The 283,881-nt window shown below is 48.4% G+C and overlaps 6 protein-coding genes across 16 annotated transcripts; 3 read left to right on the forward strand and 3 right to left on the reverse strand.

The window, feature by feature from the left end:
- Positions 1-3,468: 3,468 nt before the first annotated feature.
- On the reverse strand, positions 3,469-72,022 carry RGS3 (regulator of G protein signaling 3). 5 transcript variants are annotated; one of them, XM_035136222.3, is made up of 24 exons: positions 71,886-72,022; positions 68,355-68,516; positions 62,070-62,120; positions 58,401-58,459; positions 57,552-57,646; positions 56,560-56,628; positions 53,846-53,906; positions 52,471-52,561; positions 50,009-50,088; positions 43,775-43,856; positions 43,235-43,340; positions 42,291-42,642; positions 41,315-41,354; positions 37,619-37,806; positions 35,786-35,869; positions 33,644-33,755; positions 32,698-32,741; positions 29,543-29,671; positions 17,773-18,471; positions 12,698-12,801; positions 7,655-7,729; positions 6,940-7,001; positions 5,766-5,932; positions 3,469-4,860 (listed from the first exon to the last, which is right to left on the reverse strand). In XM_035136222.3, exons 2-24 carry the CDS (start codon positions 68,512-68,514, stop codon positions 4,675-4,677), a joined length of 3,096 nt encoding a protein of 1,031 aa, XP_034992113.3. In that variant the 5' UTR covers positions 68,515-68,516; positions 71,886-72,022; the 3' UTR covers positions 3,469-4,674. The 5 variants fall into 5 exon arrangements, with proteins under 5 accessions (XP_034992113.3, XP_088530929.1, XP_088530933.1 ...); XM_088674803.1 differs by lacking the exons at positions 68,355-68,516; positions 71,886-72,022 and adding an exon at positions 66,888-67,133; XM_088674807.1 differs by lacking the exons at positions 68,355-68,516; positions 71,886-72,022 and adding an exon at positions 66,888-67,132 and having other exon boundaries at positions 12,698-12,798.
- C1H9orf43 (chromosome 1 C9orf43 homolog) lies at positions 69,309-85,214 on the reverse strand. The gene is made up of 12 exons (XM_088674838.1): positions 84,748-85,214; positions 82,907-83,088; positions 82,117-82,297; positions 81,676-81,751; positions 80,214-80,350; positions 79,597-79,657; positions 78,988-79,079; positions 78,501-78,744; positions 77,013-77,073; positions 76,753-76,901; positions 75,929-76,064; positions 69,309-74,764 (listed from the first exon to the last, which is right to left on the reverse strand). The coding sequence occupies exons 2-12, from the start codon at positions 83,067-83,069 to the stop codon at positions 74,625-74,627; spliced, it is 1,440 nt and encodes a 479-aa protein (XP_088530964.1). The 5' UTR covers positions 83,070-83,088; positions 84,748-85,214; the 3' UTR covers positions 69,309-74,624.
- POLE3 (DNA polymerase epsilon 3, accessory subunit) lies at positions 85,215-92,093 on the forward strand. Of its 2 annotated transcripts, none has more exons than XM_088674844.1 (5): positions 85,215-85,364; positions 85,655-85,734; positions 89,921-90,006; positions 90,799-90,917; positions 91,031-92,093. In XM_088674844.1, the coding sequence occupies exons 2-5, from the start codon at positions 85,669-85,671 to the stop codon at positions 91,207-91,209; spliced, it is 450 nt and encodes a 149-aa protein (XP_088530970.1). In that variant the 5' UTR covers positions 85,215-85,364; positions 85,655-85,668; the 3' UTR covers positions 91,210-92,093. The 2 variants fall into 2 exon arrangements, with proteins under 2 accessions (XP_088530970.1, XP_034993273.1); XM_035137382.3 differs by having other exon boundaries at positions 85,215-85,296.
- Positions 92,094-93,183: 1,090 nt separating this feature from the next.
- TOGARAM1 (TOG array regulator of axonemal microtubules 1) lies at positions 93,184-126,134 on the reverse strand. Of its 2 annotated transcripts, none has more exons than XM_088674797.1 (22): positions 124,821-126,134; positions 121,016-121,067; positions 116,093-116,227; positions 114,471-114,755; positions 112,904-113,166; positions 112,358-112,590; positions 111,568-111,668; positions 110,424-110,591; positions 109,840-109,938; positions 108,900-109,078; positions 107,794-107,950; positions 102,986-103,063; positions 102,621-102,774; positions 102,389-102,494; positions 100,730-100,965; positions 99,649-99,807; positions 98,746-98,872; positions 97,626-97,747; positions 97,266-97,455; positions 95,938-96,157; positions 95,465-95,551; positions 93,184-94,428 (listed from the first exon to the last, which is right to left on the reverse strand). In XM_088674797.1, exons 1-22 carry the CDS (start codon positions 125,982-125,984, stop codon positions 94,175-94,177), a joined length of 4,569 nt encoding a protein of 1,522 aa, XP_088530923.1. In that variant the 5' UTR covers positions 125,985-126,134; the 3' UTR covers positions 93,184-94,174. The 2 variants fall into 2 exon arrangements, with proteins under 2 accessions (XP_088530923.1, XP_060124387.2); XM_060268404.2 differs by having other exon boundaries at positions 97,266-97,458.
- Positions 126,135-126,556: 422 nt separating this feature from the next.
- KLHL28 (kelch like family member 28) lies at positions 126,557-141,853 on the forward strand. 4 transcript variants are annotated; one of them, XM_088674819.1, is made up of 6 exons: positions 126,564-126,672; positions 127,918-128,010; positions 129,567-130,465; positions 132,673-133,116; positions 135,510-135,718; positions 137,774-141,853. In XM_088674819.1, the coding sequence occupies exons 2-6, from the start codon at positions 127,975-127,977 to the stop codon at positions 137,935-137,937; spliced, it is 1,752 nt and encodes a 583-aa protein (XP_088530945.1). In that variant the 5' UTR covers positions 126,564-126,672; positions 127,918-127,974; the 3' UTR covers positions 137,938-141,853. The 4 variants fall into 4 exon arrangements, with proteins under 4 accessions (XP_034992907.3, XP_088530945.1, XP_034992841.3 ...); XM_035136950.3 differs by having other exon boundaries at positions 126,595-126,672; positions 127,918-128,024; XM_035137016.3 differs by lacking the exon at positions 127,918-128,010 and having other exon boundaries at positions 126,557-126,672.
- A 3,784-nt stretch (positions 141,854-145,637) lies between these two features.
- LOC118096133 (thioredoxin-related transmembrane protein 1) lies at positions 145,638-154,740 on the forward strand. Of its 2 annotated transcripts, XR_015951225.1 has the most exons (9): positions 145,638-145,838; positions 147,356-147,471; positions 149,107-149,152; positions 149,590-149,718; positions 150,389-150,434; positions 150,871-150,972; positions 151,075-151,144; positions 151,836-153,985; positions 154,125-154,740. XR_015951225.1 is itself a non-coding variant. In XM_035137520.3 (8 exons), the coding sequence occupies exons 1-8, from the start codon at positions 145,663-145,665 to the stop codon at positions 151,991-151,993; spliced, it is 843 nt and encodes a 280-aa protein (XP_034993411.3). In that variant the 5' UTR covers positions 145,638-145,662; the 3' UTR covers positions 151,994-154,740. The 2 variants fall into 2 exon arrangements, 1 of the variants encoding a protein (XP_034993411.3); XM_035137520.3 differs by having other exon boundaries at positions 151,836-154,740.
- Positions 154,741-283,881: the final 129,141 nt, after the last annotated feature.

A 283,881-nucleotide genomic window follows, 5' to 3' on the forward strand; every position in this document is an offset into this window, starting at 1 on the left:
CAAGAAGGCTGATCGCTGAAGAATTGATGCTTTTGAATTATGGTGCTGGAGGAGACTCTTGAGAGTCCCATGGTCTGCGAGAAGATCAAACCTATCCATTCTGAAGGAAATCAGCCCTGAGTGCTCATTGGAAGGACAGATTGTGAAGCTGAGGCTCCAATACTTTGGCCACCTCATGAGAAGAGAAGAATCCTTGGAAAAGACCCTGATGTTGGGAAAGATTGAGGGCACTAGGAGAAGGGGACATCAGAGGACAAGATGGTTGGACAGTGTTCTCGAAGCTACCAACATGAGTTTGACCAAACTGCGGGAGGCAGTACAAGACAGGAGTGCCTGGCGTGCTCTGGTCCATGGGGTCACGAAGAGTCGGACACGACTAAACGACTAATCAACAACACACTTGGGGGAAAAAATAAAAATGAAAGGCACAAATATAGGATGGGTGATACCTGGCTTGAGAGCAGTGCATGTGAAAAGGATCTAGGAGTCTTGGTAGATCACAAACTTGACATGAGTCAACAGTGTGATGCAGCAGCTAAAAAAGCCAATGCAATTCTGGGCTGCATCAATAGGAGAAAAGCATCTAGATCAAGGGAAGTAATAGTACCACTTTATTCAAAGTGTTGGTGCTGACCTTTAAAGCCCTATATACCTGAAGGAGCGTCTCCACCCCCATTGTTCAGCCTGGACACTGAGGTCCAGTGCTGAGGGCCTTCTGGCAGTTTCCTCACTGCGAGAAGCAAAGCTACAGGGAACCAGGCAGAGGGCCTTCTCGGTAGTGGTGCCCGCCCTGTGGAACGCCCTCCCATCGGAGGTCAAGGAGATAAACAACTACCTGACATTTAGAAAACACCTAAAGGCAGCCCTGTTTAGGGAAGTTTTTAATCTGTGATATTCTAATGTATTTTGGTATTTGTTGGAAGGCGCCCAGAGTAGTGGGGGAAACCCAGCCAGATGGGCGGGGTATAAATATAATAATAATAATAATAATAATAATAATAATAATAATAATAATAATAATCTGCTGTGGTCAGACCTCACCTGAATACTGTGTCCAGTTCTGGGCACCACATTCAAGAAGGATACTGACAAGCTGGAACGTGTCCAGAGGAGGGCAACCAAAATGGTCAAAGGCCTGGAAATGATGCCTTATGAGGAACGGCTTAGGGAGCTGGGTATGTTTAGCCTGGAGAAGAGAAGGTTAAGGGGTGATATGATAGCCATGTTCAAATATATGAAAGGATGCCATATAGAGGAGGGAGAATGGTTGTTTTCTGCTGCTCCAGAGAAGCGGACACGGAGCAATGGATTCAAACTACAAGAAAGAAGATTCCACCTAAACATTAGGAAGAACTTCCTGACAGTAAGAGCTGTTCGGCAGTGGAATTTGCTACCAAGGAGTGTGGTGGAGTCTCCTTCTTTGGAGGTCTTTAAGCAGAGGCTTGACAGCCATATATCAGGAATGCTTTGATGGTGTTTCCTGCTTGGCAGGGGGTTGGGCTCGATGGCCCTTGTGGTCTCTTCCAACTCTGATTCTATGAAAAAGCCCCACTCCCCCAGACAACATTCAGTTTAATGATAATAACCACCTGACAGGGTTGCCCTAGCTACTCTGGGTGGCTTCCAACAAAAAATAGTAAAAACTCATTACAACATCATATTGGTTTTACATCTCTTCCTGGGTCATCCCTGTTGGAAAAGCCTTTATCTTGATGGGAAGAAGTTCAGACTCAGTTGGATGATGAAGACCTGGTTGCTCCACCACACATGAGTCGTTTTACAGCCAGAGGTATTGCCCCCCCCCCCCTGGCCACTTTCAGCCACTATTTTGCTCCTGTCTGAGGCTGGGTGTGGGGGGGGGGAGAAGGATGAGGCAGTGAAAAATCAGTTCCTTTGGCTTCCCAGGTAGCTTACCATACAGCTTCAGGTCCTTTCCTCCTGTGGTGATGGAGAGCGTCAACTATCCTAGAGACCAAAGAGACACTGAGAATCACCTCAGGCGGAGACTCACTAACTGGCCTCAGTTACTCATCTGCGAAATGGGAACTTACATTAAATGCAACTAGATATGCAACAGAAGACAGCTATCTGGCTTCCATCAGAATCCCAGGTTTCCAACCCCCACCCCCCTCCTGCCCACACAAATTATGCACGCCACTTTGCTAGCACTATAATTCTGGAGTTTTCACCTGACCTGCTTACACTCCCCGCAATGCCCCCCCCCCACCGGTGTTACCCAAAGGAGGCATCATCCTTGGCCACTTTTTTGTTTTCTACCCAGACGCAAGCCCTGAGGGAGAACTAAGTGCTCTGGGCGTCAGGAGCTGGAAAAGCTGAGATGGTGCTGGCAATTAGCGTGGCTTTAACTTTGCTGTAATTGAGGCCAGGGAGATTCTTCAGGGGCCTCATAAAATGTTCCTCTTAGGACGGAGCCCCATCTCGGGTCTCCTCCTGCCAAAACCCACTGTGCACATTTTGCAGAAGGAAAGAGAAGTGAAGCTCTTATTTGCTGTTGCTCACAGCAATCCCTAAAAATAACTCTGCCTTTTTTTAAAAAAAAAATGCGGTTGGAGGAAATGGAAAATGAAACGAAATTTTCCCTGCACTTTGTCCAAACGAAGCGAGCGACTGACAACAGCTCTGAGATGCTCTTGCTGTTCTTTTGGAGAGCCAGAGAGGGGCCAATTGCTCAGTGGTGCAGAAAATGTCCCAGGCAGATATGAGTTGAAGTTCAGCTTCCCTCTTCGGCTTGAAGACCCTCGGAGTTTAAGTCTGAGAGTGAAGCCCAGCCCAGCCTTCTTCTCCCAAATGGAGGTGATGTGGGACTCCTCAAGTCTCCGGAAAGCAGCCCTAACATCTCATGACACCGAGCAGGGACTCAAAGACATCTGAACAAAGAAGACCCCAGAGAGCCATCTTTAGGAGTGGGAAAACCCTGGCCCATGGACCACTCTCGGCATGCTATGGGTCCAGTTTGGCCTGTGAGACCATTTCCCCCAAACCATGCCCCATCCATCACCAACCTCACCAGAAGATGTCAGCAGATGGGGAGGGCCCGATCCTGCTAGGTGCTGCTGTACAAGGAACGTGCTTGTGAAGTAGAACCCTCCCCGCACCCCATGGGTCAACTCTGACTGACCAGGGAGAATGGAACAAAGCCTCATCACGAGGGCTTAGCGGGCCTCCAGAGAGCTCTGCTCAGGACATCCTTTGCTGTAGATTTCCCCTACGATCTTGACTGACAGCCACCAAGAGCCCTTCTGCACAGCTGAGATGAAGGCAGGCAGACAATGGTGCCGTTTCTCCAAAACCAGCAGCCCAGCCACATCCCTCCTTTCAGGGAAAGTACAGACACCAATTTCTAAATTAAGAAGCCCATCCCAGATTGGTCTCTGACAAAGTCTTGCTTGGATGGAAAGCATCCTCCTAGGGAAAGCAGAGAAGCAGGAAGGAAAAAAAGAAGCTAAGGACTTTTATTCTCTCTTTATTTATCCTAAATAGCCATGACATTTTTTAAAAAAAGAAGTTGATGGGTTTTAAAACAACAGCACAACATTAACAGCTACCTGCAGAGATGGGCTTGAGTTGTAAACCAAGCCCTTGGGCCAAGCGTCCATCCACCAGATTCCTCCAGAGAGGAGGCAGCCGGGACTTCCTGGACCAAAGCATGAGCAAGCAGGGGCCTTGCGCACACGCAGACACACATAGAGGCACACTCTCCCCTCTGGAGGCCCAACCAGCACAGTCATCTTTCCATTCACACAGCACTTTCATCACTGTGTGTTGACCGCAGAGGCCACAGTCTGCCCTTAGCCCTCTTCTTACAGATCTCTCAGCTGCCTGTCGTCAGTCATCAGCATCGTCAGAGATTCTGGACACACTCAGAATTTAGGCACATTCACTCCACTGCAAAGTTCCATGAGATTTTTTTGGGGGGGGGGGCGAGAGAAGAGGCACATAAACAAAAACAGTAATAATATCAATAATAATAATAATATTGCACTTGAAGTAAAAAAATAACAAAAAAACTCAACAGGAAGTTGAGCAGTGGTCATGCACACAACCTGTTGAGCATCCAGCTAGATGATTTCAATAAATAGGGGAACAGATGACAATTGGAAGCAGTAGGGGGCTGATTGAGCATTTCTTGGAAGAAGGACGAGACAGAGAAAGAAGAGAAAGAAAGAGTTCTTTGTCGAGAGCAGAGATGCCCAAGTGCCAATGATGATAATTCCCCCAAGTGCTGCCCAAAATCCCGTTGTTAGCAACTCTTTGGCAGGAGGAGCCATCTTTGCCTGCCACCCCACAAACGCCCCCTGGGTGCCAAATCCAGGTCCAGGCTCAGAAAGCGGCCCCTCGGCAACAGCACCCAGGCGCAGCAGCGGGAGGGAAGACAGCTCTGAACTTCACAGTGGTCTGGTGGGACCCCCAGCCTTCAGCTCCTGGTCACCATGACGTCGTCGTACCGGAGAGACAAAGCTGGCTCCTGGGGTGGAAGAGGATGAGGTGGCAGAGCTGCCTGGCCCCCCAGGGGTGGGGAGAGGCGGCGGCTCTTCCAGAAGGAAGCGGTGGCTTCTTTGTCCAGGCAGGCCTCCGACCAGAAAGGCAGATGATCACATGTAAACATACACCTCCCAGAAACAAGTCTCCCCTAAGGAGCCAGCCAGGCCGCCTCTACAGCGGAGGGCTGGGCTTCTTCTGGTTGACGAGGTCCAAATACAACTCTGAGCGCAGAAAGCGAGGGTAGGGGTCCTTCTCCATCAGGGCGTAGATCCGCCTCTGGGCAAGATCAAAGCTGCCTGGGGAGATGCTCTGCATATTGTCCTTGGTGTGCTCCCGGGTGTAAGAGTCCAGGTTGACCTACAAGAGCAGGAGGGAGGAAAGTCCCTGTTCAGTCACTGCAGCTCAAATACGATAGCAGGAGGACAGATTCAGGAGAGAGGAAAGGAGCTGTTTCTAGAGGAAGAACTATGAGGGGAGAGAGACTTTGTGCTGATCACGGGGGGGGGGGGGGTGTCAAGGCAATTGGGAACAGCTGTTGCCTGGTGATCAGCACACAAAGTCTCTCTCCCCTCATAGTTCTTCCTGGCCAGGATGACTATACTCTGCCTCCATGGTCAGAAGCAGCAATTATTCTGAATACCAGTTACTGGAAACCACAGGAGGGGAGAGGGCTCTTGTCTTCGAATCTTGCTCAAGGGTTTCCCATGGAAATTTTGATGCTGGACTGGATGGGTGCCCTTTGGCCTCATCCAGCGGGCTTCTATTATGTTAAGGGTGGTTGGATGGATGGAAGAATAGTCAAGAGAGGGGGCAGCACAGCCCCCTGGGAAGCAGTGGCGGATATACCTAGAGATCCTTTCCAGCTGCAAAAAGAGCTGGAATTTTCTTTTTAGAACAAGGCAGAGCAGCTGAGGCCAGAGTGCCCATGGCAGACAGTCTCTTCCCAATACTGCCTGTTCCTGAAAGCTACAAATCCCCGTTCTGAACCTGCAGTGGGCAAAAGGCACGTCCAAGGCACCCCACCAATGCCCCTGCCAGCTACTAGATTGTCTCCCCCTCTGTCAGGCAGCCGACCAGCCAGCAGACCTTCTCCTAGGAGTCATTATCTGCTCCAGGGACTTAAATGGAAGCCGTTCCCTTCTCCAAGGGAAAACTCTGGGCAGGTGGGGAGAACATGCCCAGCCAACACCAACAGGCCTTGGATTGCCACCCCCACCCCACCCCCTGGGCAATGGAAGCCAGCTAGCCACTCGGCTACTCACTTCTTTGCAGGACTGGGTTGCAATGTATTCTGCATAGATCTTCTTGGCTTTGGACACCATCTTGGACTGGGACTTGATCTTCTTGTAGTCCTCACATGCCTGCCAGAACTCCAGGTTCTCCTCACTGAACTCGGTGCGCAGAAAGGCACGGAAGGCGGCCAGACCATCTGGAGAGGGAGAAAGCAGCCTTGAGGGCTGGGGCAGGGGGGAGCAGGAGGCAGCAGCCTTCCCCTTCTGGCCCCTTCCTCTTAAGCAGGCATCCCCAAACTCTCCCCTCCAGATGTTTTGGGACTACAATTCCCATCATCCCTGACCACTGGTCCTGTTAGCTAGGGATGATGGGAGTTGTAGTCCCAAAACACCTGGAGGGCCACGTTTGGGGGTGTCTGCTCTTAAGGAAAGAGGGAAGGGCAACTCTTGGGATGCACAGCCAGAAGTGATTTGCATCTAAAGACCAGACACGCAGGGGATCAAGCCAAGGGCCAAAGGCACCTAGCTGGCACATGAATTACTGAACTCAATGGACCTTGGGTCTAAACCAGCAAGCCTCTTCTGAGGTGGCACAGCAGGCTAAACCAGGCCTGTCTCCCCCAGCAATGCATTTCAGGCACTAGAAAGGTAAAACGTGAGAGTCCGGTAAAGGTAAAGGTAAAGGCTCCTATAGGTGCAACCATTTCCTAACACCAAACAGCAGATCCACAATTCAAGGATGGCACAGAGAAAGGTTCCCACAAACGGCAACAAAGAATCTCAGGGGGCAGAGACTGCCCAAAGCCTCTCTCTGGCCAAGACTGTGGGGCATCGCTGCCACCCAAGAGAAGGAGATCATGCGTCAGGCGAGCCAGTGGGCTCTGCCGATGTGCCAGGCAACACCAGTGGGATTCCAGAGCCGGGCAGCTGTGGGGAGAGCAATCTGGGGGTGAAAGCAGCCAATGGGGAGGGGGGGAGCATCACCCTCACAGTTACACACACACTGCCAAGCCTTGGATGCTTTTATCTTCACAGTGCTTTTAAAAAGTCAGAGAGAAAGGGAGGGATGAATTGCAGATACCACTTAAAAACAAGGTTTTGCACATATCTGAGATTCACAGATGTTTCGGGAGTTTGGGTTCCGTGTCTCTGAAGCTTAAGTGATTCTCAAAAGCTAGAAATGGCAAAATTCCTCCCGCCTTACATTTATGCTGAAGCAGTTTTTCCAGGGCTTCTCCCCACTTGAGAGCTTCTTCAGGAGTTGGCCTAAGGAGGAGGAGAAAAATGAGGGGAGGAGTCACTTGGCAGGAAAGAGAAGCTGCAAGGCAGGAAAAAGGGAAACCCCCCTCCCCCAGAGGATTAAGCCCCCCCCCCCTGAACAGGAGTAAATTAAAACTTTAAGGCAAATGCTGTTTGATTAACATACATGAAAGTAGCTTGCATTTTGATTATGCCCTACTAAACACCCCCCCTTCCCAAAACACAGATGTTGCTGGACTTCCTCTTACTATACTGTAATAGCCAACATTCATTTTCCAGGATGCAACCTTCCAAGCTTCACACCAATTAATAGATTTCAAAAAGCAAGGCTAAAACCCGCTGCAATTGTCTGAAAATCCTACGCACACTTAAAAAAAATTTCTCGCTAGGAAAAAGTGGGAAATACAGATTTTTGCATTTGTTCTCAATGTGTTTAAGCACCAATCCTGTGTGTGCAGGGATGCCTGTCACTTCCCTCTCAGAGCCTTGCCAGTCTAAAGATGTTGGAAATCCACCCAGGATAGGAGGATTGCTACAAATGGAGAGGGGCCTGCAGGAAGGAGGAGGTTTGGGTCAAAAGAGGAGAAAAGGCTCTGTATGTGTGGCTCCAGGAAAGTTCTCCGGCTTGGGCCTCAAGTGCAGCTCCCGCTATTCCTTACTTGAGGGTCTTGAGGGCTTTTTCCGCCTCGTTCCGCCTTCGGAAGATCCCCAGCCGGGTCTTCATGTCTTTGGCCCTGGAGATGCAAAGCAGAAGGGGCAGGCAGGGGGTTAGCGAGGCTGGGTGGAAGCAAAGGAACAAGCCCAGCGACCGAGGGTCGCTTCCCAAGCCAGCCCCAGGGAGCGCAAGAGGCGTTTGGGGCGCCCGGCTCCTTCCTCTCCTTTGTCCTCAAGGGCAGGGAGGAAGGGGCCAAGAACAACACCGCAAAGCCCGACGCTAAGGAATCCAACCCTCCCCAGTCTTCCGAGTGAGCACACTGCACTCCGCTCTGAGGCTTTCCAGCCAGCGCCAAGACAGAGTGTCCCTGAGCACGCACAAAGGGCGCGCATTCCTTCAGCAGCCGCCGGGGGTGTCCCACGTACTCCTTCAAGGTGTGTCTCCGCTGCAGGCTGAGCGCGACGCCGACGCCGCCTCTTCCACGGGAGCATCGCAGGATCTCCGCGTGGAGCTCCACCGCCTGGGCCGCCTCGAGGGAAAAGGGCATGGCCGGGCGCTCCGGGGGACGCCAGCAGCCAGGGCGCAGCCAGGGCGCAGCCAGAGCACAGCCGTGTCTACAGCCGGCCGCCCGGCCGGCCCCGCCAGCCCCCTCGGAAGGGGAGCGGCTGCACGTGCGAGGGCCGCCCAAGGGCTCCTATTTCGGGCCGGGCGGGGCGGGGCGAGGCTATTTATAGAGCTCCTGGCGCGCCGAGGGTTAAACAGGAGGCGGGGGGGGGAGGCAGGCAAATGTCAATCAAGGGGAGGTCGCGGCTTCCTTGGCGACCTTTGCGCTAAGTCCACGGGAGGAGCGGAGAGGCTGGGACCCCCCACAGCCCAGAGCCTTCTCAAAGCCTGCTCTCCTTTTTCTTTTAGGGGCCAGATCCACGTTACACGCTCGAAGCATCCCCGGTGCGCATCCCAGAGCGATCCTGGTGGGGAACTACAGTTTAGCCCTCCAACACCCATAACAAAGGGCAGCCACAAGGAGGACAGCCCTGTGAGTTAAAGGCGCCTTGGATAAGCTTAGAAAGGGCAGTGCGGACGGGCCCTTTTTCCGCAGACTCCGGGACGGAACCGCGCCTTCCAGGGCTGGCCCTAAGGCAAGGCTGGGTGGTGCAATACGCCAGGGTGCCGGGCTGCCAGGGGGTGCTGCGCCCGCCAGACAGCCCGGCCTCCCTCCCTCCCGCTGCGGGTTCGAGTTCCGGCCTTAGCCTGGCAGGTCGGGTTGGGGGCATGAGGAGGAGAAGAGGCTGGGCGCTGCGCGGCAACGCCCCCCCCCCAGCAGAGGCCTCCGCGCCTGAGTCCGGCCCACCCTCAGCGCTCGGCCTGCCCATGCCAGGTCCCTCCTCTGCATCCGCGATGAGTTGGGGGGGGGCGGCGGCAGAGGGACCTTCGCACCACAGCGCTCGATGTGGTTAAGATGGGCCTGGCACCTTCCCCACTCTGAATGGATTTCGTGGGCAGCCGCCTGCAATGGTCGCCCTTCGCCCTGATTGGTTCGCGGGGAGATTAATGACCGTAGGGTCAAGGCAAGGGTTAGCCCACCCTCCCCGGGGCAGCTTTCTCACAAGAAGCACCCTCTATTTTTGGCCTCCCATCCAACCTGAATGCCCACCCTCACAAACCAGGGTCAAATGGGGTCCAAATTTCAAATAGAATTGTTGGAAGGCAGAGTGAAATTGCTATCAAAAACGTGGAATTTTTTACAGGTAGGTAGCTGTGTTGGTCTGACGCAGTCAAAACAAAATAAAAAAAATCTTTCCAGTAGCACCTTAGAGACCAACTAAGTTTGTCATAGGTATGAGCTTTCGTGTGCATGCACACGAAAGCTCATACCTATGACAAACTTAGTTGGTCTCTAAGGTGCTACTGGAAAGATTTTTTTTATTTTGTATAATTTTTTGTTAGAGTGGTTTACAAAAGATGAAATGACAAAAGAGGTGATGATAAGATGGGCAAGAAACTTTGGGTACAATATGGAGTATGATGTGTGGTTGAAATTATGGAATGAATCACTGAAATTTACTGCATGTACCGCTTTGAAAGAAAATATATTGAAAATGATATATAGATGGTACCTAACACCAGTAAAATTAGCTAAAATGTATAGAATGTGTAGTAAATTATGCTGGAAATGTAAAGATAAAGATGGTGAATTTTATCATATGTGGTGGACATGCAAAAAAGTAAAAAGATTTTGGGAAATGATATATAATGAATTGAAAAAGATGTTTAGGTATACCTTTCCCAAAAAACCTGAAGCTTTTCTATTGGGATTAATAGGAGAGGAAATAGCAAAGGGAGATCAGAGACTATTTATGTATGCTACAACCGCGGTGAGGACCTTATTAGCCCAAAAATGGAAATCACAAGAGATACCGACGATTGAGGAGTGGCAGACGAAAATGATTGACTATGCAGAGTTAGCAAAGTTGACCTGCGGGATCCGAAACCAGGGAGAGACAAAGTTCCAAAGGGAATGGAGTAAATTCACTGACTATATGGATAAGTATTGTAGAAGTTTAAAGACACTTCCAGGACTGAAATAAATCCTACGAAGTTCTTTCAATCATGGGGGTGAAAAGAAACTGCGAGATAAGAGTGAGAAACAAAGCCGAATGACTGGAGGGAGGGAAGTCACAGCTCTGCAGAGCGAAATGAATTGAGATGGGTGAATACAAGAGGAAATGTATTTTTAAAAATTTGTTTTTTGTTTTTTTCTGTTTATTTGGAAAATTTAATAAAAATTGTTTATAAAAACAAAAAAACAAACCAGGGTCAAATGGGTCGCCCTTGAGACGCAGCGGATGTACAGATTAAGCATCATACCCGCACCTCCCCAACCCCCTTACTCTTAATTGAAAGGAACCCCCCCCCCATTTATTTATTCATAGCTGATCTCCCAACGTCCTTTCCAGACCCAGGTCTTTTGGAGAGGTGGGGCCAGGGCCAGGGGGCTCGTCTCACCCCCAAAACGGATTTTTCAAGAGTCCAGCTCTGAGGATTTGCGCCCAGGCCACTCGTAGCCCACAACTCCGTTTTCAATGACTGACTGGAATGCCAGTGAGTCAACAACGTGGGGAATCGGTAAGAGCGCTCCTGAGCAAATGCAGAGTGCAGATTTAGAAGGGCCCACATGCATCTCTGAGCGTCCTACGCCCTTGTTTCAAAATAGTATTTCCCGGTACTTTTTCTTTAAAATAAACCCGAACGCCCTCCTCTTACTCGCGAGGAAGCCGCGTCTCCTGCGCTCAGGCGGGGCTGCTGCTGGCTCCCTCACCTCTCCAGGTACCATTCGGCGACCCCCCGCGCGGAGGGATGCATTTGCGTCCGCGGAGACCTCAAAGGCAGCTGAACTTCTTTCCCTCCCCGGACCCTCGTGCTCAGAAACGGGCGCCCGATCCTCCCCTCCACCGCAGCCGCCTAAATAGCGCGCCAACAGCGACACCCTGTGGCAGCGTCTCGCAACGACGCTTCCCAAGCGAGCCAAAGCCGGCCCCACGCTCAAGCATCTGCAGCGGGACTCCTGAAGCCCTCCCTGTGCCCACCGTTTTGCCCGCATCTGCAGAGGAGGAGGAGTGGCTGATTTAGATGCCCCGCCCCACTTCTTAAGGGCCAGTGTGTCAGGCAAGCTTCAAGCGGTCCTGGGTTCAGATCCCTTCTTTGGGCTAGAAGATGAAGGGAACGCTGTGGATGTAGCCTATCTTGATTTCAGCAAGGCTTTTGACAAGGTGCCCCATGATATTCTTGTGAAGAAGCTGGTAAAATGCAGGCTAGACAATGCTACCATTCAGTGGATTTGTAACTGGCTGACTGACCGAACCCAAAGGGTGCTCATCAATGGCTCTTCCTCATCCTGGAGAGAAGTGACTAGTGGGGTGCCACAGGGTTCTGTCTTGGGCCCAGTCTTATTCAACATCTTTATCAATGACTTGGATGATGGGCTTGAGGGCATCCTGAGCAAGTTTGCAGACGACACCAAATTGGGAGGGGTGGCTAATACCCCAGAGAACAGGATCACACTTCAAAATGACCTTAACAGATTAGACAACTGGGTCAAAGCAAACAAGATGAATTTTAACAAGGAGAAATGTAAAGTACTACACTTGGGCAAAAAAAATGAAAGGCACGAATACAGGATGGGTGACACCTGGCTTGAGAGCAGTACATGTGAAAATGACCTAGGAGTCTTGGTAGACCAGGCCTTTTAGCAATTGCTGAGGACACCCCGTTCCCTAAGAAAGTAGAAAAGTGGTAGACATACCAACACCCCCCCTTTCTAGGTTTACATTTTCCTGGTCCAGCAATGGGCAAGAGGGGTGGAGTTCAGGGGAGGCCAGCTGACCCTGTTTCTGACTTTGCACACAGGCTGCCCAGCACCCAGGGTCTCATTCTGCACCAGGCTACATAAAGCAGGCATGGGGACTGGTGTGGATGGGCTGCAAACTGCCTCCTCCTCTGGCTGCTGCGGCTGGTAGAAGAAGCCCCCACGCAAGGGGCTTCTGAGCATGGGCAGAGTGTTTTTCCTTCAGGAGCAAGCAAGCAAGCCCCACCCATGAACATACAATTAGCCCTGGAACACGCGAGGAATAGTCGGAGGATATCTTGAGCATGCAGAAACTGACCCCATCCCACCCCAGCTCCATGGAAAGGAACAGTAAAGGAAATAACCATTAGCACTCACTCCACTAGTGAGTCCACTCAAAGGAACCCACCACACTTGGGATCTGGGTTTCCAGGGTCACATCCATATCATGTATTTAAAACATGCCCCCCACACCACGCACAAAGAATCCTGGGAATTGTAGTGTGCTAGGGTTCTAACAACTCTTGGCACCCTTATCAAACTACAGTTCCCAGGAATCTTCACACAGGGGCGTGTGTCTGTTTCAAGTGGCATCTGAGGGCTATACCTGCCTGGTGTGGGGCATCCCCAACCCCAGGCAGGTACTCTGGGTCTGGCCTCAGCCCCCTCCCAAGATTGCTTCCCTCCCCTCCCTCGACTTACAGGTTCTTGTTTGTCTTCTTGCGGGCCCCTCGAGAAAAAACTCCTCGGTCAAGGGCCCAGTCGGGGTCCAGCAGGTGCCCATGTTGTGGTTGTTGATGCTGCTGCTGCAGGGGAGAGAAGCACGAGGATGAGATGGGAGGGGATGGGGATAAGCAGAAGCCCCTGGGGAGTGAGATGCCCCTTGAAGGCAGGCTGCAGCTGAGGGGGAGCCACCCTCTCCTGGAATCCTTCTGCCACCTCCAAAGACCAAGGGCCCAGCCCAGAACCCCTAGCCATGGGGTATCTCTGCTCCCTGTTCCTCCTCTTCCTGCTTCTTTAACTGTAACCAGAATGCAAGAACCGAATCACCGCAAGCTTTTCTTTGGAACGGTCTCCTCCCTTAATTTCTCTCCAGTTTATAAAGCATAGCAAGTCTCTGACTCCTTTTACTAAAAGGGAATGAAATTCCTGCTAATTGTTCACTTAGAAAGAGCACCATTTTTAAATAGGGTGTTTTGCTGCATTTATGCTCCTGCTGTTCTGCAATCTTTTCCTGCAACACCCCTCCTCCATATTTTATGGCTGTGCCAGAAGTTGTGACAACCTACAAAATGCAACAGAAGCTTTTCTGGATGAATTATAAGACATTTTCCCCCAAATCAACACTTTTCAGCTCCAATAGGTAAAGTAAAGGTAAAGGGACCCCTGACCGTGGGGTCCAGTCGTGAACGACTCTGGGGTTGCGGCGCTCATCTCGCTTTACTGGCGAGTGTACAGCTTCCGGTTCATGTGGCCAGCATGACAAAGCCACTTCTGGTGAACCAGAGCAGCACATGGAAACGCTGTTTACCTTCCTGCTGTAGCAGTACCTATTTATCTACTTGCACTTTGACATGCTTTCGAACCGCTGACCTTCTGATCGGCAAGCCCTAGCCTCAGTGGTTTAACCAGTAATCAAAAGTACTATTCATTGAATATACTGAAATAGGGGGCAGCCCAATTCTGTATTATTATTATTTTCATTTATTATTTATACCCGCACATCTGGCTGGTTATGTGTTCAGCTCAGAAGCAAGCCCCATTGTATCCAACACTGGGTTGCAACCTGGGAAGAATATAAATCCACACTTTTTGCACGCTCAGCTCAGGAGGATAATTTGCTGAGAAATTGATCTCTCTTGGTCAATTGCCTCCCTTCCCCCACCCGTGGGAATGGGCTCCCGAGCCAAGGAGCCTGAGGGTCCCGCAGCTTCCTTCGCCTGCTAGGTGAGGCTTTCCGGAGATTACTGGCCTGACTGTCTCCCTCCCTGGCAGAGACACTCCAAGAGGCAGCCTGCACCAAACACATTTCCTCCCATTGTTGGAAGGGGAGAGTGGGAGAGACTCTGCTGCTTCCATGCAGAGGCAGAAAGGCAGGCAGGAGCAGCTGAGCACTTGGGGCCCCCTCTTCCTCTCGCTGCTGCCAGTGGTGACAGAAAGGGGGCAAGCCCTCACCAGCACAGGGGTAGTTTCCAACCAGGCTGTGTGCTGTGCACACTCCCATTTGCTCTGCTTTGGGAAGCTGCATGCAAACGACCTAACAGTGGCTGTAGACACATTAGTGACTTGAAATGCAGCCGGGTCCTTCTTTTTATCTAGTCAGTTTCAGAATTGACACACACACACACACACACACACAGGACTCCAGTTCAATCATGTATTGTAAACCAACTGGGGGGGAAAGTGACAAAGAAAGTCTATGAGGAAATAGCTCATAAAGGTACGGTATATCTGCTACAACAATCAATGATGCTTTAATAATAATTATACCAAAACCTAACAAAGACCCTACTAAATGTCCAAATTATAGACCAATATCATTAATGAATGTTGATGCAAAGATTTCGAATGCAATATTGGCTGCAAAATTACCAAATAGTTATTAAAGACTTGATACCTAATAATCAGACGGGTTTTATAAAAACAAGACAAGCTACAGTTAATATCAGATTAACAATAGATTTGATAAATTTAAACAAAGATGAAGGGGAGTTTATTATATTGTCATTAGATGCAGAAAAGGCTTTGGACAGAATATATAAAGAATTCATAGGGTTTGTGTTAAGTAAATTTGGTTTCCCTGGCAAAGCAGTCCCTTTTAATGTTTGAAACATAGTTTTTTTAATCTACCAGATTTGCACAAATGAGCAGGTGAAAAAATGAAATATATGCCTGTGTATGTGTGCATTGCCCACAGCCCCATTGGCAGCCTGCTGAGGAGCAACTTACAAAGAGGGCAAAGAACAGCCAGGCTAGACCAGACAGACAGACAGACAATGGGAGGCCTTGCTCTGTGTCAGGATCTTGCAGACTGAGTAATTGAACTGCTCTTGCCCGTTCACACACAGAAAGCAATTGTTTTTTTGGGGGGGGGAAGTGCTTTGAAATTAAAACAACAGCAACCCACAAACATGACAGAAACAAAATAGGAGGCTGGGGATATGTGGCAACATTCAATTTTATATTGGTTTTAATTCCCTTACTGGATTATCCCTCAGCTGGGAAAACCAAATCTTGATGGGAAACCGTTCAGACTGACAGCTGGATGACGAGGACCTGGTGTGGAGAACCCCACCCCCACCCCACCCCTCAGAAAATTGAGGCAGAAGCAGCTTCTAATCCACAATGAACTTCCTCCCTGTGTAGACGTGCCCTTCCGGTCTCTCCCTGCAAGGAAGGGCTGATCTGGAATGTCCCAAGCCATCCTGGAAATGACCGCCAGGAGGCAGCCAAGACACACCATGAGCCCAGCCTGGGAGTGTGGGAAACTCTTGGGTTGAGAATTAAGGAGGAAGGAGGGTTTTGGTAACCAGCTAGGCAGGAGCTGCTGCTGAGGACCAGAGGCGTAGCAAGGTCAGGTGGTACCCGGTGCATTTTTTTTTGGTCCTCCCTCCCCCCCTCCAAGCCTCAAGCCTACAACGAGCTGGCGGAAGGGGGGGAGCTTCACCGCTTTGTCGTTGGGGGGGGGGCACTGCTCGCTGTAGGCTTGGGAGTTATGGGCGGGGGGCGTGCTAAATGTCATCCCCCCCTCTTCTCCAGATTCCCTGCTTCACCCACTAGCCAATCAGATGTGAGGGCCGTTGTCCTCTCTCCTGAGTGCCCACCAGCAACTGGTCTAGATGGGTCTAATTTAGAAACTTTGCTTTACATCCTAGCTAGTTCTTATCATGGATTTGCTGGCTTTGGGTAAGCTACACTCTCAGCCTCAGTCTCTCTATCTGTGAAAGGGAGAACGCGGTGACTTGTCTGTGAGGATGATCGAGAAAGATCGCAGAAAGCATTCTGAGGTTTTGAAAGCGGGGACAAAAAAAGGCAAACAGCATCCTTATGAAACAGACTGGAAAACGGCTGTTCCTTTTTTACCCACCATGATGCCTTGGAATGTAAACAAACATTCTCTAAGGCGTAAGCAAAACGAGGGTGGTGGTTGTTGTTGTTGTTGTTGTTGTTGCCAAGCCATTCCAGCAACACACCCCACTGCCACATTCCCAACCAACAATTTGTGCAAAAGGCTGAAAGAAAGTGGCCTCCTGGCCAGTTCACCTCTCCCTCCCATGTCCCAGGTGGAGTTGCTGCTGCAGAGCACAGTGTGGGGAAAATGTTGCCCACCAAAATGAAAAATTAATAGAACAGCAGAGAAAATCCTGTTTGGCGAAGAGGCCGTTTTTTGGGGTGGGGGGGGGAGGGAGGAAGAGGGAGAGAAGAAAATGATCTCCAAAGAAATACCTTTCTAACGACTGTAGGCTTGGCTCTTGTTTGCATTTATCTGCTTGTATGTGCTGTCAAGTCTCCTGTCTCCAATGGAGAGCAGAAGTCAGCTTCTCGCTGCCTTTAGGAGGGTCACCCAGGGGTGAAGCATGTGCTCACACGCATGCATCTTGGGCAAGCAAATGATAAGAGCCCCCACCAGGAATTCAGGACTGGGCAGCCTCAGCCCTGCAGCTGCTGCCATCAAGCAGGCTTCCTGCAGCTAATCAGGTTAGATACAGACCAGTTCCTGGCCGAGGGCTCCAAGGAGGCTGAGCTGCAGCAGGTGTACCAACCATGAAACAGCAGCAGCAATAATGGACAAAGCGCAGAAGCTAGCAGCAGCAGCAGCAGCACATAGCTGCCCTGCCCACCGGCATCCTGGGCAGAAGTACAGCATTGCTCAGATTGACCTCTCCAGGGTTATGGGTGCAACAAAAGGCCAAAGGACATCTGGTGCCCCACCACTACTGAGAAGGCCCTCTGCCTGGTTCCCTGTAACTTCGCTTCTCGCAGTAAATGAACCAGCAGAAGGCCCTTGGTGCTGGACCTCAGTGTCCGGGCAGAATGATGGGGGTGGAGACGCTCCTTCAGGTATACTGGGCCGAGGCCATTTAGGGCTTTAAAGGTCAGCACCAACACTTTGAATTGTGCTCGGAAACGTACTGGGAGCCAATGTAGGTCTTTCAAGACTGGTGTTATGTGGTCCTGATGACAGGTCCCAGTCAACAGTCTACCTGCCACATTCTGTTATTAGCCGTAGTTTCTGAGTCACCTTCAAAGGTAGCACCACATAGAGCACATTGCAGTAGTCCAAGTGGGAGATAACCAGAGCATGCACCACTCTGGCCAGGCAGTGCGCAGGCAGGTAGGGTCTCAGCCAGCATAGCAGATGGAACTGGTAGACAGCCGCCCTGGGCACAGAATTAACCTGTGCCTCCATGGACAGCTGTGAGTCCAAAGTGACTCCCAGGCTGCGCACCTGGTTTATGGGTGCTGCTGGCACTTGGAGATGGCTGCAGAGAAGGCTGCCTTGGCTGGAAGCTGCATGTTACCTTAGCACTCTTTAGGTCTGAGCCGCACAAGGACTGAATCCAAATGTGCCAGTTATTGGCTTTCCCTGGGAAAGGAATTGCATCTGGAGCACAGAAACAAGCCTTTCTTCTCTGTCTAAAGGACTAGAAACATTTAAATAAGACTACCCCAGAACCCACTGCCTGCCTTTCTTGAGGAAAACACCTTCTGCCCCTATGCCAAGCGCCCCCACTGCCCCCCAAATTCCCTGCAGGCGATCCCTCTGCGCGCCCTACCTTCCGGTTCCCAACGAAGAGCAGGGTGAGCTGGTGGATGGAGCCCCCGTTCCTGGCCAGCTCCTTCTTGAGTGTTTGGGGGGACGGCAGTGTCCAGCTGGTGCCTGGGCCCTGGGCCTCGGCATAGTTGAGGCTGGTGTCAGAGGTGAAGCAGTGCCCGCCCCGCGGATCCTGCAGGAGGCTCCCCTCGCTGTGGGTGCGACGCCGTAGTGAGTTCTGGGCGCTCAGCCTGCAGGCTGGTGGCTCGCCGGCCGAGGCTTCAAACATGCTGCAGCGCTTCACCTCCCCTCTGCTCAGGTAGGCTTCGTGGCTGTCTTCGTCTTCCTCATCATCATCTTCTTCTTCCTCCTCCTCTTCTTCCTCCTCCTCCTCTTCTTCCTCCTCCTCCTCCTCCCCAAAGTCCGCTGGGCCATCAAGATCAAATGTGGCGATGGCCGCTGTGTCCTCCAGCCGCAGCTTGGGGATGGCGAAGGCTGTGGGGCTGAGGTGGGTCTCTTTGGCCCCTTCCTCCTCCTCCTCCTCCTTGTGCTTTCCAGGGCTGGGGGCCCCCTTCTCCCCGGATGCTATTGTTGGGGGGTCCTGGGCCACTGCCATTGTCTCTTCCATCGAGTCCTCCCTCATGGTGTGGGCCGTGGGACTTGTTCTGTCCTCCTTTGTGGAGGGCAAGGCCCCTGGTGCGGCAGCCTCTGGCTCGAGCATCTGGGGGAGGGGAAGAAGGAGAGAGAGGAAAAGGGTCAGCCACATGCAGGGGGTAGAAGTAGGGGTAGGGGAGGCACCAGGAGGAGGACCAGAGGGGCTCAGGTCTAAAACTGCAGCAGCAGGAAGATGGATGGCTTGAGTTGAGATTCCTGCCTTGCAGGGGGTCTACAATTCTATGAAGAAGAGGGGCTCCAGAAGATGCCTGGAGACCTACCCTTGTGACCCCCGAGAGGTGTCCATTTCCTTCAGAGAGTCCAGGGAAAGATACAGTTTGGGAAGGGAGCAAACGTCTTCTGTCCTAGAGACCACCTACAGAACTATGATCACCCAGCCCACCCCAAGTCCCAGCACATTTGGGAACTGGGGCAGAGAAAAACCTGTCCTCGCTTGCCATGAGTTCTGTTGGATCGGGACCCAAGATCCTTTACAAAGCGGGAAAGGATACCAAGGTATAAGGATCTCTAAGAAAGCCACCTCAGGCCAAGTCAGACTGCTTGTCTCTTTCCCACTTCTCTGCTCTGCTCCAGCCACAGGCAGAGGCCCCTTCCTCATCACTTTCTTCCCCAGAGGCTCCTGCGGGTGGGGCGGGGCCCTCTGGCTGGACTGATGGGAGCTGTGGTCAGGCCAAGACATGTGCAAACATTTGCTTGGGTTTCCCACAGTCCTTAGGAGAGGCCGCACAAGAGCATTTAACAAACCCTCTTTGGAGGGATGGCTGCCCCACCGGAAAAAGGCCCAACAGGAATGAAGAAGTGCCTTTGGAATGGGAAATATTACAGGGATTACATTAAATTCCTTGCAAATTCAGACACAGGGTCTGAAGAGCTAAAGATGTGCCTGAGATCTTCCTGAGAAGATCAAAAGCCGCAGCCTCTGCCTTGGAGGCGTCTCCTTGGATGCAAGTTCCAGAAACAAAAGAAAGAGCCGCCCTTGACTGACGGGCAGGTACGGGTAGGTCCACCTAACTCCACTCTGCCTTCACTGACTGGCCGCTGCCCTTTCTTTCCCAGCCCTGCCCGGCTGGGATCTGGGTCCTCCTGCATGCAAAAGGGGTGCTCCCAAAATGTGTTACAGCCCTTTCAATTGCAGATGGGAAACTGGGACAGGTCTATCCCTGCCCCCTTAGCCTGGCGTGTGCAGAGTCTCCAGGCGCTCAGCCTGCAGGCCTGGAAGCAGCTCCCCTGAAGAGAAGAGAAGAGCTTGGTGTCCAATAGAAGTATCCCACAGCCACTAGCCAGGCACCTCCAGGAATCTCACAAGCAGGGCACTAGGCAACCATCACCCCTCTCCCAGTTATCTGTCCCCAGGGCCTGGGACTCGGAGGTAGACTGCCTCTGGAGATGGAAGATCCATTCTATACTGGCTAGCAACTAGTGACGCCTGCATGATGCAAGAATGATCGAATCCTCTTTTTAACCTGGCAGCCATGTGTGGCGTCAGCTGTTGTGACCTGGCTAGAAGAAGCGGCCAGCGGCTTCTCTGCTTTCCCCACTCCTCAGCCAAGGGCCGATCCTTCTGTAATTCAATCAGGTTGGCCTGCTTCTTGCTTGCCCAGCCCTCCTGTCAGCGCAACCAGCTGAAACAAACAGAGGCTGCCTGCTATCACAGCACCACTGTCGGCAGCAATGGCAGCTGAAATTCTTCCAGGGTGCACGTCATGCACCAGGAGCTGCTCAGTCAGCCAGAGCCACTTAGGAGACCCAGCAACTACCGTAGCAAGCAGCAAGAGTGGCCCTTGCAGAAGTCAGGAGGGCTTACTGGGCCAGAGAGCAAGGGCACCTCTGCAGCTGGACAGGGGGGGGGCAACACTGGACCTGGAAGCCTCGTGCCTGCACAGAAGGAGCCTCCACCTACCTGCTCTTCAGGGTCAAAAGAGGGTGCTAGTCTAGGGAAACACACTGCCAATGGGCAAACACCAGGCACCCTATTGGTCAGGCAAATCTTGACTTGGCTAGTAATTTTTGACCAACAACAATTCTCCTCCTCCCCAAATATCTTCTGGCAGATGCAAAGGGTGTACAGAAGCTAAGAAAAAGCAGGAGCAGTTCCTGAAGTTTCTGCACTTTCCCAAAACTTAGTGCAAAGGACCATTCAAAACACTTTGCCCCCCCCCCCCCGGCTCCTTCCTTGGGAGAGATTTGGGAGGAAGATGGAGAAGATGGAGCAAAAAAGGGAAGGGCCTGAGGAGGGAATCTCTCCTTGCTGCTTTCCCTCTTTCCTTGGCTTCTCCGGGTTGCTCCAAACAGCCATGCAAAGGAGCATTCTGAAAAGGGGTGGAGGTGGGGGGGGGTGTCAGGGTCTTGCTAGGAGGCAAAGAGGCACTTATCCTGTCTGAGCAAGGAGGTTGACTTGCAGATGCACACATCTGGTGATAGTGCACCTTTCACAGGCAGAAAGCCAAGCGGTGCAGTGGTGGAATACAACAACTGGTGCCCGGCGTGCACTTAGTGAAATAAAAACAGGACTCTCGTGTGTAACCTAAGCTGTAAGATCAGCTGCCAAGCCCTGAAACTAGCCCGGATGGTGGGGGCTTTGGCCCAGCAGAAAAAGCTAAGCAGGGTCCAGTATGGTTTCAAATTGGATGGGAGACTGTGCGTGGAAATCCCTGGATTGCAGGGGGTTGGACTTGATGACCCTCAGGGTTCCTTCCAACTCTACAATTCTATGATTCCAAGGGAGGATCAGCTGTCCCTGCCTAACATTCCCTCTCCACAGCAGCTTAAGGGATGGAGCCCAGAAATCATTTGTTGCATCCAGGCAACTCCACCAACAGAGAGGCAATGGTGGTGGTGGATCTCCTGGGCTGTGCTTACTGAGGGACGGGCATCACGGCGCTTTGCATGCAGGGGATCCCTGTGTTCAAACCCTGGTAGCAACTCTGGTTAAAAAGGAGCAGGCAGCAAGTATTGATGGAAGACGAAGACACGAAGAAACACACACACACCCGCCTCAGACCCTGGAAAGTCTCCCATCAGCAGAATAGGCAACATTGGGCTAATCTGCCCCGCTTCCTGGATGTTAAATAGACAAACACACAAAACAAATAAAATCCCCTAAGCCAGGTAGCCCAATATGTTCGTTAAATAACACCAACAATTTACATTTTTATATCCTACTTTTAAAACTGCTTCTCAAAGTGGTGCATCTCTCAGCTGAATTGCTGGAGGCTCTGAGGGCATCAGCTCCCCTGCCTTGGATAGGGAAGTTTTTAATGTTTGGTGTACCGTATTTTAATTTGTTGGAAGCTGCCCAGAGTGGCTGGGGGTAACCCAGTCAGATGGATGGCATATAAATTGTTGTTGTTTTTGTTATTCAGCAGCACTTCAGAAGGACACAAGAAAGGACTGACCAAAACTCGGGGCTGAAACCAGTGTGAGTGCTACTCAGAGTAGACCCACTAGCCATCTCCATCCATTTGAATGGGTCTACTCTGAATATAACTCACACTGGATACAACCTTTAGTTTATTATTATTATTTTTAAAAAAATAAAGCTCAACATCCAGAGAAAGAAGCTGGAATATTTCAGAAGCTCCCCACTTTCCTAGCAGTGCCCACCTGCCCAGTGGCGTTTCCAGTCCAACTTCCCCCTGCCCCAACACTCGGCAACCCGGTGGCTCTGTGTGAGGAAGTGGGTGCCGGTCCATTGCAGACCCCCAGCTACAAAGTGTGCCGTCTTCGCAGCAATGCCCCAAGGAGAGTGACTGCTCTGCTTCCAGCTAATGTTTACTTGCCAGGCAGCAATGGGCAAGGGCCGCCCTGCCCCCTGCCTAAATCAGCCCTCAGCTCCTGGGTTCCTTGACATTATATATCAGAAGCACTTACCCACTTTGTGGCCCAGGCAGGGACCTTCTTCTCCAGCCTGCTGCTCTTACAGGTCACCCCCCCCCCTCCCCGCAAGGAACCACAATCACAGCAGCAGCACCTTTGGCAGCACCCAGCAGTATCACCCCAGGCCAGGCTCTGGCACGGAGACCTCCGTGCAGCCGGCCAAGCCTTCCACGGTTATTAATGGAGAAGCTGAATCTGCGGCTCCCCAGATAGTGATCCTCAGAGCCTGTCGATCTATTTCTGGCTCTTCTGGGGCTCCCGGGAGCTTCTTGTACCTGACAATAAGGAGAGGGACGGAAAGTGACCTTCACTATCAACAGGGAAAAGACTCCCTGCCTCTCCCAATCAGGGCAGATGGAAACACACGTGTGTGTGTGTGTGTGTGTGTGTGTGTGTGTGTGTGTCTAGGACCCACTCCTGGATCCAGTAGCCATGAAGCCCTAATAGTCTGATTATCATTTCTATGACAGCACTGCAGCATATACAGTCAGGAAGATAAACAGCAGCGGATTCCCATGGAAAATCTGCCCCCCATTTGAGCAGCAGCTGGTTCCATTCACGCTGCCTTTTTCAACGCTGCCTTAATGGTTCCCTCCAATTAAAGGGTCCCCTACTTAAGAGATGACGGGTGCCACAGTTTTTGCACATGCACTTGCACTGCACCATGGATTTTGTGGTTTTAAGGCTGCATAGACAGTATGCCACACATGAGCATGCAGCAGTTTCAGCACTTCCAAACCTAGTCTGAAAAATTCTGGCAAAAGTGGGCTAGCTGGACTAATCCAGATTAAAGACCACCTTGCTCCTGTTTTCACTGTGACTATTAGCATACAGGTATACTTGAAAACAATTCTCAGATAAGTATCTGGAGAATCAAATTTTTTACAGCTACTGTTTTGAAAAGCAAGTGAAAGTAATTCCTTTCTGACTTTAGTGTCTTATTATACATACACAATAGAAGCCTATTTGCTCTCAGAGAGATGGGAGATTGGGAGCTTCTTTTCCCCAAGCCATATAACTAAATGCACTATCCTTTTCACTTGAATTGTAGAGAAAATGGGGAAAACACTTTTGAAAGTCAAGAAGATAGTAAGGAAATGAAGGAGGAGGAACTCTGATGGGAGCTGGGAGCTCCCCACAGTGGCTTCGAGGCACCCTCTGCCCTGGCACCTGATGTTTTAACCCCCACTGAAATTCTCTGCCATTCCCTTCACTTCCTGCAAAGTCCTGAGAGCCCAGCATTAACCTGCTGCTACTGCTGCAAAGGTATGGGCTGCCACGGTGCCTTTAAGAAATGATGTGCACAAGAGTGGAATATAAGGCAAATTGGGGTTTTTGGTAGTTCTGCAAGAGTTTGACTGATGCCCAGTAGCCCAACAACCTAACATAAGCAGCAGGTTTGGAGGAGGAAGGATTGGCTCCCAAGAGTGCAGGTGGCAGAGTCTGTCAATGGGGCTGAGCTGGATCTGCTCTTTTCTGTATATTATTGAGAGCGTTAAGCTTGGTTTTTTATGTTTGTATTAAAGTTTGTTTCTGTAATTTGCTTTGAGTTCATCTTTTTTTAAAAAAGGAATTAAATAATAATGTTCTTCATTTTGCCAATATTATGTTCAGTTTTCCACATTTCTGCAGCAATTCACAAATATTGTAAAAATCCCCTGGCATTTTAATGCAAATTTCTCATTAATAATCCCAAATTTTTAATATACACATTTTTGCAAGCTACTCCCCCAACACAATGCAATTCTGTATATATTGTCTGGCTGTAGAAATGTATCTTACTACAGTATTTGTGTGAACTGCAACTCTTCCCCCCTCCCAGGAAGACTTACAGGTGGATCAGGCAGCTCCCCCTGAAACACAACCGGATCTCTCCACCATCGCTCCTGAGCTCAACAGTGGTCAATTCTGGGCTATGGGCTGGTCTGTGGCTGCTTTGTGTCATCCATAAACCGGGGGGGGGCACTCTCCTCCCCACGGACAGGATGGGGGGGGGAGGCAGGAATGAGTGGGCTAGTTGAAAGCATGAATCTTCCTGAAGATCAGGTCCAATTAATGGGCTCTGCTTTTCAAATGGAATTTAAGCCACTGTCTGTTTAATCATGCCAATTAATCCATCCCGGCTCATTGCATTTGACAGAGAAGGTGATGAAATACTGAGGAGAAGGAGGGGGGGATTCAGTGAGGGGCAGGGGAGAGACGTCTGGACATGTCCAAGGATGTTTTGCAAAGGGCTGCACAATTGTCTTCCTTTTCACACCTCACAAGAACTCAAGCAGCCTTAGGAACACAACAATTCTTCCACGGATTTGCCCAATTCTTTCCCCAACCGCCAAAGCCATTTGAACTAGCAGCAACCTCCATGTTTAGAAATTATAAACACATGAAGGCTGAAAATTGTGTTCTGTGTCGGTCAGCAAGTACATTCCCCCACCCACCCACTGATGAACCTGGCACCTGAATTGTGTAAGGGGGTGTGCCCGTGTGCCTGTGTGAGTTTGTCCCCCCATCCCTACCAACTATCCTGTGGCTCTGTGGGCCGTTTTGGTCCAGATCATAAAACGGCAGAGTTGGAAGGGTCCAGGGGGGCTCTGGGGTTGGTAACCTCCTTCCAATGCTATCAGCATCCATGACAGGTGTCCATCCAACCTCAAGTTAACAATCTCCAAGGAAGGAGGTTTCCCACCTTCCTAGGGAGTGATGGTAAAGACAGGATACTTATTTAACATCTGGAGCAGCTCCCCAGCTGCTCTCAGGGCTGGGCAGCCCCTCTTTCACAGCTGGAGAGCTGGCGGGGAGCCTTCTTCCCCTCAAGATGTTTACCCAGCAGCAGGAGCATCCCTCGGCTCAGACGGCAGCCCTTCCTGTCCACCCAGCTCCTGGCTCCACTGTGCCAGCTGAAGTGCTTAATTGCACCATGGACTCACCACCTATCATTACGAAAGGCTCAAAAGCAAATAAACAAGGCTCCGGCTGCGGAAGCAAACAGCGCTGGTCAGGTTCCAACATGCCTCAATGGCTCACCGGGAGCCAGTGGCCTTTGGGTCTTTGGGGAAGGAGGACTCTGGCATGTAAACACCTTCCTCCTCCTCCTGCTCCTGGTGCTGCCGCAGTGGGTGCCCATGGATGGCTTCCCCCTCGAACATGCCCATGACAACACAAGATCTTTTCAGTGAGCGCAATCAAGGCCGATGATGATGATGGTGGTGACGCAACTCTGATTCCACATGGGAAACGGCAGAGGCCCTAGGAGGGAGATTTCCATACCCTTCACGTTGTCCATATTTCACAAGGACAGCCCCCTCTTTTCTAGTTCCAGGCATGGTGCCGCCTCTTGCACTGCCTTGTTAAAACTGGGAGCCAGTGTGGTATAGTGGTTCAAGTGTTGGGCCAGGATCTGGGAGAGACCAGGGTTAAATCCCCTCACTTGGCCATGAAGCCCATTGGGTGAACCTGGGGGCCAGCCACCACCTCTCCGGCTACTCTACCTTGCAGTGTTGTTGGGGGGGCATTAAATGAGGAGGGGGAAGAACCACGGATGCCACCACAAGCTTCTTGGAGAAAAAGGGACGGGTGTAAATGCAATAAATAAATAAGTTGCTGTGAAGTGTCCTGCGTAGAAGCTGCCCCTTTTCCAGGCTTCGGCCTCTAGAACGATCCACCCCCCCTCAACAGAGGGTGGGCCTGTCCTTCTTTGGTGTATGGATGTCCAAATGCAAGTGCACAACCAACAACACCCTCCACAGGGGCTGGGCGGCTGGAGTCTAGGCTGGGCAACTGGCAACAGGCTGTGGGACGCTCTGTTTTTCTGCAACCTCATCTGTCCCTTCTGCATCACGGCTGTTGTTTTTGTAACAAAAATTATGCAAGGCGCGTTAAGGGACTGGAATGGGAGCAGAAGTGACTTTTGTGGTGAGCAACGGATGGGATGCTCGTAACCTCTAATGTTTTTCCATTGCATAACACGCAACAGACAAAACCAAGGATGCTCACAGCCACCTATTCCACATACCGTGAATTTCACTGGTGAAAATCAAAGCATCATTTGCTCACCTCTTCACACACCTCACACACAACGCAGGTGGCGCTGTGGGTTAAACCACAGAGCCTAGGGCTTGCCGATCAGAAGGTCAGCGGTTCGAATTCCTGCGACGGGGTGAGCTCCCGTTGCTCGGTCCCTGCTCCTGCCAACCTAGCAGTTTGAAAGCACGTCAAAGTGCAAGTAGATAAATAGGTACCGCTACAGCGGGAAGGTAAACGGCGTTTCCGTGTGCTGCTCTGGTTCACCAGAAGTGGCTTAGTCATGCTGGCCACATGACCTGGAAGCTGTATGCCAGCTCCCTTGGCCAATAACGCGAGATGAGCGCTGCAACCCCATAGTCGGTCACGACTGGACCTAATGGTCAGGGGTCCCTTTACCTTTACCTCACACAATTTAAGGAATCTTCAAAGGATACAGGCCTTCACAATCGAAGCACCTGTACATACTCTGCAAAACAGCCACAATTGAAGAGAGGCAGTCTTTGAGGTATTGAGATCCTGACCCAGTTAAGGCTTTATATGTCAAAACCAGCACTTCGAATTGGCCTGGAAACTAATTGGCCGGCAATGCAGTCAGGCCAGGATTGACGTTATATGCTCAAACCGCCTTGCCCCAGTTGCCTAACACAGCACAATTAAAAAAAATTCTCAGCAGGGAGATAACAGTGGCAAATGTTTAATTTCTACCTGTTGGGCTGCTGTAAAGCACAAGAGTAGAACCAGTGTAGAAAAATGGGCAACCTTACAGTTTTTCTTCCAAGTCCTGCTGCTGCTACTGTTGTTTTTTTGAAAAAGTAACACCACAGAAATAATTTGCAGACTCTTGTAATTTAACAGGAGGGACTAGGCTAAGCTCTCCCCTTTCCACTCCCAGTCCTTGAGATCACACCCTCAGCTCAGCATGAACCCATCCAAAACAACCACACCTGCATGTGCACACACCTAAACACTGTGGATTCTGTACTCACCCCCACTAACACAGACCAGGTTTGCCCTCTTGGTCATTCATTGCAAAATTACGTCCGTCCTTCCTAACCACCCTAGAAGGAAGCTTCACTTGGCATAGGAAGGGGTTATTCGCAACATTTCAAAATCTCTCGTCCTAAATGAAAAATCTCAAGGCAGCATGCAAACAACTGTCAATGGAACTGCAATTGAAGACATTCCTATTCAAGCACTGGAGAGGAGCAACTGAAACCTGCAGGAAGGTTAGAAGCAGCCAGAGAGAAAGGAAGGCTCGTTCTTCCATGGCCTGGAGCAACATGTGGCTCTTCAAACCTGCCCTGCAGCTGTGCCAGCCTGCTCAGGCACAGTCCATCCTCATTGCTAAAAGCCAGAATACCCACCAGAGATCACCCAGGCCCTTCTTGGAGTGGGCAGAAAGCAGGGCAGAAGCACCGCCGTCGCCTCCGAGGCTGCCCCGTGGCCTCTCCTCACTCCCTCTGAGGTGGGCAGAGAGCTGCTGACCAGATGCCAGGTGCCTACCTCGCAGGTGGGCTAGAGCCACGAAGGGAGGCAGAGGCCCTCCCACTGGCTCCTCTGCCTCTCCTTTCTGCGGGGAGCATCTCTCCTTGGCTGGGAGTGAGCTAGGGACACTCACACAAGATTTCATTGTCCTCCCTAAATCACTTCGTCATTGGATTAAGCATTCGTCAGGACCTTTGCCAGAAAGCAGCCAATTCAAATTATGCTCATAGCTCCAGATGCCCAATTGATCTTGGCTGCCCAGAGGCAGGCACTGCTTGCTCCCTCCCTGGAAACAAAAGCAAGGCTTTCAGGGCAGGCCGGGCTTGAAGAAGCAAAGCCCCAAGGTTGCCCAGCCAGGGGTTGCAGTGGACACCAGCCCCTCCCTGCCCAGGGGGCAACCTTCCCTTAGCAGCCCTGCTGAGCACCTGCTGCCCCAAAGGCTGCAACCAGGAAACAGGCCACAGAGGAAGGAACTTGGATGCCACCCCTTCTCCCCTGGCAGGATTCCCATGCCTTCAACAGTGGCACCGTAGGAGGGAAACCAACAGGTGAGACCTTGCTGGTTTCCATGCAGAATGTGCTTTGTCTGTTGGATTTCTGCCGGAGCAGAAAACCATGGGAGGTCTGCCAAGAAAAAAAATAAGAAGCCTCCTCTGAAAAAGGGAGGTGTGGTTTTCCCCAAGGACGGTAAAGTGGTCCAGGAAACAAGGAGATAGCAGTGCAGAAGCTGCCTGGTTCCCAAGATGCACTGCAGGGTGTAGTGTCTGGAGAGAGGGGAGGGAGAGGCTTTCAGAAGCAGGTGGGTGGGTGGGGGTTGGTTTTCATTATCAACCCCCAACTACTCTCTGAGCCCCTTCGGGGACTGCAGTCTATTCCTCTGTACCCAGACAAAACTTGCAATCCCTGTGGGAAGAAAACCCCTCCTGCCCTGCCCTTCTTGCAGCAGCAGCAGCAAGACTGAGCTGGGGCACGAAAGGGCTTTTCTCTTGTGGAGGGGAGGGCAACCCATGGCTCTTGGTCCTGTCAGATATAAGGAACTTCCAGGTCCAAATACAGTCAAGCTTTGAATGCCAGCAATTGGCAGGAGGGCGGCTGCCCCATGCACAGCTGGTGGGCTTCCCCCCAAAGTGCACTGACTTGTGCACCCACTGCAAAACTGTGGCCTCCACCCACCCTTGGTCTTGGGTTGCGCCTCCGTTAGGAGAAGCTACCAACCACCAGGGGCCTTTGGGAAAAACAATCCTCTAATGATTAGCAGGCACTGAGAAGGCAACAGTTAGTCATTGCAGGCCATTAGCAAGCAAGCCAGCATACGAGGAAGACACAGTCCCTGAGCAGCCATCACAACATTTCCTTTTGCTATCCAAGATGCCCTCAACTAACCTGCTGCGCATCAGTTAAGATTTGCCCTCACTTACTCCAGGCACCTCCAGAGAGGCTCCTACCTGAAACCCTGGAGAGCTGCTGCCAGTCTGTGTGGACAATACTGAGCAAGGTGGTCTGACTCACCATAAAGGCAGCTTCCTTTGTACTGTTATAGAAAACACAGCCAACCCCAATTTTCCCCCTACAACAGTACTGCAATTGATCTATGCCTTCAGATGACTGATCTGCTGGTTGACTGAACTTCAGGTTTCTTTTGAGGGGGTGGGGGTTTCAAAATTTGGAAGGGTAGGTGGTGGTAGTGATGCAGGCCGCTCTCAGCACACCCCACCCCCTCCCTGGCTGCTTACCTTGCTCTCGGCTGGAGGAGCTGTGGGGGTCGTGGGCTGCTGCTTGGAGATGCTGTCGGCCAGGCCCCAGCAGACTCTCTTCTTCTGCTCCTGGGAGTGAGCCTCCAGGCTGAGCACGCACTCCAGCTTCTAGGAACACAGAAGGACACCTGTCCTTAGCCAGACCCATAAGCCGGCCTCCTTCTCTGACGGCAACATCCGCATTGTGGTCCCTCCGAGCAAAGGAGCCCTCACTGGGACTTAAGCCCAGCACACCTGAGAGACACAGAGGCTGCTCATGCCTCCATCCGAGGAGGTTCCTGGGCTGGGCTCGGGCAACAGAGGCAGCAAGAGGAGAGGCATGCCCAAAGGCTGCCCCCCCAGCAGGGCAGCTCCCCTCCCACTGGAGACTTGCTAAAATCCAAGACTGAAGACGGTGCTGAGGCTCTCGCCTTGCTCACGTCTGGGCTGCCCCTGGCAGGAAAAGGAGATGGAAGTCTGGTGAACCAGGCCAACTTCTCACTCTGCTCACTGGTTACCTTGCTGAGCAATCACAATGGGGCAGGCTGTCAAGCGACCCTCCACAGGGACGGACCCTTCTGCAGAGCTTTCCCCCTGCTTTATAGCCCCCTTTTCCCTCGACAGCAAGGCAGACGTCACTGCTGCCACCCGTCTTTCAGCTAAAAGGCTCCTTGGCTAGGAAACTGACTGGCAGGGATTTATCATCCACTTACAAGGTTGCCCTCAGCGCCACAGGGGCTGCTGCTGAGACAAAGCGCCACGGCAGCCTGTCGCCAGGCGGGCACAGTTTAATCGAATCATAGTGGGGGTTTTTTGGGGGGAGGTTGTGCCTGTGTGTTTACCGACACTTCGTCTTGCTACCCTTTTAGCAGGATGTGCAAGCTCTCAGGATGTGCATGTTCACTCATTTATTTAGGGACCCCACATCCTGACAAGTCCCAAACGTCTTCTGCAGCACCCAGGTGTCTCCTTTGCCTTGAATACCTTTGCCCCTCTGACTTGCAGCAGCTGCACAGGAAGTTTAAACGGAGACCTATGGGACCCCAGAACACTTGCCGCGGGGGTGGCAGCAGGAGGAATCATGGGTCGTTTAGCAGGAAGACCATGGCCTGGCTTTGCCCCCCCCCATCCTTGCTTTTTCAAAACTGGGATTGCTTCTGACTTTTTGCAGCCATAACACGCCCAGCGTGGAGGGCCGTCTGAATTGGCCCAAGCCTCACTATGGAGGGCAGACTGCCCAGAACACACCTCCCTGCCCTCCCGCAGGAGCAGAATGCCCAGGTTCTCTCTGTCGCATGAGACACAGATGTTGTTGTTGTTGTTGCTGCTACTGCTGTCGCCAACTCAACAAAGTTACAGCTCTGTGTGCAGCAACACAGATCTCTTGGTAGCCTGACACACAGCATTAGTCTTTAAAGCCAGACCAAAACTTACCTGACAGACAGAACAGCACCTAGTCCTGAGAGGATAAGCCCCTGTGTTCTAGAGCCATGCAGGCGGAGCATGAGGCAGAAACGGCGCCATGAAGGGCTGCAAGAGAGGAGCCTCCTCTATGTGGAAGGGACATGTGCATGCTCAGCCGGCTCTGCCCTCTCCACGCTTGTGTCTCTCGGAGCAGGAGGAGAGGGTGAATTACGGGAAATCAGTTCAGGCTAACTAGGCATAATGCCGGCAGGGCAGGGGGCAGGATTGGCTGTGCTGCTGTTGCAGCGAATGAATACACTATTTGCGCAGCTCACCACCAGAATGTCCCCCAGGAGGCATCTGAAAAGACGTTTCCAAGTGCTCTCCATCAAGAGCAATTCAGGAGCCCATCTCCTAATCCCACAGCTAATGGAATTAAGGGCTTGCAACTCAATTCGATCAGGGCTGGGCGATGGGAACGCTGTGCAAACACTGCTAGCCACGTGGGGGGGGGGTGAGATGGTTCAGCGGGGTGCTTTTCCCCTACATTGGGTCTACACAACCCTCCCCCGACACACAAACCCCGGAGGGCAGGAGGTGACCAAAACACCAGCAGGCAGGCAGCACCTGGCACTGGGGCGGAAATTCTCTCTCTCTCTCTCTCTCTCTCTCTCTCTCTCTCTCTCTCTCTCTCTCTCTCTCTCTCTCTCCCTCCCTCCCTCCCTCCCTCTCTCTCTCTCTCTCACACACACACACACGTTTAGATTTTGCCTTTGCCAAATTTACTCCAGGTGAGGCTCACATTTCTCCCTCTGAATTAAAATGGAGGGAGGTGCCCAGGAAAGGCTTGCTTCTAAAGGGTATGAGGGCAACAGTGACATCTGTCCTTTCCTATGAACATGCCCTTAAGCATTTCGGCCCAATATTAGGATCATTCCCTGCATTCCCACATCAGTTTCTGACATTAAAAAGGGGGGTGGGGAGCCCTGCTGAAAATTAACCCCCATTTTTGTGTGAATTTTTCCACATTCACATATTTCTGCATGCAAGTTTGCCTAACAGACACACTTTTGCAAACAATTCCCCTTATTTTTGTATTTGACGTTTGCTTTTATACACATGTATGTTTGTATACATTCCTCGAATGGAGAGTGGCATTGCAAAAGTGGGAGAAGAGGGAGTAGGGAAGGGTAGCTGAGTTTCCATTCATGCATTGCTCTGGAAAGTGTGGATTAGGTTATGTTCCCCTTTAAATGTGAGCTGATTAGACTTTCTCCCCTCTCATTTCCAGGGACTCCTGACTGAAGAAAGAAATCCGAAAACAGAGGCTCATCCAGAGACACAACAGACTACCTCTTCCGAGGGAGAGAGAATGCTGATCCACACTTCCGAATGCTTTCCTGCTTGTCCCATGTTTTTAAGGCATGGGTCCAAGCGGTTTTGCCTTTGCTCTGTCATTTCCCCCTGGAAAACCCACTCTTTAGAACTAAATTGGTGCAAACATAGATCCAGAGAAAACCCAATTGATGTTTGCTTCAATTCAGTGGTAAAATGAGGTTTTCCCAAAAGATGTTTCCCCAGCAGAATTTTGCCAGTTCACCTTCTGCTCCCCCCCCCCCCCGGCCACTTGGTTTTCTAGAGGACCAGCTTCTGCCCCAAACAGGTGGAAGTGCTTCAGGCGCTTCAAGTAAAGGAAGCATTTGGCAAGCGATTACAGAACACAGTGGGGTTGTGCTCTGTCCAATGCTCACCTCAGCCAGGTAGAGGATGCAGAACTTCAGATCCTCTGAGGAAGCTGCAAGTGAAGCAGATCAGAAGAATTTAGCTTTCCCTTAACTCTGAAGTGGCTCCTACAAGCCAAATGCTTTTTTCTTCCTGGCAACTGAACAACTGAGTTTCGCTTCCTATCTGCTTTTGTTTGCTTTCAGCAAAAAGGAAAGAGATGGAGAGTTTCTCAGCCCTCAGAAGCAAAGCTCTCCGCCTCAGGCAGCATCACAAGCTCTCTCCTCGCAGGAGCTCAGCTCTAGCACCTCACAGGTGGGCACCATTGTCGTTCTAAGAGAATAAGGGAGAAGTTCATGGTGAGCTCCAGCACCTCTTTTTCTAAAAAATAGCACCGGGTATGACAGACAGAGAATTTGCACAGCCTCCTAATACTTGGTTTAGCAGGTCAGTGCTAAGTCCAGGAGTGCCAAAAGGAATTCCTTCTACGCTCAACTCAGTCCTGCAATGGGTGGCCACAGCCCTCGATCACAGGGTGGGGCGGGGCTTTAAGGGAAAGGGCTGGGCGAATACAGGGTGGCAGAGGAGAGGTCTGTCCATGGTTGTGGGCCATGACAGCAGCTTGCAGAAGGCGAGGGAGACAGATCTGGATGAAACCTCACTGGATGACACAGTCCTTACCTTATCTCTCACCCTAAACTTGTTGAAATAATATTTGGGGTGGGAGGGGGAGAGAAATCATATACGCCGCCTTGAGTTCCATGAAGGAAGGTAAGATTTAAAGCAAAACATAAATACATAAAAATAAATGTACAACCCTCCTTGTACTTAGGCAGTATACTTTGAACACCAGTTGCTGCAAAGCAATCAGGAGAGGGTTGCATGTCTTTGCTCTCAGCCCACTGCCCGGAGGAGCAGAGGTGCCCTGGCACCTGCAGGTGTTGGGTCCCTTCTGAACCCCCTGCCACAACTCACCTTCTTGCACTCTGACATCCTTCAGGTAGAGGGGGTTTCGGAGGACATTGCACCGCCCTGGCTCATCCTCCTTGGTGAAGAGCAGCAAGTCTGAGTAGATGAAGAGAGTCACCTGGGCAAGGAGGGAAGAGGGCAGAGGGGTCACTTGAGGCACGCAGGGCCACCCAGCTTTGGTGGGAGAATGAGCAAGGCCTGACACTGGGCTGAGCTGAGCCCAACTCCCAGACGGGAGTCCAAATCAACATCAGATGGATCAGCTGAGGGCAGGGATGGGACAATGACACCTTCTGCACAAGTCAGCCAGGAGGGGGTGCTGTGTGCCTTTGTGAGTGGCATCACCCACTGCTGGCATGCAACTCTCAGGAGATTGGCCAAAAAAGAGAGCTTGGTTGCCCCCTGTTTTATATAAAACGAATTCTTGCTAAGTTCTTGCTTCAACACTACAGTGGATGGGCAAGCCAAAGGGCAATGACTTTTAATAGAACTAGGAGGAATATTTGCCTATAAACTTCCTGTGTGAGTTGTTAAGCTGATCGACTGATTGATTCGTCTGACGGCCAGCATAGCAAGGAGGATGCCAGGCTAGGTTTGAGGGATCTTCTGAGGCTTAGCCTCCATCTATCTGTCCCTGAATGTGCAGCCTCCGCTTAGCATCCCAGAGGCTCCTTCCTACGGCCCCGATGGCATTGTCAGGAGGTTGCCAACACCAGAGCCCCCCTGGGCTCTCCTTCTCTCCTCAGATGGTAGGGTGCCAGGCCAAGGAGCCAAGAGTACAAGGGCCTCGTGCAGCACATAGCAGCAGAAACCTAGGACTAAGATCTCAGCAGATTGTGACTACAGGAACCACCGCCAAGTCTAGACAGGATGTGGCTCAAGCCAGAATCAGGATTCGGGGAAAGGACTGGCTTTTGCATGGCTCCCTCCACAGCCACCCACCACCTTCTCCCTGCTCTTAGAGAAAAGAATCCTTTGGTGGCATCTTCAGCTCATTTACTTTTACCCCCCCCCCCCACTTCTGAGAAAAGCCCTGGAAGCACTTGAAGGCCATCATGCCAGAAGCACCACCCCAGTTTGCCCTCTAGGGACATGCAACAGTACACCACAGGCAAATTCAGCAACAATACCAAAACCACCATCATTTCCCTCTGGGAGAGAAGACACCAGCCAAAGCCCCCAGCCTGCACCAGAGGCGAAAGCGGGCAGAAGGCAAGTGAGCCAAAGGGAGAACTACACCCCACAGAAGGTGTGGAAGGCCCGTGAAAGGCCCGTTTCCTGCCCCTGCTCTCCACTTGCAGCAGGGCTGCCTCCTCCTCCTCTGGAAGAGAGGGATGGGTGCCGTCCTCTCCCACTCTGCCTGCCTGCCTGCAGTGTGGCTCCTCCTGGGCCTCATGGCTCTTGCATGCAGGGGGTTGGGGTGGATTCCCCACTTCCTACTGGAAAGCCCTCTCTGCACGCAGGAAGCAAGCAAGCGCCTCAGGACAAAGGAGTCCAGGAGGACATAAAAGCATCCCCCTGACACACTGCCTGTCTACATACAGGGAGTTTCTTTCTTTTTTAATGTGGGGTGGGGGAAGCACTCAAATGTGAGTACATTTAACATTAGCAGAGCTGGAAAGATAAGCTGGCAGTTAGAAGAGGTTGCAACCTCCCCCCCCCCCCCCAAAAAAAAAGTTTGACAGGCAAAGGCTTTGCTGGCATAGGGACGGAGGCAGGAAAAGTGATGTCCCTCTGCTCCTTCTGCTGTTGCAAAATGTCCAGGAGCAGAGCAGTGTTTGTCAAAAAAAGTACAGCCCAACTATCTTCAAGGAGCCCCCCAGCGGCAGGACCAGGGAGGAGGGTGAGGCAGGAGCAGGAAGCTTCTCCCAGCTCTAGCCTTGGGGAACCAGCACTTCTTGTGGGGCTACCTGAGGAGATCCGGCCACCTCAGCCCAAAGACACGTCAGACCTCTTAAGCCCCGTTTCAGTGCTTCTGCTGCCAAAGGAGTGGGGGCACGTTTGCCCCATCTTCATGTTTCTGGAGATGGGCTCCAGCATCCCGCTGACAGCAGAGGAGGCAAGAGGGGGCCTTGGCTTCCTTTGCCACCAGCAAGCAGACAATGCCTCACACAATTCGCCAACACCAACAAGCGCCCAGAGCCTCACCTTGGTGGGTCTGTTCCGTGTCTCGTGAAGGAGCAGCTCTTCTGACAGCAGCAGTGTCCGGGCTGGATTGCAAAGGTCCAGAGGCTGAAAGGAAGAGGAGGAGCATGAGGAAGAAGAAGAAGAGAAGGAGGGAGGCACACCTGGGTGTGAAGAACAAGGCCAGCCCCCTGAGAGCCCCACCAACCTCCTCTTTGTGGAGAGCCTGGGAAGCCCCTGATAACAAACCGGATCTTGCAGGTGGAAAGTCCAGCAGAGGGAAAACAAGATGCCTTTGAGGGCTTGGTGTGGGCGGGCCGGGTTGTGTATGCGTGTGTGATGGCTCCTTGCAACCCCAACACCTACATCACACAGGAACTATAAAAAGATCTCTCACACTCTGCTCCTGTGTGTGGTTATTACTATTCAGCTGCAGCAGCCACAACAGTGACTGAAAGTGATCAGGGGGAGCATGGAAGAGGCATGTGGGAGGCAGGAGATGCTTCCTGTGAGAGGGGTGGGAGTGTGGGGGGCACAGGAGAGGAGAGGAGAGGAGAGGAGAGAGGCCCACGGCTGCCAGCCACCAATGGCCACCAATGCTCCTCTTCTCTCCCAGCCCCTCTCCTCAAAGCCCCTGAACATCTCAGGGCAAGGCAGGGCCCAGGGAAGATCCTCCCTTGCAGCCACGCTGGCCGTTTCTGCCCATAGCTATGGCCACATCAAGGCTTGGGAGGGGGGGGTTGGGGAGGCACCAGTTCGGATAGCTTTACAAGAGGCTAAGACAAGTGCATGGAGGGTTTGGCTCCCAATGGCCGCTTGCCACACTGGCTATGCTTTGCCTCCACGGTCAGAGGCAAGGGCACTTCCAAATGCTGCTTGCTGGGAGTGATGCTGTTGCTGCTGCTCTCAGGCCCTGCTTGTGAGCTTCTGGTTGGCCACCTAGACGGGCACCCTTGGACCCTTCTTAAGGAAATGCTGCAGGACTCTGGTGGAGGAAGGGGTCCTCACAAAAGGATGCTCCACACCACAGCCATGATGGCTCACTCTGAATCATTCAGTCAGGGCTAATTCCCCTGCTTTTTATGTCCTCATAGTAGGTCCACATCGGCCACATCTAACTCAACTTTTAAGTTACTGGTCCCCAGGTGTTTTTTAAAAATAAATAAATAAATAAAAACCTCCCACCTCCCTATTCCCCCCCTAGTTGCTTAAAGCTGGTTCTCCCGCATTATCAAAGACCCTTACCCAAGGGTCACCCACATGGTGCCTTCCAGATGCTGCGGACCACAACTCCCACCATCCCTGCCCAGTGGCCATATGGGCTGGGGCTAACCCCAACCCTATCGATGGCTCTGAGTCAGGGTGACTAGATGGAGCCTCCGCCTGAAGAAGAAGTGATGCCACCGTGGCTTGGGGAGGAGCAGCATTTCCTTACTTGCTAAATTTAGAGTTGCCCCCTAGAACCATGCTCCCAGGGCTGTCTCAAATGAGAAGAGAAAACCAATGGACAACAAAGCCATGTTGCTTTTGAGCCCTGGCTGGGAGCTTCCTCTTTCAGAAGAGGGATGCTAGTTTGGGCATCCCTTGGCTTTGGCCCAGCAGCTGCAGCAGGGCTCTGAGCCTCCTCCTCCTTGGGTCTTCCTTACACCTCTCTCCCCACAAATATGCAAGTCCCTCTTCTCTTTCCGCACCCCACACCCTGGCTTGAGTACTTTGGCCGAGAGCACTTTGTGGCAGGCAGCACACAAAGCCTTGTTTTACTGAGGTGTTCATACCGAAGCAAGCACAGCAGGGACAGGAGGAAGCGCCTATCCAGCAGAAAGGGTTTCCCATCCCCCCTCCCTCCCTGAGACTTACCTGCACAAAGATGGGGAAGACCAGCACTTTGGGGGCCAGTGTCACGTAGGTGCCGTAGCTGGAGTGTGGGATGCCAGGCCTCACGAGGGTGCAGTTCTGGGGGCTGCTGCCACTGTGGCTTCTCATGGTCTGCACCGTCTTCATGAGCCGGGACTTCTTGCCCTGGGACCCACTTCTGCATGGATTGCCTGGAGGAAAGGGGGAGAGAGGGGCAGCTTGTTGTTCCCTCTGCTGCAGGACTGCTGTGGTCACAGTCCTGCCAGAGAGCTGTACTAAGACCACACTAATCAATTCATGTAACAACATTATATACTGCCAACCTAGCAGTTCAAAAGTACATAACAGAAAGCACACCAGGGAAAGTAGATAAATAGGTACTGCTGCAGCCAGAAGGTAAACGGTGTTTCATGGTGTTCCATTGAGCCAGAAGTGGTTCAGTCCTGCTGGCCACATGACCCGGAAAGCTGTCTGTGGACAAATGCTGGCTCCCTTGGCCTGAAAGCGAGATGATTCCCGCAACCCCATAGGTGCCTTTGACTGGACTTAACCGTCCAGGGGTCCTTTACCATTTTACCTTTACCGCTTGACTGAAGTAAAAACCTTGTAAGAACACAAGAAGAGCCCTGAAGCTGGATCAGGCCAAAGGGGCCCCCCTCTAGTCCAGAACCCTGTTCTCACAGTGCCCCAAAGGCAAGAAGCCCACAAGGAAGCTGGACCTGAATGAAACAGCAGCTGCCTCCCCTCATAAGTTTCCAGCAACTGATAAGGGCAGCCTTATTTCGCACGGATTTGTCTAATCCTCTATTAAAGGCATCCAAATAAACCACAAAACAGTTTTTTTCCTAAAAAAAAACTATTAAATTATCAGTGAAGAATTAAAAACATTCAAAAGATAACTAAAACCAACAGTGCACTAAAAAGAGATCAAGACATAGATAAACTTTCTGGATCTTTGGATAGTTTTGTCTAAGCAAAACTGTTTTATGGAAGCACCGGAAAGCATACAGCAAAGGCCCTGCATGATGCCAATAAGCAGGGAGTTCCGAAGTGTAGGCTGATTCCTTACAACTGTGGAGCGAGTATTATGAGGCACCAAGTGGGCCATTCCCACTTCCTCTTGTCCTGTTTCTCTCCCACCCCACCCCACCTGGTTGGGAAACCTGCTCTTTGGCACTCAGTCAGAGCAAACGGCGGCAATTCGGGTTTTCTCCTGTTTGCTCTGATTCAGTGCTAAAGAGCGGAATTTCCCCGGGAAAAGAGCAGGCAAAGGGGAAACTGCTCAGTCTCGTGTGCCTAGAAAGCCCGGGTCAAGTGGGAAACTGCCCAGCCCTGTAACTTTCTAGGCACCGGACAAGTGGAAGTGTGGATGAGCCTCCTGTCCAAATACCAGCATCTGTCAGGAGCCTGGCTAAACCCTCAGGATTCACCAGGAAAGACTGTCCCCTTAAGACCACGCCAGCCTCTTCCCTTCCCCTGGTCTGGGGAAAGGCATTCAGAAGAGAGAGCCCTGCCAGGAGATGGGAGAGAGCCAAGGAGCAGAGCCTCTGCCATGGTCCGGATCCCCCTTCTACACCTCACTCCCCTGCCAGCTTGGTTTTGTAAAAGGGAAAGAGGCCAGGGGATCCCTTCACAGAACATGCTCAGTCCAACCCTAAAACATTGCGGAAAGTAGTGAGCAGGAGCTCAAGTCCACCAGCACATGGAAAATCCTCTCCCCAGTCTGCAGTTTGTAATCACCTTAAACAGAGGAGAGGAAGGAGTACAGCCCTTTGAATGCAGGTTGAGTGAATGCAGGTTCACTCAAAGTAAACCTCGCGATGCTCAAGGGAGTTTACTCTGCAGCATATAACAAATTAAGTGTGTTTTGGGCTGCAGCCACCATCAGGTCTGGCCAGAAAAGGACGGCCCCACCCAGTGCCCTTGGGGCACAGAAACCCCTGCAAGGAACACAAGGCAGCTTCCCCTCTGATGGGCAAGCAGAAGCAGGAGGCAGAGGGGAGGGAGGGGCGGATGCCACTGACCCTTTCCAAGTGCAAAGTGCCCAGACTAAACCTTGTGCACACCCCGCTCCACACTTTGAACTGGCTTGGCCTCCCCGGAAACATCAAGGAATTGCTTCTTATATGTTTATTTCTCTCCATCCGTCCCCTGTGCCTGCTCTGGGCGTGACACTTTCCAAGAGTCAGTAGGAAACGGAGCCTTGCGGAAACGGTGAGTAAATCCGGCTCATTGTTGGCCAGTCGCTTTGGCAAATTTCCTACATGGCTGCTCCTGCCACAAAGGACTTTGAAAACAACACCGCAGCTCAGCTGGTACCGTTTCCACCAGGGCCTCTCTGTTCCCAGGCTGGCCTTATCATGAACATAGTGGCTCCCAAAGCCCTTTCTTCACCTGCTTTCATCGCTCCCACTTTTACAAGTGTTGACTGTGATGATTTGGGCTAAGGATATTGCCAATGCTGGGTGGCCAATGTGGAGCCTGTTCAGGCTTGGGGAATATGCCAGTGTTGCTGGCAAGGCATCTTGCCCTCAGCTGCCTTTCCACACACAGCAGGCCCCTCGTAGCTGCTCTGGGAAAGGCAAACATTCAAGAGCCTGCCTTGGCGTCAGCGCAGCAGCCCCCCTGACCTCCCTTGTCCCCCTGAACCCAAACACTCCTGGATGCAGACGGGGAAGCAGATAGGGCCGCTCCAAAGTAAACAAACTGGACCATTCCATGAGCCGTTTGGAAAGGGCTTGTTTGCTCTCAGATAAACAACGGTCTGTACCAAGCCATGTTCACTGGCAATGGCTAGGAAGCCGCCACTCTTTGCTGCAGAGATGGGGAAAGGCCTGTCAGTCTCTAGGAGCGGGCAGTAATGCTCAACTGGAATCTCTTGAACAGTGGCAGGCAAAAAAGCACGGCTGTTTTTACAACAGTCCTGCAAGGCAGGCCAGCATTATCACCCTCTCTGTGATGACGATGTGGGTAAGTGGCCATAGGGAGAGTGATTCAGTGGGTGACACGAGACCTGAAGCATGGACTTAGAATCATAGAGCTGGAAGAGACCACAAGGGCCATCCAGTCCAACCCCCTGCCAACCCTTCTTGGCTCAGAAACCCTAGCACATTTATAGAGCCCTCACTTTGGCCTGGCCCAGCCCAGGGTCCTTTCCTCTCATGCAGCCATTTGCAATTCCACCTCCCCCCACCCTGCATTTCCAGGAGTGAGTTGCTTTAACAGACTGCATGGATGGAGGCTCTGGATCCCTGCTCTGCCACAAAGCTCCCTGGGTGACCTCCCTGGAGCCAGGCCCTCTGATCTCAGGGCTGCCACAAGAACAAAATTGGGGCACCTCCCCGCCCCTGCAACTTCTTTTGAGGAAGGCTGGGATGTACATGACTCCCAACAAGTAATGCAATGCAGTTTGCGACAAGGCAAACCTCTGGGGACTCTGGGAGCCCAAGCAGCTAACAGGCCACCAGCTGCGGCTCCCGGCTTCTCTAGAACTCCTCTCCATTGCTCTGTGGCTTTGAACACAAGAAAACAAATACAAAAAGTAGTAAAAAGAGGCTCCCTAAGATTTTCATTCACTGCTCCTGGCCTCACTTAATACTTTGCCACCTCAAGAAAAGCTAGACCTCCAACCCAGAAATGAGCAAAACCTGAGACACAGGCAAGAATGGAGCTAGACCCCCTTCTCACTCGCTCACTCACCTCCAGGGGTCTTGCCTTCCGGGTAGATGGGCCTCAGCACCTGGAAGACACAAGGCAGGAGAGCCAGGGTTACCTCCTCCTCCCTGCTCTCAGAAGACACTGTTGGACTTGGGAAGACCCTGCAATTCTAATGCTGGATGCAGAATGTAGCATTTAGAGATCTCAGCCCATTCTCTTTTTGAAATATAGGTCAGCACTGTTTGGGACAAGATGTCACTCCCCTGGAAGAACTATTCTAGGCAGTCCATGCACAGTCGACATGCTCAGGTGGGCAACTCAGACCCAACCAACTAAGGCTATTGGAGGGGAGCAGCGGCAGAGGACTATGATGGGATGGAGGGCCAAGGGCCCAGCAGCATCCTCTGGAAAGACAGCGCCTGAACTACTGCATTTCAGCCTGCAGGGCAGACTCAACACATGGAACTTCTCTTTGATATAAAAGGAATTCCTTTTACACAGAGAGCAAATGTGCCAGGGAAAGAACTACACTGCAGTCTGACCTCCAGGCTGACCTCCAATTCTCTGCATGCAGGCGTTCTTGTTCTGGAGCATCCACAGCCTGTTGTCCCCCGCAGGACCAGTTTTAATCATCTCATGAGCTGCTTCTGCGGATGAAGGCCTTGTATTTTCACTTCTGGCAGTGAAAGGGGTTCCCTTCCAGGCAACCTGTTTAATGAGCTTTCATCCTGATCTCTATGTGGGGAGACAATGCTGTTGGGCAAATGCTACATCCCACCCTTCCAAGAACGCATTCCTACCATTTTCCTTATCGCAAGGGGAGGAAGCCTGTTTGTTTCACAAGAACTCCAAATTTGTCAGGATGTGACTCAATTCCACATGAAAACAATGACAATCTGGGAGACTCTGACCTGCCAACTGCACTTCTTCTGAGAGGAGAGTGTGCAAGTGGAGCATTTCAGGCCAGAGAAGAGGTGAGATGAGCCACCTGACCCGTAGCCAACCCCTGCTTCCATACCTGGCCTCCTGGATTGAGCGGCGCCAGGATGATGTAGTTCTTGTCGCCCCCGCTTGTTGAGGGTGGTCGGGAAGGGGAGGGCATGGTGTGCTGCTGGGAGACCTTCCCAAGCTCTGTGTAGCGCTCCCAGCCGTTGAGCGCCAGGCCCTCGTTCCCACCATAGACGATGTGGCAGCTCTGGCGATGATCAAGGCGTTGGGAGCGCAATGCACTGTTCTTCTCTCGCTTGTTGGGTGGTGACTGCAAGTCGTATGCCGATTTGCAGGACGAGCGGCGGATGACGCTTTCTGCGCCAGGTCTGACCCGAGGGACTATGCGCCAGACCAGCACGATGATCTCGCAGGAGCAGTTCCTGCAAGAAATAGGGTTGGCATTGACGCAGGTTCATTCTTGGGGTCACTTCAGGTCACATTCAGGTGTTTCTGCCCTGTCCCTCCCACCCTTGCTTGGAAATCATCAGGCCAGAGCCTTCTCCAAAACAAGGAAGGCTTTGCCTGCTGATAGATGAAGAGTTCTGAGGAGGCTCCCCAGGAAGGGAGTTTCTGGAGCCTCCTGGCAACCCTTCCAAAAAGCACCTCAGTTACTGGCAAGGTGTAGAGAAGGAAGCGGCGTGCAGAGGCTCTTCCAAAGGTCTCAGTAATGGAAAATGTGGGAGGAAAGGTCAAGATGGAAAGGGCCACAGACAGATCCATTCTCAAGATGTTGGGAGGGAGGCCTTCTCTGTGCTGGTCCCGTGACGACCATAAAGTGTTTGCAACATCTGCACATCTCCTACGCGTAAGGCCTTTGCAAATGTCTGGGTGTTTCCCAGTAGCAGCCCTTCAATACTCAGACACAGGCACAGAGACCCCCTTACTCTCCACCTATGTGCGCACAACCCTGTGGGATCCAGGGATCCTGGTTCCGCCCCTGCAATCCCCTCTCCACTTGTGTGTCATAGTCACCGGATCTCGTGGGCCAGCTCCACGCACTTCCAGCGCTCGACAGGTTGCTCATTGAGTTGGAGGATGGTGTCCAGTTGCTGCAAGCCAGCCTTCTCTGCTGGGCCACCTGCAAAGGGTGGGGTGGGAGAAACAGGGCATGTCTGCACTGCAGGCAAACTGGTTTATAGCCTTTCCCACCACTTGGGTGGATGAGTACCTAGCAGTTTGGAAGCCAAACAGAACTACTCAAACATAGGAGTTAGGAGAATCCCTAGCATTCCTAGACAGAAAGGAAAACAGGGGAAGCGGTGAACGTTTCTGTGTTAGTCCAAAAGCAGACCCTGCCAGCTTCCAGAGCCTAAATAATGCTGAAATCAGAAGTCTGTGGGCTGGACCCATGAGTGGCGGGAGAAAGTGGACCTGTGTTGTATAGTGCACGGCCAGCATGCCACTCCCTAGACCAGGAGGAGAGTGCCAAGAGGCAGAAGAAGCTGGAGCCCAGAGCCCAGCCCCTTTGCAAAGCGAACTAATTCACCATCCGGGCACCTCCGCCCTCCTTACCCGAGTCCACTGCCTGCACACGGACAGGCGAGTCACAGCAGATGGTGAACCCAAACCCATTCTTGCCACGGGGGATTGTAATCTGGAAGGAAACAATGAGGTTATGCTTTTTAACAAACAGCAACAGCTGCCCCTCATGCATTCTGCATTCACTGGTCGTATCCGTGCAGCAGGCGGGGAAAGACAAAAGGGATGTACGCACACTCACACTCTGCACATGTTCACTGAACCCCAGGAGAGGGAAGTGGGACCTTTTCCACTAGCCCTATCCCCAAGCACACACACACCCTGCAACTGTGCCCACAGCCATTCTGTTCAGCCTTCACGACAAGAAAAGGCCCCCTGGGAGGCACCAAGCCAAGTGAGTCCCCTGGTGTGGGCTCAACAGGCAGCCACGGGTGGGGAGCACTTTGCTCTCTCCTTGAGCAATGAGCACCAGGAACTTTCCACTGGCCACACGTGGACAGAAAGCTGAAAGGTTGCACTGATCTTATCAATCCCTACCTTAGCCGCCTCCACCACCACAGAGAGGAGGAGGTTATTTTAGCCTCACCCACATCCGTTGCCACAGGGAGGATAGAAGCACCACAGCAGCTCTCCTCAAAATAGCATTGTGCCTTCAGGCTGAAGGGGCTTTCCAAAAGCCAGAGCCTGCCAGGCCACTAGGCAGTGTGGGCTTCAAAGGGACTTGGTCTGCAGCAGAAAGAGCTTCCAGTCCCCTCAGAGACTACAGGTGCCTGTGGGTCACTGAGTCAAACCAAAGGGGTCCTTAGCCAGGATCCTGTCATCACTCACGCTGTACCACAACAGGAGCATGGATTCCCCTCTCCCCAGCTGCACACCCCCGCCAGGTGGCCCCACAGGAGACGTGCCAAGGTCTGACATGGAACCCTATGCATCCTGGTCATGCCCCTGGTGCTATTTCCCCATGATTTTAGTTTTATTCCCTTAATGACAGTGAATGCTGCAGAAGACAGAATCTGGATTCAAGATGCTTTTAACAGATTGGAAAACTGAGCCCAAACTAACAAAATTAATTTCAATAGGGGCAAATGTAAGGTTCTGCACATAGGCAGGAAGAACCAGGTAAAGAAATATAGGACTGGGGACACCTGGCTTACCAGTGGCACATGTGAAAAGGGTCTAGGGGTCTTAGCATAGAATCATAGAATGGCAGAGTCGGAAGGGACCCAAGGGTTATCTAGCCCACCCCCCCTGCAATGCAGGAATCTCAGCTAAAACATCCCTGGCAGAGGGCCATCCAACGTCTGCTTTAAAAACCTCCAAGGAAGGAGAGACCACAACTTCCACTGTTGGGCAGCTCTTAATGTCAGAAATTTCTTCCTGATAATTTGTCAGAATCTCCTTTCTTGTAACTTGAAGCCACTGGTTCAAGTCTACTCTGGTTCAAAAGGCTCCTCTCCAAAGCAGAAAAACCAATCTTGCTCTCTCTTCCCTGTGGCAGCCCTTGAGATATTTGAAAGTCGCTATAGCATCTCCTCTCAATCTCCTCTTTTCCAGACTAAGCATCCCCAGCTCCTTCAACCTTTCCTCATAAGGCTTGGTTTCCAGACCCTTGATCATCTTGGTTGTCCTCCTTTGCACAAGTTCTAGCTTGTCAACATCCTTCTTAAATGGTGGCACCCGGAATTGGATGCAGGATTCCAGGTGTGGTCTGTCCAAGGCAGAACAGAGTGGAACTATTTCCTTCCTTGATCTAGATCAGGCATCCCCAAACTGCGTCCCTCCAGATGTTTTGGCCTACAACTCCCATGATCCCTAGCTAACAGGACAAGTGGTTGGGGAAGATGGGAATTGAAGTCTAAAACATCTGGAGGGCTGAAGTTTGGGGATGCCTGATCTAGACACTATACTTCTGTTGATGCAGCCTAAAATAGCATCAGTTGGTTGTTGTTTTTTGCTGCTGCATCCATACTGTGGACTCATGTTAAGCACCCAATGATGGTGGTAGAGGAGACTCTTGAGAGTCCCATGGACTGCAAGAAGATCAAACCTATCCATTCTGAAGGAAATCAGCCCTGAGTGCTCACTGGAAGGACAGATCCTGAAGCTGAGGCTCCAATACTTTGGCCACCTCATGAGAAGAGAAGACTCCCTGGAAAAGACCCTGGTGTTGGGAAAGATGGAGGGTACAAGGAGAAGGGGACGACAGAGGACGAGATGGTTGGACAGTGTTCTCGAAGCTCCAAACATGAGTCTGACCAAACTGTGGGAGGCAGTGGAAGACAGGAGTGCCTGGTGTGCTCTGGTCCATGGGGTCACGAAGAGTCGGACACGACTAAATGACTAAACAACAACAAGCACCCAATGAGAGCAGACAGAGGCATCTTGACTGGGCTGCCGATTTGGAAGAGAGGAAACCTGTCTGACCACAGACACTGTTCAGACTTGGACTTGCATCCCATGTGGAGCTGAGTGGTTCCAGAGATGTCTGTCTCTCGCGTATCCTGTTTGACCAGCAAAGGGGAAAGATCTGCCCTTCCGGTTCCCGAGGAAGACCCCCACTAAGAGCTCCTCCAACAGGACTTGCTCAGAGGAGGAGGGAGTCTGTTCAAAGGGGCTGTGGGACACACTCTTCCTGCTTGGGAGCAAAAGGGCAACTCCCTGGTGATTCCGCAGAGGTCCAAGGGCAGCGCATGGGCCGTGCCACAGGGTGGTTTGAAAGACAGGGGGAAGGAGCCATAGTCAGAAAAAGGCAGACAGAACGACTATAGGAAGTTGGAGCCCAAGTCCCCTGGTTGAAGCATTTGTGGGCTGCTTAGCTGAGACAACTGAAAGGGTTTAAGGATTACCGATACATAAAGCAAGCCAGGGAGATGGGGAGAATGCTTCCCTCTTTCTCTCAGGGCCACCCAGTGGAAATGGACTACAAGAAAAGGACTACTTCTTCACACGTGTAATTAGCTTGTGGAATGCATTGCTCCAATCTGTGATTGTGGCCACAAGCTTAACATAGTTTTAAAGGGGGAAACTAGTGCAATTCATGGTTCTATCACAGGTATAGAGAGCCTCCATGTTCAGAGGCAGTCTATCTCTGAATACTAGTTGAAGGAGAACAAGCCATGTGGGTGAAAGCTGCTGGCTTCATGCACTGTTTGTGGCCTTCCTGGAGGGGCAGTGGCGGCCACTTGGCCGGTCACTGTGGAGAGAAAGCAGAACACTTGGCTAGGAGGACCTAGCGGACCCTCCTCAGCCCAATCCAGTCAAGCTCTGAGGTCCTTAACTCAAGGTTTTAGGGGACCCACTTCAGCATGAACAAAAGCATGCCAGCCTTCAAGCCCCACTTCATCCAGAAGAATGAAGAAGAGTTTCACATTGTACGTTTTATCCGCTAGTTATCAATACAAACTATCTCACGACAGCAACCTGAAGAGAAGCCAAGCCAAATTTTCCCCTGGGCACAACAGAGGAATCACAGAGTTATAATAATAATAATAATAATATTTTTATTCTTTACACCCCGCCCATCTGGCTGGGTTTCCCTCTTGAACTGACCTGGAAAGGAGTTCTGTGTAACTGGAAAGGCTGCACTCCTCTAAGCTGACAAACGCCACAATCCTACACACACTTCCCTGAAGTCAAAGGGGCTTACTTTTGAGTAGCCTGCAAAGGATTGCATGTTGATACACTGCCTCCCTCCTCCTCCTCCTCCTCCTCCTTTGCTTCATTTAGGGTGTTTTAGGGTAGGCGATTGTTTGCATCATGGCAAACACACAGGGCAGCTTTTGCCCTATTTAGCTGCTGCTTCATCTTTTGGAGAGCCAGGGACCTGCTGGAACCTCCTTGATGCCCAACTGGACCCCAAGGCCAAGGTGCCAGAAAGAGGTGGGGGACCTAGAGGGGTAGCTCGTCCTCCCTCCAGGTCACAATCTCATCACTCCAAAGCCACAGGGTCAAAAGGTTGAGAGTGAAAGACCCCTCTGCAAGAGGCATCCCACACACCGCAAGAGGCACCCTCAGAGCACAGTGTGGCAGAAGCAGGGCTGCCCCTTAGGAACTCACTGTGGGGGAAGCTCCCAAGAAAGGCCGCTTGGACGCATTAGGGGAGATCAGGCGGTCCAATTAGTGGCTGGCTGGTAATAAGGGCACTAGCAATGGGGCATCTGTAGTCAAAGGCAGCATCCTTTTGACTAGCAGCCACTGGTGGAGACAAACAGAATAAAGCTGGACTCCTACCATCCTCCGCCACCTGCTTGCCCTGCTTCTGTGAGATTCCCAGGAGCCTCTTGCTAGACATGGGATGAAGGCAGCATGTAAGGCTGGGAGGGAGTTCCTTCTGAACCCTCAAAAGACAATTCTCTCTCTCCCTCTCTCACACACGCAAACAACGAGACCAAATCAATATGCAACAAGAGACGGCGCTGTGCGGTTGAGCTTGCTTCCCTGGATCGAATCTCACTTCAGCTACAAAGTCACCAGAGCTGCCACCCAGTCAGTGCATGGGGACTAGGGCACCAATTCAAGGGAAAACAGTGAGGCTGACTTCCCTGAGTCAGCCCACCTAGGCAAGCCAGCCTCTCCCAACAAGGGAGTGATGAGACTAGAAGAGCCTGTCTGCAGCCGGATAAGGTCGACTGGGCCCCGTCTAGCCCAGCCTCCTTTCCTCACAGGGGCCAAGCACAGGATCTGAGTGCCATGGCAGGGCTCGACCGCCTTGGGATCCCCACCAAGCAGCATTCAGGGGCATTCCCTGCCCTGACAGGGGAGGGAGAACACTCAGCCCGGGGTCCAAGCCTTCAGATGATGCAGGGACAATCAAGGAGGTCACCCCCGACTCCTCTTAGAAAGCCCAGTCAGCCCCCCAGAGGAGTGGGGCAGGTCCACAGAATTATCCAGCCCTGGCTGGGAGAAGTGTGGGCGCTTCCGAGCACCAAAGCCAGTTCTGTGGGGTGCTGCTCCCGTCTCTTCTCAACTGGAGAAGGCCACACTCCTTGAACCTCGCGCACACCTGCTCCTGGGTTCGCATGCAACCGACCTGCCGGTAGCGCTGCTCCGAGCACACTCTGCACAGTCCGCTGAATCGGCTCATGTCCGCGGCCTGGAGCCTTGCAGCCGGACCAGGCAAAGCTAAACCATTCCCAGCTCTCCTTGGCGAGCGCAGAACAGAGGCCCCCTGCCCGCCTGCCTTCTGGCAGCTGAGAATAAGCCTCTGTGATCCTGGCATGGCCGCCCATGAGAACCCAGGAGCTGCTCAGCAAAAGAATGGCAGGAAGCCACCCCTCACCTCCCGGGCAGCTCTCACTGCCATGTGCTGCTTTATGATAAGCAGAGAGGCTTCCTGAGAACTCGAGGGGAAGAGGGAGAGAGAGAGGGAGAGAGAGAGTCAAGCTCCTGTCAGCTCTTTCACCCAGGCGGCCTTTGTTCACCGAGGCAAATCTCCCCGGCACACGGACACGGCCCAGGTTCTCACAAACAGTCAGAGGATGTCGGAGGGGGCCTTCCACTAGTGCTGTAAAAAAGGGTGGGGGGCTTACATTCACATTCATATGGGGAGAGTGGAGGAGAAAGGGTAAGGACTGCAAGTAACCAAGGAAGGAAAGAAGATGCCCAGAAAAATCCTTCTCTTTAACTCTCTCTCACACAAGTAAACTCTTTACTGATGGGGATCTGCAAATCAGACCAGTTCATGGCTAGCTGCGTAAGAGGAAAAAAGCAACCCAACCGCTGAGCCTTCCTAAGCATGCGAGGGAGGGGCAGCCTTCTGACTCCTGCCTGCCTGTGCCCATGAGAAAGGAAAAGAACAGATAGTGGTGACTGTAGTGAAATGGCTGGCATCCATCTGTCTCAGGAGACAATGCAGGAGTGTGCCTTTGGGGGTGTGGTCAAGCTGGGAGAAAGTTACATGCCTGCTGTGGCTGCTGTAGAGACTGATACAGGAATGCTGCCAGGGATGTCAAAGCAAGGAGAGTCTCGTGCTTCCTCTCCTTCCCAGCAGGCAGGAGCATGCGAAACAAACACTTGCAAAACAGCAGGCGGGAAGTGCAATTTGCAGCAGGATTTTCACTGCAACAGTCCTCCTCCCTGTGGGCAGGTGAGGGAGGATGGTGAGGCACCCCAATCTCCTCAACATCATTGCAAAAAGCACCTTCTGACTGGCTGCCCCCTTCATGGGTGTTTAGCAGGAGCAGCTGAATATGATCAAGGCACCCACTTGCTCCCTGCCTTGGGAAAGGTGGTTGTTGAGCCCTGCCTCCCACACCTGCATGCTCCTACCTTGAGCTGCTCCATGTTCTCGTCCTGCTGCTGCTTCCCCAGTAACGCCACCACCGCAGCTGGCCTGGCCAACATCAGCTCTGCAAAACAATAGGAAGGAATCTGTCCATCACATCTGCAGCAAAAAGAGGGAAGGCCTGACCTCCCTGTACTGAAATATCCTGCTTTACATGCCTAATGTCCACTGAAGTTGCCAGAACAGCTTCTCATTATCTGCGCAACTTGGGGCAGACTTGATCCTGGGGGGGGGGGGCAACGGAATTAGACACATTACACACTGACTCAGCTGCGGGGAGCTATGTAATATAGGAGTCTCCTCCTCTCTGCCCTCTTCCACCCCTATCACAAGGGTGAGAGTTTCTGCTATTTGTTACTAGTGTCCAATGGTTCTGCAAAATGTACCCACATGGCTTCCAATGACAGGAATATCTAACCCTGCAATAATAAACCTAAGTGTGAAACAAAAACAATGCAAAAATACAAAACACTGCAACGCAGCAGCACTAAAACAGCTATATTAGTAAAGTAGAACAATTCTTTAAAGCAGCTGGTTTTTCTTTGGTTATCTTAGAGATTTGCATTCATTCATCAGTTGACCCCAGAGTGATTTACAACAGGAGCTTTCTGGCTTAAAAACAACCACAACAGCTTGTCCCAAAACAGGAAGATCCCCCAAGGGGAGGCATTCCACGGTTTTGGACCAGCACTGAAAAGGCTTCGTTTCCTGTATTTGCCCACAAAGATGGGATGAAGATCAGGACCACAGAATATGATTTTAAAGCATCGGCAAGATGTTTACAGTATAAGAATATTTACAAACAGCCAATTCAAGATGGTATACAGGAAAATCATTATAGAACCCTAAAACTTTAAAATCTTAAAATTATAGAACCATAAATTACTGAACAAATGACCAGCTATTAATCAAATTAATTTACTGAAGTGCTTGGTAGAATATAGGAGAAAGGAGAATAGGGAAGAACAGGCAAATCAATGGGCAAATGGATATTCTGATACAACTCAACAGTGCCACCTAGAGCACCAGTGATTCTCACCCCTGCAGGGGACCCGAATGGACAGCATATTGTCTCTGAAGAAGCGTCTCCAGCGGTTGAGACCTCCTAAGCAATGCCTCAACTGGCCTGAACCACCATGCCTCTTGAAATGTCAGAGAGGAGGAATTTTCGGGTTGGCCAAAACACAACATTGCAACGGGGTGGTGCTGTAGCTGAGTGGGCAGACCACCTGCTTTGCATGGGGTTTGATCCCCAATGGCACTTCCCGGACGGATTGGGAGAGAGACCCTGCCTGAAGCCCTGGAGAGCCATTGCTGCCAGTCAATATGGGCAATATTGAGCGACATGGACCCAAAGGGTCTGACTCAGCTTAAACCAGCACCCCATGTTTCTCTGTAGAGCAACCAGTGATGTCAGAGGTGAGGCCTGTTTTGCCACACAGCCAACAGGCAGCCTGTCTTGGAAGAGAGACCCGCCAGGCTCAAATGCCCATAAATACATAAGATGTTACTACCTTCAACCTTTGCCTTCCTCCAAACATCAGAATTCCAAAGATGCTCCGCAGGGAACTCTGAACATGTTCCCAAGCCCATGACTGCTTAAGCAGGTAAAAGGCAACCAGCCAAGTTAGACTGACTTGTAATTGTTTACAGTGGTACCTCAGTTTACGAACTTAATCCATTCTGGAAGTCCGTTCTTAAAACGAGGCATGCTTTCCCTAATGAGGCCTCCTGCCACCGGTGCCCTTCCACCGTCGGATTCCATTCTTAGACCAAGGTAAAGTTCGCAAACCAGGACACTATTTCCAGTTTTGCGGAGTTCATAAACCAAATCGTTCATAAACAGGACTGTTCTTAAACCGAGGTACCACTGTACTTACAAGCCTGTGTTGTGTGTGAGAAATGCCTTTCCTTTTCCCACATTGTTAGTACAGTGGTACCTCTACTTACGAATGTTTCTACTTACGAATGTTTCTACTTACGAACGGAGCTCCGTCCGCCATCTTGGATGCAGTTTAGATAGGATTTTTTCTACTTACGAATTTTTAGATAGGGTTGCTTCGACTTACAAATTTTTTCTCACAATGAATTCCTATGGGATTCGACTTACATTTTTTTTTGACTTACGAATGTGCGTTCGGAACGCATTAAATTCGTAAGTAGAGGTACCACTGTATGATGAAAAATGTGCAAAGGGGGTACCTGGGGACTAGCCATTTTCTGAGCGATTCTTTGTTCCTCCAACTAGGCCAGGCGGGACGTGTACCTTCTGGTCGCCCAAGCAGCAGCCATGGAGGCCAGTCCAGAGCAGTCAGGGCAGGCTTGCCTGGGGGTCTTTCCCCTGCACAGTGTCCACAAGCTCTGCAACGGGACCCCAGGGGGAAACACATCCCCACCACCTTCCTCCCTTGAGGGAGGCCCACAAGCATCTCCCAGAGGGACCCACCTCTGCTGTGTTTCTGCCGCCGTGAAGCTGCCTTCAGGTGCTTTGTCCTGCCCAGGTCTTCCCCTAGAAGGTAGTACCATCCGCAGATCTCCTGCAGTTAGAAAGAGAGTCAATAGAAGGAAGCTGCAGGAGATCCCATACTTTTCTGGATTTAGAAATCGCTTCCCAGCTGTGTTGCTATTTGCTAGCAAAATGCACATCACTGTGCGTGTACGTGTGTGCGCAGACCCGCTCTCATCATTAAAGAAAACCAAGGTAGGGCCCCCCCACTTGCAAAGCCCAACGAAAGCCACCTGGGAAACCTTATCTGTGTTCTGTTCTGCAGCCCAGCTGACGGGATGGCGGAATGATGGGAGGGAATAAGAACCTGCTCTTGGGCTCATGTTCCGATTGCAGGTTTCCTGCAATGGAAATCTGGTGGGCCACAGTGAGAACAAGATGCTGGACAGGATGGGCCACTGACCTCACCCAGCAGGTTCTTCTTATGTTCAAACTGGACGTCTCCAAGGCTTCAATCTCCATCTTTGAAATGGGGATGTCGCTGAACCCCAGTTGCTGATCTGCCTTGAGGATGAACATCCCAATTGGCTTCAAATACTTTTCTAATTAAAGTTGCTATAGACTGCTGCATGTGGTTTATACGTTTTTATTTTAAAGTTGGCAGCAGAGGGCAGCACCCAATAATCTGCCCGCAGCTCTGACATGCATCTGGCTCCGGGTGGACAACACATTCTCTGCTCCCCAATTTATTTTATTTTATTTTAGTTTTTTTATTAAAAAAAACCCACCTAGTTACGGTTGCTGTTGGTTTAATGGGGTGTTGTTGTTTTTTGGAGGGGAGCCAATTTCAGGAGGCACTGGGGTGGAGGTGAGGTCCTGGCCAAAAGCCCTGCTGTGCTGGCAGGAGACCTTGTGCAGGGCTTCCTCTAAGGGGTCTCATGAGTAGAATCCCACCCGGGGTTCCATTTAGGCATCACGACGGCATGGAATTTCCACGTTCAGAAATAGCAAACTAGTTTTTGATATGGGGGGGGGGGGTTCAGTGACAGCACACACCAAATCCCACCTCTATAGAGAGGAAACTGCATGCCCTGCAACAGGCCCAGACCCAGGATTCTCTCGCCTGCTTAATACCGTACATCTCCCCAGCCCCAAACCCCTGTCCAGCTTGGGAAGACGTCAGCAACCCTCCCCACCCCCGTAAGGCAAAGACTGGTGCGCTGCTGCTGCTGCTGCTGCTGTCATGCCTCATCTCTTATTGCCATCACCACAGAGATATTAAAGCATGAGGGGCTTCCTCCTCCTTGGGTCAATTAGCTGTGCCACAGCTGTGTCCCCACCGCACAAGCCAGGAGGGTGGGAGGCTCCTCCGTACCTTGTCTGGGCTCAGCAGGGTCTTCACGCCAAAACTCATGCAGCCGAGGAGTTCACTCTGCCTGTGGGGAGAAGGAATCCCGAAACAGAGTCATGGAGATCAGGGCTGCCGCTGCTCCCACGCTCCTGCTGGGGGCTCTGGCCGTTTTGTCTCCCCTGCAAGGAGATCTGGGCATTGAACCAGAGCGAGGAGACACTTTGGTCTGTACCTTCCAAGCTCCTCACACACTTGTCTGGCCCCAAGTGACGTCTTTTGGACATCACCAGGCTCCCGTCGGCCATGCAGGTTGGCAAAGTTCCACAGCACACAGGAAGCTGTCCATGTGCCACGTGGCCTCACTCAGTGGACCCTGTGTGGACCCTGAAGAGGAAGAGGAGGTACCCCCCCATATGTGTCTGGGTGGAGAAGGCAGCTGCAGAGGACTTGCCTAGCTAAGGCAACTTTGGTTGGTTGTTTGTAAGTCGCTTTGGGTTGCCCTGGGCAAGATAACACAACTAACAAATTTAATAAGGAATAGGAATAGGAATAGCTGAGTCAGCTGCCCCAAAGAGGGAGACTCTGAGGGAAATGGAGCCTACCACTGGATAGCTCAGTTGGTTAGAACTCAGTGCTGATAACACCAAGGTCGCAGGTTTGATCCCCATATTTGAGGGGGTAGATGTTCCTCAGGGTCCCTTCCAGCTCTGTGACTTGAACATCAGAACCAGCAGCTTTAAGGTCCTCCCGTCCCTCACCCTGCCACACCCAGTATCTGTCAAAGAGCTCCGAATGGCCAGGGGGCCCGCCAAAGCCCCAGAGCTCTGTGGAAGAAGGGCCTGGGCTAGACCTGCTCTGGGGTAATGTAAGAGCTGGGACACATTACATAACAATGCCTAGGAAGAGCCCGACTGCTAGAGCACACCAATGTTGGTTGACCCAGCGCAGGGTTTTATGTGAGAAGAGCCATGCTGTGTCAGACCCAGAGCCCAGTATCCACTGGGAAGCTCATTAAGCAGGGCTTGAAGATGACTGTCTGCTCCTGTTGCAGCTCCCCAACAACCAGGACTCAAAGGCAGGCTGCCTGCAAGAAGAGAGGTTCCTTGTAGCCATTGTGACTAACAGCTGTTCTGCTTCTATATATGCTGATAGTAAGAGCTGTTCAGCAAGGGAACGGATTCTCTTGGGAGGGGGTGGGCTCTCCTTCCTTGGAGGTTTCCAAGCAGAGGTTGGATGGCCACCTGTCAGGGATGCTTTAGCTGAGATCCCTGCATTGCATGGGATAGAACTGGATGACCCTCAGGGTCCCTTCCAACTCTACAATCTTATGATCATTTTAGAAAGGTTTCAGGCTGCAGGGGCTGCTGGAAATGCCTAAGGCCCACGGCCAGCCAGAATGAGTAAGCCCTGCTGGACTAGCCAGGGCTCCATTCAGGGTTCTGGGAGGGGTGAGGCCGAGTCCAGGGGCCACCATTTTCAGGTGAGATTCAATCGGATACCAGAAAATTCAGATTGCAGAGTTACAGTTGGTTGGGGGCTCTTGCACAACAAACTCACATCCGCAAAAGATAGGTCTTTCTGCGACAAGGAAAGTGATGGGAAAACATACTGGAAAGTGTAGGATGTCAAATCAGGACGATGCATGCTTCATAAACAGGTTGTCCGGAAGCACCCTGAGGTCCTAGCAAAACCCCAATGCGCTGATCCAACTCTCTGGTGCTGACATGGCTGGAAACGCAATTCTGGTTCCATAATGGAAAGGCACAACAGGCAGGGCAGGCTCACTAGGTGGGGGCCCCTACCTGCCACTCACTTTAACACCTAAACTAGCAGATCCCCTCTCGTTCAGCCACACTTGCTTTAAACATTCTCTCATCCTTTAAATACTGAGCATATACTATCTTTTCTTTAGTTAGTGAGTTACAACAGCCAGATACAACCCAAAGCCTGACACTTGGTGATGATGCCTACAATTTTAATGTGGTAAAGTAGGTATTATTATTATTTTTAAAAACTGGCTCTTTGAAATATTTGGACAAGGCTGGATGTTCAGTTAGTCATGTCATTTGGTGGGGAAAAACACAGGAGATATTTATTCAGTGTCAGAAAGAGGCGACATATGAAATTCCAAGACGAATCTCGTCAGCGACACTGTAAATTCATCCTGCAGTTTCTATAAATACCAAATGGATTTATGTTTTCGCTCTCTTTCCCCTCTCGCACGCTGTTCACTATCAGATTACACATACAGATGACATCACCACCCTAATCAAAAGGTCACACCACTATGGTGGCTTACAAAATAAATTATCTTAAGAAGCACCATCTTCATCCGTCTCTCAAAGGACAGCAGGAGGAACATGCTGAGCAAACTTTTATCCACAGAGAGGGAGTTCATGCTCAGCATTGGGGGCTGTGGTGGAAAAGCCCCTGTTCCTTGCAGATGCTAATCGACCCCTTTTGTTAGATGGAGCGACACACACACACACAATCTGCTCAAAAGACCTCAAATGCTGGGGCCAAGGCAGGGTGCCATAGGAGAAGCCGGTCCTGAGCTAGGCAGGCGGACCCTGCTCTTCCCTCAGAGGCCTTGAGCCGAACCCTGAGTCCTGTGACTCTGGAGCCAATCCCACAAAGGCTACTCACACGCAAGGGAGCAGCTTCTGCTGCAACACCACTCACATGACAACAACCAAAGGCTCAACGGTGTTGTAGTCTCGCAGCTGCATCTTCCTTACCTGGAATTCCTTGGCTGGTTCCACACAGTGACCAGCAGGCGCTTCCGCTCATCTTCCTCTGGCAAAGGGCTGGAACACAAAGCAGAAAGGATGCGACCATGAGCCCCTGGGGGTAGCAAGGACCCCGTCCCGACTGAGACTTCTCCCTCAGACCCTCTCACACTGACTTGGCTACCTGTGGCAGAAATCCAGAGCTGGCCGCAGCTTATGGATGCTTCTGATCTGGGTACGTATTTCCAGCTCACATTATTTATTCCAATCCAACCCCCTCACCTAGCTCTGTCCTCAAAGAGGCTGGCCCAAGGGGAAGGTGTGCTTGAGCTGAGAAGGACAGCCAGCGTCCCAGAGGCAGAGCAGTTCAGATGGGAATTAACAAGCGCCATGAGAAGAGGATGCATGTCCACCAGAGGCACCAACACTGCTGCTCAAGACTGAGAATCCAACCCAGGAAGTTCAGGGCACTTGCCCCCGCCCCCATCATGCAACAGCACCCTTAGAGAAACCCTTTTTACCTGGTCCAAGTCCCCCCCACGACACCAAGGGCAGCTCAGAGCCCGGGAGAAGCTGTCTAGTTCAGAAACTCCAACAGTGGGGAGGGCAGGAGCCTAGCGCTTGTGTGTGTGTGTGTGTGTGTGTGTGTGTGTGTGCACGCACGCACACACACACACACAGACTGACAGTCACAGACAAGTCAGCTTTGTGCACGGGGCTGAGGCATTTGAGCGGCAAGGAAACAGCAGAATAGTGTCTGTCGCTCTTCATCTCATGGCAGCAGCTCCCCATGCGTGAGGCAAGTTGTGCTGAGGCATAATAGCTGACAAGAGATGGGGGGGGGGAGGTGAGGAGAGGGAGGGAGAGAAAGATTGAGAGTCAGAGAAGCAAGGCAAGTCCTAGCACACTTTCTCTGGCTCAGGGTGGGCTCTGGGACACGAGAGGGGTGTGAGAGAGAGAGAGGGGGGGGAAGCAGCTGACACCCCCATCCCCATACTCACAAGAGGAAATGCTCATGGAAGACAGGGCATTTGCTGTCCAGCACAGTCCTGGTCCTCTGCCTGCACTTCCGATCTGTCTCCGGCACAAGCGACACCTTCATTTGGAGAAGAAGAGAAAGAGCATTGCTGTTATTGTGTGTTAACCCTCTTCTGGCTAGAGCAAGCTTCCAGCCAACACACCTAGATGAGTGGGAAACCGGCGGCTTTGAAATGGGGAAAAAAACCTCACCTGGATGTCAAAGCATGAATGGAACCCACAACGAAATGTCACTGCTGGCTTTTAAAATCCCATGCTGGATTTTTGGGTGGGGGGGGGGGGGAGAAGGGGACAGACAGCCTTCATTTTGTGAAGTTATCCAGATAAGCCCCCTAGCTTTGGCTCAGTTCCACAGAAGTGGTGGAATCCTAAGGCTGGGTAACACAAGCAGCAAGGCTGAGAGGGCCAACGAGGCACAGATGGAGCCAGGGGCCACTCACAGTGCCCCTCACCAGAGGATGCTCCTTTTAGGATTGCACCTGCCACAATTAACCTTTGCAATCCTCACTCCAGAAAAGCAGAGGCAGCAGCAGCAGCTGCAAGATCCGCAGCACCAAAGAGCCGGCTGAGATGCAGCAGAGCTTCCTGCATCCCACACTTGCTCAGACTTCTGCTGGCAAAGAGAAGGAAGGGTTTGGTTTCTTTAGAGATGCATGTAGCAAAAATCAATGGCTACAGACAACTTAAGTCAGCAGCTTGGCAAGAAGGAGGGCCTGCCCTCCTCCTCCTCCCCTGCTCCTTCAGGGGAATCCACCCACCACGAAAGATTACTGTCTCGACATCAGCACCCCTCCTGAGGGTGGCAAGCCTACCTTGACAAAGGAGTCACAAATCCGGTACTCCTTCCCCATCAGGCCCTTGGCTTCCATGACTGGGGGACAGGGAAGAGAAAAACAGAAGAAGAAATTGCATTGAAACGGGAACAGAAGCAGCGTATTTTGCTGAGAGCAGGGGGGAAAAGGGTAAAATTGGGATTGCTAACCCAGCGCCCCAAAAGGCATTCAGTGGAGTCCCCAGAAGGGGTCTCAGACTCTGAGCTTTCATTAAAAAGTCTCCAGCTCTCCTAGAACAGGAGTGAAGAAGCAAAAACTGCAGGTCCCCATCATTAACTGTACCTTTTTATTTGTGACCGCAGCCATTTTGTGACTGGTGCTATCAGAATCTTCTCAAAATTCCATATATGCCCCCGGACATGGAAAGGTTGGTGACTGCTGGATGCACTGAGAGACTGTGCACTCTCTCACTCTGTCTCTCTCACACATACACCCTGCAGCTTCCAGCCTATTTGGTCTGCCTAACTCACTCAGCCCTTGACTCCACAGCTCCCTGCTGACTCAGCATAATGCCCCAGCCCCTCTCCTCTCCTCATGGAGATAGCCCTGCCTCCCCCTTAATTTGAGCTTGGGAATCAAACCACCCAGCGATTGATGCATTCCACCATCCTCCATAAAAGAAGGAATTTGGTACCAGAATGGCACAGAATTCAGCATCCTGAGAATCTCAGCTGTTCTTTTTTGTTTTGGGTATTTTTGTGTCTATGGATGCAAATATAGACTTGAAAGTGTGCGGGGAAAACATGGTGAACAAAGCACATCCACATTACAAACTGGATCTGGTCTAAACACCTCCAGGGTTCCTCCTAAAGACACCTGAGGAGTGTAGTTTTGGGAGGGCACTGTTGACCCATCAGCCTAAGCAGATGGTGAGCTAAACTGGTTTGGCACTAAAGAGAAGAGGGATTCAGGGAAGCTCCCATTGTGGTCAGGAATTGCGCTTCGTATCGCCCACTGCCTTTCATGCAGCAGAAGCAGGATAATCTATGACAAAATCTTCTCTTATAACAACAGTGTGTAAAGGCATGCAGATTTAGCTTGGTCTGCAAAATAACAGGTCCAGGGTTTATCTTTTTGTCGCCAGAGTTTTGTTTTCTTCCCAGCACCCCATCCTGCTTTCCTTCCTGGAACTTGCTCTGAGCACCAGGGCTCAACCCTGGAAATGTGCATCATGTGTTTTTTGAAAAGAAAGAGGGCCTCTGACCACGTGCAGCATACCTTCCCATGGCAGCTATAGAGCACATGACAACCTACAGGCTCAGCTCAGGCCAAGGGGTCTTCCACCTGGCCTTGAGCCCCTTTCCTTAGAAGCTGACCCACTGGCTGCAAAGGGGAGAGAACAGGATCCGGTCCCAGCCCCTTCACCAAGCCCCTCTTCATGCACCCCTGGGTGGCGGTGACAGCAGCAAAGGGTCCTGCCATTCAGGGAGGGAGGCAGGGGGAAGCAGGACCCCACCCCATGGATTTCAGCTCACACGGTTTATTCTGCAGGAGCCCAAGTGGCCCAGGCTGTCAGGTCAGGACTGGGGAGATGAGAGTTCAGCCACAGGGGACTTTGAGCCAGTTTTAAGGCTCACCTACCCTACAGGGTTGTTGTTGTTGAGAATAAAATTGGGGAAAGAGAATCATGTGCACAGCCCTGGGAGTTATGGTGGAGGAGGGCAGGCTGCAAAGGCAATAAATTAATGCTCCTGGCCTGCTAACAGCCAATGCTTAGAGGAGTGACTTACAGCTACAATTAAGATGACAAAAAACGAGTAGGTCTGCATGCCAAATGAACAACTCATTTTGCTTAAGAAAAAAAAGGGGAGAGAGAGAGAATTGATGTCTGTGGATAACACTGCAATATTTGCCATGTAATAAAAGGAGTAACCACAAGACATGTTCTCAAAGCACGCTGGTTTTCTGGGCAACCTATTTTTCAATCGATCCGAAGTCTGCCACTTTAAACCTAGCAGAGAACAACCCCCACCCACCCCCCTCACAATTTGCTGAAATGAGTTTAAACCCCTCTGCCTGCAGCTGCCTGCCACCCCACGACTAAGGATCACTGGCAGGAAAGAAAGCAGAAGAGGGGAAGAAGGATTTATAGATGCCGGTGTGTGTGTGTGTGTGTGTGTGTGTGTGTGTGTGTGTGTGTGTGTGTGTGTGACAAGCATGTAATGTTTTCTATTAGTAAAAGCCTACTAAAAATACCCAGGCCTGAGCATTTGGTTGGAGGCAGGCGCAGCTCCACTTCCAGATGCCAAACTGCATTTCATGCGCCTGACTTCCTCCTGCTCGCCATGACAGGATCTGTGCTGGAGGCACAAAAGCACCATCAAGCTAAATATCAAGAGGCTGCATTTTGATTTTAGCTCAGTCTCATCCTTCCGCAGCTGTGCCACGACCACAGCGGAGGAGAGGCTGGAGTTTCTCTGGGCAGGGCTGCAGAATCCAGACTCCATCCCCACCCTGCACTTGCTCCCCCCCATGGAAGAAAGAGCCAGGATGCTCTTCTGCACACGGCTGGGTCTGCCCTGGCTGAGTGAACTTTCTTTCTCTCTTACTTTGCCCATTCCAAGCACAGAAGTGGAACAGGAAGAGAAGCAGACACAGGGATTGCAAGTGGCAGGGATGTAAACCTCCCCACCCCACACCCCGGATGTACTTTTTTCCTTACTAAATCCTCAGAAGTGTCCACCAGCCAGAGCCAGGTGGAACATACTGCCTTGGGGCAGAGCCAGACACATAACAGGGATTCAGTGCTCCCCACACCCAACAATCCCATAGTCATGCACACAGCTGAGTGATGACCTATCCTGGTATTGTAACGCAAAACTCTGAAACTGGTCAGCTGCAGAGCAACAACAACAACAACAACAACAACAATTTATTATTTATGCCCCGCCCATCTGGCTGGGTTTCCCCAGCCACTCTGGGCGGCTTCCAGCAGAAATATTAAAATACAATAATTTATTAAACATTAAAAGCTTCCCTAAAAGACCTGCCCAAAGGCAACAAATCAAAACACAGAGAGGTTGAGCGAGATGAGCCAGGCAGGGCAGGGAATGTGAAACTTGAATGTTTCAAGGAACATCCAGTTATGTCAACATTCTTAAGCATAAAGCCCCATTTTAAAGCTGGGGGTCAGACACCCTCAGGAGATACTCATAGACCACCAGTAGAAAGCAAAGCCACCAATGCAGCTGGGGTGGTGGTGGAATGGCCACCCCCCCGAAAAGTGAACAGTTCAGCTACCCAACAGATGCTTCTCTCCACCAGTGTGGTGTAGTGCTTAAGAGCGGTAGATTAGTAATCTGGGGAACCGGGTTTGCATCTCCGCTCTTCCACATGCAGCTGCTGGATGACCTTGGGCTAGTCACACTTCTCTGAAGTCTCTCAGCCCCGCTCACCTCACAGAGTGTTTGTTGTGGGGGAGGAAGGGAAAATGAGATTGTTAGCCGCTTTTGACAGCCATCTGTCAGGAATGCTTTGATGGTGTTTCCTGCTTGGCAGGGGGTTGAACTGGATTGGCCCTTGTGGTCTCTTCCAACTCTATGATTCTATGAGACTCCTTCAGGTGGTTATAAAGTGGGATATCAAATCCAAACACACACACTTCTTCCACCTCCTCAGTTCCTTTGGCTTCCCAGGTTGCTTACTCACCATAGAGCTTCAGGTCTTTTCCTTCTGCGGTGATGGAGAGCTTCAGCTGCCCTAGAGGATACAAGAAAGGCTATGACTGAGAGTGTATAAAGAAGCTGGACTTCGAATCTGGGAGACACTGAGAACTACCTCAGGCAGAGACTCACTAACTGGCCTCAGTTACTCATCTGTGAAATGGGAACAATGGGGACTTGTATTAAATGCAACTAGATATGCAACTGGGGACAGCTATCTGGCTTCCATCAGAATCAATAAGTTTGTTCTCTCTCTCTCCTGCCCACACAAATTATGCACCACAGTCAGTTCTCCTCAGGAGAGGCATAAAAACTTAAGAAAAGTCCTACCGGGTCAGGTCAAAGGCCCATCCAGTCCTGTTCTCACATCGGCCAACCAGCTGCCCCAGTGGGAAGCCCAAAAGCAGGACATGAGCATAACAGCAACTTCTATTCAGAAGCATACTACTATCTCCAACCATTGTGGCTAGAAGCCACTAATAGTCTTATCTTTCATTAATTTGCCTCATCCTCTTTTAAAGTTGGTGGCCATCGCTGCCTCCTGTGTCAGAATTTAAATACATGCTGTGTGAAGAATTGAAGAATAATAGAATCTGAGAGTTGGAAGGGACCCAAGGGTCATCTAGTCCAACCCCCTGCAATGCACGAATCTCAGCTAAAGCATCCGTGACAGATGGCCATACAACCTCTGCATAAAAACCTCCAAGGAAGGAGAGTCCACCACTTTCTGAGGGAGCCCATTCCACAGCCAAACAACTCTTCCCATCAGAAAGTTATTCTGGATGTTTGTCGGAATCCCTCTTCTTGTAACTTGAATCCATTGGCTTGAATGCATTGGATATTTGAAGTTGGCTCGCATATCCCCCCTCTTTAGCTTTTATTGATAAATACAATACTCACAATACAATACTCACAAACGCAAAACAAAACACAAAACAAACTTATTATACATACATACATACATACATACATACATACATACATACATCTCCTTAATTTCTACAAAGGAAAACAATTAAACATACATTAGCAAAACAACAACAACAACAACATAAATTACAAAAGAGACTAAACATAAAAACTAAATCTTGACTTCCCTCCACCTATGTGTGGCTTCCTTTATTTCTTTTCTTCTTTTCGCTGTGTTATTGATGCAGCCTAGAATAGCGTTAGCTTTTTTGCTGCTGCATCACACGGTTGACTCATGTTAAGCTTTTGGTCCACCAAGACCACAAGCTTAAGAAGTACTTTCTTTTGTCTGTCTGTGGATGCCCATGAGGCCTAGAGTTAGGAGACAGGGAGAAAAACTTTTCTCCATCTGCTTTCTCCAATCCATGCATAACTTTATACACCTCTGTCATGTGGCCCCTTGCTAGCAGTTTCTAAAGCAAAAGGCCCCAGATGTTGTAATCTGAGTCACTCCAACCCCTTCCTTTTCCAAATCTACAATACCCTTTCTGTGGGGGCACAACCAGAAATGTACAAGTATGGCTGCACCATAGATTTGTATAAGGGAATTATGATATTGTCAGTTTCATTTCTAGTCTCTTTTCCTTATGTGCCTGGAGAGAACCAGTGGGGCACTCTGAATGCAAACACTATAGGAAGGACAGTGGTTGTTGTGGGTGATGATACTGGGCCCCAGGAGCAACTGAATGCTGAGGACGTTCTTACATCCCCCTGACCCAAATGCTCAAGGTGGTTATGAGATGGAGAACGAAGCCAAGGAGGCCTCCAACATAGGAAATGCAGTAGCAACAGGTGACTTACATTACTGACGCATAGACTGGGTGCATACTTTTCCCAATCATGACAAAGAGATAAAATTTATAGATACTCAAAATATCCAATGTGGGTAACTACAGTGGTGCCTTGCTTAACGAATGCCCTGCTTAACGAAATTTCTGCTTAACGAAAGGTTTTTTCGAGCGGAGGTTTTATGAAAAATTCATCTAGCGAATCACGGTTTCCCATAGGAATGCATTGAAATTCAATTAATGCGTTCCTATGGGCAAAAAATAATTCAAAAAAAATTCAATGCATTCCTATGGGATTTGCTAGACGAATTTTTCGTTATAAGAAAAGACCCGTGGAACGAATTAAATTCGTCTAGCGAGGCACCACTGTATTAGAATGCAATAAGATGATAATAACAGTAATGAATCACAGTAAGATCCCCCCAAAGATAATAAGCAAAACATGAAGAGCTAAAACATGGGTAGGCAAACTAAGGCCGATGGTTCGGGAATCAGTGTGTTTTTACATGAGTTGAATGGGCCCTTTTATTTAAAATGCACCTCTGGGTTATGTGTGGGGCATGGGAATTCGTTCATTATTTTTTTCAAAATATAGCCCCACCCCCAAGCTCTGAAGGACAGTGGACCGTCCCCCTGCTGGAAAAGTTTGCTGACCCCTGAGCTAAAACCATAATAGGGAATCAACCAAACCAAGCCAGCAGGAGTTGGAAAAACGAACTAAAGAAACACCCCAGAACCCCACAAAAATATCAAAAGAACCCCTGTGCACACTTTTGTGGTTTGCACATGGTGTGTATGTGTGTGTGTTTATGTGTGCACACTGTTTGCAAAACAAAGCAAGTCAGCAGTTTGCTTTTTAACACTAGGCTAAGGATGGCTCTGATCTATGGTTTGCTTTAATAAGTGTCAGGGCAGCCAGGAAGCTGTGACAGGCAGCCAGTCACCCCAGGAATCCTCATTGCATAATTAGTCTTCCCTCCTCCTCCTCAGGGCACACAGCAAAGATCCATGGGAGAGCAGTGCATGGAGGGTGCCCCCTGGTGGGCAAGAGGAGGCATGGCCATTGGTGCTGCACCCAGGACCTCGAATATTCAGGGATGTAACAGAAGGGGGAAGTGGGGAGCGGGTGGGGGAGATATATAGAGCTGGATCAGAAAAAGAGCCCATTAAGCCCAGCATCCTTTCGCCAGCGGAGGCCAGCCAGAGGCTCCAATGGCAGAATTCACAGGCAGTGACAACCGTCCCTCATTGTAACCATGCAGCATCTGATCGCCTACATCTGAACTTGCGGGTTCCATTTCGCAGTCATGGCTAACAGCTAACAGCTAGGGAAAGATCCTTATCTCTCTCCCTCTCCTTCATAAGATTGTCTTAAGCCTTTCCAAAAGCCACCTAAACTAGTTCTTCATATTCAGCTCTCCACAGCATCCATGCATGGTTTGTTGCCATTTTTATTTTCCAGCAGAAACCCTCCTTCATAAAACAGCAACAGGCAATGCTGAAATTCAACCAGGAAAGCCAAGGGCCAGTCTGCGGTCCCTCTGGAAAGCCTGCCACATCTTGGATTCTTTTCATTCACCAGTGGGGTATACTCTGAGTTCATAAGTTGTGGGAACAAGCCGGTCAACCGAACAAAGGGCCTGCTGTGAAAGCGGAATGGCGCTGACCCAGCCAAGCGTGTCTGGCAGATCCTGCCAGCCAACAGCCAGGCCCAGCAGGGAAGAATTTGCCAGGAGCAGAATCCCCTCCCAGTAAACAAAGCCAGTGGGGCAGGGGAAAGTAGCATGAGAAATTCCAACTTAGAGGCACCATTAGAAGGCCATATTCATAAGCACAGAGGCCAGAGACTCATGTGTGGCTTTCAAGCAAGTGCTCCGGCTCATGGGATGCTGAATCCCATGTGTTTAATACTGAACTTCAGGCAATCGGATGTGGAATCATAAACATCGACAGACAAGGCAGGAGTACCTACATCTGCACCAGTGCTAAGGGACATCCTGTTCCACATTTCACGTGGCTTTTACTCCTCCCTGTAAGCATTGCCTCTGCCAGGGGTTAGGGTTAGGGTTAGGGTTAGGGTTAGGGTTAGGGTCCTGTCCAGGCTCAAATCCGTTTCCATCTGCAAGGCTGAGTTCTGAGCCAAGAGTTGGTTACGTGAGTGTAAGAAGATTCTTGCTGCTGGAACAGACTGGTATTCAGAGGTAGACGGCCTCTGGACACGGAGGCTCCATTTAGCCAATCATGGTTAAACTGATTCTAAAAGGTCAGCTCTGAAGATGTACTAAACAAAAGAGGGTCCTCAGCCTGCAGAGAGCTCCTCCCTTTAAAAGTAACATAAAGGAGATGACCCCCCCCCCCAAGATCAGAGGACACAAGCTTCAGCCCAGCACCTCTCTTGCTAGAAACTGGCTGGTAGTCTAGAAGCCTAGAAGCTGGTGGGTCATGGCCTGATCCAAGCTGGGTCATAACAGGAGCCCTGCCACCATATAGATAGAAGCACAGTAAAAGGTTAAGAAATTGGTCCCCAAATGCATGTTTTGGTCAAAAACAGGCCCTGGGTCTGAAAAGGGCGAAGATACCTGACCTAGAGATGGCACAAATTATCCCACGTCAATCACTTTCTACATGGAAGTAAATCCCATTGGTTGACATGGTGCAGATCCACAGGGGGCCATAGCAAAGTCCTGGCACAAATGTGAGGAAATGGCACGAGCCCTTCCATGCATGCCACACAGGAAAGTTCTGTGTGCACAGATGCTGCTGTGTGTACACGTGTGAAGGGGAGCTATGAGCGGCTGCAGCTCCCTGCTTAGAGACACACTCACACCCCCTGCGCACACAGGGAGGGCAGCTGAGCAGGAGAGTTCCTGCCCTTGCCCCTGAAGGAATTGCCACGGCCTGCCTCTGCTGCAAGGGCTGCACACAGGCTCCTTCCCCTGACACCTGATATAGAGACGCCAACAGCAGCACCTCCCACCCCACTCCCCTCCTGCCTGCCAGAACAAGGGACTCCTGCTGGCAACAAGCTCTATGCTTCCCCAACTCACCAAAGGTTTTCACATAGCAGGGAGGGGGCTCCAGCTGGTCGCCTGACCTGACACAGAGGGAGGCTCGGGGGGCACCTCCGTGCTCCATCCCCCACCCACCCATCCAGCCGAGCACCCCGGCTCCTCCACTCTCTCCTACTGGAGGCACCTGCTTTTCCAGCAGCCCAAGTCGCTGGGCTGAGCCGGGCAGCTTCAAAGAGGCTTCAAAGTCATTGCCTCCGAGGAGGAGGAGGAGGAAGCAGCCGCTGGGGCCTGGGCTTCCCCTAACCGCCACTATTTGAACAGGACAAAAGGCACCACTGATGCCCATTGGTGGATTTGAAAGCCAATCTGCACCTGCCCACACCAGAGAGAGAGAGAGAAAGAGAGAGAGAGAGAGAGAGAGAGAGAGAGAGAGAGAGAGAGAGAGAGAGAGAGAGAGAGAGAGAGAGAGCCACCCCGCCTTGAAGGCAAAGTACAAAATTGCACCGCCAGCCTGTGTCTGTGGGTGTGCACCACACTTAATTGGTGTGGGTGCGTGCATGCACGTACATTAACATTTTTTAAATAGAATTATAGCAATTATTTACTCATCTGTGAGCATATGAATATTCTCCAGTGCCTGTTTTCTAACTCCCCGATGCCGGAAAGAACACAAACAGTCACAGCTTGATTTCACGCACTGCTAACGCTGGCTTTGCGGAAACTTCTATGGGGCAGGGTACTTGGGGGGGGGGAGGCAGCCAACATGTCCATCATCAAACCTAGTGTTTGTCTCCAGGGTCTCCTGCAGCCCCTGCTCACTTGGTCCTTTTCCATGGACCCTTTTATGCCTTCCGTCTACTCCAGCACATTGTCTGCTCTCTGCCTGGCAGTGGCTCTTCAGCCTTGAGGGAGGGAGGGAGGGAGGGAGGGAGGGAAGAAAGAAAGAAAGAAATAAGGAAGGAAGGAAGGAAGGAAGGAAGGAAGGAAGGAAGGAAGGAAGGAAGGAAGGAAGGAAGGAAGGAAGGAAAGAAAGAAAGAAAGAAAGAAAGAAAGAAAGAAAGAAAGAAAGAAAGAAAGAAAGAAAGAAAGGTCTTTCCCATCACCTAATCTGCCCAAGATCTTTTAAACTGGATGTAGCACAGGAAGGGGGCCACTCAACCTGCGACCTTCTGCAGGCAAAGTCGTTATTGTGCCACTCAGCTAGTCTCTTCTCTCTCCCCAGAGTGTACCCCCACTTAGACTGCTATATAAATAGGCAAGTAGGTTTTTTGTTGGGACTTTGGGGTATTTGTAAGAATCTTTTTAAGCAGCAAGCTTTCTGCCTTACAAGATGCTGAGTGTACACCCTTAGAAACGCAACACTTGAAATGGAGCAGGGTATTTTACTTTGGCTCTGCAAAGTCCTGCCAGGGCTCCGCTCACATGGACTCCACTTGCCCCAGCTCCCTTTTGCAATGTGCTTCCAGGCCAGCCCCCAGCCCACTTCCACCTACCAGGACCTACCCTTGCCTCTAATACAGGAGTGGCTGATCTTCCTCCTCCGGTTCTTCTGGAGCTTCTCTAGCGCCTTCCCTGGTGAAGTGTGAGCTCTGGAAATGCTGCTACTGCTTTCTAGATGATGTGCAGGTACCTGGCCTTCCTCCGCACAGGTGTCGGGCTCCATACCTGCAAGGAAAGCAGAGCTCTGGGGAGAAGCTTGCTAGGTAGATGCTGAGAGCTGCTGGTGCCTTTGGTCAGTACCTGAATATGCAGGAGGAGGAACAATTACTGCAGCCTTTCCAGCCAGTGTTATCCACCTTCCTGTGTCAGACTGGGGTGGGGACCTGAGGGCGAAACTCTTGCAGGTGGCCACATTCTATGGGTCTCCTCCCTGGACACCCTCACCTTGTGGGTCCTTCCAAGCGCTCGCAGGGACTCAAGATCCTTTTTCAGCTGTTGCTTTTATTTACCAATGGCTATTTTCATCCTTCTGGTTTAATATGGTTTGGTGAATTTTATTGCTTTTGTGGATTGCTGAAAGCCGCAGAAAGGCACCATACAAAAAAAGGTGGGTGGGTGGGAAGGAGAGAGATCAGGTGGGCTACGAAGCAGGGCTCTAGGCCCATCCACACTGGCATGTGTCCCATGATTACTAGTATTTTGTATCAATCTATTATGATGAGTCTGATTGTTTTTGTTTTTTTTGTTTTGTTTTTGTCCTTTTTCCTAGGAAAACTTGAAGCTGACTGCTGAAACAGAGCAAAATTCTGCATGCTTTCCCGGGAGCTGTGTTGTGGGTGATCCACTCCCATCTCCTTTCCTTCTTTCTCTGCCTTACCCTGCAGGGTCTTTCCCCCAGTTTTTTCCCCTCCAGCTCTGAGCAGCACACTTAGGGTTTACTTGGCATGCTTAAATCTTTTACTTTACTTTCCCCTGTTTAGTGTTCATATAAAAATCAAACAACATACAAGTAAAACATTGCGTTCCTGCTCATTTCTTTTTATTGTAATAAGTATTAAATGATACACATTGGAAGGGTCACGGTTCCTTTTGTATAATATAATAATAATAATAAATTTTTACGTATACCCCGCCCTCCCCAGTGAGAGCCGGGCTCAGGGCGGCTGACATCAATAAATTTACAATAAAACGTAAAAAAAGAAAAAGAATTGATTAAAATGCAGATTAAAATACAATTTATATTTAAAAATTGTTTTAAAAAGCAGCCTCATTTTAAAATGGCCCAAATCAAAACCCAAAGGCCAGCCGGAACAGCTCCGTCTTGCAGGCCCTGCGGAAAGATGTCAAATCCCACAGGGCCCTGGTCTCCTGTGAGAGAGTGTTCCACCAACTCAGGGCCAATCCTGAAAAGGCCCTGGCCCTAGTTGAGGCCAATCTAGCCACCTTATAGCTCAGGATCTCCAAAATATTGTTATTTGTGGACCTTAAGGGCCTCCGCGGGGCACACCAGGAGAGGCGGTCCTGTAGGTACAAGGGTCCCAAGCCGCATAGGGCTTTAAAGGTCAAAACCAGCACCTTAAACCTGACCCTGTACTCCACCAGGAGCCAGTGCAGCTGGTAAAGCACTGGATGAATGTGATCCCGCAGCTGGGACCCCGTAAGGAGCCTCGCTGTGGCATTCTGCACCCACTGGAGTTTCTGGGTCAGTTTCAAGGGCAGCCCCGCGTAAAGCGAGTTACAATAATCAAAGGATTGCCTAATCTGGTTTTCTAACTCTCTGCCACAGGTGGGCAGAGCTGAAGGTGGAGACATTTGATTAGAGGAAGAATAAATAGGGAAACATGGGGCTTCAGGGCTCTGAGGCAAAAACTACGAGTGGGAACACCTACCACAGGACCAAATTGAAGACAGGACAAAGAGGTACAGACTTAAGGGAAGAACCTCCGGAAATCCCGTTAGACCACCCTGGGATCAATGGACACATGGCATGACCTACTGAGTGGTAGCTCCTTATCATCTCTTAACTCATAGTCTTCATGTGGGGTGTGGGTGTGTATATATATTTATTTTCAATGGAACTTTTCAGCATAGAATACAATAAAAACAGATTAATCTAAATACTTTTCAGCAGAGAATACAATAAATACAGATTAATCTAAATAAAAATGAAAAAAATTTCAACAAAAAGAGAGAAGAAATAAAAAGCTCTCTTGTCTCACCTGGGAGCTTCCCTTTCCTCTCTCAGCCTCCAGACTAATTTTTCTACACACACACACACACACCCTTCAGCCAGACAAGGGCACTTGGAGTGGTTTCTAGACATCCCCTTGGATAACCCGCTCTGCATCCCTTAAATTCTCCCACCTGCTCTGATCCACCAACCCACCCGCCCCCCGGCGGCATCTCTTGCTTCCTAGGCAGGGCTTTTCCTTTTGGCCTGGCTGACATGCCACTGTGTGTCTCCTAGAAACTCCCTCCATCTTTTAGGCACAGCTTCCTGACGCTGCCTTTTTACTGCATTCTTTGGAGTTGCCAACTGCACAGAAAAACAAGAGCTTCGCTTGCTCCTGCAACCACGATTGGCATCAGATTGATGTGCAGCAATGAGCATCAAGCATAAGAACATAAGCAGAGCCTGCTGGAGGAGGACCAAACCCCATCTAGTTCAGCAACTTGTTCTCACAGGGGCCGACCGGATGACTGCTGGAAGCCCACAAACAGGATTCAAGCACAAGAGAACTCTCCTTTCCTGTGGCTTCCAGCAACTGGTAGTCAGAACCATGGCTGCTCCAACGGTGGAGGCACAGCATAGCCATCCTGGCTAGTAGCCGTCAATAGCCCTCTCCTCCTCCATGGATTTGGCTAATCCTCTTTTAAAGCCTTCCAAGTTGGTGGCAATTACTGCCTCCTGCGGCAGCAAGTTCCACACTATGCATTATTTTACAAACTTGGTTAGAGCATGGTACTGATAATGCCAAGGTCACAGGTTGCATATTCCCCCAGAGTCCCTTTCAACTCTGAAATTCTACGGTTCCCAAACATTTCTCTCCTCCCCCCCCCCAGACCACTTGAGAAGCACTTGATGGTCTTGGCGGACCACGTGTGATTTTTCTACCTGTTGTAGCAATTGTAACGTACCAGCCAGTGCTAAAAGCAAAAACTGCATTTTTACAGACCCCCTGGATGAAGCTTACACACCACTGGCGGGGTCCATGGACCAAAATGCTGGACAGCGCACAAAGCCTTACTAGGCCATAGTCCCACTGTTCACTCCATTTCACAGATGGGAAACGGAGGCCAACAGCAACTCACCTCATGAGTGCCTGGAAGAGAAGGGTTTTCATACTGGTGTCAAGGGAAACTCCGGGTCATCAAACCAGCACCCCACTTCCCCCAGCCCCCTGTGCTGCTGCCTTGCTGCACAGGTCAGACCTTGGATCTGCACAGCTACCTCCTTGCAGAAAGCAGGGTTGTATTTAAAAGCAAACTAGCAGCCAAGCCCGAGGACCCCAAGTTCAAGCAGATCACACCAGCCTCCTCAAACAACTGCCGCCAAGCAAAGGGGCACTTACGGAGGGGCCACCTGGAACCTACCTTCAGATGAGGCAAGTGAGCGTCCTGTAGAAGAACCCGCCTGCTCTCCAAGGAACGAAGGGATGAAGCTGCAGGGAAGCCTTTTTGCACTGGGACTGCCTGACTAGCATGGATGGAAGCCAGTGGGAGGGAGGGAGGGAGAAGACAAGGAGAATTAACAACTTTGAGGGGGAGGAGTCCTGGGAAAGGGCTCTTTTCCTCAGAAGGGTAGCGTTGCCAAGAGAACCCCCAGCAAGCAGCGAGGACTTTGCCCCTCAGAGCCTGGGAAGCAACAGAAAAGGGCCAGTTAGCAGGCAGTTTTCGATAACCTGCCTTCTACCTGGATAACCTGCCTCCTCCTTCTCCAGTCCAAGAATAGCATAAATCATTTGCCAGGACCTCTGGTCAGGGACGTTAACTCCATCATAGCACAACTAGGTACCTTTTTTTACCCAGGCCCATCAAAAATGGCAACTGTCAAAAATGATTATGCATGGGAATCTTCCTAGGGTTGCCAGAACTGGAGGCATATGGGGTATTTTGGTGTTTGTTTTTTTGGCTGGACTGTCAAGCGTTATTTGTCCAAAGCTACTTGGATCACTGAATTGAACAAGGAGTTAGAGAGGCCACAAATCAAGAATGAGGAACCAACTTAAGTCTCATTTGCAACAGACAGTCCTGTCTGATGCCAAGAGACCAAAGCACAGGAGGAGGAAGGTGGGGATTAGAAGAAGCAACTTGGAAGGAGGGAGGCAGGAGGGGCCTCTGCCCACAGCGGCTTCGCAGGGCTGCCAGAAGAATCCCCAGCATGGAGCGAAGGTTTGGCCTCTTCTGAAAACCTTTCTGCCAAGGCCAAAGTAGGTGCTTGGATAGGAGCCAGGGGGCAGGATGTGAAGCTATTTCCTCCTGCAAGGGTCTTTCAACTTGTTCCCAAATGATCTGGAGTTTGGGGGGGGGCAGGGTGAGGGGGTTGAGTTGGCAGATTGTTCAGGGTGGTTAAAAAAGCTGAAAGGGGTCGCAAAGAGCTCCAAAAGGGTCTCTCCAAACTGGGTGAGCAGGAAATGAAAAGGGGCAAATACCATTTGATTCCATTCCACATAAAGGTAAAGGTAAAGGGACCCCTGACCATTAAGTCCAGTCATGCACAACTCTGGGGTTGCGGCGCTCATCTTGCTCTATAGGCCGAGGGAGCCGGCGTTTGTCTGCAGACAGCTTCCGGGTCGTAGTGATGCCCATTTGGGGAAACTTCATATATATAAGGATCTGACCTGGAGATCACACATACACACACACACACACCAGGAGGAGAACTTGAGCTCCAGTGCCAGCGATGAAAAGGGCAAATTCCACACAAGGGATGCCTGAGAAAGCACTGAAAATAGAACCGCCAGCAACACAATATTCTTGCACAATTCTGTCATGGGACTATGCTTGGAATACAGCATGGAGTGCAAATGTCAACAGAAACAGCCAGGGCAAATGTCAACAGAAACAGCCAGGGCAGGGCTGGAGCCAAGAAAGGCCTCCCTGTCCATTTGTACACAATAATCGTTTTTTAAATGCACTGGTTCACCTTGTGACATGGTAAGTCAAACTATGCAACCGTCCTGCCTGCCCCTTCCAGGAGCTCCCACCCGCTTTGTGGCTCCTCAGTAAACCATGGCTTAGCTCAGGTGGTCATCCAAGCTCAGGTTGGTGGTTCTGCTCTCTCCTCCTCAGCCACAAGCTGCAGCCAAGAACAAACCAGGGAAGTGCAAAGTGTCTGCCATCTCCTCCCAGGGAGCCTGCACCTCCATCCGAAGCCATGAGAGAAGGGGGTCATTATTTCTAAAACCTCAAGATGCCCCTAGTCTCCTCCCTGAATTTCCTACTTCTCAGAGCAGCAGGGAGAAACAAAAACTGGCTTCACCTGCTTTGTGTTAATTCATTGCCTTATGCAAGAATTTTATCCTACAATCAATGGAAACCGAGTGCTTGCTTTTTCTATGCAGCCCACCCACAATATAGATCAATCACATATTTTTTGCCCTGCCCCTGAAAAGCACTTCTTAAGAAACTGGTTCCATTCCAAAAATAAAAGCTCACTGCAGATTGATTTTGTGTTACTCTGCAGTGTGTCCACTTACAAACCGATGTAGGCAGTCCTACTGCTCAGTGAAATTGTGGGTGGCCATATAGCAGGATTGCCACCCCGCCCCCTTTCCTGGGAAAGGCGTGGATAACCTAATCAAGGGGAGCATTTCCAAACGTGTATCAAGCAGCCACACTCACCCTTGCAGACGGCAGGATCATGCTAGGATCAATCTTGATCGAAAGTGGTATGTTGATGATGAGAGTGAATGACTCTGGATTGAGGAAAAACTACATTTCTGCACTACAATTAGGTTAGAATGTAGGTTGCATCTACGCTAAACCAGGCTTTTCAACAGCCACTGTGTCCTCTGGTCGTCTGTGGAGAAAAAGGGATCTTCCAGGCAAAGACATTTCTGAATAAAGCCAGTAAGAGTTGTTCATTTCCCTTTTTCTTCCTTTCAGGCCACCCATGTGCCACAAGTGATTCAAACAGGTAGGATGGGGCAGACTGGGCTACTAACATTTTCCATGGGCTAGCGGCTTTTGCGAACTCGTTTGCAAGACTCATCAAGCAACTATGAGAAGACAACGGTGGGAGAGCAGTGCACACTCTGCAGAACTGGAGCAGAATAACACAGGCAACTGCATTTCTGAGGGTTTAATAATAATTACTGCCGGAGTGTCACTTCAAGCCAGGTCTAGAGGTTCCTCGCTGCTGTCAGACATGAGTGGGGAGGGAGGAGGAGGAGGAGGATTTATGGACTGGAACTGCAAGTGGGTCTTCTCTGTTTTCTGAGCCACTCTCTTCAGCCAGAACTCTCTCTCAGCTGTGGAAGAAGAGGAAAACAGAAACAGAGTGAGGCACAAGGACAGGGATGCGCATAACGCTGACTTCCTGGCCATGTGATCAAAACTTGGCCCCCTGAGGATTTCCAACATGAGGAGGACAGGAAAGGTGTATGGGAGGAGGACAGTCTCCCTGTGACCATGGGGCTGGTCAGTCCACTTGAGGAACAAACCAAGGATCTACTGGGCTTCACTGCAAATTCCTTATTTTAGAACATCTCGGACTCCCTGGACATCCAATGGTCCAACTGCTTGTTGAGATGGGTGTCCTGCTACTGATGCATTCAAAGAAATTTGTTGTTATTGTTGGACATATCCAGCTAAATCCCACTCAAAGCAGACCCATTTAAATTAGCAGACCTCGGTGGATCATGCCCATTAATTTTAATCGGTCTACTCTGAGCAGCAATAGCACTGGACACAAACCTATGTCTTTTGCATCCTCTGCCACAGCACTTCCTCTTTGCTCCCCCCCCTTCCAAGGTCCTTAAGGAAAACAGCACAACCAAACGTCAGCACCACAAGGCAGAGACTAAGAGGAGGCACAGCAGATCCCTGGGCTGAGTGAGGGAAGTGCTCCTGTGCCTCACAAGACCTGACCTTCCTCTAGGGCCACTTGCATTTCCTTTTGCAAAGTCCCCTGGGAAAGAGCTTGTTGTGTGCAACATGCTGGAAAAGAGGCTTATGTTATGTGGATCAACAAACAGCTCTCCTGCACCTGAGCGGATCTCCTCTTTTCTTTTCCCCTCCACGCCACCCTCAGGCAAATTATTGGTCCATCTGTCATTGCTGTTGTTATTTGACTGCTGGCTTTTTGATAATCAATTCAATACAACAACAACCCCAACTCAATAAGCAAAGTGGCCTGCAGAGGTCCATGGCCTCAGGCCAAGGGGCTGCTGGCCTTCTGCCCATCTTTTTTCTCCAGCCCAACCCCAACAACAGCCCTTTGGGCCTGGTCTTCGTTTAGCCTGTTGTTAAGACACTGCAGAACTTTGTGAGGGCCTGGCCTGCACATTTACATTTTGGGGTGGGGACTGCCCCTCCCTAGATGGTGTGCCTGCACATACCTGCCCACCTTTCCATTCCACAGCACAGTGCATGGCAAGAGCTGCCACAAGGCAGAAGGTGCTGGCAGCACTCACCCTCCATGTACGAAGCACCCGTGCTGCTCTTGTGCGACTCAAACTTGACCGAGGGCTTTTGCCCATCAGCAGCAGTGGCAGCCGTGGCTGGTGGCGGCGGCGGCGGCACCACCTGTGTTCTGCTGTTTTCTGCAGGCTGAGAAGGAGAATAAGTGGCAATGGTGGATCTCTCTACCCCACCCTTTAGGACTGCTTGCCCAAGATAGATAAGAGATTTGACTGGGGAACCAAAACACACACTAAACCTAAAGTGTCTGAAATGTCTGCATTTCTAGCCCTCATGGCGAAGGACAATAACATCTTTAAAATACCACCATGGTGTCCTCTGAGAACTTTCCCAAAGGCAGAATCTATCGTCTATGGATGTTCAAAGATGGGATGGTTGTTATCAGCTGGGGTGGATAAATGAGGTACCCTTTTTAAAAAAGTCTGTTATGGCCCAGTGGGGGACAGAGTGATGGAAACCTTAATTATGCAGAAGAGAACAGTCCCCCCCCCCAAAAATCTAATCCAGTTGTTTCACACCTTTTGCCCAATTTGGGCCATGGAAGACTCAAATTCACCCTGAAAAGACATGCAATGGGTTGGTGAGGGGGAGTCACTCCTTTTTATTCATTATTACACATTACAAAATATTTTCTTTTCTTGTCCTGCATTTCTATATCTTACATTTTAATAAGTAACAAAGCAAGCCCACCTCTCTACTCTCTAGCAAGTTGTTCTACCATGTTGCTTTTTCGAAAAACCTATCATCTTGATTACCACTGTTCAAATTCCACATACTCAGTTGGTGCATGGGTAGGAAATGGAGTTTCTTAACCTACCTGAGAAATCTGTCCTGCTCTGACAGCACTTATGCCTTCCTGGTAGAGCTGGGCCGTGTCTGGGAGGCCTCCTCCTCCACTGCAACTGGGATCCACACCTTCCTGCTGCTCTGCTAGCATTGGCATCGGACGCCTGAAAGCCACAGAGTCTAGAGCAAAACCGGAACACACAGATCAGATTTTCCTAGATAATCTCTTGGATGCCTGCCCCCACAGCTAGATTTAGGCAGTACCTACAGCTAGAAATACGCTATCCAAACCTCTTAAGGCAAACTTTAGTCGGCTTGGGGTCCGTCTCAAGAGATTTTCTTTCATGGGAATCTAAAGAATGGAGGGGAAGGAAGAAGAGAAGAGAAAGCAGTTTGGAACCAATTATTCCTCTGAATGGGTTTCTTGTGAGCCAAATGCAACAAAAACCACCCGAGTCAAGAGCAAACATGTGAGATTGAACCTGGTTCTAAGCCGCCGCCGCCACATCAAGTTTCAAAACCACATGTCAGTAACAGGATGGAGAAGAAACTGGACTAACATCCTTACCTGGTACGACTTCAAAACAAAACTCCAATTTGGAATAGATAGATAGATAGATAGATAGATATTTGTGCCTTCTCCACCTTACTAGGGTGGAGATGAACGAAAATGCAACGGAAACGAACTGGAGATGTAGAAGTATCATCCAGTTTCCACTTCTGCAACCCTCCTGCCCCCAGTCCACAATTGCAATATAGCTGTGTCTTTATTGGGTCAGTCCAAGGGTGGATTCCATTGAACCTTCTCATTCCACACAAGGATCTCTTCTCTGGTGGATTTGGTTTTGTCTGGTGCAGCTTTTAGGAGACCACAGCTGCACTCACTCACTCCTGGCCCCAGCGGACTCTGTTCCCTCCCACTTCTGACCAAACACATGTAGGATTGCTTGATGGGCCAATAAATGCATACTATTTCTTAATGACCCATCACAGACACACCAAGGTGTGCTGTTGTTGCTTCTATTATGATTATCACATTTACTCATCACATTCTACTAAGGTGTCTCAAAGGGGCTTACAACCACAAAAGCACATATAATAATAAAAAATTAACACACACATAAAAAAGCACATTGCCTGACTCAAAGTGCTCCTCATGCAAACAACCCACAAAAGCCAGGCTGGGTACTAGAGGCAGGGTGAACTGAGGAGGCATCAAGGGTTATAATCTTATCTCTCAAAGACTTGTGGATTGTGCGCGTGGATTCTCCTATTCTACAGGACTCTGTAACAGCAACAAAATGTTTCAAAAGTTGCTGCATGTGGCAACTAAAGGCATTTTCTCCCTTTCCACAAAAACACTGCGGAGTCACTGAGGCACATGGTAAAACCTGCACCCCTGCTGAGCACCCCCTGCCCCAGAAGCAAGGCCTGGATCATGGCATCAGCTGAAGGAGCAACAGGTGGCTGCTCTAGCGAACACAGGGAAGGAAGCCTACACACCTTTGCCGCAGCCTCTTATGAGGCACTGCAGCGGGGAGGCAGGGGCTCCTCTCCCTGGCAGAAGATCTGGAGCCCCACAGGTCTTCAGGCCAAGTCAGAAGTGCTTGCCTCCCCTACCCCACTTTATCCTTGTGTCAAGGATGCCGTCATCTGAAAAGCAACAGCGCTTGAACACAATAGGAGTTTTGAACATGAGACCATCAGGCCAAAGGCACACCTTAGTATAATGATAACATATGGACCCACGCAACCAACTCCCTCCCAGTTACTGCTTACCTTTGCACTGGGTGCCTTCTGCACAGTGAAGGGGGACTGCAGCTCCTCCTTCCTGGCTGCCACTTCCCCCCTCCTGTTCTCTAGATGCAGGAGGCTCTTGGAGCGAGGCAGGAGGGGTGCAACAGGAGCTGGCTGCGAGTGACAGGATGAGAAGCTCTTCTCCCTCAGGAGGCCTCCCTTGGGTTCCCTTTCTTTACTCACAAGGAGGCTTCCCTTGGGGACCCTTTCTTTACCTGAAAGGATACTTTAGGGCAAAAACAACAGCACATGATGACTACAGAATGGGGAACATGCTCTGCCCACCCAGCTGTTGCAGTTTCTGCAGAATTGGGAGTAACTTGGCCAAGCCCCGGAGGATGATGCTGGTGATGCATCCAGGCTCATGGGCTTCTTGAGGGTTTTCTTTGCTCTTGGGGGGTCAGGATACCAAAGCCTGTGGACCAAGATAAAGGCCTGGCTCTTTAAGAGGTGTGGTTTAGGAGCTGACCTCGGCAAATTGGCAGGTTCCTTTGGCTTCTTCCTTAGATGAAGGAGGTAGGGCTGACCACCTGTAGGAACTTTATTCGATTTTTTTCTTTTCTGTGAAATGAGATAATTCCAGTGGGCAGGAGGGGAGGAAAGCCACAAACACTCTCCCACTGCTCCTACCACCTCTGTTCTGCCCTTCCCACCCGCTCGAAAAAGGCAGGCCCACCCACTGGCACATGGCACTCACGGCTCACACAAAACACCCTGCAACAGGCAGGCTCTTTGCTCCCAACTCAACATCACTGAGCACCTGCTGCCACAGAATTCAGCCCGACGGAATCTCCCCCCGGCTGTAGACTTGGAACAGCTTGGAAGTGGGACACCTAGACGTTCACCTGCCTTTATCAGCAGCCAACAAAAATGTAGCAGGCAGAGTGCTCCCTCAGCCCTTTCTCCCAATGCCAGCAAAAGCTTCACATGTTACATTTCAGCATTTCAGGCTGCCATTAAAGGCACAGGAGCCAGGCCAGCACACCAAGAAAAGGAAAGAGGCAGCACGCTTTGGGCAGGCGGCTTCTGACCTAGAAAGCAGGAGCAAGATCTAGGCAGTGCAATAAGCTCAACTTACCATCTCCTTCTTCTCCACAACCATGAGGGTGCTTTCTGAAGCAAGGTCTCTCACCCGCACTCTAATAAAAGAGAAGCCCCACAGTTAATTTCTTGCAAACTCTCATTTCTAATAAGGCAACTTCCTACACCCAGCCCTTCAGCTACCATTGCTGCGGCTATCAGAAGGAGAGGAAGGCAGGCAGGGAAGGGAAGGGAAGGGGAACTCTCCAGAAGAGAACTCCCCTCTCAACCAGCCACTGAAACCCCCTGACATAATGTTTTCTTCTTCTTCTTCTTGTTATACCCAGCTGAGACTCCCCACTCACCATACAGTACGCGTTATTCAGTTTTAATTTTGGATTTTAATTAGTGTGAGCTGCTTTTGGGGGGCATGACTAGACTGGCTGAAAAGGAGAATAAAGATATAAGAAAAAAATAAGTGAGCAGGATCATTTCCTACAGGTGTTAGCAGGGTAAGGTCCTCAGACTCTGTATTTAGGAACTGCCCAGGGGAGTCAGCTTCACTGTGCCTGGTCTATAGGCCATCAGAGAAGTTCATGCCAGTAAAGCCTCCAGCACAAGGGGGAACCCTTAAGATGCACATGGGACAATGTGGATCCACATCCTGCTACCTACCCTCTTGTGGCCGGCTTCTCAGGTCGCAGAAGCCTGTGGCGCCTGTCTGGGACCCATGTCACCACCAAGCTTCCACAGGGGGGCAGGTGTGTGCACAGCCCGTGCACAGCAATCTCATTGAAGTCTGTCACCTGTATCTGTACGTGTGGGAAAATGAGATGCTCTGTTTAGCCAACTGCCCCCAAAGAACTTATAAAAGGTCACTAGAAAAACACAACTAAGATTTCCCAAGAAGTGGTTTTTGAAGCAGCTTTTGTCAGTGTTTATGATATTTCATGGGTAGAGTGCCATGGCTGGCCATTAAATAATCTTTGTGATGTAGCTGGCAAGAAGGAACACACAGTTCTTGCCTGCTTAGGAACACAGGAAGCTGCTTTGCCCCAAGTCATGCCTTTGGGGCCCAGCCAGCTCAGCGTCAGGAGCTCTCCAAGGTTTCAGGCAATGCTGTGTAAGTAAACAGCATGTGTGAGATAAAAAGAAATCTGTATAATATAAAGATTGTTTTAGGAGTTTAGGGAAGGCTATGAGCTCTCCCATTATGCATATCCAAACATTATTTGGGCAGGAGGTGTATAACAAGAATGTGGAGTTGTGCTGCTTATTATTATCAATCGTAATGCCAAAAGTTTGGCAACTGCAAGTTAAAGGAAATTAATTTAACTAGCAATTGTAGTGAGTTTCCAGCATCAGCAGGGGGTTGGGCTAGATGGAATTAATTTTTTAAAAAAATTGTATTAGAAAATTACATATTTACATACATCATCTTACATACAATCTTTCATACTTAAAAAAGAAATAAAGAGAAATTTATATATATATATATATATATATATATATATATATATATATATATATATATTAAAGAAATTAAGGAAACATTAAACAAATTATACATTTCACACACAACATCATACCCCATCACCACCCACCTAGTGCACTAGACTTCCAATCACATAATCCATATTATCTTTTTTTCTCCATTAATTTCATTTGCATATTATTTCCTTCTTACAAATTCTCTATCACCCTTACAAAGAAATCCCATCAAGCAACTGCAGTAATCAATGTCGTTAATTGAGCAATCACAGTAATAAAAATATATAGGGAGTTAAAAAGCAGGAGGTAGGAGCACTCAGGCTGCCAAGGGAAAGCAATCGATTAAAGTGCCAACTGTATCCAAAGCTAGGGGGAAATTACCAATTAAAGGGCCAGTGGAGGGGCTGGGGATGGAGCAAAATAATAAACTACCAAAGGGCTGGTAGGCAATGCTTCAGCTATTATGCTTGTGGAAGCAGCCAGGTAGACAGAGAGAGCAGCGCAAAGCAGCCTCTTCCTGGAAGTGCTTACTAAGTACTACTGAGCCAGCAGGACCCTGGCCATGTGTAAGTTGCCCCTCCTGACCTACTGTCTCTCTCCAACCCCCCAACCCACAGCCGGCTTCCCAGCAATCCACAGAACTCACTTTCTCTATCGGTGTGAAGTGGGAAGTGCGAGTTTCCATCCTGGAGTTCAGTCCTGGGAAGGGATACCTTTCGGAACTGGGAAAAACCACATGGCCAAAAGCATGAATTGACACAGGGCACAACCCACCAGTCAGCTCAACTGTTGCAAGCGCCTCGTTTAAACATATGGGGTTTCCATAATGATACTGCAATGTATCTGCTCAGCTCCAGTTTGTTTCAATGGGGGTTGTGCAGGCAAGTGTCATGGGAGGTTATCTTTCCTGCTATAGATTCCTCCTCTGTCTGGGGGGGGGGGGCGGCTGTCATGAGGATTTTTCCCCAAGGGCACCAGAATGGATCTAATTCATGGAAGCAGCAAAAGAATGCATTAGTCACATCAGACACCCAAAGCCTGTGATTCCAGAAGCACATATTTTTATGGGAAACCTCAAAGTGCTCACCTGATTCGCGAAATTGGGGGCACCAAAGCATTGTTCAGGGTGGTATCTGAAAAGTAACTTCTATAATCTTTGATGCTTGAGATAGTTTTCGAGATGGAAAGTAAATTTTCAGCAGATCTGATCTGATCTCTTTGAGAATAGTTGAGGGGAAGGTCCACAATCTTTAGCGTTGGCAGTTCATCTGAAACATGGAAAAACCAAAGTGAAGAGCCCTCCAGCTACAGAAGGAAAGGCAGAAAGGAATGGGTGGTGACACTTCCAGTTGGAGAACAGCCTTGACCAAAGGTGTCCTGGGCTTTGAAGACACTCGATCTCAGGACACAAGGGAGAAACGTGCTAAGAGGAAGGCATGCCTGGCAAACCCTCACTGTGATCAACTCCCACTCGGAAACCAATGTCCCCACTGTGGAAGGCCGTGTGGATCCAGAATTGGCCTCCACAGTCACTAACGGACTCATTGTTAAAGCCGTGTTTATGGAAGACAATCTTACTCGGCTACGAGGGATCGCCAAAGAAGAAGACTGCTTGCAACAGCTATAGGGTCAAACTTGGCTAGTATAGTTTGGCATTCAATTTCTATCAGAAGCATATACATTTAATAACTAAGAATAACCATCTTGGGCCTTTTAAACGGTGAGGGGGTTGTTGTTTAAATTGTTGTTATTTGTTATTATGTTACATCTTTTTGTGTTTTTATACCGTAAACCTGTGCTCCCCGGATGAAGGGTGATATATAAATTTAATCAATAAATTTAGCGTATTGTGCAGGGTGAGAGTTTTTCTGGCTTACCTTCAGGTTCGGGGGAATCTCCCTCCGGAGAGTCAAGGCTTCTCAACATGATCCGGGGCTGCCCTTTCACGATCCTCTGGATTGTCTCCCAGCAGGGAGGGTGTTGGCAGGCAATCCTATCACAAATGGTTTCATCCCACTGACTGGCATCGATGGTCGCCATCCTGGCTTTCTAGAGCAGCCTGAAAAGAAGGGGAAACAGTGAGCAAATTTTTCAGAAGGGACAGGGAGTCTTTAAGCAGAGGCTTGACAGGCATATGTCAGGAATGCTTTGATGGTGTTTCCTGCTTGGCAGGGGGTTGGACTGGATAGCCCTTGTGGTCTCTTCCAACTCTATGATTCTATGACAGATTGCTGGCCAGTAACTGTCCTGCTGCTGGTTAGAACCCCACTGGGGTGGAATTTGCACACATATATAAAAAACATTGTGGAAATGCTTTAAAAAAAATTTTGTTGTTGGAAAAGTACAATGATTTTTGCATAGTTCACTGTTACCATCTAGTCAGTGCCACATTTGTATATTGCACTTTACAACACTTTTAAAACATTTTCTTTACAGCTGTATAGCTAAGTCCTGGGTCTTTAGAAAACCTCCCCTTCATTAAGATGGAGAGAGCCTTCCTGGTCCAGATCATGTGAGCAGAGATCAAGGCAACCAGGGCATGTCAAGAGGTGTCCAAGCCATTCGTTTCCCATCCAATAGCCTGCTTATTTCCTGAAGAAAAAAAGGCAAAACCTTCCTCTGGTTTGCAAAGGGGAAAGATGGCAAAGTAACTTCATTTTTAATCAAATTTATATACCGGCCTTTATCCGAGGATCACATGGTGCTTTACAGAATAAATACACAGCTGCATGCATAAAAACTCCCTCCCCCTCCTTTGTTGTTGTTTAGTCGTGTCCGACTCTTCGTGACCCCCCCCTCCTTTAAGACACCTTAAACTGGGCTCTTATGCAAAAAATATATTGTATTTAAAAGTATGGAAAAACATTCATTGGGGCACAATCCAGAGATGCCCCTGGTGAAAACCTGACCTGGCAAACACAACTTTTTGTGTTTTTGCTGCTGGAAGGAATTTTTTTATTTTGTTTCGACTACCTCAGACCAACACGGCTACCTACCTGTAACTACAACTTTTTAAGTGAGATGATGTGGGTGCAAGAGTAGTTGTCGTGCTTTTTAAACCAAGAGATGCCCAGGGCCGGAAGACCTTGCACACCGATTACAACAGCCTCGGATGGGATGGGAAGCTGCCTGGTTCCCCATGGCCTGGGGCTGGTGGCTCTCCCTCCATCTTTCTCTGCTGGCCTGACTTAGCTTGCAGAGTTGTTGTCCGGATAAAACAGGTGGCGTGTGTAAGGGAAGAGCCAATCCCATATGTGTCTACTCGGAAGTAAGTCCGCTATCAGGACAATCATTATTTCAAGGCTGTCTTGATTCTTTTAGCTGTCATCTTAACTAGTTTGTTTTTGTTACTACTGTACAGTATGTATTTTGTTGCTGATGTTTTTAAATGTGCTGTGATTTCCCCCCCCCCCAATTTTGTTCCTTATGCTGCAAAGCGTCTCCAGATAGGAGGAGGTAAAGAGGATACGAATTTAAAGGAAATGTTGCACCCCAGAGTTTGAGAAGGACAGGAACAAAGAGTCAACCACCGAGGTGTGTGTGTGGGGGGGAAGCGCTCTGTGCATGCTCAGGGGCTCCTTCGCCACATCGCCGTGCTAATCCGGCCCCCCCGTCACTGACGACCGCGCGGGGGGGGAGGGGCTGTTCTGTGAGGAAAGGATTCCGGCACTCCCCTCCCCCCGCCCTCGACCCATTTTCCCGCCCTTTTCTCCCCCACCTGGGCTAAGCCGGGCCGCTCTCTGGTTGCTAAGCAACGTCAAGCGCCCTCTCCTTCTCCCGCGCCCTCTTCCCAGGGTGCACTGCGCGGGACAGAGAGGCGCGGACGCGGAGCGCTCTTCGCAAAGCGTTGTCGGGGTGGCGCTACTTCGCGGCCCCAAACTTCCGGCTCCTGTTCGTCCCGCCGCCATATGCGGGACAAGGGCTCCGAAGCGTGTCGAGGGTCGCCGCCCCCTTTTCCGCGGCTCCTTCGCATAGCTGCCAAGTTCTCCCTTTTTTAAGGGAAATTCCTTTTTGCTGAATAGGCTTCCTCGCGAGAAAAGGGAAAACTTGGCAGCCATGGGCAGGAGCCGACCGGCGTGAGGGCAAACAACCGCTCCGTTACAGCAGAGGCAGAGCAGCCGGAAGCGTCGTTGCGACGACCCCTGTGGCGACGAGGCGCTCTTTCCGCCGCGCGTGCGCAGGCGCGCTGCATGCCGGGAGCGCGCTGAGGCGGCCCCTCTTGGCGCGCCTTCCGAGCGACCGTTGCTGGCGGCGACGGAGGGGAGCGGTGAGTGGGCGCCGCGCTCTGTGCATGCTCAGGGGCACCCTCGCACGGGAGGCTGCGGAGGGCGAAAGGTCGGCCCTAGACCCCGAGGCGGTGAGGGGGGAGGCCGTGGGCGGGCATTCCTTGGGGGGGAGCGGTGGCCCGTTGATTTATTCAGGCGGTTCTTCCCCTGCGCGGGGAGTTCCAAAGGCGCCTGCGAGAACCAAAGGCCTGTCCGTGAGGGAGGCGGGGACCAGGGGGTCTCGTGAGGGACGCGGAGCGAGGGAAAGAGCCGCCCAAAGGCCGTCGCTGCGCAGGTCGGGGGGGGGAGAGGCGCACAAATAACCCCCTTGGTCGCCGTGTCCCCCCCCCCTTTCCCCAGGCTCCGGGGGCGCCATGGCAGAACGTCCCGAAGACCTGAACCTGCCCAACGCTGTCATCACTCGCATCATGAAGGAAGCCGTGAGTAATAGGCAACCTCTCGGGGCTCAGGCCCACTTCCACCTTTTGCCCCAGGGCTTCAGGCAAGAGCAGCAATTATATCATGGTGGTTGTTATCATACAAAATTAGAATAATAACTTTATTATATTCTACCTACCGGTATAGAGCGGTATATAAACTCAATTAATAATAACAACGACAATATACCCCACCTATCTGGCTGGGTTTCCCCAGCCCTCCAGAAATACCCAAACATTAAAAATCTCCCGATACAGGGCCGCCCTCAGTAGTTTCTTTTCTTGTTTTTCCAGCCGCATTCCCCAGGGAAACCCACTGTTTGCTGTTGAATCGGAACAAACATCGATGGGGTTTTCTGTGGATTGGCCTTTGTTCAGCAGTACAAACAGCAGGTTTTTCCGGGGAAAGTGGCACAACAAAAGAAAAAACCTCGTGTGGATGAGCCCTGTTCTTAGTACTCCTTGTGCCTCTGATGGCTTCAGTTAAAGGTTTGTGTTTCTGTACAACTTACAAGTCCTGTGGGCTTCGCCTCTTGTTCTCTCATTCGCTCTCTATTTACCTGCCTTTATCTTATTGCCGCTACCCAGACAACCTGCTTTAACATTCTCTCCGCTGAATGTAACATTCCGTGCCAGCCTTGGTTTGGTTTTTACGTATTTGTCTTATAAAATCATGTTTCATTATATGGTTGAAATTCCTGTAAAAATACTTTCGGTGCCGTGGGAGCCATGAGTAAGTGGACAAGATGCTGGGAATCTGGAGCGTTGGAGAAGACAGGTGCTAGTGGTTGGTGTGCAAGACAGAGAGGGAGAGGGAGAACACCCTCAACAGAGGCAGAAGTGCTGTGTCGGATGTGTCTTGATTGGGAGTGGGACAGAACGCTGCTGGCAGCTTGTTGTTGTTGTTTAGTCGTTTAGTCGTGTCCGACTCTTCGTGACCCCATGGACCATAGCACGCCAGGCACTCCTGTCTTGCACTGCCTCCCGCAGTTTGGTCAAACTCATGTTCGTAGCTTCGAGAACACTGTCCAACCATCTTGTCCTCTGTCGTCCCCTTCTCCTTGTGCCCTCCATCTTTCCCAGCATCAAGGTCTTTTCCAAGGATTCTTCTCTTCTCATGAGGTGGCCAAAGTATTGGAGCCTCAGCTTCACGATCTGTCCTTCCAGGGAGCACTCAGGGCTGATTTCCTTAAGAATGGATAGGTTTGATCTTCTAGCAGTCCATGGGACTCTCAAGAGTCTCCTCCAGCACCATAATTCAAAAGCATCAATTCTTCGGCGATCAGCCTTCTTTATGGTCCAGCTCTCACTTCCATATATCACTACTGGGAAAACCATAGCTTTAACTATACGGACCTTTGTCGGCAAGGTGATGTCTCTGCTTTTTAAGATGCTGTCTAGGTTTGTCATTGCTTTTCTCCCAAGAAGCAGGCGTCTTTTAATTTCGTGACTGCTGTCACCATCTGCAGTGATCAAGGAGCCCAAGAAAGTAAAATCTCTCACTGCCTCCATTTCTTCCCCTTCTATTTGCCAGGAGGTGATGGGACCAGTGGCCATGATCTTGGTTTTTTTGATGTTGAGCTTCAGACCATATTTTGCGCTCTCCTCTTTCACCCTCATTAAAAGGTTCTTTAATTCCTCCTCGCTTTCTGCCATCAAGGTTGTGTCATCTGCATATCTGAGGTTGTTGATATTTCTTCCGGCAATCTTAATTCCTGCTTGGGATTCATCTAGTCCAGCCTTTCGCATGATGAATTCTGCATATAAGTTAAATAAGCAGGGAGACAATATACAACCTTGTTGTACTCCTTTCCCAATTTTGAACCAATCAGTTTTTCCATATCCAGTTCTAACTGTAGCTTCTTGTCCCACATAGAGATTTCTCAGGAGACAGATGAGGTGATCAGGCACTCCCATTTCTTTAAGAACTTGCCATAGTTTGCTGTGGTCGACACAGTCAAAGGCTTTTGCATAGTCAATGAAGCAGAAGTAGACGTTTTTCTGGAACTCTCTAGCTTTCTCCATAATCCAGCGCATGTTTGCTATTTGGTCTCTGGTTCCTCTGCCCTTTCGAAATCCAGCTTGCACTTCTGGGAGTTCTCGATCCACATACTGCCTAAGCCTGCCTTGTAGAATTTTAAGCATAACCTTGCTAGCGTGTGAAATGAGCGCAATTGTGCGGTAGTTGGAGCATTCTTTGGCACTGCCCTTCTTTGGAATTGGGATGTAGACTGATCTTCTCCAATCCTCTGGCCATTGCTGAGTTTTCCAAACTTGCTGGCATATTGGGTGTAGCACCTTAACAGCATCATCTTTTAAGATTTTAAATAGTTCAGCTGGAATATCATCACTTCCACTGGCCTTGTTATTAGCAGTGCTTTCTAAGGCCCATTTGACTTCACTCTCCAAGATGTCTGGCTCAAGGTCAGCAACCACACTACCTGGGGTGTACGAGACCTCCATATCTTTCTGGTATAATTCCTCTGTGTATTCTTGCCACCTCTTCTTGATGTCTTCTGCTTCTGTTAGGTCCTTTCCACTTTTGTCCTTTGTTATGGTAATCTTTGTATGAAATGTTCCTTTCATATCTCCAATTTTCTTGAACAGATCTCTGGTTTTCCCCATTCTATTGTTTTCCTCTATTTCTTTGCATTGCTCATTTAAGAAGACCCTCTTGTCTCTCCTTGCTGTTTTTTGGAAATCTGCATTCAGTTTCCTGTATCTTTCCCTATCTCCCTTGCATTTTGCTTGCCTCCTCTCCTCCGCTATTTGTAAGGCCTCGTTGGATAGCCATTTTGCTTTCTTGCATTTCCTTTTCCTTGGGATGGTTTTCGTTGCTGCCTCCTGTATAATGTTACGAGCCTCCATCCATAGTTCTTCAGGCACTCTGTCCACCAAATCTAAATCCTTAAACCTGTTCCTCACTTCCACTGTGTATTCATAAGGGATTTGATCCAGATTGTATCTTACTGGCCCAGTGTTTTTTCCTACTTTCTTCAGTTTAAGCTGGAATTTTGCTATAAGAAGCTGATGATCTGAGTTACAGTCAGCTCCAGGTCTTGTTTTTGCTGACTGTATAGAGCTTCTCCATCTTTGGCTGCAGAGAATATAATCAATCTGATTTCGATGCTGCCCATTTGGTGATATCCATGTGTAGAGTCTTCTCTTGTGTTGTTGGAAGAGAGTGTTTGTGATGACCAGCTTGTTCTCTTGACAGAACTCTATTAGCCTTTGCCCTGCTTCATTTTGAACTCCAAGGCCAAACTTGCCAGTTGTTCCTTTTATCTCTTGATTCCCTACTTTAGCATTCCAATCCCCTGTAATGAGAAGAACATCCTTCTTTGGTGTCATTTCTAGAAGGTGTTGTAGGTCTTCATAGAATTGGTCAATTTCACTTTCTTCAGCACCGGTAGTTGGTGCATAAACTTGGATTACTGTGATGTTAAAAGGTCTGCCTTGGATTCGTATCGAGATCATTCTGTCATTTTTGAGATTGCATCCCATTACAGCTTTTGCCACTCTTTTGTTGACTATGAGGGCCACTCCATTTCTACTACGGGATTCTTGCCCACAGTAGTAGATATGATAGTCATCCGAACTGAATTCGCCCATTCCCTTCCATTTTAGTTCACTGATGCCCAGGATGTCGATATTTATTCTTGTCATCTCATTTTTGACCACATCCAGCTTACCTCCACTCATGGTTCTTACATTCCAGGTTCCTATGCAATATTTTTCTTTACAGCATCGGACTTTCCTTTCGCTTCCAGGCATATCCGCAACTGAGCGTCCTTTCGGCTTTGGCCCAGCCGCTTCATCAGCTCTGAATCTACTTGTACTTGTCCTCCGCTCTTCCTCAGTAGCATGTTGGACGCCTTCCGACCTGAGGGGCTCATCTTCCAGCGTCATAACTTTTATATGCCTGTTGTCTTTGTCCATGGAGTTTTCTTGGCAGGGATACTGGAGTGGCTTGCCAGTTCCTTCTCCAGGTGGATCACGTTTAGTCAAAACTCTCCACTATGACCTGTCCATCTTGGGTGGCCCTGCATGGCATAGCTCATAGCTTCTCTGAGTTATTCAAGCCCCTTCGCCACGACAAGGCATTGATCCATGAAGGGATCAGCTGGTGCCTGCTAAATGCAGACACGACATGGATCTCCCAGGCTTACACACGCCTCTTTTCCCTCAGCTTCCTGACGGAGTAAATATTTCCAAAGAAGCCCGAAGTGCGATCTCCCGAGCTGCCAGCGTGTTTGTGTTGTACGCCACATCATGGTGAGTGAGTGTTGCTGCTGGTGAGGCCCATGAGCCGGACTGGATAAGCTCAAGCCTCTCAACATTTTTACTTACTGACAGTGCTCTGTGGCTAGTGGAACTGGTTGTGGTCATGTCGATAGGTTTTAATATTTTTTTGTTTACTCGGTCTACAAAAAGTAAAGAGAGCTTGGGCTGTCCCTTCACAATTGTGCAACACGCACCTTTCCTGTGTGACATTTCACAACACTGACTTGCAATTTATATGTTGTTTATAAGAATAATGACCATACCAGTTTTAATAACACAAACACAAACATAATGCAATAAGTTTGGTGGCGCTCCAGCCTTCCAGTAGCCTCAACCTCCATAAGGTGGACAGTACGGAATAACGCAAACATTGTTGTATATCAACAAAGGTTTCAGTACAAGTCCTATTGGTCCAATTGATGGGAGAAATTAGGTTATGCTGCCATCTTGCACCATGGCAAGCCATGCCTCCTCATAAAAAGTTATTTAAACAATGGTGGTCTTGAAAATTAAGATGTTTGTTTCAGTACCCTCAAAATAGCTGTGCATTGATATATGTGCATGTATGTTTTTCATATGGATAGTCACCTGGGGGGGAAATTAAAGCTTTGAAACCACATTGTTGCACTGTGTAGCCATTCATTTTGCTGCTGTTTAATTTTATGGGGGCAGGAGGAAGAGAATTAATTATTCGAAGTTTAATTTTTCCAAGGGAAAAAGACTTGTGGAAGATTCTCACTAGTGACGGGTGAGTAATTTTTCCTTTGCGTTCTCCTTAATTAGTGCCAATAATTTTGCAATGAAGGGGAAAAGAAAGACGCTGAATGCTGCAGACGTCCTCTCAGCCATGGAGGAAATGGAGTTCCAGAGATTTGTCGTCCCCTTAAAGGAATCCTTAGAAGGTAAATGCTCAAGTTTCCTCTGTTCAGCTTCTGGTTCGCATTCACCTGTGCCCAGGTGTGTGATGATAATAGCCACTGCCTGGGCTTGTTTTGATGGTTGCTTCTCCTTCTAGCTTACAGGCGTGAGCAGAAAGGCAAAAAGGGAGCCTCAGAGTTAAAGAAAAAAGACAAAGACAAGAAGGGAGATCCAGAAGACCCTGAGAAGAACCGAGGCGATGAGAACGAAGAGGAGGATGAAAGGATGGAGGAGGAGGAGCAAAATGAGGAGGAGGGGGAGGAAGGAGACAGCTAAGTCGCTTAGGATTTCAGCTCTGGGCAGCCCTATTGCACCATCAGAACCAGCTGCGAAGCAGAAGAGGCAATATGGTTCCTGGTCTGAGACTGAGTGGGGATTTGAACTTTGGTTGAACCCCCAACACCACCTGAATCTCTGTGCTTTTCCTTCATTCCCGTGCCGGGGATGAGCTTGCACATGGAAATGGGCTTACTGGATCAAGTGGTCCCAAGAGAGCACTGCAGACTTTGGAGGAGATCCTGGATCAGTTACTCCACTTGGAGTGTCTGCAGGTGGATTCAGTGTTTCTGCCCACATAGGTTCATCAGGATCATTACACCCATCATTTAATTTGTAACAATTCATTTGTTGGTTTTTTTGTTCATAGTTGGAATTTCCAGGCTTTGTCAGGTGACAGCTGTTCAGGGTAACATTCATGGGCAGCAAATTGTGCCCATGAGGCTCTCTGCTCTGGTGGGTAGCAGTGGAGACTAGGCAGGTTTGAAGTGTGGCAGAACGGGAAGCCAGCAAGTCATTTTGAAAAGAGCATTGAATGGGATGTGAGTGGATGGAGGGTTAGTCAAAGAGGAACAATTCCTGACCATGCAGCACTGAGAAAAGCACATTAAAAAAAAGTATATGCAGTTACTCTCAAAATTGGATCATAACTTATGGACATTATTTTATGTATAAAATAGATGCAGCAAAACAAGTTGATAGCCCAGTTCAAATGGACACTTTAATTGCCAAAAAATGAGGTAAGATGGGATTTGCCATATGATTAAGGAAAATACAATAAAAACCACCTTGAGTAAACAGGCTATATAAAAAATATCCTGGTTAAGATGTTCAAGAAACAATTGCACATCTATTAAACAGTTTAAATTTGTGGTTTTTACCCATATAGTGATTTATCTTCTTTGAATACCTGCAGGCACCAAACTTCTCATCTAAGCATCCAGTAGGACCCCCACAGCAAGATTACCTATTATTTCCCCTGAGCTCAAGTGTGCTTTTGTGTTTACACATCAGAAGTTCAAGCTCCTCAACATTGTGGCCTCGCAGGAGCCTCTTAAGTAAGAGAGCAGTCCACGTCCCGTGTGGTGGGGATGACATTTTTATTGGGGCCTTGGAAGCCATCCCCTGCCTGTTCCTCTACGCCTCATGCTGCTCTCCAGTTGGTGTTTTCTGGATCTAGTTTAGCTGAGCTGGTATTTCCCAGCTCTTGCTAAAGAGTCCCTGAGGCTGGGCCATCCTAATACTGGTAGATCCCCCGCCTTCGTGGAGGAGAAAAGGTGCCGAAAGCCTGATTCGCAACAGGAAGTGATCTGACCGGGGCTGATGTCCATGCCCCCCACTTTCAGACCACCCTCTTCCTGCCCAGTCAAGAAAACAAGGTCCAGAGTGTGTCTTTCCCCACGTGTTGGGCCAGCTGTCAACTCAGGGCAGGGAGACTGCTGGGCAGAAGCAGCACAATCCCTAACCTATCCCGCTTGCCTAATGCTAGGAACACACACTCCAGATCCCCCCCAACTGGACAAAGCCCACTGCTCCCCCTTAATTGAGGCTGTGCCATGATCTGAGTACCCCTGACACCCTTGGTTACACTTTGCAAGGATGGGGCCAATCCTTTGGAAAAGAGGATTAGTGTGTCTGCTTCCCCCACTCCTCACCTCTTCCCTCCATCAAAAGGTTTGTTCCATAAAGCCATCTCTGAAAGTGGCGTTGCTGACATGAACTTTCTTAGAAGGTTCATATGGCTGCAGCATAGGATATCCCCAACTCGCAAACTTTCCACATAGAAGACTAATTATGCACAGTACAGTAGTGAGCTAAATGGACCAAATTGTCCGATCCTGACCTCCCAACAATTTCTTTCCAGAATGGTGCATCTTGCCTGCCACTTCCCCCCTCCTTCCATGGGGATTTTCATTGCATACATTTTATGCTGAAGCTCCCAAAGTAAATTTCAAGTCCAGCAACATGAGGGAATCATTTTTACAGAAATAAATCCATTTATTTTTTATAACATTTTGTTTTGTGTGTTTCAAATGAATACAGTACTTGTAGATGGTAAAATTTTGAGAGCAGAAGGAATAACTGGCACTAGATCGCTGAGGATTGCACAGCAGGGCAGAAAACTTGAACACCTTTATAAATTCTGGACAGATAAATTCAGTATTATTTTTCACACTAAAATATGGAAGCTATATTCAACACGTGACATTTCTTTTAAGACGTGTTGTTCAAAATATGTAAAAATTATTTGTTTTCTATAAATTTTGGTCAACATGCTTCATTATAACCTGTTAAAAGTTTTACAAGAGTGTGCAGATAATGATGCCCAATTGTCAAGCAGATGTAATACATCAACAGCAGCAGCAAAAGCAAGCGAACACTGCACAATCATGACTGGGACTGATTTTAAAAATACATTTTTTTTCCACAAACATCACACAGAACCCTGTTCTTTATAAATGTGCCTCTCAAAAGTTTTTCCCCCCCTCCCTCTTAAGGCTACATGAGAAGACATGTCATAACATGATTTCATGATTAGAACTATTCCTATTTTTAAAATCTCATCTTCGTTAGCACACACACAGGGCATTGTCCCACCGAGTCTAAAGAAGAGTGCAAACAAGCAGAGCTGACTTTTGCTTTCGCAAGACATCCATTCCTCAACTCCACAGAATTCTTGGAACAGCACCAGAGGGGGGAGAGTTCCCAAGCATCATACTGATTTTGGTTTCGGCCTAGGACGTGCACCAGGGGGAAGGAAAACCCAGTAATTAAAAGCAGTCGATCCAAATCCACTTCCACGTGAAAAGCACAGGCACTGTGAAGGAATGCAGCGAGGGAGGGGGGTGCTCCACTCGACCCCATGGAAAAGAGTTTGCTGTCAGCTATTCAGTAACCTGTAGGAACCGTACTGTCCATGTAGGTGCATTTACTCATGCACACACCTGCACCTGCTCAGTCTGCTTCAGGTAGCTTGGTCAAGGAATTCTTCCAGAGTTCTTTTGATGTGGGGGGACTGGGATGAAGCTTGGACCAGCAGGTTCTGACCCATTTGTGCAAAAAGCGCTTTTGACAATTTAGCAGTGGCTGTCCGAATATTCCCGCCAGCTCCGGGCAAGGAGCCGCTGTTCGTCATGTTGCCCAGCAGGTGCCACAGGACCACCAAGACCTTCTGCTCCACAGCGTGAGGCTTGCGAGGATACAGCTCCACCACCAGCTCTGGATTCAGAACAACAAAAAGGGGGGGAGACGGAGAGAGGGGGAGTAACTGGTCACACCAAATGCACAGCAGGAGGCTTGGCCTGCTCAACTTGAGCAAGAATGCAACTCTAAAAGCATGCAAAGTCGGAGCATCTTCTGGAAAGGCCATCCATTAAGCCCATGGTGCTCCAAAGAAGCTTTGTGGGGAAGGGCCCAGCTCAGCAGCAGAGCAGTGGAAGGCCTTGGCTTCAATCCCCAGGTAGGGTTAGGGGAGACCCCTGCTGCCAATGCGTGTAGACCAGGCATCCCCAAACTTGGCCCTCCGGATGTTTTGGGACTACAATTCCCATCATCCCTGACCACTGGTCCTGTTAGCTAGGGATGATGGGAGGTGTAGTCCCAAAACATCTGGAGAGTTGAGTTTGGGGATGCCTGGTGTAGACAGTACTGTCCTAGATGCACCAATGGCCTGACTGTGTGTGAGGCGGCTTCCTCTGTCCTTAAGCTTAAACAACTGCTATGCTTTCAGCTGCTATAATGGAGGGAGGGAGAAAGGTTGTTTTCTGCTGCTCCAGAGAAGCGGACACGGAGCAATGGATTCAAACTACAAGAAAGAAGATTCCACCTCAACATTAGGAAGAACTTCCTGACAGTAAGAGCTGTTCGGCAGTGGAATTTGCTACCAATGAGTGTGGTGGAGTCTCCTTCTTTGGAGGTCTTTAAGCAGAGGCTTGACAGGCATATGTCAAGAATGCTTTGATGGTGTTTCCTGCTTGGCAGGGGGTTGGACTGGATGGCCCTTGTGGTCTCTTCCAACTCTACGATTCTATGATTCTAATGGGATGGGACATCAACGGGCTATTTCACATTGGTTTTACATCCTTTAGGTTGCCAACAACCTTCCAAGCTGTCTGGCACCATCACGGACCCTGCAGAGCAAACTACGCCATTGCAGAGCAGTAAAGAATCTCGGGCAAGCAGGTCCTGCGTAGGCTCATACTGGAAGGGTGAACTCCGGGTACGAAGGCACGGAAGCAAAGCAAAAGAGCCTTACCTGCAAGCTTCTCCGTGATGTCTTGCTTGGCTTTCCCATTCAGAAACTGGGCCTTTGTGCAGAATGGCTGAAGCAGCAGGTAGTTGTCTAGATGCAGAGGAGGGAGGGACACAGAAAACCAACTCAATGGGAGTCCCAGGAGGGTTACATTTATCCTGTGTTTGATACAGAATAGCCAGGAAGGGGCTATTTTGGAATTCCCTGGCAGGGAAGTATACAGGATGAGGCCTTTGGAATCCTAAACACCCACCCACCCCATCAGAATTGGCTGAAGGCCTGCTCCAGTTTGGAAACATTCCTCAAGCACACACAAAGCAGCAGTGTGCCAACATCTGCACAGTGAACAGATGCGTAAACTGAGCAGTGGGAAAAGAAACAAGAGTTCCTGGTTGCTCAGCCCCAAACCTGCTGCGAATTCTTTTTCACAACCTTGTTTTCTGAACCGTGGCTGGTAGCTGAAAGGGTCCCATTACCTAAGTGTTGACAAAGAGCTTGGATAACGTTTGTGGCAGCAGCGTAGATGCCTGGATTCTTGGAATTCAGGTTGTTGTCCACCAAGGCAGGTATCAGCATATTGATGATGGGGGACAGCTTCTCTTTCAGCAGAGGAATCAGGCGGTGCATTGTCTCTAGGGCCACCTGGTTGACTTTGCTGTTGGAGTCGTGCAGGCGGGACTTGAAGGCATCAAAGATCTAGACAAGGGCACAGGACCACAGCAGCTGGAAGCTCATTTCCTCACGCAGAGGCAGTGAGCTGACCAGGCTCTGCATGCCCCATGACAACAGCACACACCAAGCGGCCTACTGCCAACACTTGTGGGGAGGGCAAAACAAAGGAAGAGGCTGCAGACCACTTTGGTCAGCGTGCATCCCATCATCTCTGAAAACTACAGTCAGTGAAGGAGTTAGAATTCTGGGCTGCTTTTGTTTAAGAAATAGCCGATATATGAAAAAATAAAAATAAAAATCCTTCCAGCAGCACCTTAAAGACCAACTAAGTTTTTATTTTCGTATGAGCTTTCGTGTGCATGCACACTTCTTCAGATACCTTTCGTGCATGCACACGAAAGCTCATACCAAAATAAAAACTTAGTTGGTCTTTAAGGTGCTGCTTGAAGGAATTTTTTTCTTTTGTTTCGACTACGTCAGACCAACACGGCTGCCTACCTGTAACTAGAAAAACAAGTTAATCTCAGATAATCAAAAAGGAAGCAGGGAAACCAGGCTCCTTTCCGACCTGTTCTCCTGCTCATTCTGCAGTGTGGTAAATTCTTACTCACCATTTTATAGGCAGCCGAGACCGAAAAGGCTAACTTGTCAAAGGCTCTGCAACACATCCTTGTGCCAGGGAGAACCCTAGCAACAGTCCCTAGTGTCTAAACCTGGTGCCCAGTCCCAGGCCATGAGGGGTCTTGGTCCAAATCCCATGGTGCAAAGGGGTGAGCAGAGCATGTGTCCAGGAGGAGGGCAGGGCATGCAAAGTCCCATAAAGAGATCAAACACTTTTGCATTTCCATGTACATTTCAGTGGTGGGGCCACAAGACGCCCTTTGAGAACTGCTGCCAGTTGCAGTAAACAACACAGGGCTAGCTGGAACAGTGGTCACATGCATCATTTCTCCCCCTATATAGCTGTGCTTCTACCTATAGCATCAAAACAGGCTCCTCCTTTGTTTAGAGCGCTCCTCAATTTCCCCTCAGAGCCATGATATTTTCCAATTTAAATCTCATGGTTTCTGCTCTATGGTATCTCCTGCTAGCTCCAACAAGGATGTTGAGGGTTTTTTCTTTAAACAGTTACCTTCACAATGTTTGCAACAACAAGGTCCTGGTTATTTTCTGTGTCTGCCAACAGCTGCTTGATTCCATTAATTCGATCCCGGAAATCTTTTGCATTCAGTAGGGTCGTTATGACCTTCACATATTCCGCACTTTCCAAGGCGTTACGGGGAGCTAGTTTCCGGGGCATTTCGCGTACTTCTCTAATCTCTCTGCTGAAAAGAAGAACGTCAAGAGGTTTGCAGTGGAACTTTCCTACTTCCGCAGCCTTTGTAGTAACTTCGGAGAAGGCCCGTATAGTTAGCTACGCAGGAGAGATTCCCAACTCCTTAGCCCATGTGCCCCGCCCCCAAAAGGTTTTGAAGCAGGAAGGCACAACTACCTGTCGCCAGCATTGAGCACTTCTCGCGACACAGAGGCTGATCTCGAATTGTCCATGTTGCTGGTGTGACCCCTTCTTCCGCCCTTGGCTGAGGGTGTGACTATCGGCATCTCCCCCAGACCCTGAAATTGCATTACAAAGACAGGGAGGGTCTTTTGGGTTATAGCCAACTAAGTTCTATTCAGAGAAGGCCCACTGAAATGAATCAGCCTAAGATGTCTACAAACTTCAAGGAGTCTTCTCTGAGTAGGATTACCATTGGATAAAACTCCAAGAGGGCATCTGGGTTAAAAAATTAAGGGTAGAATTCAACCTTGTGCTACTGCAAATGTTTCATCTGCACAAGCACATCAACTTGCCAGACAGAACAATCGCCCGCCAAGTGCTGTTTCATGAGTTCTCTCCACCTGAAGAGCAAATTTTGGGGGTGCACAAGGAAAAATATTTATGAGAAAGGGTGGAAAGGGCATTAGTTACAGGGTTTTAAAAGCAGTTAAGTCAGTTTCTGAAACAACCCAAGGGTCAGGAGGCTAATGATCAGCCTCCAAGGATAGTTTCTCAGACAAGATAATAAAAGCAGCAGCAAACAATAATTGCGTCTGTTTGTAACGTGGACCAACTAATTATCTTACAAGCCAGGGACTGAAAGCAGGACTTGTGAAAAGCTATTGAGGGAAGACCAGTGAGCTTCTTCACTGTCTGTGATAATTAGAACTAAGGATTGTTTCTCAGGAAGGGTATCATATACTGTATGGTCTAAAGCAGGCACCCCCAAACTTCGGCCCTCCAGATGTTTTGGACTACAATTCCCATCATCCCTGACCACTGGTCCTGTTAGCTAGGGATCATGGGAGTTGTAGGCCAAAACATCTGGAGGGCCGCAGTTTGGGGGTGCCTGGTCTAAAGTATTTCTGGGTATTTTAGGTGTCATCTAAGTGACAACCAGAGAACACGGCAAAGACAGGCCTCTGCTATCTGTCCCGACTCTTCAAAAGAGAAGCTGGAATTGTCAAGTTGGCAAAACCTTGGCAGTAGCGGTAAGTTCACCACTGCTTCCAAAATCTGACAAATCCTCCCTCCTCTTGTTTTTATACGTGGCATTACATTCTTCCCAGCCTACCTTCTGTCGCAGGCTGTTGACAGTCTCTTTCACGTAAGGCAAGTCCTTTGGCAGCACATACTTTTCAAGCATCTTGTCAAAGTCTGCATGTGTCATCAAAGTGAAGAGCATCTTTCGCCCATAGTACCTGCATCCGCCACAAATCAACCAAGTAGATTTACAGCCATGAACATAACCCAATGCTTGACTGAGGATACCCGAGCTCAGTCACAGACTCACTGTCTATTTATTAAATTTGTATACTGTCCTTCACCTGTAGATCTCAGGGCTGTTCACATCCTGTCCCACCTCCCTGGGATGTACATTATGAAGCACCATAAATATATGCTCTAAGTCAGGCATGTCCAACAGGTAGATTGTGATCTACCAGTAGATCACTGGACGTCTGTGGTAGATCACTGGTAGATCATTGCCCCCCCCAAGAAGCTGAACAACTGTGGCTCCCCTTAAAAAAAAGCTCAACATTTTACCTCCTCCCTGAAAAAACTCAACAACTTTGACCCGAACCCCTCAAAAATAGGCCTTCCTCCTTCCTTAAAAAAAGCTCAACAACTTTGATCTGAACCCCAAAAAAGGGGGTAGATCAGTTTTTAACTCCGAGTAAAGATGTCCTTCTGTAAAATGGGAACAACAGTGGCCAGTCAGAAAGACTTTTGTCTTCTGGGTGTTTTCCTTGTTATTCTGTCTCTCATATTTTTCAAGCGTGAAAAATCAGCTGGGGGAAAAAAATGTAACGAGCTTCTTTCATTTCCTTCCTTGTCTCTGATCCGTCAGCTATTTCCGCCATTAAATCTTCACATTTCTTCATGTGCGAAGCTAGAATCTAGGTTTCCAGACAAGCTGGAGATCACAGCACCCTAACAAGTGGCCGTATTCCTTCTAGCTCTGCCTCTGCTCACCCACCTTGTTTCTTGTGATCCGTCTTGGACAAATTTGGCTACTGCAGACAGAAGCTTGTCGGTCACATCCTTAATGCCCGACAACACTCGGCCCGGCCCCATGTGCTCCACCACATCTGACAAGTGCTGGGCCGCACATCTTCTCACTGCTGTGTTCAAGTGGCTAATGGGAACGAGAAGAAAGGGAAACATCCACAAGAGAGAAGTGTGTGGTTATCTGGCCTCGAAACAATGATTTTGAAAGCAGACCCTAAAAACTTCCACAGCTGCACACACCAGAACCTTTCCTTTAAGCCCCTGATCACAGCAATGTGGAGATCTTCTGGAGTTAAAGCAGTGGATCTGGCTGGCTGACCAATCACCAGCCCCGCTCCATTCTCCCAACGTAATCTGGACCAGAGAGCAGGTGCCTTGTAGGAATGCGCTGACACAAAACCTTTCACCAACGGACAGTTTCGTTTCATGCAGAAGAAGCAGCAACCAAGGAAGAACTCATATGAATCACTGTTGCTCAGGAGGGGAAACAATAAAGCAGCTCTCTCAAAGTTCTGCTGCAGGAAAGAAAGACTTTTCTGAAGTGTGATGAGTGACTGGTTTATGTGACAGGGTTTCTGCACTCACACAGAATTTGCCGGTCCCAACTTTCTACCAAGCACACCTTTCAAAACAGCTTGTACAAATTTCTAACCGGACTTCATCTCAACAGTGCTCCTGTGCAAGTCCCATTTCTTCCAGAGGAGCTCACACAGCAAGGCTTAACTACTGCTATTTCATTTCATTTCATTTCATTTATACCCTACCTTTCCTCCAAGGCCTCAAGGTGACACACTTAAGTCTTCCTCCTCCTCCTCCCCATGAGGAAGGTAAGGCTGAGAGGCAGTAACTGACCGAAGGTCGTATCCAGTGAGTTCCATGGTCAAGAGCGGGATTGAACCCCAAAACTCTGGCCAACACTCTGGCCGCCATACCACACTGGCTCTTACTATGAACTACATTTGTTTGACAACAAAGAGGCCTACAAAGGAGCAAATAAGAAGCAGGAGAAGCTTTGCAGAGCCCCAGTGCAAAATTTTCAAGAGGCTCACCTTTGGCCTCCGTTGATCAGAGACGAGAGCGCCCGTGCTGGTGTCACATTGTTCACCATGGCCTTCAAGGCTTTGTCAACATCCTCCCTAATGAAGGTGTTCAATTCCCCAGCCTTGTGCAGGAGGACTTTCACCGTGTTATCCAGTTCTTGATCCATGCTCTTTTTCAGGAAGTTGAACAAGTCCCCTAAGCAAACCACGGCAGCTCGGGAAACAACGGAACGCAAATTCTTCACCTGTGCGAAAGAAAAGACCTTGAGTCAGATGATGATGGCAAAATGCAAATGCAACAGTTGCCTTAAATCCAGATGAGACAGCAGACACACTGAGAATCTTTCCTTAGTCTTGAGGAAATGGTTGCCCTGGACAGGTTTGCTCTCCCCTGAAGGAGCAGGTTTGCAGTCTGAGGGCGCTTCTGGGTCTAGCTTTGCCACTGGCATGGCAGCTACGACTGTTCCTGGAGTGGGAGAGCCTGACCACAGTAGTTCAGGCAACAGGGACTTCTAGGGCTGGATAACTGCAATGCACTCTATGTGGGGCTTCCCTTGGGCTTGACCTGGAAGCTACAGTCAGTGCAGAACACTGCAGCCAAGCTGCTGATGGGAGACCTTGTCAGCATGTAACGCATGTGCTCTGAGATCTGCATTGGTTGCAGATTTGCCACTGGCCAAGGCACAAGGTGTTGCTACGGGTATATAAAACCCTTAACAGCTTGGGAAGAGTTTACCTGCAGGGTTGCCTTACCCCAAAGGGCCCATTCTGCGGAACTGGCATTGTTACATGTCTCACAGAATACTTGTTCCACATTTCTTCTTTTAAAAACCTAAAAAATATTTTAGTGTGGCAGCACCCACACTTTGCAACTCCGTGCCTATTAAAATTAGGCAGGTGTATTGTTTATAGTCATTTCAGCACCTGCATAAAACGTTTTTGTTTAGGCAAGCCTACATAGACATGTAAAAGAAAAGCCAATGTGTTTTAATCTCTTTTTAGTTTACTGCTGGTTTTAACTGCCTTTCAAATGTTTTAACTACTTATTGTTACTGGTAATTTTAATTTCTTGCAAACTGCTCAAAGGTTTTGTTACACTCAAGTGGTATATGCATTCTGTTAAATCAACTGTTTTGTTTGCCACTACAAAGTAACATGGCTGCTGTTCTATAATTCAGAACCACCTGCAGCCCCAACTCAGTCCAGTAGAAAATGCCAATGAAATTAGAGGGACTGAATTCGAGGACCATCTTTGCTTAGGCTTGGTAGGCCAAAAAAGCCACCAAAAATAGTATTTTACCTGCATCCCATTAATTGACAGACGTGAAAAAGAAGCCAAGCAAAATCCCAACTTCAGTATCTAACATAAAATTATCGGCTGCCCTATGTGCTTGCGAATTTAGGCTGTGACCCTAACCCCTCTTAGCTGGGACTGAATCGTGGTTAGGATTTTGCCATACGTTGTGGAAGTAACAAGCTGAATGAACAATCAAACTTTTAGATAAAGGCTTCAGGGGAGGTAAAAATGAGGCAGGTGTAGGAGGAGCCAAGGGGCCAAACACAAATAAAGGCAAGTGGCTGCAATGCTACACCCACTTCAATGCTCCCCTCAAAACCATCAGCCAAAAAATTGCAGGAAAAGATCTAGATAGGAGAGGTGAGGTTAACCTCCTGAACAACAGACAGGCTGGTTTCGTGCAGCTTTGCCGTCAACACATCAGGGTGGTAGGCAGAGAGGCACCTAATCCAGTTCAGGCCTTCAATCTTCTTCTCCCTGTGTTTGAAAATGGAAACAACACAAAGCTATGCAAGCAGCAAAGGGCAGACTTCAATTCTAATTGCTGATTGCATGACAAAGTCAATAAAAATAAAGAAGAGAAAGATAACCTGGGTCACCTACCAGTCATCTTCAGCAAGATAATGCAGGGCTTCCGAAAGAGCAAGTTCAGGTTTAGGGAAGGGTCTCAGTTCGGATGGTTCCATTATCTCTGGACTGTGCGTGACAGACAGCACCCGATCTTTCAACTGCATTCGTGGACCCAGAGAGACTTCACCTGCAAGCATTGCCCAGTTGGTGATTCAAAAAGTGCAATGGGACTAGAAACACATGACAAGCATGTGGCTGCATAGGCAGAGCAACCAGATGCAGCCCCAGCCCCAGGGATGGCCAGATGTTCCCAACGGTAGAAGCAACCTATCTGAGACACCCCACAATATCAGACACTGCAACAATCTCTTTTTTACATCTGAGCTGCGACGTCTCACCTGATTCTAGCAAGACCGAAGGCTGTGCCCTTTTTACACTTGACATTCTCTTCAACAGAGGACTGAAAGCAGCATTTCCTAAGCGCAAAGAACCAGATTTCATTAAACAGCACATCTCCATAAGTTACTTAAATCACAAGCCTCTTTTAATCTTTGTACAGCCCCCAGCCGATTTAAGAGAAACAAGTGCTACGCACACCCCGAACCACACCAGAAAGAAATCGCATTTGGAATAAGAAACAGAGCTCAATGGATTTTAAAGCACTGTTGCTTTCAGTGTTTCATCCTTACTCTGCGATCTGCACACAGAGACCAAGCAGCCTGCCAGAGGAAGAAAGGCTTCTCCCTCCATGCACAGCACAGAAATAAGTGATGGAGCTGGACTTGCAGGTCAGTGACTTTCACAGGCTTATTTACAAGGGGGCATTGCAAGAGCAGTTAAAAACAACAACTTGGCAAGATCCGATCGGTTGAGGATAAAAGAAGATTTTTGGAAAGTTACGCAGAGGATTTTATATTATCAACTGGAGGAGATCAAGGTTTGGGAGCCGGTGCTGGACCAGGGGCATTTGATTTGGAATTGCTGGCAGGAGCAGGAGCTGGGACTGGAGCTGGGCCAGGGAAAGACGCTTAAATTATAAAGTAAGACAAGATGGCGTTAAGAGTACTTTCGTGGAATGTGAACGGACTTAATTCAAGCGTGAAAAGAAGGAAGATTTACCATGTAGTTAAAAAGCAGAATTTGGATATTATTTGTTTGCAAGAGACCCATGTAATTAGGACTCATAGAAAAATTCTACAAAACAAGTTATTGGGCCAAGAGTTTATATCTGCTGATAAAGTCAAGAAAAGAGGGGTAGTCATTTATGTAAAGGAAAAATATAATCCTAAATTGCTGTTTAAGGATGAAATAGGGAGATATATTGCAGTGGAAATATCTCTGCAAGGCGAAAAATGTTTGATACTTGGAATTTATGCACCAAATGAAGCTAAATCAGACTTTTTTAAGAATATACACACTACGTTGTTGGATTATTTGGATTATAAGATCATAATGATGGGAGATTTTAATGGGGCCGTATCGACGATGATGGACAGAACTCAAAGACAAAAAATATCTAATGATGGTAAGCTTCCAAAAACATTTTTTGATTTGGTAGAGAACCTAGACTTAGTAGATGTTTGGAGGCTAAGAAATCCATTGGAAAAAGAGTTCACCTTTTTCTCGGACTCGCAAAAGTCAGGAAGTAGATTGGACTACATTTGGATTACCAAGGACTTATGTCCAAAAGTGACAAAAAGCGAGATATGCCCCAGAACCTACTCAGACCACAACGCAGTTTTGATGGAGCTGAAACAGTACCTGCAGGGTTCTTTTAGATGGAGAATGAATGACTCTTTATTGAGAAATGAACAGATAATCAACAAGGCCCAGAAGATGCTGAAAGATTATTTCGAATTAAATTTGAACAAAGGACAGAATATTACAATGGTTTGGGATGCCAGCAAAGCAGTAATGAGAGGATTTTTGATCCAACAGAATACAATTTGGAAGAAGAAGAGAAATGAAAAGAAGGAAAACATTTTGGAAAAATTGAAGGGAAAAGAAAAAAAATTGAGAGATAATCCGAAAAGTCAGGAAGTCCAAAAAGAAATAAAAGCTTTGCAGGTGCAGTATTCCCAAATAATAAACGAAGAAATAGAATGGAAAATTAGAAGAATGAAGCAAAGATCCTTCGAATCGGCTAATAAGTGTGGGAAATTGTTGGCATGGCAATTGAAAAGAAGACAAAAAGAGAATACCATCATAAAGATTATGGAAGAAGGAAAATCTATTGAGAACCCTGCAGAGATAAGGAAATGTTTTACAAAATATTATAAACAGCTATATAAAAGGGAAAAAGAAGATTTAGATGGGATAGAGAAATTTATAAAAGAAAATGGGCTGCAGAAAATTCCAGTACAACAAAAGAACCTACTGAATGGACCGATTACAAGACAAGAGATCGAAATGGCGATTCAAGAACTGAAAAGTGACAAAGCCCCAGGGCCGGATGGACTTACCTCAAAGTACTACAAAACATTAAAAAACTGGTTGATACAACCATTAATGGAGGTAGCAAATGAGATTTTAGGGGGGGGGCAAAGCACCAGAGACTTGGAAAGAAGCTTTTATTTCTCTGATACCAAAACCGGATGTGGATAAGACTCAGGTTAAGAATTATAGACCAATCTCCTTATTAAATGTGGACTACAAGATATTTGCTAGTATCTTGGCGTTAAGATTGAAAAGGGTGTTGAAAGACTTAATTCATAAAGACCAGGCAGGATTCCTGCCTGGAAGACATATGAAGGACAATGTAAGATTTATAATAGACATTTTGGAGAGACTGGAAGTGAAAATAAACACCAAAGCAATGTTAATTTTTGTGGACGCCGAAAAAGCCTTTGATAATATTTCTTGGAATTTTATGAAAAGAAATTTTGAAAAAATGGAGGTTGGCCAAAATTTTGTTAATGGGCTTAATGGTATCTATTCTGAGCAAAGAGCGAAGATTATTGTAAATAATGTGGTATCAGATGAGATAAGAATTGAGAAAGGAACAAGACAAGGGTGCCCACTCTCCCCCCTGTTATTCATTTCTGTACTAGAGGTTTTGTTGAATATGATAAGGAGCGATGAAGGTGTCAAAGGGATTACAGTGGGTTCGAAACAATATAAGTTAAAGGCCTTTGCAGATGATTTAGTATTGACTTTGCAGAATCCCGAACAGAGTGCAGTGAGAGCACTGCAGATAATTCAAGAGTTTGGCAGTGTGGCGGGTTTTAAGCTGAATAAAGGGAAAACTAAAGTATTGGATAAAAATCTGACACTACAAGAGAGACAGAATATAGAGGAATGCACAGGACTGAAGTGTGTAAAAAAGGTGAAATATCTAGGAGTTAATATGACGTCAAAAAATTTGAATTTGTATAAAGACAATTATGAGAAATTATGGAAAGAAATCCAGAGAGATTTGGAAGTATGGACGAGGTTAAAATTGTCTTTAATGGGTAGAATAGCAACTGTTAAAATGAATGTTTTGCCGAGAATGTTGTTTTTATTTCAGGCCCTACCGATAGTTGATAAAATGAAATGCTTTCAAGAATGGCAGAAGATATTGTCTAAATTTGTCTGGCAGGGGAAGAAACCAAGAATTAAATATAAACTTTTGACTGATGTTAAAGAAAGAGGAGGATTTTCCCTGCCGGACTTAAAGATTTACTTTGAAGCTGCTGCCTTTTGTTGGTTGAAAGATTGGTTTTTGTTAGATAATGATGATTTGTTGGATTTAGAGGGTCATGATAACGCATTTGGTTGGCATGCATATTTATGGTATGATAAAGTGAAATTGCATAAAGGTTTTAAAAACCATATAATCAGGAAATCATTGTTTAATGTCTGGATGAGATATAAGGATTTGTTGGAAAGGAGAACTCCTAGGTGGATCTCACCTCTTGAGGCAAAGAAACCTAAAAGGACAAATATGGATGAGAATAGGTTGAAGTACAAAGATATCTTGATGGAAGTGGGAAACCACTTTAAGTTAAGACCATACGAACAATTGAAAGATAGGTTGAGTGACTGGTTTCAGTATGTGCAGATAAATGAGGTATTTAAGTTAGACAAAAAATTAGGATTCCAATCAGAAAAATCGAAATTAGAGACGGAGTTATTAGAGACAGATCACAAGAATTTGTCCAGAATGTATAATTTGTTGTTAGAATGGCATTTGAAAGATGAGCAAACAAAATCAGTTATGATTGAATGGGCCAAGGATCTGGGTCATAATGTGATTTCTTCCCCAATTATTCCAAGCAAAAAGGCTTCCGATGTCGGAGTGGGAAAAATTGTGGAAGAAAGGTATGAAATTTACGGCTTGTACGGTGTTGAAGGAAAATTTGATGAAAATGATGTATAGATGGTATCTGACGCCGGTCAAGCTAGCTAAAATGTACCACAAAAGCGACAATAAATGTTGGAAATGTAAACAGGATGTTGGCTCATTCTACCATATGTGGTGGACATGCCCTAAGATAAAAGGCTTCTGGGAAATGATTTACAATGAATTGAAAAAGATGTTTAAGAACACATTTTCGAAAAAACCGGAAGCCTTTTTGCTTGGAATAATTGGGGAAGAAATCCCCAAGGATGATGTTAATCTGTTTATGTATGCCACCACAGCCGCTAGGATTTTATTAGCAAAATATTGGAAAAAAGAAGAATTGCCTTCGAAGCAGGAATGGCAAATGAAAATGATGGACTATATGGAATTGGCAGAATTGACAGGAAGACTCCGGGACCAGACAAATGACAAAGTTTCAAAGGACTGGAAGAAATTTAAAATGTATATAGGGAATGTATTCGATAATTAGAGTTTGAAAATCCAGGAAAGTAAAGAGGTTAAGGCATTAGGGAAACAATAGAAGATTTAAAGTTTGAAATTAGGGTAAATGATATGAAGATGAATTAACTTAGAAGTTTTAAAGGGATTGCATGATGGGAAAGAAGATGATTTAGAAACTGCTATAGAAGTTTAAAAAAATGGAAAACAGATAGTAGGGAATTGGGGAAGCCTGAAGACAATGAGTATTATAATGGATGAGAAATGATATATTTTTCTGTTATATTTTTGTATTTTGTATTTTGATGTTTTTGATATGTTTTTGTATTTTGTATGTTTGTTGTATGTTTGTTGAAAAAATGTTCAATAAAAAATATTATATAGATTATATCATAAAAAAACAACAACAACAACTTGGCTTACTGGTTTCGGTTGTCTTCTTCTCCGATTCATTGTGCTTAAGCAGTTCCCAAGTGTGCGGTTCCTTTCTTTCAAGATCTCTAACTTCCTGATATTCTTTTTCTTCTCTCTTCTTCTGTCTCATCTTTTCCCGGGCAGATTTGGATAAGGCAACTTTCATCTGCATAGAACCAGAAAGTGTACTTTTTTATAGTAAGTATTTTTATACCCACTGTTATAAAAATATATATCAAGGTGGCGTACAATGTAAAAACAAAAAATGTTTTAAAAATGCAAACGCATGTGCCAGGCTCATCAAAAATAAAATAGCTACGAAGGACCGTTGGCATGAAAAGTCTTCAAGAGACACCTGAATGTCAAAATTTCTGAATATTATTGGTGGATTCTCCAGTCATATGACTTCATTCCTGGAGGCCAACAATATCTTAATGGATGAAGCGACATAACACTTCAGTGAAGAAACAGGACAAGTCCCCTTTCCCTCACAATCATTTCCTCACTTTTTCAAACAAACAAACACACACACACACACACACCATTTTGGTACTCAAAGAACATTTATACAGCAGAAAAACAAGATGATTCAAGAAACAGTCATGCAAAGAACACCGTGTTTGCAATGTTAACTCTGATGCACTTTGCAAGACACTGCAGATCCATGAGTGATCAGCTATTGAGAGGTCAGCAATTGCTAAGAGGCTGCAGATGGCTGTACCAGATACTTTAGTGCAAAGGAGAAATGAGCCAAAGTGAAAAGTAAGTCTCTCTCTATTCTGCTAACCAGAGTAAGAAAAAAAAATAGGGCCTCGCTAAGCATTTTGTAGCCTAGTGGAAAAAAGGTTGTGCTTTATTGTTTAAACTTGCTGGAGCCATTTAGGATAGTAGAATGGGATCATGTCAGCATTTGTCACTGTGCTGCAATTTGTATCAGGAACTATTTGCAATTCGTTCCTGAGCCCATTATCTGTAGGCGCATTATTTGGTCACATGCAACATCTTAACACATTAAACAACATCAACAAGAACAAAATGTGATCGCAGCAACCGTGGCACACAGGTGCATTATGCATTTTCAGAAAGCTCGTCTGCAACATCTTTTCCATTCTTACATCTCTTTCGTTTTCCACATCAAAATAAAGTGCAGGGTTCTGCTGTTGGACGGCTCTCCCATAGATTCCGGAAAGCGGCTCCATGCTTTGCTTGAACGAAGGTGCATCTCCATTCTCCATGGAGAATATCAGGGACTGACCATAACTTAGTGGAGCTGAAGGCGGGCTTCCAAACACTCCTAAAAATAGATATATGGCTCATTGGGTTATCATGTAAGATCCAGCACTCATGATGAATGTTTTTTTTTCCTGGCACACATTATTTCTTTAAACACAACCATTTTATGCACAGGTTTAAACAAGGCGACGACAGCACCAATGTCATTCAATGTGCACAGGAACTGTTTTCTTTTCTACCTTTCTTTGCCTCTTTTATTGCCAGCAGAAAAAGGCAAGCACAGCGACCAATGTGCCATTTTTTGCACACACCGGGTATATTATTTGCTCAGCAAGAAATGTTTGCTCAGGTCCATGTGACCTCCCACTCCAACAAAAACACATACAAGGGAGTTGGGTGGGGGGAAAGGATCATAAAGCAAAATATATTTTCAGCCTTCGTGATCATTTTATTTATTATTTATATATCAATGAAATTTATATCCCACGCTTTTCCCCAAACGAGTCCTGGCAAAAGCAATGAAACATCTTAAGAACAATTTCATTCCAGATGGAGACTGGGAATTTAAAAGGGCTATTGAAAATGGAAGATCTTCAGATGGTGCTGAAAAGGCAACAGACACGGCGCCTGTCCAATATTCAAGGGGGGAGGCGACACTAAAGGTCCGATTCCTCCATTGGGTTGAGTGGACCTCCTGATAGGATGGTTTCTGAAGGAGGCCCTCACCTGCAGAGCAGTGACTGACTGGCTGTATAAGGGGTGAGACAATCTTTCAGGCCAGCAGAAGAAGCATTGTAATAAACATGTGCTTGTTCGAAATACCTTTTCCAACAATGACTACGGAGTCTTCTGACAAGGCACTCGGTGAAATGAAGTCTAAGCTAGTTAGCTGCTGTAAACTCGAAGTGGGCCCTGTAAACCCTAGAAAAGCAAAGAAAAACCAGGTGTTAAAACTACCTATAATTCCTCATTAAGTTATTTTTGCTTTGCACCCACAACATTGAGAAAGTTCCCTTCTGGTTTTGCATTTCATATCAATAGCCCAAACCAGTGGATCCAGCACACAAGGTGGGCCTCCACTTGCCCTCAGGAGCCTTATCCAAAGACAGAGAAGCAAATGCTCTCACGGAGGCCCTGCATGCCTACTGTAGCATCACACAGCTCTGGATCAGGTCCAACATGTGTGCCGTCACTCCCATCCCCCCCCCAGAAACATTCCTCCAGTTTAACCTTAAAATGAAAAGCTAGAAACTACCACATCTGAAGGCAGCACTTTGCTCTCTCTCTATTACACACAGAGCATCAGAAAGGAAGACTAAGAGAGGATCCAGGCCCAAATTGAGAGGAGTAGAGTAAAAGGCCCTCCCTTCCAGCTGCCCACTCAGTGGCACCCTCCCCCTGATTACCTTTGGTGGATTTACAGTGCCTTTGGTGCTCTTTACTCTGCCCTTTAAGGATGGCAGGCGATGCCACTTTCTGCCTGTCCTCTTCATAATCTCCTGATCCGTTCCCGTAGCTCAGGCGCTGGCCGCTGATGCTCACGCTGGAAGCTACTTTTTCATGGAACATTATCCCTGGAAGGCAGAATCCATAGCAAATTGTTCCGAAGAGCAACACGGGAAGCCACCTAATTTTGCAAATGCCCGTCCCAAGGTGGCCAGAGTGTGAATTCTGTGTGTAGAAACTGCTTGCAGGAGGCAGATCTGCCTGGCGAATTTTTGTCACAGCCCGATGAAAAGAGTTAACATATGGGCTTTGGGAGATAGTTCAAGGAAAACTAGAATTTAGGTCTCAGTACATGTTTGGGGAAGTAGCAGAACACCCAGTAGGTAATGTGGCTGGGGTAGAAACCTTTCCACTACTGTACTATGTTTTTCTGACAGGAAACCTTGCTTCATAAAGTTGATCCAATACCAGCCAAATGCCAAGTCAAAGTTGTTACTAACTTCTTTAAGGCAAATCTCATAAAAAGCATGTCATTCTAGGACATCAAAATTAATATGCTGACAGTTTGCAGTGCCTTTATTTTCTTAATGTGTAGATTGTATCGACCCCTCCCAGCAATAGAATTGAGTCGCATCCTATGTGCATTGTATTTACGCAAATTCAACTTTACATGTTCAGCTACGTCTCCTTTTTCTTCTGCCTGCATCACTCTCTGCCAGCCTTCCTCCTCCCATCTCTCCCCCTCTCTCTGCCTGCCTGCCTCCATCCTTTCTGGGAGTCACTACATGGGGAGGAGGGGAGCCAGCAGAGACATGGAAGAGGCTTGCCTTCCTTTCCCAGCCCAATGAAAACGTAATTTTTGCTATATGCATTTCCCCATATTATGTCCAACCTTTAGAGCCCAACCCCCACATAGGATGCGACCTGATTGCAAATCCGCATTAAAAAGCTGACTGGGTCTAAGGCTGCTGCCTGCCCACCCTCTTTCGATGACCTGGAAGGTCAACAAAGGGAGACCCACTGGAGCATCCACAGACACTGCAAACAGAGCAACTTGGCCCCCATTAAATCCACCCCCCTCTCTTTATGTGCCCTACAGACTACCTGTGCTGGGACTCTGCTCCACGGTTACAGGACCTCGATTCCGTGTTGGTGAGAGCTTCATTGGCTGGGAGTTACCTCCAAGGAGAGGGAATATGTCCGACCTGTGGCAGCAAGAAAGGCGCTTTTGTTAACTCGCTCCTACCCTGCACAAAGTGCTCCAGCTTTCACCATTACTCATCCGAGAGAATTTGCGGGAAGGAACCAGCTCTCTGAGGACCGAGAACACACGGGAAATGGAGAACTTCTTCCCATGGCCCAGAGAAACCATCCCTCCAAGTGGGTGTTTCACTGCACACAGAACTGGAGCCACTAAGGGCAGCTCCCAGCACCCGGAACAAGGATAGCAAGTTCAAGTTTCTCTTTCAACACGCCTTCTAAAGCCTTGGTCCCAGTTGGTGTCTGCCTTGGATATGCACTGCTTCTATGCGTGTGCTGTTGTTTTAACTGTTGTTTATAGGAGTTCAAATGAGGGGCAAGGAGCACAAACCACCGAGCCTTGCCTGGAGAATGACACCCAGGAGGCTTCAGCAAGCGCATATTCTGGAGCACTGGCATAACATGTCCCCAGCCGCCCCCACCAGGGCTCAGCAACCCTTGAAGTCTCCAAAAGAAAACAAGGACTGCCCCTCTACAGCTCAGTGACTGAACACTTTGAATGCAGGAAATCCCAGATGGTTCAGTCCCCCCCATCAGCACCTCCAGGAAAAGGCCCACATGGGATAACGAAACCTCCCCTTACTCCTAGCCATGGGCTGTGGATTCCCCCCCTCGTGCTATGAATGACACTCACATTGTTCTCATTCCCTGAGGGGCTGTCGAAAGCGGGGACGTCACGGACTCCTGGCTATACACCCCACTTTCGCTGTAGGAGCTGGTGCTTGGGGACGACAAGCAAGAAGGAGACTCTGAGGTCAGGTCGAGTTTCAGGACAGAGTCTGGGCTTTCGAGATCGGAAGTGCTGCCATTTAGCTTTGCCCTCTTTTTGGCAGCACTGTTACGTAAGGAGCGGAGAGAACTCTGCATCTGGAAAGAAGGGAAGAGACGTGATCCCAGCTGGATACTGCGAGGAAGCGCAAGTGTGAGGTTACAGAATTACTTGCTGCCCCCCTATGATTGGATGCTGGAGTGAGGAGCACAAATTTTGTTTAAAAGAATCATCATCTCACCCGCCCCCACCCCCACCCCAAGCAGTGCCTATGATAAGAAAGCAACATGGAATACAGAAACTACAAGCAAACCTGTGTTTGCTGTGTGTATACATTCTATGGGAAGTCCAGGAAAATAATTTGGCTATTCACCCTTTCGTAACAGTAAAAACACCACACTGAGCCCCCACCTCTTCCTCATCCAGCTCCTTTTCATTGACATTCAACTCTGAAAGATCGATGGCCAGCTTCCTGTCCCTCTCATTCAGCCAGATGTCTTCCGGCTCCCCGTTCTTGTGTCCCACTACGTTGGTTTCCACTCTGTCAGGTAAGGGACTAAGGCCCCTGGGGATGGGAGGCACTGGTTTTGTTCCACTCAGGCCTCTCCGCGAAGCCGGCGATCTCACAAAGGCAGGTTTCAGCTGAATGGGAGGCGTATCCTGTGGCTTTGCCTCTGCATCAGAAAACACACAGGCAGAACACGTTCAGAACATTTTAAAAGTAGAGTTCTTTTCATATACAGAAGGGAACAACATTCTGCACTACTGATGCACAGCCCACATTGGCTTTTAATATTGTTTCCTAGATATAATAATAATAATAATAATAATAATAATAATAATAATAATAATACCCCGCCCATCTGGCTGAGTCTCCCCAGCCACTCTGGGCGGCTCCCAATTGAATATTAAAACAATACAGCATTAAATATTAAAAGCTTCCCTAAACAGGGCTGCCTTCAGATGTCTTTTAAAATTAGGATAGCTGCTTATTTCCTTGACATCTGATGGAAAGGCATTCCACAGAGCGGGTGCTGCTACTGAGAAGGCCCTCTGTCTGGTTCCCTGTAACCTCACTTCTCGCAATGAGGGAACCGCCAGAAGGCCCTCGGCGCTGGATCTCAGTGTCCGGGCTGAACGGTGGGGGTGGAGACGCTCCTTCAGGTATACAGGATCAAGGCCGTTTAGGGCTTTAAAGGTCAACACCAACACTTTGAATTGTGCTCGGACACCTACTGGGAGCCAGTGTAGATCTCTCAGCACCGGTGTTATGTGGTCCCGGTGGCCGCTCCCGGTCACCAGTCTAGCTGCCGCATTCTGGATTAGCTGCAGTTTCCTGGTCACCTTCAAAGGTAGCCCCACATAGAGCACATTGCAGTAATCCAAGCGGGAGATAACCAGAGCATGCACCACTCTGGCGAGGCAGTCTGCCGGCAGGTAGGGTTTAAGCCTGCGTACCAGATGGAGCTGATAGACAACTGCCCTGGACACCGAATTAACCTCTTCTGGTTTTGACCTATAAATCCCTCAATGACTTGAGTCCTGCAGACCCCGAGACAGCTCCCCCCCCCCCGGTCCTGCCACAATGCCAGTTACTCACCAGCTGTGAAACTCCCTTTCTCTGGAATTTGCCAACTCCTGAAGCTATAACCCCTTTCTAGAGGCAAAGAAAGATTCCCCCTATTTGGGCAGATGCTTAGTTACTGATCAGTAACATGTAAAGGAAGTGTGTGGGGGAAGCCGTGTGCAAAGGAGAAACGCAGAGATTTCCATGGTTGCCTGCTTCTTGCCAGTGCTGACCCCAGCCTCCCTCCTCCCTCCTGGGGCCCAGGAAGACCCCCTTGCTGGAGACTGGGTTGCAGCAGGGTGAGGTGGCACTTTCCTTCTCCTTCTCTTTCCGCCTTTGGCAACCCTTCCATACCAGGCTCAGCATGCATTACTGGAGACTGCATCAAGCTATTTCCGCCAGGGCTCGTACCTGCGTCCTCTCCTGCCATCGGGCTGGAAAACTTCTTCTGATGACTAGGTTTTGGAAGCCCTTCGAAACTCTTCAGAGGCCAGGAATTAGAGAAGTCTTGTGGCTTCTTGAGCGAGTCCGCAGGAGGGGAGGTGTGCTTTGGACTGTGCCTGGGTGATGAGAATGGATAGGACGGAAGGATGAAAGCTCCTTGGCTGGGGTGGGAGCCCAGGAGAGGCGGTGCATGCTCAGGTGGGCTGCAGAAGGTCCGCTGAGGCTTGCTGGGGAAACTGAGGCTGGCACACACTGGGTGGAAGGGGAAAAGGAACGCAGAATCCAGGTTAAAGAAGCATGAAAGGAAACACAACCATTTAAAAACTATTTCTTGTCGAACCTGTCTGATAACCGATCTCCAAGCACCAGTCACACCGAGAGATTTCCCTTGAAGTCAAAAGCATATCAAAAGGACATGTTACATTGCTTAACTGATGGTCTGTGGCCTACAAACGGGTCCTGCCACCTTGGCTTCACTGGAGAGACTAAAATCCAAAAGACAAGGTGCTCACCAGGCTACTTCCTCCCACACCAGATTACTAAAGTAAATACTGGATTTAAATGGTCTGCCTGTGCTGCTCCTTGTCTGAGAGAAGTTCTTTGCACACTCTTACTCCCACTGGACAACAGCAGCCCTTTCTAATGATCGCAGGGGATCAAGAAGCACTGGTGGTGGGTGAGCTGTGCCTGTGTGTGCATGGATTGAAGGAGGAAAGGAGGTGACCAGAGCAGATGGTGCCTTGGCAGGGAAATCACCTCTAAATAAACAAGCACACAACTTTTATTTTATTTTATTTTTTTCAGGCTACCAGCATATCTGTTACTTGGAGATCCAAGCAGAACTTCAGCAATTTAAAGACATTTCCCCAACACTGTATCCAGATAACTTTTTCAAATTTCATACATCATTCATTATATGCAAATTAGCTGAGTCCATCCAATCAACATGGCACTCGGGTGGAATCTGTTTTGTTATTATTCTGCAAAATTTATTCCTTCTCTGCCCCCTACTGCAGATGTAATTCTGCACTACAGGTTTGGTGAATAAGCAGTTGGGCTGGAGCAAGAACCAAGGGCCCTGTGCCCAAGGCCGGCTGAATGAGCTGGGCTCCATACTTTCCTCGTGCTCTTTGCCAGTGTTCCTGCTTCCTAACAAGCAAAAGAAGAAAAAAGGCCGCTGTATCTGCATCACTGGGCACTCACTGCTTGCAAGGGCTCACCATTCATTTCAGAGGAGGAAACTGACCCATACATGCATTCCCTGTGTGAGGAAGTAATCAATAGCACAGAGCTTTGACCTTAAAGGGCTTCAGAACATAATGACTCCTATTATTATTGCTACAGTTCTGCGGTCATGCTCTGTGCATGTCAGGTTAAAGATGTTAGACAGCAGAAAGCCAGGAAAGACTTCTGCTCGTGGCCCGGAAAACCGTTGCAAGTGCTTTGCCAGTTGAACCAATCATCTGGATCAATGCAAGCCATCCTCTTACATGCAATGCACAACTGACCTGCCCAACAGAGTGCTACAGGGCACACTGGAATGGGTCTGGCATGCACAAATGCTTAAAAGCTGGTTATTCTACAAATACCTTTATCTTGCCAGGGATTGCTCAGTCCTAGAAACTGCAGATCAGAATCCACACTGCCGCTCTTCCCGCGAGTGTGGGAGAAACCAAGCAGCCCGCATTTTCCTGGAATATGAGGCTGATGAGAGGCCATCACACCTTTCAAGCAAAAAAGAAAGGGCAGTCAAGTAAGCTTCCATAAGCACTAACACTTCAAAAGCAACTTTAGCAAGCAAAGAGACCACACACAGGCACGCAAGCACACAGGCCCTCTTCTGGGAGTTCATACACTTCTTTGGGGACTCTGGAACGTCCTGTGAGTATTCCCAGTACCAAGTGTGAAGAAGCTCCCAAGGCAACCTTACAACAAGCTTTCTTCATGTGTACAAGGCAGAATAATTTAACTGGAAAGACACAGAAAAGACAGAGTTCCTTCATCGAAAGTGGCACGGTAGTTTCTCCTAAGTATTTTTTGCCCTAATTGATCCAGGACAGGGAAAGATAAAAATCAAAAGCAGCCCTTAAAAAGCCACAAAATACATACAACTGAAAGTACAATGCAGTAATTTCATGTCTCCCGCTCGCCCCTCGAACACACACACTTGCATTCTAATTGAGCTCACCCTAAATGAACTCTCAAGTCCCTCTAAACTGGCACAGTCCAATCAGAGGCAGGTGCACAATGCACTGCCCGTAAAAAGGGAGCAAAGCAAGGCTGGTCTTGTCCAGCATGGCCTTTTCAATACTATAGTGGAACGTGACAAAGCTCGGCTCCTTCTTACTACGAGAGTGCAAAAAAACTTTCTCAGGAGTCACTATTACAAATATGCTAACCATTCCAGACTCACTCCCATTAAGTTCTCCTGCTTAAGGACTGACACAGGCCTGGCAATAACTTCCTACAAACCAGTTAAATACACCAGATTTAGCACCTTCCCAGGGATAGCCTGGTGTCTGGTTACAGCTTTCAGATCCATTAGCTCAGTAATGGCCAAACTCGGCCCTCCAGCTGTTTTGGGACTACAATTCCCATCATCCCTGACTACTGGTCCTGTTAGCTAGGGATGATGGGAGTTGTAGTCCCAAAACAGCTGGAGGACTGAGTTTGGCCATCACTGCACTAGCTTAAAGAACACCAGGAAATTATTTCTATTCACCGGGGAACTGAGTCGGGCTCCTGACCTATTAGGCTTGAAGTCACGGACTGCCAGGCGATGGGGTGGCGACTTCAAACTGCATGCTCAAGTTCGCTATGGGGAACTGAGTTGTGCATCCAATCAAACCCACAACTCTACCTGCCACACACCTGGCATCACGTATGTTGGGTAGGTGGCCATGGTCTGGGGAAAACAGCCTCACAGGCCAAACCAGATGGAATTCACCCCATGGACTGGAGGTTCCCCACCCCTAACTGAGAAAGACAGTGGGGTTAAGTGATCTGCCCCACACCAAGACCACGTTTTCTACACAAATGCAAAGGAATAGGAAATAGCTAGCACTTCTGCTAGCTATGAGGGTGAAGAGAAGAGGGCTAGAAGTACAGTAGTTCAATCTCTCCTAAAGATGAGGGACTCACCAAATAAGAAAACTGCTTTACTCACACATTCATTTCAAAAGTAAATGACTGCAGTTTTAAAAGGAAGGAAGGAATGTGGCCATAGGTAGGACAATAACATGTTGGCAGGCTCCAAGCCAACTTCCAGGCATTCTCCTCACTCACATCACCACTACTTGTTACTCTGAACTTTCCCACAGTTGTTAAAAAGGGGGAGATTAGTCATTTCCCATGAAACAGCTTAGAAAAATTTAATAATAATAAATATCACCAATAAATAAATAAATAAATATATATATATATATATATAGAGAGAGAGAGAGAGAGAAATGGAATTTATGTGACAGTAAACACCACTTAAAAGGCTTGCTGGAAGACAAAAGTTTTTCACAGGCAAATAAAAGACTATAAAGACAGTACCTTTCTGATGGGACAGAAAAACTCAAAAAGGCAAGAACTCAACTGTGCAATGGAGGAATAATTATAACAATGTTTTCTTAAAAGAAGTTCAGGGGCTTGGCTTAGATTCTGCTATTTCCATAGACCTTTTCATTCAGTGTCTAGGGCTTTCCCCAAAGAACCAAGATTCTTGGAAAGGTTTCCAGGACAACAGAAGCAGCTTCTTCAGGGTCATTTCCTTAAAGCAGCCAAATTAGTGCTCAGGTTGCTCTAATCTTAATATTTACAACCCAATGAAGGTTTCATTTTTGGAATAATAAATTTTCAGAGTAGTTTTTACAGTTATATCAAAAATTACTGATTTGGTTATACTATTAGAAATACATAGAACGAAATTTTTGAAATTTTTGTGAGGTTTAGTAATTAACTGTTTATATTTGGACAACTTTTCTGCTGTACTTTATTGGAAGGAGAAAAATAATCATTTCCTTAATAACAACTTAATTAACTAAACAATAACATTATAGCATATGTATCCATGTTTGTTAACTGATGTTGTTAAACGGGTTTCTTTTACAAAAACTTAGACTGAGCGTTAGCACACACGAATAACTTAAAACAAACCCTTATTTCCTGATGAATAGACTTTGGATTATAATGTAACTTAAATAGAAAACTATCTTTAGAAAGATTTTTCCTCCCAAAGCATTTTGTTTTAAAAATCCAATTTAATTTTTTTTAAAAAAAATCTGATTAAAAAATAATAATCCGATTTTTTACTTTTTTAAAAAAAAATCATTTATTTTTATCCACCATGCTTTCATTTCTGCAGTGTGAGCACTCCCTCCCCACCCATGGGAAATCCCTACTGACAACAGCTGTGCTCATTCATAACAGGAAGCCATGGTTTGTTCAACAAATCCCAGGTTGCCTTTGTTGTTGTTTAGTCGTTTAGTCGTGTCCGACTCTTCGTGACCCCATGGACCATAGCACGCCAGGCACTCCTGTCTTGCACTGCCTCCCGCAGTTTGGTCAAACTCATGTTCGTAGCTTCGAGAACACTGTCCAACCATCTCGTCCTCTGTCGTCCCCTTCTCCTAGTGCCCTCAATCTTTCCCAACATCAGGGTCTTTTCCAAGGATTCTTCTCTTCTCATGAGGTGGCCAAAGTATTGGAGCCTCAGCTTCACGATCTGTCCTTCCAGGGAGCACTCAGGGCTGATTTCCTTAAGAATGGATAGGTTTGATCTTCTTGCAGTCCACGGGACTCTCAAGAGTCTCCTCCAGCACCATAATTCAAAAGCATCAATTCTTCGGCGATCAGCCTTCTTTATGGTCCAGCTCTCACTTCCATAAATCACTACTGGGAAAACCATAGCTTTAACTATACGGACCTTTGTCGGCAAGGTGATGTCTCTGCTTTTTAAGATGCTGTCTAGGTTTGTCATTGCTTTTCTCCCAAGAAGCAGGCGTCTTTTAATTTCGTGACTGCTGTCACCATCTGCAGTGATCAAGGAGCCCAAGAAGGTGAAATCTCTCACTGCCTCCATTTCTTCCCCTTCTATTTGCCAGGAGGTGATGGGACCAGTGGCCGTGATCTTGGTTTTTTTGATGTTGAGCTTCAGATCATATTTTGCGCTCTCCTCTTTCACCCTCATTAAAAGGTTCTTTAATTCCTCCTCGCTTTCTGCCATCAAGGTTGTGTCATCTGCATATCTGAGGTTGTTGATATTTCTTCCAGCAATCTTAATTCCGGCTTTGGATTCATCTAGTCCAGCCTTTCGCATGATGAATTCTGCATATAAGTTAAATAAGCAGGGAGACAATATACAACCTTGTCGTACTCCTTTCCCAATTTTGAACCACTCAGTTGTTCCATATCCAGTTCTGACTGTAGCTTCTTGTCCCACATAGAGATTTCTCAGGAGACAGATGAGGTGATCAGGCACTCCCATTTCTTTAAGAACTTGCCATAGTTTGCTGTGGTCGACACAGTCAAAGGCTTTTGCATAGTCAATGAAGCAGAAGTAGACGTTTTTCTGGAACTCTCTAGCTTTCTCCATAATCCAGCGCATGTTTGCTATTTGGTCTCTGGTTCCTCTGCCTTTTCGAAATCCAGCTTGCACTTCTGGGAGTTCTCGGTCCACATACTGCTTAAGCCTGCCTTGTAGAATTTTAAGCATAACCTTGCTAGCGTGTGAAATGAGCGCAATTGTGCGGTAGTTGGAGCATTCTTTGGCACTGCCCTTCTTTGGAATTGGGATGTAGACTGATCTTCTCCAATCCTCTGGCCATTGCTGAGTTTTCCAAACTTGCTGGCATATTGGGTGTAGCACCTTAACAGCATCATCTTTTAAAATTTTAAATAGTTCAGCTGGAATATCATCACTTCCACTGGCCTTGTTATTAGCAGTGCTTTCTAAGGCCCATTTGACTTCACTCTCCAAGATGTCTGGCTCAAGGTCAGCAACCACACTATCTGGGGTGTACGAGACCTCCATATCTTTCTGGTATAATTCCTCTGTGTATTCTTGCCACCTCTTCTTCTTGCCTTACAGACCAGCAAAGGCTCTTGTCATGTGCCTTTGTAGCTTGGTTCGCTTCTGGTATGGAATGGCCAAACAAACTGAGATTAAGCAAGGATGTTGGGTTCAGATGCAATGCCAAACCATTGCTGAAACAAACCAGTTAGTTTACTGGCCAGAGTTTACATGTTCAAACAAACCATGGCTGAGCCAAATCAGTCCAGTACGCAGCTGGATCAAAGAGTTCTAAAAAAGGATTGTGATAAAATCTACTGGGTTGTAGCCAATTGTGGCTTTGTTTTAGCAGAAAGCACTTCTCCCAGATTCAGCACAGAGTTGGGGGTGGGGAATGCCACCCCCTGTGTCATATTAAGAGCAAATGGAAGATTTGGAGGACAGGGCCCCCTCTTCCTTTGCACCATCGCATGACAGTGAGTCACTTGGGTCGGCACACATATGTAGCACTTACCTTGCGAAGGCCTCAATTTTGGAGACTGCAGGAAATCGTTTGATGGCGAGAGCTGCAAGAGAAACAGGACAGAGGAGGGATTAAAATGCAATTCAGCCTTCTTCCTTGTAAAACTAGAAAGCTATGTGGTCACATGCAATGGACAACTGTGCTGAATCTGGACCTTGGGAGACCACGGGGAGCCTGCAGGATATATGTTTTAATTGGGTAGGTGTCTTACAAATGTTCCAGCATTTTCAAGTACCATACCATTGCCTATTTTCTAGCACACTCTTAACAGAACAATCTGCAAGCTGATCAGACATAGAGGATTTTTTCATTATATTACCCTTCCTCACAGTATTTCTGCGGCTGCTAGTCTTCCACTGCCTTTCACTACCGTTACTGGATCACTATGAACATTCCTCATTATAAATTCTTTTAGCTATTACTGAACAACTTGTGTTAATTTGTAGCAAAATATGCGCACACTGGAATGCGCCTGGAGGTAATAATTAATTTCCTCCACGATCCTGGGAAACCTTTTTGCTGCTACTTTCAAGAATCAATGCCCGACCATGAGAATTATACTGCCTAAATCCATCTTTCAACTGACAAACATTTAAAATACAGAAGAAAATCCTAATAAACTTACATTTTTCAGTAAGTAACAAACTACTACAAGCCCAGTAGTAGTAGTAGTAGTAATCTTAAAGCAAAATTAGAGTGGAGAAACCACAATAGTTCCTCCCTGAAATTCTACAGGTACCTGCAAAATTCAAGCTTCAATCTGAGTCTGATTTTATGCTGAATCTGGTTAGTCATGTGACCTGTGCGAGAGTACAGTGCCCCAAAGTCAGCAAATCTCAAGAGACTGAGATCTACTCTGAATCTAAAAAACTGGCATTGATCTACAAAAGTTGTTCAGCGTTTTTTTTGAAAGTCAAAGCTTTTTTGTGGCGGGTCCAATGATCTACCACGATCTACCACTTGGACAGCCCTAGTCTAATGGATAGCTGTTGTTGTTGTTTAGTCGTTTAGTCGTGTCCGACTCTTCGTGACCCCATGGACCAGAGCACGCCAGGCACTCCTGTCTTCCACTGCCTCCCGCAGTTTGGTCAAACTCATGTTCGTAGCTTCGAGAACACTGTCCAACCATCTCGTCCTCTGTCTTCCCCTTCTCCTAGTGCCCTCAATCTTTCCCAACATCAGGGTATTTTCCAAGGATTCTTCTCTTCTCATGAGGTGGCCAAAGTATTGGAGCCTCAGCTTCACAATCTGTCCTTCCAGTGAGCACTCAGGGCTGATTTCCTTAAGAATGGATAGGTTTGATCATCTTGCAGTCCATGGGACTCTCAAGAGTCTCCTCTAGCACCATAATTGGGTGCTTAATTCAAACTCCTTCATGGATCAATGCCTTGTCGTGGCGAAGGGGCTTGAATAACTCAGAGAAGCTATGAGCTATGCCATGCAGGGCCACCCAAGATGGACAGGTCATAATGGAGAGTTTTGACTAAACGAGATCCACCTGGTGAAGGAACTGGCAAGCCACTCCAGTATCCCTGCCAAGAAAACTCCATGGACAAAGACAACAGGCATAATGGATAGCACAAGCTTGCAAATAGCTACTTGCCTGGTGGTCTATGGGGATGAAAAACTGCCTCCAGATGAGGCAAATAAGCTTTTGGACCAACAACTCCCACCCTCCTTTTTGGTCTCAGCTGATGTAACCCTAAACATATCTGGGTAGATGGACCAGGGAAGCCATTCACCATTAGCTCCTATGAATACATTTCCAAGGGTGTGACAAGAAGTGTGTGATGGGTAGCTGAAAGGTATTACGTTACCTTAAAAAACAACAACGCTGTTCAAGCTTCTAATGTGCTGAACTATTAGCCTTTAACCACAGGCATATTAGAGTCATAATGCCCCTTTCGTCACCCCACCTGGCACTTTAAGGATTGTTCCCTCTTCTATAGCTGCCCCATGCAATGAACCTGCTTCACCAAACTGTCTGCTGAGCTTTCCCTCCCCACAGCTCTTTGCTGCACCTGCAAAACCCTCGGCTCCTGCGGAGTGCAGAGACCACACCATTGAAGCTGCAGCATCCACACTACTCGGCAGGTGCCAGTTTGGAGAAAATGTGAATAGCCATTTCCTCGTCTTGAATCATAGAATTGGAAGAGACCACAAGGGCCATCCAGTCCAACCCCCTGCCAAGCAGGAAACACCATCAAAGCATTCTTGACAGATGACTGTCAAGACTCCGCTTAGAGACCTCCAAAGAAGGAGACTCCACCACACTCCTTGGCAGCAAATTCCACTGCCGAACAGCTCTTACTGTCAGGAAGTTCTTCCTAATGTTTAGGTGGAATCTTCTTTCTTGTAATTTAAATCCATTGCTCCGTGTCCGCTTCTCTGGAGCAGCAGAAAACAACCTTTCACCCTCTTCTATATGACATCCTTTTATATATTTGAACATGGCTATCATATCACCCCTTAACCTTCTCTTCTCCAGGCTAAACATACCCAGCTCCCTAAGCCGTTCCTCATAAGGCATCGTTTCCAGGCCTTTGACCATTTTCGTTGCCCTCTTCTGGACACGTTCCAGCTTGTCAGTATCCTTCCTTGACCTACCCTATGGAAGCCAGTGGTGGCATAGTGGTTACAAGTGTCTGACTGGGACCTGGGAGAGACCAAGGTTCAAATCCCGCATTCGGCCATGAAGCTCCCTGAGTGTGACCTTGGGGGCAATTCACTGCCTTCTCCCAGCCTAACCTACCTCCCAGGGTTGTTGTGGGGATAAAACGAGGAGTGGGACACATGCCACCTTGAGTTCCTTGGTGGAAAGGCTAGAAATGTATCTTTTGTCGCCCTACCTTGAACTAAGAACACTCCATCTTCTATAGCTGCCCCATCCAACACATCTGCTTCTCTAAACTACCTGCCAAGCTTACCCTCCCCACGGCTCTCCTTGTTGCACCATACCAAAACAACAACAACACCTCAGTGTCCCCCACCCTCAGCTACTGCAGGGTGCGTGAAGTTTCAGCACCAGCACCGCCTTGCAGGTGCCAACCTTGGAGAGGATGCGACCAGCGGTGCTGGGCTAGGATTCAAATCCCACACTACGTGTTGCCTTGTAGGCCAGTGACTGCCTTCTTCCAGCCTAACCTACCTTGCAGGGTTATTGTGGGTATTAGACCAGGAGGGCGAGAGCAATGTTAGAAACTAGAGATATAAAAGCTATTCGCCATATAACCCCTTAAACCTAATGACAAATATATTGTCCAGCTAAAATCTGACTCACACCATACCATGGCAACAAATAAATGCTGCCATGTGCCAGCCAGATGGTGGAGATGTCAGGTGCCAACAGCCAGGTGCAAAATGCGCAAGAGGGCAAGAGCGCCCTGGTTCCACCTCCCCTCCTTGATAAAACAAGGACAGTGAGCCTTAGAGAAACACCACTAGTATTCCATTTATGAAATCTTGTGAGGTCTTCAACTGGATTGCTAATAGTTACAATTTTAGTTGTTTTAACCTGTTGGTCAGCGACTTTTGTCCTTCCGTTTTTATAGTTACCTTACCTCTGTTCTACAGTTTTGTCTTTCAGCTATTTTTTAACTGCTGGTCTATGACAGCTTTCCAAACTATGTGTGATGAAGCACCGGCGACTGGAAAGGGGTTAGAAGTCCGAGATGCTAGTAAAACTGAATTACTGTGTCCCGAAAAGGTGCACGTCTAAAAGGTATGTCCCTAGAATTGGAAAGCTGTGCTGCCAACTGCCCGGAAGGCACCCGATGAAGCGGAGGCAGGGACTCACCGTGGCAGCGTCGCTGGCCTTGGCGAAGCAGCATCCGCGTCCAGCGGGGGGCCTGTCGCTCTCCCAGGGCAGTTTCCCCTTCCCGGCGCTGAGGACCCTCCTGGGGCAGCCGCCGCCCTGCTCGGCGAAGGGCGCCAGGGCGCTGTCTCCGGCCGATCCGCTGTGCGCGCTCTGGATGCGGTTGCCCTCGAGCAGCCAGTCCGTGTCGGCGCCGCGGGGCCATGGGGCGGCCCGCCCGCCGGCGTGGGGCGAGTCGGGCAGCGGCACGGCGTACTCGACGAACCAGTTCTCGGTGAGCCGGGGCAGCGTCTTCCTGGCGAGCCGCGCCTGCACGGCGCCCAGCACGCCCTCGCCGTCGCCGCGCAGCTCCACGGCGTCCACGGCCTCCAGGAGGGTCCCCGCGCGCGACGGGCCCAGCGCCGAGGCGAGCACGGCGAAGGCCTCCAGGGCGGCGTGGCGCACGCGGCGCTTGGCGTCGGCCAGCGCGGGGGCCAGCGCGGCGGCCAGGGCCGGCAGCTCGAAGTCCTCGGAGGGGAAGGTGAGCAGCGCCGCCACCGAGATGGCCAGCACCACCTCGCGGACGCGCGCGTTGCGGTGGCGCAGGTGCTCGGGGCGCAGCAGCAGGTCCAGCACGGGCTGCGGCCCCGCCGCGCGCATCAGCGCCAGGAAGAGCTGCCGGTACTCCTGGCGCACGGCCAGCTTGGCGTCGCCCAGCACCTTGGCCGCCGCCGACACCAGCGGCTCCAGGCGGGCGCGGGAGCCGGCGGCGGGGCCCAGGCGGGCGGCCAGCAGGCGCAGCGCCTCCAGGGCGCCCAGGGCCACCTTGAAGTTGGAGTCGTCCAGCAGCGCCCGCAGGAGGCTCAGCAGGCCCAGCAGGCTCGGCGCCGGCAGGCAGGCCAGGGACGCGGCCGGCGCCTCGCCCAGCACCCGCTTCAGCTGCCCCATCGCCCCCACGCGGCCCCGGTAGTCCCGCTGGTCCAGCAGCCGCGCGTGGAGCTCCGCGGGGACCAGGCCGAAGCGGAGGCCCTCGGCGGGAGGCGGCGGCGAAGGGGAAGAGCGGCAGGAGGAAGAGCAGTCGCCGCCGCCGCCGCCGCCCGGCGCCTCACGGCCAGGCCTCTCCGCCTCAGCGCCGCCGCCGCCGCCCTCGGGCTCCTCTCTGGCCATGACCCCCGACGGGGCCTCGCCCGGCTCAGACGCCAGACCGACCCCAGGCCGCCGCCGCCGCCGCCCCCGGGCCCCGCGCAGGGGAGCATCGCCGTCTCCAGGGAAACGCGTCCCCAGCGCCGCCGCCGCCGCCTCAGCCTCGCCTCAGCCGCCGCCTCCTCCTCCTCCTCCTCCTGCGCTCCGCCGAGACGCCGCCTCAGGCAGCCCGCCGAGGCCGCGCCCACTGCGCCTGCGCTGACGGACACGCAAGGCGCAGCAGCAACAACAGCAGCGCAGTCGGGAGGAGGAGGAGGAGAGCGGCGGTCACGTGGTACGGGCGGACTCCGCCGCGCGGGGCGCGCTGGGAGTCGTAGTCCTCGCCTCAAGAAATGGGATGGTGGGGGCGGGGACACGTCATACGTATATATACACAGATACATGCATGCATACAGATGCCAGGAAATAAAAGCCGTTATGGGAATTTGTGTGGGGGGCGGGTGTTACCCCGCGAGTCAGGGCCGGAATCCACCCCGCTTTCCTCAGGGGCGGAGTTTGCGGGCGCCGGAAGTGACGCATTCTCCCTCACTCCTCCCCTTCCTCCTCCTCCTCCTCCTCCTCCTCCTCCGCCTGTGTTGTTGTGGCTGCGAGGAGCCTGCGGAGGTCGCCGCCCCCGCCCCTCTCCCGACCGGACGGCAGCCACGTGACTCAGGTGAGCCGCCCCCTCAGCCCCGCCTCCCAGGGGGGAGTGCCGTGGGGGGGGGTCCTTCGCTCTCCGCCCCTCGCAGGGGGGAGGCGGGCTGCGAGGAAGAGGGACCCCGCAACAGCCACAACCCCAACAGCCCTGCGAGGTAGGCCAGGCTGAGAGGAGGCGGGGGCTGCTCCCTCCAAGGCCGCCTCCCAGGGAGAGAAAAGGAGGATAACAAAGGCTGCATTTCATTGCATTTGTTTACTGCATTTATCGGCCCCCTTTGACCTCCTCGCGGCTCTCCCGCCCCCCCCCATTTAACCCCCCTCCCAGCCTAGCCCACCTCGCAGGGTGAAGTTCATGGCCGGGGTGTGGGATTTGAACCCTGGCCTTTCCCCGGCTCTCAGCAAGCCCTCTGTCCCCACTACGCAGCATAAGCAAGGCATCCAAGGACACCCCAAGGGAGTTTTAAGTGGTCGCATCTTTTCATTGCCTGGCCCCATGTACTCAATACCCCAAAGAAGACAGTGTGCAGGTGCAGGGAACCTCCTCAAGAGGCTGAATGGCTGGGTAGCGCTTTCTGGGCTCCGTGAGCCACTATATATATTCCCCCCATTGCAGCTCTAAAAGGAGTTCAAGGTCCGTCCGTCCCCGGCTTTCCTCACAACAAACCTGTTAGGCGGAGAGACTGGCCCAGGGTCACCCAATGAGCTCCATGGCTGAGTTGGGGGGTATCTGAGCCCTGGCCTCTCCCAAGTCATCGTCTGTTTGATGATGGGCCATGTCCTTTTGAGGATGGGCCATGCTGGTATTCTCCCCAGCAGCATTTTACTCCTGATGCCACAATGTCACCATGTTCTCCCTCCACGTTTAGAGGCAGTTTGTCTCCCGATGCCCCTGGTTGTGAATTGCTGCTGTGCTCTGGTCCTGCTTACGGGGTGGTTGGCTGCAGTTTAGACCAGAGGCTGCCAGTTGCCAATTCCCAGGGTTTGAGAAAGCAGTTGTGGGGGGTGGGGGATATGGGAATAACATGAGTTGCATCTTGCCTGGTCTGTTTGGCACCAGTCTAGCCTCTCTCTGATAGAAGCTCTCATTACCTCTCTTGCTTACTGAAGTTCCACAGCTCAGCGGTAGAACACGTGTTTTGCAAATAAAATGTGTTTAGCTTCAATCCACCTGCATCTCTCCAGGATGAATGGAGACCCCAGAGAGTCACTGCCAGGCAATGTGGACAATATTTCCTTATTTATTATATTTCTTACCCATAAGGTCCCAGGCTGGGTTGCAGCACTAGCATATAAATGAAATGGATAAACCGTTACAACCATGAAATGGAAGGAAGAAGAGACACAGCTATACGTAGTAGGTAAAAAAAGGTAAAGGATACTGTTAGAACAGTATAGTGTGCTGTGCTAGATGGAGTAATGGTCTTTTCTTCGTATAAGGCAAGGCAACAACAACAACAATAATTTATACCCCGCACATCTGGCTGGGTTTTCCCAGCCACTCTGGGCAGCTCACAGCATATATCAGAGCATAGTAAAACATCAAAGAATAAAAACTTCCCAATACTGTACAGGGCTGCCTTCAGATGTCTTCTAAAAGTCACGGGTAGGTAACCGTGTTGGTCTGACGTAGTCGAAACGAAATAAAAAAATTCCTTCCACCAGCACCTTAGAGACCAACTAAGTTTGTCATTGGTATGAGCTTTCGTGTGCATGCACGAAAGTTTCTGAAGAAGTGTGCATGCACACGAAAGCTTATACCAATGACAAACTTAGTTGGTCTCTAAGGTGCTGCTGGAAGGAATTTTTTTATTCCAAAAGTCAGATAGTTGTTTACTGTATTTACTTGACATCTGAAGGGAGGGTGTTCCACAGGGAGGGTGCCACCACAGAGAAGACCCTCTGCATAGCCCTATGAATGTGGCAAGCCAAATCATATTGAAAAGTCTTTTTGAAATGATTCATCCTGGGTGGTATCAAAGAACTGTGCACTTCAAGCAGCTTCCACGCAAGATAGGCAATCCAAGCCAGATACGGAGGGAAACAAGAAATAAATGCAGCAAGGATAATGAAGCCCAACCAGAGAGAGAGAGAGAGAGCTCTCATGGAAGACTAACAAATTAAGAAAAAATATGTGTGGCCACACAGGACTTGCATCCAATTTCTAGGTGGACTCAACACAGGTCCCACTAGTATAAAGGTAAAGGGACCCCTGACCATTAGGTCCAGTTGCGGATGACTCGGGGGTTTGCGGCGCTCATCTCGCATACAGCATGACTAAGCCGCTTCTGGCGAACCAGAGCAGCGCATGGAAACGCCATTTACCTTCCCGCCACAGCGGTACCTATTTATCTACTTGCACTGTGTGCTTTCAAACTGCTAGGTGGGCAGGAGCAGGGACTGAGCAACGGGAGCTCGCCACGTTGCGGGGATTCGAACCGCCAACCTTCCGATCGGCAAGCCCTAGGCTCTGTGGTTTAACCCACAGCACCACCCACTAGTATAGGCATGGCCAAACTTGGACCTCCAGATATTTTGGGACTACAATTCCCATCACCCCTAGCTAACAGGACCAGTGGTCAGGGATGATGAGAATTGTAGTCCCAAAACATCTGGAGGGCCAAGTTAGGCCATGCCTGCACTAGTACAACAGGGGTTTCCCCCTCCCTTCCTCCACCCCCAGTCGGCTCTAGCAGAGGGGGGCAGGGAAGACCCTGAGAATTGCACATGAGGTGAGGAATGGGGAGGCAAGCAGAAGTGTTTGTGCTGATAGAGCAATCTCCAGCACTAACACAGATCCCAGCCTGTGTGTTTAGGGATGTTCCATGTGCAGCCATGAGCCAGGGTTGCCCATGGACCATGCTTTGAAGTTTCAGCTCTGCTTAACGCTTTCCCAACTTCCATTTCTTGCAGATGGACCAGTCGTCCCCAACCTACATGATTGCCAACTTGACCCCTTTGCACTCGGAACAACTCCTGCAGGGCTTGAACCTCCTCCGGCAGCACCATGAGCTGTGCGATATCATCCTTCGCGTTGGAGACGTCAAGATCCACGCCCACAAAGTGGTGCTCGCCAGCATCAGCCCCTACTTCAAAGCCATGTTTGGCGGCAACCTCTCAGAGAAAGAGAACTCTGAGGTGGAATTCCAGTGCATCGCCGAGGCTGCCCTGCAGGCCATAGTGGAATATGCCTACACAGGGACCGTGTTCATCTCTCAGGACACGGTGGAGTCCCTGCTGCCTGCTGCCAACCTCCTGCAGATCAAGCTGGTGCTGAAGGAATGCTGCACGTTCTTGGAAAGCCAGCTGGACCCTGGAAACTGCATTGGGATCTCCCGCTTTGCGGAGACGTACGGCTGCCACGACCTTTACTTGGCCGCCAACAAATACATTTGCCAGAACTTTGAAGACGTTTGCCAGACGGAAGAGTTTTTTGAACTGACTCATTCCGAGCTGGACGAAATAGTTTCCAATGACTGCCTGAATGTGGCCACCGAGGAGATGGTCTTCTACGCGCTGGAATCCTGGATCAAGTATGACGTCCAGGAACGTCAGCAGTACCTGGCCCAGCTCCTCCACTGCGTGCGGCTGCCTCTGCTGAGCGTTAAGTTCCTCACCAGGCTGTACGAAGCCAACCATCTCATTCGCGATGACCACACCTGCAAGCACCTGCTAAACGAAGCCCTGAAGTACCACTTCATGCCTGAGCACAGGCTGTCTTACCAGACGGTGCTCACCACACGCCCCCGCTGCTCTCCTAAAGTCATCTGCGCTGTGGGAGGGAAGGCTGGACTCTTTGCTTGCTTGGAGAGGTGAGGAATAGCGGGAGCCAGGAAAGGGTTCGGAGTCAGCGGTCTTGCTTTGCCTAGCGCTTCTGTTCTGAAGCCACGGCAGTGAGCGATGGTTTCTACACCCCGTAGTTGAGTATACCAGCTTGGTGGGCAGCCTTCCGTGGCCTTTCATTTCCCGAGTCTCGTACAGCATGCAGAAGGGTCAAGCAAGGAAAGGCTTGGGATGAAACAGCTTCGTGAAGGCAATCAGTTCATTGCTTAGAATATGTAATGCTCTTTATTCACTGTTATTCTGTTCATCCTGTACACTGGTAACCACTCTGTAAAGGCAACTAGTATCCCCGGGGGGTTAGACCAGGGATCGACAACGTGCAGCCCATGGGCTGGATGCGGCCTACGAAGACCGTTTTACCGGCCCACGAGCCACCCCTCAACCGAGCTACCTGCTCGGCGAGTCCCCATGCACTGCGCTAAACCAGCGCGACACGGGGACTTGCTGAGCGGTGCCAGAAATTGCGTCTGCGCACGTGCAGATACCAGAAATTGCGTCTGTGCATGCCCAGACGCCAAAAATCGTTTCTGCACAGGCACAATTTTTGGCGTCTGGGCATGCGCAGAAGCAGTTTCTGCCGTTGTGCTGCACCGGTCCGGCCCACGGATGATCTCCGTGGGCGTGATCCAGTCCATGGCCGGTAAGCCTTGCTGACCCCTGGTTAGACCAAACTCCTTCCTAGTCCAGCACCCTCTTTTCTGCAATGGCAGATGGTAGGTGCCTCTGGGAAGTCCAGAGACAGGACACGAGAGCAATAGGGCTTTCATGCTTGCTTTCCCTCAGCAGCTACTGTTCAGAATCATGGTACTTCTGATCCTGGAGGTAGCATGGAGCCACTGAGAGGTTTAACATCCATGAACTTTCATCTCTTACGGCCATCCAAGTTGCTGGCCTTCACTGTGGGAGCCAATTCCACGATTTAATTTATGTGCATTGGGAAAAAGGGATTTCTTTTGTCTGTCCTGAAACTCCCAGTGATCACCTTCATTGGATGACTCCCAAGTTTTATGAAAGAGGGAGATAAGGGGGACAGTTTTTCTTCTTCGCCCCTATCCTAGCAAGGAATTTGCCTTTATCAAATCTCTTGCACACTGAGCTACGCACTGCTGCTCCCAAGGATCCTTTTCTGACCAGTCACCCCCAGTTTGGATCACTTCAGGGTCTATGTGAAGGTGCCCCAGTACACATAGCTTTACTGACTATTCACCTAATTTGGAGATATCCTTTCACAGTTCTTCATAGCTTTTCTTACTGTACAGTACTGTAATTTCATGTCGTCAGCATGTCATTTAACCACTCCACTTCTCACCCCCAAATACTGGTTATGAACAAGTTTAAAAGGCCCCAGTACAGATAACTGCAGGACCCAACAGCTCACTGGCCTCCATCCTGGAGAACTCTCAGTTTATTCCTATTGTTGCCTTCTTGTTCTTAGACATTCCTATGTAGACAAGCCTACCCAGATGTTTAAAAAGTTTGTATGAGTTTTCATTTGTTTTAGTCTATTTTACTGTGGTTTTAACTTTCTGCGGTGTTTTACATTTTTAGAGGCAATTTATTGTTTTAGCCTTTTTGTAAACCACTTTGAGGTTTTCCCCCTAACCATCAAGCTGTTTATAAATTTTATGAAAGAAGAATAAATAAGCCCAATTATACAGGTCCATGCGAGGACCTGTCCTCTTATCCCATGATTGCTAAGTCAGCTCAGTACTTTGGCGAAGGAAAACCTTTTGAATGTCCATAGATACAATGTCTGCTGGATTGCCTGTACCCATGCTTATTGGCGCTGGGCAATGCGTGAAGTGGTGTCGCTCTGTACATCCAGGAGGGCATTGAGTCCAGCAAACTAGAAGTAGGACCCGAAGGTAGCCACTGAATTGGATGGCTTTGAATAAGGATTGGACCATTTTATGAAGGGTCAAACTATTAGTGGCTCCTCGCCCTGATGGCCATGCGCTGGTCAGAGGCAGCAGTGTTTCAGCACGTCCGTTGCTGGAAACCACCAGAGCGGAGAGCTGCTCTCGTGCTCGAATCTCAACTGAGAGTTTCCCCTAGGCACCTGTGAGAATGGGATGCTGGACCAGGTGGGCCATTGGCTCAATACAGCAGCCTCTTCTTACCTTCTTGCGTTTTGCCTCATGACCTCTCCCCCCTCCTCCTCCTCCTCCTTCCGCAGCGTTGAGATGTACTTCCCTCAGAACGACTCCTGGATAGGCCTGGCCCCTTTGAGCGTCCCTCGCTATGAGTTCGGAATCTGCGTCCTTGACCAGAAAATCTACGTCATAGGAGGGATCGCAACCCACATGTGCCAAGGAATCAACTACCGGAAGCACGAGAGCTCCGTGGAGTGCTGGGACCCCGACACAAACACCTGGACGTCCCTCGAGAGCATGAACGAGAGCCGCAGCACCCTGGGGGTGGCGGTTCTGTCGCGAGAAATCTACGCCTTGGGGGGCTACGATGGGCAGTCCTACCTGCAGTCTGTGGAGAAGTACATTCCCAAGGTGAAGGAGTGGCAGCCTGTGGCGCCGATGAGCAAAACCAGGAGCTGCTTTGCCGCAGCCATTCTGGATGGAATGATCTATGCCATTGGAGGTTACGGCCCCGCTCATATGAACAGGTAAGTAGAGCTGGGCCATTGGGCATTGGATGAAGCACCCCCTAGCGCGCGCCCACACACACACACACACACACCCTGCCCCCACAGACCTAAGCCCTGTTGAGTCGGCACGTGCAAGAGCTGCTTCCAAGCAACCCGTAGTTGCTCCCAGTGTGCCTCATTAGCTTGCTCTGGAGGATTTGCCCAAGGGATTCTCTGTGATCGTCAGCTAAAACCTGCAGTAGAGCTCAATGTTCTTTCCTTCATTGCAAACTTAGAAAGAGAAATTGAACGTTTCAAAGAAGCTTTTAGTTGGCTTGAGGCTAATATTAAGTCCGGAAATGTCTCTGTGCACCCTTTACAGGGCAAGATGTTGACACCCCTGTGGGTACCCTTTGTCTTCTCCAGGCTGAGTTTTACTCCTGCCGAATACTCTCAGCTCACTTGGTGGAAGGTGCAAAAGCAGAGTGGAAAGTTGCCTCATGGAAACATCTTCGTTAAGCTCGTGTTTGGGTTTGAATTGGAGCAGGAACTCCTCTGTGCCCCCCCCTCCCCCGTAGAGTCGGAGTCTCTTGTCCAGCCTTGGCAACCATAGTCTTTATATAACTGAATTGCTAGCTCAACCAATGCCCAAGACTCAGCGATGAGCTCACATAAAAACACCAGCCCCACTTAAAACGAGTAAATAAGCTGTCTATTCACTTCCACATTCTTATAGCAGAATTCCCATTGCCCCAGACCTTCCCTATTTCAGTCCTAAACTAGGAAGCCTTGCAGTGTGGCTGGCAAATGCTCAGGTTCACACACTGGTTTCTTACCCTTTCTCCCCCTGCACCCAGTATCTTCTCTTCTTCCTGCTGTGGGCACACTTAGGTGGGTCTCTTTGGGGAGAAAAAGGCACATAGCATGAAAGCTACAGCTTAAGACTTGTGTCCAGTGCTCCTTGTGGATGATTCATAGAATCATAGAGTTGGAAGAGACCACCAGGGCCATCCAGTCCAACCCCCTGCCAAGCAGGAAACACCATCAAAGCATTCTTGACATATGCCTGTCAAGCCTCTGCTGAAAGACCTCCAAAGCCTCTGCTTAAAGACCTCCCTTGACACAGTTGGATATTTATTTCCTCTCCTCCCCCTGCATGCCTTCAAAATCTCTGGAGGGTCCCCCAACCCTCCAGAACTCATTTTGAGTGGGGAGGGCAGGAGAAGATGAAAAATAAGCTCTGTTATGCACACGGAAGTCCATTGCACTAGCAGAGCTTCAGCACTAGTCTCTGTTCCCAGGCTTGTTATATGGGTGGTATAAAGAGGAGGGACTTGGGTTGCCTTGATGTTCTTGTAGCTGGAGGCAGGAGTCACTGCCCTGATACGTCAACTCTTTGGGGCAAGGAGCGCCTTCCTTTCACCAGCGCAAAGCCTTGGCATTTTTTATTCCTCCTGCTAGAACTGGGCAGGATGTTAGCGTGCCGCAGAATGCAGTGCCTCGCTGCCTCCCCACGGGCGTGCCCCAATGGGGGGGGGAGGTGTGTCCAGCCCTTTTCCTCGGATCCCTCCACTTCTTCGAGAAAGTGTGCTGAGAGAAGGGATCTTTGTGCAGGGTGTGCAGAATGAAGGAGCTTATGACAGGCAATGCGGTACTACTCTACCTTCCTAGTGGAGTTTGAAGTAGAGCTGGGACAGGTGGCTTCCATTGACTTGAGCCAAGATACAGTGTGGGCGCAGGATTACTGTGGGCCGCATCATTCTTCATTGCATGGGTGGCATTCCTTGCACTTCTGGTATGTAGAAGTGTCCACCAAGGCAAGGCCCCTTAGCCATCAAAACGTTTAGGAAGCACGGCCTGAGCCCATGAGGGGCTGACCATGTTGGTGCGGCAGGTGTACCTGAGCAGTGCCCCTCTTTTTTTTCCCTCCTCAGTTGTCTTGGTCTTTTAGGCGCACAGGAAGCTGCCTTAAATGGAGTCGGACCATTGGTCCATCAAGCTCTGCCTTGTCTACACTCACTGCCTGTGGTTGTTCAGGGTTTCGAGCAGGGAGTCTTTCTCCGCCCTTCCTGGGGGTGCCATTGGGGACTGAACCTGGGAACTTCCTCTTGCAAAGAAGATATTCTGCTGCTGAACTACGGCCCTTCTCTTTACATGCAGCTAGTTCACAGCCTTGCTTTCATTGTGGGCCAAGGATATTGCACTGGGTGACCCTTCTTCAGCAATTGCTCCTTTGGTGGACCTTTTCCTTTTAATACCCAGAGCTATTCTGTTACAGCAAAATATATTGAGGCTGGTAACCCCTGCTCTATCTCACTGGGGATTCTCAACGTGCTGGGAATCCCTCGTGAACACAGCTACGGTGGCTTCTTGAGGGATTAAATCGGTACAAAGTGTTGCCACTGATCCCTTTTGCTGGTCTCCTTCTGCAGCGTGGAACGTTACGATCCCAGCAAGGGCTCCTGGGAGCCAGTCGCTCCGATGGCGGACAAAAGAATAAACTTTGGCCTTGGGGTTATGCTGGGCTTCATTTTCGTGGTCGGGGGGCACAACGGTGTCTCCCACCTGTCCAGCATTGAGCGATACGACCCTCATCAGAACCAGTGGACTGTTTGCCAGCCGATGAAGGAACCCCGAACAGGTAGGAAGAATCCCAGGAGCTGCTTCTGGTTGGCTTAGAAGTTGCTGTCACTTCATTGTGACTTACCGGGGGCTGGGGTGGAACCAAGTGAAACAGCACAGGGTCCTCCTTTGAGGCCACGTGCAAGAATATTCTTTGCCTCAGTGCTCTTCACATACCTTTTATTTCATAGAATCATAGAGTTGGAAGAGACCACAAGGGCCATCCAGTCCAACCCCCTGCCAAGCAGGAAACACCATCAAAGCATTCTTGACATATGCCTCTCAAGCCTCTGCTTAAAGACCTCCAAAGAAGGAGACTCCACCACACTCCTTGGTAGCAAATTCCACTGCCAAACAGCTCTTACCGTCAGGAAGTTCTTCCTAATGTTTAGGTGGAATCTTCTTTCTTGTAGTTTGACTCAATTGCTCCGTGTCCGCTTCTCTGGAGCAGCAGAAAACAACCTTTCTCCCTCCTCTGTATGACATTTGTAGGAATGCATTCTTCATTTGTTATGTCCGAGCAGGATAGTGCTTAGTGAAGTTGTCAGGACACCCCTAAGGGCTCTTTGGCTTTGCTTTTCAGAAAGGAAATAGTAGTCCTTGCCGCAGTAGACTAAGTAACTCTGCAAGGGACCTACTTGAGCAGCATTCAAATAACTGATGGTTCAGGGATATAAATAGAAGCCCTCCTTCCTCACTTTCAGCCCTCTCTGGGTGAGAGCAGCCCAGCAGCTGAAAATGCACTGAAAGAGGATGTTAGATTGATCTATCGATGCAAACATAGCTTAAGATGCTTTCCATACCTTAGGCCTACCTTTACCAATCTGGTGTCCTCCATACGCTTTACACTACAACTACCCTCCAGTGCAACCCATGTGATTCTGTGGCTGATGGGACTTGTAGTCCAAAAAATCAGGAGCGCACCAACTTGGGAGAAGGCTGGCCTTAGCCTGAATGTTACTGATATGCTTCAGTGTCTCCTGATCATGTATCTTTCTCCATCTGACTCCTTTAATACCAGTTTCCTCTTTTCCAACCGTGTACTTTTTTCTGTTGCTGAGGAATTGGGTGAGGCTTGATCCTTGGAACAATTTCCTTTGTCGGTAGCCCTGACTTGCAGAATAACCCCAATAAGCTCCATAGAGTTGCTTGTTGTAGCTAAAATGGAGTCCCCAAATCTGAGCCCCAAGAGCAATGGTTAGCCAACGAGCGGTTGCGCCTCCCTTGTGAGCTTGAGGGCGGTGTCCTGCTTGCTCAAGGGCAGGATCAGCCCATGGACTCCCATCACCCTGGCCTAGAGACCAGTGGAAGCTTCTGTTCCATCTGGGAATGCATTTGTGACACTGTAGGTTGGACAAGGAACAATTTTCTGCCACTGGCTTCTGCTGGGTGTTCTTCTCAGCCCTGCATTCCCCCGCCTAGATGCTCAAGGGGTCTGGCACTTCCCCTCCCTCCCAGATATGCCTTCTCTGCTTATCATGTTGTTGGCTAATTCAAGCCATGGATCTACTACACTGTGGCCTTGTGAGAACTAGGCATCATCATTATGTGAGAATGAGGAAAGGGAGTTGGGCTAGGTGTTGGGAGAGCTTAGCCGTGGTCTTTTCAGAGTTTCTGGAAGGCAGGTCCAAAGTGCATTCTGTGATTGGTACTGTACTGTACTGGCCCTTCTATTAGACACCTTTTCACAATAAACCAGACCCAAGGCATCACCCAGAGATTCCACAGCAGTCTCTATTAATTCAACTTTTAATTTCTTCCTGCTGCTAGTTTCATGGACCATGTTAACTTGCATTGTCCTGTATTTATTTGGTATTGTGAACTGCCCTGAAAATATTTATGTGGCTAGGTGGATAAACTTCCCAGGTGAACTAGGCCCCAAAATAAACTCGGATCTGTAAGTTCTGTTGAACTCAGCAGAGCTTCAATCTGAGCCTGCCTATCATCAGTCTTCCAAGCTCCGCAGTTGGCCTATATTCTGTTCCTACAATGTTCTTACTCCTTTTGTAGAGAAGGGGAGGTGATCTCCTGGCATTCAACATTTCTTTTTCTCCTTTCTACTCACCCCCATTAGGAGTTGGCGCGGCTGTAATTGACACCTACCTTTATGTAGTTGGCGGACACTCAGGGTCGTCCTACCTGAACACTGTACAGAAATACGACCCCATATCGGATAGCTGGCTGGACACGGCTGGCATGATGTACTGCCGGTGCAATTTTGGCTTGACGGCGCTATGAAGTGGGAGCACTTGAGGACGCAACTGGCACAGACTGTGGAGTCTGGAAGCTGCACTTCCTGGAGCCGGGAGGAAGGGGGGAAAGCTCAAATGAAATGCAGACAGGTTAACGAGAATTGTTCCTGGTTATTGCTGATCACAAAGAAGCGAAGGGCGGAAAAAAAATGGAGCCATGTTCCTGGCAGGGACTCAGGCTGCATACTGTCATTAACATGAAAATAATTCATCTCGATGCAAGAATCACTGTGTTGCCTGAAGTAGGCGTAGAGACTCCCTGACTCATGGAGCTTTGTCCTCTTTCTCCTCCTCCTCCTCTGACTGACGTAGTTAACCTTGGTGAAGACTGCCTGGTTGATGTTTGGCTCCATCTTTGCAGCGAGAGACCATCATTGCTTCACAATTTTTTAATGAACAGTTAACTAAAGGGCTGCCTCTCCCCCCATCCCCCTTTACTCCGGGTTTGTAAATAACTGATGCGGTCGTCATCTGTTTGCCTGCACTTAGTATCTACTCCCTGTTGTTTTTCTTAACTTGCTTGTGTGGATTTGGCGAGTGGACGAGCCGGTGGCTCTCTTAAGTTGATAAGCTGAATGCCTTTTTAGCCCTCCACTTTTTGGAGTTGCCTACCTGTCTAAAACCTGTAACCCTTCTCCTTATCTGAATGAAAGGATCAACAGCTTTCAAGCCTGTCACAGATAGCAGTTCAGACAGCAAACCCTTCCCACACCTCTTGGGTTGTTTGTGTGTGTGTGTGTGTGTGTGTTTTTATCATGTTTAATCAGTTTTGCAGCATGTGTGTAAAAATACTTCAAAAAGATAGAAGTGTCCTCCCCTCCCTTCACACTTCAATCCATATGAATTAGACCATGTATGGCTGTAAAGAATGTACAACCAAGTTTTCAAAGTCTTCTGATTCTAACATGGTGCTAAGAAAAGATTTATTTTTTAGCAAGGCTGTTGGCAGTCTAAGGCTCTCACCCGCAGCACAATTGCAAGGGAGCAAAGTCCCATTAAAACCAGAGGGACCAGCTTCTGAGTAAATAGGAGAGGACTGCACTGTCTTCTTGATGGTTTGGTGAAAAGAGCAGGATCTGCCGAGTCTGAGGTGGTCTGAAGCCGATGTGGTGAATGCTGCCAGTTTACATGCTGGTGGTTTCTTGTTTTGACGTTTTCCTTCCGTTTCTTTCATCCGTGCCTGTGCAACATGTCGAACATTTAACATCATAACATTTCATTAGATTACCTCATTTGGAGAACTCTAACTCAGATTCTTAATGGACGGAAAGTATATTCTTCCGTATAGAATTCTTGCCTTTTCCCTTTAAGACAAATAATTAGGCAGCATTGATCCCGCTACTTTCCGTCTTTCCAAGCAATTCTTCAAATGCTGCTGTTCAGCCAGCCTTCATTTCAGGAGGACTTGCCCAGTGCTGGTGAACTGCTCTCCAGCAGGGCAGTTCCTGTAAGAAATATTCATCTAAACTTAGTTTTAAGTTCTGAAGGGGTTAAGCAAGACCCTGTGTGGTCATCATTTCATACAGATGACTGTGAAACTAGTTCTTCAGATTTCTGTTTTGTGTGTTTGCCCCCATATATCTCTGCTTTGTTCAGGTAGCTGTACTTTTGCTGTTGTGTTCTCCCACTTTCCTTCCTCTCGAAATTATTTCTCCCCTCTTTTTTCTCTATTTAACACAAGTTACTTTCTCCCCAGTTATTCATAATTCACAAGCATACAGCAATGGAGTATGCAGTTTGTGTTAAGCCTTCTACTTCTGAACTTGTTCTAATAGGGTAAATGACGCTGTTTTCCTTCCTTCCTTCCTTCCTTCCTTCCTTCCTTCCTTCCTTCCTTCCTTCCTTCCTTCCTTCCTTCCTTCCTTCCTCCTCCTCCCATGAGCTCACATTTAGACTGACACTAGGAGAGCACAAAGTTGCATCACATTTCTATCTATGCTTGCATGTACTGTGTTTTCCCGAAACTCCCCTTAAGATATTAAGGGAGTCCAGCAGTTTTCAAGCAACTAAATGACCAGACAAGTACTTTCTGCCTAGTGGCTGCAGGGTGGCTTGTTGATTCTTGTTCCTCAGCAATAATAGCATCATGCAAACAGTTGCAGTGACCTTTCCTGTACGGAATGGTGCACTTAGAGGAATTCCTGTTCATTTCTGTGAGGCTTCCATTGGAGATGCTTACAGTGGACAGCGCAAAGAAAACCTTAAAGCAATTTATAGGAGGCCGTCAAAGCTGTTTCAGTTCTTCTGTGTTCATGAACTACTCAATTTCAGTTCAAGAAAAAAGCTTGGTTAAACGGTTCACGTGTGCTAGCGCTCTCTCGCTCTCTTTGAGGTGCCTTTGAACTTAGAAGCAGATCGATTATTGCAACTCCTAGCCACAAGGCATGACCGGAGGGTGAGGGTATGAAATGGTTGCGGGATGCAAAGGCCTTGATGAGCGCCTTTGGCCTCTTTATCTGCCATGCCCCTTGAGCCTCCTGCAAAGCATGGCCTGCTGCTAGGCTGTCGTCATAAGCAGAGCTGACAGTTTCTCATCATGCTTAAGGACCCCTGAGCCAAGGATGTGTTTGGAAACACAGTAATTGAATCCTGGCCGTTGCCCCTTCCTAAGCTGCCCTGTTGGAAGGTGGCGGCATATAGTACCCAGTAGAGGGTCCAACTTGGATGTAGCAGCTTTTTATCAAGGGCCTCTGGGCACTTTCATGGGGCAGCCTACAAAATTGTTAGCTTATTGGAATCTAGCCCTGTAGATGTTCATGAGTTCTTTAAAAATATATTCATGTAGAGCACTTTCATTAAAAAACCAGTGTGCTAAGGAGCAAATAACTGTTTTAGTCAAGACTGGATTGATTCCTTGCAGGGTAATTTGTGAGTGTGGTAGATGCAAGTCTAGGGATTGGCATATTTCAGCAAGTTTGCCAGACTCCCTTCTGTCTGGGGGCTTCGTTTTCCCATTCACCTAAGTGCTCAGGCATAAGGCAAACCGAACAGCCCAGCTGTCGCACTTCTAGGCTGCAATAAGTTTGCTGCAGTTCAGCAACTGTCTTGTCTCGCAGAGAAGGCCTTTCCATGTAAGACATTGCACAAGGTCTTGCTTACGTCTTCATCCCCGTGTGGCAAAGCAACTGTAGATCAGGGGGAGTGTGTGCCTGCTGTCAGTCAGATTTGCATTAATGGGTGACTCAAGGAGAAAGAAGCAGACATACTGCCCACGCCTGAAAGCGCACTCACCTTCCATCAGGAAACATAGAGCAGAGTAGATTGAAGGGGCGGCAGGTGTGAGGTATGCTGGGCTGCACATGGTGCTCCTTGGTGCCACAAGACTGTTGTCATTCAGCTCCTAAAAGGACCTGATGCAGAACACTAGGAAGTGTTGTGGTTTCACCGTGACGCTGCCCTGGGCACCTGTTTGTCGCTTTGCTTGCATTCGCCCCTCTTGCCCACCCACCAGAGATAACGAAGCTCATTCTTGTTGCTTTGTGACCCCTTCCGTTGTGTGTGAGAACATGAGCACTCCACGCTTGCCTTAAACCCCTCTGAACTCATTGGAAGAGCTGGGTGACGGCTCCTCTCTTTGCCTTACACGGGGGTGTGCTGTCACCTCTCTGGCCCAAGGCAAAGCCAGCTTTTAAAGCAGGATTCCGACCCCTCATGTACTGTAGCTTTCGATGCGACTCTGACCCGTTTTCTCCATGGGTTTGCTGGGCAACTAGCGTAGCTTCCTACCAGCGGGCTTCGTGTTCTCCCGCCCCGTTTACAAAGGTGGCATTTGAGTTGAGTGGGAACCTGCTCAGCAACCTCCTTGTTCTTTTGTGTTTGCTAACTGTGATAATGTTCTTTTCTCATTGTAACGGTATTTCATTTGGTTGTGCGATGTTGACTAAATAAATCAGTGAAAGCAAGCCGTTTGGGAGAGTGTTGTATTCCCCCGGCTCCTGGAGTTTGTTCACCAGTCCCAAAAGTGACTGTCCCCTTTTTCTCCTATCTGTCTATGATTCTTTCGAACCTTACTATTAATCCTTTTTGTTGAATACCAGCACCCTGAAATTCTATTCCCACCTCCCTGCACAACAGCTCTGCAAATCAGACCAGGTTGCAAAGAGAGATACATGCCCAGAGCAAGTTTCAAAGCCAAGTAAAGATTGAAAGGGACGTGGATAGCGCTGTGGTCTAAACCACTGAGCCTCTTGGGCTTGCTGATCAGAAGGTCAGCAGTTTGAATCCCCGTGATGGGGTGAGCTCTCATTGCTCTGTCCCAGCTCCTGCCAACCTAGCAGTTTAAAAGCATGCCAGTGCAAGTAGATGAATAGGTACCACTGTGGCGGGAAGGTAAACAGCATTTCCATGTGCTCTAGTTTCCATCACGGTGTTCTGTTGCGCCAGAAGCGGCTTAGTCCTGCTGGCCACATGACCCGGAAAACTAACTGTGGACAAATGCCGGCTCCCTCGGCCTCAAAGCGAGATGAGGACCACAACCCCATAGTTGCCTTTGACTCAACTTAACCGCCCAGGGGTCCTTTACCTTTTTACTTAAAAGGTTGAAAATGATGGTCTTTGACACAGAAGGACAAGTCCCAGGCAAGGCACTAACAGAGCTGCCCCACTGGACATTACTTGAGAAACAGAAAACTGCAAACAGGTAGGTAGCCGTGTTGGTCTGAGTCGAAGCAAAATAAAAAAATTCCTTCAGTAGCACCTTAAAGGAATACAGATACACTGAAACAGAATCCACCAGACCCTTATGTATATTCAGAGGGTGGGGGTGATTGGTCCTGGGGGGGGGGGGAGCAAGGGCTGAGGCGCTTGCATGATCAAGCTTTCTTTAGCGCCTCAGCCCTTGCTCCCCCCCCCCCCAGGACCAATTGCAGTCATCAGCAGTCGTTAACAGCCATCTACAGGTTTACCACTCCCATCAGCCCATCACCCATTCCCATCACCCCCACCCCCACCCTCTGAATATACATAAGGGTCTGGTGGATTCTGTTTCAGTGTATCTGATGAAGTGTGCATGCACACGAAAGCTCATACCAAGATAAAAACTTAGTTGGTCTTTAAGGTGCTACCGAAGGAATTTTTTTATTTTGCAGAAAACTGCAGTGTCGCTCCTGTGGGTTGTGTGGTAGCCATCGAGCTGGCGTGAAAGAACCTCTGCTGCACAGCACTGCTGTTACTGACACTTCAGCGTGTTGTCACTGGACTACCTGGGTAGTTACATAGCAAATTCTGCTGTGTTTTCAGTTTCCAGAATCAAAGTTAAAAACACACACATAAAACACTCAATAGAAACATGTAGCTACCCTTCAAAGCAAGGAAGAAATCTACTGGTGTTTAACTGGAATAATTAGACCAAATAATCATTCTGATAAATGAATTTCTAATATATTTCCTTTGGTTCAAGAGAATTGCCAGGTTGCTGGGAGCCAGGTCTCCAGTTCCCGGGCTCATACAGCAGTCATAGTGTCCTGGATTCACATGCTTTCCTCCAGTCTTCTTGAGAAAAATAGATTCAGTTGGAAAAAAATCTGCAGCCCCAGGGTTGAAAAGAACAAAATGAGATTCAAATTCCCATTCAGTGAATTAAAAAAATGAAACATTAATGGTCATTAAGACTTAAACAAGCATCAGGACAGCAGTTAACAGATGGACAATCATTTATGAAGCTTGCGAAGATGTAGGAATTTTGAAATAAGTGCAAAATAAAGGTGCATTTAACCCACTTCTTCCTTTGGCACCTCCCCCTCTTGGCCACCCACACTGCTAGAAACACTTTTTGAAAAAGAACAATATTTGAGCTTTTTGAAATGGTAGTTAAGATTTTGTAAATTTCTTTTGAGTTCCTGGTGGCCCCAAAAGACGTATGAATGTAATTATTGCATTGTATATATGATGTGTGTGTGTGTATACACAGTGGTACTTTACTTCTCAAATGCCTTGGTTCTCAAAACAACTTAGAACCCAAGCACTGCAAACCTGGAAGTGGTTTGCGAACTTTTTTCGGAAGCTGGACATTCTCCATTTTCTGTGTTACGCTTCTGATTTGAGCGTTACACTGAGGTCTGTCTGTTTTTGCTATTTATTTTGCGTTTCTGTTTTTGTGGCCTTTTTTGTGAGTGTGTGGAACCCAGTTCAGCTACTGATTGATTGATTCATTGTGTGACTGCAATACATTGTTTATTGCTTTCATTTTATGGATCAATGGTGTGATAGTAAAGTTCATGTTAAATTGCTATTTTAGGGGTTGTTTTTAAAAGTCTGGAACGGATTGCTCTGTTTTGCATTCCTTTCTATGGGAAAGCGCGCCTTGGTTTTGGAACGCTTTGGTTTTGGAACGGACTTCCGGAATGGATTAAGTTTGAGAACCAAGGTACCACTGTATTATTATGTATTAAATTTCTATACCGCCCTTCCTCCGAAGATCATCTATCGGTTCCATTGGCCGGCCTCTTTCCCCTCGCCCGAGGCGACCCGAAGCGAATTGCCGCTTACATAAAACGCAACCTCAGCCCAGGACTAATTGCAGCCATCAGCAGCCATTAACACCCATCTACAGGTTTACCACTCCCATCAGCCCATCTCCCATTCCCACCCACCCCCACCACCCTCTGTATACCGTCTTTCCCCTTTTTTAATACACCGTCTTATAACTTTTTTTCCTCAAAAAAACACAGGGTGGCTTACTTTCGGTGGGATGTCTTATTTTTTTTTATTACCGGTACAGTTTTTACAGCTCAGGGCGCTGGCTCAGGGCGCTGCTCGGTTCTCTTGAGTGCTCGGCGCTGCAGCAGCCACTGGTTCCGGGTGGCGGGGCAGCAGGCATCCTAGGCCGGGCCAGGCAGAGGCCGCTGGCTCAGGCGCTCCGCCTGCCGCTGCAGGGCGCTCCAAGCTCCTTGGCCAGGCCAGGCAAGGAAGAAGCAGTGAGCCCAGCGGTGGCGACAAGCACAGAAGCGGCAGGGCGGCGATGGACGAGAAGGCGGAGCGCGGGGATGCAGCCAGCAAGGCGGGAGCGCGATCAGCTGTTAAGCGGAGCTCTTGGAGCGCCACTTCAGAGCTGATCGCGCTCCTGCAGTGCCAGCTGCATGGAGTGACTCTGTGAGTGGAGGTGCCTGTGGGGGTTGGTTTCCGCGGAGCGGAAGTATGGCTTATTTTGGGGGTATGTCTTATATTTCTCAAATGCTTAAAAACCCTGCCATGGCTTACTTTCTGACTACGTATTAAAAAAGGGGAAACAGGGTATATATAGGGTCTGACACTTCTGTTTCTAGTGTATCTGAAGAAGTGTGCATGCACACGAAAGCTCATACCAAAATATAAACTTAGTTGGTCTTTAAGGTGCTACTGAAGGAATTTTTTTATTTTGCTTCGACTCAGACCAACACGGCTACCTACCTGTAAATAAAACGCAACGTCATGCAATAAGAATCACTGAGTCATCCTAACGGGACCGGAGGCTGCTTCTGCCCAGCCAGGAGGGGCGGGGCAGGCCTCGGTCCCAGGGAACCATTGGCTCGCCGCGGAGGGGCAGCCGACCAATCGCCGTCCCGCTGCGATGCTTGGGCGGAGCCACCTCCGACACCCCCCCGCCCGCCGGACAGGGAGAAATGAAGCGCATGCGCAGGCCAGCTCCCTCTGAGCGACCGTTGACGCTGCCCGTTTTTCCCGGCATGCCGCGGGGCGGCCTTCCCTCTTGACATGCGCAGTGGAGAGGGCCAAGATGGCGGCTCCCGGCGGCTTCCCGTTCTCCTCAGCGCCGCGGCCGCCTCTCCGCCTCCTCTTCCTCCTGCTCCTCTTCCTCGCGGCGGGGCCCGCGCGGTCGGGAAGGAGCCGAGTGAGGTCGCTGAGCGACGGGTCGTGGCGGGACCTCCTGCAGGGAGAGTGGATGGTCGAGTTGTGAGTCCGGGAGGGGCTGAGGGGGAAGGGGCGCTCTGTGCATGCTCAGAGGCCCCCTCTCCGTTGAGAAAAGGGGGCATAGAAGCAGCAGGGCCGGCATGCGATGGACGGAAAGGGATGCCCTTCTCATATCCCTATCCCTATTATTATTAATATTAATTGATTAAATCTTTCTTGCCAAATTTTCATTAGTTTTCAAAAATAAATAGTTTGTAAATTATATATATATATACACACACACACACATATATATATATAATTTTTCCAAAATATGTTTTGGTAAATTTATTATTATTATTTTTAAATATATATATACAGTGGTACCTCTGGATGTGAATGGGACATGAGCAGTGCGCAACCTGAAGCGCCAAATCTGTGTATGCTCATCGCACGATTCGGAGCCAAGGAAGTAAAATCTCTCACTGCCTCCATTTCTTCCCCTTCTATTTGCCAGGAGGTGATGGGACAAGTGGCCATGATCTTGGTTTTTTTGATGTTGAGCTTCAGACCATATTTTGCGCTCTCCTCTTTCACCCTCATTAAAAGGTTCTTTAATTCCTCCTCACTTTCTGCCATCAAGGTTGTGTCATCTGCATATCTGAGGTAGCACCTTAGAGACAAGCTAAGTTTGTTCTGGGTATAAGCTTTCATGTGCATGCACACTTCTTCAGATACCTGTCCATGCCCACAAAAGCTTATACCCAGAACAAACGTAGTTGGTCTCTAACGTGCTACTGGACATTTTTTAAATTTTTGTATTTATTTCGACTGCATCAGACCAGCATGGCTGCCTACCTGAATCTAGAATAAGGAGCACATGCAGCTGCGTTACATTGCTAAGAGGAGAATCTGGTGTTCCAATCCACCCAGAGTTGTCAGCTCTGGAGAGCATTAGCTCTACAGGATTGTATGCAGGACAAGGTATTTTGCAGCCTGAAACCCTTTTAGGTGGAGACACCTAAAGGCACTAAAGGCTGAGTCAGGGGATGTTGGCATTGCTGCCTCCTCTCCCACTCAGCTGTGAACCCATCTCATCGTCTAAAGAGAGGTTCTGAGGCCTTGCAAGCCCCCCACTCTGCTCCGGTTTCTTTCCTGTGAGCCCTTATTGGGAGAGTGCAGGGAGGGAAATCTTTACCTCCCAAAGGAGAGCCGCTGGATCATGCCATTGACACTGGACCATGTAGGAGGCTGACTCCAAATCCATTCTTAACCATGAACTCAAAAAACAATATTGAACAAAAGAGCATATCTTTTGTTGTGAGCGGCTGCAATATACTGTATATATTTTTGTAAGTAGTTTTCTCTTTAAGTTGCGCTTTTAGCACTCTATAGACATGGCATGGATGGTGAATGTGTTTCAGGGAACTGGATCTTAAAAATATATTGTAAAAGTTGATGGTTTTGTGGAAAGGAAAATTTCCAGAAAAGTGGTGTAAAGTTGCATAATCATTAGGGGGGCAAAAGTGGGATTTGTGTTTTCTCACGCAGTAGTTGCTTACATAAGTTTTCCTTTCCAGTTATGCTCCTTGGTGCCCTGCCTGTCAGAACTTACAGCCAGAATGGGAAAGCTTTGCTGAATGGGGGGAAGATCTCGAAATTAACATTGCAAAAGTGGATGTGACAGAGCAGCCAGGTAAGGTTCACTTCTGTCATAGGGGAAATAGTTTATATATTTTTAATCCTCTTATTTAAGCATTCACTTTGTAGGTGAAAAGGAATTGCACACAGGTGAGTGAGGTGCTCTGACCTCCTCTGTGACCTCAACACAGAAACCAACTTCACCCTCTGTGCCACCGCAGTAATACAATGGACTTCTGAGGGCAGGATATAATAATGATTTTATTATTTATATTCTGCCCATCTGGCTGGGTTTCCCCATCCACTCTGGGCGGTTTACAGCATATATAAAACATAGTAAAACATCAAGCATTAAAAACTTCCCGATACAGGGCTGCCTTTAGATGTCTTCTAAAAGTTCTGTAGTTCTTTATCTCCTTGACAGCTGAAGGGAGACCCCTGCATGTTACACAGGACTTCAAGGCCCCAGTCCATGACAGGCTAGTTAGTAACTTTTGAGAGTTCATTTTACAAGGATGTTCTAACTTGATCAGTTGCATTAGAGTACTGTAGATGCATGTATCACACATCTGTGTTGATTAGGCTAAATTGGGCATAGGCAAACTCAGCCCTCCAGATGTTTTGGGACTACAACTCCCATCATCCCTGAACACTGCTCCTGTTAGCTAGGGATCATGGGAGTTGTAGGCCAAAACATCTGGAGGGCAGGAGTTTGCCTATGCGTGGGCTAAATTTTACTTTGAACACTCTTAATGGTGTAGAGCAGTAGCTTTGAGGTGTGTCCTGGGACGCCTGGTGCTTCTTTAGAAGGTTTGGGAGATTCTGCCATGAGAATATGAGAAATAGCAGTGCTCTTAGTGTGAGTCAAGAGGTTTGTCTAACACTCAGTACAGACTGTCCACTCCCTGAAGTCCTCTCCAAGGTATACAAGTTCCATAGGCAGCAAGACAGTTGCAAAGGAGAACATGTCTAAAATTGAAGTAATTATAGTCAAATAGCATGTGCCATAAATATTAACATGGATAACAGTACACCACCTTTTCTTAATATATATTTTTTATTAATTTTAACAATTGAACATTATCATCGCATATGTATAAAAGAATAAACCACACAAAATAAAAAATAGAAAATATAACATTTTCACACCATAATAAATTCATATTTTGGGATTACTTAGATCCCCCCCTCCCTTCCCTGGTTCTTTTGTGTTATCTTAATTTATACATCTCAATGATTTCCTTATCTTTAATTGTTTCCAAATTTAAACCTTCTCCTTAATATTACAAGTGTTTTTTTAAAACCTTCTACTCTATTAATTAACAGTACGCCACCTTAATTATGTCCTGCTAGCATGCATGTATGTGTGTGTTGCTGCTGCTGCAAAATACTCAAGTCACTGTATTATGAGAGATGAAGAGCTTTTGTAGAGCAAGGCCTGTCCGTTTGGGGTCTGCATATTGATTATAAGTTACGTGGGGTTAGAGAGTTGATTGCTACATGAGTATCTTATGCGTGTTGTAGAAGGCTTTAGGATACAAAGTTCAAGGGTTACACAAAATATGTGCAATTATGGAAAATAAGACTTAACAAGCCTTTAGTAGCAACACATATTGATACCGTAGCGTAGAAAAAACCCTTACTTCTAACCAACTTTTAGCTCTGATGTTCCTTCTGGATCTTTCTGCAGGACTGAGTGGACGGTTTATCATAACAGCACTCCCCACCATCTACCAGTAAGTACTCTAATTAAATGTGACAGGTTTTTATGGGGGGGGGGAAGTCCTTAGTTCTTCATTCCTCACCCCCAGGTCTAATTGGAACAATAATACTAGACTTCAGTTCTCTCTGTCTTCTTTGGACAAAGACAAGGGGTGGAGGGGAGAATGCCAGAATCATTGGGGAATAAAGCTGACGAAGCTACGAACATGAGTTTGACCAAACTGCGGGAGGCAGTGCAAGACAGGAGTGCCTGGCGTGCTCTGGTCCATGGGGTCACGAAGAGTCGGACACGACTAAACGACTAAACAACAACAACAACAACAAAGCTGACAATGTGTTCTTGTGTTGTAACAACACTCAGCCTTAGCATATGAGTCCAGCAGTCTTCTCCATAGTTTCACATATATGCTGGGAATTTTTGTGTTACTGACAGAACTCTTCTTTTGATCAGCTGTAAAGATGGTGAATTCAGACGATACCAAGGTCCACGAACTAAAACAGATTTCATCAATTTCATCAGCGACCAGGAGTGGAAGTCCACTGAGCCCATTTCTTCATGGTTTGGTCCATCTTCCTTCCTGTAAGTGACAACTAAAGTCTCTTTCTCCTCCCTAATAGGCTTCTGCAAAAATCAATAAATGCAAATGATTGAATTATCTGCTAAGATCCCTTTTTGGGGAAAAAATCCAGTCACCTTGAAAATTGCTTGAGGGTCTTGGTAGACCACTTAATAAACTTACTTATTCCCGCACTGATAGTGTGGTCAAACCAGTATCACCTTGTGGAAATTGCAGGTCGCCTAGGCCAGGCTGCTTAAAGAGGCTTATTTAAGCTGCTAAATTTTCCAGCAAAAATTACCCTTCCCTATAACCATATTATGAAAGTCATGTGCACTGGACGAGGGCCTTTTTCACAGCCTATTTAATCAATCTGGTCTTGGTCAAAAGCCTCTAACTGTGTTAGGAGAAGAAAGACTGATGGTAGAGCCAAGGAAACCATGTCCAGAGAATGTTAAAAAGTTAAAAAGTGAATTTTGAGACAAGAAGGATGTTGCAGTTGTGCCACACACACACTTTCTCTAGCGAACGTCCGGCGTCAGAATCCCAAGTATGGCAGAGAAAACATCAGGCATTCAGAACAAAGGTTTCATTAGTGCCCCAATGGGAGTGAACAACACTTGGTGTTTTGTTGCCTTCTTTGATTGCAGAAAAGGCCTTTGTTTTATCGCTTCTGCTTTTTTTTTTTGGCAGGATGAGCAGCATGTCTGCCTTGTTCCAGCTCTCTATGTGGATCAGGGTATGTGTGTGTTTCAAATCTCCCTTTGAGCCAAAGACACTTGAGTGTCCACCATGGTGGACTATGGTGACCCAAGGGTTGCCAGTATACAGTAGCTCCTGTGGGCACAACGGCCACCTTGCGGAGGTCTTCCCCTGCTGCCCATCGAGTCTCTGGGCCCTCCTCCCCTTTTACTGCCTCCCTCCTTCTGAACCGATGAGGGAGGTTATCCTTTCTTTCATAGAAAAGTACATAGACCTGAAGGAGGTAGTTGGAAGAGAGAAGTTCTGCTGGGTCTGTCTTATACCTACCCAGGTCCCTTGGGAAAGTGTGCCTAGATTTTTTGTGGGTGGGGCGGAGCGATATGTGATCAGAGGGGGGGGGGCATTAGCTCAAAAAATCACGCACACTAAAAGTTTGGGGACCCTCTGCTCTAACCAGCTTCCTTCTCTTGTAGAACTGCCACAACTATTTCACAGAAAACCTCGGCATCCCAGCCTGGGGGTCCTATGCCATTTTTGCATTTGCAACGTTGTTTTCAGGACTCCTCTTGGGGCTTGTAAGTAGATGTTTTCGTATGTCTTGGAAACTTTGAAGGTCACACCTCACATCACACACGAAGCAATAATGCAGTGTTAAAACAAAGATTTTTCTTTTCCAGATAATGGTATTTCTGGCAGACTGTATTTGTCCTTCCAAAAAGCACAGACCGCTGCAGCACCATGATCCAAGTAAGTCCTGTTGCGTGTCTTGAGTTGCAAACTGAGGTTGGATCGCAACTCCTGTCATCCCTGACTAAGGGTGGTGCGAGTTGTAGTCCCAGAACATCTGGGGATCCCAGCTGAAGAACACCAGTAGGGAGCAAGGACCCAAAAGCTGATGTTCCATAGCACAGGAAATACTGTATCCCAGGTAGAAACAGGTAGAAGAAGCAAGCAGGACAACATGGAAGCAGGAGACAAAGGGGCAAAGGAAGTGGCTGACCGCATAGCCAAAAGGGATAGCAACTAGGGGGTGCCCCCTGAGCCAGTCAGAAGGCTTAGAGGAGCCAGAAGCTTCTGGACTCAGGCTCACTCACATTATCAGAGCTGAAGCCCATTCTGATTTGGCAGGGCCAGTCTCCCGTCTTGGAGCAAAGTAGCACAAGTTGACGGAAGGTGCTCCCGACTGATGAGCTCATCCCACGGGAAACAACATTTCAGAGGTCTAAGCGAAAGAATCTTTTTCTTGACAGTGGCCTTACTCAAACACACCCCATGCCCCAAATATACAGCATGAGAATCCTAGTTACAAAATGGATGTAAAAACTTGTGGTTTTCAAAAATGGGAGTTCTGGTTCTTGGGCAAAGCTCCAAGCTTGGATCCCCCGTAGGCCTGAGCAGGTCATCTTTGCCCAGAGGTCAAGATATATTTTCTTTTCAGAAAAGCTACCGGAGTCTACCCGGCTCTTACAAAAAGCAGGCGACGAACTGGAGGAAGATGATCTTTCCGATGCCGAGGTGGAGCACAGAGAACCACCGAACGCCCTGAGGCAGCGTGCTGCAAACCCTGTTGCTCGTGCTGGAGCAGAGCAGTCGTAGCTACTAATTCCAGCTGGCTCCCTTTCTGGACTTCCTGAGTTACTACTTGACACTCAGTGGGGAGGGGGAGGGAGTCCTCCTTTTCCTCTCCTTCAAGAGAACAGACGTGGAACACTTTGAAGTGCGGGCAGGGGGGGGCGCAACCACATTTTGATTTAGCAAGTCTTTGATAAAGTTTGATATTTGAAGCAATGGAGGTGGCAGCCTTGGGCAGTGCAGAAGGGCAAGTTACACATACGGCTTTCTGTCGGTATCCACATGAGTTGTTTCTGATGGCCAGCCTGCAGTGCTGGAGAAAGTTTCCCTGAGCTGTCCCCGATGAGGCTTCTCTGTGTACGCATTCTTTCCTCGTCATGCTGAGGCAGTCCGGAAAAGGAGTCTTCAGACACACTGTCTGCTCTCCTTTCCCCATGCTAACAAGTGGGTACTCCTCTCAAAGTAGCTTCGCTCTTCAGAATGCAAAAAAAAAAAGGAATCTGCAGCTGTGTCTGAAACAGATCTCTGAAATAAGCAGGGAGATTGGAAGGATGTAGCTAATTTCGCATGCTCAGGAAGGGGCCTGCTCTTTTGGCCTGCTCTTTTGGCCTGCCGTTTGTCAATGACCTGGGTGGGGTCTGCTGTCCAACCGGGAAGGAGCCCCAAACTCTCTGGGCACCCCAAAAACAGTCCTTTGTCCCCCAGCCTAACGCAACATTGGTTGTCTTGGCTTGTTAATTTTGGCCCTCTGCTTGGCCTCTGGGTATTATTTCTCCCTCCCTCCTGCTTTTATACCCCATGAAGGAGTTGGGAGGTGCCGTGTCCCTAACTTTGTTGACTTTGAGGCTAAGGGATGCGAATCATATGCAAGGGGGGAAAGCAGGTTGTGAAGTCAGCTGTTCGGTCACCTAACTTGTTCTTGCAAACTAATACTTGTAAGTAGATTGCAAGATTAAGGATAGGGACTCTAGCAGGCTCAGTTCTTGGTTTCTCTGCCCAGGTGCCTTTTTTATCTCTATCCTCAACTGAAAGTTTATTACTCCTCACAGTATTGTAGAAGAGGCTTTGACTCTTTGAGCAGCTTCCTGTGGCAGACCACAAAGGCCAGTGACACTGTGAATGCAGTTAGCATTTCTATGTCTCTCTCTTCCTCTGTGGCCATTTGCTCTTTTTCTACGGCGCACACTGTTCTTCTCTTGAAGGTTTTCCACCTTGGGGCCAGCAGCTTTCTTTCTGCCCTTTTAAGTACAGCCTGAGTGTATTTACTTCCTCATTGTTTCCTCACAGAGCAGACAGGGCATTTCGTGCTCAAGATTAGGCCACTTTTAGCCATCCCAGGCAGTTTTTCCTCATAGGTGTTTCATTTTTTCTAGATGAATACATGAAAGCTCTGTGCTCAGCTCTAGTCGGCTTCTAAAAAAAATTGGGGCCTCTCTCCCAAATCTTACGGTGCATGGTGCTCGTAAAGGACCAACGATGCGTTTGGAAAACATTGAGACCGGCTTACAGCTGCTCTGCTTAGCCAGGTCCTGCCTGTCTCTGAAAGTGGCTTGTCATTGCCTGCAACTCCCTTTAGAGCCTTGAACCTAGCACTTGGTCACAGCCTGATCTAAGGTGTGCTCCAACCTCAGTACCATTCGAATATATGATGAAATGATTGAGAGCTTGGGTTTCCAAATGTGTGTTTCGGCTGAAGGTGGTCGGTCCCAGGTCAGCCAAGGCTGGTTCTTTAGAGTAATGCTGTTTTTAAACTTTTTAAAGCTTTCAGTAAGTTCCACTGCAAAGTGGGCCTTGGACTGCCCCAATTCCTAGTTGTCTGCCTTGGATCTCTCACTTCATGCCGTGTACTAGAAGCCCTCTGCCCCGTTGTTGCTGTTGTTTTCCTTTTGTGTCGTGTTTTCATGCATAAAAAATATTGCAGGCTTTTTTTTGGGGGGGGAGGGGAGAGAGATAAGGTTTTTAGAGTCAGTTGCTAGTCAGTAAGCAGCCTTCTTCTCCACTCCTGTATCCCCTGAGGTATCCAGCCTTGGCCAACCAGGGGCCTTCCAGGTGTTTTGGACTACAACTCCCATCATTCCCCGCCAACACTGCTTTGATGGCAGGGGTGATAGGAGTTGTAGTCCAAAACACTGAGGTGGTCCCCAGGTTGGCCAAGGCTGCCTTTATGCAGCACTTGGAGGGGGGGCAGATGGAGGCATTGTCAGGTGTGTGTGTTCCTGTGCGCTTCTCCTTTGCCACAGTTGCATCCCATAACATTTCTCTGCCTGACCCACAACTTTTGAAGCCCTGGTTGGTGTGGGAGATTTTTTTATAAAAAAAAAAATACATTTTAAACTCTGTTGGCACATGGCCCCCGAGAGGGGAAGTGCAAAAAAGGGGGTCATTCCATTTGCAGCCTGCCGTTTGCTTGAGGAAGGACATTCCTGGTTTCTGACTCAAACAGCGCTCCTTGGGTGGGACAGTTGTGCCCGCCTCCTTTCCCCCCTGGCGCAGTCGTGGCCAAGGCAGCTGACCTGAATGCATTCCAGCTCTGCAGAACGAGGGAACATTTTCTGACACGACCAGGCAGCACTCCGAAACTAGGTTTAGGTCTGAGTTACTGCAGAAGTGACTTTTGACACGAAAGACTAGTTAATGGTCCAAGGCGCAGTAACTGAAGCATGTTTGCTGTTCTCAGTTGTTGAGTGAATGTTGTCTTTGCAGTTGACTAGATGCCTCGGTCCTACCTGGGAAATCATTTCCAAGTAATAAAATTCCAGACATGTAGGAAACTTGTAACTGTACCTTGTGGTCTTTGGGGGGGGGGGTTGTGGCTGCCAGAGTCTCCCACTGAGGCATCTCAAATGAACTGGAGCAGCTCTAAAAGTGTGTCTCTTTCCCCTGCCCCAAAACATAATAACTGAAAGTAGACACTTAACCAACATTCCCTGTCCATGCTCTTCTTTTGGACAATACACAATCTAGTCAAGTGAAATAAAGCCTGCTGCTCAATTGAACACTGCTTCACCATCACCCCCTGTAGCAAGGTTTCACTAGCCAGGGGAGGGCTTTTCCCAAACCCTATCTCCCCAAAACAAACCAATTGATAGAAATGCTGCCACCACCCTTTGCAAATAACTGCTGCCAGCCCAAACAGGGGGGAAAAGGGATAAGTCCCTCTGCTTTTCCAGCTGCACAACCTGTGTTCACTTCCATGAGCACAACTAAATTCCAAAACAGTAGGAGCGAGTAGTCTGGAGCACTTTAGACTTAGCTTGGCCTCATGGAAGTTCCCAAAAAATTCACAGACTAGAAATAATCTTTTTCAGGTTTATTTAAAGAAAACCACATATATCAAAATTACATACCGTAGTTCCCAATTACAGGTTACAGGTAAACAAAATAAAAACATTGTAAAATATACTGACTAAACTCAAGAAAGTACTCACAAACAGAACAGAATTTACTAACACCTTGGCTCCTCCCGAAGGTAGGAATCAGGCAAGAGTCTTAGGCAAATTCCTCCAAAAAGTGACTAAAAGCCTCTGCTTAGAGCAGGGCTAAGAGCAATCTCCATTACAAAGAACAGGACTTTTATCCTTCTCAGACCCAGGAGGGAAAGTTTGAATTAACCAATTAACATACTTGTTTAATTAGGGATTAGCCAATAGCCGGTTGATAGACATCCATCTTATAGCTTGACAGGACAAAAGCCAGATGTACAGTGGTACCTCTACTTACAAATAACTCTACTTACGAATTTTTCTACTTACAAATGGAGCTCCATCCGCCATCTTGGATGCGGTTTAGATAGGATTTTTTCTACTTACGAATTTTTAGATAGGGTTGCTTCGACTTACAATTTTTTTCTCCCAATGCATTCCTATGGGATTCGACTAACATTTTTTTTCGACTTACAAATGTGTGTTCGGAACGCATTAAATTCGTAAGTAGAGGTACCACTGTATATGATTTACCCATATCAAAGAAATAACCAAGGCACTCGCCTCTCCATAGCTGCTAAGTTGTCAAGTTGTCCCTTATTTTAAGGGATTTTCCCTTATGCTGAATCGGCTTCCTCGTGAGAAAAGGGAAAACTTGGCAGCTATGCCCCTCTCCCATTCCCGGACGCCTCCCCATGCAGCTGGCAAAGGTTAAGACGCCCTTTCACAGCTAAGCCTTATCTTGCAATCAACCCATAATTGAAAGTTACCCCCTTTTTCTTGCCATCTCATAAGGAGGCAATTAGCACGGAAAGGCACCTCACACAAGGCTCTTAAAGAAGACCAGAACACATTCCAGGAAAAGGTCAGCATAGCCCATTTCCCAAAGTCCTCTATTTCACTACACCCCCCACCTTAGAGGCTCTGTTCTGGTCACAAACTTCCTGCCCAGAGTTTCGTTTCACAGAGGTGACCGCGTGTCTCTACTGGTGAGATCACTATTGTTTGTATGGCATTTATACTTTTCCTCCAAGGAGCTCAAGGTGGCATATGTGGTTCTCCCCATTTTATTCCCACAGCAACCAAGTAAGCTTCATGTCCGAGTGGGGATTGGAACCCTGGTCTCTTCTGATACTCTCTTAACTGCTGCACCACTCAGTTTCGCATGCATGTGTTTGTTTTTGCACAGCAGAGCGAACAGGTGGGGCTGTGCTCTAAACCACCGAGCCTCTTGGGCTTGCTGATAGGAGAGTCAGCGGTTTGAATCCGCATGACAGGGCGAGCTCCCTTTGCTCTGTCCCAGCTTCTGCCAACCTAGCAGTTCAAAAGCGCACCAGTGTGACTAGATAAATAGGTACCACTGCGGCGGGAAGGTAAACAGTGTTTCCATGCACTCACGGTGTCCCATTGTGCCAGAAATGGTTTAGTCCTGCTGGCCACATGACCCGGAAAGCTGTCTGTGGACAAACGCCGACTCCCTCAGCCCGAAAGGCAAGTTGAGCGCTGCATCCCATAGTTGAATTAGACTAGACTTAACCATCCAGGGATCTGTTACCTTTTTCACACCTCTATAAATGTACGACACAAGTGGCTTAATTCCTTGATAAGTTAGGGAACTTCCTGGGTGATGTTCATCCCCCAAGCTGGAGCTCACGCCCCTGTATCATAGAATTGTAGAGTTGGAAAGGGTCCCAAGGGTCATCTAGTCCAACCCCGTGCACCCACTCTGATTTCCCAAGCTCATTTGTCTTCTTGCTAGCAGTATGTGTAAAAAGATTAAAATAGCTGGATGAGTTGAAGTGAAAATAAATGTGAGACATGCTTTAAGGGCCCAGATTAAAATGCTGCTTCCCGTTTCGCCGTTGAATCTGCCTTGTCCCATTTTTAAACTGAAGCGTTTTCACTTGAGCTATAAAAGGAGCCACCCAAGCGACGGCTTCTCTGGGGACTGGCATTCAGATAAATGTCCGGCAGCTGTGCTGCTGCCACATCTTGTTCCTGTTGCGGCTCTGCAGTGCGAGGGGAGGAGATGCTTTTGCGCTGGAGCAAACAATCCAAGTGGCCCTGTGACGCTGAGCTGGTCCGAAGGGAGGCTCGAAATACACATCAAAGGGAATGCAATCAAGGTCGTCCTAAAAACGAATAGCAGCCAGTCCTTCCACAGCCCCTCGCTGCCGCAGAGAGGAACAGACAGCACCCATAGCTGTAGCCAGCTGAACCTAAAAAATGGATTCATGACTCTGCCTTTATACAGATGAGGCCACAATCGTCTACTCCAGCTTTACCTCCCCTCCCCCCCCCTGCATTGCACACTCACGTGATGCTGAGGCTGCTGGGAGTTGTAGTCTTAAAATGTCAGGAGGCTACCACATGGGGGATCCTGGCCTATGGAGATCACGGACTGAGCCTGGACCCCTTCTGCATGCGGAACATGTCTCAGTCCCCGGCATCGACCAGATATGCTGCCCCTGATAATGGAGGTTCCATTTAGTTGTGACCAGTAGCCACTGGCCGACCTCCCTTCTCCCTGAATTTGTCTAGCATATTTGGGAGCCTCTGACCCATAAGAATCTTCTGGATCAGGCCTATGGTCCATCCAGTCCAGCATCCTGTTCTCACAGTGGCCAACCCAGGTGCCTATTATGGGAAACCCGCAAACGGGATCTGAGCACAAGAATCCTTTCCCCTCCCGTGGTTTCCAGCAGCTGGCATTCGGAAGCATGGCTGCCTCAGCAGGACTTGGAGCATAGCCTACATCAGTGATGGGCAGCCTTTTGAGCTTGGTGTGTCAAAATTTGCCAAAAAACCGGGCATAACTCAGGTGGTGTGTCACTTCGAGAGAAAAAAACCTATAATTTCGTGATATTTATAGTTTAAATAACAAAAATGTATAATTGTAATATATAACTATTTAATAAACCAAAAGAAGGGGACGACAGAGGACAAGATGGTTGGACAGTGTTCTCGAAGCTACGAACATGAGTTTGACCAAACTACGGGAGGCAGTGCAAGACAGGAGTGCCTGGCGTGCTATGGTCCATGGGGTCACGAAGAGTCGGACACGACTAAACGACTAAACAACAACAACAATAAACCAAAAACTAATTATTTAACCAAACCAAACCAAAAACCCCTTATTTATCACAAAGTGCCCAGAGTTGTTGAGCTGTTTGGGGGGAGCTGCTGATCAAAGTTTTGGAGGTTTTTTGGGGTGTGTGTGCAAAAGTTGCTTTGCTTTTGGGGGGGTGCCCCAAAGCTGCTGCGTTTTTTGGGGGGGGGGGAAGAGAACAGAAATAAATGACGAATAATACCTTCGCTGGAACTAACACGCAGCACCGACATAGTCTGCCAAAGCACACAAAAAACAGCACAGAAAGGGTTAAAAACCAATATCTGGCTACCAGCAACAACAACAAGCTGTAGTGTGAGGAGGAGCGGGAGAACAAAAAACAACAACTGCGCGTGCCAACAGTGAGGGCTCTGCGTGTCACGTCTGACATGCATGTCATAGGTTCGCCATCACTGGCCTACATCAAAGCTTTCCGACACACTGAAAACCAGAGGTTAAACTAACCCCTTTCCAGCCCTGGGAGGAGTGTGGGGAGCGTTTGCATGACACACATAGACACCAACACATGAACGTGTTGCGACACGCAGTTTGGAAAGCTCTGGCCTACGTGGAGAGCGCTTTTCCATTTGCACCACCACTATCCCCAGGAAGTTTAGCCCTGAATTGGAGCAAACATCAACAAGCAGAAAAACAGAAAAACAAATGCACCTTTGCTCCAGTTCAGTGGCGAAGTGCGGGTTTTCCCAGGGGATGAGCCCTTAGACCAGTCTAGCAGCTATACATACACGTGCTCTGCAGTGTGTCCAAAAATACAATTAAAAAGCATCCCATAACTTATCTACAGCAGTCCACTAAGTGAGCCATAGGTGGGTGGGCAAGGGTGGGGGGCACTGGTCCATGTTACTGGCAGAAGATCTCCGGAATTTCAGGCCGGACAAGTCTCTTCCAGCCTTGCCTGGAGATGTCGCCAGGGAACGAGCCTGGTCCTTTCAGCCTGCGAAGTGTGGTCCTTTCAGCCTGCGGAGTGTGGCTCTTCCTCTCCATCTCTTCATGTGCTTAATGTGGCCGCCTGTGTGGACTAGCTGATACTGGGATGGGTCCCTGCGGAGAGGGGCATTTTCAAACATGCCTCAGGGATTTTTCTCATGCTGTGCCCTATAATAAGCAGCAGGGACAATTACAAGCAATGATTGGAAACATACAAAACAATTAAATATGGGCCTTTGAAGTGTATCTATAATATTATTTACATTCATTTGCTGTCCCATAAAATAATTTGGCTAGGTTATGTATGTCATTTATTATTCATATAACCCTTTGTTGTAAATGATAAATGATGTGCATAACCTAGACAAATGATTTTGTAGGACAACTACCGGTAGTAAATATAAATTACAGTATAATATGTTAAGAGATGCTTCAAAGGCCAAATTTCATTGTTTTTGATGAGTCACTATAAAAAAAGGGAAAGCAAGTATAAACCCAGTTTACTTAACATACAATTCTTTTCTCTCTCTCGGTCCTTTACCATCTTGATGTGTATTTCTACACTAAAGGTCCTCCTTTGGGCAACAAACAAAACCAGATTTCTCTATATTCTATACTATATTTGCACTAGATTGTCGTCACGCTGTTTTCCGAGGTTCTGAAGGCAGCGATGTGGCAGCGGGGTGCTGAAGCCTATAGAATTCATGCTGGATTTTAGTTTCTTAAAAAGTTTCTGCTGCTGCTGCTGTTAAGGCAAAAGCAGGGGGCTTCACTTGCTAGCGCTCTGTGCCTAATATTCCTGGAGAGGGCTTGAGAGGACCAGCTGGCAGGCTTGATCCCACCTGCCTTCCCAAACCAGGTGAAGCCAGACTACTAGGGAGGGGAAGAGATGGGCCAGGCAGAGGGCCTTCTCGGTGGTGGCACCTGCCCTGTGGAATGCCCTCCCATCAGATGTCAAGGAAATAAAACAATCTGAGTTTTAGAAGACATCTGAAGGCAGCCCTGTTTAGGGAAGTTTTTTAATAATAATAATAATAATAATAATAATAATAATAATAATAATAATAATAATAAATAATAGGCACAGTCACTAACTGGCTGGCTGTGGATGGTTGGGGCTGTTTTGGTTCTTGGCACCCACTGTGGAGCTGCCAGGCAGTTAGCAATGCAGGAATTGAGCATCGTGTTCTCACAGTACTTGACCAGATGCCTCTGTGGGGAACCCGCAATCAGGATCCGAGCCTAAGAGCCCTCTCCAATTCTGCGGCTCCCAGCAACTGGTGTTCACAAGCATTGCTGCCTCTTCTATTTTATATATAATATTTTATTAATTTTCAAAAAACAACAAAAATAAAAAACAACAATAGTACATAACATAAAGAAAAAAGAAAATTGACTTCCCGCTAGTCCCTTCCCTGGCGCCATTGTTTATCACCATACCACATGTCCACTTTAAATTTACAAAAAACAAAAAACATTGAGATTACTTATTGTCCATTCACAAGTATTTCTAGAATCCTGCTAATGTATTGACCTGCGTACATTGCTTCTGTATATACGCAATAAAGTCCTTCCAGTCTTTTTTGAATTCATTGTCGTCTCTTCCTCTTAGTTTCCAAGGTCAATTTTGCCATTTCAGCATATTCCATTCGTCTAACTTGCCAATCTTCTTTAGCTGGGACACCTCCTTCTTTCCAGTGTTGTGCTAGCAATATTTGTGCGGCTGTAGTTGCATACTGAAATACGTCCTTTGGTGGTCCTGGTACCGGTATATCCATTCCTGTTATACCTAATAGGAAAGCTTCTGGTGTTCAGAAGCAAACCTGACAGCCCTGTGGAGTTGATATCTGGAGGGAACGGCCTCCCCCTGGCTCTCTCTGGCTTTCCAAGGGGAAGGCGGCAGGGCAAACGAAAGTGTGAGCTCCCCTGAGCTCCTCTTTACATCACTCAATGCAGAGATGAACTCAGTCTCAGCCTCCCTGTGAAGTCCTGCCGGGGAGACACAGGTGATTGAGGAGGAATCTCCTTCCACAGATCTACCTCTGGCTCCAGCGGCTGGCATCCTGGCCTCTTCCCGGCAGGTGGCAGCAACGCTCTGCGGGCAAACGCAGCTGGGAATTCAAACCGTTGCAGCCGATCAGAGCCTCCTCGCCCAGGACCTGCATTAAGCCAGCCAGCAGAGCAGTGCAGGGGAGGGCACAGAGCGAGTGCGCGGCTGAGAGCACTTTCTTTGCACAGAAAAGGCGGCTGTGCTCTGTGGCTGAAGGCAGCGATGCTTCGCGTTAGCAGAAACCCACAGGAGAGGAGAACTGCTCTGGTGCTCAGTTCCTGCTTGTGGGTTTCCCACTGGGGCCTCTGGTTGGCCGCTTGGGAGAACAGGATGCTGGACTAGATGGGCAAGTGGCCCTCCTTCCCAGGGTTCTCACATGCTATTCAAGTCCCAGCTGGCCTGGGGATGCCCTTCTTTCTCTGCCAACAGAAGGTGGGAGGGAGATCAGGGAGGAGAGAGAGAGAGGAAGAGAAGGAGGTTCTGTCTGGCTGAGGTTTCGCCTCTGTTCTAAAAAAGGAACTCATTCCTCTTTCTGTCTGCAGCAGCCGGAGATACTTCTGGGAGCAAGACAAGCTCTGGGCTTGCACTGCCAGGCAGTCCCTTGCCTCCATCTCAGGATCCAAGGGGGATTCAGACCTGCTCTGGGAAGCCGGTTCGATAAACCTCAATGAGGAACCAAAGCAGGCCAAATTCCATGGGACAGGAGTTTTAGAACTGCACTATCTGGAAGTTGCTCATGCTTGCCTTCGAGGGCAAGAGCCGACCCCCTCAAGTCAGTCGTTCTTTCGCTGAGAGCTGAACTTGGGACCTTCTGCATCCCAGAAGACCTTGTCAGCCTTTGCCCCCCCCCAGTCTTGCTACCCTCACAATCTGCCTCTCGCTTCACTGGAATCGGCACCCTCTCCCCGCCTCCATCAACCACGAGTGCTTCATGCCTCCTCCTCTATGTTCTCCTCCTCAACTCACCTTCGCTGAGACTCTTCTGCAATTCTCCTCCACCATCCTTACAGCACTTTCCCAAGTCCTGGCCATCTAAGGAAAGCTCTAGTCCTCATTCGTTTTCCTAAACAGGTGAGGAACCTAAACCTTGTGTCCCAATGGGGCCTAGTCGCTTCCAGAATCATAGAATCATAGACTTGTAGAGTTAGAAGGGACCCCGAGGGTCATCCAGTCCAACCCCCTGCAGGAATGCAGGAATCTCGACTAAAGAATCTCTGACAGAAGGACGGGAGAGAAAATGTATCATGAATTTACCCTCAATCCAACTTCCTGAAACAATACGTGAACCCAAACATAGATGTGCCAGAGTTCTCCACCCATTCCTTCCTGGACTCGGGTCCTTCCGCAGGTGAGAAAGGTCTCCTCCCAACCGGATGAACCTGGATGTCGAATTGGCTGCCTGGAGGCAGCGGCCGAAGTCTCTGATGTGGGTTTAGGGACACCCCCACATGCCCACACACTTGGCATGCACGGAGGACAGATTAATGCTTATCTCCGGCAGCCCTTTGTTGTCTCACTTGCTCTCAAAGGCCTCGGCAACAAAGCGCAGGCAGTTTACTTACACCAGCCAATTTGTTCACTGTTATCGTATCTCTGGCTGCATAAGCTCTTCACAGGGAGCGAGAGGTGGAGCAGCATCGCTGCTTTCGCCTACCTGCCTCGGAGGGATTTGCGGCAATGAGAAGCCAGTCATGCCAGAAACACTCAGGTCTGGGATCCGGCAGGCATGTGCCTGAGATGCGGGTGAGCAGACGACAGATCATAAGCACATCAGAAGAGCCTGCTGGATCAGGCCCATGGCCGATCTATCGAGTCCACAGGGGTCAATAGATGCTCCAGTTGGGGGAACCCACAAGCAGGAACCAAGCACAAGAACAGCCCTCTCCCCTCCTGTGGTCTCCAGAAACTGGGACTCAGAAGCATTTACAGCCTCCAGCTGTGAGGGCAGAGTCATCCCAGGAAACAAGATATAAAACAAACAAACAAACAAATGAGGATAGTAGTAGTGCCTCTCTCTGGAGGTGCCGGAAAAAGGACAACATCCGTCTGCTTCAGTTTCTCCGTCTGCAAAGAAGGGAAACAGAAAGAAAGAAATGAGTGACATTTTCTTCCTCAGAGGGGTGTTAGAATAACTAATTTGTTCATGCTTGCAAAACACTTTGAAGATGGAGAGCGCTGCGCATTATCGTGGCTTGGTGTTGGTTTTTTAAAAAACCTATTACAAATGAGGGCAGTTTTCTCATTCAGAAAGGAAAAGGTGGGTGCTGTGTGGTTATTCCACACACACACACACACACACACACACACACACACACACACACACACAATTTCTTAGTCAAACACAGCAAAGTCTTTTTAGAGCCTCAGGAGCAGGGATCCAGCACCCAGAGGTGGCGTGGCAAAAGGCCTCTCTGGACGAAGGCACCTCCCATTAAGTTTGAGGAGTGTGTGTGTGTGTGTGTGGGGTAATAAGGCTGCAGACCATCCTGGGAGGAGGAAAGGCTTCGCTTCCAAACCACCAATGCCCAATCATCGCAGATGTGATTTCCAGCACCACGGAAGAGAGTCCCCGCGCCACATCGGTTTAGTGCAGCATGTGGGGACTCACCGAGCAGGCGGCTCAGTTCGTGGGCAGTTCATGGACAAGTTAAACAACCCACATGGGCCGCATGGTCTATGAGCCTTAGGCTGCCAACCCCTGCTTTAGATATCTGAAGATGAGCATTATGTCACCCGTCAGTCTTCTCTCTTTTCCAGGCTAAAACCCCCCAACCCCCTCAACTGTTTCTCATCAGGCTTGGTTTCCAGTGCCTTGATCATCTTGGTCACCATCCCCTGCACCCCTTCCAGCTGGTCAACACCCCTTCTTAGACTGTGACACTCAGAATTGGATACGGTCTTCCAGGTGTGGTCTGACCAAGGCAGAAGAGAGTGGGACTATGACTTCCCTTGACATGGATACTGGATGCAGCTGAGAATTGCATTAGCTTTTTTTATTCTTTTTTTGCTACTGCTGTACATCAAAAAATAGTACTTACCTGCCTACCTACCTACCTACCTACCTACCTACCTACGTACCTCTCTCTCTCTCTCTCTCTCTCTCTCTCTCTCTCTCTCTCTCTCTCTCTCTCTCTCTCTCTCTCTCTCTCTCTGATGTCCCTGTTAATCTGAGAGGTAAATGGCAAGAGGGATTCTGGCAAATGCTGCCTTTTCATGGTATTTAAGGCAGAATTATGGGCCTTGTGCTGAGCAGAAAGGCAGCCGTATAAGGATATGCTGGAAATCACAGCACAGATCAGAGGCTTTGGAGCTCCCTGTTTCTGGAGCAGACGAGAGCCCTGAAGAAGAATGGATCTTGGGTGCTCAAGCACCGCCCGCTAATTTCCATTTAATATGCAGAATTGCTCTGATAAACTCTGACCGACTTTCAGCCCATCCATTATTCATCTGCCGGTCCTTGAAACAAACCGCTTTTGACTTGATCAGCCGCGCTTTTTTCTTGTGAAATCGTCGCTAAAAATGTCACCAGAGCCTAGTAGGTAAAATTGCAGCCGTGACAGGCATTGCATCAGCAGCTGAACTGGGCTTGAGGGGAGCAGGATGGGATGGAGCTGAAATCACAGCAGTGGGAATGAAGAAGAGCTTGCTGGGACAGGCCAAGGGCCCATCTAGTCCAGCATCCTGTTCTCACAGTGGCTCAACAGTTGCCTATTATGGGAAACTAAGCAGGACCCAAGAGCAACTCTCCCCACCTGTGATTTTCAACAACTGGTATTTGAAAGTATTGCTGCCTCTGACTGGCGGCCTGGGATGCCCTCCATCAGCTTGTTATGAGAAAAAACTGCTCCTTTTCCCTTATGGGGTTCCCCAAGAGCCCATTGTTTAGTCGTTTAGTTGTGTCCGACTCTTCGTGACCCCATGGACCAGAGCACGCCAGGCACTCCTGTCTTCCACTGCCTCCCGCAGTTTGGTCAAACTCATGTTCGTAGCTTCGAGAACACTGTCCAACCATCTCATCCTCTGTCGCCCCCTTCTCCTAGTGCCCTCCATCTTTCCCAACATCAGGGTCTTTTCCAAGGATTCTTCTCTTCTCATGAGGTGGCCAAAGTATTGGAGCCTCAGCTTCACTATCTGTCCTTCCAGTGAGCACTCAGGACTGATTTCCTTCAGAATGGAAAGGTTTGATCTTCTTTGCAGTCCATGGGACTCTCAAGAGTCTCCTCCAGCACCATAATTCAAAAGCATCAATTCTTCGGACGGTCATAACTCTTCAGTCCTGTTGCGTGGCAGCGACACATATCCGAAAATATGTACACACTCAAACAGCAGAATAAAGCTGGAAGCTGAGGCTATGAGGTGTGGCATCTAAGTAGTTTATTAAGCAATATATACAGGACAAAGCAATCATGGCGTCCTCTCACATCTTCTCCAAAAAAGAGAGAGAGATAAATTACAAAAGTACAATACAGTGGAAGAGATAGAAGTAGCTTCCATTCTCACACTTTCCAAGCATGGAATGTAAACACAGACATGTGGTGTAACAATCACACATCCAGCAAATACTGACACATTTGGAGTTCATCAATGTCTTGAAGGCCACAGGTTGCGTGGAAATTCTCTTTTTTGCTGGATGTAAAAATTCAGCTGCCTTACAAACCTAAAAAATGCCAGGTTTTGGGGTGCTGGAATTGGGCCTGTGTTCAATGCCTGTTTCCAACCCTTTTAGGCACTGACTGGGGGGGGGAACCAAAAAGGCCCCCGTGATACAGGATGCCTCCTCTCCCTCCTGTTGGCATTTTAAAAGGCCGCTTTGCACAAATTCCGCAGCCTGGTGGGTTCCCTATTACCGACGTGCCGCGGAGAGAGCCTGCTGCGATTCCTTCTCCGAGAGGTCCAGGCAACTCTTTGCAAAGCAAAGCAAAGCAAAGAGGCAACAGGGAGCACACAGCCTTCTCTGCCAGCAGAAAGCCAGTTAATGAGGAGCCTCCATCTCTCATCTCCTGGCACCCTGGACGGGGGAAGAGCGAGCTGGCATATAACTGGTGGCCAAAGGAGAGCCACTAACAGCTAATGAGCTGCCCGTACCAGCTGCACCCAGAACCTGCCACCCACCTTGGCATGGAGAGGGATCCCTCGAGCATTCGCAAGGCACCAAGCCATAGCTGCCAAGTTATCCCTTTTTAAAAGGGATTTTCCCTTATGCTGAATAGGCTTCCTCGCGAGAAAAGGGAAAACTTGGCAGCTATGCACCAAGCAGTGTCTGAGTGAACAGGAACAAAGCAAGGGGCTCGGGCTGCTCTCACACCAGCCAGCAGCACCTGCCAATGGTTGAGAAATCAGGCGGGGGAAATGCTGGTTTGCTGCTCCCCACGACTGATCTTGAATTTCCCCATCCTCTGCTCGACTAACGCTGCTCGACTAACATTGGAAGCAGCAATGCTACCACAGCTGGAATCATAAAATCAGAGAATTGTAGAGCTGGAAGGGACCCTGAGGGTCATCTAGTCCAACCCCCTACAGTGCAAGAAATAACAACTGTTAATTGTAATAATAATATATATATTTATATGCCACCCACCTGACTGAGTTGCCCCAGCTGCTCTGGGTGACTTGAGGAAACTTGTTGCTTAAATGTCTTATTAACTGATGCTATTACTTCCCAATGTTGATTTATGATCGCAAGGTAAAGTTGCATGATTAGCAGGATATGCTTCGTGCAGAGAAACTAACACTTTTATAGCATTGCTTGATACTGCAAGAAGGTAAAATTAAAATTCCTTGGTTTTCTGAGACCAGTTTATGTGCTTTTATAGCAAACGTAGATTTCCCGAGCTAAATGTTGCCCAACCACAAAAAATTAGCAGATTTGAATTTCACACATCCCAAAACATATATTTTAAGGCCCCTCGCTGAAGAAATTTGCAAATATTAATCTTCACCCCCTAAAATGCCATGTTCTAATGCAGGAATTTCGGCTGAAACCTCCGTCAAATCATCTCGGTCAATGCTTCTGAATACCATTTGCTGGGGAAACTCGAAAACTCAGATCCCACTTGTGGGTTTCCAGCAATAGTCTGTTCAGCCCCTGTGAGAAGAGGATGCTGGACTGGGTGAACCATTGGCCTGATCCAGCGGCTGCCTCTTCTGTAACTATCCACTTTCTCCACACCTGGCATCCTTCATGCTGGACCTCATGTAAAGCAGATGCCAAACATCTAAGAAATAGCTCCCCCATACAATGTTCCACAGAGCTGGCAGCTCATTTGAGCCAGGCCTTTCCAGCTGTGCTTTGCAGGGGGCTGGACTAGACGCCCTTTGGGCCCCCTCCCAACTCTATGGTTCTATGTCTAGGCATGCAAGATAGTTACCACGCTGGTCCAGGCCTTGGGCCCATGTGAGACATCTCCGTTTCCATGAGATGCTGGCAAGATGGTCAAGCTCAGCACATGCCATCGTAGTGCACTGGAAGAAGCAAATATCACCAGTGTGGAAGCAATGATTCTTCAACATCAACTTCGTTGGACTGTTGTGCGGATGCCTGATGATCGTCTTCCAAAGCAACTACTCTATTCCAAACTTAAGAATTGAAAGCGTAATGCTGGTGGTCAATGAAAGAGGTTTAAAGACTCTCTCAAGGCAAATCTAAAATAAAAAACTCCCACCCAGAAACCCATGTCCCCACTGTGGAAGGACGTGTGGATCCAGAATTGGCCTCCACAGTCACTAATGGACTCATTGTTAAAATTGTGTTCATGGAAGATAATCTTACTTGGCTGCAAGTGATCGCCAAAGAAGAAGATTTACGTTGAGGCCCAGGCATTGTCCTGTGGGCAACGGTCTATCTCTGCCTCCTGCCTGATGAGGGAAAGGGGGCCCATGGAGACCAGGATCTGTCTCCCTTCTCCTGCCAGGGCCAGCTAGATGCCTCCAGGAAGCCCACAAGCCAGAGGGAGGACAACATTCCCTGGGAGGAAGGGCCTCCATCTTCCGAGGCTTGAAGAATTCGTAAGCAGGCTGGATTCCCTTCTGAAATTCATAATTAGCCACATAATTGTTACTTAAAGGTTACCAAATTATTGACTGGAAACGCCCTTTTAAAAAAGCAACAGCTAAAAAGCACATGAATAATGGGTCCTCTCCAACTTAATCATTATCCTCAGAGTAGACCTGTTGAAATGAACGAACTTAAGGTAGCCCAGTCCATTGACTTCAGTGGGTTTACTCTGAGTACGATGGGAAAAACCCCACAATGTTTTATTTTCGTTTTCAGATTAGATCTAACATATCACCTTGGCTGCCTGTTGAATACTGACATTTATAAGCTCAGTTTTGCAAATGGTATTGTTCGTATATTTTATATATGGACACAAACAAAACTGTGCACCTGTGTCCCTGATTTTTCTCCCTTTCCTTTTTGGCTAGAGAACACGCACAACTTTCTCTGCAGCCTGAGATGATTTTTTAAAAATAATCTCATTCAACTGGAAGCAACTTGTTTCTTTGCAACATCCCCTGCCCTCCCAAAGGCCACTGATCCGCCTGGAATAATCCTCAGCAAAGTCTCTTCTGGGCAGGGGTTCTTGTGTCAGTCCTGGCCTTTTGACGAGCCACCCGGCTCTTTTCACTGGGAAATGTCGGGAAGAGATGGAGGCGGCCATTTCCCATCAAAAACGGAACAAGGGAGGGCACAGAGCTCCTGGGGTTTCTATGGCAACTGGCCTAAATGAACACCTCCTTGAAAAAACGGATGATCAAAATCGGGGAAGAAGGAGATTCGCATCTGCAGGCACAAAAGTCAAAGGAGGAGCAGCTTGGAAGGGAAGCTTCCCTCCCCTCCCCCCCAAATGCATCTCCCCCCAACCCAAAATTGGGAAATGGGAGTGTGAATCTTGCAGGGTCCCTCTGTGGCGAGCGACGTAGCTCAGCCATAGGGCAGCTGCTTGGCATGCAGAAGGCCAAGCCCCCATTGGCATCTCCCGGTAGGGCTGAGAGTATCCCCTGCCTTAAATACTGAGACTTGCGGCCTCTGCTGCCAGTCAGTGTCTCATGCCCTCTAAGTGTCCCGATTTTCCAGGGACAGCCCCGGAATTATTTGATCCAGGAATGTCCCTATCTTCCCCACCACCACCACCGCTGCCAAGCCCGGGGAGGGGGTGAGGCTGCCCCCACCAGGGTCTATCCCTGTGTGCCATGCCAGCTCCAAGAGCAGGCAGAGGGCAGGAAGAAAGGGGGAGCCTGGGCTTTTTGGTTTTGTTTTAAATGCCTTGCGCATCTGCGTCTAATCTCACCATTCAATCATTATTTCTTGGTAGGTGTTTTTTACGTTTTGTAAATCTGCCCAAGAATAAGATTAAAACCTGGATTAAGGGGTTTTCTCGGGACGGTGCCCCATTGGTAAAGGGATGGTGGAAATGTTCGGGGGGGGGGAAGGGTGTCAAGGAGGGTCATTTGGTGGGGAGCGAGAAACATCCCTCTTTTCACCTGAGGAATGCTGGAGGGTCTGGTGTAGACAAGAACAGGAGGCTGTGCCAGGTGGGCCACTGTGCTGATCCAGGAGCTAGGCTCTTCTGATGCTCTGATCCCATTTTGTAGACGGGGAAACTGAGGCTGAGAGGAAGTGACTTGCCGGGCTTCTCAGGGCTCAGCAAGGATTTGAACCCCATGTTCTGAGTTCTGATTCCAGCAGTGTCTCCACTCTGGAAGACGGCTGCTCTGGGAGGCCTGCGCAGATTCGGGAGCCAGGTTCCTTACATGGCAGACTGCCATCTCTCTCTCTCTCTCTCTCTCTCTCTCTCTCTCTCTCTCTCTCTCTCTCTCTCTCTCTCTCTCTCTCTCTCTCTCTCTCTCTCATCATTGCAGCAATGGGGTTGGACTAGATGCCTCTATGACTTCACGACTGCTCTCTGCAACTTGCTCAGAGCACATCTCATCTCCGTGAACCGAAATGAAGTTTCCTCACAGAGCGGGGCCAAATCTCCTTTCAAAGGGCCTTTTGTCCAAAGCGAATGAGAAAACTCCATTTTAAAGGGAATGACAGGTAGGGGGAGCGAAGAGATAATGCAGTTTCAAGGCAAGGTGCCACAGTGAGGAGTCAAGAAGCACTTTTTAAGCTTGAGCAGAATTTTGCCTCTTTAGGAATGTCTCCGTGTCAAATGATTTTCATTTCCCCAAAGAGCACTCGAAAGGAAGGGGATTGGATTCCTCCTCAAAAACATTGCCCTTTGCGAGAACAGGCCGGTGTTCTCCCACTCTTCTTCTTCTGCTTCCTACTTTCAAATCAAGAACAAGCCATGCCGAAGCGACTTTGGCAAAAAGGAAGAGAAAAAAACATGTTCTTCCCCAACGCCTGTCCTGACCTGTGCGGAGGCGCAAAGGGAGATGAATGGTGGTTCAACTTTAGCTAAAACTTTCTCACTCTTTCCCTTTTTTAAAAAATGAGTTGTGTCCTCAGCAGGAGAATTCTGCTCTTTCTCCACAGAGAGGCGCAGGCATATCTCTCCCTGTTTGCCGGGGGGGGGGGGAGCATCCTGGGAGAAAAGGGAGCCTTTCCTGGGGGACAACAAGGACACCCACCGACCTTTTAAGCTAAGTGCTTTTGGGGGAGGGGCAGGGCAACCTCCTGCAGGAAAGAAATCTGTCCTAGGAGATTTCAAAGCATGCATCATGCAAGTGGTGATTTCTGAAGTGCTCAGAGCTATTCGCACAGCATCTGGAGTAAGCCTTTGCAGGTGAGTTGGAGAGTTGCGGCACTGCTGTGGCTGTAGAGACCGATATGGGAGAGACATGTTTTGCTGCAGCCGGGGCAAATGAAGGCGTCCAGTTGTGCTGCTGCAGATGCACCAGGGCAGGGCGTTTCTTCTCTCTGCCCTCCTCCTAGCGGTCATTCCTCCTCTGGTCAGTGCTGTGGATGCCCAACCTGACTGTCTCCAGGCGCTGCTGTCTTCTGCAAGGGACGCCCCACATGGCAGAGTTGGTGTTGCCAGCCTTCATGCCATGTTTGCAGCCATCTTTGTGCCACAGAGCTGGTCTGCCAACGGGCCTGGTGCCTGAAGCCAGCTCCCCAGAGAACACGTCCTTCTTCCATTCTGTGTATATGACCAAGCCCATGTAGATGTCGCTGGGACAGGAGTGCAAACAGGCTGGGAATTCAAACACTCTTGTTCACCAATCCACACAATAGCCCTTTGAGGCTGCTGCTGTCTTCGTTGTACAGAGATGACCAAGGGAGGAGGAGGTGGGAAACAGAGCTGATGCTGAGAGATGGTGGCTGGCTGAGGGGTGCCCAGTTTGTGGCTCAGCTGAGGTAGGAACCAGGAAGAACTTCAAATTTGTAGCTCAAGTTTTTCACCACTACAGATAAAACGAAGGCAGTGCCTCACACAAGCTCTGTGGGCCGGGTAGCACATGAATGTTTCGATGGCTGCAGACTGGAGGGATGATTTGCATGTGTGAATGAACTAACACAGATCTAACACCCAAAGACAGAACTTCCACTGCATTGCAGGGGGCTGGAGTAAATGACCAAATAAACCTAGCATAAACCCTAGGTAAAGGTAAAGGTAAAGGTACCCCTGACTATTAGGTCCGGTCGTGGACAACTCTGGGGTTGCGCCGCTCATCTCGCTTTACTGGCCGAGGGAGCCAGCGTACAGCTTCTGGGTCATGTTGGCGAGCATGAGAAAGCCGCTTCTGGCAAACCAGAGCAGCGCACGGAAACGGCGTTTACCTTCCCGCCGGAGCGATACCTATTTACCTACTTGCACTTTGACGTGCTTTCGAACTGCTAGGTTGGCAGGAGCCGGGACCGAGCAACGGGAGCTCCCCCCGTCGTGGGGATTCGAACTGCCGACCTTCTGATCAGCAACCCTAGGCTCTGTGGTTTAACCCACAGCGCCACCCGCGTCCCTAGCATAAGCCCTAGGAAGGTCCTAATCCTATCTGTCCCCACCCCCTCTGGTGTATGAGCACCAGCACAGCTGCCTCCAGCCAGAGACACAATATTGGGCTAAATGGACCCATCCCTGACTCAGTATCAAACCCCTTCAGGAGGACATATAAGGAAGAGGAAAAACTTTAATATGTTTGTCCAATGTCAGGAAGAGGAGCACCTACCGTATTTCTGCTGCTTTGCAGAAGCTTGTATGGGGTGAATGGAGTGTTAGGGGATGGGATGGGATGGGAAGTACCTCTGGTGGTGGGCACATTGTGCCCCTGGCATAGTTTGCCATTCTTTGGTCCCCACCTTGCACTCACCTCCCACCTGCAGCTCCTAGATGCTGTCAGCAGGCGAAAGCAGCCACACCATGGGAAACAGCTTCATCTGGTCAGCTAAATCAGGCGAGGGGAGCCGATATGTCTCAAATCCTTGGTGAGTTAGGGACTTCCCTGCATGCAAAGGCAGGCTCTGGCAAACTGGGCGGACAAGACCAAGAAAGGGGGGGGGTCCAACAGTCGAGAAGGCAGTTTCTGCATGTGCTGTAGAGGGAAGTGAGGGGCTGCTGGGGCTCATCCACCTGGGAAGGGAACCCAATGAGGAGAAGGAAAACTCTGATCCTAAACCTCTGCTGCCTTACAGGGAGAGAAAAAGAGGAGTCCCTAAGCCAGTTGGGTGGTGCCTTGTACCCCTCCTCCCGACAACTCCTGCAGCCAAGCTGGTGCCCAACATCTTGCTCCGTTTTCCTTTGGACCCCATCAGAGAGGAGGAGAGGTGGGGTCTTGTCCTCTGGGCAGCCCAGGACTTCTAGACACACTGCCCAGAACTGCTTGCACCCTGAGGATGCCACTCGGGTGCTGCTCACACAGCTGTTTGGCTTCACCCCTGAAGGCACACTCCATTGTCTCTCCAGGCAGATGGAGGCCCACAAGCAGAAGCTGAGGAACCTGCTGAACTGGACCTTTGAATTGCCTTGCTCAGAGCTGGCTTTGCTGCCTCCCAGCTGCTCCCCGGATGATGTCCTCGGAGTCTCCATGGAGGATTGAACCTGGATCCTCCTGCCAGTGAAATCCACCCTCTCCCACTAAGTCGCAGGGCTTCCTCCTTTTGCTTTTTATTCTGTACCAAAGAAAGAAGCTTCCCCCGTTCTGTTTGAAGGGGCTCATTTCCATGCCTTGCATGTTCTCTTTAACCTTGCCTTCCCAAACCAAGGTTGATGCGTCCCACGTCAAATTAAATCAAAGATGTATGCCGTAATGAAAAGGGCAGCATTCCATGAAAATCACCACTTTTCAGTTACAGAAGCCGCGGCTTGTTAGTTATGCAGGAATTACAATGTCGGCGTAACTTTGCCAATTATGAGGTGGGTTTTGTCGCCTTCCCCTGAGCGCTCTGCCATCGCCTTGGAAAGGAACCCGAAAGCAGGCGCCGTCTGGTGGGGCTTCCTTCACACTTTGTTGCCCTGCCTATTACGCAGAATGCATTTAACCCTATTAAGGATGAGACCGAATGAGCCACGACCGAGAGATAATGGAACCGCAAGGCTGTGTGTACATTCCAGCGAGCCGCGTTTTGGAATATGTTTGGATAAGCTCAATAGTTTCCCTAATCCTTTTGTTATGATTGTTATTTGCCGAAAGGACTTCTGACGCAAGACCCCAAACAGAAAAGGAGACAGGAGTGCTTGCTTCATTCCACGAAATTATTGGGGGGGGGGGAGAACATGCTGTGCTGGTGGGGGAAGTGAGTCAGGGAACCAGGTAGAATGTTTGGCACGAGGATTATCTTCAGCGCCAGCCGCTCTGGGCACTTTCTTCAGCACTTTCTCCAAAGCATCTTTGTAGGGCCTGAAACTGAAGCCTCTTCCTGAGTCTGAAGCATAATATTTGGCCTAGGATGGGCTTGCATAGAATTGTAGAGTTGGAAGGGACCTCCAAGGGTCATTGAGTCCCACCCCCTGCAATGCAGGAACCCCTGAAAGGTGGCCCTCCAACCCCTGTTTGAAAACTTCCAAGGAAGGAGAGCCTACCACCTTCTGAGGGAGCTTGTTTTGTTGTTGAACATCTCTTACTGCCAAAATGTTCTTCTGCATGTCTAGTCAGAATCTCCTTTCTTGTCACTTGAAGCTATTGGTTCGAATCCTACCCTCCAGAACAGGAGAAAACAAACTTGCTCCCTCTTCCATGTGACAGCCTTTGGAGATACTTGAAGATGATTATCCTAGCTCCTCTCAGTCTCCTCTTCTCCAGGCTAAACATACCCAGTTCCCTCAACCATTCTTCATAAGGCTTGGTTTCCAGACCCTTCAACCTCTTGGTGTCCCTCCTCTGCACACCTTCCAGCTTGTCAATATCCCCTTTAAATGGAGGAGCCCAGAACTGGACTCGGGACTCCAGGTGGCCGAGCAAAGCAGAATGAACCAAGCGTTTCCTTTCTGAAATGAGGAGGATCTCAGAAAAAGCCCAGAAGACTTGCTTCTCCCCTCCTCATTTTTCCAGTGTCCCACCACCCCCTGTCGCCTTTTTTTTTTCAAGGAGTCGTTTAAAAACCCGGCACATCATGATTGTCATAACAAATATTCTCATGTCGGTTCACAATTGCTTGGAACGTGGCGCGGAACAGTGCAGAGAGCCAGGCTGCTTTCCAAGATAACAGCCTTCTCCTTCGGTGTGTCAGAGGGATGGCAAAGAAAGCTTCTCCTGAAAAGGTTTAATCTGCTTTCCCCCCATGCCCCACGAGCAGAGCTCTGCCTGCCTGCCTGCCCCCAAGGATGCCACCATTGTGACGGCACAGCAAAGACCCTGCTGGAGACACAGAGCTGCGCCTTCAAACCGGGGGCTGCATCCTTTGCACGGCGGGATCCTACTTTGTCAATAGATTTGGGATTTGTGTCGGTATGTTTGGTATTCTTCGGGGGCATCTAGGAAGGAACTTGGAAAGGGTACCACTGGGCACCCCCCCTCTTTCCAGATAACAACAGACACACCTGTGCTGTTGAAGGATGCTGAGCATCTGAAGTTGAGCCAAACTTGGTCTCCGAGAGTCAGGGGTTCCAGAGCTTACCCAGGGAAGGTAGAAGAAAGCCCTTCTTTGCACAGCACATACTGAAACTATGGAACTCCCTGCCGCTTTCAATGGTTTCTAGCTGCAACGGCTCTGTTCTACAGGAGGCAGCCATGCTTCTGAATCCCAGTTGCTGGAGACCACAGGAGGGGAGAGTTGCCCTTGCGTTTGAATCCTGCTTGCCAGTTTCCCACAGGCATCTGGTTGGCCACTTTGGGAAGAAGGTGCTGGACTAGATGGGCCACTGGCCTCATCCAGCAGGCTCTCCTTATGTTGGTTTCCTTGGAATGAAGGTCACTGGAGTCTGTGACATCTTTAGGATATATGGCTTTATTTAAACATACTGCATATGCAACCTGAGCATTGGACGGAGGGGCTCCCAGCATTGACACCCCAACATATCTTGCTTCTCCATTTGTCACAGCTCTGGATCCAGCCCAGAGCAAAATGTATCTCTCTGTCTGCAGCTTCTAGCACTCAGCTTTTCTGCTCCCCACCTCCCACAACTCCTCTGGCTATTTTACAGGGGCGTACCCAGGATGAAAACTAGGGGGGGGGGCAAGGCAAGCCATGGTCGTTAAGGGGCGAGGGGGCGCCAGGATCAGCCCGAAATTGGGCTGTTCTGATCCCCTCCTCCCCCTATGCGATTGCCGGGGCGGGTGGAGGGAAAGCCAGCCAAACGCTGTGCGTGGCTCTGGGGCTTTCCCTCCGCCCGCCCCACAGCCAGCAGGCTAGACGGGACGTCTCCCTTCTCCCTGGCTGGCTGTGGGGCACGTAAAAGAAAAGGAGCGGCAGCGGGGCAGGCTGGCCAGCGGCCCTGCTTCTAGGGCAGTGTTTCTCAACCGTTTTTGGGCCACGGCAGACTTGTTCCGTGAAAAAAATCACGAGGCACACCACCATTAAAAAGGTTAAAAAATTTAACTCTGTGCTGCCCTATATTATAATTATGACTGTAAGAAACTCTTGCCAAATATTGCTTTCTGGCGGGATAGGGTTGATTATTGGCGGCCGCCAGGCTCGTTTGCACTGAGTTTTGGGAAAGAGGAGGAGAAATATTGCCTTCCGGCGGGTTAGCGATGGGTATTGGCGGCCGCCAGGCACGTGACAATACAAATCGCCCTTCTCGTCGCGGCACGTCGCGGCACACCAGCCAGCGTCTCGCGGCACACTAGTGTGCCGCGGAACAGCGGTTGAGAAACGCTGTTCTAGGGGGGGGGCAACTGCCCCCCTGCCTACGCCCATGCTATTTTATCTTCTTCCTAGGACCACATGGCTTCCATTCAGGTGTGGGAATGGGGGGGGGGGGAAATGCTTACCCCACATTCCTGGAGAGCAACCGTGCTCAGCTCTTCCTTTGAGATGCTGGTGTGCATTTAACTGGGAAGTGAAAGCTATTACCTTAACAAAGAGCCTGCTTGCTCTTTTACATTCTACTGGACAGATACAGGGTTGCCGGTTCTGGAAGGAGACCCAGGGCTTTGAGGTTACAGGTAGGTAGCCGTGTTGGTCTGGATCGAAGTAAAATAAAAAAATTCCTTCAGTAGCACCTTAAAGACCAACTAAGTTTTTATTTTGGTATGAGCTTTCGTGTGCATGCACACTTCTTCAGGGCTTTGAGGGTGGAGAAGAAGACCATTGGAGAGTTACAGCGCCTGCAGTGGCTGTAGAGACTGATGCAGGAGAGACATATTTCAGGTTATACAGGTTGACATTGCCTGTCTTCATGTTGCATGATTTATTATTATTATTATTATTATTATTATTATTATTATTATTATTATTATATTTGTACCCTGATCATCTGGCTGGGTTCCCCCAGCCACTCAATAGAACTAAGGAACACTACGCTGCGAGGCAACAGCTAACGTGCTATGAGAAACAAGTTCTTGTTGTTTATTCCATCAGTGTGCAAGTGCATTGCAAAATTTAAGAGGATGGGTCCCGCACCAAGGAGCATACAAGGCAACAATCTAATCTTATTATTATGAATTATTATCCTATCAATGTGCAAGCACTAATACAACATTCTTCTACGACGGCAGCAGCTATGGCTACTGTTTCCATCAGTCTGCAGGCTGTGATCAGGCTGCCACAGAGTCCAGCTTGGGGCTTGCACCACCAGTGACCTGTCCAGTCAAGGACAGTTGACCAGCCATACTCAGAAGTCCACTACAGGCTGTATAAATCTCCTCTGGAGGTAGTGGACTCTCTTTCCTTGGAGGTGTTTCAGCAGAGGTTGGATGGCCATCGGTCAGGGATGCTTTGGTTGAGATTCCTGCATTGCAGGGGGTTGGACTAGAGGACCCTTGGGGTCCCTTCCCACTCTACAAGACTGCAAGCCCAGGGTGGTGGCTTCTGAGCTCCTGGAAAGCCACAATATGCCCACAGAGTACTATATGCGACGCAGGCCTCTCCGTCCGACCTCAGGCCAGCATCATTCTCTGAAAAACAGAGAAGAGCCCCCCCCCCACCCCGTCTCTTCCTGGCTTGTCAGCTGGCCTGTCATTACAATTCAATTTCTCACCTTCTCGTGGAGCGGAGTGGTCACCCCAGACATGTAGGTTTAGCTTCCGTCATTAGGGATGACAAATACACCTGGCAGGATCTTCCCTGCAAGAGATCTTGAGCAGAGCTGGGGGGGACGGGGACGACAACAGCTATTTCTCTCTTTGGGGCTAAACAGTATTTCGTTGTCGCTCTTCTGATGCCGGGTTGCAAGACAAGCACGCTCAACGCATGTGGAAAGGACGGAGGTCCCAGAGAACATCACAGTTAGACCACAGTTGATGGGGGTGAGGAGTCATCCTTTTTGCATATCGTTGTTATTAATTGCAATTATATCCCACGTTTCCACCAGTGAAGTCAAACAAAGTTCTCCCCCTTCTCATTTTACCCTTACAACAACCTTGTGAGGTAGGTTAGGCTGAGAGCGAATGGCTGGCCCAAGACCACCCAGTGAGCGTCATGACTAAGGGGCGGGAGGGATATGAACCCTGGTCTCCCAGGTCCTAGTCCAGCACTCTAACCACTGCGCAACACTGTCTCTCACTTTGGATAGGGAAGGGAACCATGAAAATGGAGATCTTTTGTTGTTGTTGGCTGGTAGCCCCCCCAATAGGAATCATCAAAACAAGGAGGTGAAATATGGAGCCAAAGGCATATTGGCCGTTTTATTTTCAAGTCGCTGTCCTAATAAGGACAACTATGTTTTCCCACATCTCTGGGGAGAAAATGCCCCATGGTTCATGGAATGTTCCCTCCTCTCCTCTCCACCAGGTTATCTACAAGATGCAGAAGTTGTTTGAAACAACTTTTAATATTGTATCTTGATGAGTTCATGATTTTATTTTATCATAATTTAATCATATTAGATCTCTATTCATATGGCACACTCATGCTAAGAAGGCAAGGGTATTCAGATAACCTCTCTTTTTTCAGTAGGCAAACTTTAATTTTATTTTTTAAAGAAAATATCATTCTGCAATGCAAAAAATTAAAATCAACATGATGGATATAAAGTTGGCAGAGTTGAGACCCCCTCCACTTGCCCCCCCCAAGATATTGGTTAGCTCCCCTGTGCAAAAATAGTGTTACAAACATATTTTCCTTTATTGTGTGTGTGTGTGTGTGTTATCAGTAGGTTATATTAAGACACCATTAGAGAATGTACACTCTGTGAGGAGATCCAGCTCTTGAGATTAAAAAAAAAACAGATTGCTCTTGGCTCTGAAGATGGATCCGCAATGCTAGAAAAAGCAAGGATGGGGTTTTTTTTTGAGGGGGGGGGGAGAACTTCTGTCAGGCACACATACTACAGTAATTACTGCAGCATTTTCTTCCCCAAATATGTACAAGTATTCCTACAATATTTATGCTATATTCATGTCTCGTGTCTGCATTGATGCTGCATAATACCTTCTGCTTTGCTATCTTCTCTTTCCTATTGCTTTGCTATCTTCTCTTTCCCCTCCCTAAACTGAATAAATTGACTGAACGTCAGAAACCAGCTAATGTTTAGGATAGGAAGGGGAAATGCAAGCTACAGAACTGTGCCCGATGAGGAATCCCTGGGCTGCTTACGCTGAAACAATAGCCAGGCATCTACACATCAAAGGCAGTTTCCAGGTCTACACAAAATAGGGTTGCCATAAGCCCGGAGTTTCCTGGACGTAGCCAGAAAACGGTAGTTGGAAGCAGTGTCTGGGTATAAATCACTTAAATGTCTGGGAAAATCTAGACCTATGGCAACCCAAGTTGGAAGTCTAGATTTTGGCAAATTTCCTTAAAAGAGTTCCTTAGAAGAAGAAGGTTAAGGGGTGATATGATAGCCATGTTCAAATATATAAAAGGATGCCATATAGAGGAGGGAGAAAGGTTGTTTTCTGCTGCTCCAGAGAAGTGGACACGGAGCAATGGATTCAAACTACAAGAAAGAAGATTCCACCTCAACATTAGGAAGAACTTCCTGACAGTAAGAGCTGTTCGGCAGTGGAATTTGCTCCCAAGGAGTGTGGTGGAGTCTCCTTCTTTGGAGGTCTTTAAGCGGAGGCTTGACAGGCATATGTCAAGAATGCTTTGATGGTGTTTCCTGCTTGGCAGGGGGTTGGACTGGATGGCCCTTGTGGTCTCTTCCAACTCTACGATTCTATGAAGAAGAAGAAGAAGAAGAAGAAGAAGAAGAAGAAGAAGAAGAAGAAGAAGAAGAAGAAGAAGAAGAAGAAGAAGAAGAAGAAGAAGTTGTTTTGGACTTCTTCTTCAATTTTGCAAAAGCATCTCAACAATTTTGGCCAATTTTTTAAAAATAAAGATACAAATTTGAAATTCGAAATATGGCTTCCCTAGCAACAAACAGGACTTGTCCAGATGCTGGAGAGAGGTCCTAGGTGACAGGACAAAGTGTCTTGGTTTTTGGGTGCGGGGTGTCCTGGGAAGAAGAAGGAGGTCGAGGGCAGACCTCCATGAGCTGATGGACAGGCCCAAACTCAATTGTGGGACTGGAGCTCAGAACCACCGTGGCTGCCAGCTGGAGAGGCTGCAACCTGGGACATTAGTCAAGAAACGTTTTGAATACATTATCAACATTCAATGCTAGATGGCGCCAGAGAGCAAAAATATTTTCTAAGCAATTTTTACATAGGTTTTTTTCCTTTTCTTATAATGATTTAATTTATGACTTATTTAGTGTGTGTGTGTCGTCCCCTTCCCCCCATGTGTAGATCCACCCCTGGAGACTGGGAGCCATGACTGACTGATATTTTGGACCCCAGCTTGCTATATCAGCAACCTCAGATATGCAGATGACACAACTTTGATGGCAGAAAGTGAGGAGGAATTAAAGAACCTCTTAATGAGGGTGAAAGAGGAGAGCGCAAAATATGGTCTGAAGCTCAACATCAAAAAAACCAAGATCATGGCCACTGGTCCCATCATCTTCTGGCAAATAGAAGGGGAAGAAATGGAGGCAGTGCAAGTATGTATACTAAGTGCAAGTAGATAAATAGTATACTAAGTGCAAGTAGATAAATAGTATACTAAGCGCAAGTAGATAAATAGTATACTAAGTGCAAGTAGATAAATACCTTCCAGCGGGAAGGTAAACGGCGTTTCCTCTGGTTTTGTCAGAAGTGGCTTAATCATGCTGGCCACATGACCCGGAAAAACTGTCTGCGGACAAATGTTGGCTCCCTCAGCCAGTAAAGCGAGATGAGCGCAGCAACCCCAGAGTCGTTCGCGACTGGACTTAACTGTCAGGGGTCCTTTACCTCTACAGGGTGGCAATTTCAATAGTCCATATAAGAGATTGCACACCAATGTTCTGGGTTCCTCCTCCCTCCTGCGTGTGGTGAGGGAGCACCCTGTTGCAGCGGTTTAAGAAAGATCAGGCTTACTAGCTGCTTTGCTTCTCAATATTCTCTGGCTGGCCTCTGTCATTTTCTCCTACCGATAGAGAACCCACTTAAGGACTCTATGCTGGCTCTTGGGTACCCCACAAGGGGAAAGGAGCACTTTTTTCTTATAACACCAGGTTAGCCTCTCTTTGGAAATCTCTGCCTTTTGTTGGACCCTCCCAGAAGTTCTGCTTGGCTCTGCATGTGGCCATAGCCATAGTTTTCCCTTTTCTCGTGAGGAAACCTATTCAGCATAAGGGAAAATCCCTTAAAATAAGGGATAACTTGGCAGCTATGCATGTGGCTCCTTCCGCAGTGATGACCCAGGAAGAGCGTCCAGGGAAAGCTGCGAAAGCCGGATGATTTCCTGACAATGCTCAGAAGCGCATGAAATGAATGAGAAGCAACAGAGCCACTGTTTTGTTATCTTGAACTGGGGCTAGGTTAGCTAGGGGAAAGGAGAGGAAGATTTCCCTGAAATTAAAATTGGGAGGGTTTTCTCTCTCCCCCCCTGGCTTATTCTTCTTCTTTCTAACTCCCCCCCCCCCGCTGCCTGCTCCATGTATTAGATAAATATCACACTTGTGAAAGGGACGGGTGAGGAGCAGAGAGAAAGGTTTCAATAAGAGAGCTCAGAATGTAATGAAAAATCTCCGGGCAGGAACAAGGCAGCACATCATGTTCGATTGCGTTTTTCTGTTCTCACTCTTAAGGACACGATAACGTTGTTTGTAGGTTCTGTGGCTGAGCTGAGCCACAACACCCAGCACCAGGCTGGATTTTTGCATTTTTGTTACACAAACGTCTTGTTGCAAATGATCAATTGTCTCTCCCCCCCTTTTTTTGAGCAGGCCTCTTTCTCTAGGTAAAGGTAAAGGGACCCCTGACCATTAGGTCCAGTCATGACCGACTCTGGGGTTGCGCGCTCATCTCGCATTATTGGCCGAGGGAGCCGGCGTATAGCTTCCAGGTCATGTGGCCAACATGACAAAGCCGCTTCTGGCAAACCAGAGCAGCACATGGAAACGCCGTTTACCTTCCCGCTGTAGCGGTTCCTATTTATCTACTCGCATTTTGACGTGCTTTTGAACTGCTAGGTTGGCAGGAGCTGGGACCAAGCAACGGGAGCTCACCCCGTCACAGGGATTCGAACTGCCGACCTTCTGATCAGCAAGCCCTAGGCTCAGTGGTTTAACCACAGCGCCACCTAAAAGTTTTGTGCTTAATTCTGCTTCTCTCCAATAGATGCCATCAGTGGCTGTGTTCCACCTCCACTGCTGTGGGAAAACTGCTTTTGCATTCAGGCGCTGCTTGTGGGTTTTTCTCACTGGGGCCTCTGGTTGGCCACTCTGAGAACAAGATGCAGGGCTCTTTGTGCCTTTGGCCTCACCCAGCAACTCGACTCTTCCTCTGTTCTTCATCTAAACAAGCTGGCATATCGTTCATACTTCTATAAGCCTCTGGCAAGTCTGCCACCTGACCCTTCCTTTCCCTAAATGACAAAGCCCCAAATGCTTTTTGCCCCACTTTCCCTTTAGTGAAAGTCCTGGTTGCCTCTTCCTGTCCCAGCTCAGCAGTGGACAGGCAACAAAGCCAAAGGTTGGAAGATTCAGGACAGATGAAAGGAAGGACTCCTTGATGCAGCAGCGCAGAGGTGGCAGGAGGCAGTGACGGCCACCAACCTGGGGCTCCTCCAGACTTCCTTTTGTGCCATGTTTCCGAGTCCTTTCTGCTGCTGCTGCTCTGGCTCTTTCCCCATGAGAACCCTCTCTTTGCCGCTGGATCAGAGCAAATGGCAACCCGTGAGAAACTCAAATAGCTGTTTGTTCCAAATCAGTGTTAAAGAATGGGTTTTTTCCCCCTGGGGAAAGCAGCAGAGGGAAAAGAACCGAAATGCTCGTACATGGAGCAGGAAAGTGTGGACCGGTGCCTAGAAAGTGTGGGGCAAAAGGTAAGTGGGGATGAGTCCCTGGGCGGCTTCAGAGGAAGATTGGACTAATCCATGGAGGAGGAGACATCTATTGATGGGGGATGTGATACATAGGTAGCAGTCAAATACAACATTCCTTGTTTTCCTAGAGTGGACATGCAAGGGGATGTTTGGTTCAGCCAGTCGGAACTTCCTGTTTCCTCCTGGGCTGGGACATACTTCCTCTTGCATGTGACTAGAGATGGGCGTGACCTTACCTGTGCAGGTAACAAAAGCACAAGGCACACAGCCCTCCTCCCTCTTTTCCATCTTCCTTTCGTTGTGTGAACTGCAGTGACTGCCAGGCTGCAGTCACTGGGCTTAACCCCCCCATATGTGTTCAATCCACACGCATATACTTTGTAACTAAGTCTGCCTTCAGGGATCCAACCGTGAACTGAATGTGTGAGTAAACTTCTTTTATACACTTTACACAAGATTGTGGTGTGTTCATTCTTTTAAGAGGGATATAAGGGAACTTACCAGGAACCTACCGGTAATAGTGAGAGGCTTACATGAGCCTGCAACCAGTTATCCACTGTGCGTTTAAAAGGGGGATGTGAAACCCTGCTAAGTTACAGAACTTGCTAGCGCAAGTTAGGAGGGATACTAATAAACAATATATCCTCTCCTGCCTCCCTGAGCATTCCCACATGCTCTGCAGCTGGAGGAGAGAGATTTGCTTATTGTATTATTGAGCTAAATCTGATCCTATAGTTTGCATTGCCTGCATTGTATAATTCTGACTGTGTGGCTTAGCCCCCATATTCCTGAAATTGTTTTCTCCTTAAAATGCTTTTAGTGCCTCTGTGTCTCTGTGCCAAAGTGTAATGTAAGCAAAAGACAGCGAGACAGGATGCCCTGCTTGCTATCAAGGCCAAAATAGCCGGCCTTGTCTGGAAGACAGAACGAGAGGCATAGAGGGGCTTATCAGCGGATGATGCCCTTCCTGCCTGACGCTGGAAGTTGCTAGCTTGATGCACAAACTAGCCTTACGGAAGGCTGAAGGCTTTGTTGAGTCAGCATGTGTTTATGAGAAGGACAGGACACAGGAAGATCCATATATGTATTTGTAACCTATGACCCTCTTGCGTGTGCACTCTTACAGAGTGGATTCCTGAGGAGGGGGGGGAAGGAGCCCAAGAAGTGTATAAGAATCTTTGCAAATTTGTCTTTCTTTACTCTTGTCACCAGGAGTCTCTCTATATAGAGATTAAACTCTTTCTCTGGATTCAACCCTCGGTGTCGTTATTGACTGTCTCTGTCCCTGCCTGGGCGCAACTTAAAGAACCATTAGTAAGCCAATAGGCTAACACATCCACAGTTGAAGGCAGCAGTGCTTGTGAATAACAGCTGCAGTTGCTGGAAGCCACAGGAGGGGAGAGGGCTGCTCTTGTGCTCGGATCCTCTTTGTGGGCTTCTCACAACTGTCCTCTGGCTGGCCACTGTGAGAACAGGATGCTGGAGCTGATGGCCCTGATCCAGCAGGCTCTCCTTATGCTCTTATTCCTCCTTTGAAACTGCTGCTTGCATGGGGAGGAAAGCTCCCCCCTGGGGCTGTGTTCTCAAGGCCTTTGATCCTAGAGAATAACTGCATTTCTGGCAAATGGGGGCTCAAGGTTCTGACCCATTCTCCAGTTCTTTTCTGGGTTTGTGCAGAACCCCAAACCTTTTGGTTGCTGTTAACTGATAAAACTGATACCAGGTACCGTATATTCCGGCGTATACCATAAGACGACTGGGTGTATCAGACGACCCCCAACTTTTCCAGTTAAAATGTAGAGTTTGGGATATACTCGCCATATAAGAAATACGACCCGGCGTATAAGACGACCCCCGACTTTTGAGAAGATTTTCCTGGGTTAAAAAATAGTCTTATACGCAGGAATATACAGTAGTTGTTTCGGGTTGGTCACTAGGGGGAACCCTAAGGTTTCCCTCGAGATGGAATCCAAACCCCAGAGGATGGCAAACTCTTCTGATCATTGCTCTGCAGAAAGAGGCTTTTACCCAATGTTGGCAGGGACCAGTGGTTTTTTCCCCCCTGGGGGGACGCAGAGGTACACATAACCCTAAACATTTTGTGAATCTTTGTACTTTTGTCCATTTACTGTATTTATTTCCCCTGATTTGCACTACAAAATGGTGATTTTCTTGAGTCAAAAGGAGAGTACCTCTAAACATTTCTTTTTAAAAATCCAAATGGAGGAGCTACTGGAAACAGCTGGGTGCAGATCTTATACAAACCAAGTTTTAAAACAGCTGCACTGGTTCACAGTTGCTCATGTTCAAAGTCCAAAATGTTGGACTTTGGCCCCAAATACTGTACCTGAAAATCTGCCTCCTTCCCTGCAGACCTTCCTGAGTGCTAATATTGGCAGAGGGGCTTAGTTTTCCACCACCCTCAGAAGCTCTGATTTTGAGACGTGGGTCCTTAGCATCTTTGGGGACCCCCTGGACCATGAGGCCTGGGCTCAGGTGTGCTTCTCTTCGGATGAGATGCTTCTTTGGTCTGTCTCACTGATGACTGTCTTACAGCAGGTGAAAGACATCAGTCCTCCTATTTTTACCTTCAGTAGAAGATCTCTCTCTCTCTCTCTCTCTCTCTCTCTCTCTCTCTCTCTCTCTCTCTGTCCCCCCAACTGTAGGCTGTGGACCACCAGCAGTGAGCTTCATTCAGGTGGCATGTGCCGTGTCTGCGTTCAATATTCATTGGCTTTTTAAATTGCACTGTTCCTGCTTTTTTATTTCTTATATTGTATTTCAATCTGGATTCCATGTGACGCAAACAGCACTGCAATAAAATTCAATATAAGAAATAAAAGAAGCAGTAAAAATGCAATTTTGAATCATACAGCAATCTAGCAGAGTGTTTTTTTACAATGGAGAAACCATTAGGGAAGTTTTTAATGTTTGATGCTGTACTGTTTTTAATATTCAGTTGGAAGCCGCCCAGAGTGGCTGGAGAAACCCAGCCAGATAGGCGGGGTATAAATAATAAATTATTATTATTATTATTATTATTATTATTATTGGTCTGCCAAGACCCTCAGCAAGCAGCCTGTTGGGGCAAAGCTTGGAAGCCACTGAGATATTTCTAGCCAAGCATACACCCCACTTTCCTGTGGCAGCAATACTTCTAGTGAAGAAGCCCGACGTGGAACAAGGATGCTCTGTCTACTTTTGTGGTTATTTTTTTTAATTTTCATTCACACAATAGTACAAAACCAATCTCCTCCTCATCTCACACAAGAGGCAAGCAAAGGTAACATAAAAACAGGCACATACCCAAAGCATTAATTGGTCTGTACAACACACCTGTCTGTATCTTTCTTGGCACAAAAGGTTTGACCCATACATAGGAGGGGAGAGTTGCTCTTGTGCTCGGATCCTGCTTGCAGGTTTCCTATGGGCATCCGGTCAGTCACTGTGAGAACAGGAGGCTGGACTGAGCTAGATAGGCCATCGACTCCTCTTCTCTTCTCTTCTCTTCTCTTCTCTTCTCTTCTCTTCCTCTTCTCTTCTCTTCTCTTCTCTTCTTAGATACAGTTCCCTGCTGGATGGGTCTGGGAAAGCACTTTGTCTCAGAGGGAGGATGACAGTGGGAACCTGCTTTTGTGAATAAACACCATTATTGGGCACCATGACATAAGCTGGGAGCTGCCCTAGCTGCTCACGGGGGAGAGTTCGGTAGAAAAACGATTCGGCGGCCTTCTGGAAGCCCCATCTGTCACAAGGCCGCCTTCCTCCTGCCTGGCAGGGCTGGCACAGCAGGGCCTCATCCTGGGAGAAGTGCCAAAAGGGCAAGGAGAGTTATGGAGCGAACTACCCACCGTGACTGTGGCACAGAACAAACTCAATCACCGGCACTCCGGCACTCCGGTTTCTCTCTTTAATAAACGTACTGCGCGCGGCTGGTGCTAAATTAGCACGAGACGCATGGATCTATAAATATTATGCATTTATGTTTCTCTGTAGCAGGAGGAGGGCCCGAACCTGTCTGCACATTACTGCACGGGAAAAGAGGGTCGTTCTCTGTAACAGGTGCGATGCCAGGGCCTTGAGCTTGCTGCTTTCTCTGTGGGTGCTGCAGGAGGACACCAGAAGAGCCCGGTTGGGTCAGGACAGGGACCCATCTTGTCCAGCATCCTGTTCTCCCAGAGGCCAACCAGATGCCCAAATGGGAAACCAGCAAGCAGGATCTGAGCACAAGATCCCTCTCCCCTCCTGTGATTTCCAGCAACCGGTATTCAGGAGCATCCCTGCCTCTGACTGTGGAAGCAGAGCATAGACTCCATCCTGGCTAGGAGCCCTCAATAGCCCTCTCCTCCAGGAATGGGCTTGGCCCTCTTTTAAAGCTTGACTTGCACTAGAAACTAGGCTTTTAGTGTTGCACCTTTGGCTCCCCGGAACCCATTGCCAGCTGAAATTAAGACAGGTGCCTAACATCATGATGTCCAGGCACCGATTGAATACATTTTTATTTGGGAATTTTAGAAGCATGGTGGAATATACTCTGGAACAAAGCTCTTGTGGAATAATTTACGAAGCATCTTAGAGCACTAAAGGACACAAAAACCAAAGACGATTTTGAAGCTGCATGGTTCAAGTGTATTCAAGACCGTGCCATTTACATTGCCTATGCATGAAATGTTTCTTGGGGGTAGCGATATACAGGGATTGTTTGTTACAAACATTTTTAGAAGCTGAATAAATGTTTTCTTTTTTTTAAGGCTTTCTCAGATGGGAGACCCAGTCACATAGGGAATGTTGATTTCATGTATGCAGATATTGTAAGGTGCATGTTCATGGTTTTTTAGCGTTTTGCAGATATGACCTTCTTGCTTTTAGAAATTGGATTTTGTGTTTCACCCTGTTTTTATCTTGTACACCGTTTTGATGTATCTGAAGAAGTGTGCATGCACACGAAAGCTCATACCAATGACAAACTTAGTTGGTCTGTAAGGTGCTACTGGAAGGAATTTTTTTTATTTTGTTTTGACCACAGCAAATGGGCATCTCCAGACAAGAAGGTCCACCTTGCCTGGCATTATTATTATTATTATTATTATTATTATTATTATTATTATTATTTAGAGTATTTGTACACTTTTTTTCAGCCAAAAAAGGCTCCCTGAGTGGCTAACATAATAATCAAAACAAGACATTGGTTTGCAAGCTAGAAAAACACAGCACACAAGGAAAAGGGGCAGGGAGGGAAGAGGAAATTGTCTTCTGGGACTGGCAGGTGCCTCTCCAAGATCTCGGGGCAGAGAATTTGGCAGGACACGGCTGCATTAAACCTGAAGGGTTTGAGCATCACTTTCCCCACCTACATGCCTGCACATCGTGAAACTGTCACAGTTGCTTGAAGCCACAGAAGGGGAGAGTTGCTCTTGTGCTTGGATCCTGCTTGCATGTTTCCCATTGGGGCATCTGGTTGGTCCCTGTGAGAAGAGGAGGCTGGACTAGATGGGCCTGATCCAGCTCTTCTTAGGTTCTTATGACCAAGTCCCCTGCTTGCTCCTGCTGGGTGTCGCCTGGACTGTGAGATTGCCCCCTGCAACGAGGAGGGCTGTTCTGCCAGGAATCTGTGGGATGGAACACTGGGGCAGACAAGTCACAACAGTTCCTAGAGTGTCCACTAAGAGGAACTCACCTGGAGGGACACCTGACTAAGTTCAGTTCCTGTTCCTCCAGATATGCAGATGAGATGGATTAGCTGGCAGACAAAAGCCCCTAGCCAGCAGCCATTCTCCTTAGCCGTTTCTCCTTCCATGGGAACACATCTCCAGAGAATCTCCAGTTAGGATGGTTCTCCCTCTCGGCCTGCTGCCAAGAGAGAGACCAGATGGAGCCTCACTTTACTGAGAAGACTCCAGATGTACATATTTGTAACTTTTCTATGTAAGCCTGCCTTTCTGAGATTATGCTGTTAACTCAGGATGTCATGTGAGTAAACTCTATCTTATTTTAATACTATTGTGTTGTGTATTTCTTTTAGGAGGGAAAAAGGGGATTTGCCAGGAAGTATAATATTGAAGTATAATATTGTTGTATAGGTTCTAACGAACCTAACGCTCACGTTTTGCTGCGCACAAAAGGGGAATGTCACTCTGCTGATATTGGAAGCTTGCCAACACAAGCTTGGATAGGATCTATCTAATAATATATCCTAATCCACATCCCTAACATTCCCACAGAATCCACGATGGAGGGGCCCCCTGTGCCCTCCCCTCCTACTCTTGCACACTCCAGAGAATCCCTCCTCGTCAGGTTCAGCTGGGGTGACTCGGGAGAAGCGTCTTGCACCCAACGCAGCCCAGTAAAAGTGCCTTCAAAGAAAAACAAAGTGCATTGTTTATGGGCTTAATTAAAAACCTGCATATGAGAACGCACTAATCTGATTTGTGCCGGGACGTTGCTAAAGTGCTAACATCAATATATCTGGTTTTAAATATTTTATCATGGTGAGCCTTAAAATATTAATGATGCAACCCAAAATCAGAACCAGCGCGGAGGCCTCTTCGGTCGTAGTCGATTAGCGGGAAGGAGGAGAAAGCAAGGAAACAGCCCATCAGCCGTCAGATCAATCTGCCTCCCCAGCCAGCTGCTCAGCTCCATCTCCACAAACAAACCAGAGTTGTCCCTTCCCACAAATTAAATGAAACGCTTCTCCATGACGGCTCCTTTATTGCTATTCCCTCCTGTATGGTATTTTTAAGGAGAGTTTCATTTACTGAACAGTTGCATGGCAGAGAGACGCTAAATAGGAGGAGGACTCTCCCCAAGTGGGCCAGCCGGCTGGGTCTCCCGAGGACCAGCAAAGCTCTTAACTCTGGCGCGTGTTCAGGGCAGAGCCAGGATTAGACCTGGTAGCTTTAGGAACCAGGATTTACCACGAGCAGACTCTGCAGCACTTTGAGCAAGAAGAGCAAGGATGCCTTCTGAGAACCATGCTCTTCGCCCCCACCAGGGCTAAGTCTAAAAGTCCCCTTGTTAGGGCAAAATTCTGGGTGCGAGAATGCTCAGCCACCCAGCTCATCAGGCAAGGGCCTGTGGTCGTTGTGGAGTATAAAAGGAAGGAGTCCAGCCACGATCCGGAGCAAACAGCAAGGTTTATTACTGCGCAGCAGGTTCAATGCCAGACTGAACACCGTGAACAGGGCTGCAAGAACTTTTAAAACTTCCCACCACCATCCCATAATGCACATCGAAAGCATCATACATACATCACTTGTGATAGGGTAAAACGTCAGAAAAGGGGAAGGTGCAAGGGGCATTAGCATACAGGTAAACAGGAGGTAAGCAGGATTAGCATAAGGTAACAATGCACGATGTCCCAGGACATTGTTAAGCAAGTACCAGTAAGTATCTGGGAGGGGATCCTTGAGTACCTGGCGGGGGGGGGGGGGACAATGGGTCCAGGTGTGAGTATTGCCTCTGGCTTCAGAGGGTTGGGAATGGCAGGAGATGGTACCTGAATGGATATGCAGAGGAGCACCACCCTGGCTACCTGACCTCTTGCTTAAGGGATTATGGCTGTTCCCTGCATCCCTGAGAGCCCTTGGCCAGAGTAGAAAAAGGGGGGTTTCATTTAGAAATAAAGATACACTGTATTCATTCATAAAGAAATATGGTTACATAGAGTCTCAGGCAACAGAGAAAGGGTAGGAAAGGGAGCCTTTATTACTCAGGGCTTGATCTTGAGGGGTTCGTGTTGGTGCGATACTAGAGTGGTGTTGTAGGATCAAATGGGGTCCCCTTGAGGGCATTTGTGCCAATCTTGATTCCCAAATGAAGCCTCGTTTGGGTGCCCCCCCCTATAAAATTCCCTAACAGTTCTCCAGGTTTTTCTCAGGCTGAAAAGTTAGGGGGCATCTTGGGGGGGGGGAGGAGAGACACTGGGAGTATTTGACTTACTTCCAGTTGTGTGGACCACCCGAAATGTGGGGTGCCATTTTTTTTAAAAAAAATCTATAATTGTTCATCTCCCTCTTGGAGATTTTTTGGGTGGCCATCAGTCTTGGATTCTTTAGATGTGATTCCTGCATCTTCCATACTCTTCAACATTTCTCCGATGAAAATAGGGACGTCCCGTTACCTAATGCTAATTTTATTATTTATACCCCGCCCATCTGGCTCGGTTTCCCCAGAGACTGTGGGCAGCTTCCAACATATATAAAAACATAATAAAACATTGAGCATTTAAAAAACTGCCTTCAGACAGCTCAGGGTTGGATAACTCCATACCCTCCAACATTTCTCCCATGAAAACAGGGACATCCTAAGGGAAAGTGGGGCATCCTGGGATCAAATCAGAAACTGGGACGGCTTCTCTAAATCAGATATGTCCCTGGAAAATAGGGACACTTGGAGGGTCTGATCTTAGGGGGCTGGACTAGATGACCCTCAGGGTCCCCTGCAGCTCTACAGCTCCATGATTCTGTGAGAAGGGAAAGGCCTCTTAAGATCTTCTCCTCATTGGACCTCCTGTCTCTGGCTCCTTCCTTGCAACTCCCAACCAGAGGTTCCTCTCAGTTACAAGTTTAGCTCTTCACATTTCCGCATCAGTTAGCAATTAAAAACACACAAACAAGTGCTCATGAAAATTCATCAGCATCTTAGTGTGAATTTCTTCTTCTATCTATACCCATCTTGGTCTGCCTTTGCATACACATTTTTTGCTGGGCTTTGCTTTTTTGTACTGTTACGGATCTGGGGTGACAAAGTTTGCTTGTTTGTTTGCTTTTAAATAATTTTTATTGATTTTACAAATTACAAAATGATACAAGCATAAACATATTTTCCACCTTCTTCCCACCCCACCCCCTCCATGGGCCCTCCCCTGCCACAAGAGAATCCCATGCAGGTGAACAGTCGAAGGTGGTCCATTTTATAATTGGATTTATGCCCTCCTCCCTCTCCCCCGCCCCAGAGCCCCCCCTGCCACCAGAGAGCTCCAGGAAACCAGGGCAGAAAGAAGGAAGATGTCCACCCAACCATCCATCCACATGGCAAAAAAGAAAAACTATACAAAAAAAAAAAAAAGAAAAAAGAAGGAAAAAAAGGAAAAAAGTGAAAAGAAAAAAGAGCGACAAAAAAAGAAGAAAAAAATTCTTTTTCAATTCAACATCCATAAACCATGTTTTGGGTGCTTCCCCAACCTCTCCCCTTCCCCGATTTTCATTATTTTTTAAAATCTTCTTTGACAGTTTTCTTATCTATAAAATAATTACTTTTATTCCTCATACAACTTCTAGATTTAACTATTATCATTTTCATAAAATATCTTAATTCCGGCAATTCAAAATCTATTTTTCTTCCCTTGCCTATTTCCCCCCCTCAATAGACCTCCTTAACTTAAATCTTTTTTCCATGGCCAATTCTAATTTACACTGTAACTATTCCCGATATAACCTCTCTTCCCCAGTTTCCGGCTACCTCCCTCCATTCCAGCAAGCTCCGTGGTCAGCAGTCCAGTTTCTATCCTGATAATCCATCCTATTTATCACACGTCCATTCTCCTTTCATCCCACCCCCTTTTTCCAGTGTTTTGCCATCCAAACATCATTGCAGCCCCCCCCTGAGTTTCTCCCCTTCTTTGGTTGTTCTTTTCTTCCTCCTTGTGGGTATTCTGGAATTCCGCTAGTTCCTGTCGTTCCGTCCACAAAAGAGGGATACTCCACATGTCTTTTTGTAGTAAAAAATCCTCTTTTCCTTCGTGGTGGACTTCATTTTGTTTTGTAGTATCACTGTCGTCATCGTTGTCTTTGCATTCCAAATCACTGTCACTATCATTGTCACAATCTTCCAAGTCACTGTCACTGTCACAATCTTTCCATTTGGTTTCGGTTTCGGTACATTCGTCATCTAGAAAATAATTTTCAATGACCACCATCTGCTGCTTTAGCTTTTGTGCTTGTTTCTCATCTCCGCATAGTCCTATCCTTAGTTCCCACAGGGCTGTCAAAACAATCCGCTGGAACTCAGGCGAATACCTTTTTGTTGACATAGTTCAGTCCTGTCAAGGTCAATGCTTATCTTATGGGGTGGAAAATGGTCGCTGCTTGTTTTCCCAGACTCATTTTAATGAACTGGCTGCGTTCTCCAATTCTTAATATGTAAAGATCCAAGCTATTATTTAAAGTACATATAAACATAAATTCTGAAAAGTCCAAAGAAATATTTCCTTCTTCTCTTTTATAAATCCTACGCTGGGCTGTCTGGGCTGCCGGCCCCCGGAAAGGAGAAGGGTTTTTCTAATTCTTTTTCCTCTCTTTGCAGGGAATTTTTATAACCAATATCCTTCTCCCCTTTTACCCTGCTTCCAGGGGAGAACTTTTTTACGTCTTTGAGGATATCTTATGGAACCAAAATCTTCTATTCACGGCTTCGGGTATTTGTTTACTGTTTCTTGAGTTACCGGTGGGAGGAGGTGGCTTCCGTTTTGTTTCTCTCTCTCCCAAGTCCAAATTAATTTCCAATCCAATATTTAGAGACTTACTTACAGTCTTAATTTCCAATACGTTCTTTCGGAAGAATCCAGCGCTCTCCGCCTCTGGCTCGGAGCTTCTCTCCGCTAGGGTAACACTGTTGCTCAAAATGGCCCCCACGACTTCTACCCTCCTCGCTCCGGGGCTCTTATTAGAGCTTACCGGAGAGTTGGGGAGTCCGAATTGGGGCTCCGCTGAGCAATTTCGCCCCCGGGACACTCTACCCGAGGTTCTAAGGGGTGCAGCGTCGCTCTCGCTGCCCTCCCCACTCCTAGCGAAGATGGGTCGCCTCGGACACGAGACGAAACCCCGCCGATTGGCGCTGGCGCTGGACCGGAAGCCCTGGGGTGACAAAGTTTGAGGAGTGCAAGGGCACCCATAATTGCTGGAGGTAGTGAGAAATCAATAAATGGTAGAATTTAGATAATATTTGGAGTATTGAAGGGAAGAGTCCAGGCCAGTGGATATCATGTACAAAGGGAGGTTGAAAACCCTCTTCCCTGAGTTGCTACTAGACCATAACAGATAAATAAATCTTCCATTGGCACCATTAGGTCCCTTTGGATGAGATCAACAGTGCAATTCTTAAAGGTAGAGACAGCTGTGAATTCTGAGCTGGGATTGTCATCCCACGGCTCGGCTCTTTCTGCCTCTTCTGAATTGCTTCCAGGCCGGAGTTTCCCCTGCCACATAAGAGAGACTTGATTTTATGAAAGGAAGAAATCAGAATAAGCCGACGAACAGAACCCAAAATAAAGGAACCGGCTTTGGGTGAGCGTCTGCGGAAGGAGCAGAGAACAGGTGTTTCCACTCACTATAATAATAATAAGCGGCTCTTCCAGCAAGGAAGAGGCGGAGGCTGGACCCAGCGCCTCCTGGCTCAGCTGGCCGCTTCATGCTGCGGTGGCCACGGCAGATGGACGCTCCAGGCATGGTGCTTCTTCAGCGGGGCAGCATGGCGGAGGTGGGTGAGGGTGAGGAGCTGATGCCAGGAGGCACTCGTCCAGCCTCCACCTCTTCCCTTCCAGAACGTGGCACCCTGGTGCCCTGCGCCACTAGCCTCTATGGGTAAGACGCCCCTGCTTCCAGTCATCCAGTTTTCAAATTGCAATGGGTTTCACACTCCCAAGGCAGGAAAGACATTCCAAGACATTGTTGTTGTTGTTGTTGTTGTTGTTGTTGTTGTTGTTGTTGTTGTTGTTTAGTCGTTTAGTCGTGTCCGACTCTTCGTGACCCCATGGACCATAGCACCCCAGGCACTCCTGTCTTCCACTGCCTCCCGCAGTTTGGTCAGACTCATGTTGGTGACTTTGAGAACACTGTCCAACCATCTCGTCCTCTGTCGTCCCCTTCTCCTAGTGCCCTCCATCTTTCCCAACATCAGGGTCTTTTCCAGGGAGTCTTCACTTCTCATGAGGTGGCCAAAGTATTGGAGCCTCAGCTTCAGGATCTGTCCTTCCAGTGAGCACTCAGGGCTGATTTCCTTCAGAATGGATAGGTTTGATCTTCTTGCAGTCCATGGGACTCTCAAGAGTCTCCTCCAGCACCATAATTCAAAAGGATCAATTCTTCGGCGATCAACCTTCTTGATGGTCCAGCTCTCAAGGCAGGAAAGACATTCCAAGACGTTAAGCAGCTTCAAAGCCCCTTTGGGACAGACAGCAAGTTGGTCAGAGAAAAAGCACCTCACACAGCCGATCTCAGAAGAAAATTGTGAATTTCTGCAAACAAATGCAGCCACCTTCCTGAATCCTTGTACCAGTACTAACCATGTCATGCAATCACCACCCCAAAATGCCCCATAATTTTGCTTCGCCCCCCCCCCAGCAATCATAGTATCACACCTACTCAATAAGTCACCCAGTTAGAGTGTTGGGGGGTCCCTTAAGACCCAGGTGAGCTGTGCCAAAAGGAGGCTGTGGCCAAAGAGAGTCTCCTGCTAAAATGCTGTGCACCGTCAGGCTCCTGTCAAATGCACAGGAGCAAGGTGCATCAAAAAGTTGGCAACCCCAGGTGTCAAAGTGCATTCCAGTGCGGGTTGGTGGCAAATGTGCGAGTCGGAAGTGGCCAAGTCCTTGCCTGGGGTGTGCACAACTGCAGGCCTGTCTCAGAATTTCTCCCACGGTGGTTTGCGTTGAGATCGTGGCTGACCACTTCCTGCAATTCAAGGACTTTTTATTTTTATTTTAAGAAAAGAAACACACACAGCCCCTCCTGAACAAATAAGGGGGGGGGGAATGAATGCACGAATGTGCCTGGAATCCTGCCCTCTCTTCCTGTGACCCTGAGACAGATTTCTTTTAATTCTCCCCCCCCCCCACAACCCACCCCCAGCAAATGGAAAACAAATGCACAAACGCGTCCCCTTTTCCTGCCGTGTTGCTATTCTCCCCCTCGCACTTGAGCAGAATGAATGGCTGCAAAACACCCACCAAGGCCATTCCTGGACTTTCTCCCATCCATCCTCCTTTCATGGCCCTCCAAAGTTGCCACTAGCTCAAATGCCGGGTCTTGTTTATGCCAGGGTGCTCCGGTCACTCCGGAGGGTGGGCCCCTCTCTCCGTGCATAACATATTCCCCTGCTTTGGGTTCCCAAAATCCAAGGAGGTGGAGGAGGGGGCTTCTGCCCCCAGATTTGATGGAGCAGCTCCAGAAAACAACACTGGCTGATCAGGAGGTCTGGGGCCGGCACAGGTGAAGCTGTTTTCCGCGAGAAAATGTTCTCTGTCAAGGCCCCCCCAGGGCCCGTGCTTGCTGATTTATTCTGAGGCTATTCTTCTACATGTTAGCTAGGAGCAATTGTGTTGTTTACCTTGCAAAAGCTATGCAGTTGGACTTAGGAGAAGTTGCTTGGACATTACGCCTGCTCCCATTCCTCTACTGCTGAAGCGAGCCAATTTCAGATGCCCCCAAAATTGATAACATCCCTCAAGGGAGGCTTGGAATCACAGAATTATTGAGTTGCCGCTGCTGTTCTTGTTACTAATTTCTCTATACCCCACCTTTTCCCCTGACAGAACTCAAGGCAGCTTATAGATAAAAACAAAAACCGCGAAAAACATAGACAAGTAAATCATAGAATCATAGAACTGTAGAGTTGGAAGGGACTGCAAGAGTCAAACCCTCTGCAATGCAGGAATCTTTTGCCTAACGTGGCCTCGAACCCACAACTCTGAAATTAAGAGGCTCATGCTCTCCCAACTGAGTACAACTAAATAGTACATGTGAAAAGGATCTAGGAGTCTTGGTAGACCACAAACTTGACATGAGTCAACAGTGTGATGCAGCAGCTAAAAAAGCCAATGCAATTCTGGGCTGCATCAATAGGAGTATAGCATCTAGATCTAGGGAAGTAATAGTACCACTGTATTCTGCTCTGGTCAGACCTCCCCTGGAGTACTGTGTCCAGTTCTGGGCACCACAGTTCAAGAAGGATACTGACAAGCTGGAACGTGTCCAGAAGAGGGCAACCAAAATAGTCAAAGGCCTGGAAACGATGCCTTATGAGGAATGGCTTAGGGAGCTGGGTATGTTTAGCCTGGAGAAGAGAAGGTTAAGGGGTGATATGATAGCCATGTTCAAATATATGAAAGGATGTCATATAGAGGAGGGAGAAAGGTTGTTTTCTGCTGCTCCAGAGAAGCGGACATGGAGCAATGGATTCAAACTACAAGAAAGAAGATTCCACCTAAACATTAGGAAGAACTTCCTGACAGTGAGAGCTGTTCAGCAGTGGAATTTATTACCAAGGAGTGTGGTGGAGTCTCCTTCTTTGGAGGTCTTTAAGCAGAGGCTTGACAGGCATATGTCAGGAATGCTTTGATGGTGTTTCCTGTTCAGCAGGGGGTTGGACTGGATGGCCCTTGTGGTCTCTTCCAACTCTACGATTCTATGAAATATTTATAGAATTGAAACTATATGCATATATAAAACCTGTTTGAAATATGCCAATAATTACAATGAAAGCAGCACAGCACCAGACCTTTCATTAAAACCAGTCCCTTCACAAAGGCCTGTTGGGAGCCCCCCCCAGCCCCCCCCCTGCAATACACTTGCACTACACTTCTGGACATTTCTTTTCTGCACAGCCAAAACTGACCCCTGTCAAGTGAGACTGCATATTCCAAGCTCCCATGCCCCTCCCCCCAACGCATTTGCATCGCTCAGGCTGGTTTGCAGCAATTAAAAGCAGCAGCAAAATAGCAAGAAAAAAGCCGTTTCAAGAAGCCCTGCAGAAGTCAGACCCAGTGGATTAAAATGAATCCAGACCTGAGGGTGCATTGCAATATTTCTCCTCCTCCACCTGCTTCTCTCCAGGTAAGCTTTGCTGCTGCCTTCTGCCGTGACCCAAATACGCCCCCGTTTCCTATCGCCTGCAAGTGTGACGAACGAAAGCTGCACCTTTTCAAAGCTCATTTAGCTTCGCCGCAACGGGTGAGACAAGCCCAAGCCCCGGCCCAATGCAATATGATGAAAAGGGCTGTTGTGTTTTTTAAAAGCAAAGATGCAGGGAACAGATCCTGTGCCAGCAAGAGGCCTGTGTTAGAGGAAGGCCTGGGATAAAGCAATGATGAATAAAATAACCAGATATGAGTAGTCACTGGAAGGAAGAAACCGTTCACCAGAAAACCTTAGTGTTTTGTTGCAATGGAATCAGCAGAAAGCAAAGCAAACCGCCTTTCTTTTCTGAAGCATGGCTGCCTCCCAATGTGGAAGCAGAGCAAAGTAGCCATTGACCTCCCTCGGCTCCCTGAATTTGCCTAACCCTCTTTGAAAGCTTTTACACTCTGTTGGAACTGTGTCCTAGGTAGGGCTACTCAGAAGCAAGCACCAGGGGTTGATGGAGTCACTCTCAGGTGAGGACAGAGAGGATTTGCTTTAGTGCAACAGGGCCATCTGTCAGGGCTGGGCTGGATGACCTTTGGGGGTCCCTCCCAACTCTCCTATTCTATGATTCTATAAAACTGGGGCCTGGAGCCTTTCTGGATCCGGCCGGGCTCAGCCTTTGTCAGGGCTGCCTCTGTCCACCGCTCATTGATATGCCTCTCAGCATCGCTCTCTGCTTGGCTTGCTGTTGAACTAATAAACCTGACTCCGTCTCCACCAAGAAATTAGCTTCACCGATGAGTGAAATACATCAATCTCTTGCAGGCAATTCTAGCAACAACCAGCCTTGTGAAAGGTGCTCAGTGTCTCCGAATGAACTGCACAAGCTTGAGGTCCAGAAGGTTTTTTATTTGATTTGGGGCTTATCCACATTCGCCTTTTGCCGTGCTCTTTTCAGGCTCAGAACCCCTTCCTCCAAAATCCACTCTAGGTGTTGAGAACCTCAGAGCATGAGATGCGCTTGCTGGATGAGGCCAATGACCCACCCAATCCTGCCTCCTGTTCTCACCGTGGCCGACCAGATGCCCATTGTGCGAAGCCGGCAAGCAGGATCCGAGCACAAGAGCAACTCTCCCCTCCTCCTGTGGTCTCCAGCAACTGGGGTTCTGAAGCATGGCTCCCTCCCTCGTCATCCTCTTAGTCTTAGCCCTTGTCAGAGCATGGTGTTTGTCATCCTGAAGAATGGAGGACGTAACTCTCCCTCGGTGATAATTGAAGAGGGAAGCGGGAGGAGGAGGAATTATTCTGCGCCCCCCCCCAGCTCATCTGCCAGCAAGACGTTCCAAGGTTACCGAGGGGCCGTCGTGAGCAGCAAAACAATTGCTGCATCCACAGGAATTGTTTTATGGGGTGGGGGCAGAAAGAAAACAAAACACCGAGACCTCTCAGCGGGGCTGAAAGGCCTTGCTGGGTCAGCACTCTGGCTTGCCAGTTCCTGGAATCGATAGGGCCTCTGACACGGGAGGAGATCTTTGCTTGGCAGGTGCTGTTTCCGTGGGCTTCAAGCGGCGATAGTGGTCTTTTAATTTATTCCAGTTGTCAGCCTCGCCTCTGACAAGCAGCTCTGAAACTTCCTCTGGAAATTAGGGACCGGAGCCTGTCACCTGCCCTCGGGTCGTGCCCTGGGCCGTCCCAAGACATCTCGCTGCCGGAGGCAGAAGAAACAAGCAGTGTGCGTGCTCCACACACCAACACACGGCACGTGGCTCATCCCTTGGCCGCCACGCACAGAGTTAAAAGGACATTTCGTTAAGGGCCAGTAGACAAAGGAAACAGCAGGCATATAATACGCAGAAGATGGAGCAAGCCTGTTTTCTGCAGCTCCCAAGGTGAGGGCCCAGATCATTAGATTCGAATTGCAAAAAAGGAGATTCTGGTTAAACTTTAGGAATAACTCTCTGATAGCAAGAGCTGTTCAACAGTGGAAATGTCTCATAGAATCATAGAGTTGGAAGAGACCACAAGGGCCATCCAGTCCAACCCCCTGCCGAGCAGGAAACACCATCAAAGCATTCCTGACATATGCCTGTCAAGCCTCTGCTTAAAGACCTCCAAAGAAGGAGACTCCACCACACTCCTTGGTAGCAAATTCCACTGCCGAACAGCTCTTACTGTCAGGAAGTTCTTCCTAATGTTTAGGTGGAATCTTCTTTCTTGTAGTTTGAATCCATTGCTCCGTGTCCGCTTCTCTGGAGCAGCAGAAAACAACCTTTCTCCCTCCTCTATATGACATCCTTTCATATATTTGAACATGGCTATCATATCACCCCTTAACCTTCTCTTCTCCAGGCTAAACATACCCAGCTCCCTAAGCCGTTCCTCATAAGGCATCGTTTCCAGGCCTTTGACCATTTTGGTTGCCCTCTTCTGGACACGTTCCAGCTTGTCAGTATCCTTCTTGAACTGCGGTGCCCAGAACTGGACACAGTATTCCAGGTGAGTTCTGACCAGAGCAGAGCAGAGCCTTCTGGAGGCTGTGGGCTCTCCTTCCTTGGAGGTTTTTAAGCAGAGGTTGGATAGCCATCTGTCATGGATGCTGAAATTCCTGCATGGCAAGGGGTTGGACTAGATGACCCTCGGGGTCCCTCCCAACTATGATTTTATGACTAGATGGGCCATTGGCCTCATCCAGGTACAGGACTCTTATGTTCTCCAGTCCTCACCTGTATCTCTCAGCAACTGGGATTTAGAGGCATTACCCAGGCATTACCCAGAAAATTCCTGGAGAACAGGCGAAGTTCCAGCAGACTGGAGGAGGGCAAATGTTGTCCCTATTTTCAAAAAGGGGAAAAGAGAGGACCCAAACAATTACCGCCCAGTCAGCCTGACATCAATACCAGGAAAGATTCTAGAGCAGATCATTAAGCAAACAGTCTGTGAGCACCTAGAAAGAAACTCTGTGATCACTAAAAGTCAGCATGGGTTCCTGAAAAATAAGTCATGTCAGACTAATCTGATCTCATTTTTTGACAGAATTACAAGCCTGGTAGATGAAGGGAACGCTGTGGATGTAGCCTATCTTGATTTCAGCAAGGCCTTTGACAAGGTGCCCCATGATATTCTTGTAAAGAAGCTGGTAAAATGTGGGCTAGACAATGCTACCATTCAGTGGATTTGTAACTGGCTTACTGACCGAACCCAAAGGGTGCTCATCAATGGCTCCTCCTCATCCTGGAGAGTAGTGACTAGTGGGGTGCCACAGGGGTCTGTCTTGGGCCCAGTCTTATTCAACATCTTCAATGACTTGGATGATGGGCTTGAGGGCATCCTGAGCAAGTTTGCAGATGACACCAAATTGGGAGGGGTGGCTAACACCCCAGAGGACAGGATCACACTTCAGAATGACCTTAACAGATTAGACAACTGGGCCAAAGCAAACAAGATGAATTTTAACAAGGAGAAATGTAAAGTACTACACTTGGGCAAAAAAAATGAAAGGCACAAATACAGGATGGGAGACACCTGGCTTGAGAGCAGTACATGTGAAAAGGATCTAGGAGTCTTGGTAGACCACAAACTTGACATGAGTCAGCAGTGTGATGCAGCAGCTAAAAAAGCCAATGCAATTCTGGGCTGCATCAATAGGAGTATAGCATCTAGATCTAGGGAAGTAATAGTACCACTGTATTCTGCTCTGGTCAGACCTCACCTGGAGTACTGTGTCCAGTTCTGGGCACCACAGTTCAAGAAGGATACTGATAAGCTGGAACGTGTCCAGAAGAGGGCAACCAAAATGGTCAAAGGCCTGGAAACGATGCCTTATGAGGAACGGCTTAGGGAGCTGGGTATGTTTAGCCTGGAGAAGAGAAGGTTAAGGGGTGATATGATAACCATGTTCAAATATATAAAAGGATGTCATATAAAGGAGGGAGAAAAGTTGTTTTCTGCTGCTCCAGAGAAGCGGACACGGAGCAACGGATTCAAACTACAAGAAAGAAAATTCCACCTAAACATTAGGAAGAACTTCCTGACAGTAAGAGCTGTTCGGCAGTGGAATTTGCTGCCAAGGAGTGTGGTGGAGTCTCCTTCTTTGGAGGTCTTTAAGCAGAGGCTTGACAGCCATCTGTCAGGAATGCTTTGATGGTGTTTCCTGCTTGGCAGGGGGTTGGACTGGATGGCCCTTGTGGTCTCTTCCAACTCTATGATTCTATGATTCTATGATCCCCAAACTTCGGCCCTCCAGATGTTTTGGACTACAGTTCCCATCATCCCTGACCACTGGTCCTCTTAGCTAGGGATCATGGGAGTTGTAGGCCAAAACATCTGGAGGGCCAAGGTTTGGGGGTGCCTGGCATTACCTGTTTCTGACAGTAGAAGGAGAGGCTTTGGAGTTAACAAGCCTTTGTGCGGAGCCGTTTTCTTTCCTCGCGTCACATTTGCACCTGCCCCCTTCTCCTTAAGATCCCGGATTCCTAAGAAGAAGGTCCACCTGATGCCCAGTGGCTGCTGAGAGATGCGCGAGTGTGTCTACGAATGAACGATTCCGCCTTGGACCATGAGTCATGGATCAGATTGGTTTGTCACCCAGCTGGCTCGTCTTGTAACAAAACGAAATGAGCTGTGCAAACACAGAGAATGTGCTTGTCATGCTTGCACGCCAGAGGAAATGAAGGTTTATTTACTGTTCTAGAAAAAGGCCTTTTCCATCGCAAGACAAGGTAACGATCAGCCCAGAGGCGCCATCTGATTGTGCTTGCAGAGTAAACCCCTATCTGAAAAGAGATGTTGACTCATGATCGTGCCTTAACCTCGTGATTGCGCCTTAACCTTGACCTCCCCAAGGTGACCAGCAACAGGGAATTTGGCAGACCTTGTGCCAACGGGAGTGTCCTGGGGTTGGTCGAGGTTGGGTCCACCCTCCTTGCATGCCTTGAAAATTCCCAGCATTCGCCTTTCCAGAGCAAGCAAGCCCATTCTGCAGCCTCCCCCCCCTGTCATCCAGCTTGAATGAGGAAATGTGATTGGAAGGGTATGAATTGGCTAGCACCTGTAACGTCGCCAACACATCTCTGTCCCACACCCCAGAACTGTTTAAAAATGTGTGTGATTGTGGGTTCTTCTACTTAACAGAGGGAAGACTGAATGTAAAAATGAACAAGGGTATGTATGCCACTTTTAGAAATGGAGAGATGGGGGTGGGGGGTAGGCCCACCCAAAGCAGGAGGAGAAGGGCAGAATGACTGAACGGATGCTTGACATGCAGGCAGGCACATGCAAAGCTGGGGTCTCAAGGCCAGCGAAGGAGCCACCGGATCATGGCCATTCATCATTCGTTCATTTTATTGGTATGCCGCTTTTCACAAAAAAAATCATGCTCAAAGTGGGTTACAACAAATGAAATGGGGACATGTTTCAAACACTCCAAAACAGTTTCCTAATAATATAGCAAAGCAAGAGAAAATATAGTTGCATACCAACCCCCCCCCCACATTTCAATACTATAAATATAACAAGATTACTTAAGCAACATGCAGCACGCAAGAGCAAGGGCGCTTCACAGTTTCACCTTTGTCCCAGGAAGCCCCCCCCCCTCCCAAAATGTTGCTCAGGGTCCCTCTCCTGCAGCCACTTGCAAGTTTCCAAGGACAAGTGGTAGGTAGCTGGAAACAGATGCCGCAGCCAGTTGTTGCAGACCCCGCTTTAGCATTCGCCGCAGGTCCACGAACAGCACCATCCCGTCACTCGGCGGCTGCCCCAGAGAGTCAGGCTTCATTCCTTCTGACAGCGCCTTGTCAAGCGGGGACTTCTAGCTGCCACTCGAAGCAGAAGATTAATATGAAAACAACCTTCATCCTTAGCATCTACATTCTGTGGCTGCAGGCGCTGAATCAAGCGGCAGTTTAGCTGGGGAGTTTTCAAAAGGAAAAGAACAAAGGAAAAGGTAATGAGCTAAGCAGTTTCTCTCTGAATTGTTCTCGATATTTCCCCAGCTAACCCAAAGTGGCCCCTGCAGGAAGGAACACCCGGAAGTCGACAACCCATTTCCTTTCCCAGCTGGGTCTGCAAAGTTCTTGTGAGTCGCGTCAGAGATACAGCCATGAGCTTCACTGGCTGGATGGTCACCTTGGATCGACTCCCACCCAGAAACCGATGTCCCCACTGTGGAAGGACGTGTGGATCCAGAACTGGCCTCCACAGTCACTTCCATGTTTGTGGAAGACCATCTTACTCAGCTATAAGGGATCACCAAAGAAGAAGACGGCCATGAGCCTCAGTGACAAATCCGCAAATACAAGCAAATTTTCTTTGCTTGTAACTAAGATAGTTAGCTTCCTAGGTTCACATTACTGGCACATGGCAGGCAGCAGGAGGAGGTTATACGACCCTTGCCTTGAGTAGCACATTCTGTGGGGTGAGAAGAAGAAGAAGAAGAAGAAGAAGAAGAAGAAGAAGAAGAAGAAGAAGAAGAAGAAGAAGAGTAGTTTGGATTTGATATCCTGCTTTATCACTACCCGAAGGAGTCTCAAAGCGGCTAACATTCTCCTTTCCCTTCCTCCCCCACAACAAACACTCTGTGAGGTGAGTGAGGCTGAGAGACTTCAGAGAAGTGTGACTAGCCCAAGGTCACCCAGCAGCTGCATGTGGAGAAGCGGAGACGCGAACCCGGTTCCCCAAATTAGGAGTCTACAGCTCTTAACCACTACATCACACAGAGCAGTCAAATACACATTCCTAGAGTGGACATGTTTAGACATGAAGAAGGATGTTTGTCCAGCCAGTAGATAAACTTCCTGTTTCCTCCTGTGCTGGGACAAACTTCCTCTACATGTGACCAGAGGTGGGTGTGACCTTACCTGTGCAGGTAACAAAATAGCACAGGGCAGGCAGCCATCTCTCTGACTCCATTCCTCAAAGAAGCAACATCTCCTTAGCCTGAGATGCTCTCTTCCAAGAGATGCTTCCAAGCAAGAGAGGACAAAAGAACTACAGTATCTCCTTATGGGATAGATTCCACGTGTGTATATATATATATATATATTTAAGCATAATTTTTTATTGATTTTACAAATTACAAAAAACGGTACATACATGAACACCTTTTCCACCTTCTTCCCACCCCCCTCCATGGGTCCTCCCCTGCCACAGAAGTATCCCACGCAGGTGAACAGTCAGAGATGGTCCATTTTATGGTTGGATTTCTGTCCCCCTCCCCCTCCCCTGCCCCCAAAGCCCCCCCCCCTGCCACCAGAGAGCTCCAGGAAACCAGGGCAGTACGCAGGAAGGCATCCATCCAACCATCTGTTCTCATACCAAAAAAAGAGTAAAAAAAAAGAAAAAAAGAGAAAAAAAGAGACAAAAAAGGAAAAACAAAACAAAACAAAAATAATCTTTTTTCCATTCATAATTAATAAACCATATTTTGTGGACTTCCCCAACCTCCCCCCTTCCCCGGTTTTCATCCCTTTTTTATCCTCTTCAACAGTTTCTTATTCTATGAAATAATTACCTTTATACCTTATACTACTTTAAAACTTGACTATTATCATTTTCACCAAATATCCAAATCACTGAAAAATCAAACTCCCATTTTTTCTTCCCGTGCCTAATTCCCCCCCCCTCTATAAGCCTCCATATTTTCACCTTTTTCCAAAATCAATTCACTTTTAAACTATAACTATTCCCAATCTAACCTTTCATCCCCAATTTCCGGCTCCAACCCCCCAATCCAGCAAGTTCCGTAGTCAGCAGTCCAGTTTTAATTCTAATAATCCATCCTATTAATCACAACCTCACTTTCCCTTCACCCCACCCCCTTTTTGCAGTATTTTGCCATCCAGGCCTCCATACAGCACCCCTGAGTTTCTTCTCTTCTCTGCTTATTTTTTTCCTCTTCCCTCTGGGTATTCTGGAGTTCCAGTAAATCCAATCGTACCCCCCTCAAAGGAGGGGCACTCCACCTGACTTTTTGTAGAGTAAAATCATCTTTTCTTTCGTGGTGGGCTTCATTTTGTATTATATTGTCACAGTCCTCATCTTCATCTTTTCGTTCCAAGTCACAGTCCCCATCATTGTCAAAATCCTCCAAATCACTGTCACTGTCATTCTCACACTCGTCTTCCTCAGTTTCAGTATCTTCATCCTCTAAGAAGTCATATTCTGCCATCACCATCTGGAATTGTTGCTTTAACTCTTGCTGTTGTGTCTCCTCTTGACATAGTCCTATTCTTACTTCCCACATTATGGTCAAAACAGTCCGCTGGAACTCAGGCGAATACCTTTTTGTTGACATAGTTCAATCCTGTCAAGGTCAAAACTTGTCACATGTGGTGGAAAATGGTCACAGTTTATTTTCTCGACTCCATTTTAACAAGCTGGCTGCATTCTCCAAATCTTATTAGAAATAAAGTTCAGACTCACATTTCAAAAGCATATAAACCAAAAAAGGATTTCCAGAAAGTCCAAAAATAGAAATAAAAATAAAATTCCACTTATAGATCCTAATCAGCTCACTGGGTTGTCTGGGCTGCCGGCTCCCGGGGAAAAGAAAGGTCTTTCTTGATCTTAACCTCTTTCTGCAGGGTATTCACAACCGCAGTCTTTCTCCCCTTTTACCCTGCATCTAGGGGAGATCCTCTTTGATGCCTTTGAGGGAACCTTTTAAGTTGAAATCTTCTATTTACGGCTTCGGATTTCTATTTACTGTCTCTTAGGTTGCCGGTGGGGGGGGTGGCTTCCTCTTTTTTCCCCTCTCTCCCAAATCCAAATTATTTTATAATCCAAATCGTGAGATTACTTACACTCTTATTTACAATCGTTTTTTTCAGAAGAATCCAGCGCTCTCCGCCTTCGGCTTGAAGCTTCTCTCCGCTAGGGTAACGTTGTCGCTCAAGATGGCCCCCGCGACTTCTACCCTCCTCGCTCCGGAGCTCTTATTAGAGCTTGCCGGAGAGTTGGGGAGTCCAGATTGGGGCTCTGCCGAGCAAAATTCGCCCCCGGGACGCTCTTCCCGAGGTTCTAAGGGGTGCAGCGTCGCTCTCGCTGCCCTCCCCACTCCTAGCAGAGACGGGCCGTCTCAGAGACGAGACGGGACCCCGCCGATCGGCGCTGGCGCTGAACCGGAAGCCTCCAGTGTGTATATTTTGTAACTTAAGCCTGCCTTCTGGGATCCATCTGTGAACAGAATGTGTCAGTAAACTCTTTTATACTTTTATACAAGACTGTGTCGTGTCTATTCTTTTTAAGAGGGAATAAAGGGGAATTACCAGGAAACCTATTTTAGAGGCTTATTCAAGACTTGCAAACGTTATCCGCTGCACAAGTTTGAAAAGGGGAATGTTACTCTGGTAAATCATAGAACTTGTTAACACAAGTTGGGAAGGATATAATTAAACAATATATCCTCTCCTGCCCCCCTGAACATTCCCACACATTCTCCGCGCTGGTTTATTTCAGCATCCTCTGGAAGGTCTGCCAGGAATATATTTGCCCTGCTGGACTAGAGAAAAAGTGTGTGCATGCACGCCCTTGTTCCTCAGAAAGGAGGCAAAACTAAGGTCTCCCTAGGCACGTAGTGGACTCTCCTTCCTTGGAGGTGTTTAAGCAGAGGTTGGACAGCCATCTGTTTGGTTGAGATTCCTGCACTGCAGGGGGTTGGGCTAGATGACCCTCAGGATCCCTTCCAACTCTACCATTCTCTGATTCTAGCTGGCATTCAGATGCACCCTGCCTCCAGCAGTGGAGGTAGAACACAGCCATTCTGGCTAGGAGCCATAGAGAGCCTCGTCTCCTAGGAATGTGTCTAATACTAATTTACAGTATTTAGCTAGTTACTTATAAAAGAAAATACTAGTTCATAAACAAATATCAAAGTGGGTTGTAATGAAATCACATTTTAAAAAGTCATACGGGGGAAAAACGTTCACAAAATTTAAAAATAGACACCAGTGAACTTGGGATAAGCCTGAGTTGCTAGGTAGCTTGGCGTCTAAGGCATCCTTAGAGAGCCAGTGTGGTGTAGTGGTTAGACTCGTAATCTGGGGAACCGGGTTCGTGTCTCTGCTCCTCCCCATGCAGCTGCTGGGTGACCTTGGGCTAGTCACACTTCTCTGAAGCCTCTCAGCCCCACTCACCTCACAGAGTGTCTGTTGTGGGGGAGGAGGGGAAAGGAGAATGTTAGCCGCTTTGAGACTCCTTCGGGTAGTGATAAAGCGGGATATCAAATCCAAACTCTTCTTCTCAAAGAACCCTGGGACGCTTCAGATATCATTGGATGACTTTTTTAGCGATCAAGGATGATGGATAGATGTTGTGCTCTTGCCACACCTGGAGGCCCACAGATCCCAGATCCCTGATGCAAGATCCTGAAAATGAGCTGCATCTCGCCACCTGCCTCGTTCTCTGCTCTGCAGTTTCCCCTGGACCACTGCAAGAGGCTTCTCGCTTGAATTTCAGCTAATCCTGGCACCGTGGCAAGTGGGCAGCCCTTCCTTTGGGAAGAGGTGAGACCAGAAGGCCGTTTGTCCCCCAGTGCCCCCTGGAAGGACAGATCGTGAAGCTGAGGCTCCAATACTTTGGCCACCTCATGAGAAGAGAAGAATCCTTGGAAAAGACCCTGATGTTGGGAAAGATTGAGGGCACTAGGAGGAGGGGACGACAGAGGACGGGATGGTTGGACAGTGTTCTCGAAGCTACGAACATGAGTCTGACCAAACTGCGGGAGGCAGTGCAAGACAGGAGTGCCTGGCGTGCTATGCTCCATGGGGTCACGAAGAGCCGGACACGACTAAACGACTAAACAACAACAAGCCCCCAGTAAGCGTGAGCGTGTTCCTGAGCCCGCCAGCGCTTGTGTCCTTCTCCAAAGTGAGGCTTCCGGCCTCCCGGGTGCCTCGATTGCTGCAGCTTCTAGCTAAGCTCCACACTTGAATCCTGATTGCCTATTAAGTAATTAAGCCCTGGCTCCTAACCAGCAGTTTTCTTATCTCTTGTTGCTTACTCTGAAAGCGCCATTATTGGAAAAGCCGGTTTCGCGGGAGAAGTTTCCCTTTTCTTTCCCGCAGCAAACTTTAAATTGACTGTCTCGGCTCATTTGGAGCACCTTTCAGCCGAGATAAATGAAGCAAAGCATCGGGGGCCATGGGCTGATTGCACCGTCCTTCACTCACGCTGGAGCTTTCCCTCCTCTTCTGCTTCCATCTTCAGGCTGGTGGTTCAGAATGGAAAGAGAGCTTGGCTACTGGATCAGGGCCATGTTTCCGTCTCAATGGTATTGCCTGAAGTTGTGCTTTTAATAGCTCCCTTTTAACAAACTCCCAACCATCATGAACTCCCTATTTTTGCCATTGCATTTTGCCAAGAAGCACCCGGGGGGGGGGGGGTGGAGCGGGGGCAGGGAGCAGCACAAGCAACAATGGTTGGTGGTCTGTACCCAGAGAGTCCTCATCAATGGCATCTCAGCAACTTGGAGAGAAGCAGCGGGGGTCTCTGCTGGGTTTGACGTTCTTCAACATGGCAGTGGGATGGAGAAGTCCCATGTAAAAATAGCTAGCTGTGCATGTACTGTGGGTGCCATGAAAATTGCACTGCAAGCAACAGCTGAGGTGCTTACCTGAGCCTCATTAAGGGAACTTGGGGAGATATCTGAAGCGGTTGTTTGGTGGTAAGTCCCCTTGGGATGCCCTGGGCAAGAGAAAGTGGCTGACACATAACAACAACAACAACAACAACAACAACAACAACAGAAGCACTTTGAGATAATCCAAGTGCATTTTGGCAAACTCCCAGCAATAGGGGATTTGGCAGGCCCCTCCCAATGGGGGTAGCCTGGGGTTGGTGGTGTTTGGAGACACCCTCCCTGCAAGCAGTGAAAATCCCATGCATTCCCCTTTCCAGAGCAAGCTGGGAAGGAGCCTGCCTGCCCATTCTGCAGCCTTTATTTCCTGAATCATGCAGCCAGAATGAGGAGAACTGATGGGGAGGGCATGAATTGGCTAGCACCTGTGCCGTCGCCAACACCTTTCCCTCCCAGAACTGTTTAAACAGGGAACCGAAGCCAATTTTGGCAAGCCCTGCATGATTCCCTGGGCATTATGCACTCATTCCAGCCTTCAAGGAATGTTTAGAGAGGCTTTTAATCTTTAATTGATTATTTTATTCTTCTGTTGGAAGCCGCCCAGAGTGGCTGGGGAATAAATAATTTCTTCTTCTTCTTCTTCTTCTTCTTCTTCTTCTTCTTCTTCTTCTTCTTCTTCTTCTTCTTCTTCTTCTTCTTCTTGGGGCTGAAGGCAGTTCAGCACCACCCACTGCCAATCCTTGAGCCCCCTCCCCATCCACCCATTATGGTCTTGTCTGCTGCAGGCAGCTTGTAAATCGTCCAGGTAAGGACCATATCTATCCTTTCTCTTTTATTGCTCTGAATAGCTGGCAAATGGCCGTCATGGCAGCAGCTGAGGGAGGCAGCGCAGACTCTGCCCTTCTCCGGAGGGGGACATTCACTGCTCCACTGTCATTGTTCAGTGACAACGTTCCGTGTCATGCCTCGAAGGTTTCCTGAAAGCTTCTTCCTCTCTTTCTTTTGGCTCCCTGTACAAGCGGAGGAGATTATTTGCCCATAAATGTTTTACTAGCCAAACTGGCTTATCGGCGTGTCGTTGTGCGGTTCCCGTAAGAGTGATTGGCTCTGCCAGGGACTGGCAAGGGTGCTCTCTGGCCGAGGAGCTTCCGTTCCTCTTAGAACGCATGAAAGGCCTTGTCAGATAACTCACAAAACCTGCTCCTGATGGCCTGATTGTGAGTACTTGCAGTTTTGCAGAGCATGACCACCAGCCAAGAAAATAAAACAAAAGGGGGAGGGAGGGGGGGAGAGGGAGGAAATCTCTGCAGCCTTCCAGAGGAGAAAGGAGAGCGCTGGACTGTGGGCAAGATCAATGCTCTCTGCTCTGCACGCGCTCATCACTAATGCATGATTCAGTGACATTGGGAGGAGAGGTAAATGGAGGGATGGGGGGGGCTCCAAGTGTGCGGAGCCAGGTGCTCTCAGAAGAGTCAGGCAGGTTTATAGTCGGAGACACCTTTTGCAAGCTGTGGGTGAGGTCTCCAAAGCTTGCCAATTCATAGAATCATAGAGTTGGAAGAGACCACAAGGGCCATCCAGTCCAACCCCCTGCCAAGCAGGAAACACCATCAAAGCATTCTTGACATATGGCTGTCAAGCCTCTGCTTAAAGACCTCCAAAGAAGGAGACTCCACCACACTCCTTGGCAGCAAATTCCACTGTCGAACAGCTCTTACTGTCAGCAAGTTCTTCCTAATGTTGAGGTGGAATCTTCTTTCTTGTAGCTTGAATCCATTGCCCAACATCTTCTGAAAACAATTTCCCCTAATTTCCCCAAGTTAATCTGAGGCAATATTATGAAAAATAAAAAGTTTGTTTCGTTCTCATCCTGCACCCCCGCTTGACTCAAACGTCTGCTGTTCACAGTTCAAAACAACCATTGTTTTCCCTTTCAGTGTCTTCCTTATTTGCTAGACTCAAAGTTCTCCCTCTTCTATTCCTCAGCTGCCCTGTGTGAGAGAGATAAAGGTTGTGCAGCCCGCCAAGGTTCCATAGTGTTCAGATAATGAAGAGACTTTACCTGTTGTTCCTCCCAGTGTTTCTTCATCCCTGCTTTATTCAGTCTCCTGCCTTTGTTTCAAACCACCACCATAGCTGCCAAGTTTTCCCTTTTCTCGCGAGGAAGCCTATTCAGCATAATAGAATTTCCCTTAAAAAAAGGGATAACTTGGCAGCTATGACCACCACTTTCCCTCTCTCAGCGCCTCTCCCTTCTCACTCGCGTGCCATAGCCAATGTGCCCCCCTGCCGCATTGCAAGGAGCTTTTCGACATTGCTGTGCACACCAGAGATGGGGAAGGAAGGAGGAGGCATCTGGGTGGCTTCTGTGAGAACAGGATGCTGGACCAGATGGGCTGTTGACCTGGTCCAGCAGGTTCTTCTTCGGTTCCTAAGTTAACCGTTTGAACTGTCCATCACATCTGGACTCATAGAATCATAGAGTTGGAAGAGACCACAAGGGCCTTCCAGTCCAACCCCCTGCCAAGCAGGAAACACCATCAAAGCATTCTTGACATATGCCTGTCAAGCCTCTGCTTAAAGACCTCCAAAGAAGGAGACTCCACCACACTCCTTGGTAGCAAATTCCACTGCCGAACAGCTCTTACTGTCAGGAAGTTCTTCCTAATGTTTAGGTGGAATCTTCTTTCTTGTAGTTTGAATCCATTGCTCCTTGACTCTGCCAAGGAAGGTACCTGAGCATCCTGTGTGTTGCCTGGAGAGCAGAGCCTAGGGGTGGGTGGCCAGATGACCAGTTTGGCCCACTCCTGCACCACCCTGCCTGTCCATCACATCCGCTGGCCTTTCCTTTGTGGAGGTGAATCCTTCGGGGTGCATTAAATGGCGGTACCTGCTTCCGCGAAGCTGCCCATCCCTTCCCTTCCCAGCATTTATTGATCCCTTCAAATTGAAGAACACATTCAGAGACTTCACTTTTCCTGCTACCGAAAACTGATTTTGACATCGGCCTTTGAGAATCGGGTGATATATCCAATTGCCCTCCCTGCGCTCTGCCATTCCCCCCCCCTTAACCAAGGATTTCTGTGGGAATCACCCTCCTACTTGTCTCGAGTTGGAGTTTTCGAGAATAAATAAATCTCGCGTCAGAGATGGCTAATCAATAAGCAGCATAATGAAGTCCAATGCAATAGCATTTTGGGAGACGGAAACAAACACCCCACGAACCAAAGGAGGGAAAAAACACAGACCATGGCACATCCCTCACTAAAGACTTGCCAGCCTTTATTTCTTTTCCATGATGGCTCCGAATCATTGTGTCTGTTTACGTTAAGAGCCAACCATAAACCACTTTTATGTAGAGTTCAATAATGTTATTTATGATGGCTTTAACAACAGGTTTCACTTTTTGCCGATTCCTCTCCCTTTTTCCGAAGAGGCCAGCAAAGGCATCCCTTTCCCTCCCAACCCAACCTACCGCTAGTCCTTTCTGATATTTTGGAAATCACACGGCTTTGTGATCCTGATTTACCCCCCCCCCCCTCCTAAAAGTGCTGTGAAAGCTTTTGGAGACCTCATAAAAACCAGCGGCAAAACAAACCACTTTGACACAGAGAGCCAAATAACGGACCTCGCTGGGCTTTATTAGAGGATAAGCGGAGGTTGTTAAGTGTGTCAAAATCTCTGCCGGGTGATGGATATGCTGTCCTAAATGGAGGGCTGTCTCGGAAGAAATGAAAATGGATAGCCAGGGGTCTCTCTCTAATTGGGGAAGATTGTTTTGCGACGGCCGAGCTTAGTCACTACATTGCAAGCTGAAAGGTGGGTGGGAAATGGGCATAGCATGGCTGATCACCAAGAAGGAGGTTTAAAACAGATAAGGCAGCTGGGGATACATGGAGGGGAGAGTGTCGGGTGCATTTGTGACGTTGGGAAAACAGGTGCACAACGCTGCCGTGCCTGGGGTGCCCCATCGAACACCACATCAGTGGCGTAGCATAGGGGGCATACGGTAGGGGCCGTTGCTCTGGGCACAAAATTGTTAGGGGCGCAAAATTTCACACCTGGTGCTGCCTCAATACAGCTGCATGCTTCCGTCGCTGGGCTCTGTTGAAAATGGCTTCTCCAGGCAAGCTAGGATGTGACCTCTCCAGACAACGATCAACTCTTCTTATCTCTGTAGCTGCCATCTCCTAGGTGACGCGGATGCCATTATGCAGTTGAATGCATATGCGTACTCTTGTCCGTTTCCACCCCACCCACCTCTCTGCATGGCCCCGGGCTCTGGCAACCCCCCGCTATGCCACTGCACCACCTGGGACCTAGGTTTGCCTTTGTATGCAAACTGAAGCAAGTTCCTTTTGCATCCTGAGTGGAGGGAGGTGGCCACATGGACACAGGGTGGGACGGAGGGCCTCTGTGCACGACACTTGCACATGAGGGAACAAGAAGCACAAATGAGTTGTACTTCCTGCTTCCTGAAGAGGAGCTCATCTTGGTAGGAAGGAGTCCAAGCTTCAGGCCCAAGTCACTTTCAGCTTTTACAACAGTCCCATGAGCAGAGGAAACAGAATTTCATTAACTACTTTAAAGGTAAATTAAAAAAATTCCTTCAGTAGCACCTTAAAGACCAACTAAGTTTTTATTTTGGTATGAGCTTTCGTGTGCATGCACACTTCTTCAGATACACTTGAAACAGAAGAGTCAGACCCTTATGTATATACAGAGGGTGGTGGGGGTGGGTGGGAATGGGTGATGGGCTGATGGGAGTGGTAAACCTGTAGATGGCTGTTAACGACTGCTGATGACTGCAATTAGTCCTGGGGGGAAAAGCAAGGGCTGAGGCGCTAAAGAAAGCTTGATCATGCATAATGAGATAAGAATCCAATGTCTTTGTTCATCCCAGGTGGCTCCATGGTTTTAAGCTTGGTAATGAGTTCCAATTCAGCAACTTCTCTTTCCAGTCTGTTTCTGATTTTTTTCTGTAATAAAACAGCTACTTTGAGATCTTGTATAGAATGCCCTGGGAGATTGAAGTGTTCTCCTACTGGTTTCTCTGTCTTCTGGTTCCTGATGTCAGATTTATGTCCATTTATCCTTTGGCGTAGGGTTTGGCCTGTTTGTCCAATATAGAGAGCTGAAGGGCACTGTTGGCATTTGATGGCATACATTTCATTACCTACAGGCAGCCACCCAATCTTAAACAACTCCTCACCCACAATAATACAACCACCAGACTTAACATGGACACTGGTACCAGAGCCTGCAATAAACCCAGATGCCAACTTTGCTGCCACATACACCCGGACAACATCATTACTGGCCCCAACAACATCCAACATACCATCTCAGGACTATTTAATTGCTCATCTTCTAACATTGTGTATGCCATCAAATGCCAACAGTGCCCTTCAGCTCTCTATATTGGACAAACAGGCCAAACCCTACGCCAAAGGATAAATGGACATAAATCTGACATCAGGAACCAGAAGACAGAAAAACCAGTAGGAGAACACTTCAATCTCCCAGGACATTCTATACAAGATCTCAAAGTAGCTGTTTTATTACAGACAAATTTCAGAAGGAATTTTTTTATTTTGCTTCGACTCAGACCAACACGGCTACCTACCTGTTACTTTAAAGGTTTCAGTGTAAAGGAAGATAATAAATATTGTCGTGAGTTTGGGAGGTTTGCCTGCATGATGCTCTGAGTCCCTTCCAGTTCTTGTGGTCCTGCATCCCGGGAGGGTCAGAATTTAATAGAGGAGGAGATGACTGAACTGGTGAGACAAGTGTCTTTGCAAAACACTGACCTCAACTGGTCACTTAAGTGTCTGCATCAGCATCCCAAAAGAATGAGCCCGGTTGCAAGAGCTAGAACTAAGTGATGGTGCCCTCCTGGCTAGGTGGGAGAGAGGGGTGCGTGAGCTGAGCTGGAAGCAGGTTGGAAGCTGGAGATGCAAAGACCCGCTTGCTCCTGTACTGGATCCAAAGCTGTGACAAATGGAGAAGCAAGATCTGTTGGGGTTTTAATGCTGTGAGCCGCTCCATCTCTTGCTCAGGTTGTTGTTGTTGTTTAGTCGTTTAGTCGTGTCCGACTCTTCATGACCCCATGGACCAGAGCACGCCAGGCACTCCTGTCTTCCACTGCATCCCGCAGTTTGGTCAAACTCATGTTCGTAGCTTTGAGAACACTGTCCAACCATCTCGTCCTCTGTCGTCTCCTTCTCCTAGTGCCCTCAATCTTTCCCAACATCAGGGTCTTTTCCAGGGAGTCTTCTCTTCTCATGAGGTGGCCAAAGTATTGGAGCCTCAGCTTCACGATCTGTCCTTCCAGTGAGCACTCAGGGCTGATTTCCTGAAGAATGGATAGGTTTGATCTTCTTGCAGTCCATGGGACTCTCAAGAGTCTCCTCCAGCACCATAATTCAAAAGCATCAATTCTTCGGCGATCAGCCTTCTTTATGGTCCAGCTCTCACTTCCATACATCACTGCTGGGAAAACCATAGGTTGTACCTATGTGCAAATAAAACCAAAGATTCTAAAGACATCCCAGTCTCCGCTGACCTTCATTCCAAGGAAACTGAACCCGGGTCAGTGCCTGGAACCCACAGAGCCTCTCTCCACTCAGAGAACGGGGTGCCTTGCCAACACACACAAGCTTCTGGTATGAACAGTATAAGGCATGAAAGTTAGAAGATTCTGGGGCCTCACACAGCCGCTCAATTTCCTGCTGAATATACCATTCTGAGTGGTTGGAAAGATGCAGTAGAAAGAAGGTGAGGATATGGTTTGTGGATGCAGACCAGATGAAATTCAGGAGTGAGAGACTCTTTCTTAGCAGCATCCATCTCTTCACTGAGTAGCCCTTCTCCTGTCACCAGGAATTGTAGATGTGCTTCGACTACAAGCAGAACCATCTCCGAGACTCACTTTCCTGGGCTTATGAGGACAGCGAGCGGGCTAACTCCCTGCTGGGGTGCAGCTGGAATCAAAGTCCCCGCCAGAATCAATTTCTCAATTATGAATAAGCCAGTGTGTTAATACTGTTGCAAAAGCCATCGATATTTTTCTTGCAAGAAATGCGAGAAACCACAAAGAAAGCAGCCAGTCGAGAGGGCCCCTTCCAAATTACTGCTGCTTAATGATGCAAATGTTGGCTTTGATCTCATTAATGCCGATTACAAACAAAACAGAGCTTTTGCTAGGCTTTTAATTTTTCAGTCCCAGCGAGATCAAACCCTGCCCTGCAACTGGCAATTAAACACTTTTCTTTGGGTACACCAGAAACTTTAACGCTGCATTTGAAATGCGAGTATTGGTTGCATCTTAATGAGGATTTGCTACTGAGCCGCTCATTTATCAAGTCGTTCAGCAGACACAGCCCCCAGCTGCTTCAGAGCCTCTTCAAAGAGGTTGAGACACCCCCAGCCCACATCCAGGCCAACCCCACCCTTGTAATAGCCGATAATTTGATGGCAGGTGTTTGGAGATGGCAAGGAAGCAGCGGTGCTCAGCCGCCACCCTCCACCGCTCAGTATTTTCTTCCCATCCTAATTATACAAAAAGCGCTTTGTGGAGGAACGAGCATGTCAGCAGTTTCCTTTGCTCTATCAGAATCTTGTCAAGAAATTCAGATGAATGGGGAGAGGCTTCTGGGACCAGGGAGCGCTCACAGATGTGCGCCGTTTGGCTTGCCCTTGCTTTCACCCAGAGGTGCAGAGGAGCGTCTTCTGCTTCTGGCTTCCAGATATTGGAGACAACGGTTCTAATCACCCCCAGCAAACGTGGCTAGCTGGGGCAGAGGGAAATGGCAGCCCCGAATATCAGGAGGTCACCAGGCTGACGAAGGCTGATTTAAAGGCTTTGCCGATGAGCCCTCCATAAACAAGTCTGGGTTACCTGGAATTATCTCTGCCTTAAGGTAACATCTTGAGTTGGAAAGGATGGTGTGGCCTCTTCCTCAGGCCATGATCTATGATAACAAAGCATAGGGAAAGTTCAGATTGACAGACACCTGTTCGCAAGAGCACAAGAGCCCTCCTGGGCCCTTGGGGAGGCATGGGGGGGGGGCTGGAGTCGGGCCCCCAAATGCAGCGATTGCTTATTTGTGATTGATCAAACTAGAGTGTTGAGCAAAACCTTCATTCTTCGTATTTACTGCTCTTACCACTTTTGAAGCTATTTCCATTGATCACTTTTGTTTGTATTCATGGTCCTGAGATGTCCCAAGTCACCAATTATTGGTAATAACTATTTATTCTTCTTATAAATTAGTTGCCACTCACCAGTGGTAGGTGAATGTTTGGTAAGTATTTTTGTTGTTTAGTAGTTTAGTCGTGTCCGACTCTTCGTGACCCCATGGACCATAGCACGCCAGGCACTCCTGTCTTCCACTGCCTCCCGCAGTTTGGTCAAACTCATGTTCGTAGCTTCGAGAACACTGTCCAACCATCTCGTCCTCTGTCGTCCCCTTCTCCTAGTGCCCTCCATCTTTCCCAACATCAAGGTCTTTTCCAAGGATTCTTCTCTTCTCATGAGGTGGCCAAAGTATAGGGGCAGCTGGCCAATACTTTGGCCAATACTTTGGTAAGTATTTACCGGTACATATAAACATTTTGTGCTGTAAATTTCCTTCTGCCTTATGTTTTTCTTAGTAAAAATGGGTAAGGATATTTCTTATGCAACACACACACACACACACACGTATCTGCAAGAGTAGATCAGAATATATATTTATTTGGGCATGTATTTATTTGTGGAATAAATGAGCAGTTGTTACAGTTTTGAAATGAAATGCACTATCTTCCTTAGTGGGTCATGCAGATGGCTATTCTTAATATTAATTAATCCTTTTTGTAGGTAGGGTAGGGGGCACTGGGGATGAGTTTGTGAATCCACGGGGGCAGCCCCACAAAAAAGTTTGGGGATCACTGCCAAAGAATATCCCTGCCCCTCTGACTGAGCCCTCCTGCCCCCGCCTCCCTTACCATGCAGCCAAGGCTCTTCCAGCCTTCAACCTCTCTCATCTCTTGCTTTCATTGCAAACTCTCCGAATATTTTCTGAAGGCGGTACAGCACCTCGCCCACTCCCGGCTTTCAGATCATACTAAGTAGCCACATTCGCATCTCAGGCGCTGGCTGGTGGATTCCAGCAATCTGTTTCAAATCTTATTATTTTTTTCTTTTATAAAAATTTTATTTTGGCAGCCCTTGGAGGAGGCTGGTGGAGAACAAAATCGCAGGTCCTTGGTTGCCATGGAAACAGCCTGAAGACTGAGGTGACTACCCTCTCGGCCCCCAGTTCTCTGCTTGAGAATGAGCAGTTGCTCTCTCTTTTCTCTCCCTCTGTGTTTTGCAAATGCATCTCTCACCTGCAGGAGGCCAGAAACCTCCCCCTCCTTGTGGATAGGAGGGTGTCCTGCTGGATGCTGAGCCCCATTGCCCAGCGGTCCGGGGTTCATGGTGAGGAGTCAAAGCCGGCAGAATCAACAGGTCTCTCTCGGCACCTTGGCTCCTTCACACGCACGCACCCACACACCCACACACAGTTTTTCAGATTAAAACTTGACAGTCACATATCAAACGTACAACATAGAATCAAGATTCCAAGGAATCTCCTGGAGTTCCCTCCTCCCCTTTGTGGGTCCTTTGGTTAAATCATTTTATAACGATCCAAATCTTTTACCTCTCCATCATGTCCAAAATTCACCATTAAACTACAAGTGTTATTCCAATCCTACTAACGATTTTAACGGCTTGCAATCGTTTTTAAGATAAATTATAAAATTTCCCCATTCCTTATTAAAATTTTGGTTTTCCTGATTTCTGATTCTTCCGGTCATTTTAGCCATTCCTACAAATGTCATATGGAGGAGGGAGAAAGATTGTTTTCTGCTGCTCCAGAGAAGTGGACACGGAGCAATGGATTCAAACTACAAGAAAGAAGATTCCACCTCAACATTAGGAAGAACTTCCTGACAGTAAGAGCTGTTTGGCAGTGGAATTTGCTGCCAAGGAGTGTGGTGGAGTCTCCTTCTTTGGAGGTCTTTAAGCAGAGGCTTGATGGCTATATGTCAAGAATGCTTTGATGATGTTTCCTGCTTGGCAGGGGGTTGGACTGGATGGCCCTTGTGGTCTCTTCCAACTCTATGATTCTATGATTCTATGACTTAATTGGATACCTTTATAAGATAGACCAAAACATGTGGAACAAAGGGAATATGGTAAAGTTCTGCTTCTGATCACCAAGTTGACGGTATGATGCTTTCAAAGTTTTTCTCCAGATGAGCCATGGCCTGTCAATCATCCATGTTCTCTGTCTGATAAACACACGCTTTAATTATAGCCCATAGTGGCAATGCATATGAGGAAGCCAGCTGGAAATATTCAAGTATTATTAGCATAATACTGAAAGCTGTGATTAAAATAATAAAAAGACCCCTCCCCCAACTCAAGGTCTGATGAGCAAGAAGCCACAATAAACGCTAAATCAGATTTCCTGAGCTAAATGACGGAAATAATAATACTTATTGGACACATATCTTTCATAGGTTTTGAGGCAAGGTAGGAATTTTGCTGACATGACAGTATCAATCAATCTAATTAGATCTTGTTTGCATAATTGCATGCAATTTGCATGAACAATACACTTCAGCCTGGAGAAACTACTTGAAGACTGTCGAGTTGGCAATGGATGCCAGCAACAAGTCTCCTCCCTCCCTCTCGTCTTATTTTGCAAATAAAGAAAATGGGGGCTATTTTTCAGTTTGGGCAGCTGCTCCTCAGATGCACCTTCTTAAGATGTGAAAGGAAAGTGGGATGTCCAGTACTCCCAACTTTGATTCTCTTTCTCTTGCAAAACTCTGTTCCATTCCTTGCTTGATCTACTCCCAAGCGTTGTCACGTCAACTGTGGAAACAGAATGACTGGGTCTGGGGTCTGCAAGGATCTGGGCCTACAAGGGACCTGAGCCAGTTTGCCTTAAGACCACGTCTCCGTTAGAGTGTGAGAAGAGAGTCTGCATGATGGAAGTTGGAAATCTTAGACTTTGATCAGCGATGCTGCTGGTCCTGTGTTTTCCCCACAAACCTGGTTTCTTGTGATTTCTTATGAACCAGGCTGTGATAAGTTTGTCCCCCCCTTTAAAACCTGTACAGCTCTGTAGGGAGGAAGAACACCCTATTGATCAGTTCAGAAAGAGAGTCTGGCCGGTCGGGTCCAACGCAGCTGCCTTGTCTTATTAAACGGAATCTGGAGCAGACTTTTACCTTAAACACATCATGGAGCCCTGATCTTCTTCCACACAACAAAGGCCCTCATGTTTTTGTGGCCTAGAGCAGGCATGTCCAACCGGTCGATCGTGATGTACCAGTTGATTGCGGGGCATCGATCCTGGTAGATCATGTGATCTTGATCAATCGCCTCCCCCCCCAAAAAAAAACCCAGGGAAAAAAGCAAAAAAACAAACAACTAAAACTCAACTATTTTGGGTCTTCCTCCCTGCAAAAAGCTCAACTACTTTGGTCAATCCAATGGGGTATATCACTGCCATTTTTTTAAATATTCGGGTTGAAATAAATAAAAAACTTTTAAAAATTGTCCAGTAGCACCTTAGAGACCAACTACGTTTGTTCTGGGTATAAGCTTTTGTGTGCATCTGAAGGTATCTGAAGAAGTGTGCATGCACATGAAAGCTTATACCCAGAACAAACGTAGTTGGTCTCTAAAGTGGGAGTAGATCGCTGTCTCTTGGGAGTTAGACATGCCCGGCCAAGAGAATAAACCAGGATGTGGCAACTGTCATCTTCCAGATGTTGATCGACAACCAACTCTAGTCAGCCCCAATCACCACGTCCAATGCTCATGGTGTGTGACTTGTGTTGGCATATGTCTGTCTTGAGAGACAATGGGATTGCTCTCCTGTACTATTTCAGACATGTGGTTTATGTACTGTTGGGACAGCTCAGTTGGTAGAGCAGGAGACTTAATCTCAGGGTCATGGATTTGAGCCCCACATTCGGCAAGAGATTCCTGCACTGCAGGGGGTTGGACTAGAAGACCCTCGTCTTCTAACTCTACGATTTTATGATTCTCTGTATATGTGTTTACCTTATGCACTTATGAACGCATTTTATTCATGACACCTTAGAATTCTTATAACAGAAGGGACCTCAGGGGTCACCCAGCTCAGACCCCTGTAATGCGGGAATGTCAGCTCAAACATCCCTGACAAGATGACTATCCAACTCCTGCTTAAAAACCTCCAAGGAAGGAGAGTCTACAACCTCCCAAGGGAGTCCGTGCTACTGTCGGACAGCTCTTACTGTCAGAACTTTCTTCCTCAAGTTTAGTTGGAATCTCCTTTCTTGGAACTTGAAGCCATTGGCTTGGGTCCTACCCTCCAGAGCAGGAGAAAAGCTTGTTCCACTCTCCATGTGACAATTCTTCAGTTATTTGAAGATAGCTCTCAAGCCACCTGTTTGCTCTTCTTCAGACTAAACACACCCAGCTCCTTCAACCATTCCTCAAAAGGCTTGGTTTCCAGATCCTTGACCATCTTAGTTGCCCTCCTCTGCACACCTTCCAGCTTGTCAATAAATTGTGGCACTCAGAACTGGACACAGGACTCCAGGGCAGTACTGACCAAAGCATGACTATGACTTCCCTTGACCTGGACACTAGACGTCTGTTGATGCAGCCTAGAATAGCATTCACTTTTTTTGCTGCTGCATCACACTGTGGGCTCACATCCAGCTTTTGGCCCACAAAGACCCCAAGATCCCTTTCGCATGTACTACTGGTAAGCCATGTGTCGCCCATCCTACATTGGTGAATCTGTTTATGAGGAAGAAGGCACTCCAATGAAATTGGTTCCTGAGTATGGTCCCGTGTGATTCAGTGGCCAGTTGGGAGGGAGGTGGGCTTTGCTCTAGAGGTTAGGAGACAGAAGGCCTGCGTAATGGTCCCGAGTGCCTTGAGATGGTTGAGTGGGCATCCTTTGTGCCAGAGGGAGATGAAAGTGCCCCCAAACAGTCACTTGCACTCAGAGTAAAAAATCTGAGTGAGCGCCTTAATAATGCACGTAGCTTGACGAGTGACCTAGATTTTGATTAATGAGCTGAATAATCTAATCTTTGCTAGCTGGGAGCTACAGAATTTGGAGAGAGTTGTGCCTGCCTGTTTAACCCCCAAAATAGGTTAGTCTTTGTGAAGCTGCAGAGATAAAAAACAAAAAAAACCTTTCATCAGGGCGAGGAAAGAATGTGGTTGTTTGGTGGAGGGTGGCGGGCATTTGTGTACGTGAATATATGCAAATGCGTTTGCAGAAGAGGATTTATCCCTGCCAAAGGAGTCGGAAGGAAGGAGAGAAGAAAAATGCAGCTTCCTGATTTTTCCGGGAGGAAGAGGGTGGTATGCCAGGGGCAGCCAAGGAGTGTTTCTAAGCTGTGCATTATATATATGAAGTCCTCCAATAAAAGAGAAATGGATTCCACTGACTTAGATAAGTTTACAGGAGCAGGGATAGAAGATACCCCCAAGTGTCATCTAGTCCAACCCTCTGATGGCTTGGGACTCAGCTATACAGCTGAAAATATAATGTTTTAATTACAGGTAGGTAGCCGTGTTGGTCTGCCGTAGTCAAAACAAAATAAAAAAATTCCTTCCAGTAGAACCTTAGAGACCAACTAAGTTTCTCATTGGTATGAGCTTTCGTGTGTATCTTCAGATACACAGATCTCGTGTATCTGAAGAAGTGTGCATGCACACAAAAGCTCATACCAATGAGAAACTTAGTTGGTCTCTAAGGTGCTACTGGAAGGAATTTTTAAATAATGTTTTAAGTTTGTTTTAAGTGCATTACACAAACCTGACACTAGATGGCGATGGTGAGCCAATGGCAAATCCAACATATTTTTAAAATGTTTTTTAAAAAGCATTTTCACAGTGTTTTTTATATGTGTGTAGATTCCACCAGGGTCTGGGTTGCTTGTGAATTGCTGCTTGCCTTCCTTTGGTGATCCCTTGATCTCATCTGGAGATCCCAGAAGCTGCTCTTCTGACCTGAACCCTTTCCTGTGGCTTTTTCACCCCCCTTCAAATGACCAAGTTGCAGTTCTTTTTGTGTGCGAATGCAATCCTACATGTTTCTAAGCAGAGAGCCTATTTCTCCAGAGTGAACATGCACGGGATGGTTCTGCAAATTTTATCTCTCTCTCTCTCTCTCTCTCTCTCACACACACACACTGAATAGTACAAATTAAAATGCCAAATAATAAATGATCCATTTTATGTTGTCAACACATATTTTATGTGTTGTCAATTTAAGCTGAGGTTTAACTTACATATATATAACATATTGTGATCTCCCCCCTCCCCAAATTCCTGCCCATGTCATCTAATGCCTTTTTTCTGGGGAGACGCAGGGGTATGGATACCCCTAAACATTTTGTGAATCTAAGTTTGGCCTCACTGAGAGGCAGTATTTCAATATGAGTAGGAAAATGAGAGTACTGTACCCCTAAACATTCTTTTAGAAAAAAGCACTGGCTTTATTTATTTATTAAGGTATTTCTTTAGCCCACACTTCCTTTGAAAACAAGGCCAGTATCTTGTCCAAGAAAACTATGGCAGATTGGGGTGAAATCTTCCTTGAATATGGTCAAACACCCCCCCCCCATTTTGTGTGGATTCTGATCGCATGTCCAAATCATGGGGTGAAATCCAGTCCGTCCCCCCAGTTCATAGATTCCCCCTCCCATTGCATAATTTCCCCTGTGCTTAAAAATCCTGTTTTCTCTCACTAGGGGCCACTGTTTGCTTTGTTTTTATCCACAAGGGCTTTTACACACACACACACACACACACACACACACCATGAAAAAATGCTGCTTTTCATGTGCCCTCATCCAGCGGGAACATTTGAACCCCCAAAATCTGCTCCCAGATTCAGACAACCTGGTCCTGAAAAACAGCAGGCAGATCTGGATTGTGCACATGCTTTCCTGGATCAGGACCTCTGGCTTGAGGTGCCCGTCTTGGCATGGGGCTGCCAACCTGCAAACGTTGAATTACAGACCCTCCAAGGGTCCCTGTTTTCCAGGGACAGCCCTGGATTTCCAGAAGCTGTCCCGGTTTCTGATTTGATCCCGGAATGTCCCGCTGTTCCTTAGGATGCCCCCATTTTCATCAACGAAATATTGGAGGGCATGGAGTTCTGTGACCCCTGAGCCATCTGAAGGCAGCCCTGTATAGGGAAGGTGTTTTTTTTTAATGTTTTATTATGTTTTTATATATGTTGGAAGCTGGGGGAGTGGCTGGGGCAAGCCAGCCAGATGGGCGGGGAATAAATACCGGTAGTGAAATTATTACAGTGGTACTTCCGGTTGTGGATGGGATCCATTCTGGAGCTCTGGTCGGATCCCGAGGTTTCCACAAGATGAGCGACGCAAAAGGGCTTGCTCTGGAGAGGGGCTGCTTAGCTCAGCCCCCTTCCTCCTCTAGGCAGGGCGGGGAGAAGCCAGGAGGAGGGAGGGAGGAGGCGCCACTTCGGTGCGTGTGAGGGAGGGGGGGAATGGAAGGGCGCAGGAGAAAAAATGGCGCAGTCCGAACAAACAGAATCCAGACGCCGATCCACAGACAGTCGGTGGGCTGGATCCTGAAGGCAATTGGGCCTGATCTGGCCCCCGGGCCATAGTTTGCCGACCCCTGCATAAGAACATCAGACAAGCCCTGATTGATTGACCTCACCTGGAGTGCTGTGTCTAGTTCTGGGCACCACAGTTCAAGAAGGATACTGACAAGCTGGAACGTGTCCAGAAGAGGGCAACCAAAATGGTCAAAGGCCTGGAAACGATGCCTTATGAGGAACGGCTTAGGGAGCTGGGTATGTTTAGCCTGGAGAAGAGAAGGTTAAGGGGTGATATGATAGCCATGTTCAAATATATAAAAGGATGTCATATAGAAGAGGGCATCTTAAAAAGCAGAGACATCACCTTGCCTACAAAGGTCTGTATAGTTAAAGCTATGGTTTTCCCAGTAGTGATGTATGTATAGTGATGCTTTTGAATTATTGTGCTGGAGGAGACTCTTGAGAGTCCCATGGACTGCAAGAAGGTCAAACCTATCCATTCTGAAGGAAATCAGCCCTGAGTGCTCCCTGGAAGGACAGATCGTGAAGCTGAGGCTCCAATACTTTGGCCACCTCATGAGAAGAGAAGACTCCCTGGAAAAGACCCTGATGTTGGGAAAGATGGAGGGCACAAGGAGAAGGGGACGACAGAGGACGAGATGGTTGGACAGTGTTCTCGAAGCTACGAACATGAGTCTGACCAAACTGCAGGAGTGGAAGACAGGAGTGCCTGGCGTGCTATGGTCCATGGGGTCACGAAGAGTCGAACACGACTAAACAACTAAACAACAACAACATAGAAAAGGGTGAAATGTTGTTTTCTGCTGCTCCAGGGAAGCAGACACGGAGCAATGGATTCAAACTACAAGAAAGAAGATTCCACCTAAACATTAGGAAGAACTTCCTGACAGTAAGAGCTGTTCAACAGTGGAATTTGCTGCCAAGGAGTGTGGTGGAGTCTCCTTCTTTGGAGGTCTTTAAGCATAGGCTTGACAGGCATATGTCAAGAATGCTTTGGTGGTGTTTCCTGCTTGGCAGGGGGTTGGACTGGATGGCCCTTGTGGTCTCTTCCAAATCTACGATTCTATGATTCTATGATTGGGCCAATGGCCCATCTCCTCCAGCTGCCTATTCTCACAGTGGCCAAGCAGATGCCTGCAGGAAACCTCCCCCCCCCAAAAAAAGCAGTAGTCCCAGGTTATCGATAGAGACATATTTACTGCTTGCATTCACAGCCTGCACTTTTAGATTGACACTTGCACAAATCCTTAGCAGTGCACCTAAATGTGTGTGGTTGTTTTGGGGGGTGGTGGAGGTGGCAGTGGTGGCAAAATCATTGCAGCCCGAGAGGAAAGACACCCCCCAGCTACAGAGGCCGGAAGACATCCCTCCTCATCTGTCCAATGCCCCCCCAGTCCCACCTTGGGAGCCCCCCCCCACGACCACCCTCTCCACCCTGGCAGCCGGCCGCCTCCCCCCCGCCCTCCTGCACCTGCAACTTCAATGAAGAGGGCCCAGGGGGGAATCTGTGCCGCACTTCCTTTCTTGCACAGCGGTTCCAATTTGCAAACATTTCCCACAAATTACATTTAAAATGTATGAAATGTCACTGCTTGTTCCGTTAACTAGCACTGAGTGGGCTCTGTGACAGACGGGTGGTGGAAAGCCGAGGAGGCAAAGGAGATGTGATTTTCTTGCTAATAAGGAACAAGGGCTCCATTGTAATGCCGGGCGCGGGGGGGGGGGTAGGCGGGGGGGGGGTCCTTGCCTCCTCTGGAGTAAAGAAGGTGCCCTTAGCCTTGCTCAAATGGGATCCACCCTGACCTTCCAGGGATGAAACAGGTGAGACTTTTGCTTTGCTTTGTTTTATTGCCTTTTTTAGCCCAACTTTTTCTTCAAGGACGTGGCACCCATTATTCTCCCCCCCCCATTTAATCCCTACAACATCCCTGTGAGGTAGGCTAGGCTGAAAGGCAGGGACTGGCCCCAAGTCAGTTGGGTGGGGTACAAATAAGAAAATTATTATTATCCAAATTGGCGGCCACCATTGCCTCTGACAGGAATGAGTTCCAGAGTTTTTATCCGTCCTTTTATCCTTCCAACATTCCGTTTCTCGTTCTACTGAGAGGGTGGGAAACTTTTCTCTGTCCAATTTCTACACACCACAAACCAGTTTATAATCACCTCACCTCTGACTCGCCTTTTCCCTAAACCCAGAAGCCCCAGGTGTTCCTCTCAACACCCTGATGCTACACAGCTCAGTTTTATCCACTGTTTTGTTTTTGTTTTTTAAAATTATTACCAGCATCATATTGCTGATGCTTTGAAAGCCTTTGGGTAGGAAAGATCAACAGCAAAACAAGACAAATGAATCAATAAGTAAAATAAAACCATGTCACTGGAAAGCTGAAGTGGAACGAATAGTGGATAATTGTTTCCAGATGTTTGTCATGTCCCATCCACATTTCCTCCCCCCCCCCCCGCTAATTCCTCCTGGGAGAACCTGGGGCTCAGTGCTGATTTGGGACAAATGGCAATTGGGTTTCCTGCAGATTTCTATTCGCTCCAATTTATTGCTAAAGAGTGTGTTTTCCGGGGGAAACTCCTAAGTATGAACGAGACCGCAGAAAGGGAAGCCAGAACAATCCAAATGGCAGAAACGGAAGTTTGGGGCATCTAAGTGGGTGAGGGAGGGGGTTGGGCTGGATGGCCTTGTGGTCTCTTCCAACTCTATGATTCTATTCTATGAGTGATACGACTCTCTTCTGGAGCCTTGGCAGAGAAATGGATGCCCTGTCTCATTAACATTTCAAGCAGGCTGATAAGTTAAAGAGGGGACCTTGATTTATTAATGAAAAATCTGTTCGCTGAATCATTTAAAAAGTTTGCATTAGGGCTATTTTTTTTCCCTGATAGCAAAATATGGGGAAGTCAGGAAAGAGACCGAATGGGAAATTCTGTCCAGTTTTCATTTGGATCGAGGCATCATTGGCTCCTCTTCATCAATGGCTCCTCTTCATCCTGGAGAATAGTGACTAGTGGGGTGCCACAGGGTTCTGTCTTGGGCCCAGTCTTATTCAACATCTTTATCAATGGCTTGGATGATGGGCTTGAGGGCATCCTGATCAAGTTTGCAGATGATGCCAAATTGGGAGGGGTGGCTAATACCCCAGAGGACAGGATCACACTTCAAAATGACCTTAACAGATGAGAGAACTGGGCCAAAGCAAACAAGATGAATTTTAACAAGGAGAAATGTAAGGTACTACACTTGGGCAAAAAAAATGAAAGGCACAAATACAGGATGGGAGACACCTGGCTTGAGAGCAGTACATGTGAAAAGGATCTAGGAGTCTTGGTAGACCACAAACGTGACATGAGTCAACAGTGTGATGCAGCAGCTAAAAAAGCCAATGCAATTCTGGGCTGCATCAATAGGAGTATAGCGTCTAGATCAAGGGAAGTAATAGTACCACTGTATTCTGCTCTGGTCAGACCTCACCTGGAGTACTGTGTCCAGTTCTGGGCACCACAGTTCAAGAAGGATACTGATAAGCTGGAACGTGTCCAGAAGAGGGCAACCAAAATGGTCAAAGGCCTGGAAACGATGCCTTATGAGGAACGGCTTAGGGAGCTGGGTATGTTTAGCCTGGAGAAGAGAAGGTTAAGGGGTGATATGATAGCTATGTTTAAATATATAAAAGGATGTCATATAGAGGTGGGTGAAAGGTTGTTTTCTGCTGCTCCAGAGAAGCGGACACGGAGCAATGGATTCAAACTACAAGAAAGAAGATTCCACCTAAACATTAGGAAGAACTTCCTGACAGTAAGAGCTGTTTGACAGTGGAATTTGCTGCCAAGGAGCATGGTGGAGTCTCCTTCTTTGGAGGTCTTTAAGCAGAGGCTTGACAGGCATATGTCAAGAATGCTTTGATGGTGTTTCCTGCTTGGCAGGGGGTTGGACTGGATGGCCCTTGTGGTCTCTTCCAACTCTATGATTCTATGATTCTATGATTGCAAGAGCCTATGACTTGAGAAAATGGGTGCAAGATTTGGATCCGAGAATGACCAGGGAGCAATGGAACTGCCTTGGGGGCAACTTCCACTCGGATATAATTTCAGCAGACCTCAAGGAGAAACTGGAAGAGCCCCCACATTAGGTAATGTTAAAAACAGTGCCCCAACTTTTCTCTGCTTTCCTGTCTAAGTTACTGCTTTGAAATAGACCCCAAATTGTCCTAATTGTGGTTTGTGTGCATTTGCACCCAATTTAAGGGCCAAAACATACGATTCATCAGCCACAGTGTGGCAAACAAATGGGAACGTGTGGGCCTTTGGGGGAAGACCGAGGGGAATCATGTCTCAGAAAGCTGATTGTTTTCACCAATAGTTGGGGAATTATCCGCTTGTTATAAGCACAGAAGTGTCCTGCCACAATTACAGAAGCTGAAATATATCTGTAATCCACAGCCAGGAGAGGCAATTTCCATCTTTATGTGACATGAAAAATGCACCAAACACAAGTTTGCCCATACACAAAATTGCTTCCCCCCCCCCAGTTCCCCCTTTAATGCAAGAGATCAATCACCCGGTGGATTTTATTACTCGGAGTTTAGCTTTTTGTTTTGACAGATGGCCTGTGTGCTGTTTGGAGTACAACTCTATATCACTCCCATTAAGTGCACGCCTTGGAGTTCCCCCAGACACGTGGCTTAAGGAGACAAAAACAAATGGCACGAGAGATACCTGCTGACTTGGAAAGAGAGCGGAAAGACGTGTCCATGCAGGAAAAGAGCGCGAGAGCTTTTTATCCCGTTCCTCTGATTGGCCAGTTCCTCCGTACGCCACCCTTGGGTGCTGGTGCTCACAGGGCAGATAGAAAGCCAATACAGTGGTACCTTGGTTTACAAACTTAATCTGTTCTGGAAGTCCGTTCTTCAACCAATGGGTTCTTAAACCAAGGTGTGCTTTCCCATCATAGCTGCCAAGTATCCCGTTTTCGCCAGGAAACCCCCCTTTTTCCTACCGTTTCCTGGCCGTCTCCCGTATAGGTTTTTATCCTGTTATTCTCCATTAAATTCGCTTCTGCCGGCGGCCATTTTTCTGGTGCCGCTTTGCCCTTCTATGGGGACCAGAAAATGGTGCCGCCGGCGCCGGAAGTCGCTTCTACACGTGTCCGGAAACGCGTAGACGCAACTTCCGGTGGCGCTTTGCCCTTCTATGGGCACCAGAAAATGGCGTCGGTGGTGCCGGAAGTCGCCTTTACGCATTTCCAGTCATGCATAGAAGCGACTTCCGGCGCTGGCGCCACCATTTTCTGGTGCCCATAGAAGGGCAAAGCGCCACCGGAAGTTGCGTCTACGCAACTTCCGGTGTCGTGGGCTGCCGATCCCGGATTTTTCCATCCAGGACTTGGCAGGTATGTTTCCCATAGCAGCGGTGGACTCAATTTACAACAGGAAGCGAAACATGTTCTTATTCCAAGAAGAAGAAGAAGAAGAAGAAGAAGAAGAAGAAGAAGAAGAAGAAGAAGAAGAAGAAGAAGAAGAGGAGGAGGAGGAGGAGGAGTTTGGATTTGATATCCCGCTTTATCACTAACCAAAGGAGTCTCAAAGCGGCTAACATTCTCCTTTCCCTTCCTCCCCCACAACAGACACTCTGTGAGGTGAGTGAGGCTGAGAGACTTCAGAGAAGTGTGACTAGCCCAAGGTCACCAAGCAGCTGCATGTAGAGGAGCAGAGACACGAACCTGGTTCCCCAGATTAGGAGTCTACCGCTCTTAACCACTACACCACACTGGCTCTTTGCACCAAGGCAAAGTTCCCAAACCAAAACACCTACTTCCGGGTTTGCAGCGTTCTTAATCCAAGTTGCTCATAAACTAAGCTGTTCTTAAACCAACGTGCCACTGTAACCAATTCTAGAGAGGTCCTACGACGCCAAAGGATAAATGGACATAAATCTGACATCAGGAATCACATGACAGAGAAGCCCGTAGGAGAACACTTCCATCTCCCAGGATATTCAATACAGGATCTCAAAGCAGCTGTCTTATTACAAAAGAATTTCAGAACTAGACTTGAAAGAGAAGTTGCTCAATTACAACTTATCACTAAACTGAAAACTATGGAGAGACCTGGTCTTAATAGAGATATTGGATTCCTGTCTCATTACATATGCCAGGCATCCCCAAACTTTGGCCCTCCAGATGTTTTGGCCTACAACTCCCATGATCCCTAGCTAACAGGACCAGTGGTCAGGAATGATGGGAACTGTAGTCCAAAACATCTGGCGGGCCAAAGTTTGGGGGTGCCTGATATATGCTAATCATCTGCATACTATTCCTTGCTTTTTCCTGTAGGACTAATTGCAGTCATTAACAGTCATCCACAGGTTTACCACACCTATCAGCCAATCACCCATTCCCCCCACCCTTCTGAGTAATACCCCTCCCCACCCTCTCACTATATATGAGGGTCTGGTGACTTCTGTTTCAGTGTATCTGAAGAAGTGTGCATGCACACGAAAGCTCATACCAATAACAAACTTAGTTGGTCTCGAAGGCGCTACTGGACAATTTTAATTTTTTTAAATATATATTTCAACTCTAGAGAGCTCTGTGAGGGAGGGGGTCTTGTCTCACGCAGGAGCAAACCATTTTGCTCAGCATCACGGATCCCCAGGGCTTTTGCTTGATGTTCAGTTTTCTAAACGGATTGAAGCTGGATTGAAGGGGGGGGGGGAAGAGAAATTGAAGTGTTTGTCCCTTACCTTCCAAGTCCCGGACTGCAGAATCCGGGACCGGCAGCCGTGTGACACAGGAAGTTGCGTTGACGTAACTTCTGGTGTTGCTTTGTCCTTCTATGGGCACCAAAAATGGCTGGCGGTGGCTTGGAAAGTCGCTTGTACGCATGTCAGGAAGTGCGTCAACGCAACTTCTGGTGTCGCTCCGCCCATCTATGGGCACCAAAAATGACCGCCGCCGACACCAGAAGTCGCGTCTATGCACTTCCGGACATGCGTAGATGCGACTTTTGAAGCTGCCGGTGGCCATTTTTGGTGCCCATAGAAGGGCAAATCAGAAAGAAAAAAAATGGCCGCCGGCAGGAGAAAATAACAGAGAAAAACGGGAGACAAAGTTATATGGGGGACCACCAGGAAAAGGTAAGTAAAAACGGGGTTTTCCCGGGGAAAACGGGGTACTTGGCAGCTATGGTTTGTCCAGATACTACAGGTTGGGTGCGGACTGTGGCTCACATCATGTGAATGCAGCTTCCAAAACTAGCAGGGCGAGTGCGCTTAATGTAGAGGAAGCAGCCATGCAAACGTCTCTATAGCAGCCATGATGTGGCACAGCCAGACAGCAGGTTTATTTATTCATTTATTTAGTTAATTCTGCTTATATGCCACCTTTTCCTCCAAGGAGCTCAAGGTGTGATACAGGGTCCCACTCTGCCTCCTTCCATAAATGCAGAAGGAGGGGACGTGCGGATGGCGCCTGGCGCTCCTTGTGGGAAAGGTGGGATAGAAATGTAAAAACAAACACGTTTTAGAAATTTTCTTGTATGGAACGATGCACTTTCATCACATCGAAACCTTCCAAAGGTCTACCGAACACCAAGTGTGTATTCATTGGGAAATAAGAACGAAAGCGAGGATATCAGGAGGAGACTTTCCACGTATCACTGGCATGGCATCTCATTTGTTTGTTTCATTTATTGCATTTACATCTCACCATTTTCCTCCAAGGAGCTCACGGTGGCTTTCCTTCCCCCACCTCGTTTCATCCCCACGACAACCCTGGGAGGTAGGTTAGGCTGAGAGGCAGTGACTATCCCCCAAGGCGAGCTTCATTGTCGAGTGAGGATTTGAACCCTGGTCCCTCCCAAGTCCTAATCTGACACTTTAACCACTAGACTACTGGCTGTTGGGCCTCCTTGTGGCCAGATCCTGCTGTTATTAGAATTAGAGGGTCTACCAGGTGGCGCTGTGGTTAAACCACTGAGCCTAGGGCTTGCTGATCAGAAGGTCGGCGGTTCGAATCCCTGTGACGGGGTGAGCTCCTGTTGCTTGGTCCCAGCTCCTGCCAACCTAGCAGTTCGAAAGCACGTCAAAGTGCAAGTAGATAAATAGGAACCGCTACAGCGGGAAGGTAAACGGTGTTTCCGTGTGCTGCTCTGGTTTGCCAGAAGCGGCTTTGTCATGCTGGCCACATGACCTGGAAGCTATACGCCGGCTCCCTCGGCCAATAATGCGAGATGAGCGCGCAACCCCAGAGTCGGTCACGACTGGACCTAATGGTCAGGGGTCCCTTTACCTTTACCTTTAAGGTATAAAATAAATGTACCAGGCAAACACATACATAAATATATATATATATCACATGTATGAAACAGTACAGGGAAAAAAAGTCCTGAAACCATTTTGTCTCTCCCAAATTGACCTCAAATGTTTCTCTGCAAGGACAAAGGTAATGGGGAAGTGACCATGCAGGGGCCTTACACCGCCTTCCCAGCACCACCGCCACGGAAAACAATCAAGAAGGCTAGCAAGCCGCCTGTAAACAAACAACGCAAAAGACTTACCTCAACCTGGTTGCTCGTCGGAACACGTCCTGCAACCTGGAAGACGTTCCTGGAGATTGGCTTGGTCGAAAGGGTCAGCCTCTTTTCTTTGGCCTTAGCCCCACCCCGACCGGCCATTCATTGTCCTCCCTGGCCGAGGGCAGGTCAAAGGCCAACCCAAGGAGGTGGGGGCCACCCGTCCAGGTCGTTCTTTCTTCTTCTTTGGCGATCCCTCGTAGCCGAGTAAGATTGTCTTCCATAAACACAGTTTTAACAATGAGTCCGTAAGTGACTTCGGAGGCCAATTCTGGATCCGCACATCCTTCCACAGTGGGGACATTGGTTTCCAGGTGGGAGTTGATCACGGTGTGGATTTGCCAAGCACATTTCTCCCTTGCGTCCTGAGATCGAGTGTCTTCAAAGCCCATGACACCTTTGGTCAAGGCTGTTCTCCAACTGGAGCGCTCGCAGGCCAGTGTTTCCCAGTTGTCGGTGTTTATACAGTACTACATTTTTTTTTCTTTCAAGATTTGCCTTGAGATCTTTAAACCTCTTTTGTGGACCACCAGCATTACGCTTTCCATTTTAAAGTTTGGAATAGAGTAGTTGCTTTGGAAGACCCGCCCAGGTAATCCCCCGCTTGGTGCCGCAAACCCCGCCCACCTGTAGGGAAGGGAGGGCAGAAATGGTCCCTTTGCTCACAAATCCTGTCTTAAGGGCCTATGTGTGTATGAATAGGGTGAGTCTGTGACCTGGATTCAGGAACTGAGTATTTACCACCACAAAAATACAGGATGGACGTATAGACACCACCTTATACAGAAAACCAACTGACCGACAAACATATCTACATGCTTCTAGCTACCATCCCAAACATACCAAACAATCCATCGTATACAGCCAGGCCCTACGTTACAACCACATCTGTTCCAACTCTACAGACAGAGAATCTCACCTAAGAGATCTACAGCAAACCTTTTTAGAACTAAAATATCCACCTGATGAAGTTAAACAACAGAGCCAGACTGATACCTAGAGAGAACCTGCTGCAAGACAGACCCCAAAAAGAAAATAACAGAACACCACTAGTCATCACATACAGCTCCCAAGCTAAAACAGTACAACGCATCATCAGAGATCTACAGCCTCTCCTGGACAATGACCGCTCCCTTTCTCAAGCTCTGGGAGGAAGACCTTTCATTGCCTACAGACAGCCACCCAATCTTAAACAACTCCTCACCCACAATAACACAACCACCAGACTTAACATGGACACTGGTACCAGAGCCTGCAATAAACCCAGATGCCAACTTTGCTGCCACATACACCCGGACAACATCATTACTGGCCCCAACAACATCCAACATACCATCTCAGGACTATTTAATTGCTCATCTTCTAACATTGTGTATGCCATCAAATGCCAACAGTGCCCTTCAGCTCTCTATATTGGACAAACAGGCCAAACCCTACGCCAAAGGATAAATGGACATAAATCTGACATCAGGAACCAGAAGACAGAGAAACCAGTAGGAGAACACTTCAATCTCCCAGGACATTCTATACAAGATCTCAAAGTAGCTGTCTTACTACAAAAGAATTTCAGAAATAGACTGGAAAGAGAAGTTGCTGAATTACAACTTATCACCAAGCTCAAAACCATGGAGGGACCTGGTTTGAACAGAGATATCGGATTCTTATCTCATTATACATGATAAGCGATCTTCAGCCATCTCAACCCTTGCTTTTTCATGCAAAACCATTTGCAGTCGTTTTCGGTCATCAACAGCTATCAGTCAGTCAATCACCCACTTCCACCACCCTTCTGAGTGATCCCCCTCCCCTCCCCCTCCCCACCCCCTCCCCACCCCTTCTCTACATAAGTGCCTGGGGACTCCTATTTCAGTGTATCTGAAGAAGTGTGCATGCACACGAAAGCTCATACCAAAATAAAAACTTAGTTGGTCTTTAAGGTGCTACTGAAGGAATTTTTTTATTTTACCATCACAAAGGAATGGCCAGGATGCCCAAGTACTGTAATGCAATCAGTGATCATTATCAGGTACCCTGGCAGACAGGTTTTTTCTGCTGTAGACCGCCTCTTCTGTGGTGTATGTATTGGAGGGGTGGCGTTATGCTTACAGGGTGGGAATTTCCAAAAGTCCATATAAGAGCTTGCACACCATTGTTCTAGGTTCATCTCCTCCCTCCTGTGTGTGGTGAGTGAGGACCCTGTTGCAACAGTTGAATAAAGATCAGGCTTACAAGCTGCTTTTCTTCTCAATATTCTCTGCTTGGCCTCTGTTATTTTCTCCGACTGGTAGAGAACCTTCCTAAGGACTCTATATGGGCTCTTGGATTCCCCATGTAAGGGAAAGGGAGCAGTGTTTTTTTTCCTTATAACACTGTAGCTGCCTTTTGCCCTCTGGTGGAATCATGCCTTAAATGCTGAAAGCCATCTCCTGCCAGGGATGTTCTCGATCCACATTTGTTTCAGGATAACAAAATCTCAAAGGGGTTTCAGATCTGCTTATACACCCATCTGAATGTTGAACCACAGCAAAGGAATAGGGAGGCCGAGAAAGCAAAGTTTGGGGGAACTGCGGCAGGTTTATTTTTACACTCAGCTCTCATCCACGGCTGACAAAGGGAGCTGTTCTCTCCATACCTGTTTGGGGAGCAAGAGCCAAGCCAGGCCTTCTGGTCTGCATCCGTCCTGGTGCCCCCAGAGCACACAAATGCAAATCCATGTCACAGCTGATCACATTCATCTTTGAAAGCAACAATGAAGGGGGACGGTCACAATGCACAGGAGACTGGAGAGTACCGTAGAAAAGGGTTCAGAAATGGGCAAGCCAGAGGATGAAGGGCTATGAAGAAGAGAGGTTGCCGCATTTGGGATTTTTTTAGTTTAAAGAAAAGGTGAGTAAGAAACAACATGAGAGAAGCGCGTAAAACTAAGTATGGCATGTAGAAAGTGGAGAGAGAAAAGTCTTCCTCCCTCTCTCACAACACAAGAACTCCTGGACCTCCAATGAAGCTGAATGCCAGGAGATCCAGGACAGAGAAAAGAAATGACTTTTTCACACAGGGCACAGTTAAACTATGGAACTCTCTCCCACAAGAGGCAATGATGGCTGCCAACTTGGATAGATTTGGAAGAGGATTAGAAGGAGAGGGCTATTGACAGCTCCTGGCTAGGATGCCTGTTTTCTGTCTCCACGGTCAGAGGCAGCGATGCTAATCTAAATCCTAGTTGCTGGAGACGACAGGAGAGGAGAGTCACTCTCGTGCCCATGTTCTTCTTTCTGGTTTCCCTCAGGCGTCTGGATGGCCATTGTGAGAACAAAATGCTGGTCAACATGGGCCACTGGTCTGATCCAGCAGCCTCTTCATAGGTTCTCATGTCCTTGCGCAACCATCTGATGGCTTCCATGTGCTTGGAGAAGAAAAGAATTTCCTACAAGCTGCATTGAACCATCTTTCAGTGTTACAACATCCAAGGAGGAGAATCAGAAGAGAGAGGCCTACATTTCTTGTGTCTGGCCCTGGATGCCCAAGTAACATTTGTCACTGTCTTTTAGCTTATAAACCTGAGAAGAGACTAAAGAAAAATGTAAATTTGCAAAGTCCAGTCAATAAAATCATTGATCTCGGGGCCTTGGAAAGGAAAGTGTTTTCTTTGGACGTTCTCTGTAGGAGCCGAATTTGCAATGTTTGTAGAGGGGAGGAAAAAAAAAAAGAAATCAACGTTTTTTTATTTGGAGTAGCATCTCCCAGGAAAGGTAATTTACCTTCTGGTGTCCCAGGGAGCAAGTAGTAGAAGCTGCGCTGCGACCTTTTCCAAAGCAAGCGCTCAGCGTAAACATCGCCTGCTGCCATTCCTCCAAATGGATTTGCTCGTGAGGAGTGGAAGGGTGCGTGGATCCCTGCCATCAGGCGGGCAGAGCCTGGGATCCCCAGACTGGCAATGATTGGGCATTAGAGCTCCCACCTGAACACACAGCTGCATCCCTGGCAAAGCCTTCAGTGCTTCTACAGAGCGATGGAGGAAGGGATTGGGAGGCGTCCCAGGGATTTATGGCCCAGGCAGCTACTCCAAATCCACGCTAAGGGTCCCACAGCATCCAATTAGACATCTCCATTACAAAGAGAACATAATCCAGATTTAAATTGGCTCGTTTCTCACAGCTCCCTCCAAGGCAAGCACCCAGCAGTTTTTGAATCTTTCTTTAAAGGAATGTGGAAAAGAGACGGCAAAACACTCTCAGGGCGATGAGAGACTCCAGTGGTTCCAGGCACTTTCCCCAGTTTGGGGGGTGTTGTTTTTTGGCACATATATACAGCCTGAGCATCTTCCTCCTCCTCCTCCTCCTCCTCCTCCTCCTCCTCCTCCTCCTCCTCCTCCTCCTCCTCCTCCTCCTCTTCTTCTTCTTGTTCAACAGTGGAATTTGCTACCAAGGAGTGTGGTGGAGTCTCCTTCTTTGGAGGTCTTTAAGCAGAGGCTTGACAGGCATATGTCAAGAATGCTTTGATGGTGTTTCCTGCTTGGCAGGGGGTTGGACTGGATGGCCCTTGTGGTCTCTTCCAACTCTATGATTCTTCTCCTTCTCCTTCTCCTTCTCCTTCTCCTTCTCCTTCTCCTTCTCCTTCTCCTTCTCCTTCTCCTTCTCCTTCTCCTTCTCCTTCTCCTTCTCCTTCTCCTTCTCCTTCTTCTCCTTCTTCTCCTCCTTCTTCTGTGATCCCTCATAGCCGAGTAAGATTGTCTTCCATAAACACAGTTTTAACCACGAGTCCGTAAGTGACTGTGGAGGCCAATTCTGGATCCACACATCCTTCCACAGTGGGGACATTGGTTTCCGGGTGGGAGTTGATCACGATGTGGATTTGCCAAGTGTGCCTTCCTCTTAGCACATTTCTCCCTTGTGTCCTGAGTGTCTTCAAAGCCCATGACACCTTTTATAAAGGCTTCTTCTCCACCAGCATCACGCTTTCCATTTTTAAGTTCGGAATAGAGTAGTTGCTTTGGAAGATGATCATCAGGCATCCGCACAACATGACCAGTCCAACGAAGTTGATGTGGAAGAATCATTGCTTCAACACTGGTGATCTTTGCTTCTTCCTGAGCATAGAATGGAAAGGCTCACAGCATCGACGACAACACCCACCCACCCACCCACCCCTCTGCCTCTTGATCTCCTACCTATGTATCTGAAGAAGTGTGCATGCACACGAAAGCTCATACCAAAACAAAAACTTAGTTGGTCTTTAAGGTGCTACTGAAGGAATTTTTTTATTTTACTATGTGTCCATTGAGGAAGGTGGATGAAAGGCCTCTCTATTAACCTGGAGGGTTCCATCCATTCACTGCAGCTCTTGCAACCTGGGAAGCTGCTGAAGACACTTAAATGGCCAGCTAAGGTCATTGTCTTGCAAAGCAACTTGTCTGGCTAGTTCAGCAATAGAATCCTCTATCCAATTCTAACCCTCCCAGGATACAGGACTTTAAGAACAGGGAGGGATTGGGGGCATTATCCAGACCAGGGGTAGGCCACCTAAGGCCTGGGGGCCGAATCCGGCCCAATCGTCTTCTCAATCCGGCCCATGGAGGGTCCAGGAATCAGTGTGTTTTTACATGATTAGAATGTGTCCTTTTATTTAAAATGCATCTCTGGGTTATTTGTGGGGCATAGGAATTTGATCATTTTCCCCCTTCAAAATATAGTGCAGCCCACCACATGGTCTGAGGGACGGCCGAAAAAAGGTCGCTGTCCCCTGAACCCGACTGACCCCCTCCAACCCCACAACAACATCTTGTCTTTCCAGAAAGTTGCCTTGGTTAGATCTTGTACCTTGGAAGCCAGAAGAACCGAAACTGTTGTTTCAATTGGCGCTACAGTATTAAAGTATTCCTGAGCTCAGTGCCTCTTGGCTGTTGGTGAATCACAACTTAGCTGTCACCCTCCTGGGACATTAACAACTGTTTTTGCCAACGGTACATTCCGAGGCTGCTTGCTGCCATGGGAGGCATCCTAGATTGAGCCAAAAATACTTCGCAATGGACAAACTTGAGAACCTGCGATCTGCTCAGAGACAACTTGAGAATGCAAATAAGGCAGCAACGCACCCAATCCATTATTCATGATCAATCATTAACCCGGCATTTTATTATTTTGCTTGGATAAAGTTTTAAAAGCCTCGTGTGATTGTTCTCGATATTTTATTTTATTTTTTGCCGTGTAATTAATTCCTCTATAAACATCAACATCTGTGGCTTGGGCTTGGCGCTCTGCTTCCCCGTCATTTTATTTGAGATCTAAGGTCAATTTGCAAAGTTGAGAAATGCATCACCCGAGCCTGTTCCCTAAGACATGTGCACCTGCAAGGGCTTAATTGGCACATGAAGGCGCCTTTCCCCTCTCCCTCTCCCTCTCCCTCCCTCGCCCACTTTCTCATGCTCAGGCAGGATTTTCCCAGTTTGATAGTTGTGAAGCTTTAAGATGCAAAACCCGCCGTGTGACTGATGTGCTGACAAATCGACTTTCCGAATGCAAGGAGAAGAAGAAAGGGGAAGCACTCCAGATCACGTCCTTAAACAGGCTTCCCTCCTCCCAGAGCGGACAGAAACTCCAAGAGCTTTAATATTACTCTGCAGAGCACACATGATTACGAAAGGAAAGAAATGAAAGACGCAGATGTGAGCAATGTTGTCTGCTGATGCTGCTTCCCTCCCCATTTTCTTTTACCAGGAGATTCAGGTGAGGAAGGCGGGCCGAGAGGCAGGGGGTCTCCTCTCTGGGGTGCAACCCTACAGGGAGGCTGTGTGAGTGTAGTCGAGGGTTTGGAGGGGGCCAGTCCGGATGATGCCCTGAGTCCCCTCCAATTCTCGGGGTCCTGTACCTAATGAGCAGGGCCGTCTTTAGCAGATGCCTTGCCGGGGTGCACATATCCACCCAGTGCCCCCAAATTACCATGGATAGTGTTGGGGTGGCCGTAGCTGTGCACTGCCAGCCATGGGGGGGGGGACGCAACTCTCCCTCATGTTGCTGCGGGAGAGCGATCTTCGCATAGGTTTGGGAGGGAAGCTGCATGCCTGCCAGCCTTATGGTTGGTGGGGCGCAGCTGGCGGGCATGGAGGGAAAGGGGAGGCTGCCGGCAAAGCTGCACAGCTCCGCCACTTGCTGGGGCGCCCCTGAGAGGCCGGCGCACTGGCACGACGCACCACTAAGCCCTATGGTAAAGACAGCTCTGCTAATGAGGGTTAGACTCAAAGAGAGGAGGTTGCAAAGCTAGTTAGGCAAGTTTATTTGCAAGACAATGGCCTTATTTGGCCATTTACATGTCCCATGTCTTGGAGGAGACATGGGAAGGTGGGGAGGAGGTTTGCCCACAATATTTGCCTTTCTAGGCTGATCCACCTCTACCTGCTGCAGTGGTCCCTATTCATCTGCTTGCACTGGCGTGCTTTCCAACTGCTAGGTTGGCAGGAGCTGGGACAGAGAAACGGGAGCTCCCCACCCCCGTCATGCAGATTCAAACCGCTGACATTCCGATCAGCAAGCCCAAGAGGCTCAATGGTTAGACCACAGCACCAACTGCATTCCCTCTAGCCCTGTAGGTTCCAGTTGTAGGAGAAAATTCCCTTTTGGGGTTCAGTACAGAGGCACCCAGGTGGCGCTGTGGTTAAACCACTGAGCCTAGGGCTTGCTGATCAGAAGGTCGGCGGTTCGAATCCCTGTGACGGGGTGAGCTCCCGTTGCTCGGTCCCAGCTCCTGCCAACCTAGCAGTTCGAAAGCACGTCAAAATGCAAGTAGATAAATAGGAACCGCTACAGCGGGAAGGTAAACGGCGTTTCCATGTGCTGCTCTGGTTTGCCAGAAGCGGCTTTGTCATGCTGGCCACATGACCTGGAAGCTATACGCCGGCTCCCTCGGCCAATAATGCGAGATGAGCGCGCAACCCCAGAGTCGGTCACGACTGGACCTAATGGTCAGGGGTCCCTTTACCTTTACAGAGGCACAAACCAGATTCCCCATGAGTGAGACTTTTATTCAGCAATGCATTCCCAGACAGAGTCCAAGGAGTCTGTGAGAGCATTTCCATGAATGCACACCCAGTTTAGGGGGAATAGGCACCATCTGGGCTGTTGCATCTTCTCCCCAACCACCTTCTGCCACCTCATCTCCCCAAAACCTCTCGTCCAACCACAGTCCTTGAAATAGGAGTATAGCATCTAGATCAAGGGAAGTAATAGTGCCATTGTATTCTGCTCTGGTCAGACCTCACCTGGAGTACTGTGTCCAGTTCTGGGCACCACAGTAAGGGCCGTCTCGAGCAGGTCGGGCGTCCTGGCGCTGAGGCGCGGAGATCGTTCCGGCACCCCCGCCCTCGAAGCGCGCAGCATGGCTTCTGCGCGCCTTCGTCACACAGCGCCCCCGCCGGCCCCGCGCCACCGGGAGTGCACCTAGAGTTGGGCCTGACCACAGTTCAAGAAGGATACAGTGGAACCTCGGTTTATGAACACCTCGGTTTATGAATTTTCGGTTTATGAACACCGCGGACCCATCTGGAACGGATTAATTCATTTTCCATTACTTTCTTTTTTTTTTGTACATACTTTTTATTAATTTTACAAAATACAAAAAAGCAAAAAAAAAAAGGTACATACTTAAACCCCTTTTCCACCTCCTTCCTACCCACCCACATGGGTCCTCCCCTGCCACAGAAGTATCCCATGTATGTGAACAGTCAGAGATGGTCCATTTTATGCTTGGGTTTCTGTCCTCCCCCCCCTCCCCTGACCCCAAAGCCCCCCCCCTGCCACCAGGGAGCTCCAGCAAACCAGGGCAGTACGCAGGAGGACATCCATCCAACCATCTATTGTCATACCAAAAAAAAGAGAGAAAAATAGAAATAGGAAAAAAGGGAAAAAAAAAAAGAAAGAGCGAAAAAAGAAAAAAGAAAAAACAATACAAAACAAAAAAAATTTTCTTGCATTCATAATTGTAAAACCATATTTTGTGGGCTTCCCCTCCCCCCCCCTTCCCCGGTTTTCATCCCTTTTTTATCATCTGCAACAGTTTCTTACTTTATAAAAATACACCTTTGCATCTTATACAACTTATAAATCAATTGTTAACATTTTCATCTAATATTCAAATCACTGAGAAATCAAACTCCCATTTTCTCTTCCCGTGCCTAATTTTTTGTTTTTTCTCCCTCTATAAGCCTCCATATTTTCACATTTTCCAAAATCCATTCACTTTTAAAACTATAACTATTCTCAATTTAACCTTACATCCCCGATTGCCGGCTTCCCCCCCCAATCCAGCAAATTCCAAAATCAGCAGACCAGTTATAAACCTGTTAATCCATCCTTAATCACAACATCACTTTCCCTTCACCCCACCCCCTGTTTACAGTCTTTTGTCATCCAGGCCACCATACAGGACCCCTGAATTTCTTCTCTTCTCTGCATATTTTTTCCTTCTTCCCTGTGGGCGTTCTGGAGTTCCAATGATACCAATCGTGCCCCCCTCAAAAGCAGGGCACTCCATCCAACTTTTTGTAGAGTAGAGTCATCATTTTTTTCGTGGTGTGCTTCATTTTGTGTTGAATCATCACAATCCTCATCTTCTTCTTTTCCTTCCCCATCATTGTCATTCTCACATTCATCTTTTTCAGTGTCCAAAGCTTCATCTCCTAAAAAATCATATTCCGCCATCACCTCCTGGAATTTTTCCTGTAACTCTTGCCGTCGTGTCTCCTCTTGACATAACTCTATTCTTGTTTCCCACATTAAGGTCAAAACAGACCGCTGGAACTCAGGGGAACACTTTTTTGTTGACATATTTCAGTCCTGCCAAGGTCAAAACTTGTCACGTGGGGTGGAATATGATCACAGTTTATTTTTCGACTCCATTTTAACAAGCTGGCTGCATTCTTCAAGTCTTATTAACCATAAAGTTCGAACTCACATTTCACAAACACTTAAGCCAAAAAAGAGTTTCCACAAAGTCCAGAAATACAAAGTGAAGTAAAATTTGACTCATAAATCCTGACAACTCACTGGGTTGTCTGGGCTGCCGGCTCCCGAGTGGAAAGGTTTTTTTTCTTAGGCTGTACCTCTTATTGCAGGGCATCATAAACCGCAGTCTCTCTCCCCTTTTCACCCTGCATCAAAGGGGAGATTCTCTTTGATGCCTTTGAGGGATCCTTTGAATTGTAAATCTTCTGTTTATGGCCTCGGGTTTCTATTTACTGTCTCTTTTGTTGCCGTGGGGGGGGTGGCTTCCTCTTTTCTCCCCTCTCTCCCAGATCCAAATTGTTTTATAATAATCCAAATCATGAGGTTACTTACAGTCTTTTCCAATCATTTTATTTTCGGAAGAATCCAGCGCTCTCCGCCTTCGGCTTGAAGCTTCTCCCTGCTAGAATAACGTTGCCGCTCAAAATGGCCCCCGCGACTTCTACCCTCCTCGCTCCGGAGCTCTTATTAGAGCTAGCCGAAGAGTTGGGGAGTCCGGATTGGGTCTGTGCCGAGCAAATTGCCCTCGGGACGCCCTTCCCGAGGTTCTAAGGGGCGCAGCGTCGCTCTCGCTGCCCTCCCCACTCCTAGCAGAGACGGGCCGTCTCGGAGACGAGACGAAACCCCGCCGATCGACGCTGGCGCTGAATCCGGAAGCCCATTTTCCATTACTTTCAATGGGAAAGTTCGCTTCAGTTTATGAACGCTTCAGTTTATGAACAGACTTCCGGAACCAATTACACCCATGCTTCAGTTTATGAACGCTTCAGTTTAAGTACTCCGCGGACCCATCTGGAACGGATTAATCCACTTTCCATTAATTTCAATGGGAAAGTTCGCTTCAGTTTATGAACGCTTCAGTTTAAGTACCCCGAGGACCGTCTGGAACAGATTAATCCACTTTCCATTACTTTCAATGGGAAAGTTCGCTTCAGTTTATGAACGCTTCAGTTTATGAACAGACTTCCGGAACCAATTGTGTTCATAAACCGAGGTACCACTGTACTGACAAGCTGGAACGTGTCCAGAAGAGGGCAACCAAAATGATCAAAGGCCTGGAAACAATGCCTTATGAGGAACGGCTTAGGGAGCTGGGTATGTTTAGCCTGGAGAAGAGAAGGTTAAGGGGTGATATGATAGCCATGTTCAAATATATAAAAGGATGTCATATAGAAGAGGGTGAAAGGTTGTTTTCTGTCAGCAATGCTTTATTATTTTAGCCAACAGAAATGAGCAATGGATTCAAACTACAAGAAAGAAGATTCGACCTAAACATTAGGAAGAACTTCCTGACAGTAAGAGCTGTTCGGCAGTGGAATTTGCTGCCAAGGAGTGTGGTGGAGTCTCCTTCTTTGGAGGTCTTTAAGCAGAGGCTTGACAGGCATATGTCAAGAATGCTTTGGTGGTGTTTCCTGCTTGGCAGGGGGTTGGACTGGATGGCCCTTTTGGTCTCTTCCAACTCTATGATTCTGATTCTACAACTTACTCAACCCAAGTTTTTTTTTTTTTTTTGCTCCACGTGCTGAGCCCCCCTTGCCCCACACCTGGAGCTTTTATACATTCTAGTAGTCAGTTAAGTTCCCACTAAACTGGTCCTACGGACAATGGCTTTGCTGAATTTCTATCTCACAGCTGCCTCCAAACAGGATCCCTCACAATAAGAACTGAGGCGAGAGAGCAGCTGCAGTGTAGAGATGCAACGAGCAATTCCCCAATGCCACAAGGGGACCCTTGAGCTTTTCTTCCTCAGGATTTGAGAGAGTGTTGAGACAACTGTATTGAAAAGGGGGGGAACCAAAGGCCAGCCCAGACTTTACTCTAAAATGAAGCCAAGCCAAGCCAGAGAAGAGCAATTACACTAAAGCAAGCAGAGCCAGAGCAGATGTGATCTCAAAGAAAATCCAGGCTTTGGCTTGTGGAGTGCATCAGTCTACTGCCTTGCTAATCTCTCAACAGCAGCTAAACTTCCAATTGTAGCCCTCACATCCTTATCTTTGCTGGCTTCAGATTGGAAAACTGGGCCAAAACTAACAAAATGAATTTCAGTGGGGACAAACGTCAGGTTCTGCTTTTAGGCAGGAAGAACCAGATGCACAAATATAGGATGGGGGGACACCTGGCTTACTAGCAGTACATGTGAAAAGGATCCAGAGGTCTTGGTGGACCACAAACTTAACATGAGTCAACAGTGCGATGCAGCAGCAAAAGAAGTGAATGCTATTCTAGGCTGCACCAACAGAAGTCGCGTGTCCACATCAAAGAATGTCATAGTCCCACTTTATTCTGCCTTGGTCAGACCCCACCTGGAATACTGGGTCCAGTTCTCAGTGCCACGATTGAAGAAGGATGTGGACAAGCTGGAAGGTGTGCGGAGGAGGGAGAACAAGATGCTCAAGGGTCTGGAAACCAAACCCTATAAGGAACTGTTGGGGGTGCTGATTATGCTTAGCCTGGTAAAAAGGAGACGGAGAGGAGAGATGAGAGCCCTCTTCGAATAACTTAAGGGCTGTCCTGTGGAAGATGGAGCAAGCTTGCTCTCTCCTGCTCTGGAAGGGAGGACTCGAACCAATGGCATCCGATGACAAGAAAGGAGATTCCGACTAAACATCAGGAAGAACTTTCTGACAGCAAGAGCTGTGTGGCAGTAGAAAGGAATCCTTTGGAAGATGGCGGACTCTCCTTGCGTGGAGGTTTTTAAGCAGAGTTTGGATGGCCACCTGTCAAGGATGCTTTAGTTGTTTTTCCTGCATTGCCAAGGGTGGACCAGATGATCCCAGGGGGTCTCTTCCAACTCTACAGTTCTATGATTCTATGTAAGGCTCTGACTGAGAAGACCAGGTCCAGATCTCCACTCAGCTGTGAAACTCACCGGGGGTAACCTTGTACCCCTCATTGGGTGGGTAGAGGCAACTTATCCCCAAGGTGATTGTTCTGGGTGTTCTTTTGACCCCTTCAGCACCAAAGAAGTCCTTGAGGAGGGCTTCTTTCACTGCTGGGCCTTAGGAGTTGAATCCTGCCCTCTTGGTCCTCCTCACCTGCCTGCCTAGAGCTGTGTTGCTAAAAGGCAGGGAGAAGGCAGATCCATGAATGCTGCTCTGAGCTTCTTGGTGGAAAGGGAGTGGGATACAAATGTAATAAGGTAATGAGCCTGGGAGATGGTTTTCCTCAGAAGCTTACAACCCAATCCTATGCTTGCCGATTGACTAGGCGTAGAATTCCAGCTTTAATTTCTTGCCAAGAAAACCTTTGAGAACTGGCCATGAGTATTTAATGCCGCTTCTTTTCTTTGCTATGTGCGATCAATAAATAAATAAATGTGGGGGGTGTAAAAGGGATATTATGATGACGCTTTGATGGCTGAGCAGAGCCTGGGCATGCCCCCAAGCACAGGCGCCTTCAAACCCGCCTTATCTCTCTGGCACAAGGGGGATCCAAGCGCCACAGGACCAGCTCTGCTCAAGAAGAAGAAGAAGGAGCCTTTTGCGAAGTGTTCTGGCCCAGGGGTTAAACGGCAACATGCTCCATCGAGCTGGTGCTGGGGAGCAAACTGCAGGCTATGTATAAGGATACAAAAAAGCCTGTGAGTTGAGTGAAACACGCGGCAGGAGACTGTTACATGTCTATATATATAAAAAGGACGCTTTACTGCTTTGGTGTGTATAGAACCTTCATTCCAAGGAAGCTGAATCTGGGGAGGTCCTGGAACCCCTTGGAGACGGGGGCGGCTTGTAGTAGTGTGTGTGTTTGCAGTGGTTTTTTCCTAGAAAAAAGGTACTGGCACTGCTCAGCACTCTGCAACTGCTCAGAGGCATGCTGCTCTTTCCCAATGCCTGCATCCTTGCTTGAGAGTCGACGAACAGGCTGCAAGTTTTGGGAATGGCTTTGCAAGTTCACCAGAAGAATGTCAGTTACAGGTGGGCTGGAGGCTCTTATTTCTAAGAGTGCCTGCTGTTTTTGCCATCATCTAGTCAGTGGTTGACCTCTGCTTGCAGGGCAGTGTTTCCTGCCACCCACCCAACCCCTTCTGTGAGAAATATTAACCCACTGCCCTCCGTGGCCGCTCCCTGCTGCACACTCTGGTGGGAAAATGGAGGGACTCATGAAAATGGAGGGATTCATCTCCTCTCCAGGTAACTCTGCGTGGAACAGCAGAGCCCTGAATGGCTGCTCCAGAGCACATGGACTCTGCCCTTTGGGCATGCTCAGCAGCTCCCTCGCTCTCACTTTGTGCTTGCTCTGGTGCATGGATTTGCCCCTCTGGGAGAAGAGGGTTTTGCGCGGGGAGATAAGTGTGCCCACAGGGGAAGGTGAGCAGATTGGACCTAAAAAAGGTCCCGGAACTGTGTTCTGGTATGTTCCAGCAGAAAAAGCTCTCTCTCTGCTATCTTATCTATATACAATCACACCATGGATCCCGAACGCCTTGGTACTCGGATGTTTTGGCTCCTGAACGATCGAAACTCAGAAGTGAGTGTTCCGGTTTGCGAACGTTCTTTGGAATCCGAACATCCGAACATGGGGCTTTTGTGGTTTCCAATTGGCTGCAGGAGCTTCCTGCTACCAATCAGAAGTCACGCTTTGGCTTCCGAACGTTTTGGAAGTCAAACAGACTCCCGGAATGAATTCCGTTTGACTTCCAAGGTGCGACTGTAGTCACATGCATATGGCATGCATCGGATGAAGTGAGCTGTTATGCCCAAAAGCTTTTGCCACAACAAATGTGTTAGTTTTCGTAAGAGCCACCAGACTCTTTGCTGCAATAGACTAACAGAGCAGCTACGCCTCTGGAAAGTGTAGCTGCGCCATGAATCCACAGAAAACTCCCTTGTAAGCCTCTGAGAATTCAAAAGCACGTTCCCTCCTTCAGGAGCACTTGCAACCGCAGGAACATCCTGCACACAAAGTGTGCTGCTTCCATGCCGGATTCCCAGGCGGAAAGTCAGATGGAATTTTGTTGCACTGGCAGTTCAAAAGGAGGGAAGTGCAACCAGCTGAGAACAGAGTCAGTCCCGAGATCTAAGATGCGGAGACTGCTGAGAGGAAGAGGACGGTCAAAGTCTGCAGAGAGGAAGAAATGGAGGCATGTCCACTTGGCAGGAGGAAGAGGACGGCGTCGCTGTGAGGGCAATTTCAGGGGAGTAGAAGGAAACTGCAGAGGGTCAAGAAAGGAGTTGGAGGAGAGAATGTCAAAGCCATGGAAGTGGATGGTGCATTCCAGGATTTTGGAAGATGGAAGGAAGATCAGGTGGTAGACTGAGAGCCAAAGAGGAACTCTACAGCTCAAAGTTGTGGGATGGAACACTGGGGCAGACAAGTCACAATAGTTCCTAGAGTGTCCACTAACAGGAACTCACCTGGAGGGACACCTGACTAAGTTCCTGTTCCTCCAGATATGCAGATGAGATGGATTAGCTGGGACAAAAGCCCCTAGCCAGCAGCCATTCTCTCTCTTAGCCTTCTCTCCTTCGATAGGAACACATCTCCAGAGAATCTCTAGTCAGGATGGTTCTCCCTCTTGGCCTGCAGCCAAGAGAGAGACCAGATGGAGCCTTACTTTACTAAGTACTCTCCACATGTATATATCTGTAACTTTTCTAAGCAAGCCTGCCTTTCTGAGATTATGCTGTTAACTCAGGATGAAACTGTAAGTAAACTCTATCTTATTTTATAAACACTGTGTTGTGTATTTCTTTTAAGAGGGACAAAGGGGACTATGCCAGGAAGTATAATATTGAAGTATAAAGTATAATATTATTGTACAGGTTTTAGCAAACCTGAACGCACTCGCTTTGCTGCGCACAAAAGGGGAATGTCACTCTGCTGATATTGGAAGTTTGCTAACACAAGCTTGGATAGGATCTATCTAATAATATATCCTAATCCACATCCCTAACATTCCCACAAAAGTGAGCTATTTCCTGGCTGAATCCCTTCCACCTATTGGCCCTATTTGTGGGGCATTATTGCAGTCAAGCCAACAATTCATGCTTGGCCAGATGGGCACATCAAGGGGCTGAGGCCCACAGAGCATTCCTGTAAAATGTTCTAGAGAGAGAGCGCTCTGTGAGATCACTTCCTTTGTCTGCCTTGGCAGGAAGTTGTAACACTACCTACCGTACTTCCTTCCTACCTGGGTATCTCTCTCTCTCTGTCTTCATTGCGCTTCCAAGCTCTGCAGCTCAGACACCATTTTTGAACTTACATTTTGTACTTTTGTAAATTAGATAATGGTTATAAGCCTGCCTTCATTTTGCTCCTGTAATTGCTTGTTAAGACCTAGATTATGCAAGTAAATACTACTTTTACGTCTTCACTAAACAATCTGTGTGCGATTGTTAAAAATAGAGGGGGGGGGGAAAGGGGTAATACAGTACCAGGAAAATCCAGTCTGCCTTAAAGCATCCTGGATTGTTGTTTCTAGAAGGTTAAATCAACCTTGTCTTAGCTTCTAAGTTTAAGCTGCAAAGAACCGTACTCTGCTGAACTCACTAAGTTGAGCAAGGAAGGATAATAATCAAAGAATACATCCTTTCCTAGTGTCTAAATCCATTTCTACACCATTTTCTACCCTCAAATCCTTGTGGGTGTGCTTTTTCAGCAAACACACCTTGTGGGAAAGCACAAAACCAGAATGGAAGACTGTTTTACAACATGATAGAAGTTTATAGAATTACTAGTGTCATTCAGCCTGTTTAATAAACGGGCGCTAGAGCATTCAGCCTTTTTTGGCGGCGGCGGCGCGTGGGGGGTGGTGATTGTCCCCTCCCACGGCCGCCGCTTCATCTGGGCGCTCCGCTTAGCCCAGCTGGCCAGCGGGTGCCCAGGAGAAGGCCGCAATTCGGCCTCTTTGGGCGGCGGTGACGTGTGGGGGCCCCGGTTGTCCCCTCCCACGGCCGCCGCTTCGTCGGGGCGCTCCACTGAGCCCAGCTGGCCAGCGGGCGTACAGGAGAAGGTCGTGATTCGGCCTCTTTTGGCGGCGGTGGCATGTGGGGGGCCCGATTGGCCCCTCCCATGGCCGCCGCTTCGTCGGGGCGCTCCGCTGAGCCCAGCAGGGCAGCGGGCGCCCAGGAGAAGGCCATGATTTGGCCTCTTTCTGCGGTGGCGGCAAAGGAAGCAGCGGTTGGCAGAGGGGTGGGGGTGGGTGGGGAGAGCATGCACGCGAGTGTGCGTTCCAAGTCTCTGCATCCAATCCCTGTGTCTGTGGGGCACATGCGCAGTAGCGCAAACCCAGGGACACAGGGAATACTGGACGCAGAGACACTTGCACTTTATTATATAGGATGCTATTGCGTGGAGAAAGTGGGTGGAGAGAAATTCTTTCCCCTTTCTCATGACACCAGAACTTGTGGACCCATGCAACGAAGCTAAATGGAGAAGGAGATGAGGAAGAAAGATTGCAGCACGTGGGGCTTTTTAGTTTGGAGAAAAGGCAAGGAAGAGGTGACAGGATGGAAGCATATCAAACGATGCCCGGCATGGAGAAAGTGGAGAGCGAAAAAAATCCCCCACCCTCTCTCACAAGTTGTGGGCACCCAGGGAAGCTGAACATTGGCCGATTCAGAATTTTTCCCATTCCTTCTTAAATTTCCTCTCTTCCTGGTTTCTGATTTTCCTGGTCATTTTTGCCATTTTGGCATAGTCCATCATCCTCATCAGCCATTCGTCTCAGGTTGGGACTTTATCTTCTTTCCATTTCTGGGCCAGTAGTATCCACACTGCTGTCATCGCATACATAAATAACTGTTTCTGCTCCTTTGGTATCTCTGCACTTAAAATTCCTAATACAAAAACCTCCTCTGTTTTTCCCCACAAACATTATTTTAAACATTTTTTTCAACTTGTTATATATCATTTCCCAGAATGCTTTTGTTATCTTGCACGTCCACCACATGTGGTAGAACATGCCTTCCTTCTCCTTACATTTCCAACATACATTTGAAGCAGCTCTATACATCTTGGCAAATTTTATAGGTAGGAAGAAGTGGCTCTTGCACTTTAATTCTGCTTTTGGGTTTCCCACTGGGGCATCTCTGTGAGAGCAAGAGGCTGGACTAGATGGGCCATTGGTGTGATCCAGCAGGCTTTTCTTACATTATGTCCAACGCTGGATGGAACCTATCATATTTCAATTCTTATGGCTGCTCCATAAGATGGTGACAGCAGTCACGAAATTAAAAGACGCCTGCTTCTTGGGAGAAAAGCAATGACAAACCTAGACAGCATCTTAAAAAGCAGAGACATCACCTTGCCGACAAAGGTCCGTATAGTTAAAGCTATGGTTTTCCCAGTAGTGATGTATGGAAGTGAGAGCTGGACCATAAAGAAGGCTGATCACCGAAGAATTGATGATTTTGAATTCTGGTGCTGGAGGAGACTCTTGAGAGTCCCATGGACTGCAAGAAGATCAAACCTATCCATTCTGAAGGAAATCAGCCCTGAGTGCTCACTGGAAGGACAGATCGTGAAGCTGAGGCTCCAATACTTTGGCCACCTCATGAGAAGAGAAGACTCCCTGGAAGAGAACCTGATGTTAGGAAAGATGGAGGGCACAAGGAGAAGGGGACGACAGAGGACGAGATGGTTGGACAGTGTTCTCGAAGCTACGAACATGAGTTTGACCAAACTGCGGGAGGCAGTGCAAGACAGGAGTGCCTGGCGTGCTCTGGTCCATGGGGTCACGAAGAATCGGGCACGACTAAACAACTAAACAGCAACAACATTATTAGGACATCATGTTCCTATCAATTAATTGCCCTGAAGTTGCCTCTCCCACTCCCGCCATCAGTTCTGAAGGGGAAGATCTGATGGACTTGCCCAGGCGACTGCAATGACGGGATCACCGTGTGCTTAGACATGGACAGGGAGGAAATATTAATTAGATGAAGTAATGAGCCTCCATTTCTCATGATGAGAAGGGCTGAACCGCAGAGCCTGAAGGCCACCAGACTCCTTTTTGTTGACAAGGCAGGTGATTCTTAAAAAGTCAAATTTACGGCCGGGGGAGTGCCATGAGCATAATTCAGTGTCCAGCCTTCTTGCCCCAGATATATTTCACTGAAGGAGAAATGAAAAATGAATCATCTCTTCTAGGCTCCGAGCGCTAATGGAACTAATTGTCTTCCCATCTTCATAAAGGAGAGGAATGATTAAGCAAGGCATGTGTAATAAACTGTCAAGAGATGTGCAGCGAGCGCACCTTGTTTACCCCCCCCATCCAATATAACTTTAAATGGTTTATTTAAAGATCAATGCTCTGATTATGGAAAGTATTCTGTTGTATGATGAAATCATTGCTCCATGAGAATAAGCAGGGACAGAACCACAGAGCCAGATTGCTAAGGATTGCTAAGGAGCCTGAATTTGTGGTCCTGTTAATGGCAGTTTGGAGATTTGATTATTAGTTTGTCCCAAAGCTAGTGCTTCCTTAAACCCAATAAATAGGCAGGAGGGGCTATTGGTTTTCTCTCTCTCTCTCTTTTTTGTTATGTATTTTGTGTTTTTACCTTGTATTTTTATGTTGTGAACTGCCGTGCGATCTACAGATGAAAGGCAGCACTCTATACAAATTTAATCAAGAACAAGAACAACTTTGTTTTTTTTAAAAAAAATTGGTTCTGGGATGTTCTCTCAGGGTAATCTGAGTTCCTGCAAGATCTCATGAGAGCATCCCTGTGCCGTTGACCTGATTGATCAGCCTCTTCTTATCCTCTTATGTTAGAAGGTGAGCAGGAAAACAGGAGCGCAAGGAAGTGTGGGTGTGAGAGAGAACACACACGTGCGTAGAGCCTGGTCCTTGATGCTGGTGCTCTATGTGCAATTCTGTGCCAACTTGTTCATTTTAGAGTCTCTGTAGCAACACACACACAGCCACCTCATTTGATGTTCTGCCGCAGGCAGCAAAATGTGTTTGGCTAGCCCTAGATACCATCATGATACAGTGGTACCTCTACTTACGAACGCGATCCATTTTGGGGTGCCATTCACACCCCGAAAAGTTCGCAAGTAGAGTGCCACTACTGCGCGTGCGTGAAGTGCACAGATTGCTTCTGTGTGCGCACGCGCGACAAACCTGGAAGTAAACACTTCCGAGTTGGCTGTGTTCGTAACCTGAAAAGCCACAACGTGAAGCAAACGTAACACGAGGTATGACTGTATCTCAACCCACAACCCACAACCAGCATAAAACCATGTTTGAGAACTATTCTGGAGGAGAAATGAGTTGGGATTTAGTTTTGCCCAGTGCTAGGAACAAACTACTACAGTTGAATAAAGTTCACTGAGCAAGTTCCAAACAATCTCTGAACAACACCAGAAAGTAGTTCCCATAATTGAACTAAAGGTGAATGAAGCTACTTTTCTTGTGGAAGTGTGAACAATTTCAAGCTCATATTCATACTCAACTCCACCAGGAGGCCTGAGCTCTTACTTTAAAACAAACAAAAGGAAAGTGAATTCATCTAGACATGTGTAAAGCAAGTTAGAAAGAAAAATGTGGAGTCAACGTTCTGAGGCTTATTAGGCAGATACCGAGGTGCTGCAGTTGCTAAGAATGCCATGTCAATTTCTCAGTGTTGCTAAAGAATCAGAACGAGAGACATTTCATCTGTCTTCCCTACTGAGAGACTTGCCCTCTTCCAACAGGAGCAGCTTGCAGTGAGAAGTTCAGGAACAAAGCGAAGGATGCTTTGTGCCTTTTACAAGAACAAGTCAAACAGGCAAAAAACCTTTCTAGTATGGAAACAGAAGCATGGGGAAAGCATCACCTGTTGGCTTTCTGTCTGTAAGACATATTGTGTGTGGTCCCTGGCTTACATTTGGACCCTATTCCTTAACAAAGCAGCATGTAACTTTCTGAATAGAGAAAAAATTTAAGAAAAGCCTTATGGATCAGGCCAATGGCCCATCTAGTCCAGCATCCTGTTCTCACAGTGGCCTGTGGGAAGCCTGCAAACACGATCTGAACACAGAGTTCTCTCCCCTCTTATGGCTTCCAGCAACTGATATTCTGAAGCATTGCTTCCTTCACGAGGACAAACTTTTGGTAAACTAAAAGATTCGGTTGGATGAACTTGAATGGCTTCCTTTTGAAACGGCTGGATTTCCAAGCACTGAGACTCTCCAAGTTTGCTTTCACTCTTCTGAGCCAAAATCCGATGGCGGTTGCTCTGCGCATACAACCACTGTGTGCTCTCTGGGCCCCCAGAGCCGGCCGTTCTCCTAGCAGGAGGAGGGAGCGCGTTTTGGAAAGAGAGCTGTTGTTGCATTGCACGCACAGGCCATTCCCCAGCAATAAAAAGCGGGCGAGGATTTCCAGCTCGAGCTCTCCGATGTTTGGGCACATCTGCCGCAATCATAAGGCGAGCTGTAAACGGCTCCTCTGGCGGCATTAGCATCTGACGTGTCGAAAAGGCATCAGCCGAAAGCTTTCGTCAACAGGCCTCATTGTGATTGACTGCGGGGTGTGGAGGAGGTGGCGGCCCAGCCGGTCGTGCAAGCCGAATTCTTTCGGCAAGGCTGGGCCGGAGCCGGGTCTGGCACCGTGTGCTTTCTGATCAGTGTCTCTAAATGCAGATTTACGCTAAAGACTGCAGCAGTTCCCGCAGGCCATAAAGCAAGACCTCGGCTGCTTAGTATGCCTAGGACCGTATATCTGCCAGGCAGGCCGCAGTGACTGCTTAGGAGGCGCCACGGTCCATCAAACCAATCAATTGCACTATGCATAGCCCTAAATATTCCTCCGCATACCTTGTTTTCTCAAATGGAGGTGTTTTATTTCAGGGCGATGAAGCAACAGTATAAGGCCACCCCCGTGCCACTTTGCAGCGAGAGCCTCTTATATCTTGGCTGGGTATAAACCCCTTTCCTTCTCTGGTCTCTCTTCCAAGGCATGACGTTTCCGTGTTTGGCAGCCGCAAGAGGGACCACTTCAGCAGTCCTTCTTCCTCAACCATTCCCCAAATGACCGACTCTCCTACCAAGAAAAGTGGCAGCGTTTGGGACATTTTCCTTCAGAGGAAAAGCGAGGAAGAGGGGACACGGAAGAAGCTGATAGAATTAGGCAAGACATGGAGAAAATGGATGGGGAAAAAAACCACATTTTCCTCCTCTCGTAAGACTAGAACTCGTGGACATTTAGGGAAGCTGAGCGTTGGAAGAGTCAGGACAGATCAACGAGCGGTCTTCTTCCTATGGCACGTAGTTAAACTGTGGCATTTTGGAGGCAAGGACGGCTGCCAACTTGGAGGGCCACCAGAGAGGATCAGATGACTTCATTCGGGAGAGGGCTATCAAAAACTGCTAGCCCGGAGGGCCATGCTTTAAGTCCACACTGGAGGCAGTAATTCTGTCCCCCCCCCACCGCCCCCAGGTACCCCCCAGGCCTCCCTGCTCTTCTTCCCTCCTCCAGACACAAGGACGGACCTTGTAAAGTTGCAGAGATACGAGTTGCCCGCAGCCCCATTTTAATGTGGGTACAGACGGCTTCTGGCAGACCCCTTGTAAAGTTTTCAGAATATGGTGTTTTATCCCTGGAAGTCACCTTTGCAAAAATGTCTCCGCGCTTGTAGGCATCGTTTAAAGGTTAGAGCCATTAGGCACAACATTACATTTTTTGCCCGCTAACCTTTACGTAATTAAGTTGGCTACACAAAGCTTATTTCATGTCAAAGCAAGAGGGGGAGGGCGGGGGGGGGGGGAGAGCCTGAAATGCTACGATGGGAGAAAGGTCCTTTTCTCCGGAATAATGGCATTTCTCCAGCTGTCTCGTACACAAACGGACCCCTGCGGAGACTCAAATTCAAAATGACAAACAAGAATAATCTGCTTTCCACTCCAGCGTTTTATAAGAAAACAGAGCAGCATATAATATAAATCAAACAAATTTGCTGTCATTAGCCAGGCCGCATTTACCCCCTTGCATTTTTCAGATTTCATTGGGAAACTGCTGCTGGCTCGTGACGTTTCAAACTGTTGCTAACTGCAGCCATTTGCCGGGAAAGGAACTAGGAATATTTATTTATTTATAAAATTATTTTCTGCGCTGCCGTATCGCTAAATATCAGGGTGGTGTACTATGTCACCTCACCTCAAAAAGGACATTGCAGAGTTGCAAATGGTTCGGAAAAGGGCAACCGAGATGATCAAGGAGATGGGAAGAAAGATCACAGCGTTTGGGACTTTTCGGTTTGTGGCCATCACTGCCTTCTGTGGGAATGAGTTCCACAGTTTAATACAAACAGGCAACCGAAAACACAGAAAAGCTATTAAGACATAATTCAACTATTGTTGTTGTTTAGTTTAGTCGTGTCCGACTCTATCATGACCCCATGGACCACAGCACGCTAGGCACTCCTGTCTTGCACTGCCTCCCGCAGTTTGGTCAAACTCATGTTCGTAGCTTCGAGAACACTGTCCAACCATCTCGACCCCTGTCGTCCCCTTCTCCTTGTGCCCTCCATCTTTCCCAACATCAGGGTCTTTTCCAGGGAGTCTTCTCTTCTCATGAGGTGGCCAAAGTATTAGAGCCTCAGCTTCACGATCTGTCCTATATTCAACTATAAAGGAATTAAAATATATATTCAACCTTTACATTCAACTATTGAGTGCTCCCTGGAAGGACAGATCGTGAAGCTGAGGCTCCAATACTTTGGCCACCTCATGAGAAGAGAAGAATCCTTGGAAAAGACCCTGATGTTGGGAAAGATTGAGGGCACTAGGAGAAGGGGACGACAGAGGACAAGATGGTTGGACAGTGTTCTCGAAGCTACGAACATGAGTTTGACGAAACTGCGGGAGGCAGTGCAAGACAGGAGTGCCTGGCGTGCTCTGGTCCATGGGGTCACGAAGAGTCGGACACGACTAAACGACTAAACAACAACAACAACATTCAACTATAAAGGAATTAAAATGAAGTAGGGACAAAATCTATTAAAAATGCAGATAGGAAACACAGCACGACACTATTAAATGCCCTTTCCTTAAAGAAGAGTCAGTTCGCGAAAGCTTGTTGGAACAAGAAGGTCTTCACCCGCCAGTCTGGCCTCTCTAGGCTGGGAGTTCCAATTCTGCCGGGGAGAAGCTACCATCAAGAAGACCCTCTCCTGCATCTCCACCAAGGCTGGCGGGACTGGAAGAAGATCTCAGGGCCTGGGGAAATTGGTATGTGAGAATATGGCCCTTGAAATAGCCTAGTCCTGAAACATTCAGCCAGAATGCTAACATACCCTCCAATTGTTCTGATTTTCCAGAAGTCATCCCAGTTTCTGATTTGATCCTGGAATGTCCCGCTTTTCCCTTTTCCTCCCCTCCACACCTCCGAGAACAATTAAAAGGGGTTTGTGTGTGCAGGTCCTGCTTATACGGAAAATAAAATCCCTATACCAAATGAAGGAAATGGTGAAGCTGGCATACGAAGCCCTTCCTATAATTTTGAAGGAAAGGGTCACTCAAAATCCTTTCTTTGCAGTGTTTCCGCAGCCAGCCATTTCTTAGGAAACACATGGAGTGGTGATTCCCTTCTTGTAAATGGAGCCCCTTTTACTGAGTAGGTCCCACTGTATTCAATGGAGCTTACTCCCAGGTAACTGGGCAGCCTTCCATTGAAACCCTAAGCATTTTTTCCCCAGAACTAAGTCCCACTGAATTCAGTAGGATTTACTCTCTGCTATTTTCCTGATCGTTCTCACAATTTCTGTTGTTGTTGTTGTTGTTGTTGTTGTTGTTGTTGTTGTTGTTGTTATTATTATTGTTATGCCACCTTTTCCCCTGACGGGGACTCAAGGCAGCTTACAGCTACAATGTCATTTCATTCCAATTATCTGTGAAAGGTGTTGAACACGATCCCTTCCACCGCACATTTTTCCTTTACAACAACCCTGCAAGGTAGGTGAGGCAGGGATTCATAGAATAATAGAATCATAGAGTTGGAAGAGACCACGAGGGCCATCCAGTCCAACCCCCTGCCAAGCAGGAAACACCATCAAAACATTCTTGACATATGCCTGTCAAGCCTCTGCTTAAAGACCTCCAAAGAAGGAGACTCCACCACACTCCTTGGTAGCAAATTCCACTGCCGAACAGCTCTTACTGTCAGGAAGTTCTTCCTAATGTTTAGGTGGAATGTTCTTTCTTGTAGTTTGAATCCATTGCTCCGTGTCCGCTTCTCTAGAGCAGCAGAAAACAACCTTTCTCCCTCCTCTAGGGAGGTTGCCGATGGCTCAAGGTGGCCGATGTCGATGTCCAGCAAGAACAGAACAGGGAGAAGCTTCCTGACGCAGAAGTGATCTCCCTCTTTTCGATGGAGAAATGTTGGAGGGAATGCACTACGATCAATTATCATTACGACTGGTGGGTCAGTATACTGACTTTGAGCTCTCAGGGTTCAGTATCTTTCCGTGTGCTTTGCATTTCATTGACATTTGGCTGCTGTGTTTACATCCCTGCCCAAATGTGCATAACACGCCTTTTAACCGAGGACAGCGCTCCTCGCATCTAATGGTCCACCTCATCCACAGGAAAGCTTTTAATGCCGTAATAAATTTGTTCGCCTTTAAAAAGCTGCAGGCCTCTGTATTATTTTTTGCAGCAGCAGACCAGTGTGGGAAGCCAGTTTAGCCCTCTGGGGAAAAAAACAAAATACAAGAATCCTCGAAAGGAGATGGGGAGCATTCTGCAACACAAGGCTCGCAGAACAAACACTCTCCAAAGCCTGGCTAAAGCGCTGCTATTTTTGAGCGGACCAGAAAGGCAGGCATTGAGCCCGGCCCGCACTGCGCCTGATTTTGGCTAATTGGCCTTTGAGTAGGAATGTATGGAATATTTGCATATTTTATTCCTGAAGGCAAGTAAAATCGGTTCGCTAAACCTCTCCCCCGAAGCCCGCTTTTCTGATTAACAGATGGAGCGAGAGCGGCTCATTTTTCTTCTTTCTTCTGCAGTGGTGGAGCTGGAAGCTGGGGGTGATGGCAGGGCAAGGAGAGCGGATAATAGCTCAGGGGGTCCACGGCAAACCCCGGCTGTGCACACAGCTGCACTGCTCACATCTGCAACTTTCACCGCACACGCACACAGATTCATATCTTATTGCCATGGCAACCATCATTTCTGCAAATTCCCGACATCCGACAGTGAACGGATTCCATTTGTTTTCCCTCGCCGATCCAGCGAGAGAGTTTTTATCAAGACTGCTAAAAGCCGAGGGGGAGAATCCAAAACCAGCTCCATTTGCGTTGCACAGAACGGCGGGGAGCTTAAGGGCGCAGATGCCCTCCACGCGTTTAAATTGATTTGTCTGAGGCGGGTTTAACTGCTCCAGACTCCCCGCATAGGAACCCTGGAAATTGAAGTTCCCACCCTGCACCCGCTTCACGGGGCGGAGGATTCATAGAATCATAGAGTTGGAAGAGACCACAAGGGCCATCCAGTCCAACCGCCTGCCAAGCAGGAAACACCATCAAAGCATTCTTGACATATGCCTGTCAAGCCTCTGCTTAAAGACCTCCAAAGAAGGAGACTCCACCACTCCTTGGCAGCAAATTCCACTGCCGAACAGCTATTACTGTCAGGAAGTTCTTCCTAATGTTTAGGTGGAATCTTCTTTCTTGTAGTTTGAATCCATTGCTCCGTGTCCGTTTCTCTGGAGCAGCAGAAAACAATATTTCTCCCTCCTCCATATGGCATCCTTTCATATATTTGAACATGGCTATCATATCACCCCTTAATCTTCTCTTCTCCAGGCTAAACATACCCAGCTCCCTAAGCCGTTCCTCATAAGGCATCGTTTCCAGGCCTTTGACCATTTCGGTTGCCCTCTTCTGGGCACGTTCCAGCTTGTCAGTATCCTTCTTGAACTGTGGTGCCCAGAACTGGACACAGTACTCCAGGTTGTTTCTCCCATTCTCCCACCTTGTTATGATCGCAAGGTTTATTCTTTTAACTTATGACCCGCCCTTCACCCTGAGGATCCCGGGTGGCCAACAGCAATTCAAAATGCAAAGCCAAGCATAGTTCCAAAAGAGTATGAAGGAATGACCACTGGGCATGGGGCAAACCTCCGCCTGGCAGGCCACAGCCTGACCTTCAGGCGTGAGGCAAACCTCCACCCCTAGGCAAGCCGGGGCTATCTGAACATCATGCCCTGGGTCTCCCCTTTGGCTTTCTCAGTAGTCTACCGTGTCCTGTCTGTGACCTTTGCCTCCCTTTGGAGAGGCATGGCTCACTTCCCACTTGGTAGGAAGATGACGTGGTGGAGCAGGTCCCGCAAATGTCAGAGGAAACATATGTGCCAGCTCATGATGTAAAAGCACTAAAGGTCAGACTGTTCCTACACATGTGCAGATTGTGCTAATAGAAAGGGCTCTGCTAAGCTTGCCAATCAGCTTGCTTTCACACAGCTCACCTGCAAGAACTCCCTGACTATGTGTCCACCACTACAGAGTACAGTCGCAAAGAATACAACCACACACAGCCCTAAGCTACTGAAGGTAGTGGGGCCCTTTATACGTCCAGCTGTCCTTTGTCAACAACAAATTGTCGCTGTTTTGTTGTTGTTGAATATATGCTATATAGTCATTTATGGACCTAATAGGTATCTAAAGCCATTTGCACATATATTTGCTGTTTAGTTGTATCCAACTCTCCGTGACCCCATGGACCAGAGCACGCCAGGCACTCCTGTCTTCCACTGCCTCCCGCAGTTTGGTCAAACTCATGTTCGTAGCTTCGAGAACACTGTCCAACCATCTTGTCCTCTGTCGTCCCCTTCTCCTTGTGCCCTCCATCTTTCCCAACATCAGGGTCTTTTCCAGGGAGTCTTCTCTTCCCATGAGGTGGCCAAAGTATATATAGAAAGGAGCAAACCAGTGATATTTTAGGGAGCAGGCTAGCAGGCAGGGCCCATGACTTACATCATAGGAGCTTACACAATACAAAACACTGTTGCTGTATGCAGGTTTTACTTTAATTTGTTTTTTTATCTTATCTTTTGGAAATGTACATCCAGTTTTTCCCCCCTTTATATTTTTTTGGGGGGCCCCAAGAGAGTGGGGCCCTAAGCTACAGCTTGTTCAGCTCATACGTACATCCGGCCCTGAAGGTAGGGTGGGTTCCACAATTATGCACCCTGAGCATCACAGGTCAGGATAAAGTGGGGCATCTTTAGCAGTGATTCCTGCATTGCAGGGGATTGAACTACGCAGATCCCCCTTCAGGCCCCTTCTGACTCTACTGTGCAATTCAGCATATGGCAGAAACTGTTTTGTGAAGGTGCCAGACACCAAATTCCACTATTTTGGGGTTGCCATAGAGAATGCCTTCTCTCTGCCCCCCAAATCTGAGGGCTGCGGAGCTCCCAAAAGGGCCCCTCTCTGCTGATCTCAACACCCAAGTTTGTAGGGAAGGAGGCCCTTTCAGTACAGTGGAACCTCGGTTTATGAACACCTTGGTTTATGAATTTTCGGTATACGAACGCCGCGGACCCATCTGGAACGGATTAATTCACTTTCCATTACTTTCAATGGGAAAGTTCGCTTCGGTTTATGAACGCTTCAGTTTATGAACAGACTTCCGGAACCAATTACACCCATGCTTCGGGTTAAGTACGCTTCAGGTTGAGTACTCCGCGGACCCGTCTGGAACAGATTAATCCACTTTCCATTACTTTCAATGGGAAAGGTTGCTTCAGTTTATGAACGCTTCAGTTTAAGTACTCCATGGACCATCTGGAACAGATTAATCCACTTTCCATTACTTTCAATGGGAAAGTTCGCTTCAGTTTATGAACGCTTCAGTTTATGAACAGACTTCCGGAACCAATTGTGTTCATAAACCGAGGTACCACTGTATTGCAGAGGGAGAATCAGACTCTGTGGCTGCCTCCCCAGGACTGGCTCAGCTCCGTTGCATTTATGGTTCTCTGCTTTCTCAAGATGTTCCTATTAATTCCTGCACAGTCAACAGCGCAGCAAACATGCTCGCTCCTCCAAGCAATATGCGCACAACCTTTCGCGCGGGGAATTCTGAAGAAGGCAAGAGTGCACGGAGGAAGCCAGCGGACAGCTGGTGGGCAAAGGAAAATAATCTGACACGGCACTCCAGAGCGCTTCCAAACCAACGGCTTCACCGAGTTCATCCGTCCAGCAACTTCCAGTTTGTTCAGGCACATGCAAGATCCCACATGGGTGTGTTTCCAACCACTCCACAATAGTTGCGGTGCTTCACTTCAGTTTGATTTTCATCCCCACCCCAGCCTTAAGGTGGGCACTAATGCCCTGAAAAGACCCTCCAATCTCAACTGCAGGACACCCCTTAAATTTTAGGGCCTAAAAGTTTGGTGCTGTGGAGGAAATTCCCCTTGCCAGGGTGTGTGTGTGTGTGTGTGTCAGTACTGCGGCTCAGACCAAATTTCCAGTGCGTCAGGTTTTATTCAGTAATGCATGCAGGAAAGAGTCCAAAGAGTCTGCAGGAACATTTCCATTAGAACTTTTTTTTAAAATGAAATATTCAGTTAGGGTGCCTTCTTTGCTTCTCTCAATGCCTGGTAGCATTCCCTTTGATCTAAAATTGTTCAAAAAGAGGAATCAACGAGGTTATAGATATCACGGAAGAGTCTTTCTTACTCTTGGGGAGTACAGAGTTGAGAGATTATGCAGCTGTCTCTTGAGGAAGATGGCTGCGTGACCAGCCCTTTGATGGGGTCTGCCAGGGTCACACGCAGGGGGAAGATGCTCCAGACAGGTGGGGCAGGAAGTCCTCCTGGCTGCAGGAACATCCCCCTGCGAGTCCACTCTGGGCAAACAGGAAGTGTTGTACTTGACTGCTTCAGGGATGTTATATCCCACAGGTTCTAGTGTTATGAGAGAGGGAGGAAAACTTATCTCTAGCCCTGTCTCTTTCCCTCCTGAGCTGCGATGGACCAACATTTTTGGGTCCCTGAAGCTTGAACTGTTACGGGGCCCCTTTGCAACCAGCCACGAGATCTGGGCAACCACTCTTATCTTCTTCAATGCGGTTGTTCCACAAGAGATCACCTCCGTTTTATTTTACTTTTAATTAACTACTACAACTCAGATTTTGATTAAAATTGCTGTGCCAGATTATCTCATATGTCAAAGTCACTGGTGTGAATAAAAAGTTCCTTATAGTTTTCGAGTTAGGGGGAGGGGGGTGAGAATTAGAGTAATGTTATATACATGCATGAGGCATCATAGATGGATGAAAGTGGGTCTAAAGTTGCTTCTGGGGCCCCTCTGAGATTAGGCCCCCCAAAGCCAAAGCTTCATTAGTTTCAGAGCAGATCCACTCCTGTTCCTGAGAGTGACTTTTCTTTACTGTGGACTCAGCCTGGTCAACATTGCAAACGGAGAGCTGTCGTCTGCTGGTACTCCAACGAGAGGGCTCACCAGGCCACCTGAAATGGAACCTCAGTCCAGTGCAGCAAGATGAAAGAGATCCCCGGATCCTGTGACTTGTACCTGGTGTGCATTGAAAAGTGCCCTTAGGTGTGAACTTGCTGACCATGAGAGCAAGTCTGCCTACTCCCGTGCAAGCGGGGTACAGTGGAACCTCTACTTACCACCATAATCCGTTCTGGCGGCCCGTCCTTTAGGCGAAACGGGTCGCTGGTAGAAGCGCCGTTGCGCGCATGTGCAGACGGCGGCAGTCGCTTCTGCGTGTGCGCGAATTGCGGCACACCCGGTATTTACTTCCGGCTTTCCCACGGTCGCGACTTGGTTCGGGCCCAAGTAGAGGCGGTCGTAAGTAGAGGTTCTACTGTAAATCAATAGCTGCAAGGGATAGCTTTCCATTGGGTGCAGAATTGGTGCCCACCCAGCTACTCAACCCATCATCCATGTGCTGGCGCTCCAAGCCATGATGGCTGTGCTCTTTCTTCATGGTTGGAAGCAGCAATGCTTCTGAAGGTCAGTGGCGAGAAACCACAGGAGAGGAGAAGGCTCTTGTGCCCAGGTCGTGCTGGTGGGCTCCCCCTTGGGGGCCCATCTGGTTGACCACTGTGAGAACGGGATGCCTGGTCCATCAGGATTCGTTGTATATTCTTATCCTTCCAAACACGAGGCAGATGGACAACACATTCCCGTTCGTCCAGTGCTTTCTGCTTTCAGAAGCGAGAGTTGCCTGGAAAGATGTCTCCTTCCAGAGGCTCATCTCCTCAGCTGGACTGGGAGCTCTACCTCGCTGGCTTGAGATGAGAAGCACTTGCCTGGTTGCCTTGACAACTAGCAGATGAGTTCCTTTGTCTGTCCTGAATGTGCCACGAGGCCAAGGCAAGGTCTCCGTTGGCTTCTCTCACGATACCAGAACTCACGGACATCCAGCAAAGCTGAACGCTGGGAGATTTTGGACAGATAAAGAAAGTCCTTCATGCAGAATAAAACTGGGGAACTCCCTCCTGCCGGAGGCTGTGATCGCCACCCACTTGGATTGGGCAAATTCATGGAGGAGGGGAGGCCTCTTGATGACTGCTGGCCATGTTTGCTATGCTTTGCCTCCACAGTTGGAAGCAACAATGCACCTGAACGTTGGTTGTTGGAAACCACAGGTATGTGGGGAGTGCTGGTGCACCTAGATCCTGCTTGTGGGCTTCCCAGAAGTGGCTCCTGGTTGGCCACTGTGAGAAGAGGATACTGGACTAGATAGAATCATAGAGTTGGAGCTTAAGGGCGCAGATGCCCTCAACGCATTTAAATTGATTTGTCTGAGGCGGGTTTAACTGCTCCAGACTCCCCGCATAGGAACCCTGGAAATTGAAGTTCCCACCCTGCACCCGCTTCACGGGGCGGAGGATTCATAGAATCATAGAGTTGGAAGAGACCACAAGGGCCATCCAGTCCAACCCCCTGCCAAGCAGGGAACACCATCAAAGCATTCTTGACATATGGCTGTCAAGCCTCTGCTTAAAGACCTCCAAAGAAGGAGACTCCACCACACTCCTTGGTAGCAAATTCCACTGCCAAACAGCTCTTACTGTCAGGAAGTTCTTCCTAATGTTTAGGTGGAATCTTCTTTCTTGTAGCTTGAATCCATTGCTCCGTGTCCGCTTCTCTGGAGCAGCAGAAAACAACCTTTCTCCCTCCTCTATATGACATCCTTTTATATATTTGAACATGGCTATCATATCACCCCTGAACCTTCTCTTCTCCAGGCTAAACATACCCAGCTCCCTAAGCCGTTCCTCATAAGGCATCGTTTCCAGGCCTTTGACCATTTCCAGCTTGTCAGTATCCATCTTGAACTGTGCTGCCCAGAACTGGACACAGGACTCCAGGTGAGGTCCATTGGTTTGATCCAGGAGGCTTGTCTTATGTCCTTACGTTCTTCATGAAGGCATCTCAGCTAGCTTTTGGCTGTGCTGGTGTGGAGGAGCCTCTGGTTCCCCTGGGTCTTCTGAGTTTGAGGGTGGCACTGCCACCTCCTTGGCCAGAGGGACACTGTTCCCACAGGGTCATCTCGGGGGGTGGGCAGAGCTTTTGGGGCTGGTCCCATGTGTTTTTCTCTTCCTGCTTGGAGACCTCGACCTCATCACCTGAAAAGGAGGACTCTGACTATGGGTCCCTGGCAATCCCCTTTGCACCCCCCTGCCAAACTGCCTGGGGTTGTTGGAGAGGAGAGCCCCCTGCCTTCATCTCAAGGAGCTTGTGCACCAGAGATATTCCTGGCAGATGTTATCAAGCGGATAGGGAAGCTCTGAGTGGCGCCTTTTGTTCCAACTGTGCCAGTACGACCTGATCTAAAGGCTAATTTAATTTTAAATTCCATTTAGGTAAATCCATATATAAATGTTCCACTTTATTGCAAAGCTGTAATATTTCTTGCTATTACTATTTTGAGCTGTAATTAATCTTTCATGTTATTAGGCCCAGAATTACAAGCTGAGCCAGTTAGGCAGGCTGCAACAAGGCGACTCACATCCTATTAATGTGCCAGAAAGGTATATTTCATTTTCTTTATTGCAGGAAAAGAACGGAGAGCCACCTGCTGAAAATATAATTATTGTTACTTTATTTAAAAAAGGGAAATGGAAGCTCGCCTCGTTCTCCTGCTCTCTTTGAATTTTGCAAATATTTGGCCGTCCGTCACTGCCATGACAACAGAACATTATCTGACGCATCGCAGAGACTGCATTCCGATACACAGTTCCTTGGGAATAAGTTCCACGAAAATCCACAGGGCAAATCTGTTTGGGATTGTCTAGCCCAGGACCCTGCTCTTCTCACAGAGGCCAACAGAAGCCTTTTCTGTGACGCCCCCCAACCTGGACCTCAGTACAACTGCTCCTGCGTCTATACTTGCCCATAATGCTCGGTTCCTGCTTGGGGGTGGAGGGGGTTCCCATAGAGACATCTGGTTGGCCCCTGTGAGAACAGGATGCCGGGCTAGATGGGTCATTGGCCTGATCCGGCAGCCAGGCTCTCCTTAAGGAGGTGTTCTGCAATAGCAGATCCTCCATACCCAAGGGCAGTCTACCTGTGAATACCACCTGATGGAGAATGACAATTGGAGAGTTGCTGCTGCTTGCATGCTTCCCATTGGGGCATCTGGCTTGTCTCTGTGAGACCAGGAGGATACTGGACCCAATAGGCCCCTTTTGGCCTGATCCTGCTGCCAAGCTCCTCTTATGTAGCTTCCAGGTCCAAAGGCAGTCTGTCTAGATTCCTAGGTTCTTAGGGGTATTTGGCCACTGTGAGAACAGGGTGCTGGACTAGGTGGGCCATGGGCCTAATTCTGCAGGACACTTCTTATGTTCTTAGGTGGGCAGAGAAGGCTGAGGGTTGGAGTCACCTCCCGGCAGCTCCTTACAATAACCGCATCCTTCACAAAATAAAATTTCTCCAAAGCAGAGCTCAGGCTCCACCCGAGCAGATGACCCAGAGCTTGACATTTTTCTCCACCAGAAAAGTGGCAGATTCCTCTGGAGCCCGAAAATATTAGTGGTAGGAGGTTGTGAAATGAAATGAAATGACAAGTTGCCACCTATGTTTTCCCTGGCAGACCTCCTGTGCCATTAATTGCTTCCTTCAGGTGAAGCCGCGATGATATCTCAAGCTTCTTTGCAAGTTGATTAAAGCAAGCCCTGGGAAGCTTGCATTGCTAAAGAGCTCCTGTCTAAGGGATCGCCATCAGACCTCCATTTAAAGATTATTCAAGACCTTTTCCCAGGATGGTGAGATAAGATGGGCAGACGAGAATATATGAGTCGGAGCATTCAGCGTTAAACAACAACTATATACACACACACACATTTATTTTTATTTTTAAAATTTGTATACTACCCTTCACCTACAGATCTCAGGGTGGTTTTTGTAACTTTGCCTTGCCTTTTGGCAGGAGCTCTGCCTCTCTGCAATGCCAAGCGACAGTTTGTCAGCCTCTTGCCTTTGTGGGCAGATTGATGGTTTAGGAAACAGCCATTTTCTAGGGGAAACTTCTTTTTAAACTACCTTGCAATATTGTCAAATGCCGTGGGATTCATGGACCGGTAATGGTTCCTTGAGGCAGATTTTTCAGGAGTTGACCACGTGACCAGCTCCAAATATGGGAAATGACACCTTTCGGAACTGGATTCCGTGTAAAAAAAGGCTGGGGAGGCTATGATAAACAGAGGCAGGGGAGGGGGAGAAAACAGATTCCACTTTGCATTTCAGTGGAGATTCTACCTGATTTGGGCTTTACAAAATAATTTATGGACTGAATTATGGTCGCCGTTTGAAATTTGTGCTTTGAATTCTGCAGTGCAGCAGAATGGTAGAATCATAGAATTGTAGGGTTGGAAGTTGGCTGCTATGCCTAGGACAATTCAAGAAAGCAGAATGATGCATATGCTATGGTAATATATCAATAGAATCATAGAATTGTAGTCGGAAGGGACCACAAGGGTCATCTAGTCCAACCCCCTGCAATGCAGGAATTTTTTCCTAAGGTGGGGCTTGAACCCACGACATGGTTGAAATATTATGCTGATATGCAGCAACGCCTCGGAGCCGTCATGACTGCGGCCGTGCCTTGCCTTGCCCTCGCCCACCCTGCCACCTCCTCTCGCCTGCCCGACCCTCCTGTCCTCTCCAGGCCAAGCAGGGTAGCCGCCGATGCTGCCAGCCCCAGAAGCACAAGGTGGCCGCTGCTGCCGCTGCTGCGATGTCATTGGGCCCGCTGGCCCTGTAGCCTCGCCCACGTTCCCACTTCGTGGCCCCTCCCCTCCTGTGCCTTGGCCCCGCCCCTGAACGACCATGGCTAGCCCCCCCCCCAAGTTTTGATCCTGGGTATGCCCCTGCTCCCAGCTAATGGCTGGGCATTTTCTCCAACTCCCAGCAAAAGCCAGCCTGTGCATGAGAGCTGAGCTGGAAGCAGGCCGGAAGCTGGAGACACAGAGAGCTGCTTGCTCTGCGCTGGATCCATTGCTACCACAAATAGAGAAGCAAGACTGGAGGACTCAGCTTGGTTTGTCCGAGTGTGGGCAGAGTGCGTCCCTTCCCCAGCGGAGAGCCACAGGCTGCCTGCACAGGGACTGGCTGGAACCTGGGTGTCCACAAGAGTCTGCCCTTCTCTTTTTAGAACAGACCTCTTCATTACTTCATTGCATTGCATTTCCAAGATTTCTGAGGATACGGCCCACTTGCAGCAGCGTCTGTATGGGGCTGGGCTACTGCAGAGAGCACTTTCCTTTGCCAAACAGCTGTCAGTTAATAGAGTTTCGGAATAAACATCATTAACTGGCCTGGTTCTGAAATCAATCTGTCCCAAATGGAAATAAATGCTGATGCCTTTTTTGTGTGTGTGTCCGTTTCCTATTGTTTTATTTAGATTCGCTATCCCTCCTGGTATTTCTGGTTGCCTTGATCATGCAGATCAAGGATGGTTCAAGCAATTATTCCATCTGGACCTTTTCCAAGGAAACAAAAGTGAGAGTCTTTATGTAACAGCCCCAAACGCGACGTGGCTTGCATTGAAATCAGGGGTTCTGCTCGCGTCTCTTTACAGTCTGGAGAAAGAGGTTGGGCACCGAGCCATTGACACCCCTTGCAATGCTTGTGTAATATCACTGACCTATAGAACTGCAGCACTTGAAGGGACACCAAGGGTCATCTAGTCCCACCCCTTGAAATGCAGGAATCAGAGTTAATATGGGACCAAAAGAAGTGGACTGGTTCCAAATCAGACCAGGGGTCCACATAGCTGGCTACTGCTTATTTTGACTAGTGGTTGCTATCTGAGATTTCATGCAGAGAGAAGATGTTTGAAGCAAGACTTTCTTTTGTCTCTCCTCAGTTTCATTTGTCTGATCCTCTTTTAAATCCGCCACTGGAAGGAGTTCCATTCCAGGCATCCCCAAACTCCGGCCCTCCAGATGTTTTGGACTACAATTCCCATCTTCCCTGGCCACTGGTCCTGTTAGCTAGGGATCATGGGAGTTGTAGGCCGAAACATCTGGAGGGCTGCAGTTTGGGGATGCCCGGTTTATGCGCTGCATGAAGAAGTATTCTCTTTATGGGAACGAGCTTGTTTTCTCTTGCTCTCGAGGGTAGGACTCAAACCAATGGCTGCAAGTTACAAGAAAGGAGATTCCAACTAAACAGATGGAAAAAACTTCCTGACAAGAAGAGCTCTTAAGAGTGGAATGGTCTCATTTGGGAGGTGGTGGACTCTCCTTCTTTGGAGGTTTTTCAGCAGAGGTCAGGGATGCTTTAACTGAGATTCCTGCATTGCAGGGGGTTGGACTAGATGACCATCTGGGTCCCTTCCAACTCTACGATTCTACGATTCCATGATTCTTTAATGACCTTCCAACATCCAGCTTCTTTGGGTGGCCATGGCTTCCAGCATTATGAGAGGGGGGGGAACTTTCCTCTGTTTCCTATCAAGTCCCCTCTTCCTCTCCTTTCCTCCGAAGCAAAAAGCCCCAAACGCTGCCTGCAACCTTTCCTCATCGGGGAGACCCTCCTTCCCTTCGAACCTTCTGGTTGCCCATCGTTCTGCCCGGACACTGAGGTCCAGCGCCGAGGGTCTTCTGGCGGTTCCCTCGCTACGAGAAGCCAAGTTACAGGGAACCAGGCAGAGGGCCTTCTCGGTAGTGGCACCCGCCCTGTGGAATGCCCTCCCACCAGAGGTCAAAGAGAACAACAATTACTAGACCTTTAGAAGGCATCTCAAGGCAGCCCTGTTTAGGGAAGCTTTTAATGTTTGATTTCTGTATTTTAATGTTTTGTTGGAAGCCGCCCAGAGTGGCTGGGGGAACCCGGCCAGATGGGCGGGGTATAAATAATAATAATAAATAATAATAATAATAATAATAATAATATTCTGAAACTTCTCCAGCTCCGAAATACCCTTTTGAAGCGTCTTCCATTTACCGGTATTAAGAAGCGGGTGCAGACTCACTGGAAGGTGAGCAGCAGAGGCCGTCCTGGGAAAAGTGGAATTGCTCCGGCGACAGAGGAGCTCCTTCCAGCTGTTGCCCCTGCACTTCTCTGCCGGGCGGAGGCCGTGCAGGTAGGGAGGGTGACGCGGAGGGGATGTGCTGTGAGGAGCGTTGTCCTGGTTCTTCCTCTGACGGAGAGGAGTTCAGCTCTCTCCAGCTCGCCTGCCTTATTGGTCCCGGAGGGACTTTCCCGCAGTGTGAAGAATCAAAGGGAAAGGGATATTTTAAGCCCCTGGCAGGTGAGGCTCTTCCAGAGGCTTCCCGGTTAATCTTGAAAGAGTGAAATATGCTTGGCGTAGGCGTGTGAGTGGAGCGGACGAGTCTAATTGATCAAGCCCATGCCAGGAGTGCAGGGAGGAAGGTCACATTCATAAATAAAGAGAACAGGACAGTCCATGCCAAGGGAAAGAAAGAGGGGTTCGTGGGTGAGTTGTAAATCTTCAGCAATCTAGTTGCCCATCTGGGACTGGTCCAAACTGCTGATATTCCAGGGAGAAGCTGACCCGCCGAGCCTCCTCAAGCATCCTAGGGAGAGTTTTCTGCTGGTGGGAAATGATCCTGAATCAGGGTGGGCTACACCCGGAATCTTGTGCCCAATTCTGGGCACCACAATTTAAGAAGGATATTGGCAAGCTGGAAGGTGGGCAGAGGAGGGTGACCAAGATGATCAAGGGTCTGGAAACCAGGTCTGATGAGGAACGGTTGAAGGAACTGGGTATGTTTAGCCTGGAGAAGAGGAGATTGAGAGGAGATACGATAGTTTAGACCCTGTTTAGAGAAGCTTTCAATGTTTGATGGATTTGTGTATTTTAGTATTTTGTTGGAAGCCGCCCAGAGTGGCTGGGGGAACCCGGCCAGATGGGCGGGGTATAAATAAATTATTATTATTATTATTATTATTATTATTATTATTATTATTATTATTATTATAATATAAAGGTAAAGGGACCCCTGACCATTAGGTCCAGTCGTGACCGACTCTGGGGTTGCGCGCTCATCTCTCATTATTGGCCGAGGGAGCCGGCGTATAGCTTCCAGGTCATGTGGCCAGCATGACAAAGCCGCTTCTGGCAAACCAGAGCAGCACATGGAAACGCCGTTTACCTTCCCGCTGTAGCGGTTCCTATTTATCTACTTGCATTTTGACGTGCTTTCGAACTGCTAGGTTGGCAGGAGCTGGGACCGAGCAACGGGAGCTCACCCCGTCACAGGGATTCGAACCGCCGACCTTCTGATCAGCAAGCCTTAGGCTCAGTGGTTTAACCACAGCGCCACCTTATATATAGTGACCTTCAAATATCTCTAGGGCTGTCACATGGAAGATGGAGAAATCTTGTTTTCTCCTGTATACAAATGTTCTTGAAGGAGGGGACGTCCTCAAATGTATGAATTCCCTCGTCTTCTGCCTCTGAGGATGTTGAGTCCCTGGTCCCCGGCTAGGCACAGATGTCGCAGACTCTTAAAAACAACATCTGATTCGTTTGCTTTGGCGCTGTCTGATTTTTATTTTATTTTTTGCAACAGGGGAGGGGGGTGCTATTTGACAATGATTTAAGAACCTGTTTAGATGAGCCCAAGGGAGGCAATGACTTTGTGTTGCACAATATAATGTCTAGTAAAACTCCAAATCACCAGTTGCTGAGAGAGCAGGAGCTTGCTTGGGTACAGCATCTGCTTGTTGGTGCGGAGAGATAAAACTAGCCGTGGGAATCAATTGTGCATATCAATGGCCAGGCACTGTCCCCGGGCACCCCGGGGAGCCTCAGCCCTTCATGAATGTGCCCCTCAGGGAGGAGGCAGGGAGGGCTCCACTGGGGGTGGAGAGGGTGGCACTGCAGGAGTAGCACACTTTGTAAGCATGCAACTCTCCCTTGCCAGGGTGTGAGGAGGAGCGATGTACAAAGCCATAAGAACATAAGAAGCACTTGCTGGATCAGGCCCATCTAGTCCAGCCTCCGGTCTCGGTCCAGTATACCTGAAAGAGCGTCTCCTCCCCCATCGTTCTGCCCGGACACTGAGGTCCAGCGCCGAGGGCCTTCTGGCGGTTCCCTCGCTACGAGAAGCCAAGTTACAGGGAACCAGGCAGAGGGCCTTCTCGGTAGTGGCACCCACCCTGTGGAATGCCCTCCCACTAGAGGTCAAAGAGAACAACAACTACCAGACCTTTAGAAGGCATCTCAAGGCAGCCCTGTTCAGGGAAGCTTTTAATGTCTGATGGATTTCTGTATTTTAATATTTTGTTGGAAGCCGCCCAGAGTGGCTGGGGGAACCCGGCCAGATGGGCGTGGTATAAATAAATTATTATTATTATTATTATTATTATTATTATTATTATTTGCACAGTGGCTGATGAGGTGCCCCAATGGGAAGTTCTCCAGCAGGATTTGAGCACAAGAGCAGCATGTGCCATGAGGCCTGGAGGAGGCCCACCTGGAAGGGCTCCAGAGTGTGACCCACATGGCACTTTCATTGGATGCCGCAGGAGAAAATTCCCCTTTGGGGTTCAAGTATGGAAGCTCACACCAGATTCCCAATTAGCCCGAGTTTATTCAGGAACGCATTTCCGGACAGAGTCCAACAGCATCAGTGAGAGTACATCCATTAGCACCCCGCCTATATGGGCAAAATATATGTCATCTTGGCTCTTTATTCTCTAGCCAACCACTTTTGGTCACCTTCTGCCATCCCAGCACCTCACCATCTGCTCTGGAGATCAGGACCCAAACCAGTGGATTCAAATGACATGAAAGGAGATTCCGACCAAACATCAAGAAGAACTTTCTGATGGTAGGAGCTGTTCGGCAGTGGAATGGTCTCCTTTGGGAGGTGGTGGACTCTCCTTCCTTGGAGGTATTTAAGCAGAGTCATGGATGCTTGAGCTGAGATTCCAGCATTGCAGGGAATTTGACCAGATGACCTTCAGGGCCCCTTCCAACTCTACAGTTCTTCCAAAGCAACTACTATATTCTGAACTTAAAAATGGAAAGCGTAATGCTGGTGGTCAACAAAAGAGGTTTAAAGACTCTCTCAAGGCAAATCTTAAAAAAGTAGTATAGACACCAACAATTGGGAAACACTGGCCTGTGAGCGCTCCAGTTGGAGAACAGCCTTTACTAAAGGTGTCCTGGGCTTTGAAGACACTCCAACTCAGGATGCAAGGGAGAAACGCGCTAAGAGGAAGGCACGCTTGGCAAGCCCTCACCGTGATCAACTCCTGCCCGGAAAAACCAATGTCCCCACTGTGGAAGGACCTGTGGATCCAGAATTGGCCTCCACAGTCACGTACAGACACACAGTTAAGACCATGTTCATGGAAGACACTCTTACTCGGCTATGAGTGATCGCCAAAAAAGAAGACAGTTCTTTGATTCTATCTCTCATCCAACCACGGTCTTGGAAAACAGTTAACCAAACCATATTTTTTAAACTTTATATGCAGAGCCCTCCTTGCACCTTAGTTGGAGTTGTGCTGTTAGGTTCCTACTAAATTGGTTCTTACCAGTTTTGTGTCTTACTAATAATGAGTTTTGCAGAATTCCTTCCTTGCCACTTCCCTGCTCATGAGTAAAAAAAATACCCTTGGACTTTGTGATCAGCCATGGAGCAATAATAATCTTGTAAGTTGGTCAGGTGATGTATGGAAGTGAGAGCTGGACCATAAAGAAGGCTGATCGCCGAAGAATTGATGCTTTTGAATTATGGTGCTGGAGGAGACTCTTGAGAGTCCCATGGACTGCAAGAAGATCAAACCTATCCATTCTGAAGGAAATCAGCCCTGAGTGCTCACTGGAAGGACAGATCGTGAAGCTGAGGCTCCAATACTTTGGCCACCTCATAAGAAGAGAAGAATCCTTGGAAAAGACCCTGATGTTGGGAAAGATTGAGGGCACTAGAAGGGGACGACAGAGGACGAGATGGCTGGAAAGTGTTCTCGAAGCTACGAACATGAGTTTGACCAAAGTGCGGGAGGCAGTGGAAGACAGGAGTGCCTGGCGTGCTCTGGTCCATGGGGTCACAAAGAGTCGGACACGACTAAATGACTAAACAACAACAAGTTGGTCAGGTCCACTGAAAAGCCTTCAAGCAATGCAGAACTGTGGCGGTCGGTGGATGATATGGCATGATTCATGTAGAGATTTTAAATTAATGGAATTCCCTAGGCAAAGGTGCTTCCCTTCATACAAGCACAGAGAGGGCATTCATTGGTCAGAAGCGACCAACACCTGCTCAACCCTTTTTATTTACTGTAGGTCCACGTTGAGCCCTCCTTGTACCTTAACTGGAGCTGTTTTCTAGCATTCATTTATTAGGCTGCTGCTTAACTGGTTCTTGACTCAGGTGGCGCTGTGGTTAAACCACTGAGCCTAGGGCTTGCTGATCAGAAGGTCGGCGGTTCGAATCCCTGTGACGGGGTGAGCTCCCGTTGCTTGGTCCCAGTTCCTGCCAACCTAGCAGTTCGAAAGCACGTCAAAATGCAAGTAGATAAATAGGAACCGCTACAGCGGGAAGGTAAACGGCGTTTCCATGTGCTGCTCTGGTTTGCCAGAAGTGGCTTTGTCATGCTGGCCACATGACCTAGAAGCTATACGCCGGCTCCCTCGGCCAATAATGCGAGATGAGCGCGCAACCCCAGAGTCGGTCACGACTGGACCTAATGGTCAGGGGTCCCTTTACCTTTACCTTTTTAACTGGTTCTTATCAGTTTAGTGATCTTGCAGGACTCTTGCAGACATGATCCTGGCCTCACTGAATCATAGAATCATAGAATTGGAAGAGACCACAAGGGCCATCCAGTCCAACCCCCTGCCGAGCAGGAAACATTATCAAAGCATTCTTGACATATGCCTGTCAAGCCTCTGCTTAAAGACCTCCAAAGATGGAGACTCCACCACACTCCTTGGTAGCAAATCCCACTGCCAAACAGCTCTTACTGTTAGGAAGTTCTTTCTAATGTTTAGGTGGAATCTTCTTTCTTGTAGTTTGAATCCATTGCTCCGTGTCCGCTTCTCTGGAGCAGCAGGAAACAACATTTCTCCCTCCTCTATATGACATCCTTTTATAGAGGTAATGAGTTTTGCAGAATTTCTGCCTCAAAGCACTGCAGAGAGGATAAATGAAACTGGATGAAGCAGCAGAAGCCATGGGTTCCCACGTAAAGGGGAAGGGGAGAGCCAAATATTCCCCACTGCTTCTGCAAGGACCTGCAGCTCATCAGCTATACTCTTCATCTCCAGCCTAGGATTTGGGGTGGGGAACAGGTGAAATCACTCTTTACCAGCAGCGACCTGTGATAAGAGCAGCTCTGAGCCGAGAGGTGCTCACAGAGTCCTTGAGTGCCTTGGAGAGGCTGGGCGCATCGATGTTAATCACATTTTTTAATTGCAATCACTTCTGGAAAGGATTTTGCCGGCAAGAGCAGCGGTGGCAGGCAGCCCCGAGTGGAGAGAGGCAGGATCGAGATGAAACCTGTTCTGCGCCGCAGCGACTGCAGCATGCAAAGCGTGCCACCCTTTGAACTGCGGGGCCCAGCCGGCAAATGTGGGAAAGGGGGGGAAAGGAGATCAAGAGCGAGACGCAATTGGCAGCCCTTGGCAGCGCCCCAAATCAAAGTCGGCAAGCAAAGGCCTCCTCCAGGATGTTGCAGGCGAAAGGTGGCGTCAGACGAGGAGGACGAGGGCTTGCGGAAACTCCTCCGGCTCCAACAGGTCTCCAGAACTGTTATTGCTGAATATTCATTGGCCGCAAACTGTGTGTTAGGTACTGTGCCGAGATCAAAAGTCCCCATACTCATACATATATATGGAATTATAATTGTTGCTGTTTGCTTAAATGGGTGTTGCTTGGTTAAGTGATGATCAAGGGGACGGAGAGACTCCGCTGCAAGGAAAGGTTGCAGGGTTCGGGACCTTTTTAGAGAAAAGGTGAGAGGTGACAGGACGAAAATGGATAAAATTATGCATGGAATGGAGAAAGCGGATAGAGGAAAGCTTATCTCGTAATACTAGAAGAAGCTGTGGACATCCCGGGAGGCTGAATGTTGGACGTTTCAGGACAGATGAAAGAAAGCCCTTCTTTGCACAGTGCAGAGTTAAACTGCAGGAGGCAATGAGGGCCACCAGCCTAGATGGCTTTAGAATCATAGAATCATAGAGTTGGAAGAGACCACAAGGGCCATCCAGTCCAACCCCCTGCCAAGCAGGAAACACCATCAAAGCATTCTTGACATATGCCTGTCAAGCCTCTGCCTCAAGACCTCCAAAGAAGGAGACTCCACCACACACCTTGGTAGCAAATTCCACTGCCGAACAGCTCTTACTGTCAGGAAGTTCTTCCTAATGTTGAGGTGGAATCTTCTTTCTTGTAGCTTGAATCCATTGCTCCGTGTCCGCTTCTCTGGAGCAGCAGAGGATTAGAATGGAGGAAAGGGCTAGGAATCGCTACCAGCCAGGATGGCTCTGCCGCCTGCCTCCATGGCTGGACTCAGCAATGCTTCTTAGTGCTGGAAAGGTCAGGAGGGGAGAGTTGCTCTTGTGCTCAGATTCTGCTTCTGGGTTTCCCTTTAGGGCACCTGCAAGAACCAGGTGCTGGACTCACTGGGCCACTCCCCTTATCCAGCAGATGCTCTTTGTAGGCCCAGTCATTTTCTGGCGTCACCCTTTGTTTGGGTGCACAGCAGGGGAATCAGTAAATCCAGCTGGAATCCTTCTCCTGTCCTCCAGAGGGCACACCCATTGCAGATGCAGCTGAATCAGGACGGAGAGATGATCCTGCCCCATTTCTCTTCTACAGTGTACATCAGTGATGGCGAACCTATGACATGCGTGTCAGACGTGACACGCAGAGCCCTCACTGCTGGCACGCGCCCCATCGGCCCATTCGCGCTGTGGCTGTTGTGTCCCCCCCCCCCAATTTGTTCTTCCACTTGTCTCCGTTGTCTCTGCTATTAAAACCCAGATCCTTTTTTGTTGTTGTTCCTGGTAGCCAGAGATTGGTTTTTTAACCCTTTCTGTGCTGTTTTTTCTGGCGCTTTGGCAGACTATGATTGGGTGTAACAGCGTTCATTTTTTAACCCGTTCTGTGCTGGTTTTTTTGGTGCTTTTGCAGACTATGTCAGTGCTGTGTGTTAGTTCCAACAAAGGTATTATTCGTCATTTATTTCTGTTCTCTCCCCCCCCAAAAGCGCAGCCGCTTTGGGCATGCCCCCCAAAAAGCAAAACAACTTTTGCACGCCCCCAAAAAACCCTCCAAAACTTTGGTCAGCAGCTCCCCCCCAAAAGCTCAACAACTCTGGGCACTTTGTGATAAATAAGGGTTTTTTGGTTTGGTTTGGTTAAATAGTTTTTGGTTTATTAATAATTATACTGTACATTTTTGTTATTTAAACTATAAATATCGTAAAATTATGGTTTTTTTCTCAAATTGACACACCACCCAAGTTGTGCTTGGTTTTTTGGCGAATTTTGACACACCAAGCTTGAAAAGTTGCCCATCACTGGTGTACATGGTGGCTGCTCTTGAGCAGTCTGGGAGGACAAAAAACAAACAAAAAAACACAGTTGGGGGCCTGCTTGAAGGGAAACCCAGACCTCCTTCTTCACTGCTGTCTAGATCAGGCATACGCAAACTCCAGCCCTCCAGATGTTTTGGGACTACAACTCCCAGGATCCCTAGCTAACAGGACCAGTGGTCAGGGATGGTGGGAATTGTAGTCCCCAAACACCTGGAGGGCCGAGTTTGCCTATGCCTGGTCTAGATCCCCTTGGGTTTCAGGTCCCAAAGGGGCGGAGGAGGGACAGAATTTCACATGCCACATTTGAACTCACCATCAGACAAATCTCTGGCCGCAATTCTCTTGTGGCAGAAAGTCTCTCTGATGATGTCTCTGCGGCAGAGTCTTCCTTGACTGACACAGAGCAGATACAGAGCTTTTTCTGTGCTGTGACCGTAAATAATGCATATCCCTTATGCACTTGGAAGGTGTTCTACAGGACTCTCGAGCCTGACACATGTCAACACATTATTGTTCTGGCTTTCCTGCTATTTGCTTAGATGCCTCTGCTCACTGTTAACCACTCAGGAGGTGCTCATTGAACAGATGCTGTTTCTCTCCGATAAAATCCATTTGGAAACAGCTCGGCACAGATTTGGGCTGAGCTAAGGTCAACGTTCTACAGGTTCACCAAGAAGGTGTCCCAAGAAGGCCAATAATAAAAATAATAAAAATAAAAAATTATTTATACTCTGCCCACCCATCTGGCTAGGTTTCCCTAGCCACCCTGGGCGGCTTCCAACAAAAGAGTAAAAATACATTAAAACATCAATCATTAAAAACTTCCCTAAACAGGGCTGCCTTCAGATGTCTTCTAAACGTCAGGTAGTTGTTAATTTCTTTGACATTTGTTGGGAGGGCGTTCCACAGGGTGGGCACCACCACCGAGAAGGCCCTCTGCCTGGTTCCCTGTAACTTCGCTTCTTGCAGGGAAGGAACTGCCAGAAGGCCCTTGGAGCTGGACCTCAGTGGACGATGGGGGTGGAGATGCTCCTTCAGGTATACTGGACCGAGACCATTTAGGGCTTTCAAGGTCAGCACCAACACTTTGAATTGTGCTCAGAAACATACTGGGAGCCAATGTAGGTCTTTGAAGACCAGTGCCAAAGCAATATTCATCTTTCAGCTGATGGAGGGTCCTCTCCTTCTCTCCTTCCTCTCTCATGCCGAATCAACAACACCCACCCCAGGGTCTGGGCAGAGTTTTGAGATGCTTGTTGGCTAAAAAGACAGGCTGTTCAGACATCCCTCCCAATGCAATTGGGCTGACTTCCTGGATATCTCCAGAAGGGTGCCTATCCACAATCCTAGCCCTAGGCAAAGTGTTACCACCTGGCACCCAAGGAAGAAGAAGGTACCTAGGGCTTGGTCTCTTTACCCTGGAATAAGGGTTTCAGCCCTCTGTCCCTGCTCTCCACCTATCCAAGTTCCTGAAATGGAACATGTTAGCAGGTGCAAAGTGATGCACTTTGGAGCAAGATCCCTTAATTTTGCAAATATGACCACAAGGTCTGGATTGGCGCTGATGGATCTGGAGGTGGCAGTGGGTAGCTAGGTGAAGACATTGGCCCAGGATGCGGCAGCTGTGGAAAATTCCATGTTAGGGAGCATGAGGACTACATTTGTAAGATTCTGGCTGCCTCACTTCAAAAAAGGAGGTTGTAAAATTGGGGGAAAGTTTAGAAAAGGGAACCCTTAGGCAGCCAGTGTAGATCTTTCAATACAGACACCATGTATCTGTCTTTCTATATTGAAATAAATTTTATTTGATTTTACAAGAGTTATAACAATACAAAATACATATCTATATTTAGAGATTTATACGAATCGCTAGACATCCCACCTTCCCCTCCATGGGTCCTATTATGAACCATTTCAACTGCATATTATTTCATCATCCAAATTTTATATCTCTCCATTTTGTCCATAATATTTTCTACAATACAAGTGTTATTGCAATCCTGCTAATGTTTTCATCTGCTTACAGTGGTCTCTCAAGTAAATTATACCCCCACCCCATTCTTTATTGAAGTTTTGGTCTTCTTAGTCAAAACAAAATAAAAGTTCCTGAGCTTTCCAGTCAGCATAGTCCGTCAGCTTAATTTGCCATTCTTCTCTGGTAGGGACTTTGTCTTCTTTCCATCTCTGGGCTCGTAACATCCGTGCGGCTGTCATTGCAGACATGAAAAGTCTTTTCTGCTCCTTTGGAATCTCAGTTACTTACAATTCCTAATAAAAAGGCTTCTGGTTTATTTTAAAAATAAAAGTTATTTTAAACATTTTTTTCAATTCATTATATATCATTTCCCAGAATGCTTTTATTACGTTACATGTCCACCACATATGTTAAAAGGTGCCTTCTTTTTCTTTACATTTCCAACAGGTATTTGTACCGTACCAGATATTTCTACCAGATCCCTCTGACGGTTCCCATCAGGATTCCAGAAGCTGAGCTCTGCATTAATGGACGTTTCCAGGTCATCTTTAAGGGCAGCTCCCCCTCCCCTGCAATGCATTGCAGGATTCAAGCAGGAGCATCCCAGCCAGCAAAGTTGGAAGAGCAAAGTTGGCCAGCTTTCCAAAAACAGGCACTTTCTGAAGCGACGGGAACAGCTGTTAAGTTGTGATTCCTTTCTGCAGCAGAAAAAATAATAACGTGTTCTTTTTTTTAAAAGCCCAGCATAAGGCCTTATATATAATTTATCTGGAGGTATAATTTATTTGCAGACAAATAACACCTCTTTCTTCCCAGCCTGTCGAAATGCATGTTTGAAAGTGGCGTCGCTTCCAGACATCTGGCTGGAACCACCGCGGCACGTTTTAAGGAACTTTGCAGGGAGCGATTTTCCAAATGAATAATTGAAGGGAAAGAGGGGAAGCTCGCTCTCCAAACAGGCACCAGAGACATGGGCAGAGTTGCAGGTTCAGGGACACGAGCCGACAGGACGTTGCTGCTGGCTGGTTGCCAAATCAGCTTTCGCTCAAGAGGAGCAGGCAAACCCCCTTTGCATTTGCACGGCTTTGGCAATAAATCTATATTGATTTCCGTGGCATCTCCAGAGCACCGATTACGCCTTGAATTGCAGCATGGGAAGGAACAGCACTCAGAAGTAATCTCCATCAACGCCCCTGATGGAGATGGCCCCATTCAGCAAAAACATTCTCATGGGCAAGGCCCGGGGGGGGGGGCAGTTGAAGCTTTCTTTGGAAGCATCTCAAGAAGAAGAAAACCCCCCACACTCTTTTCTCAGTATACCTGGGGCTCCAGGAACACACAGAAGTCACTCAAACTCTCTGAAACGTGTAAAGTTGTAGGTTTGAGGGACCGAGTGCCTTCCAGTTCTTAGGGTCCTCTACCAGTGAGGGTCAGAATCTCAGAGAGGAAAGGATGAAAGGATGTCATATGGAGGAGGGAGAAAGGTTGTTTTCTGCTGCTCCAGAGAAGCGGACACGGAGCAATGGATTCAAACTTCAAGAAAGAAGATTCCACCTCAACATTAGGAAGAACTTCCTGACAGTAAGAGCTGTTTGGCAGTGGAATTTGCTGCCAAGGAGTGTGGTGGAGTCTCCTTCTCTGGAGGTCTTTAAGCAGAGGCTTGACAGGCATATGTCAGGAATGCTTTGATGGTGTTTCCTGCTTGGCAGGGGGTTGGACTGGATGGCCCTTGTGGTCTCTTCCAACTCTACGATTTTATGACAAGTTTATTTGTAGGACAATGACCTTAGCTAGGCACTTAAGTGTCCTCCCAAAAGAATGAGCCAGGTTGCAAGAACTATAACCAAGTGATACCCCCCCCCCCGGCAAATGGGTGGACCTTTCTCCCCACCCCACCCCTTCACCTAACTGCTAGATAGGAGAACCCAGTTGCTGGGTAAAAGAGGCAGAGTTTTGGAGTGTGAACTTAGCTGGAAAGCAGGCTGCAAGCTGGAGACACAGAGACCTCCCTGTCCTGTGCTGGCTCCATTGCTGCAACAAATGCAAGATCGGTTTGGGTGTTGATGCTGTGAGCCCCTGCATCCTATGCTCACCTTGTACCTATGTGTCAACGAAACCATATATCCTGAAGACACCACAGCCTCCGCTGAGAAGACTCTGAAGCTGGCCTGGTTTCATGGGAGGTGATCGTCAAAGAAGAAGAATGTTGATTCAACATGGCATTTTGCTTAGCAAGAAAGTGGCAGGAGAAGGGGAGAGATACAGTACAAGCCCAACTGCCTTTCTGAGATGGACTTAACCCAGAACGTGGTACAAGAAGAGGCCCCTCTTCCCTTCCGACAATCATCTGAATTATTCTGCAGGCCGCACCTTGGAGCTGCTCAGAATGCAGACGCCTCCATTATGAAGCAGCTTTCCTGGAATAATTACAGTCTCCTCTGCACCCACAGCCCTGGCTGAGCAGCGGGATTGCAAAACAAGATAGCTGTGTACTCATCAGGTATGGAAATGAATGCAGGGAGAGATCAAAGGGCTTCGCGCTGGGATGAAGAGCAGACCTCGCTGCGTCCCTCTGCCAGCACCCGCCATTTCGTTCACGATGGGGTCCTGGGGAAATCAGAGCTCTGCATTTCAGGGGCAAGCTGAGCAGACAAAACAGATTTGCCCTGCAAAATTCACAGCATATGTTCTTCAAAAGTCTCCAGCTACATGAATATTCAGCAAATTTCTTATATTTAATGGCAGCATTTGACATCTGATTATTATTTTTGTGTCTTTTCGGTCAACCTTGGACTGCCCCCGACAGCGAACCTACAGCAAAATTTAGCACATTGGGGGCAAACTTCATTTATTCATTTTATCATCTTGGTCACCCTCCTCTGTACACATTCCAGCTTGTCAACATCCTTCTTAAATTGTGGTGCCCAGAATTGGATGCAGGACTCCAGATGTGGTCTGACTAAGGCAGAAAAGAATCGTACTATTACTTCCCTTGATTGGGAC

Source organism: Zootoca vivipara, chromosome 1 (genome assembly GCF_965207765.1).
Source record: "Zootoca vivipara chromosome 1, rZooViv2.hap1.1, whole genome shotgun sequence".
Taxonomy (NCBI): domain Eukaryota; kingdom Metazoa; phylum Chordata; class Lepidosauria; order Squamata; family Lacertidae; genus Zootoca; species Zootoca vivipara.

Bases quoted from the DNA above. Each gene is read 5' to 3' on its own strand.
- POLE3 (XM_088674844.1), top strand. From the start codon at position 85,669: ATGGCAGAACGTCCCGAAGACCTGAACCTGCCCAACGCTGTCATCACT. The intron at 85,735-89,920 runs GTGAGTAATAGG...CTTTTCCCTCAG, and splicing joins CTCGCATCATGAAGGAAGCC to CTTCCTGACGGAGTAAATAT. The intron at 90,918-91,030 runs GTAAATGCTCAA...TTCTCCTTCTAG, and splicing joins CTTAAAGGAATCCTTAGAAG to CTTACAGGCGTGAGCAGAAA.
- RGS3 (XM_035136222.3), bottom strand. From the start codon at position 68,514: ATGGAGCCCGACACCTGTGCGGAGGAAGGCCAGGTACCTGCACATCAT. The intron at 50,089-52,470 runs GTGGGTCCCTCT...ATTGTTTTGCAG, and splicing joins GCGGCAGAAACACAGCAGAG to AGCTGATGTTGGCCAGGCCA. The intron at 29,672-32,697 runs GTGAGCATTGGA...CTGTGTTCCTAG, and splicing joins GCATCCTCTACCTGGCTGAG to AAGCTGGAGTGCGTGCTCAG.
- LOC118096133 (XM_035137520.3), top strand. From the start codon at position 145,663: ATGGCGGCTCCCGGCGGCTTCCCGTTCTCCTCAGCGCCGCGGCCGCCT. The intron at 147,472-149,106 runs GTAAGGTTCACT...ATCTTTCTGCAG, and splicing joins GGATGTGACAGAGCAGCCAG to GACTGAGTGGACGGTTTATC. The intron at 149,153-149,589 runs GTAAGTACTCTA...TCTTTTGATCAG, and splicing joins GCACTCCCCACCATCTACCA to CTGTAAAGATGGTGAATTCA.
- KLHL28 (XM_088674819.1), top strand. From the start codon at position 127,975: ATGAAATGGAAGGAAGAAGAGACACAGCTATACGTA. The intron at 128,011-129,566 runs GTAGGTAAAAAA...CATTTCTTGCAG, and splicing joins AAGAGACACAGCTATACGTA to ATGGACCAGTCGTCCCCAAC. The intron at 130,466-132,672 runs GTGAGGAATAGC...CTCCTTCCGCAG, and splicing joins CTCTTTGCTTGCTTGGAGAG to CGTTGAGATGTACTTCCCTC.
- C1H9orf43 (XM_088674838.1), bottom strand. From the start codon at position 83,069: ATGGCGACCATCGATGCCAGTCAGTGGGATGAAACCATTTGTGATAGG. The intron at 77,074-78,500 runs GTAAGCAGTAAC...TCCATTCTTTAG, and splicing joins AGAAGGCACCCAGTGCAAAG to ATTCCCATGAAAGAAAATCT. The intron at 76,902-77,012 runs GTTTGGATAGCG...GTTTTGCTCTAG, and splicing joins ACTAAAGTTTGCCTTAAGAG to ACTCTGTGGCTTTCAGGCGT.
- TOGARAM1 (XM_060268404.2), bottom strand. From the start codon at position 125,984: ATGGCCAGAGAGGAGCCCGAGGGCGGCGGCGGCGGCGCTGAGGCGGAG. The intron at 121,068-124,820 runs GTGAGTCCCTGC...TTTCTCTTGCAG, and splicing joins AGGCCAGCGACGCTGCCACG to CTCTCGCCATCAAACGATTT. The intron at 97,459-97,625 runs GTAGTTGTGCCT...TCTTCTTTTCAG, and splicing joins GTGCTCAATGCTGGCGACAG to CAGAGAGATTAGAGAAGTAC.